Source organism: Oncorhynchus masou, chromosome 30 (assembly GCF_036934945.1).
Source record: "Oncorhynchus masou masou isolate Uvic2021 chromosome 30, UVic_Omas_1.1, whole genome shotgun sequence".
Taxonomy (NCBI): Eukaryota; Metazoa; Chordata; class Actinopteri; order Salmoniformes; family Salmonidae; genus Oncorhynchus; species Oncorhynchus masou.
Genome location: NC_088241.1, coordinates 9,924,247 through 10,212,604, shown reverse-complemented (window position 1 = coordinate 10,212,604; position 288,358 = coordinate 9,924,247). Strand labels below are relative to the sequence as shown.

Here is a 288,358-nt window from a genome sequence, read left to right as displayed (position 1 = left end):
GGGTTGGGGGGGCACACAATGCAAATACTCCGGGAAGCCATTTGATTACCTGTTCAGGAGTCTTATTGCTTGGGGGTAAAAACTGTTTTGTCCTAGACTTGGCACTCCAGTACCGCTTGCCATGCGGTAGTAGAGAGAACAGTCTATGGCTGGGGTGGCTGGGGTCTTTGACAATTTGTAGGGCCTTCCTGGATGGCAGGCAGCTTAGCCCCAGTGATGTACTGGGCCATACACACTACCCTCTGTAGTGCCATGCGGTCAGAGGCCGAGCAATTACCGTACCAGACAGTGATGCAACCATGCTCTCGATGTTGCAGCTGTAGAACCTTTTGAGGATCTCAGGACCCATGCCAAATCTTTTTTGTTTCCTGAGGGGGAATAGGCTTTGTTGTGCCCTCTTCACGACTGTCTTGGTGTGTTTGGACCATTCTAGTTTGTCCAGAGTAGTGATGATGGGCGTGCAGAGTTGTATGGCATTGAAGCTCGTCTGGAGGTTAGTTAACACAGTGTACAAAGAAGGGCCAAAAGTATACAGAATGGTGTCGTCTGCGTAGAGGTGGATCAGAGAGTCACCAGCAGCAAGGGTGAGATCATTGATGTATACAGAGAAAAGAGTCGGCCTGAGGATTGAACCCCATAGAGACTGCCAGAGGTCCGGACAACAGGCCCTCCGATTTGACACACTGAACTCTGTCTGAGAAGAAGTTGGTGAACCAGGCGAGGTAGTCATTTGAGAAACCAAGGCTGTTGAGTCTGCCGATAATAATGTGCTGATTGACAGAGTCGAAAGCCTTGGCCATTTCGATGAATACAGCTGCACAGTATTGTCTGTTATCGATGGCGGTTATGATAAGGTGAAGAGAAGGGAGCGAGAGATGAGATTGAATTATACTTAACTTCACTAGGGTAGGGGGCAGCATTCAGTATTTTGGATGAAAAGCATGCCCAAATTAAACTGCCTGCTACTTAGACCCAGAAGCTAGAATATGCATATAATTAGTTGATTTGGATAGAAAACACTCTACAGTTTCCAAAACCGTTACAATAATGTCTGTGAGTATAACAGAACTGATATGAAAGGTGAAAACCTGAGGAAAATCCAACTAGGAAGTACTATTATTTTGAAAGGCTGTTTTTCCATTGAAAGCCTATCCACCATACAAAGACTTAGGACTCAGCACACAATCTCTATGGCTTCACCTACATGTGGCCAGTCAGGCGTTTACTCTGAAAAATGAGGGAGATACAGCACTTTCAATGAGATGCCAGTGGAAATTTCCAGCCATGAGCCCAGCGTGTGATCGGGAGCGCGCATTTCTTGTTTCTCCTTTTCTATTGACGTAGCTTTTGTCCGGTTGAAATATTATTGATTATTTATAACAAGATTTTTGGACATAAAGAGGTACATTATCGAACAAAACAAACATTTATTATCTAACATGGAGACCTGGGAGTGCCACCAGATGAAGATTATCAAAGGTAAGTGATTAATTTTAATGCTATTTCTGACCTTGATTGGATAATGGCTGTATGGTTTTTGTGGCTAGGCGCTGACCTAACATAATCGTGTTGTGTGCTTTCGCCGTAAAGCCTTTTTGAAATCTGACACACCGGTTGCATTAAGGAGAATTTTATCTTTAAATGTATGCTAAACACTTGTATCTTTAATCAATGCTTATGATGAGTATTTCTGTAATTTGATGTGGCTCTCTGCATTTTCACCGGATGTATGTTTGAAACAATGATTACTGTACATAACACGCCAATTTCAACTGAGGTGTTTGGACATAAAAATTAACTTTATCGAACAAAACACACATTTATTGTGTAACATGAAGTCCTGTGAGTGCCATCTGATGAAGATCATCAAAGGTTAGTGATTAATTTAATCGCTATTTCTAACTTTTGTGAGCCCTCTCCTTGGCTGGAAAATGGCTGTATGGTTTTCTGTGACTAGCTGCTGACCTAACATAATTGTTTGGTGTGCTTTCACCGAAATTGGATTTACAAGAGTTTACAAGAAGTTTATTTTTAAAATGGTGTAAAATACTTGTATGTTTGAGGAATTTTAATTATGGGATTTCTGTTGTTTTGAATTTGGCACCCTGCAAATTCACTGGATATTGTCGAGGTTGGACGCTTGTACCAGAGAGGTTAAATGTATACTTGCACAAAAATTGAGATACTTGCGGGCATGTGTGTTGTATCCACTGTGGATAATGTTCATCTTGGCGGCTGATGTTGCATGTTCTCAATTTACCCACCAGTGAGTTATTATATCATGAGAATAGCTGCAATTCTGAGTCCAACCACTAGATGTCAGACAAGGCCCAATATATATGTCCTTGATAAACAACAGGAAGTTCACTGCATAACAACTACATCCAAAATCGGGGATGCACGTTTTGTTTAATGCCCTAGCACTACACAGCTGATCAAATAATCAACTAATCATAAAGCTTTTATAATTTGAAACAGCTGTATTGTGTTAAGACAAAAGACAAAACGTGCACCCCTTGGGGTTTGGGAAACGCTGTCCTAGAGAGTTTTCTCTCTCACATTATAACAATGTAATGTTTTTCTATGTACGTCCAGCGATTCCAGGAAAAATTACAGTAAAACAGAGGGCAAACTATTCTGTCCGGTTCTGATATTATTGTCTTTTGTCCAGGGGACAGCAGGCAGGCAGTAAAGAGGGCCTTTGTTTGGTAGTCTGACTGGAAACCTGAACCCTGAGGAAGGGAATTACCATAGTGACTCGTCCCTCATCTCTATCTGGCTTTATCACTTCTCTCTACTCCCCTTCTCTCTCTCTCTCTTTCTCTCTCTCCCTCTCTCCCTCCCTCTCTCTCTCCCTATTCTACCTCTAAGCACACTGTGGCTTCGTCTGATGTGCCTTGAAAAAGAACAACAAATCATCACAGTATAATAAGAATATAACAATATGGGCCCGGATGTGTTTACCTGTGAAGTGCAGAGGCTGGGCCAGAGCCAGGACAGCGATGTCTCTGCTGTTGTCATCTATGTTGGGGTCTACAAAGGGCAGGTAGCTGCTGTGGTACACCACAGTCTTTACCTCAAGAACTCTAACATTCTTATGGGTGAGCTTGTTGTAGATGGAGCCCAGTAGCACCCTCCATCGAGACACCTGACGGTTCCTCCTGAGGACAAACAGAATCCATGAGAAGAAGTGTGTAAGCGAGAGAAGAGAGAGAGAGAGCAAGTGAGACAGTGTGTGTGTGTGACAGAGAGAGAGAGAGAGAGAGAGAGAGAGAGAGATGAGAGAGATGGAGAGAAAATTCAGGGCTTACTCTGGGAAGCAGTGGGCTGCGCTGACGATCCAGCGGTCTGAGATGATGGAGCCTCCACACTGGTGCACCCCGTCATACTGCAAACTGACCTGCCACGGCCAGCTACCCTGCCTAGCATCTACACCACCCACTATACGGTCCTCTGTCAGACTACGCCTGCCACAGTCTAGACAGACAGACAGAAAGAGAGGGGAGGGAGGGATAGGGAGGAGAAAGAGATATGGATGGGGAGGGAGGGATAAGACAGAGAGAGATAGGGAGGGAGGAATAAAGAGAGAGGTAAGAGAGAGAGAGAGGTACAGGAGGAGAGAAAGAGAGAGGGAGGAATAAAGAGAGAGGTAATGGGGGATGCAGGAGAGAGAGAGTTAAGCCATCTTGTACAACTCTCAGGTTGTTTTTCATCACTTTGTGTAAAAACTGTATCACGGTGTCAGGACCAAACCAAAGCTCTCAGCAGAACCTACCTTGACAAAGGAGACTTAGGACCTGGCCAGTTTCACAGTCACTGAAAAACAAAACGACAACAGTCAGACACAGCAGCCTGGAACCCATCTATGAGATATGAGTGTTATAAGAATGCCTGACCAGGGATATAGAGACTCTTTGATCTTCTTTCCATAGGTCAGCTCCTTCTCTTTGACACAGAAGAACTCCTCACGGTCGTTACTGCCTTCAGGGATACTGGACACGGAGTAATTCACCACGCTGGAGGGGACATAAGGCATGCATCTCTTTATTACAGATACTTCTATCACTGACAGATCAGTTGAAAGATCCCTGGCCTAAACCAGATGAAGTTGTATAACTTTTTGGGCGACCCTACCAAATCCACATAGCAATGTAAGGTAAAACATACCCTTGTAAAACTGACCATCTTACCGATCCTCGACTTCGGCGATGTCATTTACAAAATAGCCTACAACACCCTACTCAACAAATTGGATGCAGTCTATCACAGTGCCATCTGTTTTGTCATCAAAGCCCCATATACTACCCACCACTGCGACCTGTACGCTCTCGTTGGCTGGCCCTCGCTTCATACTCGTCGCCAAACCAACTGGCTCCAGGTCATCTACAAGACCCTGCTAGGTAACGTCCCGCCTTATCTCTGCTCGCTGGTCACCATAGCAGCACCCACCCTTAGCATGCGTTCCAGCGGGTATATCTCACTTGTCAACCCCAAAGCCAATTCCTCATTTGGCCGCCTCTCCTTCCAGTTCTCTGCTGCCATTGACTGGAACGAACTACAAAAATCTCTGAAACTGGAAACACTTATCTCCCTCACTAGCTTTAAGCACCAGCTGTCAGAGCAGCTCACAGATCACTGGACCTATACATAGCCCATCTATAAATTGCCCAAACAACTACTGCTTCCCCTACTGCATTTATTTATTTATTTTGCTCCTTTGCACTCCAGTATTTCTACTTTGCAGACTCATCTCCGGTCAAATCTACCATTCCAGTGTTTTAATTGCCATATTGTTGTCACGCCTTGGTCTTAGTATTTTGTGTTTTAGTTAATTAGTTGGTCAGGCCAAGGTGTGACATGGGTTTGTTTGTTGTAATTCTTAGTGGGTTTTTTTTGGTTATTGGGATTGTAGCTGATTAGGGGTGTGTGTTACTTAGGTTTGGCTGCCTGAGGCGGTTCTCAATCAGAGTCAGGTGATTCTCGTTGTCTCTGATTGGGAACCGTATTTAGGTAGCCTGGGTTTCGCTTTGTATTTCGTGGGTGATTGTTCCTGTCTCTGTGTTAGTTTCACCAGTCAGGCTGTAATAGGTTTCACGTTCCGTTTGTTGTTTTGTATTTATTAGTTATTCATGTATAGTTTGTTTGTTTGTTTCACTAATAAACATGAGTAACCTACACGCTGCATTTCGGTCCGACTTTCTTGCGACAAACGAAGAACGCCGTTACAGAATCACCCACCACACACGGACCGAGCAGCGTGTCAACAGGCAGGAGCAGCCCAAAGAGGAGCAGCCCAAAGAGGAGCCGCGTATTAAGGATTTCTGGACATGGGAGGAAATCCTTGACGGGAGAGGACCCTGGGCTAAACCAGGGGAGTGTAGCCGCCCAAAGGTGCAGCAGGCGAAGAGGCAACAGAAGCAGCTTCAGTGGGAGAGGCTACACCATTTGGAGAATTGGACATGGGAGGAGGAACTGGATGGAAAAGGACCCTGGGCTCAGCCTGGTGAATATCGCCGCCCCAGGAGGAATTAGAAGCGGCTAAAGCGGAGAGGCGCTGGTATGAGGAGGCAGCACGGCGACATGGATGGAAGCCCGAAAAGCAGCCCCAAAAATTTCTTGGGGGGGGGGCTATCAGGGAGTATGGCTGCGTCAGGTAGGAGACCTGCGCAATCTCCCTGTGTTTACCGGGGGTCTAGAGAGACCGGGCAGGCACCGTGTTATGCAGTGGTGCGCACGGTGTCCCCAGTGCGGGCGCATAGCCCGGTGCGGTATATTTCAGCTCCGCGTATCGGCCGGGCTAGATTGAGCGTCGAGCCAAATGCCATGAAGCCGGCTCTACGCATCCGGTCCCCAGTGCGTCTCCTTGGGCCGGCTTACATGGCACCAGCCTTGCGCTCGGTGTCTCCGGTTCGCCTACATAGCCCAGTGCGGGCTATTTCTCCTCACAGCACTGGCAGGGCAACCGAGGGTATTCAACCAGGTAAGGTTGGGCAGGCTCGGTGCTCAAGAGCTCCAGTGCGCCTGCACGGTCCGGTCTATCCAGTACCACCTCCACACCCCAGCCCTCCGGTAGCAGCTCCCCGCACTAGGCTTCCTGTGCGTGTCCTCGACCCAATACCACCAGTGCAGGCACCATGCATCAGGCCTACAGTGCGCCTCGCCTCTCCTGTACTGTCAGAACCTTTCTCCTCTCCAGCGCTGCCGGAGCCTCCTGCCTGTTCGGAGCAGCCTGAGCTGCTAGTCTGCATGGAGCAGCCAGAGCTGCCAGTCTGCAAGGAGCTGCCAATCTGCAAGGAGCTGCCAGTCTGCATGGAGCAGCTAGAGTTGCCAGTCTGCAAGGAGCTGCCAGTCTGCATGAAGCAGCCAGAGCTGCCAGTCTGCATGGAGCAGCTAGAGCTGCCAGTCTGCAAGGAGCTGCCAGTCTGTATGGAGCAGCCAGAGCTGCCAGTCTGCCTGGAGCAGCTAGAGCTGCCAGTCTGCAAGGAGCTGCCAGTCTACATGGAGCAGCTAGAGCTGCCAGTCTGCAAGGAGCTGCCAGTCTGTATGGAGCAGCCAGAGCTGCCAGTCTGCCTGGAGCAGCTAGAGCTGCCAGTCTGCAAGGAGCTGCCAGTCTACATGGAGCAGCTAGAGCTGCCAGTCTGCAAGGAGCTGCCAGTCTGCATGGAGCAGCCAGAGCTGCCAGTCTACATGGAGCAGCTAGAGCTGCCAGTCTGCAAGGAGCTGCCAGTCTGCATGGAGCAGCCAGAGCTGCCAGTCTACATGGAGCAGCCAGAGCCACCAGTCAGCATGGAGCAGCCAGAGCCGTCAGTCAGCATGAAGCAGCCAGAGCCGTCAGTCTGCCAGGATCTGCCAGTCAGCCAGACTCTTCCAGATCTGCCAGTCAACCAGACTCTTCCAGATCTGCCAGTCAACCAGACTCTTCCAGATCTGCCAGTCAACCAGACTCTTCCAGATCTGCCAGTCAACCAGACTCTTCCAGATCTGCCAGTCAGCCAGACTCTTCCAGATCCAGCCAGTCAGCCAGGATCTTCCAGATCTGCCAGTCAACCAGTCAGATCTGCCAGGATCTTCCAGATCGGCCAGGATCTGCCAGTCAGACTCTTCCAGGATCCGACTCTTCCAGATCAGCCAGGATCCGCCAGTCAGCCAGGATCTGCCGGATTCAACTGCTTGGCTGGGCTTCATCTCGGTACTGGGCTTCTTCTCAGTACTGGGCTTCTTCTCAGTCCCGAGCTGCCCCTCAGTCCCGAGCTGCCCCTCAGTCCCGAGCTGCCACTCAGTCCCGAGCTGCCCCTCAGTCACGAGCTGCTCCTCTGTTATGTAGGGTTCTGGGTGAGGACTATTCGGCCATGGTCGGCGGTGAGGGTGGATTATCCCAGGACGCGAAGGGGAGGAACAATGACATTTATGAAGTGGGGTCCACGTCCGGATCCGGAACCGCCACCATGGACAGACGCCCACCCGGACCCTCCCTATGGTTTTGAAGTGCGTTCGGGAGTCCGCACCTTAGGGAGGGGGGGTTCTGTCACGCCTTGGTCTTAGTATTTTGTGTTTTAGTTAATTAGTTGGTCAGGCCAAGGTGTGACATGGGTTTATTGTTTGTTGTAATTCTTAGTGGGGTTTTTTTGGTTATTGGGATTGTAGCTGATTAGGGGTGTGTGTTACTTAGGTTTGGCTGCCTGAGGCGGTTCTCAATCAGAGTCAGGTGATTCTCGTTGTCTCTGATTGGGAACCATATTTAGGTAGCCTGGGTTTCGCTTTGTATTTTGTGGGTGATTGTTCCTGTCTCTGTGTTAGTTTCACCAGTCAGGCTGTAATAGGTTTCACGTTCCGTTTGTTGTTTTGTATTTATTAGTTATTCATGTATAGTTTGTTTGTTTGTTTCACTAATAAACATGAGTAACCTACACGCTGCATTTCGGTCCGACTTTCTTGCGACAAACGAAGAACGCCGTTACAATTGTATTTACTTCGCCACCATGGCCTATTTATTGCCTTTACCTCCCTTATCTCACCTCATTTGCTCAAATTGTATATAGACTCATTTTTCTACTGTATTATTGACTGTATGTTTGTTTTACTCCATGTGTAACTGTGTTGTTATATGTGTCGAACTGCTTTGCTTTATCTTGGCTAGGTCGCAGTTGAAATGAGAACTTGTTCTCAACTTGCCTACCTGGTTAAATAAAGGTGAAATCAATAAATAAATAAAGATCTCTCATTGAAAGGAAGTCTGAGAATCGGTAGATCCATTCTATATGCGTAAGAGGGAGTTCCAAGATTAATGTACATCTGTACATCTGAAAATACAATCTTTTTTGTTTTTGAAAATATATTTCACAGCTGTTTAGATTCTCTAAACTATACATTGCTTGCTTTGTGGCCATAAACTGAAATTAGGCAAACCATTGAATTTTAGCAACCAGGCAAGGGTGGAGCAATTTCTGTGCAGCCTTCTTGCATGGCATAGGGGTATCAGCCCCCCACACCTCTCTGATTCAGATGGGTTGCGTTAAATGCGGAAGACACATTTCAGTTGAGTGCATTCATTTGTACAACTGACTAGGTACTGCTTCCCTTTCCTTTTATCATGCTGTAGATAGTGACTCCCACTTTGGGATATAATCTAAATTCTTTCATATCACAATCCATCAATCTCCTCACCTGACAAAGCCCATCTCCTCACAACTGATGTTGGCCAGGAGCTGGTTGGCCTCTGAGGAACAGAGGTGTCTCCACCGTCGCTCGGCCGGGTCAAACACCCGGAGACGTAGGTCCGAGCTTGGATTGGAGTTCACCTGAACTGGGTTGGAGAAATGAAATACTGGATCAAATAAACCATTCTATCGATTCAGATACGATATGAGGTTGGCTTTGGTGGAGTGGTTTCCCTCTCACTTACCATCATATAATCCTGTGTCTTCTTCTCTGATACAAAATGTTACTAGGATTTGAAAAACAAACAAACAAACAAAAGTCAACAACATGTAATATAAAACCGTAAAGAGCATACACACTCTGTTGATGAAACAGCAAACCTCACAGAGCCTGCAAACAAATCCACTGACTGCAATCAAACAATGTTGGTAATATCTGTACTAGAGGTCGACCGATTATGATTTTCCAACGCCGATACCGATTATTGGAGGACCAAAAATCTGATACCGATTAATCGGTCGATTTTTTTTATTTGTAATAATGACAATTACAACAATACTGAATTAACACTTATTTTAACTTAATATAAAACATCAATAAAGTCAATCTAGCCTCAAATAAATAATGAAACATGTTCAATTTGGTTTAAATAATGCAAAAACAAAGTGTTGGAGAAGAAAATAATATGTGCCATGTAAAAATGTGTGCCATGTAAAAAAGCTAACGTTTAAGTTCCTTGCTCAGAACATGAGAACATATGACAGTTGGTGGTTCTTTTTAACATGAGACTTCAATATTCCAAGGTAAGAGGTTTTAGGTTGTAGTTAATACCTCTTGAAACTCGGGGGTACTATTTTCATTTTTTGAAAAATAACATTCCCAAAGTAAACGGGCTATTTTGTCAGGACAAGATGCTAAAATATGCATATAATTGACAGCTTAAGATAGAAAACACTCTAAAGTTTCCAAAACTGTAAAATAGTCTGTGAGTATAACAGAACTGATATTGCAAGTGAAAGCCTGAGAAAAGTCCAATCAGGAAGGGACTCTTATTTAGAAAGCTCTGCGTTCCTATGCGTCCCTATTGAGCAGTGAATGGGATATCAACCAGATTCCTTTTTCTATGGCTTCCTAATGTGTCTAGTGTCACAATACAAAGTTTCAGGCTTTTATTTTGAAAAAATGAGCCTAAACGACAACATTGCGTCAGTGTTCAGCTGGATGCTCTCAGAGTGATTTGTGGGTAAAGGACAAATGCGACCATGGTTTCTTTCCTACTAAGAAGCCACCTGTCCCGGTTGATATATTATCGAATAGATATTTGAAAAACATCTTGAGGATTGATTATAAAAAACGTTTGCCATGTTTCTGTCGATATTATGGATCTAATTTGGAATATTTTTCGGTGTTGTCGTGACCGCAGTTTCCGGTGGATTTCTCAACCAAACGTGAAGTACAAACGGAGGAATTTCGGCTATAAAAATAATCTTTATGGGACAAAATGAACATTTGCTGTCTAACTGGGAGTCTCGTGAGTGAAAACATCCAAAGCTCATCAAAGGTAAACGATTTAATTTGATTGCTTTTCTGATTTTCGTGACCAAGCTGCCTGCTGCTAGCTAGGCATAATGCTATGCTAGGCTATCGATAAACTTACACAAATGCTTGTCTTGCTTTGGCTGTAAAGCATATTATTAACAAAAGGCTAAGCTATGTTTCAATATATTTCACTGTGATTTAATGAATATGAAACATTTCTAGAAATATTTTTTGTCCGTTGCGTTATGCTAATTAGTGTCAGTTGATGACAATTCTCCCGGATCCGTTCCAAGATTAATAAAGTATTTATAGGACTATTTCTCTCTATACTATTTGTATTTCATATACCTTTGACTATTGGATGTTCTTATAGGCACTATAGTATTGCCAGTGTAACAGTATAGCTTCCGTCCCCCTACCTGGGCTCAAACCAGGAACACATCGACAACAGCCACACTCTAAGCATCGTTACCCATCGCTCCACAAAAGCCACGGCCCTTGCAGCGCAAGGGGAATAACTACTCCAAATCTAAAAGCGAGTGACGTTTGAAACAGTATTAGCGCTCACCCAGCTAACTAGCTAGCCATTTCACATTGGTTACACCAGCCATTAGGCTGATAGGCTTGAAGTCATAAACAGCGCTGTGCTTGCGAAGAGCTGCTGGCAAAACGCACGAAAGTGCTGTTTGAATGAATGATTACGGGCCTGCTGCTGCTCAGTCAGACTGCTCTATCAAATCAGACTTAATTATAACATAATAACACACAGAAATACGAGCCTTTGGTCATTAATATGATCGAATCTGGAAACTATCATTTCGAAAACAAAACGTTTATTATTTCAGTGAAATACGGAACCGTTCGGTATTTTTTTTAAATCTAACGGGTGGCATCTCTAAATCTAAATATTGTTGTTACATTGCACAACCTTCAATGTATGTCATAATTATGTAAAATTCTGGCAAATTAGTTCGCAATGAGCCAGGCTGCCCAAACAGATGCATATACCCTGACTAGAGCGTTGGACTAGTTAACTGTGCGGTTGCAAGATTGGGACCCCTGAGCTGACAAGGTGAAAATCTGTAGTTCTGCCCCTTAACAAGGCAGTTAACCCACAGTTCCTAGGCAGTCATTGAAAATAAGAATGTGTTCTTAACTGACTTGCCCAGTTAAATAAAAGATATAAGAAAATAAAAATATTATAATTTGTTATTTTTTTATAATCGGAAATCGGCGCCCAATAATACTGATTTCCAATTGTTATGAAAACTTGAAATCGGCCCTAATTAATCAGCCATTCCGATTAATCGGTCGACCTCTAATCTGTACCAAAGATAGTTCAGTCAGGCCGTTTACCATTGAAAAAATGGGTCAGTTCCTGTCTACTTAAGGGGGTGGCTCTCCCATAGACACCAATGTGATAGAAACTGGTTCTGGTGTACTTAGTTAATTGACTTCCATTCAAACAGAGAACAATGAGGGAGTGGGATGTCTCACTTCCTCTTTCGTCTCTGTCTGTACTATGAAAAAAACTAAAACTACATTGCCCACAAAGCACTGCTCATTGCCTAAAGGTACACATCACTACTATGTGAGAGCAGATGCAGAGGCCTCTCACCTACAGCCCAGACAGCAGCTCCAATCCCCCCAAGTAGCACCACGGTCAGACACACGCCCGCCACACGACATGGGGTCAGGAAGGTCACCCCCGTGCCTCCTGTAAAAGACAATACACACAACAAAAACAACACACACAACAAAGACATACCATTACGTTCAACGTTACACTGAAGGTAGTCTGGCCCAGGAGTGTGAAGGTGAACGGCAAGGTACTGGAATGACAAACCACCCTTGCTGTCTCTGCCTTGCGGGCTCCCCTCTCTTCACTGGGATTCTCTACCTCTGACTCTATTAAGGTGGCTGAGTCATTGGCTTGCACACGCTCTCCCGTTCTGTCCCTAGGAGGGGTGCATCACATTGTGCCAGGCTTTTTTCGGTGGTCTGTCTGTCCTATCTGGTGTAATTATCCTGTCTTATCTAGTGTCCTGTGTGATCTTAAGTAGGCTTCCTCTAATTCTTCAATCTCTCTCTCTCTCCCCATCCGAAGAACCTGAGCCCCATGCCTCAGGACTACCGGGCCTGATGACTCCTGGCATTCCCCGTCTCCAGTCCACCTGGTTGTGCTGCTGATCCAGTTTCTGCTGTTCTGCCTGTGGTTATAGACCCCTGATCTGTTCACTGGTCGTGCTACCTTGTCCCAGACCTGCTGTTTCGACCCTCGCTCTCCCTCTCTCTCTCTCCCCCCTTCTTGCTCTCTCTCCCCTCTCTACCACACCTGCTGTCTTGACAATGCTCAGCTATGAAAAGACAACTGACCATGCTGGTCATCTATGAACGTTTGAACATCTTGAAGAACGATCTGGCCTTAATGGCCATGTACTCTTATAATCTCCATTAGGTACAGCAAGAAGAGGACAGGCCACCCCTCACAGCCTAGTTCCTTTCTAGGTTTCTTCCTAGGTTCCTTCCTTTCTAGGGAGTTTTTCCTAGCCACCATGCTTTTACATCTGCATTGCTTGCTCTCTGGGGTTTTAGACTCGGTTTCTGTATAAGCAATTTGTGACTGCTGATGTAAAAAGGGCTTTATAAATAAATGTGATTGATTGATTTGATTTAATCCTGGTGTGCTGACCTGTTGCACCCTCTATAACCACTGTGATTATTATTTGACCCTGCTGGTCATCTATGAACATTTGAACATCTTGAAGTAGTGAAAGTGTTTTACTCAGATAGGTAAAAAGGAAGAGAGAGTGTCATAATACCACACTGGCAAATTGGCACATTGAAATAGTACAAATGAATAGGATCAATAGTCCAAAGTCTGCTCCATTTCCATAGAGCTAAAACAAACTGCAAGCTTGATTTCAGTGCCATCTCAAGCCCCAACAAATTGTCACTGTGTCCCTAGCTAGAACACAAGGTTGGGCAGAATGAGAGGTCATTTCATTGCATTAAATTGCTGATGATGATGAAAGGTCCATGAACTGACCAGTCACTAACTGTTAAAGTTTGGTTGAACCAAAACAAAGCCACACTTGATTATTCAAGCACTGTTTCCAACTTAAGTCACACTTATGCGCCGCGCACACACAGACACACACACACACAAACACACTTGTTTTACTGTCCTTGTGAGGACTTCTGGTCCACACAAGGATAGCAAAACCAAACCACACACACACACACACACACACACACACACGCAGGTAGCATGCGTAAATCTGTTGTGTTTGCAGACAGGTATCTGAGGCGCAGAGAGTGAAGTTCTGGAGTGGTCATTAACCTTGCAGGCTGGCCAGCCAGCTTCAGCCAGTGTACAGACATGCCACATACAAGACCAAACCAGCAGAGCAGACCAGCAGAGCAGAGACACTGACTGACTGCAAGGCATAATAAGCTCCTGACTCAGTGCAAAGAAACACACTGTCTGTCTGTGTGTGGATCCAACTCAGGTCTAACACACATTATAAGAATGCTCTGTAGGTAATACACAGGTCTATAAGTGTCTTTATGTATGCTATAGGACCAAGACATTTTACTGATCTGGTCATGTGGTCCTTGCTATGTTGGCAATACAACAGTCTGACAGACACTTAGGAACAATCTCCTATTGGGCATCAATACATGCCCAATAGTGAGGACATCATTCAAACATTCGACACCAACAGTTGCACTATATTTCACATTTGAGTCATTTAGCAGATGCTCTTAACCAGAGCGACTTACAGGAGCAATTAGGGTTAAATGCCTTGCTCAAAGGCACAGACAGATGCTTTACTTAGTCGGCTCTGGGATTCGAACTAGCGACCTTTTGGTTACCAACGCTCTTAACCGCTAGGCTACCTGCCACCCACTACCTGGATCACCCTAGCTGCCTGTACAAGCAGAGTCTGCCGGATGAGCATGTCTCTTATCAACAACATAACACTGTTTCCCATTGTGCCTTATGCAGGGAAACAAGCATCAACCTGATACTCTGCCAATCAAAAGAGAGGAAAATCAACATCGCACACAAAGGAGGGAGACTGGAATTCAGTGAGAAAACACTGGGGGTCCTGTAAGGCCATGGGGTCTGCCGTCTGTACTCCCTACCTCAGGATATGGGCACAGTTTACAGGCAGCTGATGGCTTTTCAGAGAGTGATGGGGAAATCCTCCACTTTTTTCTCCCTTACTCACCAGTGTCAATCAGTGTGGACCATGCATCAACAATAAGATACATGAGTTTCTACTGAGAGGGCATTAAAAAAATCAAGTACTGTTGCTCTTTAACACAGTGAAAATTAAGATGTACAAATGTATTTGAAGGATTTTGTATACTGTATGGTTTAAAACACACAATTGACCTGCATAACATACAGTGGAGCTCTGTTAGTGTGATGACTGTACATTATATAATAAAATTGACTTTTTCCAAACAATAACAGATGTTTTGGTGCAGTCACCTATGGCAACACCAGAGAACCCTGACTGAGCACATGTTATAGGCTGCTGATTCAAGGGCTTTTCCAGATATCAGTCTGGAGCCCTGATACACTGGCTCGTGGGTGTGCTGGCTTTTGTTCCAACCCAGCACTAACACGCATGAAGACCATGATTAGTTGATTGTTTGAAACAGGTATGGTCTAGAGAGCAGAACCCTTCATACCCAGTCACATTGCAGAACCCTGCACTACAGATTTAAATTAGAACATTCCTTCTCTGTACAAAAGCGATTCTCAACCTTGTTGACTTTCAGGAGACGTTCTACTTCGAACAAAAACGTTCTACAACCACAAAACCCATCCCCAACCCATCCACCTATGTCCTGTGAGGCCGTATCAGTAGATTAATGTGTTATTGTTCCTGCCCAGGACTCTGTGTAATGACAGGGGTGAGGAAGGGACCACAGATCCTATTGACATAACTTTATCTCAGGCCAGTCTCCCTTCCAGTATTCCAGCTGCTGGTTCCAATAAAGCCCCATATTTCCTAAACCCACTCCAGTGGATCCTGGAGTCTGGCCTGGAGCTGGAGAACAAGCCCTGCTATTGTTTTAGCCTCTACCTGAGTACAACCGGTGTGTGGGAAATACACATCTCCTTTGCTCAAGAGAGATACATACTTCTATAAGGTGAAAGGCCTAGTTACCTTGTGTCTCTCTCAGGAAGATTGTATTCTGTCTAATTTCACAATAGAAATATTGTTTCATAAAGCTACATCTGTTTCAGAACTGTGACTAAAATGTCTCACACAACAATCAATGAGTCATGGAATGCCACAGATCAGCAGTTCCAGCAACTAAACCACAGATAGACCATAGTGTTGTACACCTCAGCCCACACCTCAACCCAGATCAAAACGAAACCAGACAACACAACAATCACCAGTCATGCTATAACTGTTTCAGCTACACTGTACAGGATCAACTCAGAAGGAGACTGAGATGTTGTTCATTGGATTGTGACTCAGGTTTGCCAATGGCTTTACATTGAAACATAGAATCTGAGCATCTCCATCTCAAGACACACGGAGGTGTCCATGCTTGAGAACTTAGGAGCATTTTTAATTCTCCAAATGAAACACCACACAATAAATGATGTCTGTGTCTGATGTCTATGTCTGGTAAAAAGCAAACAGTATAACTGTGGTCTAAAAAATATTTTAAACTCAAGATTACCCTTGTTATTACCACTGTTTTGATTATTTGCCAGTACATACAGGTATAGCTTTCGAAATACTGAGTAAAGATCATGATTAGGATCACCTACTACTAGTGATAATTAGATAACAAAGAAATACTGATATGGTTCCAAGCCAGGTACACTTGGGCCTTTATCTTATCTGTCATTCCATAAACATAATCACACAAGACATTACCGTGTCATAAAGTAGTTAAAGTAGTTAGAATGAGAGTAGTTAAATAAGGTGTATGGTCTGCCACTACAACTGAAGAGACAGCTGAGAAGTGAAGGCAAGAACCCAAAGATAATGTTCTCCATTCAGAAAGAACTCTAGACGCCCCAATTAGATAATAAAAAGAGGTTCCTTGTGTAATAGATAATAATACAGTTGAAGTCGGAAGTTTACAGACACCTTAGCTAAATACATTTACACTCAGTTTTTCACAATTCCTGACAATTAACCCTAGTAAAAATTCCCTGTCTTAAGTCAGTTAAGATCACCACTTTATTTGAAGAATGTGAAATGTCAGAATAACCAGAGGACATTTCTCCAAAAAGTACCATCTTTGTCCCCATGTGCAGTTGCAAACGGTACTATTTTTTAATGACTCCAACCTAAGTGTATGTAAACTTCCGACTTCAACTGTAAATACTCAAAACATTTCTAAACAGAATTAAAGACGCATGGATAAAGTATCACTGAACTCTTAAAGGGTTCTTTGGCTGTCCCTGTAGGATAACCCTTTTAATGTAGGTTCCAGGTAGAACTCTTTTTGGTTCCAGGTAGAACACTTTTGGGTTCCATGTAGAATCCTCTGGTAAAGGTTTCTACATAAAACCCATAGGGTTCTGCCTGGAACCAAAAAGTGTTCTTCAAAGGGTTCTCCTATGGGGACAGCACCTTTTTTTCTAAGACTGTGTTTACTTTAATAAAAGCTCAATTATTTGCAAGATCTTCGTCAAAAACAGACTGTACAAAGAAAAAAAAAACATTTTTAAATGGTTCCTAATCTAGATCACAAACTCGACACCACAAAAGGTAGTTTACCCCATCAAACATCAAGCAGTGGCCAGTTCTATTAATCTTTAACACTGAGTTCTTCTGATGTCAAATATAGAGGGAAAAAATGTGGCAAGACAATGTCTGGATGTGTGTGGATCACTCACCATTCTTTTTCTCAGTCATGTTTTCTCGCTCAAAAGTAGAAAATGAAAAGAGGTAGCTGAAGTTCAGAGTGGCCCTGCTTCACAGCTCCTGTGATGGTCAACTTGCCACCCAGGCTTATCCCCAGCCTGTATAAATAGATAGCATAGAACATAAACGTTAATACACTTTTTGACTGGAGAGAGGTGGGTTAAACAAGTTAAATAAACCAAAGGGCAAAGTGAGTTGTTTTGAGCAGATTTGACTAATAGTCCAGGCTGAAGGGGAAATTGTTATTTTTCTATGGAATAAATGTGTAATAAACATGTCTCTACTGATGAGTGGTAGCTATATTGTAATTTACCACAGAATGAGGATATGCTGTTTCTCCCCAGTATGCATACTAGCTAGCTACCAATAGGCCTACCATCCAGCATAGAATGATTAGGCCTACCATCCAGCATAGAATGATTAGGCCTACATACCTTTCATATCGACAAACTCATAACAATGCCCATTAGACGTGAACACTGGACATAATGTAACTGTTACTTTTCCAAAGCTATGTTCATGATCAAAAACAACTCAATGTGCTTTAAAATTACAGAGTAGTAGGTTACTCAAAATCCACACCATTCTCAGATCACTCACCTCTCTTTTGCAACAGGTGTACGACTGCTTGTCAAATCAAGTTACAATCTCAGCGATTACTCTCGAGGCTCCCTGTTCCCTCCGGGGTAGCAGTATGAATAGGCTGTAAACTCCACCATAGATATTCCCAATAGTTCGACAAGTGGTTGTATGGCTACAAAGAGTACGAAAAGAAAACGTTCCCCACTTTCTCTCTCCCCTTCTGCGAAAGACTCAAAACTGAAAATAAAATATAATTTCCTATAGATAAAACGTGTAGCTATCAACGTATTTACACGGTTGTTTTTTCTGTAAAAACAAGACTGCTCAGCAGTTCAACTTGTTCAACTCCCGGATCTGCGCTCATAGCCTTTTAGAAACGGTCAAGGTAGTGTACAGGTGACGTCATGAGATATCGGTCAAATGGCACCTGCAGAGCAGAGCACAGGCTTAACAACCCCTTCAATTGATATACCGTTTCCTAGTTTTACATTTATGTCTTAAGTTCAGGTAATGTTCCAGGTGCAATAGACCAAAGTGCATTGAAGTTGAGGCATGAGTAGGCCAGTCCTAGGCTTAAACCATGCCACAGGAGCTTAAATGGACCTTGCAACATTATTGTCTAAACAATAGGGTGAAAATGTAGCCGGTGCTATACTGCACCGCTGTAACTCTGCGTTGTGTATGGTTGATAGAGACTATAAACGTGGACTTTGGAGATCAGGTAGTTTTAATCAAGCAGAACTGACTCTCTGCATCCTGCATCTGCATCCAAAAGGAAATAAAACATTTGTAGAGCACATATGTTCTGAGAATCGTCGCCTCTTTCTCTCTCAGTGCATCAAAATTATTTTCGAATACAAAAATTCATACACTCTCTCCTTATTATACATAACATATTTTACATAGATAAAACCACATACCTGCATCCAAAAGGAAATAAAACATTTGTAGAGCACATATGTCCTGAGAATCGTCGCCTCTTTCTGCAACAGATGCACAATAGGAGGGACTGGGATGATTCGAGGAGCTAGCCATCGTTCACACATACAATAGCCTGCTAATACCTTAGCTAGCTATTAAACACATGTTGAATTCAGAATATTGACATCATCCTAAAAAGTATAATTACAAGTGCATCTTAACAATACCATCCACTTATGAGTAACCTCTAAATATACATAATTATTCATGAACAAAACACTGTGTATGACTTTGTACTTAAAAGAATCAAACTTTTCTGAAGACAGAAAAAGCGTGCCTACCTCTCAGTGCATCAAAATGATTTGAGCACGAGCACGCCGGGCAAAACGTAAGTACACACTCCCCTTCTCCCAGGATGCAGGCATGCATAACAAATCAACACAACATATTGATATATGAACCTGGTGAAATTCAAATAGTACTTTCACAACTGTTACACAAACAAGGGATTGGGATATGATTAGAACTAGACAGGTCTGTAGGCAGAACGGTCAGAGGTAAAGGCATAGATCTGCATATAATGGATGCTCATTGTAAACACGGTCTCAATAGACAGAACCAAAAACAGGCTCTGGCTTGTTCAGTGACATTATAAGCCAGCAACAGTGCCTTGGCTTTTTGTTGCAGGCTTATAATGTTGTGGGGGAGCGTCAGAGATGACTTTGGGAGTCTTCCAGACTGGCTGGAGGAGGCTGCTCTCACTTACCCTGCAAGGTAAGACTGACATCATATTCATCATTATTATACGGAGCACACTTTTAGTATGGTATGTGAATAGACATACAAAGTATTGTATCCCAGGCTGCTGTGTGTGTTCCCTCCGCTCTACTGTGTGCCGTGGCCGTCTTGTCTGTGGTTCTCCTCTGCTCCTACGGCTACCCTCAGCCCTACAGGGTGCTGTCTGAGATGTGGTGCCGGGACCAGAGCCGCTGCATCACCCCCAGGTATGTGTACCATAGCCAGGGCATCTTCCCTGAGCCAGCCTCCCAGGGCAGAGTGGAGTACCAGGAACTGCTCCCTGAGGATCTCTGATCTGAGGAGGTCTGATAGTGGGACATATGTCTTCCATTTTATCACCAACCACCCAGTGGAGGAGTCTCCTGGACAGCCTGGAGTAACCCTGCTAGTGGCAGGTAAGACCACAGTGCTTATTATATGTATTTTATTTTTTTTGCAAGTGTTTTGTGTAAATATGCCTTGTGGTCAAGGATTATATGTAGATAGCAACTGACCAGTGGCGAGTTAATAAAGCCGCATTGAGTTAATAAAGCCTCATACAAACATAGTCTCTTTTTTGCTTTCTAAGTAAGGCAGCTCCAAAATGCAGGTGTTTTTGGCCTAGCTCTGTGCTTTCTGTGGTGGTGGGACAGGCAGCAGAAAATACAGAGCATAGGGGTTGGTAATGTTCTCTAGTTGCGCCGTGATTGGCTCAGTGTTCTGTCACTCATGGGGACACTATGTCACCACAAAATCTACAGGGGAGAGCTCGAAAATTCATTCCCCTTGGGTGCTGCCATAGATTTACATTAGAAGTGCCCATCCAAGAATGCTCAAGGTCATTGTGCAGTGTGCCGTCTTTCGGATGGGATGTTAAACGGGTGTCCTGACTCTGTGGTCACTAAAGATCCCATGGCACTTATTGTAAGAGTAGAGGTGTTAACTCCGGTGTCCTGGCTAAATTCCCAAGCTGTCCCTCATTCCATCACAGTCACCTAATCATCCCCAGCTAACAATTGGCTCATTCTTCCTCCCAGGTCGTTGCTGTAAATGAGAATGTGTTCTCAGTCAACTTACCTGGTAAAATAACAGTAAAATTTAATTTAAAAAAAACATTGGCCACAGACGACATTACTTTAAATCACGTTATATCTACCGTAGCTTTGATTGGACTGATCATGTCAACATTATACTTTCAAAATCTTAGCTAGCAAGCTAGATAAGCAGTCATCATCATGAATCAAGTCGACAATCTACTGGCAAATCCTTTTCATCCTTGTCATATGAATGTAAATTATAGATAAAACGTACCAGTGTTCATTGACCAATTCAACAATGAGTGGTTTGGAAGCAATCAGTGGCTAACTGCAAGCATTGCAAATCAATCATTAGTCTGCTATTCAGGGAAGTGGCTGTGTGGTCCCAAGTCTAAGATTTAGGGTCTCTTTTCCTAGTTTAAAAGATAAACTTTCAACATTGGCCATGCTGTCAATGAAGCATGATTTTTCCCACGCTCAAAACAACTGTTAACTCGGAACTACAAAATTTAGTGAGTTCTAGACAACTCGGAACTCGGGGGAAAACGAGCTACAACTGGGAAAATACATTTTGAACTTTCACACAACTCGGAATTGTAAATCCGGAACTCAGGCCTCTTTTTAGAGCTATGACCCGAAGATCACTAACATCATCATGATTAAACTTTTTTGTTGTTGTTGAGTTCCCAGTTTTATTTGTTTTATTTGCATTTCCATTAGCTGTTGCAAAAGCAGCAGCTACTCTCCTGGGGTCCACAAAAAACCTGAAGCATGACATAATACATTAACATTAATAGACAAGAACAGCGCAAGGACAGAACTACATACACAGTTGTCTTGAACGCACCATAAATCCAGAGAATGTCAGACTTTGATGACAAAGTTTGAAGACAAAATTTGCCCACGAAGGACCGCCGTGCCATGTTCCTGTTCAAGTGAGCACAGCACAACAAGGTAAGTCCAAAAATGTATTGTATGCTGCTGCATAAATGATGCAATATGCCAGGGAGATATGTATACTGCCAATGTTCGGAATTCTGTCGCTGTACATTTAAAAAGTGCTGAACAAATAGTTATATTGACTACGTCCGTCCTAGCTCGCTCATTAACAGTTGATGTTGAGATGTGTCTGTTACTTGAACTCTGTGAAGCATTTATTTGGGTTGCAATTTCGGAAGCTGGTAACTCTAATTAACTTATCCTCTGCAGCAGAGGTAACTCTGGGTCTTCCTTCCCTGCGGCGGTCCTCATGAGAGCCAGTTTCATCATAGTGCTCAATGGTTTTTGCGACTGCACTTGAAGAAACTTTCAAAGTTCTTGAAATTTTCCGGAATGACTGACCTTCAGGGCTTAAAGTAATGATGGACTGTTGTTTCTCTTTGCTTATTTCAGCTGTTCTTGCCATAATATGTACTTGGTCTTTTACCAAATAGGGCTATCTTCTGTACCACACCTACCTTGTCACAACACAACTGATTGGCTCAAACGCATTAAGAAGGAAATACATTCCCAAATTAACTTTTAACAATGCACACCTGTTAATTGAAATGCATTCCAGGTGACTACCTCATGAAGCTGGTTGAGAAAATGCCAAGAGTGTGCAAAGCTGTCATCAAGGCTGGCTACTTTGAAGAATATAAAATATAAAATATATGTTTATGTTTAACATGATTCCATATGTGTTATTTCATAGTGTTAATGTTTTCACTATTATTCTACAATGTAGAAAATAGTAAACTTAAAGAAAAACCCTTGAATGAATAGGTGTGTCCAAACCTTTGACTGGTACTGTACATTTAGTGTGTAACTATTTGATCTATGAGAATAGGAGAGCTGTTGAAGTTGTGTTCAGCTTCCAGCTTGTCTTCACAGAGATCAGGTCTGACCACAAGCCTCAGAGGTTCCTCTGAAATTAATATCATAATTTCTGAGTCACTCTTAGAGGAGCCATTGCTTCCTCGTTTCAGTATTATCACATGATTCAGAGAGACTCTCATAGTGTCCTTACACTTCCTCAGAAAGTTTGTCAATATTTACCAATTTTCTCATTAACTTCCTGAAAGACTCTCTGAGTAATAGTGACAGTGATATTGATATCTGTATGTACAGTACCAGCTGTTGGCAACAACATTGAGAGCTCTCTTGTAATTAAGAAGTTATTGTACTTTAAATCCTGATGGTATGGTGGCATGTCCTACGACAACAACGACTGTATGCAAAAGTTGCGGAATTGTAGCAGGAAGTCACATGGTCTTGACTGTCAGTATGGAATCCTTTGGGTGACCACCCACCCCTCGATTCACATTGTTAGGTTTTTATTTTTCAGAGTAAATAACCCACAGACACTAGAGAAGCTTTAACCAAGTTTAATTCTTCCCAAAGGTTCTGTACAGCTGTAATCAGCCAACCCAACATTTGTCCCATCCAGATATTTATTAACTGAATGATTGATCCTGAAATTTCATTGGACGACAGCTTTTTTTGTTTGAGGTGCAGCCGCCTGGGAAAGGTGCTTGTAAAAGGGAAGTGGCCATGTGACTGGTTTAGTTTGCAACTATTTGACTAAGTTTGAGAGAATCTTGTTTATTTATCTTGAATTGCAGTTGAATTAATATTTTGTTTGATCTCTCCTCGACTGCACCAGAACCTGTATTTTTGGTTGTTTAGTTTGTTGGTTTTATTAATTATGTACTGTTATGACCTCCTTTTTGACCAGGCTGAGAGGGTCTCAGTAATCCAGTTTGTATTCACTAATGAAGGGGAATATCATTTTTTGAACTTGCAACGTGTTGTTGACTTCTTTATTTTGCCACTCAACCCAAACTTGAAGAACCTGTGTATAATTTGTACTAGGCTTCTGAGTGGCGTAGTGGTCTAAGGCGCTGCATCTCAGTGCAAAAGGTGTCACTACAGTCTCTGGTTCAAATCCAGGCTGTATCACATCAGGCTGTGATTGTATGTCGCACAGTTGGCGTAGGCCATCCTTTTAAATAACAATTTGTTCTTAACTGACTTGCTTGGTTAAAAAAATTGCGTACACATCTCTTGTCTAATTGCAGTGTCCCTCAGTCCCACTGGTGATGTTATTGAGGGCAGCTCATTGACGTTATACTGCTGTAGTATGATTTAGATGCACTATTGTAAAGTGGCTGTTCCACTGATGTCAGAAGGTGAATTCACCAATTTGTAAGTCGCTCTGGATAAGAGCGTCTGCTAAATGACTTAAATGTAAATGTAGTACTGCCCACACTCCAGCGGAAAGCCCAATAAGACACACCAGACAGATAACAGGACGGGGCACATCATATTATTTCTCTATTTCTGTTTTAAATGGAAATACACTGGAATGTCTACCAATATGTTGTTGTTGTGTTTGTAGTGGTGGTTGTCTGGGCATTGATGTTGTTGGGTTTGACAATTTCAACATTGAGATATTAAATAAATGATAGAGAAGAAGCATAGAATCAAAGGAGAAAGTTAAGGGTTCTCTGTGGGAAGCCAGAAGGCTTTGGAATATGTTTAATGGAGGAGAGGAGAGTGACGTGTTGATACAGGAAAGACAGATGGACACCTGTGTATTAGATGAAATAGGGGTTGAGGCCAGGAGGTGAGGACAGATTCTCTTAAGAGAGTAATAAATGTTTGGTATCCTGTTACCCTCTTTATTAGCTTCTTGTAGAGCCATACAATGTAAGGATTGGAAAGAAGGAGGAGTGTCTTAAGCGGGTTAATAAAGATCTCTACAGGTCGGTGTCCCACCCTCGGGACGGTTGAGCTAATGTGCGCTAATGTGATTAGCATGACTTTGTAAGTAACAAGAAAATTTCCCAGACATATGGGCAGAAAGCTTAAATTTGTGTTAATTTAATTGCACTGTCCAATTTACAGTAGCTATTACAGTGAAAACATGCCATGCTATTGTTTAAAGAGTACACAGCTATCTACCTTAACATGTATATATTGACCAATTCGGCATATTTGGGCAGACATTTTAACATTTTGAACAGGAATGCAATGATTCATTGGATCAGTCTAAAACTTTGCACATACACCTCTGCCATCTAGTGGCCAAAATCTGAATTACGCCTAGAGTCCTAAGTCCGATAATGGTCTTTCTGAAGTGTTATATTCTCCTACATTAATTTCACATTTCCACAAACTGCAAAGTGTTTCCTTTCAAATGGTATCAAGACTATGCATATCCTTGCTTCAGGTCCTAAGCTACAGGCAGTTAGATTTGTGTATGTCATTTCAGATGAAAATTGAAAAAAAGGGTCCGATCCTTAAGAGGTCTTAACAAGATAGAAGCATGCACAAGCAATGGACGCTCATGGACACACCTGAGACACATACTGTATATTACAAGTACAGTACAAGACATATACAATGCCTTCGGAAAATATTTTCCACATTTTGTTACGTTACAGCCTTATTCTAAAATGGATTAAATCATTTTTTCCCTCTCCAATCTACAAACAATATACCAAAATGACAAAGCAATAACTGCTTATTAAATATTTTTTAGCAAATTTATAAAAAATAAAGAACTGGAATATTACATTTACATAAGTATTCAGACCCTTTACTCAGTACTTTGTTGAAGCACCATTGGCAGTGATTACAGCCTCGAGTCTTCTTGGGTAGGATGCTACAAGCTAGGCACACCTGTATTTGGGGAATTTATCTGCAGATCCTCTCAAGCTCTGTCAGGTTGGATGGGGAGCATCACTGCACAGCTATTTTCAGGTCTCTCCAGAGATGTTTGATTGGGTTCAAGTCCAGGCTGTGGCTGGGCCACTCAAGGACATTCAGAGACTTGTCCCGAAGCCACTAATGCATTGTCTTGGCTGTGTGCTTAGGGTCATTTTCCTATTGGAATGTGAACCTTCACCCCAGTCGGAGTTTGAGCGCTCTGGAACAGGTTTTCATCAAGGATCTCTCTGTACTTTGCTCTGTTCAACTTTGCATCGATCCTGACTAGTCTCCAAGTCCCAGCGCTCAAAAACATCACCATAGCTCTCACGTCCTGACCTTAGTTCCTTGTTTTTATTTCTATTTTAGGTTGGTTGGGGTGTGAGTTGGGGGGGGGGGGGGGTTTGGTTTTCTATGTGTTTGGCCTGGTATGATTCTCAATCAGAGGCAGCTGTCAATCGTTGTCTCTGAGAACGATACTTAGGCAGCCTGTTTTTCCCACTTGAGTTGTGGGGGATTGTTTTCTGTCTGTGTTTTCACCATACAGAACTGTTTTGTTTTTCGTTTCTGTCTTTCACTTTGTTATTTGGTATTTTCGTGTTCAGTGACTTTTCATTAAAAATGACGAACACTTACCATGCTGCACATTGGTCCGATCTGTCATACTGCTCGTCAGAGGAAGGCGAATCTCGTTACAATAGCATGATGCTGCCACTACCATGCTTCACCGTATGGATGGTGCCAGGTTTCCTCCAGATTTTACTCTTGGCATTCAGGCCAAAGAGTTCAAACTTGGTTTCATCAGACCAGAGAATCTTGTTTCTCATGGTCTGAGAGCACTTTAGGTGGCTTTTGGAGGGTTGCTCCAGGAGGGTTGTCATGCACCTGTTACTGAGGAGTGGCTTCCGTCTGGCCTCTACCATAAAGACCTGATTGGTGGAGTGCTACAGAGATGGTTGTCCTTCTGGAAGGTTCTCCGTACGCCACAGAGGAACTCTGGAGCTCTGTCAGAGTGACCATCGGGTTGTTGGTCACCTCCCTGACCAAGGCCCTTCTCCCCCGATTTCTTAGTTTGGCCGGGAAGCCAGCTCTAGGAAGAGTCTTGGTGGTTCCAAACTTCTTCCATTTAAAAATAATGGAGGCCACTGTGCTCTCTTCAATGCTGTAGAAAGGTTTTGGTACCATTCCCCAGATCTGTGCCTCAACACAATCCTGTCTTGGAGCCCTACAAACAATTCCTTCGATCTCATGGCTTGGTTTTTGCTCTGACATGCACTGTCAACTGTGGGATTTTATATAGACAGGCGTGTGCTTTTCCAAATCATGTTCAATCAATTGAATTTACCATAGGTGAAGTTGTAGAAATCAATTTGTAGAAACCTCTCAAGGATGATCAATGGAAACAGGATGCACCTGAGCTCAAATTCGAGTCTCATAGCAAAGGGTTTGAATACTTATGTAAATAAGGTATTTCTGTTTTTTTTAAATATTTAATACATTTGCAGACATTTCTATAAACCTGTTTTTGCTTTGTCATTATGGGGTATTGTGTGTAGATTGCTGAGAATTTGTATGTATTTAGTCCATTTTAGAATAACGCCTATAACGTAACAAAATGTGGAAAAAGTCAAGGGGTCTGAATTCTTTCCGAAGGCACTGTAACTCTATTACCATAACGACTTATTAATTGCACACTACTTTTTTCTTAACTTGCATTCCAATGCAGCTTAGTTTATTCAACATTAGGAAAGGATATGTTCAGGCTTCTGGTTTGGCAACAGTGGAGTAGATAACAGAATGGTTCACCTCTAAACTTTCTTTCAGCCTGCAAAAAGCAAATAGAGTTTTTGTATGAGTATATTCAAACATTTCAAATAAACAGACTTCCAGAAATAGGTTATATGGAAAAGGACTGAACTGATAGTGAGTTCACTCTTACCTGGCAGTAGGACTGGGGAGGGGGAAATGGATGCTGGCGTACTGGAGGTTGTCTGTCACATTGGTCTTTATGTCTTTCACTGTGGAGTAGACAACATCATCTTCTTCATGGCATCTGGAGAATTGGGCCTCTTCCATGGAGCTGCGGAACTGCTGGAAGTCAAAGGTAGCGTAATGAGGTTCCGGAGGGTTCTGCAGAGCTGGTGGCTCGATCACAGAGTACAGAGAACTGTCTTGGTGGTGGGTCTGAGAGGGAGGCAGTTGAATGTTGGCATAGAGCGCATTTTCCTGTTCCTCTGTTCTAGTTTCCTGTGTGGCTGGGTCATTACTGGTCCTTTTTCTGGATAAGACTGAGTTTTGATCGTCCTGAAAGATAAAATCAGTCAAAAAAGACCAAACGTTTGAAATATTGACTCCTCAACGTACCTTCATCTTTTGGTTAAACTAAGTATCATGTTACTGGGGAAGAATGGAAGCTGGTGCTTGAATGTTGTTCAAATACCATGAACTCTTACTGTGTTCAAACCTTCATATAACACTATTGCACTGACATGCTATTGGTATTGTGAATTAGAGTGTATATGCTGTGTTCCACTCACCTCTATGTCCACAGCAGTCCTTTGACATAATTTGAACGGGATCTTCCTGTCAAAGAAACCACATTTCTTTGGTGGGACAAATACGTACCACAAGGCCATCATACTTATGCATTATGATGTTTCTAGACTTACCACATCCATAAGAACACAAGAAGTACGATCACCATGAAAACTGTGGCCGCGGAACCAATGTAAACTGGTATTTGGAAATTATTTGAAGCTGAAAATGAAGCAGGGTACAGTACATGAAAAAACTACATTCAAGGGAATTCCCATTTAGAACATATTGATTAAGGAGAACAGGACATTTCCCTCTACACTCACCATGATTGGCACCCAGTATGGTCAGAGACACTACAGTAGACTTGTGAGCCCCTTCTCTGTTCCTGGCCTCACAGAAGTACTGTCCACTGTCAGAGGAGGTTAGAGAGGTCAATGCCAACACCTCTCCTGACCCTGCCTTTGAGGTGTCTGTTCCAACCTTCTTAAACCAGGTGTAGTTCTCCACTGCTGGGTTGGCGTGGCTGCTGCAGGTCAGGTTCACAGAACTTCCCTCTAACAGTGGGACAGAGAGACTGATTGATACCAAGGTGTTCCTTGGGGGATCTAAAGTAAGCAGAAAAAAAATTTGAACAATTTAGCTTTTGATATCTGCTCCATATTTAGTAACGATTAATCAAAACACAAACAGTCCTGGCCAACAGGGTTGGTGTCAAGTTTATCTACATTCATGCCAGGTGAGACTGAGATTCCATTGCTTTCCTATGGTATATTCCATGTCCAATTCAACTGAAAGGAATTGAATTGTGATTTACCCCAACTCTGCAGATCTGTTATGCTTACATTGTAGTGAAAAACTGTTGCAATATCTTGGATATTACACTCCAAGATACTGCAACCACACACTTTTAACAACCTGCTTCCCTATAAAGAAAGTAAACAACTTTGCACATAAAACTGACATCCTCACATAGCATGTACAGTCAACTTACACAGAACATCAAGAAACAGGAGTGATGAGTTGAAGGCTCCATGTTTGTTCTGTGCCTTACAGTAATACCTCCCTGAGTTAGCAGGAGAGACCTTCTCAAGTATCAACTGAGTCCCTGACTGAATAGGGCTTTTCCCATCGACTCTGTACCAGGTGTAGCTCACTGCTGGGTTAGCATGGCTGCTACAGGTCAGATTCACAAAGCTTCCCTCTACCACTGGACCAGAGGGACTGACTGACACAGATGTGTCCTCAGGAGGGTCTGCAAGTGGAAACAAATAGCTGCTAGTACATCAGTGGAAAACAGCATTTTTTCTTTCACACAGCCTCAGCAAGGCATACATTATTGCATCCAAAAGGTGCTGGCATCACAAAGTGACTCGTTGGCCTTCTGTTCGTTAGCACCGAATTAAACTGCCAATACTCACATTGAACATTGAGGGTAGTTAGATTAGATCTGACTGTGTTGATACTGTTGCTGGCATTACAGTAGTACCATCCACTGTCCCCTGGCTGGATGTTAGAAAAGGTGTGAGTCTGCCTCCCAGCCACAGTGGTGAAGCCCTGTCCACTCTCCTTATACAGGATGTAGTCCAACACGGGGGGGTTTGCACTGCAGCTGCAGTTGAGAGTGACTGAGTTACCCTTAGTAACATCTCCAGATGGACGGACCGACAATGAGACATTCTTTGGAGCATCTGTAGGAGAGGGAGTAAGGTTACAAGTGTTTATATGATGCTGAACATATTTCTCTGTATAGAACCACAACACTACTACAGTACCTCTCACCACACATTTGGTTGTCTGTGCACTTCACAAAACCAAAAGACTGAACCTTCATCCCAATTGGTGGTTCCAGTAAGTATAATGGGTCAGAATATATTTATTAACGTTCTCAGAACAGTTCTGCATTTTGTTAGTAGCCATCATTGTGTTATTTGCTCTCACCATAACCCTACCAGCATGAACATCATCCTCAAACTGCTCAACTTCCTCTTCAAGTAATCACAATGCAAACACACAGCCACGGTAAGGGAATAGACATTGCCTTGTGTCACGGCAAATTTGTTATCAAGCACATTGACATTCACATCAAACAATCAAGGGATGTTGTATGTGAAAACACTATGCTATCTACAGTTGAAGCCAGAAGTTTACATGCACTTAGGTTGGAGTCATTATTAAAACTCGTTTTCAACCACTCAACAATTTTCTTGTTAAGGTGTATGTAAACCTACTTCAACTGTACATCAGTCTTTCAAAATTCATCCTATTATTTTATCTGAAATAAACCTTATCTTTTAGCTTTCTTATGAATAAATTGAAATGAAATGAACACGATTCAGAGGCAGTGCATCTTTGATGCAGAGCTTTGAATGTACAGTGCATTCGGAAAGTACTCAGACCCCTTGACTTTTTCCACGTTGTTATGTTACAGCCTTAAGCTAAAATGCATACAATGATATAATGTGCTCATGTTAATTAGATCAGGTATTAACTCACATTGGACATCAAGAGACACTGGAGCAGAGGAGAGAAGATCTTGACCTTGAACAGCACATCGGTATCTACCAGAATCCTCACTATTTGCCTGAAACTCTGTTTTTGATACTGATTGTCCATCCCTGAGCCAGACAATAGTGGGAGGGTCACTCACTGTACAGGTTGTGCTACATTTTAGTGTCACCTTCTCTCCCTCTCTCACAGTGGGAGGGTTTACTTCAGCTGTCAGCCCTTGTAGAGAGGAGAAAAACAATAACTACTGAAAATGTTTTGTAGAGTCATGAGAGTGGGCTTTACTTCTGGTATCAAAATTACCTGTCAGAGTTAGTGAAACTGATGTTTTACTGCTCCATGCATTATTAACTGTCTTAAATCTGAAGAGATAGGAATTTGCATCACTACTAATTAGGTTATTCATTCTCAAGGTGCAGTTGTGTTCTTTATTTCCAAGGTATTCTACACGTTCTCCGTATTGCTGGTTATCAAAGAAATTTGTGTCATCATTTTGAGTCTTGAACTTCCAGAAGGTATTTGTTACAGTCTGGTCTGAGGGGTAGTCATAACTGCATCCAAACACCACTGATGACCCTTTTAAGGCACATGGAACTGTATCGTTGAAAGTCACCTTCCAATCTCTCTCACAACCACCTTTAAAAAACAACAACAACAAAACAAAAAAAGAGTTGATGTTATCACATGTATCTACAACACTGATAGATACAATGCCAATTTGCCATTTAAAGGTATAGGAAAATATAACATTCCTGTGTGTGGCCTTCCTTCAGATATGTTAATCAGTCACTTCTGTATTTTGTTCATTAGAAGAGTGAGTTGCTCTGTAATCTCAGATAAGATTTTACTTCCCTTTGAGGCTTATAAATTGACAAAGTTGGGGAGGTTACTTTCTAAATAGAATCTGGTACAGTTACTAGTTACCTGTGCCAAAATGTTGTCAGTGACATAACCTTTGGATTAACAAAACTCAGTAACATAATCGGACTACATTTGAATTACTTTCCCCTTAAAAGGCATTAGCAGAGGCAAAGATAATCCCTCAAGCGCATTTGGTGTGTGTGTCTCTTTGTGGAGTGATCTCAGCTTTGTATCTTGTGTTGTCAGCCACAATGGTCGAATAATCTCTCATTTTAACACCCCCCCCCCCATACAGGCACCCTGGAGAACTGTGGGGGCACGAATTTGTGAGGGGGGGGGGAGATAAAGACGGGGGGAGGGAGAGAGAGAACAGGGGAGAAGTGAAGGAGAGCGGGATGAGTCCCACAGGTAAAAATGTGTAGTTGTAGTCTTCAGCTGAATCTCATATAGGAACAAATAATTTGGGTGCATGCACTGCTCATGTTACTACGCTTTCTCCCCCTCCCTCACCCTCCCTCTCTCCCCCTCCCTCTCTGAGACACTCCAATCTTAACTACCTGTGGTGTTGGAGTCAGTCTGTGTGTTTGTGGCAGGGCTGAGAGATCAAGCGGAGGAATATTCCAAAGCCACCGCCATCTATTAAATATGCACACATTGGGACCCCCGCGCCAAGTAGCCCTGCTGAGGAAAACCTCCTGCATACAGAGTAAGATGTAGAGAACTACTCAGAAAGCCATTTACTGAGAAAGTATGCGGGTAGTGAAGGGGAGAAAATGACACACATCCATTTTAAGAGAGACAGAGCAGAACGGAAGACATCTCCTGGGAGAGGAGGGAAAGACTTCAATAGAGATGTCAGTATAGATGGAGAGATGCAGGGACAGCGGAGTCAATCACCACCTTCCGGAGACACCTGAAACCCCACCTCTTCAAGGAATACCTAGGATAGGATAAAGCAATCCTTCTCACCCCCCCCCTTAAATGATTTAGATGCACTATTGTAAAGTGGCTGTTCCACTGATGTCAGAAGGTGAATTCACCAATTTGTAAGTCGCTCTGGATAAGAGCGTCTGCTAAATTACTTAAATGTAATGTAAATGGTGTGTCACCATAGTGGTCCCTGACTTGTGGTCAGACTCTTTCAGGTGGAACAAACTTAAAGTTCTGCATTATTTCAATGCTGAATTGAATGTCATTAGAAAACAGAAAGATGTCACAATGTTGTTTTTTCCGCAAAAATCCTTTCTGAATTTAAAAGTAATCCATTATTTTTTTTAAACTATCTGTAATATTATTACAATATTTTAGCTGGTAACATAACTGATAACATAAAAACATGTATCAGATTACATGTAACTGATTAAATGTGATCATTGTCCTGTTAATGTAATCAGTTACCCCCCAACCCTGTCATTTGAGAAATATACAGTACCAGTCAAAAGTTTGGACACAGCTACTCATTCAAGGGTTTCTCTTTATTTGTACTATTTTCTACATTGTAGAATAATAGTGAAGACATCAAAACTATTAAAAACACATATGGAATCCTGTAGTAACCCAAAAAGTTTTAAAACAAATATATTTTATATTCTTCAAAGTAGCCACCCTTTGCCTTGATGACAGCTTTGCACACTCTTGGCATTCCATCAACAAGCTTTATGAGGAATGCAGTCCTGAAGGAGTTCCCACATGCTAAGCACTTGTTGGCTGCTTTTCCTTCACTCTGCGGTCCAACTCATCCCAAACCATCTCAATTGGTTTGAGGTCGGGTGATTGTGGCAGCCAGGTCATCTGATGCAGCACTCCATCACTCTCCTTTGTCAAATAGCCCTTTCACAGCTTGTTTTGGTCATTGTCCAGTTGAAAAACAAATGATAGACCAACTATGCGCGAACCAGATGGGATGGCGTATCGCTGCAGAATGCTGTGTTAGACCTGCTAGTTAAGTGTGCCTTGAATTCTAAATAAATCACTGACAGTGTCACCAGCAAAGCACCCCCACACCTCCTCATCCATGCTTACAATGGGAACCACACATGCGGAGATGATCCGTTCACCTACTCTGCGTCTCACAAAGACATGGCGGCTGGAACCAACATTTTCAAATTTGGACTCATCAGACCAAAGGACAGGTTTCCACCAGTCTGATGTCCATTGCTCGTGTTTCTTGGCTCAAGCAAGTCTCTTTTTCTTATTGGTGTCCTTAATTAGTGGTTTCTTTTCAGCAATTTGACCATGAAGGCCTGATTCACGTCGTCTCCTCTGAACAGTTGATGTTGAGATGTCTGTTACTTGACCTCTGTGAAGCATTTATTCGGGCTTCAATCTGAGGTGCAGTTAACTCTAATGAACTTATCTTATGCAGCAGAGGTAACTCTGGGTCTTCCTTTCCTGTGGCAGTCCTCATGAGAGATAGTGCTTGATGATTTTTGCAACTGCACTTGAAAAAACTTTCAAAGTCCTTTAAATTGTCCATATTGACTATTTAATTTTTGTCCGTAATGATGGACTGTCGTTTCTCTTTGCTTATTTGATTTGTTCTCGCCATAATATGGACTTGATATTTTACCAAATAGGGATATTGTCTGGATAACCCTACCTTGTCACAACACAACTGATTGAATCAAACACATTAAGGAAAGAAATTCTACAAATTAACCTTTAACAAGGCACACCTGTTCATTAAAATGCATTCCAGGTGACTACTTCATGAAGCTGGTTGAGAGAATGCCAAGAGTTTGCAAAGCTGTCATCAAGGCAAAGAAAGGGTGGCTACTTTGAAGAATCTCAAATATAAAATACATTTTGATTTGTTTAACACTTTTTGGTTACTACATGAATCCATATGTGTTATAGTAAGAATAAAGAGAAACCCTTGAATGACTAGGTGTCCTAATATTTGACTGGTACTGTACATTTCACTATCCAGGTAACACAATAATGACAATAACAAATTCCCTCTTCCCTCTGCAGTATTTCCCTGTATATCTCCTATGAGCAATACATAGTAGTAGTACATATTTCATATATCAATTATTAATGATAAGTCAGTGTTGACATCCACATTATGATAGAGCATCAAAGCAAAAATATGGTTACCTGGCGACGTGAGAGTAATCACCATTATCACACTGGTTGTTTCAAAGAGCCACATTGCAGCAACTGCAACACTTCAATAAAAAACACCACAGGGTTCTATTGGGGAGGGAATTGCTTAACTTAATAGCAAAGTCAATCATGAAACAAGCTCCAACAGCGTTTTCACTTAAAACAGGTGTAATATTTATCTGTCTCGGAAGAGTTCTCACATTCTAGAACATGTAGTCATTCTGTCTTTAAATTCTCACTAAACAGATAGATTGAACATCACTGTGCACCAATGTTGCACCAATTAAAGGAAAGAAAACATGAAACTCTACAGAGACAAACAACACTACTCACCCTCCTGCAGAATGTGTCCAGAGAGACTGATCAGCAAATGACCATGCAAATAAATACCATGGAGAGGTGTGATAATAACCATGTCACAACCACAATGCAGAAGTTGGGCTGAGAATGTCATCTGCTGAGCCTTTTGGTGCTATTTCCCTTCCTGCTACCATACAATTGATATATTATATTGCATTTAAGGGGGTTACAGTAACATGTTTTATTTATTTCATTTAACCTTTCTGTAACTAGGCAAGTGTAACAGATGTGAAACGGCTAGCTTAGTTAGCGGTGCGCGCTAAATAGCGTTTCTTGCTCTGAGACCTTGAAGTAGTAGTTCCCCTTGCTCTGCAAGGGCCGCGGCATTTGTGGAGTGATGGGTAACGATGCTTTGTGGGTGTCAGTTGTTGATGTGTGCAGAGGGTCCCTGGTTCACGCCCGGGTATGGGCGAAGGGACGGTCTAAAGTTGCACTGTTACACAAGTCAGTTAAAAACAGCCGAACCCAAACTGCTTAACTTCCCTTAAAGGTGACCACAATGCAAACACACAGTCACCCTCAGCAAATAGACACTGCCGTGTGTCATGGCAAATTCAAATTTGCTTTCAGGCACATTGACATTGACAACAAACAGACAAGGTCTGTTATATGTGAGAACCTTATGTTATCAACATACTTCTTTCAAAATCCTACTATCTTTACAGAAAATAATAACAGAACTTTTATTGACCTTTCTTTGGAATATAATGCAATTAACTTAACACATTTCAGAAGCAGCACATCCTTTGTGCTGAGTTTTGAACCTTGATAGCTGCTCCAATATGAGTCAAATAATATGATGCGCTCATGTTAATTAGATCAGGTATTAACTCACATTGGACATCAAGAGACACTGGAGCAGAGGAGAGAAGATCTTGACCTTGAACAGCACATCGGTATCTACCAGAATCCTCAATGTTGGCCAGAAACTCTGTGATGTGTACTGAGTGTCCATCCCTGAACCAGACAATAGTCGGATGGTCACTCAGTGTACAGGGTGTTTCACATGTTAGTGTCACCTTCTCTTCCTCTCTCACAGTGTCAGGGTTAACTTCAGCTGTCAGCCCTTGTAGAGAGGAGAAAGAAAAACAGTCATCAATAAAAATAAAATAAAGTAGTGTTATGAGAGTGGGCTTTACTTCTGGTATGAAAATGACCTGTCAGAGTAAAGCTGATGTTGTACTGTTCCATGCAGTTGTCTTTTTTTTCATTAACCGTCTCAAATCTGAAGTAGCATTGTGTTGAATCACTACTAATTAGGTTATTCATTCTCAAGGTGCAGTTGTGCTTTCTGTCACGCCCTGGCCTTAGTATTTTCTTTATTATTTTGGTCAGGCCAGGGTGTGACATGGGTATTTATGTGGTGTGTTTTGTCTAGGTTTTTTTGTAAGTAATGGGATTATGGTTTAGTGAAGTAGTCTAGGTAAGTCTATGGTTGCCAAGAGTGGTTTTCAATCAGAGACAGGTGTTTATCGTTGTCTCTGATTGGGAATCATATTTAGGCAGCCATATTCTTTGAGTGTTTCGTGGGGGATTGTTCCTGTCTTTGTGTTTGTTGCACCAGAATGGGCTCGGTCACTTTGGTTTTTCTTTTTTCCTTGTTTTGGAAGAGAAGAGAAGAGAACGTGAGACGGGTGCGCCATTCTCCTTGCGGAGATGGTGCAAAATACATCAACATGGTCGGTCCCTGGGATTGGGCTGGCCAACACGATTCGGTTTGCTTGGAAGGAAAAGGAGTTGGAGCCTTTAGGACGGGAAACTTTTGGAAGGATAATATTGATGGGGATTCTAATGCTGACGGTGAAGGACGTGTTTTGTTTCCAAGGCAACTCGTTGGAGGGAGCATACGACGTGGCACTACATACAGAGGAAAAACACAATGATATCCTGAGAAGGGCAAGAGCAGTGGGAGGTGAGAAGCCGATGAGCCACTATGAAATAACAAGCCTGGCAAAGAACAACTTTAGGGTTGTAACGGTCAACATTTACAACCCATACGTTAAGGACGAAGAGGTGAGGGCCTTTCTGGGGAGATACATGGATAACGTCTCCTCAGCAAGGCACCTCAAAGACTCCCTTGGGTTTTGGAATGGGAGGAGAGGCTTCCAGGCACTCCTCAGGGAGGACCCAACGGGACATGGTGGCTACCTCCATCCTCCTGCTATGTTCTCCCTAGGGGCTGACAGGGGGACGTTGTTTTATGTTTAGCCCCCATTTTGCAGGCGCTGTATGGCCTACGGCCACATATTCGCTTTGTGCAGCACAAGAAAATGCAGATTTTGTGGATCTGAAGAACACGAGGCGAGGGATTGTGACAAGCCTAAGGCGTGCCACGGGTGTGGCTCGTCAGCACACCTCTGGCGGGGGTGCCCGGCTCGTCAGAGGTCATATGCGTCTGCGGCTGGGGGGGAGCAGGAGCGGGGGATGGGGGAAGAAGAGGGAAAGGAAGCACGCCTCATGACCAGAGTACAGGTCCAGAGGGGAAGGCCGCAAGGAAGGAGGAGGAGCAAGAAGAGGCGGATGGAAGAGAGAAGGAAACGGAAGGCACGGGAGTAGGAGAAACAGGAAAAGCGGTGGAAGAAGGCAACCGAGTGGAGGAGAATGAGAGAGAAGAAAGTGAGGGAGGAGTGTTGGAGAAGGAGACGGTGGAAGAGCAAGTGGACTGGGGGGAAAGTGCACTGGTGGAAGAGATGAGGGGTATGGTGGAGGAGCTGGTGGGGGGGAGGGTGGTATCTCTCCACTGCCGCCATCACCAAAGAAGAGAATGAAGAGGAGGGTGCGATTGGCCGACAGTGAGAGGATGGCCAAGAGAGTGACGGGGGTGGGAGAAACCTCTGGGTTGCTGTTGGTTTCCCCAGACCCTCAACTTCTGGTGGGTGGGGTCACACCTAACAAGACTCAGGACTGGGTACAGGAGGAGGTGGGGAGTTTTTTGTTTGGGGACTCAGCCTCCCCGATTTTTTTTTTCCAATCCAGCTGCAGCACTGGGGAGGGGAAGGATTGTGGGGGTAGACCCAGGGTGCAGGGCACCCCGGAGCCAAACACTATTCCTGCATCCTGGGTTGGTGAGATGGAGGAAGAGGGGGGGATGTCGGGAGGACGGATGGTGTTCTCACCGGTAGATATGGAGCAGGGGAGCATCGGGTGAGTCTCCTGTTTTTTTTTTCTGTCTGGGTTTAGAATGAGTGTATTACATGTTTTTATTTTATTCTTTCATGGGGTCTAATTTTACTTTTGTTAGTTTAAATGTAAGGGGTTTAAGGGATTTTGTTAAGAGGAGGGCGGTTTTTAGTTATTTGGAGGTTGTGAGGTTTGATTTTTGTTTTTTACAGGAGGTTCACCTGAGGGATGGTGGGGATGTTAGTAGGTTTAAGAGGGAGTGGGACAAGGGGGAGTCGGTTTGGGGTATTGGGGGGGTGCACTCATCGGGGGTAGGGATTTTGTGTGGGCACAGGGAGGTAAAAGTGGAGGATTCTTTTGTGGTAATGCAGGGGAGGGTTATAGGGGTGGATGTCACGATAAGGGATTGTAAATTTAGATTAGTGGTGGTGTATGGGCCACAGGTGGTGGCAGACAGGAGGGAGATGGTGGACTGTCTGGCGCCCCTGTGTGTCACAAATAGGAAATTAGTGATAGGGGGGGATTTTAATACAGATTTAGGAATAGGGGGGGGATAGCAGTGCAGGCGCCATTGCCGAGCTAATGGCTTGCCATGGTCTGGTAGATGGTGGTCTGCACACTAATCCGAAAATGGCCGGTCCTACATGGCGCATCTCCGGGGGGGGGGGGGGGGGTTTATGTTTACGGGTTTTATGGTTTCTTTTGGAGGCTTGAAGGCCTCCAGTCCATGTGCGAGGGGGAGTTAGAGTGGTGGGAATTAGTTAAGGTGAGGATTAGGGGTTTTATAATAGGGTATTGCAAGAGGAAACAAAGGGAGGAGAGGAGGGAGGTGGATCGTATCCAAAGGTTAATTGAACTCGAATACGAGGCAGGCAACCTCGGTGGGTCATTTGACTGGGAGAGATCCGCAACCCTAAAGGCGCAGCTCAGGGAGTTGCAGGAGCGGAAGGCTCGAGCTTTCCTGGAGCGTGCGCATAGTGGCCTTCTAGAACATAATGAGACTTGTTCTGCTATGTTCTTTAAGTCGGTTAGGGCCAGACAGAGTAGGAAGATAATGCATGGCGTTTGGGAAGAAAATGGTAGTATAGTTAGAGAACCAGAGGATATGGTCAGGGTGACAACTGATCATTTCCAAGGTTTATTTAAGGAAAGGAAAATAGATGTAGAGCAGGGAAATGTGTTTTTAGAACACTTGTCCAGGCGGTTGCCGGAGGACATTAGAGAAGTGATGGAGGCCCAGATCTCACTAGAAGAGGTTGAGAGCGCTCTTAGGAGGATGGGAAAAGGGAAGGTGCCTGGGATGGATGGGCTGCCGGCTGAGTTTTATCTCAGGTTTTGGGGTATACTTGGACCAGTGGTCCTCGAAGTCTTGAAGGCCATCCTTGAGACAGGGGTCCCGGGGGGATCAATGGCTGTTGGTGTGCTGTCACTTTTATATAAGAAGGGGGAAGTAACAGACCTTGGCAACTGGCGGCTGTTGACCATGCTGTGTGTAGATTACAAGCTACTTGCAAAGGTTTTAGCAGACCGGTTGCGCACAGCCCTTCCCTACGTCGTCCATGAGGATCAGACGTGCGGGGTAGAGGGCCGCTCTATTAGATGGAACCTACAGTTAATCAGGGACTCCATCGCTTGGGTTGAAGATAGAGGACTGCCTTTAATGGTAGCAGCGCTAGATCAGGCGAAAGCTTTTGATCGCTTGAATAGATCCTTTTTATTCAGAGTGTTAGGTCGATTAGGATTTGGGGAGAAGTTCATAGGATGGATTCGTACATTATATGTCGAAGCGGGGTGCCGAGTTAGTGTAAATAGTCACTTGGGTGACGTTTTTGACCTCGTCTGGGGTCAGGCAGGGGTGCCCACTCTCGGCTCTCTTCGTTCTGTACATGGAGCCTCTGGGGGCTGCCATTAGGGCAGACACAGGGGTGGAAGGCTTGTTGATCCCTGGAAGTGGTGGGCTGCGTGTTAAGATGACGCAGTACGCCGACGACACTTCCTTGCTGCTGTGTAAGGACTCGTGCCTGACAAGGTCCCTTGCCATCTTTGGGGATTTCACCCGAGCGTCGGGAGCAGTTCTGAACCATGCAGAGTCTTCCGTCAAGTTTTTCGGAAGATGGCGCGGTAGAACGGATGTGCCGGGGGGGGGGGGTTCTCTCTGTGAGGGGGCCCTGAGGATTCCATTTTGAGACCTCCGGCTCAGTGACGCTAAACTGGAACATGCGTATCGCAGTGGTACAGAGGAAGCTAGCAATGTGGAAGGCTAGGTATTTATCATTTATGGGCAAAGTCCTGGTCCTAAAGGTGGATGTGTTGCCGTCTCTTTTGTTTTTGGCGTACATCTACCCATTGCCGGCTTGTCTGAGGAGCCCTCTGGTGAGGCTTGTGTTTCAGTTCATGTGGAGTGGCAGGTGCGAGTGGGTCGCCAGGGCACGCATGCTCTGTCCCATCGGGGAGGGAGGTACCACATTTCCCCCTCAAGCTGGACGCAATTTTTGTTTCTTTCTTGTTAACGGAGCTTGCTCATCCAGTGATACACCCGTCCGGTTACCTCCTGCGGGTGTTCTTCTCGTATCAGGCGAGAAGCATAATGGTGTGGTCTAACACGGGTCCTCGGGCGGAACAGCTGCCGTGGCACTTTGGTCATGCGGCCAAGTGGCTGCGTGCGCACCCTGAGGTTGAAGTTGCCCGAGTAGGTTTAGATCACAGGCACCTGTACGAGGAGGTCAGAAAGGCAGGGAGTCCGGCGTCTGTAGTGGGCATCTCGGAAGTGGTCTGGGAGGGGGTGCAGGCGCGGGGTCTGGACAACAGGCTCAAGGACCTGAATTGGTTGAGCCTCCATAAGTGCTTGCTGGTACGTTCCATCATGTACCGGTATAGTTTGGTGCAATCCACCACCTGTCCAAGATCCTCTTGTGGCAGGGAGGAGACTGTGGAGCTATGGTGTTGTATCGTTGAATGTCATCTTCCAATTACATCCACAACAAAACGTTATCACACTTCTACGTACAGTACCCATTTGCCATTTTAAGGTTAGAAAATATATAGCATTCCTATGTGTGCCCTCCCTTCAGATATGTTAATTTTAAAGATAACTCTACACAGCCTGTTTGTGCACCAGCATATCAGTCACTTCTGTATTTTTGTTGATGTAAAGAGTTACTCTGTAATCTCAGATAATGACTTTCTTTTGAGGTAAATCATTTGATAAATTCCACCATCAAGGTAACACAGCAACATTAGACCAATATCAAATATCCCCTCTGATCAGTTCCTTGTTCATCTCCAATGAGCCACATTGTAATGGTTTTCTTTATGTGAAGGAGAGTCGGACCAAAATGCGGCGTGGCTATTGAGATTCATGTTTAATGAAACACGAATCAATACAAAAACAATTTAAAATAAAAACCAAAACAGCCTAAACTGGTGCAAACTAACACAAGACAGGAACAATCACCCACAAAACCCAACACCAAACAGGCTACCTAAATATGGTTCCCAATCAGAGACAATGACTAACACCTGCCTCTGATTGAGAACCATATCAGGCCAAACATAGAACTAGACAAACTAGACATGTAACAGAATGCCCACTCATCACACCCTGACCAAACAAAACATAGAAACATACAAAGCAAACTATGGTCAGGGTGTGACACACATACAATATACATTTTATATCATTCATTTATTCATAACGGAATACTGGCATCCTCAGAAAGATAGAGTATCAAACAAAAAATATTTATTCTATTCACCTGGCAACTTGAGAGTAATCCCACTGGTTGTTGCAAAGGGCCACATCGCATCAAACTGCAACACCAACAACTGCAACACCACAGGTTGAGGGAATTATACAGCATTAGACAGTAACAAAGCCAGTCAAACATACTGTAGAAAACCTGGCACCATCCCTACGGTGAAGCATGATGGTGGCAGCATCAACATTGTTTTAATTTAAATATGATGTAACTGTGTCAATCAGGGTTGTGGTCAATTCCATTTAAATTCAAGAAGTACACTGAAATTCCAATTCTCTTCAAGGCTTTTCAATTAGGAACATTTGGAATATAGTGGAATTCAAATGGTATTGAGCCCAACCCTGCTGTCAATAAGACAGCACAACTGGGATACACCTTTATATCATCTAGCCATTCTTTTTTTTATCATCACCAAACATGAAATAAACTGAACTATGCTTAAATGTCTTAATATAAATCCTATTCTACATTAACATTGGTAAACATACAAATCAACTGCATGAAAGGAAACACATTAAACTTTATAGAAAGAAACAGGATCACTCACTCATCTACAGAGCATGTCCACAGAAGGAGACTGGTCAGCAAATGACCATGCAAATACCGTGGACTGATGTGATAATAACAATTTCACAAGCAGAATGCAGGAGTTGAGACTGAAGGTTATGTAACTTTTCTATGTAAGCAGGGAATAGATTGTGATTGAGACATTCAGTATGTTGAAGAGATAATAATAATAATTCATTGGGTGCTTGTCTTTGTCCTATTTCACACACGTGTGTATTTTTTTTTAACCTTTTATTTAACCAGGCAATCCAGTTAAGAACAAATTCTTATTTTCAATGACGGCCTAGGAGCAGTGGGTTAACTGCCTGTTCAGGGGCTGAACGACAGATTTGTACCTTGTCAGCTCGGGGGTTTGAACTTGCAACCTTCCGGTTACTAGTCCAACGCTCTAACCACTAGGCTACCCTGCCACCTCTACACTCTAACCACTAGGCTACCCTGCCGTATTAGACACGTGAATTAAAAATGTGGTTTTTGCATATCCCATCTCCCTCTGAGGTACCATGGGTAATACTGTACACGTTCTGGTGCAGACACAGTTGACCATATCACTGCCTCTTCTATATTATTCAATAGATAAGTGAGTTACTCTGTAATCTCAGATGAGATACAGTCCTATCCTTTGAGGTTAATCATTTCAGAAATAATTTCACCATCAGGGTAACACAGCAATGACATTAGAACAATATAAAATATCCCCTCTAACCTCTGCGTTATTTCCGAACATAGTTTGTATGTTAATAATTGATCAATAACTCAGTACTGACATCCACAACATGATAGAGCAGAATAAGCAGGGCAAGTGTCAACCTGAAAAAATATTTCGTTAATACATCTAGTCATTTTTTCTTAATTTCATTTTTTTATTTGACAGCAAGCTATTTCAACAAGCAATTTGGGACATACCAACCATACCCTAAAAATAAGATATGATCAGCAACACATTTACACACATCCTCCATAAGACTAGCATGAGTGATGCATACCAAACGTCATTTGTAAAGTATGTTACATTTTACTGATATCTTATGGAGGAGATAGTTAAATGCTAATAAATTAGTTATAATTCCACTTATAATGCCAAATGAATTACAAGTCCCTAATTGAACTATTCCTAGTAAATTAACTTTGTAGTAAATTACATAAACAGTAAATTGGCTTAGTGAGCAGTCCTGCTCAGAAGCAGTTCAGGGGTCGATGGTAGAGATCTTTCTGGCGCTGTCACTCAACTGATAAACTGAGCAAAGGACACTACAGTTCTCATCTGGGAGATATGCGGAACAAAATAGGAGGTTGGTCACTGAATTCACATTCAGAATATGATTGTCTCTCTGGACGAACTTATTGCAAATTATTTAATTCGATTGTGAGGTGTATATAACTCTGTTCATATATTAGCTGAGAACTTAATGACATCAAAATATGCCCTAATTTACCTGCACCACTACTGGTGTGGTCTGGCCAGGACAGTGTAAACAACATTGGCAGCATCTTTTGGCTCTTTATCACCATCCAGTGGTACATTTGTAACTTGAATCTGGTCCAGACTGGGAAAGAAAAGACGGAGGGACAGGTAATGCCACTGGTCTGTATGTCAGAAAGAGGAAGAGAGAAGGATAGGACTGAGAGAGGATAAGCATGAGGAGGAAGGGAGAGGGTAGGAGGAGAAAGAAGAAGAGAGAGGAAGATCAAGGGGAGAGGGTAGGAGGAGAAAGAGAATGATGAGGAAGAGAGAGGTGGAGGATGGCTGGTTACCTGGGGATCCTGGAGTAATGCACGGTGTTGTAGTTGAGGATGCTGTCTGCCTCTGTGCAGGGTGGAGCATCCTTCAGGGGTACGATGGAGGGATCGGCCCTCTCACACACATCCTCTGGCTCCTCCTATCAAACAGAGAAAATAGGGGGATTCCTATGAGAGGACTGAAGGGTTGATGTCACATCAATAGAGAGAACCCAAACCTGGGTTTAAGATGGCCCCTTATTCCATATAAATACAACAAACGACAATTCTTTGTTAATTATTTTTCTATATATTATTTTATCACATAGTTGTAGTGCGTCACCTGATCATGATGGCCACAGTGAGAGTGATGAGACCAGCAGACACGCCCACAGCTGAGGCCAGGGCGATAACCTTCAGTCTGCCTGCCAATCAGAGAGCAACAACTGGTTCAGTCTGAGTAAATCTGACAGTAGTCACCATATAGAGGGGAGAATGAGGATGTTTGGGGTAATGACAGTGAGAGTGAAGGAGAGTAAAGAGAAGGCCAAGAAGGATGCGAAGGAAAGAGGGACAGAAAGATTGACAGACAGGAAGACAGTAAAATATCCAGCTTTTGTCAGCTCCATGAATCAATTATCAAATCTCTAGACTTGTTATCAAAGTTCAGCTCTTCTTCACCTTTTAAAGTTATTGAAAGTTATCCATATATGACTCACAGGTCAGAGAATCGAAAGCAGAAAGACTCTGGGATAGTGAGTGGGCAGACTGAGGGGCATACAGTGACACATTTAGATAGGGTATCTTCCCAAACATGTCTGTGAGACAGACATTACATTTACAGTAGTGATAAATTAAGAAACACACAGAAGCCATCTGGGTCACTGAGTTTAGACTCCCCACCTCTTACTCTACCCTCCCTCCATCCTGCCCAGGCCACTGACCTCTGACCCTGACAGTGAGAACAGGCGAGCTGTGGACGTGGATGCGTGCCTTGCAGTAGTACTGGCCGCTCTCCCCGGGGCTGACGTAAGCGAAGGTTGGGCCCGATCGCGTTACCAGGCGTCAGCCGCATTGATCCTGAACCACGTGTAGTTGTCCACCGCCGGGTTGGCCTGGCTGCTGCAGGTCAGAGTCAGAGGACGGCCCGCGTCGATCACACTGGAGGGCTGCGCAAACACAGACGTGTTCTTAGGGGCATCTGGGAGAGAGGGGAGGAGAGGTGGGGGGGGGTGAGCAAGCGGAGAGAGAGGGATAGGGGAGAGGAAAAAAATATGGTGGCATGGAGGGAGAAAAGACAGGGAGTGAAAGAGAGAAAGGATAACAGGATAGATAGACAGACAGCCAAGGGCAGAGAGAGGAGTGAAAGAGAGAGAGAGAGGAGAATGAGGGAAGGGGGGGGAAGAGGGGAGCAGAACAACAGGGAGCCAAGGTAGAGAGAGGGAGGGAGAGAAACAAGGGAAGTTTGTCAGGGTTTACCAGAATTGGACCCAGAAGCAGACCAGGACAAGGTGAGTATAAAGATGGTGAGTATTTATTAATCAATGAGAACGTGGAGGTAGATTGTTCCGTGTGGAGAAGCGGGCAGCGGAGGTGGGTTGATGGGAGTGGAGAGGCAGATCCAATGGATAACACACTGGCGACGAGCAGACAGGGATGGGGTATGGGTTCTGGGTGAATGGCTGTAGACAAAACAAACGGCGGTAAGTTAAAGGCAAGCAAGACGTACAGTACAAAACAATAAAATAAACTCTATAAACTGGAGGCTGGTTCGTGGGCACAACATACTGTTCATGGCTAACGATCCGGCAGGGAATGAATGTCAGGTCAGAGCTTTTGAAGGGGAGAGGTGATGATCAGGACAGGTGTGCAGATTACTGATGGGATACAGGTGCGGGTGAACATCGATCTCCCAACAAGCTAATTCGCCCGGCAACCAGACAGGGTGCGTTCCAGGACACCGGAAACACACTCCAGGACAGAAACACAGGCAAACACAGACTCAGGAAGCGGGATTCGTGACAAAGTTAAACAAATATTTAGAGAGACAGAAAGATTTTTGAGAAATGACAAAACAGAGAGGGCAAGAGAGGGAGATAGAGGGAGAGAGAGAGAGAGAGGGGAGAGGGAGAGAGGAGAATGCGAGGAGGGGGAGAGAGTGAGGGAGAGAGATAGAGGAGGGAGATAGAGCAAAATGGCGCCGGAGGAGATGACCGCCGTTTTACGGTCTCCTAACCAATTGTGCAATTATGTGGGGTTTTTTGCGATATTTGTCAGTTATTTTGTACATAATGTTTCTGCAACCGTATCTTACGGAAGAAAAGAGCTTCTGGATATCAGGACAGTGATCACTACCTCGGATTACATGAAGATTTATTCAACAACAACAACAGCAGCAAGCAGGACTCACACGATATTCTCCAAACACCCCACAGGGCAGACATCCCAATTATTCGCAAAAGGAAGCAACACAGAGGACGAAGAGCCGGATGCCTCGTCCGGACCTGCAGAAGGCAACTAGGAAAGCTGCCGTCACCGTCAATATTACTCACCAACGTGCCATCATTGGACAATAGACTAGACGAGGTACGATCACGAATATCCTTCCAACTGGACATCAAAAACTGTAATATCTTATGCTTCACGGAATCGTGGCTGAATGACGACATGGATATTCAGCGAGCGGGATACAGGCTGCACCGGTAGGATAGAACAGCACATATTTGTAAACAACAGCTGGTGCACGAAATCTAAGGAAGTCTCTAGATTTTGCTCGCCTGAAGTTGAGTATATTGTGATAAACTGCAGGCCCCACTACTTGCCAAGAGAGTTCTCAGATATACTTTTTGTGGCTGTTTATTTACCACCACAGACAGATGCTGGCACTAAGACCGCACTCAGTCAGCTGTATAAGGAAATAGGCAAACAGGAAACCACTCACCCAGAGGCGGCGCTCCTAGTGGCCAGAGACTTTAATGCAGGGAAACTTAAATCAGTTCTACCAAATATCTATCACCAGAGGGGAAAACATTCTAGATCACCTGTACTCCCACACACAGAGACGCGTACAAAGCTCTTCCTCGCACCCCATTTGGGAAATCCGACAACACCTCTATCCTCCTGATTCCTGCTTACAAGCAAAAATTAAAGCAGGATGCACCAGTGACGCTGTCTATAAAATAATGGTAAGATGAAGCAGATGCTAAACTACAGGACTGCTTTGCTATCAAAGACTGGAACATGTTCCGGGATTCTTTCGATAACATTGAAGAATACACCACATCAGTCACTGGCTTTATCAATAAGTGCATTGAGGACGTCGTCCCCACAGTGACTGTACGTACATACCCCAACCAGAAGCCATGGATTACAGGCAACGTTTGCACTGAGCTAAAGGGTAGAGCTGCCGCTTTCAAGGTGCGGGACTCTAACCTGGAAGCTTGCAAGAAATCCAGCTATGCCCTACGACAAACCATCAAACAGGCAAAGCGTTTGAGGGCTAAGATTGAATCATACTACACCGGCTCCAACGCTCGTCGGATGTGGCAGGGCTTGCAAACTATTACATACTACAAAGGGAAGCACCGCCGCGAGCTGCCCAGTGACACGAGCCTACCAGATGAGCTCAATCACTTCTATGCTCGCTTCGAGACAAGCAACACTGAGGATGCATGAGAGCATCAGCTGTTCTGGACGACTGTGTGATCACGCTCTCCGTAGCCGACATGAGTAAGACCTTTAAACAGGTCAATATACACAAGGCAGTGGGGCCAGACAGATTAACAGGACGTGTGCTCCGGGCATGTGCTGACCAAATGGCAGTTGTCTTCACTGACTGATTAAGTCTGTAATACCAACATGCTTCAAGCAGACCACCATAGTCCCTGTGCCCAAGAACACAAAGGCAACCTGCCTAAATGACAACAGACCCGTAGCACTAATGTCCGTAGCCATGAAGTGCTTTGAAAGGCTGGTCATGGCTCACATCAACACAATTATCCCAGAAACCCTAGACTCACTCCAATTTGCATACCGTCCAAACAGATCCACGGATGATGCAATCTCTATTGCACTCCACACTGCCCTTTTCCCCCTTGGACAATAGGAACACCTATGTGAGAATGCTGTTCATTGACTACAGCTAAGCGTTCAACACCATAGTACCCTCAAAGCTCATCACCAAGCTAAGGATCCTGGGACTAAACACCTCCCTCTGCAACTGGATCCTGGACTTCCTGACAGGCCACCCCCAGGTGGTGAGGGTAGGTAGCAACACATCTGTCACGCTGATCCTCAACACTGGAGCTCCCCAGGGGTGCGTGCTCAGTCCCCTCCTGTACTCCCTGTTCACCAACGACTGCATGGCCAGGCACGACTCCAACACCATCATTAAGTTTACTGATGACACAACAGTGGTAGGCCTGATCACCGACAACAACGAGACAGCATATAGGGAGGAGGTCAGAGACCTGGCCGGCTGGTGCCAGAATAACAACCTATCCCTCAACGTAACTAAGACTAAGGAGATGATTGTGGACTACAGGAAAAGGAGCACGGAGCACATCCCCATTCTCATCGACGGGGCTGTAGTGGAGCAGGTTGAGAGCTTCAAATTCCTTGGTGTCCACACCAACAACAAACTAGATTGGTCCAAACACACCAAGACAGTCGTGAAGAGGGCATGACAAAGCCTATTCCCTCTCAGGAAACTAAAAAGATTTGGCATGGGTCCTGAGATCCTCAAAGGGTTCTACAGCTGCAACATCGAGAGCATCCTGACCGGTTGCATCACTGCCTGGTACTGCAATTACTCGACCTCCGACCGCAAGGCACTTCAGAGAGTAGTGCGTACGGCCCAGTACATCACTGGGGCAAAACTTCCTGCCACCCAGGACCTCTACACCAGGCAGTGTCAGATGAAAGCCCTAAAAATTGTCAAAGACCCCAGCCACCCCAGTCATAGACTGTTCTCTCTACTACCGCATGGCAAGCGGTACCAGAGTGCCAAGTCTAGGACAAAAAGGCTTCTCAACAGTTTTTACCACCAAGCCATAAGACTCCTGAACAGGTAACCAAATAGATCTCAGGAGCTCTTACAATCTGGTGCGTATCCGGGAGGGGGATGAGTGGAAGACAGAATTTAGTACCACCTTTGGGCACTATGAGTACCTTGTCATGCCGTACGGGTTGATGAATGCTCCATCGGTCTTCCAGGCCTTTGTAGACAAGATTTTCCGGGACCTGCACGGGCAGGGTGTAGTGGTGTATATCGACGACATTCTGCTATACTCCGCTACACGCGCCGAGCATGTGTCCCTGGTGCGCAGGGTGCTTGGTCGACTTGATGGAGCATGACCTGTACGTGAAGGTTGAGAAATGTCTGTTCTTTCAACAGTCCGTCTACTTCCTAGGGTACAGCCTTTCCACCCCAGGGGTGGAGATGGAGAGTGACCACATTTCAGCCGTGCGTAATTGGCCGACTCCCACCACGGGAAAGGAGGTGCAGTGGTTCTTAGGGTTTGCCAACTACTACTGGAGGTTTATCCAGGGCTTTGGTCAGGTAGCGGCTCCCATTACCTCACTGCTTAAGGGTGGCTAAAATCACTGAAGCTGGAGACTTACAGTGCCTTGCGAAAGTATTCGGCCCCCTTGAACTTTGCGACCTTTTGCCACATTTCAGGCTTCAAACATAAAGATATAAAACTGTATTTTTTTGTGAAGAATCAACAAGTGGGACACAATCATGAAGTGGAACGACATTTATTGGATATTTCAAACTTTTTTAACAAATCAAAAACTGAAAAACTGGGCGTGCAAAATGATTCAGCCCCCTTAAGTTAATACTTTGTAGCGCCACCTTTTGCTGTGATTACAGCTGTAAGTCGCTTGGGGTATGTCTCTATCAGTTTTGCACATCGAGAGACTGATATTTTTTCCCATTCCTCCTTGCAAAACAGCTCGAGCTCAGTGAGGTTGGATGGAGAGCATTTGTGAACAGCAGTTTTCAGTTCTTTCATTTACATTTACATTTACATTTAAGTCATTTAGCAGACGCTCTTATCCAGAGCGACTTACTTTCCACAGATTCTCGATTGGATTCAGGTCTGGACTTTGACTTGGCCATTCTAACACCTGGATATGTTTATTTTTTAACCATTCCATTGTAGATTTTGCTTTATGTTTTGGATCATTGTCTTGTTGGAAGACAAATCGCCATCCCAGTCTCAGGTCTTTTGCAGACTCCATCAGGTTTTCTTCCAGAATGGTCCTGTATTTGGCTCCAGCCATCATCCCATCAATTTTAACCATCTTCCCTGTCCCTGCTGAATAAAAGCAGGCCCAAACCATGATGCTGCCACCACCATGTTTGACAGTGGGGATGGTGTGTTCAGGGTTATGGGCTGTGTTGCTTTTACGCCAAACATAACGTTTTGCATTGTTGCCAAAAAGTTCAATTTTGGTTTCATCTGACCAGAGCACCTTCTTCCACATGTTTGATGTGTCTCCCAGGTGGCTTGTGGCAAACTTTAAACAACACTTTTTATGGATATCTTTAAGAAATGGCTTTCTTCTTGCCACTCTTCCGTAAAGGCCAGATTTGTGCAATATACGACTGATTGTTGTCATATGGACAGAGTCTCCCACCTCAGCTGTAGATCTCTGCAGTTCATCCAGAGTGATCATGGGCCTCTTGGCTGCATCTCTGATCAGTCTTCTCCTTGTATGAGCTGAAAGTTTAGAGGGACGGCCAGGTCTTGGTAGATTTGCAGTGGTCTGATACTCCTTCCATTTCAATATTATCGCTTGCACAGTGCTCATTGGGATGTTTAAAGCTTGGGAAATCTTTTTGTATCCAAATCCGGCTTTAAACTTCTTCACAACAGTATCTCGGACCTGCCTGGTGTGTTTATTGTTCTTCATGATGCTCTCTGCGCTTTTAACGGACCTCTGAGACTATCACAGTGCAGGTGCAATTATACGGAGACTTGATTACACACAGGTGGATTGTATTTATCATCATTAGTCATTTAGGTCAACATTGGATCATTCAGAGATCCTCACTGAACTTCTGGAGAGAGTTTGCTGCACTGAAAGTAAAGGGGCTGAATAATTTTGCACGCCCAATTCTTCAGTTTTTGATTTGTTAAAAAAGTTTGAAATATCCAATAAATGTCGTTCCACTTCATGATTGTGTCCCACTTGTTGTTGATTCTTCACAAAAAATACAGTTTTATATCTTTATGTTTGAAGCCTGAAATGTGGCAAAAGGTCGCAAAGTTCAAGGGGGCCGAATACTTTCGCAAGGCACTGTATATCTCCCTCTCTAACTTTAAGCATCAGCTGTCAGAACAGCTTCACAATCACTGTACCTGTACAGAGCCCATCTGTAAATAGCACACCCATTTACCTCATCCCCATATTGTTCTTTATATTTTTTGTTCTTTTGCACCCCAGTATCTTTACTTGCACATCATCATCTGCACATCTATCACTCCGGTGTTAATGCTAAATTGTAATTATTTTGCCTCTATGGCCTATTTATTGCCTTACCTACCTAATCTTACTATATTTGCACACACTGTACATAGACTTTCTATTGTGTTATTGACTGTACATTTGTTAACCCCATGTGTAACTCTGTGTTGTTGTTTTTGTCGAGGCACATATCTGGGGAAGGGTACCAAAAATGTCTGCAGCATTGAAGATCCCTAATAACACAGTGGTCTCCTTCATTCTTAAATGGACAAAGTTTAGAATCCCCAAGACTCTTCCGAGAGCTGTCCGTCCGGCCAAACTGAGCAATGGGGGGAGAAGGGCCTGAGTCAGGAAGGTGACCAAGAACTCAACGGTCACTCTGACAGAGCTCCAGAGTTTCTATGTGGAGATGAGAGAACCTACCAGAAGAACAACCATCTCTCCAGCATTCCATAAATCAGGCCTTTATGGTAGAGTGGCCAGACGGAAGCCACTCCTCAGTAAAAGGAACATGGCAGCCCGCTTGGAGTTTGCCAAAAGGCACCTAAAGACTCTCAGACCATGAGAAACAAGATTGAACTCTTTGGCCTGAATGCCAAACATCACGTCTGGAGGAAAGCTGGCACCAACCCTACGGTGAAGCATGGTGGTGGCAGCATCATGCTGTGAGGATGTTTTTCAGCGGCAGTGACTGGGAGACTAGTCAGGATTGAGGCAAAGATGAACGGAGCAATGTACAGAGAGATCCTTGATGAAAACCAGAGCGCTCAGGACCTCAGATTTGGGCGAATGTTCACCTTCCAACAGGACAATGTCTCTGAATGGCCTTGAGTGGCCCAGCCAGAGCCCAGACTTGAACCCAATCGAACATCTCTGGAGAGACCTGAAAATAACTGTGCAACAACTATCCCCATTTAACCTGACAGAGCTTGAGAGGATCTGCAGAGAGGAATGGGAGAAACTCCCCAAATACAGATGTGTCATCGCTGCCAAAGGTGCTTCAACAAAGTACTGAGAAAAGGGTCTGAATAGTTTTTCATTTTTAATACATTTGCAAACATGTCTAAAAACCTGTTTTTGCTTCGTCATTACTGGGTATTGTGTATAGATTGATGAGGGGAAAAACAATGTAATCAATTTTAGAATATGCCTGTAATGTAACAACATGTGGAAAAAGTCAAGGGGTCTGAATACTTCCTGAATGCTCTGTATAGCATGCTGCTTCCTCTCAAATCTACACTTATGATTAAAATAAAATATCCCAGGTTCCTTTGGCTGTTTTCTACATGCTTAAGGTTTTTGTCTATATTGTCATGGAACTGGACATTATATTTTGTCTTTGTTTATTTGATGTTTTAAAAACAAGCCACATTTATAAAATTATACACTTGATTAAGAATCCTACAGGATAAACGCAAAGAAGTGTGTGACTTATTGCCATTGTGCTTCTCAGATGGGTTATCATCTTTACTCTGCTTCCTTCAACCCATGACGAAACAACAAGGGCAGTGTGTGAGAAAGAGAAACATCAATAGACAGGACACTGATCAGACAGATGGTTCAGAGATACAAAGTATCTGAGAACCAAGCGTAGTTTCTGGGCCTCTTTGACTTAGTCAGCATTTGACCAGAGTGGTGACATGGACAGGACAGATAGCCATCTAAACCACACATACATAATACTCTAGTCAGGCTTATGGTGGCTAGGAGCCTCCTGTACATCTCTATACTAACTGGGTCAACACAATATATATGTGTATGTGTGTCACCTTTTTAGTTGAGTAAATCTTTAAATAATTACAACTTTCAGTGTGATTTTTTATTTTTTACTTCTGAAGGTGTAGAATTGAGTTTTCACCAGGAGGTGGCAGTTAATAGCAGTTCAATGAGACACTTCAAATCAAATCACTGGAATGTATTGACAAATATGATGTAAAACAAGATTGCACAGCATACACAAATATATCTAATAAGTATAATGGTGCTTGCTGAGGATTCTCAGGTTTTGCCATTTGCCCTGACATTCATGTAGACTTTATGAGAGAGAGAGAGAGAGAGAGAGAGAGAGAGAGAGATACCATTAGAGTTCTCAAACATTTGCTTACATACATAATATTAGTGATATTTAGTGATTTACAGTTGGCTGATGGTAATAGGTGATGGTTTACAAGCACTCAATAAACAGTACATGTGTTACAGAGTCTATGTGTTTAACTTGAATAGTATAGAGCTGTTCATAGTTCCTTCTAATTCTAGAATGAGGATAAAAGGGAAGCTATAGAATCTTTGCAGGAACCATGATAATGAAAGGGGGAAGCTAAACTTTCATAAATATAATATTGCTCATAGCGGGCGGAGGGCAGGGGTCCTTGATCCAATGGAAGCAGTAGGGAAATATTATGTTCATGAAAAAACCCTACATGGCACTTTTACCCCTCTCTGTTCGACGTCTGGTCGGCTGGCACAGTGGTACGTGACAATGACAACGGCAATGGTCAGGATCACATCTGCTGCGATGATGCCAGCCATGGTGCCAGGTTCGATCCTGTAGCAGGATGGGTTATCTGATAGAGGGGATGGAGGACAAGAGTGGGATGGGTGAAAAATGACAGGAAATATGATATTTTGGTCCCCAGTGTGTGAAAAATATGGAATTTGTGTCTCTCAGTCCTGATGTTATGCTTAATATGATATGTGTTTATCATGATACATACTTGTACCTGGGTCAGCCACAACCTTTTCTTGAGGAGAAAAATGAAAAAGAGATAATTGTCAATGTAATTATATTGTACACTGAGTATACAAAACATTAAGAATATTAATACCTGCTCTTTCCAATTTTTTTTTTTTACCTTTATTTAACTAGGCAAGTCATTTAAGAACAAACTCTTATTTTCAATGACGGCCTAGGAACAGTGGGTAAACTGCCTGTTCAGGGCAGAACGACAGATTTGTACCTTGTCAGCTCGGCGATTTGAACTTGCAACCTTTCGGCTACTCGTCCAATGCTCTAACCACTAGGCTACCCTGCCGTCCCCATGACTGACTGACCAGGTGAAACCTATGATCCCTTCTTGATGTCACTTGTTAAATCCATTTTAATCAGTGTAGATGAAGGGGAGGAGACAGGTGAAACCCTAAGTTCAATAGAAAATATATTAGGGTAATACAAAAAAAATCAATAATGTTCCATCAGTTTAAGCTGGAGACATCAGTTTGTTTTCCATTGGATGCATCTCAATCCATCGCATCTGCCTATGTCACACTTCTGCATCTGCGGTGAGAGGTGACAGAGCTGGAGTGGTGTTTGTCAGACCTTGAGACATCCAAAAATTGTTCTTCTCACAAAATCCTCTGTAGTGTCCGAATGGTTTGGCCTACAAACTATTATGACCCCTCTATTGAAAGAAGAGACTCTGTCCTCTGTTTTCCTCGAGGACCACCACAAGCGGACTCGTCTGAGGTCGGTACAGTTGATCTGCCAACTTCTGTCTGTAGCATCCGAACAGTTTGGGCTACACATTAATATGACGGTGAGACTCTCATTAACACGTTCATGTCCAAATCAAGTCAAATTCCAAATCAAATTTTATTGGTCACATAAACATGGTTAGCAGATGTTAATGCGAGTGTAGCGAAATGCTTGTGCAACTAGTTCTGACAGTGCAGTAATATCTAACATGCAATCTAATTTCCCAACAACTACCTAATACACACAAATCTAAACGGGTGAATGAGAATATGTGCATATAAATATGTGGAGGAGTGATGGCAGAGCGGCATAGCCAAGATGGTATAAAATACAGGATATACATATGAGATGAGTAATGTAAAATGTGTAAACATTATTAAAGTGGCATTATTTAAAGTAGCATTGTTAAAAGTGAATAATGATCCATTTATTAAAGTGGCAAGTGATTGGGTCTCGGTGTAGGCAGCAGCCTCTCTGAGTTAGTGATTACTGTATAGCAGTCTGATGTCCTTGAGAAAGACTGAAAAAAAGCTTCTATCGGTCCCTGCTTTGATGCACCTCTACTGACCTCGCCTTCTGGATGGTAGCGGTGTGAAAAGGCAGTGGCTCGGGTAGTTGTTGTCCTTGATGATCTTTTTGGCCTTCCTGTGACATCGGGTTCAGTAGGTGCCATGGAGGGCAGATAGTTTGCCCCCAGTGATGCGTTGTGCAGACCACACCACCCTCTGGAGAGCCTTGCAGTTGAGGGCGGTGCAGTTGCTGTACCAGGCTGTGATACAGCCTGACAATATGCTCTCGATTGTGCATCTGTAAAAGTTTGTCATGGTTTTGGGTGACAAGCCAATTTTTTTCAGCCTCCTGAGGTTGAAGAGGCGTTGGGCCTTCTTCACCACACTATCTGTGGGTGGACCATTTCAGTTTGTCTGTGATGTGTACACTGAGGAACTTAAAACTTTCCACCTTCTCAGTTGCTTTCCCTTTGATGTGGATAGGGGGGTGCACCCTCTGCTGTTTCCTGAAGTCCACGATCATCTCATTTGTTTTGTTGATGTTGAGTGAGAGGTTGTTTTCCTGACACCACACTCTGAGGGCCCTCACCTCCTCCATGTAGGCTGTCTCTTCGTTGTTGGTAATCAAACCCACTGCTGTTGTGTTGTCTGCAAACTTGATGATTGAGTTGGAGGCGTGCATGGCCACGCAGTCGTGGGTGAACAGGGAGTACAGGAGGGGGCTGAGCACACACCCTTGTGGGGCCCCAGTGTTGAGGGTCAGCGAAGTGGAGTTGTTGTTTCCTGGGGGTGGCCTTTCAGAAGGTCCAGGACCCAATTGCACAGGGCGGGGTTTGGACCCAGGGCCTTCAGCTGAATGATGAGCTTGGAGGGTACTATGGTGTTGAATGCTGAGCTGTAGTCAATGAACAGCATTCAACCATAGGTATTCCTCTTGTCCAGATGGGATAGGGCAGTGTGATGGCGATAGCATTGTCTGTGGACCTGTTGGAGCGGTATGTAAACTGAAGTGGGTCTAGGCTGGCCGGTAAGGTGAAGGTGATATGATCCTTGACTAGTCACTCAAAGCACTTCATGATGACAGAAGTGAGTGCTACGGGGCGGTAGTCATTTAGTTCAGTTATCTTTCCTTCTTGAGTACAGTAACAATGGTGGCCATCTTGAAGCATGTGGGGACAGCAGATTGGGATAGGGAGCGACTGAATATTTCCGTAAACACACCAGCTAGCTGGTCTGCGCATGCTATGTGGACGCGATAGGGATGCCATCTGTGGCAGCAGCCTTGCGAGGATTAACACGTTTAAATGTTTTACTCACGTCGGCAATGGAGAAGGAGAGGGGTGGACGCAGTCCTTGTTAGCGGGCCGCAATGGTGGCACTGTATTATCCTCAAAGCGGGCAAAGAAGGTGGTTAGTTTGTCTGGAAGTGTGATGTCAGTGTCTGTGACATGGCTGGTTTTCTTTTTGTAGTCTGTGATTTCCTGTAGACCCTGCCACATACGTCACGTGTCTGAGCCGTTGAATTGCGACTCCACTGTTGTTTTGTTGTTTGTCAGTAGTTTTATTCTAGGATGAAAGTCCCCCCGTACCAGTTGAAAAAATGAATGTAAGTATTTATAAAGACTGTTTAGTGCCAAAAAAAGTTAAATCCGTGTACAAAAAAGTATTAATAATAATAATATTTATATATTCATATAAATATATATGTAAAATGATATATACAGTATATCCTGATCTTTCTTATACACTACATGGCCAAAAGTATGTGGATACCTGCTCGTTGAACATCTCTTTCAAAAAGCATGGGCATTAATATGGATTTGGTCCCCCCTTTGATGCTGTAACAGCCTCCATTCTTCTGGGAAAGCTTTCCACTAGATGTGGAACATTGTTGAGGGGAATTTCTTCCATTCAGCAAAAAGAGCATTAGTGAGGTCAGGCACTGATGTTTGGCGATTTGAGGTCAGCGTTGAGGACAGGACTCTGTGCAGGCCAGTCAAGTTCTTCCACACCGATCTCAACAAAACATTTTGGTATGAACCTCGCTTTGTGCACGGGGGCATTGTCATGCTGAAACAGGAAAGGGCCTTCCCAAACTGTTGCCACAAAGTTGGAAGCACAGAATCGTCTAGGATGTCATTGGATGCTGTAGCGTTAAGATTTACCTTCACTGGAAATAAGGGGCCTAGCCCGAACCATGAAAAACAGCCCCAGACCATTATTCCTCCTCCACCAATCTTTACAGTTGGCACTATGTATTCGGGCGGGTAGCATACTCCTGGCATTCGCCAAACCCAGTTTCATCCATCGGACTGCCAGATGGGGAAGCTTGATTCATCACTCCAGAGAACGCGCTTCCACTGCTCCAGAGTCAAATCGGCAAGCTTTACAACACTACAGCTGACGCTTGGCATTGCCATGGTGATATTAGGCTTGTGTGTGGCTGCTCAGCCATGGACACCCATTTCATGATGCTCCCAACGTACAGTTCTGACATTGCTTCCAGAGGCAGTTTTGAACTTGGTCGTTAGTGTTGCAAATGACAATTTGTTATCACTAAGCGCTTCAACACTCGGCGGTACCGTTCTGTGAGCTTGTGTGGCCTACCACTTCACGGCTAAGATGTTGTTGCTCTTAGATGTTTTCACTTCACAATAACTGCACTTGCAGTTGACTGGGGCAGCTCTAGCAGGGCATAAATTTAATGAACTGACTTGCTAGAAAGGTGGCATACTATGAAGGTGCCATGTTGAAAGTCACTGAGCTCTTCAGTACTGGCCATTCTACTGATAATGTTTGTCTATGGAGATTGCATGGCTGTGGGCTAGATATTATACACCTTTCCGCAAATGTGGCTGAAATAGCAGAATCCACTAATTTGAAGGGCTGTCCACATACTTTTGACCATGTAATGTATCTCTCAGATATAGGACAGACATTTCAGACCAAACTTCCTTTAGATTTTTGGTGGGACTATCTTTTGTCCCCTCTCAACCCTCACCGGCATAGACAGGACTTAGACTCATGGTTTAAAGAAGGATTTTTAAGGTTTGAGACAACTGAGACATGGATTGTGTATGTGTGGCATTCAGATGGTGAATACGTGTCTTTGAATGGGTATGATAATAGATGTCAGAAAAACCGGTTTGTGTCATGAACTGCAACGCTGCTGGGTTTTTCACACTCAACAGTTTCCCGTGTGTGTCAAGAATGGTCAACCACCCAAAGGACATCCAGCCACAACTGAGGGAAGCATTGGAGTCAACATGGACCAGCATCCCTGTGTAATGCTTTCGACAACTTGTAGAGTCCATGCCCCAATTGACTTGAGACTGATCTGAGGGAAAAAGGGGGCAGTGTAACTCAATATTAGGAAGGTGATCCTAATGTTTGAGTCACTCAGTGTATGCTGTACAGATATAGCTTCAGTAAAAACAATGTTACCTACAGTTGAAGTCGGAAGTTTACATACACTTAGGTTGGAGTCATTAAAACTTGTTTTTCAACCACTCCACAAATGTCTTGTTCACAAACTATCGTTTTGGCAAGTTGGTTAGGACATCTACTTTGTGCATGACACAAGTAATTTTTTTAGAGGGTCAGAAGTTTACATTCACTATGTTGACTGTGCCTTTAAACAGCTTAGAACATTCCAGAAAATGATGTCATGGCTTTAGAAGATTCTGATGGGTTAATTGACATAATTTGAGTCAATTGGAGGTGTACCTGTGGATGAATTTCAAGGCCTACCTTCAAACTCAATGCCTCTTTGCTTGACATCATGGGAAAATCAAAAGAAATCAGCCAAGATCTCAGAAAAAAAATTGTAGACCTCCACAAGTCTGGTTCAGCCTTGGGAGCATTTTCCAAACACCTGAAGGTACCACGTTCATCTGTACAAACAATAATACGCAAGTATAAACACTACGGGGCCACGCAGCCGTCATACCGCTCAGGAAGGAAAAGCGTTCTGTCTCCTAGAGATGAACGTACTTTGGTGCGAAAAGTGCAAATCAATCCCAGAGCAACAGCAAAGGACCTTGTGAAGATGCTGGAGGAAACAGGTACAAAAGTATCTATATCCACAGTGAAACGAGTCCTATATCGACATAACCTGAAAGGCCGCTCAGCAAGGAAGAAGCCACTGCTCCAAAACTTTCATAAAAAAAGACTACGGTTTGCAACTGCACATGGGGACAAAGATCGTACTTTTTGGAGAAATGTCCTCTGGTCTGATGAAACATAAATAGAACTGTTTGGCCTTCATGACCATTGTTATGTTTGGAGGAAAAAGGGGGAGGCTTGCAAGCCAAATAACACCATCCCAACTGTATAACACAGGGGTGGCAGCATCATGCTGTGAAGGTGCTTTGCTGCAGGAGGGACTGGTGCACTTCACAAAATAGATGGCCTCATGAGGGAGGAAAATTATGTGAATATATTGAAGCAACATCTCAAGACATCAGTCAGGGAGTTAAAGCTTGGTCGCAAATGGGTCCAAATGGACAATGACCCCAAGTATACTTCCAAAGTTGTGGGAAAATGGCTTAAGGACAACAAAGTCAACCAAGTTTGAGAGGCCTTCACAAAGTCCTGACCTCAATCCTATAGGAAATTTGTGGGAGTTTCTATTTTGGGAGTTTCTCCCTTTCTTCTCTGCAGATCCTCTCATGCTCTGTCAGGTTGGATGGGGAACGTCGCTATTTTCAGGTCTCTCCAGAGATACTAGATCAGGTTCAAGTCCGGACTCTAGCTGGGCCACTCAAGGACATTCAGACACTTGTCCCGAAGCTACTCCTGCGTTGTCTTAGCTGTGTGCTTAGGGTCATTTTCCTGTTAGAAGGTGAACCTACGCCCCAGTCTGAGGTCCTGAGCGCTCTGGAGCAGGTTTTCATCAAGGATCTCTCTGTACTTTGCTCCGTTCATCTTTCCCTCGATCCTGACTAGTCTGCCAGACCCTGCCACTGAAAACATCCCCACAGCATGATGCTGCCCACCACCATGCTTCATTGTAGGGATGGTGCCAGGTTTCCTCATGACATGACACTTGGCATTCAGGCCAAAGACTTTAATCTTGGTTTTATCCGACCAGAGAATCTTGTTTCTCATGGTCTGAGAGTCTTTAGGTGCCTTTTGGCAAACTCCAAGCGGGCTGTCATGTGCCTTTTACTGAGGAGTGGCTTCTGTCTGGCCACTCTACCATAAAGGCCTGATTGGTGGAGTACTGCAGAGATGGTTGTCCTTCTGGAAGGTTCTCTCTTCTTCACAGAGGAGCTCTGGAGCTCTGACAGAGTGACCATCGGGGTCTTGGTCACCTCCCCGAGCAAGGCCCTTCTCCCCCGATTCCTCAGTTTAGCCAGGTGGCCAGCTCTAGGAAGAGTCTTGATGGCTCCAAACTTATTCCATTTAAGAATGATGGAAGCTTCTGTGTTCTTGGGGACCTTCAATGCTGCAAACACGTTTTGGTACCCTTCTCCAAATCTGTGCCTCGACCCAATCCTGTCTCGGAGCTCTACGGACAATTCATATGACCTCATGGCTTTTCCCTTTTGAATAATAATAACAGGTTTCTCTGCTCCTCCCACTCCTCCTCCCCTGTTTCCTTTATATATCGGATGCACTCCATTGCCTGCTTGTAGGCCTTTACAATTCTCAAAGTTACATTGTATTTTTGCCAGCCTGCACATTTTGAAGTTGGTTTGATGTTTATAGCTACAAAGCAAACAATAAGCATGCAAGAGCACAGTATTATTCATGGTGAACCAAGCACACTAATTATAAGTATTCAGAGAAGAGTATAACTGCAGAAATCTATGACCCTTGTACTGCTATTTTTTTTATAGTTCCACCCCTGAGTAACCTGAGCAAGAGAGATCCAAGTAAAATGGATTAAAGAACAGAACAGCACTGTGACATTCAGCTATTCACCATTTAATTAACTTACTGTCAGGATTTGGCCAGGGTTGTTCCGGGTTTTGGTCAGTAGATGTCCCCATTGTGCTTTTTGTCCCTATGTTTTTCCCTTGATCCCCATTATTATTTGCACCTGTGTCTCGTTTTCCCCTGATTGTATTTAAACCCTTTGTTTCCCTCAGTTCTGTGCTCTGTGTTTGTATGTTAGCACCCTGCCCTAGTGTTCTGTGTGCTCTTGTCGATTCCGGGTGAAGTTCTTGTGGTATTCTGTTTTTTGTTTTTGTTTATTTTTGGTGAGTTTCTTTTGAGGTCTTTTTGTGTTTTTCCTACCACCTTTTGGATTTGCCAATTTTTGTATTTTAGGATTTTTTCTTTATTAAATACACCGTCTTAAGTACTGCTGTGTCTGCCTCATCTTCTGGGTTCTGCTGTCTATTCGTGGCTCAGTTGGTTAAGTGACTGTTTCTCACCCAGGAGACCCAGGTTCGAAACCGGGTCCTGACAGAAACACAGAGCCAAAAATGAACCCAAAGGCAGCCAGTTCCCAGGACCTTTTTGCCACGCTGTCCCACCACCAGGAGACTGTCCAACGCCACGAAGCCGCCCTGGTTCAGCAAGAGGCCTTAATGGCTAGACATTCTCATCTTCTGTCGGAGATGCTGACTTCCATTAAGCAAATATCTGATCGACTTACCCCGGCAACAGTTTCCGTCCCAGTACCTCAGGTTCACGTACCCATGGCAGTTAACCCCCTGGCTGAACCTCGTCTTCCACCTCCCCAACGGTTCTCAGGTGATCCAAGTGCTTGTAAAGGCTTTCTCACTCAATGTTCTCTCTCCTTTGAGCTGCAACCCTCGTCGTTTCCCACCGACCGGTCTAAGATCGCATATATCATTACCCTGCTGTCGGAAAAAGCCCTGGCCTGGGCTACTGCTGTGTGGGATGCCCATAGTTCCTGCTGTGCCAGCTACTCTGCCTTTGCTGAGGAATTCAAACGAGTGTTTCAAGGCCCAAGCAGTGGTTCTGACTCAGCCAAACAGCTCCTGACTCTCCATCAAGGTTGGCGCAGCGTGACGGACTATGCCATCCAGTTCCGCACGGTGGCAGCAGCGAGTGGTTGGAACAACGAGGCGCTCACGGTGTGCTTTCTGAAAGGCCTTTCCGACACTATCCAAGATGAACTGGCCACTCGGGAACCACCGGACAATCTCGAGTCCCTGATCAAGTTGGCCTCACGCATTGACCAGCGTCTGAGAGAGAGAGAACTCAACCGTAGACCTCTAGCCCCTATCAGTCCCAGCTCCGAGTCCCCACCTTTATCATCGCTGGCTCCACCGGAACCCATGCAGATTGGACGCATCTCCCAGGCTGAGAGAGACCGCCAGATGAGGGAGCGACGCTGTCTATATTGCGGCAAACCGGGCCATTTCCGTTCCACGTGTCCCGGGCTCCAGGGAAACGCTCTGTCCCGTACAGACCGGGGGAACTGTAACGGGAAACATAACCTCCTCCCATCCGTCCAACTCCCGTCTGCTCATTCCAGTCACCCTCTCCTGGGACAACCACAAGCTTCACCTTCAAGCCTTGGTAGACTCTGGAGCCGCAGGTAACTTCATGGATGGTGTCTGGGCGAAGGAGAATGGCGTTCCCTCTGAACCTCTAAGTGACCCCATGAGGGTTACTACATTGGATGGAAGCCCTTTGGGATCTGGACTTGTCACTCATGTCACTACCTCCTTGAGACTTTCAGTTTCACAACACCAGGAATTGATGAACTTTCATTTGATCTCCTGTTCCGAGTTCCCTCTCGTCCTTGGATACCCCTGGCTTCACAGCCATAACCCTCACATCGACTGGTCTGTGGGCACTATCAAGCAGTGGGGTCCTACGTGCCAAGCTACTTGTATTTTCCAGAATTCCCGAGTTCTACTCCCGAGTCTTTAGAATCCATCGACCTGACCCGAGTTCCCGAGTGTTACCATGACCTCAAACTGGTGTTTAGCAAACAGAGGGCCACCATGCTACCACCCCATAGATCTTACGATTGCCCCATCGACCTGTTTCCGGGCACTTGCCCCCCAGGGGTCGGATCTTTTCCCTATCTCCACCCGAACGAGCTGCTATGGATACCTACATCAAGGACTCTCTGGAAGCAGGCCTCATGCGTCCATCAACCTCCCCGGCGGGAGCAGGGTTTTTCTTTGTGGCCAAGAAAGATGGTGGATTACGTCCTTGCATCGACTACCGGGGACTCAATGACATAACCGTCCGTAACCGTTACCCGCTACCCCTTATGGCCACAGCCTTCGAGCTGCTCCAGGAAGCAGTTGTTTTCACTAAGCTTGACCTGCGGAACGCATACCATCTTGTGCGGATCAGACCTGGTGACGAGTGGAAGACCGCTTTCAACACGCCTACTGGTCACTATGAATACTTGGTGATGCCCTTCGGCCTGACCAACGCCCCAGCGGTGTTCCAAGCGCTCATAAACGATGTGCTTAGGGATATGCTTAACATATTTGTGTTCGTTTACTTGGATGACATCCTCATCTTTTCGAGCTCCCTTCAAGAACACACTAAGCATGTCAGACAAGTACTCAAACGCCTCCTGGACAGCCATCTGTATGTTAAGCCGGAAAAATGTGAATTCCATTCATCCCGAGTACAATTCCTGGGATTTGTAGTGGAACCTGGTCGAGTCCAAATGGACCCTAGGAAGGTAGGGGCGGTAGCGGATTGGCCCACCCCCAAATCCGTTAAGGATGTTCAGCGTTTCCTGGGCTTCACAAACTTTTACCGCAAGTTCATCAAGAACTTCAGTTTGGTGGCAGCTCCTCTCTCAGCTTTAACCAAAGGTGGCAATGCAAGGTTTGTGTGGGGAAGAGAAGCTGAGACAGCCTTCCAAGGACTCAAGCAGCGCGTCCTCTCTGCTCCCATCCTGATACTACCGACTACGGATGAACCATTTGTGGTGGAGGTAGACGCATCAGAGGTTGGTGTTGGAGCTGTCCTGTCTCAGAGGGGTGAAGACAAGAAGCTTCATCCGTGCGCTTTCTTCTCACACCGGCTTACCCCGACTGAGAGGAACTACGATGTGGGGGATCGTGAACTCCTAGCGGTTAAGATGGCATTGAAGGAATGGAGACACTGGCTCGAGGGGGCTTCTCACCCGTTTCAAGTGCTTACGGACCACAAAAATCTGGAGTATATCCAGCAGGCGAAGCGATTGAACTCTAGACAAGCTAGATGGTCTCTTTTCTTCAATCGATTCCAGTTTATCCTCACCTATCGGCCCGGGTCGAAGAATCTCAAACCGGATGCCCTGTCCCGAGTCTACGCTCCTGCCATTTGAGATGACACGGACATGCCTGTCCTTCCTGCTGCTAAGATTGTGGCTCCGATCTCGTGGCAAGTTGAGGATACCGTGAGACGTGCTCAAGCTAGCGAACCGGACCCTAAAGGAGGCCCTGCCAATCGGTTGTTTGTCCCCAAGGCAGTGAGGACTCAGGTCCTTCTGTGGGGGCACTCCTCTCGCCTCACCTGTCATCCGGGCGTAGGTCGCACCTTGGAGTTCATCCAGCGTAAGTTCTGGTGGCCTACCATAAGAGAAGACGTTGCCACTTTCGTCAATGCCTGCCCCGTGTGCTGCCAGGGCAAATCTTCTCACCTCCGCCCTCAAGGACTCCTTCACCCTTTACCTGTTCCCCACAGACCCTGGTCCCATATCTCATTGGACTTTATTACTGGACTTCCTCCATCCCATGGCAATACTACTATCCTAGTCATAATCGACAGGTTTTCAAAGGCGGCCAGGTTCGTCCCTCTGACTAAGTTACCTTCTGCCAAGGAAACGGCTGAGTTGGTAATTAATCATGTGTTCCGAGTCTTCGGCATTCCTCAAGATGTGGTTTCTGACAGAGGTCCCCAGTTCGCCTCAAGGTTTTGGAAGGCCTTCTGCCAACTCATGGGGGCTTCTGCCAGTCTATCTTCAGGGTACCATCCGGAGTCCAACGGCCAAACAGAGAGGATGAATCAAGAGCTGGAAACCACCCTCCGATGTATGACTCGTGACAACCCGTCCACATGGTCATCCTTTATTGTTTGGGCCGAATACGCGCACAACACCTTGCGCTCCTCCTCCACTGGTATGTCCCCGCACGAGTGTCAGTTTGGCTATGCTCCTCCATTGTTCCCGGACCAGGAGGCAGAAGTCAGAGTGCCTTCAGCCTTGAGGTTCGTCAGACGCTGTCGGCTTATGTGGAGGAAGACCCGTCTTAATCTGATGCGTTCCTCACAGAGGTATCAACAACAAGCCAACAGACGTCGCCGTCCCGGGCCTACCCTGCGCCCCGGCCAGAGAGTCTGGCTTTCCACAAGAGACTTACCTCTACGGGTGGAGTCTCGCAAGCTGTCCCAAAAATACATCGGTCCCTTCAAGGTTGCCAGGAGAGTTAACCCAGTTTCTTATCGCCTACACTTACCCAGATCCCTTAAGATTAATCCCACATTTCATGTGTCATTGTTAAAACCTGTTGTTTTTTCTCCCCTTGTCCCGGCAGACAGACCTCCCCCTCCGCCTCGTGTCATTGGAGGCCAGCCGGCTTATACCGTCCACCGGATACTGGATTCCCGCCGGGTGCAGCGGTCCTGGCAGTATCTGGTGGACTGGGAAGGCTACGGTCCTGAGGAGCGCTCCTGGGTTCCTGCCAAAGACATCCTGGACCCTGACCTCATTCGTCAGTTCAGGGTCCTCCACCCTGAGAGAGCTGGTAGGAACGTCAGGAGCCGTTCCTAGGGGGGATTCTGTCAGGATTTGGCCAGGGTTGTTCCGGGTTTTGGTCAGTAGATGTCCCCATTGTGCTTTTTGTCCCTATGTTTTTCCCTTGATCCCCATTATTATTTGCACCTGTGTCTCGTTTCCCCTGATTGTATTTAAACCCTTTGTTTCCCTCAGTTCTGTGCTCTGTGTTTGTATGTTAGCACCCTGCCCTAGTGTTCTGTGTGCTCTTGTCGATTCCGGGTGAAGTTCTTGTGGTATTCTGTTTTTTGTTTTTGTTTATTTTTGGTGAGTTTCTTTTGAGGTCTTTTTGTGTTTTTCCTACCACCTTTTGGATTTGCCAATTTTTGTATTTTAGGATTTTTTCTTTATTAAATACACCGTCTTAAGTACTGCTGTGTCTGCCTCATCTTCTGGGTTCTGCTGTCTATTCGTGGCTCAGTTGGTTAAGTGACTGTTTCTCACCCAGGAGACCCAGGTTCAAAACCGGGTCCTGACACTTACATTGTATGACTTATTCATGGACTGAAAATAATCAGTCAATACGGTCTTTGATAATTCAATGTTTTACACCCAACTTCTATGTTTTTTTCATTTCAGGAGAAGCTGAATGTCTTCAGTGACGTTAAACTGACCTGTGATCAAGCAGCAGAGCACATTAAGGTAATAATGCAGAATGATCACAGCCACATTTCTACCCTGTGGAATTAGGGATGATAAACTGGTGACTGATGTTACTATCGCCACTATCGACACATTCTTATTTGCTATCTCCAGAGCCAGGCTCAGCACACAGAGAGGCAGATGAAGGAGGAGTTTGAGAAGCTTCATCTGTACCTACAAGAGGAAGAGGTCATGATAGTTGCACCAAGGGAGGAAGAGAAGCAGAAGAGTCAGAAGATGAAGGAGAAGATTGAGGAGATGAGCAGAGAGAGATCATCACTTTCAGACACAATCAGAGCAATAGAAGAGGATAAAAATGTATTTTGTTTCTCTGCAGCGCTACAGGGCAATCTTGGAAAGGTAAGTGATCTGCCTCCGGTCTCTCTCTTCTCAGTGGTCCTGTATCCAACCCCACTGACTCCTGTCTGTCCTTCCAGAACCTAGTGCACACTGCTGGACCGTGAGAGGGTTTCAGGAGGACTGATTGATGTGGTAAAGCACATATAGGGTCTGGGAGAAGATGCAGGCAAGAATTCAATACAGTGAATATTAGATACAATTGGGATAAAACTTTACCGCCACTAAAAGGTTCCAACACAGAAAACAAGAAATTTGCTTAGTGAATTAAATTTATGCTGAATAATAAGATTATGTCCCTACCTCAATTTGTATTTAATTATGGTATGTGTGTGTTGTCAGTTCCAATGACTCTTGACCCCAGCACTGCAAACTTACAGTGCCTTGCGAAAGTATTCGGCCCCCTTGAACTTTGCGACCTTTTGCCACATTTCAGGCTTCAAACATAAAGATATAAAACTGTATTTTTTTGTGAAGAATCAACAACAAGTGGGACACAATCATGAAGTGGAACGACATTTATTGGATATTTCAAACTTTTTTAACAAATCAAAAACTGAAAAATTGGGCGTGCAAAATTATTCAGCCCCTTTACTTTCAGTGCAGCAAACTCTCTCCAGAAGTTCAGTGAGGATCTCTGAATGATCCAATGTTGACCTAAATGACTAATGATGATAAATGCAATCCACCTGTGTGTAATCAAGTCTCCGTATAAATGCACCTGCACTGTGATAGTCTCAGAGGTCCGTTAAAAGCGCAGAGAGCATCATGAAGAACAAGGAACACACCAGGCAGGTCTGAGATACTGTTTTGAAGAAGTTTAAAGCCGGATTTGGATACAAAAAGATTTCCCAAGCTTTAAACATCCCAAGGAGCACTGTGCAAGCGATAATATTGAAATGGAAGGAGTATCAGACCACTTCAAATCTACCAAGACCTGGCCGTCCCTCTAAACTTTCAGCTCATACAAGGAGAAGACTGATCAGAGATGCAGCCAAGAGGCCCATGATCACTCTGGATGAACTGCAGAGATCTACAGCTGAGGTGGGAGACTCTGTCCATAGGACAACAATCAGTCGTATATTGCACAAATCTGGCCTTTATGGAAGAGTGTCAAGAAGAAAGCCATTTCTTAAAGATATCCATAAAACGTGTCGTTTAAAGTTTGCCACAAGCCACCTGGGAGACACACCAAACATGTGGAAGAAGGTGCTCTGGTCAGATGAAACCAAAATTGAACTTTTTGGCAACAATGCAAAATGTTATGTTTGGCGTAAAAGCAACACAGCTCATCACCCTGAACACACCATCCCCACTGTCAAACATGGTGGTGGCAGCATCATGGTTTGGGCTTGCTTTTCTTCAGCAGGGACAGGGAAGATGGTTAAAATTGATGGGAAGATGGATGGAGCCAAATACAGGACCATTCTGGAAGAAAACCTGATGGAGTCTGCAAAAGACCTGAGACTGGGATGGCGATTTGTCTTCCAACAAGACAATGATCCAAAACATAAAGCAAAATCTACAATGGAATGGTTCAAAAATAAACATATCCAGGTGTTAGAATGGCCAAGTCAAAGTCCAGACCTGAATCCAATCGAGAATCTGTGGAAAGAACTGAAAACTGCTGTTCACAAATGCTCTCCATCCAACCTCACTGAGCTCGAGCTGTTTTGCAAGGAGGAATGGGAAAAAATTTCAGTCTCTCGATGTGCAAAACTGATAGAGACATACCCCAAGTGACTTACAGCTGTAATCGCAGCAAAAGGTGGCGCTACAAAGTATTAACTTAAGGGGGCTGAATCATTTTGCACGCCCAATCTTCCAGTTTTTGATTTGTTAAAAATGTTTGAAATATCCAATAAATGTCGTTCCACTTCATAATCGTGTCCCACTTGTTGTTGATTCTTCACAAAAAAATACAGTTTTATATCTTTATGTTTGAAGCCTGAAATGTGGCAAAAGGTCGCAAAGTTCAAAGGGGCCGAATACTTTCGCAAGGCACTGTACATCTAATCTTGTCTGATGATCTAACCACAGTGATATACTGCAACTTCCTGACAACCCAGAGATATTTGATGACTATACAATGGTCCTGGCCTCTGAGGGCTTTAACTCAGGAACACACGATGAGGTTGCGGACAGTACAGGACGGATCATAGGTGTGATCACAGAGTCTTGCCGGGAGAAGGGAGACTTCAGCATGTGTAGAGGATCCTGGGGTGTGTGGTTTTTAAAGGATAGGTATTTAACATATGTTCACAGACTCGCCTAACTGTGAGACAGAAACCCAAGAGGGTCAGAGTGCAGCTGGACTGGTACAGAGGAAAGCTGTCATTCTCTGACCCAGATAATAACACACATATACACACATTCACACACACTTCCACTGAGAGTCTTTCCATACATCAGGAACCACTGTATTCTCCATCCTCTGAAGGTGTTACCAGTGAAGGTCTCTGTTACAGTGGATACAGCCTCCGTTTGAATCAGGGATTAGCATGTTGAATGAGTCAGTAACAATCACCGATGCCCTTCACCTGCTGTAACACTCTCATCGGTCAAACAATGTTAACTCATCATTGTGTCCACCTTGTCTACAAACAGCAGGTATACACATCTGACTGACATTACAGTATTGCAGAAATGGAGCAGTTTCAATGGAAACATTTCCCTTCAGACTATTTAGTGAAAAAGGTCACCTATAAAATAATCATTCACATGAGGTTGTGGGTGTTCATTTAAAAAAAAGTGTATTTGGCATTGTGAACATAGGTCACTTGCTGATAAAAAAGTTGTATATTCTTTAAAAAGTCTGAGTTGGGATTGGCTACACAGATGCCACCTTATTTTCAAATCATACAGTTCAAACCTTCCAATGATAATTATCATGTGTCTTAATTAAGACTTCAATGAATTCATGAAGTTAAAAAGACTCCATGGGCTGTCCTTGTCAAGACCGCTCCTCAGCCCTCCTAACACAGAGGAAAATGGTAGTTGAACTTGCTTTACACTAGATGGGGTGAGTGTATTAAAGTGTATCAAACAGACGCTAGAGGGCTTCATAGCCTTTCCACACAGACAAAGAAACACTGAATCAGCTGTATAAAAAATGCTCAAATCCTATGCTGGAGGCTCTGTCCTGTCCTGAAAAGCTAACAAGAGCTGCTAGTAGGCTACAAGGTCTGGGTTGAATAACCCTTCGATTTTGTCAATCTCGGATAAATTGCCATTAAAATAAAGAATATATGCAGATTGTTCAAATAAATGACTGACTTAATTATTTTCCAATGGACTTGATCTCAACCACTAATGAGAAATACTAAACATGTCAATAGAAACACATTGTGCTAAAATAAGACAAGCCAGATTCATGTCTTTCCTAGTATGCATTTAGACGCTTATCAGTTTGATAAGGAATAGTGGGTGTATGCTTTGATGCTGGATTCCCCTCCTCTCATTGGTTTGAGACCAAAGCAGCCAATGAGACTGTTCAGTTAGATTTCCTCCTCATGCAGATACCAACCGCTGCAGTGGAGAGGAAGAGGAACTAAAGGTTTCTAAATAATACAGTGGTCCGTGATGTTGGCATATAGGAATATTCCTACTACATCAAGGAAACCTCTTTCTATTCTCCCTCTCATTCTCTCTCTCACTCTGTCTCTGCCAGTGTCGCCCGGGTTTGGCTGGTGTAGGCTGTCATTGTAAATAAGAATTTGTTCTTAACTGACTTGCCCTGTTAAATAAAAATAAAATAAACACTTTCAAAATCTCAGCTAGCAGTCATCATCATGAATCAAGTCGACAATCTACTGTCAAATTATTTTTAATCCTTGTCATATGAGGAGAAATAATGAAGAGAAATTCTAGATAAAACTTATCGTAATTCACAAATTCAACAATGAGTGGTTTGGAAGGAATCATTGACAGTGGCTAACTGCAATCATTACAAAGCAATCACTAACCTACTATTCAGGGGAGTGGCTGTGTGGTCCCAAGTCTGAGATTAAGGAGCTCTTTTCCAAGTTTAAAATGATAAACACTCAACATTGGGCATGCTGTCAATGAAGCATGATTTGTGCCATGCTCAAAACAACTGTTAACTTGGAACTGCGAAAACTTGACTTGAGTGAGTGAGTTCAAGACAACTGGACAAGCCAAGACAAGCTCCGACTGGGAAAACACCTTTTGAATGGTCAACCAACTCGGAATTGTAAATCTGGCCTCTTAGAGCTATGACCATAAGATCAATGACATCATCATAACTCAACCTTCTAAAAGCTTCCATTGTCTGCTCATATGCCCCCTTTATTTATCTTACTGTTCTGACTTGGTGTACAGGGAGAACACTGTAAGAATGACCCATGTTCTGATTTCTGTCGCTGTAGATTTCAAAAGTGCTAAACAAATAGTTATATTGACTACATCCAGTGGCGGATTTAGGTACAAGCGACATGGACAGCCGCCCAGGCGGCATCTTGCCCTCACAAAGAAATACGGAATGGTGACATTTGCATGATCAGTTTTCTTTCGCTCATTTGCCACGTCACGTTAATGATATCATGTCACCGTGTGGGACTGTGGGTTAATTAACCTTGGTGTAGTTGGCACCCTAATTCTAGTTTGTGAGCTAGGCAGGCTACTGGGAAGGTCTACCCACTCAGAAGTACAAGATGGGGAGGGGGGTGGGGGTAGGTTGACCTCAGGTCTCCCAACTGGAAGCCAGAGGTATGGGGAGCAGGGGAATCTATCAAATAGCGCAACTCTAACTTTGTACAGTACTAATGCAGTTAGTTAAATCAGTCACACTACAAAATGCTACCAAATAAACAACAATTCATTCATAATACTGTGAATATATACAGTTGAAGTTGGAAGTTTACATACACTTAGGTTGGAGTCATTAAAACTCGTTTTTCAACCACTTAACAAATTTCTTGTTAACAAACTATATTTTGGCAAGTCGGTTAGGACATCTCCTTTGTGCATGACACAAGTCATTTTTCCAACAATTGTTAACAGACAGATTATTTCACTTATAATTCACTGTATCACAATTTCAGTGGGTCAGAAGATTACATACACTAAGTTGACTGTGCCTTTAAACAGCTTGGAAAATTCCAGAAAATGATGTCATGGCTTTAGAAGATTCTGATAGGCTAATTGACATAATTTGAGTCAATTGGAGCTGTACCTGTGGATGTAGTTCAAGGCCTACCTTCAAACTCAGTGCCACTATGCTTGACATCATGGGAAAATCAAAAGAAAGCCAAGATCTCCGATTTTGTTTTGTAGACCTCCTGTCACACCCTGACCTTAGAGAGCCTTTTATTCTCTATTTGGTTAGGTCAGTGTGTGACTAGGGTGGGTACTCTAGTTTTTCTATTTCTATGTTGGCCTGGTATGGTTCCCAATCAGAGGCAGCTGTCTATCGTTATATCTGATTGGGGATCATATTTAGGCAACCTTTTTCCATCTGTTGTGTGTGGGATCTTGTTTTTGTAATGTAGCCTTTTTGCTCTACAAAGATGCAGGTTCGGTTTGTTACTCTTTATTGTTTTGTTGCTGGTTCACATTAATAAACTTGATGAACGCCTTCCATGTTGCACCTTGGTCCAATCCTTCCAACAACGATCGTTACACCTCCACATGTCTGGTTCATCTAGGGAGACATTTCCACATGCCTGAAGGTACCACGTTCATCTGTACAAACAATAATATGAAAGTATAAACACCATGGGATCACGCAGCCGTCACACCGCTTAGGAAGGAGAAGTGTTCTGTCTCCTAGAGATTAACGTACTTTGGTGCGAAAAGTGCAAATCAATCCCAGAGAAACAGCAAAGAGCCTTGTGAAGATGCTGGAGGAAACAGGTACAAAAGTATATATATCCACAGTAAAACAAGTCCTATATCGACATAACCTGAAAGGCCGCTCAGCAAGGAAGAAGCCACTGCTCCAAAACCACCATAAAAAAGTCAGACTACGGTTTGCAACTGCACATGGGGACAAAGATTGTACTTTTTGGAGAAATGTCCTCTGGTCTGATGAAACAAAAATAGAACTGTTTGGCCTTAATGACCATCATTACGTTTGGAGGAAAAAGGGGGAGGCTTGCAAGCCGAAGGACACCATCCCAACCGTGAAGCACAGGGGTGGCAGCAACGTGTTGTGGGGGTGCTTTGCTGCAGGAGGGACTGGTGCACTTCATCACGAGGAAGGAAAATTATGTGGATATATTGAAGCAACATCTCAAGACATCAGTCAGGATGTTAAAGCTTGGTCGCAAATGGGTCTTCCAAATGGACAATGACCCCAAGCATACTTCCAAAGTTGTGGGAAAATAGCTTAAGGACAACAAAGTCAAGGTATTGGCTTGGCCATCACAAAGCCCTGACCTCAATCCTATAGAAAATTTGTGGGCAGAACTGAAAAAGTGTTTTTCGAGCAAGGAGGCCCACAAACCTGACTCAGTTACACCAGCTCTGTCAGGAGGAATGAGCCAAAATTCACCCAACTTACTGTAGGAAGCTTGTGGAAGGCTACCCGAAACATTTGACCCAGGTTAACATTTTAAAGGCAATGCTACCAAATACTAATTGAGTGTATGTAAACTTCTGACCCACTGGGAATGTGATGAAAGAAATAAAAGCTGAAATAAATCATTCTCTCTAGTATTATTCTGACATTTCACATTCTTAAATATAGTGGTGATAGTAACTGACGTAAAACATGGAATTGTTACTAGGATTAAATGTCAGGAATTGTGAAAAACTGAGTTTAAATGTATTTGGCTAAGTTGTATGGAAACTTCCGACTTCAACTTTAGTTTCACAGACATATTGTTGCATTTTTTTTTCTGGTTTGTGCGAAATCTTAAAGAATAATATAAAACCAGTCTGCACACCACCAAGGTGAATTGGTTTAGTCTTGAGTCTTGGTTGACAGTGTTGGGGGATGGGTAATTTATTATTGCTGGAGTGACAAATCAACACAAATGGATAAGAAAAGGTCTAAGGCGTCAGATGCCCAGTTTAGGAAAAAGAGGAAAGAAGAAGAGGGGAAACGTGCAAAACATAAAGGTATGCAGCTATGTCATCTCTTTATAGGTACAATATTATGCATGTAATGAAATAGGCTAGTATAACACTTATGTTTGTTCGCCTATGTTGCTTGCTATGCTATTACACATAGGGGGACAATATTCCGTTTTCTGTCCAACTAGCTTAGATAACATTGGATATAATTGCACACAGTTTCATCATGATAATGTGTGTAGCCTGCAGCAAAACAATTACAACCTAACTAGCACGTTATTGATTTGGTTATCTTTCATTGAGGTGACATCATAAAGGTTTTCTGTGATTGTATTGACTAAGTCCTGAGCTCAGTAAGGGGAATTTCACATGTTGTAAGGCTAAATTAAAAGAAATCAATTTTATGATGATAATTTTTAATGCAGTTAGTGCAGAATGGTGCCTTTTGGGGAGGGGGGGGGGCGTAATGGAAATTAGGTGTTGGCTCTAATCCGCTTTTATTGTTTAAGTAAGTCAGCCATATCAGCTGTGTGTTTTTTAAAGGCAGTAAAATAGGCTGTGTCTTTTTTAAAGGCAGTAAAATAGGCTGTGTCTTTTTTAAAGGCAGTAAAATAGGCTGAACGGACTGTTTCGCTGCCAAACAAGGCTCCACTGATAGCCAGGTGTAGCAGTGGTAAGATGTTGGGACTGCTGTTGGACAACTTTATGAAGGTCGTTTGTGATCACAGCTTGTCACCGTTATACTGCAATTAATGTATTGTTTAGTGTTGTGTTGTGTAGTGGCTTTGCTGGCATGCATCACACTTTTTAGCGTTTGCCCCACCAAGATTTCCATGCTAAAATTGCCACTGACACACACACAACACATACAAACAAATTAGAATGTAACCTGGTCGCTAGAATCTTCTCCACTCTTTGAATCAGAACATGCATTGTTAATTCAAGAAATATTCAGGAAAGTTAGTTGTCTAACATAACAAATATTATCTCTGTCTCCACCCTCCTCTTCCCTCAATCTCTGAGCAAGTGGAGCATTGCGCTGCGCATTGATGTGGTGCTCAGGCGCCCCCAATTTTCACAGACTATAGTGGGCGTGGTGTTGGCAATAGGGATGGCGTCACCGGCAACGTGTTCTGTGTGTACATAGTAGCAAGACAACAACGAGCCTTTGACAGAAGAGACACACGAGTCACATCATACAAGTCGGACACTTAGAGAAAGGACCAGGAACCTCTGCGAATTCAAACCAGAGGACGAGAGGAGCTGACAAGGTGCTACAAAGAAAAAGGGATTCTGACATGCACTGGCAGAAATGTGAGTGTTTATTATGTTGATGGTGAATATGACATTGACTCGCAGGCTACTAATACGCCTAGATACGAATATTGTGATCATATAGCGGATATTGTGACATTGACAATCAAATGCTATTTTTTTACATTCTCTTGCTGCTCAGTTTGAACATCCATTCCTAATGTCTAAGTTACATCATTGTTTTGATGAATAAGTGGCAAGTAGGCTTAGACAATAGCCTACAAATCAGGACTAACATTCAAAATAAATGAGGGTTGTTATAAAGTGTGTAGGCCTATATCATATCATACAATTGAGTGCATCAAACGAATGTGAGATTATTAAAACGTTAATACTAAGAAGTTAAGTCAACATTTACAGCCAATGATGAAAACACTAGCCTACTTTTGCGTATTGAAAACAGACAGCGGCGAAACTCCTCAACCCTCGCCCATGTTCGCTACATCTCAGTTCCTCTTTTAATGCTGGGTGTAAAAGGGGAACCCGGATAGGCTATTTTACACACGCAATAATGAACGTGATTTGCCACTGCCGGCGACCGGCATAGTGTAGCAGTCAACTCTATGCAGTATGTTAGTCTTCATAGTGCCACAGTCATTGAGGAAGTTCACTTCGTTTTCTCTGCTCCGCACCGCAGCATATCGAGCCAGCAAATAGAAAGGTCGTCGGAATCCCCGCCGCCCACGCGCATGACTAAATGGCCAGGGGTTTCCGCGATTTAAATATTACATTGCAACAACGTTCAGACAGGGTATCCCAGCAGCTCTGCCTCCTTGTTATGGATCGTTTAACTAACGTCCCAACCTTGACAACTGTAAAAATCGACCTTTGAATACGTTTAGTGCAATAGGCTGATGTAAAGAACTTTCTGCACTGATATAATTATTTGTCTGCCTAATGATGTACTGTAACTCTAGGTTCAAATGGACTTGTAGAGGACTATAGGTAATATTACAGAATACAGCTGGGACCTTTATTGCTTGCTTGGTGACAAAGAACAACTATTGAGGACGGTTCTCCCTCTCTGTGGGTGTTTTAAAATAAATACTGATTTTGGACATGGATAGTAGACTGCCTTTAAGGGTTAACACAGACTGTAGCCTATCCTGTATATGTATGGGGGTTATTCTATTTCCCCAACATGCACTACTAGTCAAATATTTGCATGATACTATTTTTGGGTAGGCACACCTGCTGTCTACAGTATGCACCAGTGGCCAGAGCTGCCCTTCCGTGTGTAGATCACCCTTTCTTACTCACCCCTGTGAGGCATCCCCTCAATTGGTATTCATCCCTTCTACACTGTGGTGAAGGTTGAGCAATGACGTCAGGGGGATTCACTAATGACTTTACAGTATCTGATGATGCATTGTATGAAGATGAACTCATTAGATACATAGGAATAAAGTCTTGAGATGGTCAAAACCCATTTCCAGTTTCATTTTACCAATATGTCATAGTTTGGCAAATGTCTTCTTATTTGGCCTATGACAGTAGTAGCAATGCATTTTAAATAATAATATAATACAATAGGAGTCTCTTACAGTAATGTTTATAATCATTGTTATAAGGTATGACAATTGCACATGTAAATTGATGTAATGTGTAATTTTAGCTTAACTAAAAATCATTGGCATCTCCTGTCTTATTTTTAGTATTACAAATGCCAGTAGTCTGTCTTTTATTCCTTACTCAGCAAGACAGGTAACTGAGGAAAGAGAAAATAAATTAGGGAAAAAATTGAGAGACATGTAAAACTCAAGTCCAAGAGAAGAGAGAGACAAGTAAATCTCAGGTCCAAGAGAAGAGAGAGACAAGTAAATCTCAGGTCCAAGAGAAGACAGAGACAAGTAAAACTCAGGTCCAAGAGAAGAGAGAGACATGCAAAACTCAGGTCCAAGAGATGAGGGAGACAAGTAAATCTCAGGTCCAAGAGAAGAGAGAGACAAGTAAATCTCCAGGTCCAAGAGAAGACAGAGACAAGTAAAATTCAGGTCCAAGAGAAGACAGAGACAAGGAGAAGACAGAGACAAGGAACAGACATGTTAATAAAACTCAGGTCAAGAGATGGAGTTTCCACATGTAAAAATGGACAGAGACATGTAAAAACAAGAGAAGGACAAGTTCCAAGTAAATCTCTTTGTAAAATCCATTTGAGACATGTAAAACTTCAAGATGAGGGAGACAAGTAAATCTCAGGTCCAAACTTTCAAGAGAAGAGAGAGACTAAAACTCAGGTTGAAGAGAGGGAGGTCCAAGAGAAGACAGAGACAAGGAAAGAATGTTAATAATGGAGTTTCCACAACAGAACAGCCCTCACCAAACTTTCCTCTTTGTGAGAGGGATACGAAAAGTGAAAATGCAACACAGCCCTCACCCAGGCATGCTCTCGCTCTCAAGTCAGAGATTTTGACGTTCCACTGAAACTGTGTTGATGGCACTACAAAAGTGTGTTTTATCACTCCTTCCTATGTTCACCAAACCCCCTTGGGGAATAGATGAGACTCCTGTAGCATTCAAATATGTTATTGCAACTAGACCAAAAACTCAGGCTCACACCCCAAAAAGCCCCCTTTCTATGGCTTGATTGTCTTCTAAGAAAAGGACAGGTGATGTGAGATGTCTGTGAGAAACTATCGGCTCCATGACCACATTTATGAATCATCATGCTAATAGTCAGACACTATGTTATGGCTGCCAGCCCAGTCACACAGCAGAGCAGACATGGCCCACGTTTATATGCTCACTCTTCACATCTGGCTGTGTAACGTGCTCTCGGCACACACAGCAGCGACAGGAAGGTGCTGTGGTTTACCACAGCCAGCGTAACGGAGCTAGACAGGAAAGAGTCACAGAAAATGTGCAGTGGCAAGCCTCCACAAGGTAGTGGTTCTATTGTATCTGTCTGTTAGTTCTGACCTCACAGCCTGTTTTCCTAATGGAATAGGTTCCTCAGAGCTCTCTCTCTACCTGTTTATGCTCCTCGGTGGAAATGTCGCTTTGTCTTTCACGTGCGGGGTGATGACTTCGAGGAAAAACTACCCTGCTTTGCCGCACACAAGCAATATCACGCTGGAAACCTCAGATACCTATATTTTTCATCACTATCTCTCTTTCCTATGGCTGCTGAATGGAACAGAAAGTAATGGGGGAAAGAGAGTAAACATGATATCATAGATGAATCATGGGAAATCACAGAGCTGGAGGAGAATGGCCTCTTTCTGCCAATCCTTTCAATCCAAAAAATAAAGAATGAAGCGTTATCCAAAATTACCACATTACTTCATATTATGTCATAACACTATACCAAGAGCTTTAGCTGTGTTGCTCTGTAGTAATACATGTCTGATAAAAATAGTAGACCATTGTAGAAAAGCACCCCAATAGAGAACAAATGTCATGGTCGACTTCATGACTATCCACCAAAGATCATTCATTGCAACATTACCTCTGTCTCCACAGCACCGAAGGAGAAGCCGTGTTACACTCTTCCCACAGTGAAGAAACTCCTGGAGCAGAAGAGGAAGAGGGAGACCTCCTCGACGGCAACAACCAGTACCGGTGTCTCCACTGCCACTGTCCTCTCCCAACAGGTGTCAACACCAGAGAAGTCTACCTCAACAGGTGAGTACCGAAGCACCCATGTAAGCCCTTTGCAACCTAACCAGACCTGGGTCAAGTACATTGTCAAATCATTCAAATACTTTTCCATTGACATTGACAGATGGGTTAACTTGTGACCCTCCCAGGTGTAGCCAGCAGCTACTCAGACATGGCAGTGGGGTATGAGAGATGGGGTCCTATGGATGAGCACCAAGCCCTCTCGGCCATACATGAAGGTCCATTCTCCCCTATGGGGAATAATTACTTCTCCAGCCCATCCTCCTCAATGGACTACAGCCAAACTCCGGCCTACAGCACTCAGATAGCCTCCAGCTACAGCACACAGCAGATGCAGGACTACCCAGACACCAGGATGCCTCAGCATTATGTAAGGAGGACTGGTTTCTCGAGCAGAAGCAATTTGACATTACATCATTATTTTGACTACTTGTTGTTCACGTGCTATTAAGTACATGAACAGTATGTGTTATAGCATTAATGATGATACCAATATTACCTTTACAGACAGAGTGTCCAGTGACCGAGGCTGTGTCTAGTTTGGTTCCTTCTGGGCCACTGCAGACCGCTGTCTTCTCCTGGTCGTCGGGGGCCCTGGGCCCCACAGAGCTTGTCCAGCAGGTGTTTAGTGGCCAGATGGATGTCATTAAGCTGGAGGAAGCCAGGATGTTCCTCAGAGGGATGGACTACAGCAGAACCACCTGGCAGGATGACGACGGAGACACGTAAGTGTGTGTTTGTGACATCAGCTTGTGACCTGATGTTGAGAAAGTAGACCTGTCTAAGTTTAAGAAAATGTTAAGAGAAACTTGGCAAATGTTTTATGTTTCATGACGTTTTACATTTTCGACTGTAGGTGTCACCTGAAACCAATTTGTCACTTTGTATTGTCTTGTCAGGATTCTGCACATCTATACAGCCAAGGGCCTGAGGGAGTATGCATTTGCTGCAGCAGAGAGGCTTGCTGAGCTGGGCAGGCTAGACTCCAAGGAACACAAGGGGAAGGTATGCACCAAGAAGACACTTCTTCTTTAGAGAACACAGGATTTAGTTCAACACAAATGAGATGCTTCCTCTAAAATAAATGTGTGGATGCCACACATACTGAGCCTTAGTTTAATAGCATTACCCCCCCCCTCCTGTTTTCCAGTCTGCTTTGCTGGTGGCGGTGACTGCTAACCATCCTGAAATCGTCCAGGATCTGTTGTCTTTAGGAGCGGATATAAATGCCTGTGATGTCAAAGGTCAAACAGCACTTCATCTTGCTGCCACCTATGGCTTCCCCAGGGTTTTGCAGGTAAACCAGCAGCACTGCCTTCAACCAAAGTTATCATCTGTTAGGGCTCAATTTAGATAAATAACAGAATGATGTGAATAACCATTTTCAATCTTTGGATCTGTATTTGTAGGTTATTCTCTCTATTGGGCCTGGAGTGAACCTGGAGGCTCGCAATTTTGAAGGTAACAATCCAGCTTATGTCAAATGAGAAAAACACAACCATTACTCAAAATACATGACAAACAATATAATAAGACAACAGAATAAGTAATAACAATAGAATAAACTATTTTCCCACTCCTGTTTCAGGTCTGACTCCTCTGCACTGTGCAGCCATCTCCCACAGTGACACCATGAAGACTCTCTCCTCCCTCTCCTCCACCGGGCTGGGTGATGCCAGCCTCCATGCCCTGGCAGAGGAGAAGCTCTCCTGGCTGCAGATGCTACTTAACACCGGAGCCTCCCTGACCAGCCAGGTACTGAATGCACTACTTAAATGTAACGTACAAGAGTTAGTATTTTAGAGCCAGTGTTCTACAAGTGGTGCCAGTACTCAGTAAGTAGAAAACACCATCTATACCTCCGTCCTCCCGAGGGAATGGCATGGTTCGTTTTGGTAGAAAATAAATAAAATATGGAGCTATTAGTCAGCTTTTTGTCTACCCAACCTCACACCTGCAAAGATCTTGAATGGGTTTTGAATATTTTCCTCACTTCGGCGTGTTGCAGTTTCATTTGGAGGCTTCATACAGTGTTTTCCTCTGTTTCCAGGAAATCAAAAGTAACAAGACTGTTCTTCACCTGGCTGTGAAGGAGGGGAACATCCAGCTGGTTCGCCATCTGCTGAAGACCCCCCTAGACAACATGAGGGACTTTGTCAACATGAAGGTCAGTTCTGCTGTGAGATTGTCCGCTCTTCAAAGGTGTAGAGAAACTGACCTGTGTCCTGAGACTCCATGAAAAGAGAAAGGAGTGGTAGAACATCTTCAGCAGTGTGTGAAAAGGTGAAAGGAAAAGAGTGAAAAGAAAGGGAGACTCATCGACAGTGTGTTTATATCTAATTATTGCCATAGTGTTGGTCTATACTCACAGCTTCATGATTCCCTTTACCTCCTCACGTGCAGGCCCATGGTCATACCGCACTGCACATGGCTGCTGGTCTCCATGGCAGCCCACACCAGGAGGAGATGCTGAGGCTGCTGCTGAGTAGAGGGGCCGACCCCAGCATCCGCAACCTGGAGAACGACCAGCCTGCACACCTGCTGCAGAGTGGACCCCACGGGGAACAGGTGAGCGGTCAGACAGACAGACTGCATATGGCCATTTTGTTTCATTCATATAATCTCAGCTCACCTATCCCTGTCCCATCTGTTTTCAGCTCAAGCTCATCCTGAAGAAGCGAAGTGCTTCCTGTCGTCGACGTGTAATGTCCTTACAGGACCAAAAGTGACCCGGACTACTTTTTATGTCCCTGTGTATCCCTCCACCTCTTTTCAAAGGAAGTACTGAAGGTCTGCACTGTAGGTTGAATCTAGACATCTGTACTTCCAAGAGGGAGGGATTCTAGCGTATCTTCATGTGAGGATTTTCAAACACGGCAAATCTCTAATATATACTAGGGCATTCACTTTGAAACTATATGTTTGATTGACATGATTTTGGTCACTATCTGAATTCAGTTCTGAATTTAATAATGGCTAGCTAGTGATGAGCAATGGTAACAGGTGGTATTCCAGTCCCCCCTGACATTACTGTCACTCAGTACAACCTTGATTTCTATGAAATCGTTGACATTATATTCAAGCTGCACAGACTCATTGTGTGAGTACCCCCCAGCCGGGAAGCCCTCTTTAGAGGTATATCTGAGGAGGGTTTCTGGGCTCCCACCCCCACTCATTCTCTTGTCAAAACTTCCCACCATGGTTAGAAATCATATTGGTTTGTTGAAAGGTGGTTGTTGTTTCACTAAGCATGTGACACAGTGTACCATTGTGCTCATGCTTTCAATGTCTTTTATAACTTAACTTGGTCTTTTCTTTTTATATTTGATATACTCACAGCGCTCATTGAATAGCTAATATATTGTCAGTATGGAAAAAGTACTCAAAAATCATGCTTGAATAAAAGTAAAGATACCTTAATAGAAAATGACTCAGGTAAAAGTGAGTCACCCAGAAATAAAATACTTGAGTAAAAGTAAATATACTTAAGTATCAAAAGTCAATTGAATTGCTAACATTTGTATTTATTTATTTAAAAAAATGTTTTTACGGATAGCTGGGGGCACACTACAGCACTCTGACAGTAATTTACAAACAAAGCATGTGTGTTTAGTGAGTCCGCCAGATCAGAGGAAGTAGGGATGACCAGGGATGTTCTCTTGATTAGTACGTGAATTGGACCATTTCCCTGTCAAAATGTTTGGTTGTCAGAAAAAAAGTATGGAGTAAAGAGTACATTACTTTCTTTAGGAATATAGTGAAGTAGTCAAAAATATAAATAGTAAAGTACAGATACCCCCCAAAATGACTTATGCAGTACTTTAAAGTATTTTTACTTAATTAATTTACACCACTGTATATTGTCTCATTCATACTATGACTTATGGAAAGAACATTTTATATTTAAAGGGAATATGTTGATATTTGCAACACATGCTATATAAAATTAGATAACATGTCAACAGTGTATACAATGTAGTACCAGTAGTATGTATTTCTTAAAAGTCATTATAGGAGGAGTATTTCAGTTATGACTCGTTTCACCTTCAACCAATCAGGTATTTTCAAACATGACTCATGATTGAAAATACCACAACATATTTTGTGGTGACAAGAAAACATCCATCACTTATTCCTTTTATGACTGTTTTTTCTTCTTTTTAAATCTCCAATGAGGTAGCATGCATGTGCCCTTTGAAATATTGCTGTAGTGAATATACCACTTCATCACTGCCAGTGGAGATATGACACAACATTTTCCCAAACTTATAGAAGAGATTATTTTCAAATGTGATTTCCCCTAGTTTTGGCACCTGGGCAGTCTTAGTCTAGGAACATACAGAGATGTACTTTGTATGTTCCTCGGTCTAAATCATAGGTGACTTAACATTAGTTATCCTCCCTCATGTTATCATTTCAAAATAGTACTAGAGAATCTGTTGATTTTGGCTGCTTGGTTCCATTTGGCTCAAAGTTTCTGGACTATATACTACTTAGACCATTTGTAACAGTGTAATACTGCTGTTACTTTTCACTGAATGTATCCTTCTGATTTACTGAATTGCCTGATTTACTGAACTTAAAGCTGGCATTAAATCTGTTCTTCAAATATCTTTGTCATCTATTTTATACTCCATTTTACATCACATGTACGTATTGATAAAGGTTCAGATTAAAAGATATGGGAAATAACTGTAAACAATACATCAATAAGACCATTGTATACAGGGTGATTTTTATTACAGCAGCTGTCTTATTGGTTAGCTCTGGTGAGAATCACTCATTTGCTTTTGGTTAACTGTTACGCCATTGGCTCAGTATCAGGCATTACTAGTGCTACATACCGGTAAATAAAACGAGCTGAAGTTAACAGACATTGCACTTTCAGCAAGTTAGAAACAGCTCTAAATAATGATAATACAGAACATTTATTTGCAGGTAGTTACTGTGCCTTCTTATCTTAATGTATTGACCTTTTCATTAAGCTTAAACTCATACACTTTTAAAATGCCCGTTCCTTCAACCCAAGGTAATACCTTTTTAGTGCTTTGAATGATTCTACTCGTGCAATGTAACTTAGAATGCATTAGGAGAAAGAAAAAGGCCATTGACATACTATACTGGTGGCAGCCTCTTACAGACCCCAGAGAATGGCAGGAGACTTCATTCCTGCTTCTGTTTCAAATTGCTGTAACATCTGACATGGGGTTGACATCCTTCTCATTGCTACCTAGAACACAACCACCCACGACAATCCACTTAATGCCATCAAAAATGACAGCAGAAAGATCCTGAGCCAACCGTCAGTAAAACAGAGTGGGATAATGGGGTTGGGTTGATATCTTAATTCATGCTTGAGGTTGTTAATACAGGTCCAATGTGAAATCCTAAACGTTAAAGACCTCTCTCACGACTGGATAATAAAGTTGTAGATTTCTAAAGTGCATTGAGAGTACTATACAGTAAAACGAGACATGCAATCAACTGTCTTGGGTGTGCATGAAGTCAAAAGCAAGGAACAGAGAGAGCACAGCATTCAGTTCTGTTTCAACACTACCCACATCATGATATACATTTACAGCGCACCTGAAAGCTGATCTTGGGCCAGGTATGTTTTTTTTGCTGGGCAAGGTAGATTGATAGCACCTAATACACAAGTAACAAAGACGGTTAAGAGTCAAATCTTCATCTTGGCTTGATATACATTTAATTTAAATCAAGAATGACAATTCCATCATTCTTCTGGTCAGCTTGGGCTGGGTGTGCACCATTACTTGATGTTCCAATGGGCGCTGGTGTGTGTCAGCCATAAACAAGTGAGTGTGTGTGTTGGCCTCTCAGCGGCACCCCCCATGATGACTCTCCCTCGCCTCCATGTACACTTCGTCTATACTGTTGGAGGTGGCACTGCAACACAAGATAGAGGACAGTGTGTTATTTTTTGTTTGTTTTCTCTCTCTCTCTCTCTCTCTCTCTCTCTCTCTCTCTCTCTCTCTCTCTCTCTCTCACCATCTGTCTTTGGTATTTGGGTGCCTGCTGTATTAGAGCTGAAGATGAGAAGACAAGAGAACAGTTATTCACTCTGACACAAGGAGAGAAAGGGAATTAAAGGAAGCAATCCTGGATAGTTCCGACAGTTCAGTTCTCCTCAAAGCTATGTGGAAACAACCACAATGTAACCAAGATCATGTGTGTTCTGGCCAAAGAGAAGGTATTTTAGATGGATTAGGTCAACTGTATCCATGCACAGACGGTGCTGGGGCCACAAAGCTTTGACAATCATAGGATTCAATTTGGGGCAAAATGCAGTGATCTGTCAGGATCTTCCCAATCAGTGTCCTCTCTCAAAGGGTAGGCGAGAGGGAGAGACTGGGTCGGCATGCCATTGGCTGTAAACATACACTCTGAGGCCATCCACCCACACTGCCAACCCATGCAACAACGGCCCCCATTCTCAACCAGGGGCCCCAAAAAGCCCTAATGCAGGACATTTCCTTAATATTGCTTGTTTGACAAGAACACTTGATTTTCAAAAATGTCAAAGATGGCACAGAGTTAGACTACTAGACTATCTTGAGATATTTGACAGTAATATGATGCTCTGTTTTAGGGTGACTGCTTAATTAGTTGAATGGGTGGGCAGTATTGTTGGATTTAGAGAGGGAGGGCGGGACTGTAATATCTTAACCAATAGGCAGCATTCAGACATGGGCTCCACTGTGGGAGGGGAGAGAGGGGGAAAGGACAGACATGGTAACAGTAAAATAGTATTAGTAAAGCCATCCTGTATTTGGTGGGGACTCCTCTTCCAAAGACTGATGCATTCCACATGCACAGGCGGAGCAACTGCCAAGCCCTGTACAAACTCTTACTTGGAAGACGATTTTGAGCATGTGAGCTTTTTACCTGTTGAAGAGATCAAAAAGTTACAGTAACCTTCAGAGAGTTACGGGTGAGCATGTGACAGACTAGGCGGAGGGTGTGCAAGCATACTCACTAAGAGCTATTAGGATACCCGACACAAACAAGATCACACCAATGATGACCCCTGTAGTTCGAAGTGTCTCATAATCTGAAACCAGAAAAAAAATCTATAATCATGCCCATTAGTAGTAGTCACATGGTACAACTCACATGCCATGTATGGTGCGACTCAAATAACAAATGAATCCATTTGGGTGAATTCACTCACCATATTCAAAATCACTTTGATCATGTAAAATCGATTCTGTGAAGAAAACACAAATGATTAACCAGAACAGACAACCATGTATTATCAACATTAGGCCTAATAACAAGGTTATAACATGATGTAATGTAAGTTGTAAAAAAATGTCAGAATCTTGCAGTGCTGGAGAAGTAAACAGCCAATAGACCGAGTCCAAACTCATGGGAACGCCCTTTTTGGGATGGGAGTCGGTTCAGCACCATGGATAGCAGAACGCGACGGTTTTGGGAAAACGTCGGGATATGAGTAGCCTAATGTGGACAGATTTTGCTCTCGTATTTATCACTGATTCTAAATTGGCATACTCGTGATAGCGATGAAAGCAATTGCAATTTGAGTTAGTGTGTTATTTTTGTTTAATGTGATCACACGAATAGACCAACTGTAAATAAAATCAACGCGCTACACAAAAAGGAATATCTTATGCGTAAATCTTCCAGTTTACTAGGCGTTATCTTAAAGACGACAACAGCTGTCTCCGTGCTGCTTGACTGCGGAGCGCTGATCAATGCAGTCTTTGCTCAGCAGAAAAGACCGCCCACAGAAAGTGGGTTAGAAGCGCACCAGAGGCGTTCAATACAACGTGATTTACAAGACAATCAATCAAGTTGCTTGTACCGATTATCCATATCGGATGTGTTAAAAAATAGAACAATCCTAATAATTGTTAATACTATATTTTATTTTATACACTAAAGTGTTGTCCACACCCTTGGTGATGATCTGTGCTCCAACATCTTCAGATGAGAGCTCCTAGCCATAGTCCAAGTAAATATGCAAAATCTGGACTTTTAACGAGCAGTAGGCTATAAGATCCGAGCGTCAACAATGCGGCTTTATGTTGCTGAACCCCCACTTTATGTAATGGCTTAGTTGGCGCTTTCAACTTCTCCCCAGCGCTCTACCCCTCCCCTCTTGCACCCCGATGGGCAAGCCAACACAACCATTCACAAATTATAAGAAAACCATACATTTACAAAAAATACAGTGAGTATTACGTAATTTGAAAAATAAGCAATAGATAGATTAAATGGAAAGTGATCCAAAACATGGGAAAAGTAGCCTAGACTATAATGGCGCTCTAGCAGCAATGCACCAATTGTTCATCAATTCCATGAAATAGAAATTGATGGGATGAGTCTAGGAGCAAGCTTAGCCTAAATAATTGATGTGCAAGAACAGCCTGAGCAAAGAACCTGTACCTAAAACACCGAACTGAAGAACAACAAAAACATTATGAAACGCACTAGTAGTTTCAATTGTTTTGTTCTATTTAAATTTAAAGATCGCTTAAGCATAAGCTACATTCAGAAAAAGACAAACCTCCTTCAGTTGCCATGACTGCAGTGTGGATATACTGTGTCTTTGTCTGCTGAGTTTCTCTTGCGCCCCGATGCAGGTTTTCAGGTCAGCGGACAGAAAATGGGAAGACGCGCACTTTTGAGGTGTGGAGTAGGATAGGAAGAAAAGGAAACTGCGGCTCAATAAATCCAATTGCACAAACACTTAGAACGCACGAGAGTCCTCTGGTGGTGATGCACAGGCACTGCATTCGGTTATAGGCTATTCAATGCTGCAGCCTCAGTCTATTGAGGTATCCCCCAGGCCGTGAAGAAAAAGGTGCCTGCCACTGCCGACGGTATTCTACCGCACTCGAGTAGCCTACTATCAATATGCCCTGAGGAGGCGTGGGAAACTGCGAGGGGAGGAATGCGCTAACAGGTCTCTCCTCCTGTAATGCGGCACGAGGAGGGAAGATATCCCTAGCAACAAGGGAGAGGTTTCCCGTCTTCTCATCTATATAAAAATGTAAATGTATAGTACAAAAAAACATCTGCAAGTCCCTGGTGAAGGTGTAGGCAGAAAATGCATGCGATATTTTATGCAATAATTTAGCCTCTAGTTTAATAAGCTACATTATTTCACAAAGAATGCCTTAGTTAGCCTATATTTGAGTGACCAAGATAATTTAGGGAAATTCTTCATTTCAAATGGGAATTTTGATTTCAAGTATTTTTCTAATGCAAAAGTTCCTTATGCAGTCAACCCCCCTTTCTTTTGAATGTGGCTACTTTCCGAGATAAAATAAATCTGACACTATTGCAAAACTGTCTTTGAAAGGTCCCCTCCCTCATCCATCCTGCAGCTAGACCTCCGTTGGCCAAGAATATATCATTTACATTAGAGTTACTACATATCAATAGAGTTACTTTCATTATAAAATGATAGAACCATTGTTGCATGCTCATCTGTGGCCTAAACAATAGCCTACAGTATTGTTGAGGTTGCGGCACTTGTTAGGAGGTTGAATGATTTTGTCTACTATTGCCTGCAGAAAGGTGCAACGTTAGCAAAAGGGGTGTGCTGCATAACCATTAGAACTGCGCTACTGGGACGAGACCGTGCCAGTGATTGACAGTGGGAAAAGTTGGAACACAATACACAATTACCCATGTACATCACTTTATTTCAGTGTGGAAATATTACAATTTAAAATAGTCAGTCAAGTTATAACTTACAAAATCGCTTGTTAATGTGTCTATCACGTATGACAGGTGTAATTATAGCCTACAATTAAACAACCCTACTGCATCAACCAATTATGTCCTCAAAATACTGTCGCTGTAGATTCATTCATATAGAAAAAAAGAGAAAAGCAAAAAAAGATGCCAAGAGAATATATCAGCAGGATGGAATTTAAAAAAGAAGTCTCCTGCTCCTGCTGGGAGACGGCCATAGTAGCACTCTACAGTCCGATGCTGCCGCCTGGTGGCGAGACTTCACATCACTTGGGACCTGAGAGCAGATAGGTGTCATGATGAGATGGATTGGTTTCATAAATACAAATGATATACACAAATCAGACATTTGATAAAGACCAACATGGAAATGAAAACAATATGATTTTTACTTGTCACAGCCCCTGCTTCTGCCTCAGGTACTCCAGCAGGCCTGAGAGATGAACATGGAAAACAGGTAAACCACCACTTGGCCAGTGATTAAAAAGTATACAGTACCAAACCAAGCCATCTAAACCCTAAAACATAGGGGTGAAAAGTATTAAAGATCAAACAGAGTACTGAAGCTTCTAACTGTTAAGAATATTCTAAAAGCTCCTCTCATTAAGAGTTTAGGGATAACACTTTAATAGCCTTACAATGAACTCAGTCAAGGTCTTCTCTACCATGTTTAATCAACACTCGCTCTTCTTTGCCCAACTTACCGTGACTTCGGACTTGATTTACATGGGCATTTCCGGCCTGCAGAGAGAGAGAGAGAAATTAGAGTGAAAGAGCTACTATGATGGAAAGCTGATATACTCTGAGGATAACTTGAGTTGACAGGCCTCTCTCCATCCTAGATGTCAAAGACACAGGCCCGCTAAACTAGCACTGGAATGAAGATACCGCCTGCTAAACTAGCACTGGAATGAAGACACCGCCGCTAAACTAGCACTGGAATGAAGATACCGGCCGCTAAACCTAGCACTGGAATGAAGATACCGCCTGCTAAACTAGCACTGGAATGAAGATACCGCCTGCTAAACTAGCACTGGAATGAAGATACCGGCCGCTAAACTAGCACTGGAATGAAGATACCGGCCGCTAAACCTAGCACTGGAATGAAGATACCGCCCGCTAAACTAGCACTGGAATGAAGATACAGGCCTGCTAAACTAGCACTGGAATGAAGACACAGGCCTGCTAAACTAGCACTGGAATGAAGACACAGGCCTGCTAAACTAGCACTGGAATGAAGACACAGGCCTGCTAAACTAGCACTGGAATGAAGATACCGGCCGCTAAACTAGCACTGGAATGAAGATACCGGCCGCTAAACTAGCACTGGAATGAAGACACCGCCTGCTAAACCTAGCACTGGAATGAAGATACCGGCCGCTAAAACTAGCACTGGAATGAAGATACCGGCCGCTAAAACTAGCACTGGAATGAAGATACCGCCCGCTAAACCTCGCACTGGAATGAAGATACCGCCCGCTAAACCTCGCACTGGAATGAAGATACCGCCCGCTAAACCTAGCACTGGAATGAAGATACCGCCCGCTAAACCTAGCACTGGAATGAAGATACCGGCCGCTAAACTAGCACTGGAATGAAGATACCGGCCGCTAAACTAGCACTGGAATGAAGATACCACCTGCTAAACTAACACTAGAATGAAGATACTTCAGTAATTGATGTGTATAGAAGTTGGAATTTTACATTATTTACAAGACACTATCCAGTAAAACAAATACAAACTAACTGCTTGATTATTCTAAATGATTATTCTAAATGATTATTTGTACAGCTTGGACAGAACACTAAAGACCCAAAGCCTTCTCTTTGCACATGTGCAGTAGCAGGAGGGGACACTCCCTCTGTCCCCTGTGATATCTATGACTAATGTATGGGCTGATTAATGTAATGGATGCCTGGAGTAAGAGTTAGGGTGGGTGGAGGTCTCCAGCTATGCCTGGGATGGGGTGGATGAGGGCAAGGGCAGGAGATGAGGAGGGAGGGGACAAGGCTACATGGTGTCCAGGCCAGTTTTAGTCAGTGCCCTAGATGTGAAGATGTCTACAGGGTAGAGAGGTGTTGGGTGTCCTGGGGGTTGTGCAAGGCATGTTGGCCTGCATGCCAGCAAGTAACTGATCCCAGGCTTGTTTATAAGGACTGGACTGGTAAAGAGGGGCTGTCCAATGGAAACATGTTGAACAGTGCAGAACTACAATAATTATGGAATGAGATTGGTACAGTAGAAATAAACTTATGGGACTAATCACATTTTATTTCAACGGAAGTGTAATACTTCAAATGGTATTTTAAATATAACTGTAGCTGGGCCGACAGACTTACTGACGATGAGGACAATGCCCATGACAAACAGTACCACAGCGAAGATCAGTCCACCGATCCTCAGAGATTCATAGTCTGAAACAGAAATACATTTTTATCTCTACACACTAAGGCCCACTACTGCAGAATATGTGCAAGGCACAATAACTTAAAACATCTTATTCAGTACATACATATGCACTGTACCCTCTTAGGGTGGATACAGCATAGCAAAATAATGCAATTATGACACAATCACATTCCTGAGACAATTCAAACATACGTGCCTACTGTATATGCCACGATTGATGAATCCATCAGGTTCACATCTATATTCTGATTAATATTACTGCCTCAAACATGGAAGGATATTCACTGTAAGAGCTGAATATATCCTATAATGTGTCTGAATGCATAGACCTACTGAAGACAGGATAGAGCAATGAACAGGTTTGATGACAGAATCTCTATTATGGTTGTGATGTGTTTAGAAATGAGAGTACTACAGCAGAGTGGGAGGGACTAGAAGGGTTTGCCAGTTGAACTCCGGAAGCGTGGCCCGAAGGGTCAATGTTTTCCGATGCTCCTGGAAAAATGGAGGGAAAACACGAGCCCGTCTTGACCTCCCTGATATTCCCTGAGAAGTGTCACGTTTGCCCCCAGTGGAGTTAGTCCATGTTGATCCATCCCCCACTCACCGTAGTGAAACGCAGCGTCATAGTCTGGGAGGGGGAATACATGACAACCAGATACATTTAGTGAGGGACCACATTTTGTAGAATGTTATTATTCACAGTTATTCAATCTACATTGAAATTGCAGCTATAGTATTAAAAGGACATGAGACCACTTGTCCCATCGCCAGCCAAAGCAGATTGAAGACGGAGCTGCGCATGAGGCCAGATGGAATGCATTGTAAAGGATCCACTGGGAGACTTCTAAAACATTGTGTCCCTAGTGGGAATTACATCTCCTTTAAAATCACACGCATTCATAGTGGTCCTTTTCAATAGAAACTTACACACCATGTTTGGAGCTAAACTAATTCAAACGTCCATGGGGTTGAGTGGAACTGGAGTGAAAAAGGCCAGTGACCAAAAACTGATTTAACTCTTTGCCAACATGCTCTTTAAAGTTAAATACAATTGGTACAATAATGTTCATTTGAAACAAGAAACTTTTACCTTTTTCATCCATCGTCAATGCTGGAAAACAAAAGACCGAAAGCATTATTGATTGACAGGCATGAGCTCTGACTGTGTGCTTGGTGTGAACTACGAAGCTTTCAGAAATGGTTTAAGGCACTGTTGACTTTCAGAACTGTAGTCAAGTGTTCCAGAGGTGTACATTGAATGTCAATAGTGACTACTGTACACATGATAGTAAAGACTGGTTGTAGTGTTCTATGCTTTAAAAAAATAAAATAGTCCACTTGTACTGAAAGTTTAGGAATGGGGCATGCGCTTACAGATTACACCACTGGGTGATGCGATGCACAGTGCATGCTTTTAAATACAATCTGGCAACACTCAGGTGGCTCCCTCCTCATAACAGTAAAGGGGAAGCAGCAAAATGCAGTGTACAATAAGCAGCTCTGTTGAAAGCAGTAGAAATGCTAATGCTACAATGATGCAAGACACCACAGAGTCCTGATGCATTACTAACCATCCCCACTCTGCAGTCATTTCCTAAGGCCAGTGACCCATGTCAGCTCAGGTAGGTGCTGTAATAAAGCAGACTTCACTGTGTGCGCGCAAGCAGAGCGAGTAACCGTTTGAGAATCAACCAAATATCACATCGGTCCTCACAATACCATTAAGATTCTAAATCACATGGATGTCACACTATCTGGATCACCAAAAACAAATAAATGACTCCTGCTTTGTTTAGTACAGAAGTAATAGAACCACTTCTAGAAAGTTCCAAAGTGTATTACATTAATCACTGCTCAGCTCTCTAACAACAAAATGCTCCTCTGATTGGCTCATCTTATATCTGCTGACATTTACATTTTCTCTTCTAAAGGATGTCATAGAATGACAACCCGAGTCAGCAGGGCTTTTTATGGTGCAGTAGATAAGCCTAATGTCCGACAAACACTTCCGTTTGGTGTCATTCCTCTCCATTACCAGGGGAACTCATATCCTGCCCAAATCACCCTGTTGACTGTGGAGAAAGACTACTAATGTAGCGCAATCTGCTCAGGAACAAGTCAGCACAACACAACGTGCAGTGGAGGACTGCCTAGCACCACATGCTACTACAATATGGGAGGCTTGGCTGCACACCAAATGACCGATTACTAAAATCCTTCACATGAGAAAAAGGCTAATCCTGGCCAGGAAAGCAAAGGCTCTTTCTTACACCAGTCTAGATGAGCCCATTTCAAATGAACTGGATTTAATCATAACTTGAAATCCTTACACAATAGTATTTAAATAGATATAGTTGTGCAATATGTAAGTACAGACAGAGCAAAGCTGGTCATACTCTAGGGCAGGGGTATCAAACTCAATCTATGGAGGGCCTAGTGTCTGCTGGTCTTTGCTTTTTCCTTTCAATTAAAGACCTAGACAACCAGGCGAGGGGAGTTGTTAACTAATTAGAGTTGAGTGAAAACCCACAGACACGCGGCACTCCATGAAATGAGTTCGACACATGTGCTCTATGGCAGAGTTTCCTGACACCCCGATGAGGAGAGATTTCAATCAGCTGTGTAGGGCACCTAAATGTGCACCCAGGGGAGACCCCCAGACTGAGTTTGATGAAAAGCTGCTCTAATGCAACTGACCAGACAATAACAAATATGGCTGTGCATTCTTAGTGCCCATTCCAAAACAGACAACATGTTTCTCATTCCTTTATGACAACACTGAGGCATCCAATAAAACAAACTTACCTGGCATGTCCCTGCCTATAGATGACCCTGTTAGTATAGACAGACCAGTTCATTCTTTAAATCACTGGCACTCTTTAAGACACAAGTTTGCTAAAATATAACACTACAAACTTTCCTTTATCACACTGCAGTGTCTCCCCTACATGCATTGGCTAACACTGTAAAATAATAAATCAATTATATATGCCCCAGGAACACCCCCTTCCTAACTCTGCTGAAAAACACTGCATTGTGAATGACCTTTCCAGTTTCTCTACAGACAGCCATACTCTAGGACAAGATTTCCCACCCCCCGACAGACATTTCACACTTTTGTTTTAACCCTAAATGGGCACACCTGGTTCGATTAGTCAACTAATCATCAAGCCTTTGACTAATTGAATCAGGTATGTCCATTTAGGGTTAAAACAAAAGTGTGAAATGTCTGGAGGGTGGGGGCAGCGGAGAGGGTTGGGAAACCCTGTTCTAGAGTATGGCTGTCTTGAAGCCCCGGACAAAAACACCAAATTCAACGATGAGTTGACAAGTTGAATCAGGTTTGTTAGTCCAGGGCTACAATAAAAACTTGTACTGTAAAAAACAAGGGGTTATTCGAGGACTGGAGCTGGGAAACACTGCTCGGGGGCAACTGATAAGCCAACAACAAAGATGGCCATGCATACTGTGTCCATTCCAAGGCAGACAGACTGCATTTCTCATTCCTTTAACACAACTGAGGCATCCAATGCACTGCAAACTTACCTGGCATCTCCCTGCCAAATCCTGACCCTGTTAGTACAGACACACCAGCTCATTCTTTAATCACCGGCACTCTGAATAAAACATTACACTTCCCTCAACCACACTGTGAACGCTCCTCAGTCACCATTCAAGTGCTGGGGTCAAGTATTTGAGAGAGAAGCTCAAACAAGAAAAAGAGTGAAAGGAAAAAGCTCACCCAAAGCAGGAGGAACACAGAAGCAGAATGCCACCAACAGAGAGAGATCCATGTCACCTGGAGACAAAGGGAAACAACCACCAGAAACATGACAAGACAGAAAGCAAATATTTGATTTGAGAACCAAGTTCAATCCCCTGGGGGGAGTCAAGTTGTTACATGACAACATATTTCAAGCATAACGTAATGGAAAGACTTCTGGGCTCATAATGAGGAAACATAACAGGCTTTTACACAGTTGAATCCTACAGATGAAGAACCATATATGTGACAATTTTTCCATTTTAAGTTATTTTTATATTATTAATTGTGTGTACCACATTAGGTGTTTTATGGTTGACAAATAATTCACCATACCCATATCTTCCAACAACAATTGATATTTTTTTGTTATTTAAAAAAATGCTTTTGTTATTGCCGTTTTAATTTTTAGAATGTGGAAGAACAGTATATCTCCAGTGATGATCTCAGTTTGTGGAAGAACTGTATATCTCCAGTGATGATTTCAGTTTGTGGAAGAACAGTATATCTCCAGTGATGATCTCAGTTTGTGGAAGAACAGTATATCATCTCCAGTGATGATCTCAGTTTGTGGAAGAACAGTATATCTCCAGTGATGATCTCAGTTTGTGGAAGAACAGTATATCTCCAGTGATGATCTCAGTTTGTGGAAGAACAGTATATCTCCAGTGATGATCTCAGTTTGTGGAAGAACAGTATATCTCCAGTGATGATTTCAGTTTGTGGAAGAACAGTATATCTCCAGTGATGATCTCAGTTTGTGGAAGAACAGTATATCTCCAGTGATGATCTCAGTTTGTGGAAGAACAGTATATCTCCAGTGATGATCTCAGTTTGTGGAAGAACAGTATATCTCCAGTGATGATCTCAGTTTGTGGAAGAACAGTATATCTCCAGTGATGATCTCAGTTTGTGGAAGAACAGTATATCTCCAGTGATGATCTCAGTTTGTGGAAGAACAGTATATCTCCAGTGATGATTTCAGTTTGTGGAAGAACAGTATATCTCCAGTGATGATCTCAGTTTGTGGAAGAACAGTATATCTCCAGTGATGATCTCAGTTTGTAGAAGAACAGTATATCTCCAGTGATGATCTCAGTTTGTGGAAGAACAGTATATCTCCAGTGATGATCTCAGTTTGTGGAAGAACAGTATATGTGACATTTTGCATGACTCTTGTAAGATGTCCTTTTTTAACACCTGATATGAGGTTTTAAGTACTTTCAAGTACAGATGCCCTTCATCTAAATGACTTAAATGCAATATGTAGTTAATTAATTTGTATGGAGGTTCATTTAGAGGTGGTCTATCAACTTTAGCACTGATGACTTTTCTTAAAAGTTGAGTCATGAAATATTAGTCTCATTTAAAATTAAGCCCTCAATGTGAACATACCATAGAATAACTACAAAAACAGAATACAATTCAATCAAAACAAGCACAACTTGTACATATCAAATATGGATCAATGTGATGTGCCAATATTCATGTCCATTATGCAGGTCCCTAAGGTCAATATTACAAAACGTTCAGAAAACCTTTGCGTTTAACACTATGATCAGCAATTAAGTTTTGAATTGCGTTAAACCCATGCTAAAGGCAAGGCATGTCCTTCTGTACTGAGGTGACAGCAGTAAATAAGTATTAACTGCTTAGAGTTCATGATAAATGTGGTGACAGAGACGTACTGTATATTGTAATGAATCAAAAAAGGGAATCAAGATCAAATGAATACTCATAAACTGTATGTGACGACTTATTTGTTTTTAATTCATTCAGATTAAAAAAGGTTCAAATGATCACACACAAAATCATTCTCAACAGAACACATTGTACATAACATTTTCTACACTAGGAACAACATCTTAAAATTAAATGAATTCAATATATTGTGCTGGTTCAAATCATACACAAATTGATTCACATAGAAACCACCTACTATACATTTAATTTCCTACAATAGAGGTGACATGTCTTCTGAAATGTATTCAGGTTCAACACACTATACAGGTTCAGGGGATCATAAACTCACAGGGAAAAAACGTTAATTATGTAGCTTGGTTTAACAACAAATGATTCAATCTGCAGTGATTTATAAAATTGAGCAGGTCATCAGATCTTGGTACTTGTTTTTTTGATGGGCAGAGGACTCTCATATGCTCTAGGGTAGTGGCTTGCAAAATAGGGAGGTTGAGGTGTAGCTCCTTGTTTTGGTTTGGAGATCAGCCACGATTTCCATCCCTCATATAGACTGTGGCTCTGTCTGGCGTACAGATCCCAAGGATCCTCAACTGAAATTAGAACAGAAACATTTTAAGTTCCTGACATCAATAAACCACTTTCACAATCAAGCATTAGGATATTTTATTGTTAGAACAACATGTTGCATGTTGATGGGATGTTGGTAAACTATTCTCTGTGCAATACCGGTGACTTTTAACCACCTCACTGAGGTCATCTGTAGTCCAGCTGGTCACTTGAGGACAGGATCTGGGAGGTGGCTGAAGTCTTCAGATTGCATCCTCATCGCCTTGAATGGTTTTGCTGGTTGTGTCAAGTATCATCTTTGAAACATCATCAGGTGTACGAAGGACTGACACCTTGCGCCTCTTCTCGATGGTGGCAAAAGATCCATCACAAGGAAGAAACGAATGACCAGAAACCATGAACTTCTGCTCAACTTGGGTAAAGTAACCCATAGAGACGAGCATCGACATCAGATTGAGCATCCGCCAGTTGTTATTCTGCCCACAGCATCTGTCACTGAAGATGATCAACTTGCGCACCTCTGGTTTGGTGAGTGGCGTGAATTCTGTCTTCACCCACTTCAATATGCACCTTGCCACCTCAATGGACCTCCGGTGTGCAGTCCCTGTAGGATACAGTGTAACGTTACTAGTTTGCTACTCTAGCCATGTTGAATCATCCGGTGGATGGAGAAAAAGTAGCTAGCTATGTTTCTTCTATAATCTAGCAATAATATTTGTTACGATAATGTATAAGTTAGTAGCCAACGAACTTTAGCTAATATGTTTTCTCTATAGTTACAAATGAGACAACCCAGAACATACGTGTTAGTTACTGTACTCTATAGCTAGCTAGCTTGATTGTTTGATATACGGTTCATCCACATACCTCTTTTGGACAGCTTTTCACAGTTTTGTCTTGACCCTTACTATTTGTATAGGGTTTTCCCGCATCCCGTAAGATCTTCCTTTGCCTGTCTTTCCATTCTTTTAGTTTGGTTTTACGTTTCTTTCCCACATTTCGGTGATTTTCATCAGCAACAGAAAGGTTGTGCGCTTGTCCGTCGATTCTGAGTGGTGCACATAAACAGTTATTCCACCAGAGCCTATCTTTAAATTTAAAATGATTGTTAATTCGAGCTTGGAAAGCTTGTGAAACCGGTTCCAATAATGATTTTTCATGTATATCTCTTTTTGTACATTTTTTAAAATGTCACATATATGGTTCTTCGTCTGTAGGATTCAGTTGTCCTGACCAGCGGAGTGTTGAAGTTCTCCCACCACCAGTGTCTGACAGGTCTGGTTGTGGGAGAAATAGGTGCAGATCCCAGTGGTTTAACATCAGCCTTGTTACTGAACACACACAGCTTTGTATCGGAGGGGACCAGCAGAGCTAGTCACAACACCCTGCAACTTTAACACTTCACTATCAAAGAAAGCACTGTTCTTGAAATCACACCAATCTCTCTCAAGAAATGAAACCACAGGGGAAAGGTACATCTATAGAATTATTCTTGACTTCACATTCCTTGTTTGTGCCCCTGACCGTGGGGAGGAATTAAACATTGAGGTGACGCATTCAAATAACCCCAACATCTTGTGATCTTATAGCTGACCTGCTATGGAGGCCATGGTCTGTTGCTGCTGGACTTAAACAGTTCTCCCATGATCTCTTTATGTTTTTAGCTCCTGACTCGGGGTAAGGGAAGAGGGGGCTATTTCAGTCTCTGCACCGTAGAACATGGGTGTCCTGTCCTGGCAGTATTGGGGTGCAGGGTTGAGTTGCACTTGATATTTGGTCAGTGGGTTAAAGACATACAGTGCTTTCAGAAAGTATTTACACCACTTTACTTTTCTGCATTTTGTTTAGTTACAAAGTGGGGTTAACATTTATTTAATTGTAATGTGTTGTCAACGATCTACACAAAATACTATGTAATGTCAAAGTGGAAGACAAATTATAACATTTGTAAAAAAAAATAATAATAATAATTGTGAAATAAATTCCTATTATATCTTGATTAGGTAAGTATTCAACCCCCTAACTCAAATGTTAGAATCACCATTTGCAGCAATTACAGCTGAGTGTCTTTCTCAGTACATATCTAAGAGTTATCTGCATCTGGATTGTACAACATTTGCCCAATATTAATTTCATCATTCTTCAAGCTCTGTCCAATTGGTTGTTGGCTATGGCTAGACAACCATTTTCAGGTCTTGCCATAGATTTTCAAGTAGATTTAAGTCAAAACTGTAACTTGGCCACTCCGGAACATATACTTTCTTCTAGGTAAGCAACTCCAGTGTAGATTTGGCCTTGTGTTTTAGGTTACTGTTTTGCTGAAAGCTGAATTCATCTCCCAGTGTCTGGTGTAAAGCAGACAACCAGGTTTCCACTAGACTTTTGCCTGTGCCTTGCTTCATTCCATTCTTTTTTGATCCTTTAAAGCTCCCTAGTCCTAAAAGATTATAAGCATACCCATAACATGATACAGCCACCATTATGCTTGAAAATATGGAGAGTGGTACTCAGTAATGTGCTGTATTGGATTTGCCCCAAACATAACACGTTGTATTCATGACAAAAAGTGAAATGCTTTGCCACATTTTTGCTGTATTACCTTAGTGCCTTGTTGCAAACAGGATTATGTTTTGGAATATATTTATTCTGTACAGGCTTCCTTCTTTTCACTGTCAATTAGGTTAATATTGTGGAATAACCACAATGATGTTGATCCATCCCCAGTTCTCTCCTACTGTATCACAGCCATTAAGCTCTGTAACTGTTTTAAAGTCACAACTGGCCTCATGGTGAAATCCCTGAGCGGTTTCCTTCCTGAGTTGGAACGACGCCTGTATCTTTGTAGTGACTGGGTGTATTGATACACCATCCAAAGTGTAATAAATAACTTCACCATGCTCAAAGGGATATTCATCATCTGCTTTTACATTTTTTTAAATAAATGTTTTGACCCATCTACCAATAGATGCCCTTCTTTGCGAGGCATTGGAAAACTTCCCTGGTCTTTGTGTTTGAATCTGTGTTTGATATTCACTCCCAGCGACTGAGGGACCTTACAGATAATTGTATGTGTGGGTTAGAGAGATGAGGTTGACATTTAAAAAATCATGTTAAACACTATTATTACACACAGAGTGAGTCCATGCAACTTGTTAAGCACATTTGACACTCCTGAACTTATTTAGGCTTGCCATAACAAAGCAGTTGAATAATTATTGACTCAAGATATTTCCGCTTTTCATCTTTTATTAATTTGTATAATTTTTTTAAATAGAAAGACATAATTCCACTTTGACATTATATCATTAAATCTAAGTTTCATCCAATTGAAATGCAGGCTGTAACAACAACATTTGGAAAATGTCAAGGGGTGTGAATACTTTTTGAAGGCACTGTAACTCAGCTGTTTTTTTTTTCTCAGCTGGAATGTGCAGTCACTGCTCACGATGGTATGCCGCATACCGCTACAGTTTGTTTTTCACACATAGGCCATTCTTTCTACAGATGTTCTTCCAAGCCCTTCTAGATTTTCACATCAAGTGTTAACTGGCCGTGGCTCTTAAACCAAACTCCCACACTGGAGTTTTGTTTGTGGAGGCATTGGCACCCTCGGCAGAAAGTGTCCTGAGTTTTGTTACAGACAGCAGATAAGCCTAAATGTTTCTTTAAACAAAATCTTGTTTGTTGGAGTGCTGCAGAAAAATGTACTCACCTGACACTAATCTCTAGGGAACTGTGAGCATATTTGATTCATGTGCAGAACATGATTGTGGGATTTTGGAAGAATTGAACAGTGAACATACAAATTAGCCATATTACATATCTAATTATGTATTCATTGCATCACCTGTCAGATTAAGTCACTGTCCTCGGGACTTCTGTACAACTGAAATATGATAATTAAGAACTACTCCGGCAGCAGATGAGGTGACAGAACTCATACTATACATTATGTAGATTTCCGTATGAAGAAATACCATACTGTAATGGGCATCAGATAGCCGTCACTGTAGTTAACATAATAATTTGACATAGCCATTAAAACGATTAGCCCCAATGACTCTGATCAGACCCCATCTTTTGGCACAGACCCTATCTGTTCCACCCTAGCCCAAGGCATAGAAAAGCTGTTCCATACGGCGACTATAACTATTCATACTTATGGTCTCTGAGTTGGAGCAGTGTGGCATGGTTTAGAGAGATGCAGGGTTTTAAACACTCAAACCAGGGCTTAAGAACAGGACTAACAACAAAGGACTGCCAATCAATATCTTAATCTGCCAAATGCTGCAAGAGTTGTAGCAAAGGCCAATAATCGTGTTTGTTACAGCATTCTACTTTAAAGAAGACTAGGGGCTCACCCTCAAGTAAACAAAGTTTAAACTAAGTTATTCTTAGAAAAGACTTTTAACCTCAGTCATGGTTTTCATCTAGCCCATTAGGCTACTTCTCATGCCTAGAGAGTTGTGAGGTTATTGCACTATGCCTGAACTGAAAAGGACAAATACAAAGTAAGAAAAGTAGACCTACCTACTACAACCACTGAAACTGTTAAGCCAGTCAGTTTTGAAAAGTTATGGTACAGCAGGCCTACGCCAACTGGTGGCCTGCGACTGAATTTGGCTCACGGGTGATTTTATTTGACCACCCAAGTTTTCTGAGCAAAGAAAAAAAAGTATTTAAAATGAGTTTTATTGGACATAAAATACTGTAAAAACTAAAGCAAATCAGCTCCAAGTGATTTTAATTTTGTAAATCTTGTCCAAAGTATTCCCACGCATAATGAAGAGATACGTGACCATAAACAAATTTAAGCAAGGTTTGAAATGATGTTTTACTCAAATATTATACACTACATGACCAAAGGTATGTGGACATCTGCTCGTTGAAAATCTCAGTCCAAAATCATGGGAATTAATATGGAGTTGGCTCCCCCTTTGCTGCTATAACAGCCTCCACTCTTCTGGGAAGGCTTTCCACTAAATGTTGGAACATTGCTGCGGGGACTTGCTTCCACTCAGCCACAAAAGCATTAGTGAGGTCGGGCATTGATTTTGGGCAATTAGGCCTGGCTCGCAGTCAGAGTTTCAATTCACCCAAGGGTGTTCGATGGGGTTGAGGTCAGGGCTCTGTGCAGGCCAGTCAAGTTCTTCCACACTGATCTCGACAAACAATTTCTGTATGGACTTCGCTTTGTGCACGGGGGCATTGTCATGCTGAAACAGGAAAGAGCATTCCCCAAACTGTTGCCACAAAGGAAGCACAGAATGCAAAGGCTAGCTGTATTTGAAATTGTGTTGTTATTCTGCTGAACACTCGATAGTTTCATTTTATTTTTGGCAGTGAAGGCTACGAGGCTACTCAGGCGAGAAAAAACCTCACCAAAATGTATAGCCCGTTGGAAATGATAAATGGACTGTTTGAATATGTGAAGATTTTTTAAAATGTTTTTATTTGCATACCACCCCAACAGATCCACAGATGACGCAATCTCAATCGTACTCCACACTGCCCTTTCCCACCTTGACAAAAGGAACACCTATGTGAAAATGCTGTTCATTGACTACAGCTCAGCATTCAACACCTTAATGCCCACAAAGCTCATCACTAAGCTAAGGACCCTGGGACTAAACATCTCCCTCTGCAACTGGATCCTAGACTTCCTGACGGGCCCCCCCAGGTGGTCAGGGTAGACAACTACAAGTCTGCCACGCTGATCCTCAATACTGGAGCCTCTCACGGGTGCGTGCTTAGTCCCCTCCTGTACACCCTGTTCAAACACGACTCCAACAACATCACTAAGTTTGCTGACGACACAACAGTAGTAGGTCTGATCGCCGACAACGATGAGACAGCCTATAGGGAGGTCAGAAACCTGGCTGTGTGGTGCCAGGACAACAACCTCTCCCTCACTGTGAGCAAAACAAAGGAGCTGATTGTGGACTACAGAAAAAGGCTGGCCGAACAGGCCCCCATTAACATCGACGGGGCTGTAGTGGAGCGGGTAGAGAGCTTCAAGTTCCCTGGTGTAAAAAAAACACACCAAGACAGTTGTGAAGAGGGCACGACAACACCTGTTCCCCACTCAGGAGACTGAAAAGATTTGGCATGGGTCCCCAGATCCTCAAAAAGTTCTACAGCTGCACCATCGAGAGCATCCTGACCGGTTGCGTCACCGCCTGGTACGGCAACTGCTTGGCATCTGACCGTAAGGCAAAGCTTCCTGCCATCCAGGACCTATATACCAGGCGGTGTGAGAGGAAAGCCCCAAAAATGGTCAAAGACTCCAGTGACCCAATACATAAACGTTTCTCTCTGCTACCGCATGGCAAGCGGTACCGGAGCGCCAATTCAAGGACCACAAGGCTCCTTAATAGCTTCTACCCCCAAGCCATAAGACTGCTGAACAATTCATCACATGGCCACCGGACTATTTACATTAACACCCCCCTCCCTCCATTTGTTTTTACACTGCTGCTACTCTCTGTAATTATCTATGCATAGTCACTTCACCCCTACAAACATGTACAAATTACCTCGACTAACATGTACATTGAATCGGCACCAGTATTCCCTCGATATAGCCTCGTTATTGTTATTTTATTGTGTTCGTTTTGTATTAATGTTTACTTTATTTGGTAATACTTTAACTCTTTCTTGAACTGCACTGCTGGTTAAGGGCTCCATAAATTGAAAAAAATGTGAATTTATATTTTGATGTGTGTATTTTATTTAATTTCTGTAATTCAGGACTCATCTGTAAAATATACCTTGGTCTCAGTAGGACTCCCTGATAAAATAAAGGTGAAATAAATAAAAACAAAATATATGGTCACGTGCTCTCAAAGATATTTAGAGATCGTTTAAATGTAATGATTTGGGGAACTTTCTATAGACTAAATGTTCTTAAACCAACGGAAAACATGGCTTACTTACAAGGCTATTTACATAAATGTAGCAAATTATACAAACTTTAAAGCTATGCGCACAGGTCAAAAACAGTTTTCTTCCGTAAAGCACGTGTTGTTAGTTATTCACATGTTTTGACGGGGAAATTGCCTCTTGGTAAAATATGTATGGAAAATGAAAACAAATTACCTGTCAGAAGTCCAATTAATTGAAAATAGGTGACTGTGGAGATTAGATGAATAATAAAAACGCTTAGGTCGCTGCCTTGCCTCCGCTCCTTCAGAAACAATGTTTCTATTGTTCTAATTTATCGACACAAAAAGTCCGCTTTTGCAAAACTGATAAAACACGATTTAATGAACGTACTTAATGTACAGAAATTAATGAAAATCTGGTCCTGAAATGTTTCTCCTGAAACATCCAGCAAAGTTTTCGTAGTCGGATATATTTTAGCGTCTGGCGAGGGAAAGAAGGGGGAGGGGGTTGGTCTGAGAAGAAATGCAACCTGCCCTCCAGAATTACCCTGCTACTGAGGGGTAAACAACCTTACCACCAACTCTATTTTGATGTTTGTTTTTTACCACCATTTTCACATTTTCGAACAATTTGTTGTACACCGCGCTCAGTTTAGGGTGTGCACCACCCTAAAACGAAAATACATGCTATAACGCTTGCTTGTTCTGCCCACTACGATTAATTTGCTCCAATTGGAAACGAGAGTCTGTGGTCTATCTTGGGTTAGTTATACAAACCTTTGATGATGCTTTATGTACAACTACGAGCCGGTCCATGGGGGACACGAGTGTATTACCGGGAAGGCACGTCAATCCTAGACAATAGGGCAGATATAGCGCCCACTATCGGCTGTTTAGGCTACCCTGAATCGGTTTTAGTCTGTTTAATAAAATAAAACATGTGTGCAGTTATTTGGCATTTTGAGACTATTTTCCATATAATTATTTCACAGTCCAAAACAAGTTTAGCACTGTATGTTAGGTCTGAGTGAGGTAACATTCAGTGGGAGTCAAATTATTTCCTAAGCATGCAGAAAGTGGGGTATGGTCTTTTCTATCAGTAAGGTTGGCCCAGCAGTTGTAAGGTTGGCCCAGCAGTTGTAAGGTTGGCCCAGCAGTTGTAAGGTTGGCCCAGCAGTTGTAAGGTTGGCCCAGAGCCACTGCTCAACTGGATGCGGAAGTGTAACCAGATCTCGACAGGTTCTGTGGTGGTTTGCATTTTGCCTGTACATTTCATAATATAATTTTTTTCTAACAGGCTTATATGTTGTTTTGGATTGTTTTTAAGACATTCATTAAGATTAAACTTGACTCTTATTGTTGTAAACAATTATTTTGTATGTAGCAGCATGCTAGCTATCAATCATAATGGGTTTGGTTAGCTAGCTAACTAGTGTCGTTAACCAGATTAGAATCTGAATTCAAATTATTTGGAGTGTAATGCAGTTTGGTGACACTAACCACATTTCCATCCAGTTTTTATGGGAGTAAAGTCATACCTTATTAAAATAAATCATGACAGCTGTCATGGAAACAGGAAGTTTCAGACAATTTTACAAATGCCGACATAATTTGTTGGTTTGACATGGTGGGATCTGTTTGTGTCAATAAACTTAATTATGCGAGAAATTATGGTGGAAACACATTTATGTGCAAATATTGAAAGAATAATCATCATTGAAGTTAATTTGGAGTCGTGATGACATGGTGTGTGGTCCTCCCACTAAGACTCTGGAAAGCATTACTTTATTAGGCTACAGATTAAATCAATGATAACTTCACAGGGTGGTGAAAGTGCACAGTATGAACTTTATGCTCCTTTCCAATAAATGTTGAGGGGTCTTATTCTGGTGATATGATGATTGATGCTTGACTGTCGTTTGACAAATAACAATATTCTTGCTCTTATCCATAATAATCTCATCATGTAGACTAACCTACCCGCACTGTATCTGCAAGCTGTTGGCTAGAGTGTACATGCCAAGAGTAAGCACATGCAACAGTTTGTGACAAAACTATAGGTAGAGTTGAAAATGCAATGGAAACACATTGAACGTTCAATTTTTATTTCGTACATGAAAACTAAAAAGTGTGTGCACTGTGTCATCACACTCTGACTTTTATCCTCAACATGTCAGTTTGCTGGAAACATACCACTGGTGGGAAAATGTGCACATTTACTTTATGAGGATTTTAGAATATTCCCATGAAAATCTGTTGCCAGGTTTTAGATGGAAACCTAGCTAGTGTCCGACTTTTGGCTGTCACAGATGCACCTCTCCAACTTCACTTGCCGACTTTCATCAACAGTTGGCTTCGTTAGGCTTACTAATGGGAACACACACCTTTTCTATCTATTCCTTCCATAGAGATAGATAGGGAACTCATTTTTGTATCTGTGTCATTATAGCATTTGTGACAGCATGCGGCAGCGCTATTGAGCAGTCAACTGTCTTCTTCACGTTCGGCTAATCCCTCCTGATGTCCCGGTTGGACATAATAATGGTGCCGAAGGAGATGGCTACCGTTTTATGATCCCGTAACCAATTGTGCTACTGTGTATGTTTTCTTTGCATTATTTGTAACGTATTTTGTACATAATGTTTCTGCCACCGTATCTTATGACTGAAAAGAGCTTCTTGATATCAGGGCAGCGATTACTCACCCCGTACTGGAGGAATTCTTCTTCTTCAACGAGTTGGACGGGAAAGATTTACGCCAGACATCCGACAAGGCCCTCCTCCCCATCATTGGCAGGAGGAAAAGACGAAGTTATCGTGGATGACGGTCCGTAAGCCTTGTAAGGATCCGTCGCCGAGAGGGTAATCTACCTTTGCCATCGGTCCTATTAGCCAATGTACAATCAATCAATAATACAATAGATGAACTACGAGCAAGTATATCCTACCAACGGGACATTAAAAACTGTAATATCTTATGTTTCACCGAGTCATGGCTGAACGACGACATGATTAACATACAGATGGCGGGTTTTAAGATTTTTTCAGTAGGATAGAACAGCGGCCTCTGGTAAGACAAGGGGCGGCAGCCTATGCCTATTTGTAAACAACAGCTGGTGCACGGTTTTTCAAGGTTTTGCTCGCCTGAGTTAGAGTTTCTCATGATGAGCTGTAGACCACACTATTTACCAAGAGAGTTTACAAATATTTTTCGTAGCAGTCTACCACCATAGACCAATTCTGGCTTTAATGCAGGGAAACTCAACTCAGTTTTACCTAATTTATATCAGCATGTTAAATGTGCAATCAGAGGAGAAAAAAACCCTCTAGAACACCTTTACTCCACACACAGAGATGCGTACAAAGCTCTCCCTCACCCCCATTTGGCAAATCTGACCACAATTCTATCTTGCTGATTCCTGCTTACAAGCAAAAACTAAAGCAGGAAGCACCAGTGACTCGGTCAATAAGAAAGTGGTCAGGTGAAGCAGATACTAAGCTACAGGAATAACTTTCTAGCACAGACTGGAATATGTTCTGGGATTCTTCCAATGTCATTGAGGAGTACACCACATCAGTCACTGGCTTCATCAAAGCTTATAATAAATCCCGCTTATAATAAATCCCGCTCTGCCCTCCGACGAACCATCAAACAGGCAAAGCATCAATACAGGACTAAGATTGGGCTCTGACGCTCGTCAGATGTGGCAGAGCTCGCAAACTATTACAGACTACAAAAGGACGCACAGCCATGAGCTGCCCAGTGACACAAACCTACCAGACGAGCTAAATTACTTATATGCTCGCTTTGAGGCAAATAACACTTAAACATGCATGAGAGCACCAGCTGTTCCAGACAACTGTGTGATCACACTCTCCGTAGCTGATGTGAGTAAGACATTTAAACAGGTCAACATTCACAAGGCTGCAGGGCCAGACAGATTACTAGGACATGTACTCCGAGCATGCGCTGACCAACTGGCAAGTGTCTTCACTGACATTTTCAATCTATCCCTGACTCGAGTCTGTAATACCAATATTTTTCAATATACCCATATTTTTCAAGCAGACCACCTTGTTCCACAAGGTGTTCATTTTGTATATCAACAACATTGGGGATCTTATTGAAACAGCGGATGTTCATTTTTATGCTGATGATACTGTTCTTTATTCAAGTGGTATTAGTTTATCTTTTGAAAATGCTCAAAGAGCATTTAACATCATACAACAGAATCTGTATGATTTAAAGCTGATTCTAAATGCGGGTAAAATAAAATGCATGATATTTTCAAATGCCAGGCATGTTACAAATCATGTCATTGTTACATTGGCTGGACATACTATAGAGCAAGTTAAAGTATTTGGGTGTGTGGGTTGATGATAAGCTGAGCTTCTCTGTGCATGTAGAGAACTTGATAAGGAAGTTCAAGCTGAAAATAGGATTGTATTAATGGCTTAAGGCTTGTTTTTCTTTTGAGGCCAGGAAGGAGCTGGTACGATGTACATTACTGTTGGTTTTAGATTTTAGTGATGTTATATATATGCAGGCCTCAGTACCTACCCTAAGAGCACTTGATTCAGTGTATCATGCAGCCCTCAGACTAATTTCAAATCGGAAACGTCTAACACATCATTGTGATCTCTACAGCGCTGTTGACTGGTTGTCATTGACCTTGCGTAGGCTTAAACACTGGTATACACTGACTTATAAGGCCATATTGGGTAAAATGCCATTTTATCTCTGTACTCTGTAACATTTTAAAATGTGATGATCTAGTTTCGTTGGTGGAGTTTAAACACTTTGTCACGTCCTGACCTTAGTTCCTTTTTTATGTCTCTATTTTAGTTTGGTCAGGGCGTGAGTTGGGGTGGGCATTCTATGTTTTGTGTTCTATGTTTTCTATTTCCATGTGTTTGGCCTGGTATGGTTCCCAAACAGAGGCAGCTGGCTATCGTTGTCTCTGATTGAGAACCGTACTGAGGTAGCCTGTTCTCCCACTATGGGTTGTGGGTAGTTATTATCTGTTCAGTGTTTTTGTTGCACCTTACAGAACTGTTCGTTTGTCAGTTTTGGTTCAAAACCGGCAAAAAATATTTTGAATACGCTGCACTTTGGTCCTCTTCTCCCGACGACAATCGTTACACACTTGATCGATGTATATATCATAGAGTGTAATTGTTTTTAGGCCAGCTGTTTTTAGTCAAGACGTTTGTGTTTTTAATGTACAATGTTTTTGTTGTTGTTTATAGTTTTGTTTAATGTTGTGTTAGTGTATGTAAATTGTTTTGTCTGAAACGTTGTTCCCTCTGCTGCTATTGGACCAGGTCTCTCTTGGAAAAGAGATGTTATCTCAATGACAAAAAACCTGTATAAATAAAGGTAAAATAAAAGTGTTCTTGGGCACAGGAACTAAGTTAACCTGCCTAAATGACTACTGATCAGTAGTACTCACGTCTGTAGCAATGAAGTGCTTTGAAAGGCTGGTCATGGCTCACATCAAAACCATTATCAGAGAAACCCTAGACCCACTCCAATTTGCATACCGCCAGATAGATCCACAGATGATGCAATCTCTATTGCACTCAATACTGCCCTTTCCCACCTGTACAAAAGGAACACCTACAGTTAGTCGGAAGTTTACATACACCTTAGCAAAATACATTTAAACTCTGTTTATCACAATTCTTGAAATTTAATCCAAGTAAAAGTTCCCTGTCTTAGGTCAGTTAGGATCACCACTTTATTTTAAGATTGTGAAATGTCAGAATAAAAGTAGAGAATGATTTATTTTAGCTTTTATTTCGTTCACCACATTCCCAGTGTGTCAGAAGTTTACATATACTCAATTAGTATTTGGTAGCATTGCCATTAAATTGTTTAACTTGGGTCAAACATTTTGGGTAGCCTTCCACAAGCTTCCCAAAATAGAGGAATGAATGGGAGGAGGAATGGGCCATAATTCACGCGACAGAGCTGGTGTAACTGAGTCAGGTTTGTAGGCCTCCTTGCTCGCACACGCTTTTTCAGTTCTGCCCACAGATTTTCTATAGCATTGAGGTCAGGCCTTTGTGATGGCCACTCCAATACCTTGACTTTGTTGTCCTTAAGCCATTTTGCCACAACTTTGGAAGTATGCTTGGGGTCATTGTCCATTTGGAAGACCCATTTGCGACCAAGTTTTAACTTCCTGACTGATGTCTTGAGATGTTGCTTCAATATATCCATATAATTTTCCTCCCTCATGATGTCATCTATTATGTGAAGTGCACCAGTCCACCCTGCTGCAAAGCAACCCCACAACATGATGCTGCCACCCCCGTGCTTCACGGTTAGGATGGTGTTATTCGGCTTGCAAGCCTCCCCCTTTTTCCTCCAAACATAACAATGGTCATTATGGCCAAACAGTTCTATTTTTGTTTCATCAGACCAGGGGACATTTCTCCAAAAAGTACAATCTTTGTCCCCATGTGCAGTTGCAAACCGATATCTGGCTTTTTTACGGCAGTTTTGGAGCAGTGGTTTCTCTTCGCTGAGCGCCCTTTCAGGTTATGTCGATATAGGACTTGTTTTACTGTGGATATAGATACTTTTGTACCCGTTTCTTCCAGCATCTTGAGATTTGAAGGTAGGCCTCCAACTGACTCAAATGATGTCAATTAGCCTATCAGAAGCTTCTAAAGCCATGACATTGCCAGTGGTTGAAAAACAAGTTTAATGACTCCAATCTAAGTGTATGTAAACTTCCGACTTCAACTTAATGTGAGAATACTATTAATTTACTACAGTTCAGCATTCAACAGCATAGTGCCCTCAAAGCTCATCACTAAGCTAAGGACCCTGGGACTAAACACCTCCCTCTGCAACTGGATCCTGGACTTCCTGACGGGCAGCCCCCAGTTGGTAAGGGTAGGGACCAGCACATCCGCCATGCTGATCCTCAACACAGGGGCCCCACAGGGGTGCATGCTCAGTGCCCTCCTGTACTCCCTGTTCACTCGTGACTGCATGGCCAGGCACGACTCCAACACTATCATCAAGTTTGCTGATGACACAACAGTGGTAGGCCTGATTACCTACAATGATGAGACAGCCTTAAGGGAGGAGATCAGAGACCTGGTCTTGTGGTGCCAGGACAACAACCTCTCCCTCAATGTGACGAAGACAAAGGAGATGATCGTGGACTACAGGAATAGGAGGGCCGGGCACACCTCCTTTCTCATCGAAAGGGCTGTAGTGAAACAGGTTGAGAGCTTCAAGTTCCTTGGTGTCCACATCACCAACAAATTATCATGGTCCAAACACACCAAGACAGTCGTGAAGAGGGCACAACAAAGCCCATTCCCCCTCAGGAGAATGAAAAGACTTGGCATGGGTACTCAGATTCTCAAAAGGTTCTACATCTGCACCATAGAGATTTCTGACTGGTTGCATCACTGCCTGGTATGGCAACTGCTCGGCCTCCGACCGCAAGGCACTACAGAGGGTATGGCCCAGTACATCACTGTTCTCTCTGCTACCGCATGGCAAGCAGTACTGGAGTGTCAAATCAAGGTCCAAAAGTCTTCTTAACAGCTTCTATCACCAAGCCATAAGACTCCTGAACAGCTAATCAGTGGGATACCCAGACCCCTCTTTAATGCTGCTGCTACTCTGTTTATAATCAATGCATAGTAACTTTAACTTTACCAACATGCACATTTTACCTCAATTACCCAGTGTGCCCACGCATTGATTCTGTACCAGTACCCCCTGTATATAGCCTCGCTTGTTATTTTACTGCTGTTGTTTAATTATTTGTTACTTTTTTAAATGTATTTTTTATTCTTAACTTCTTAAAGCATTGTTGGTTAAGGGCTTGTAAGAAAGCATTTCACTACACCTGTTGTATTCGGTGCATGTGATTTGGAACTGTTCAGAGACTGCGTGAATCAGGCCTTTATGGTTGAATTGCTGCAAAGAAACCAATACTAAAGGACACCAATAAATAGAAACTTGCTTTGGTCAAGAAAGACAAGCAATGGACATGGAAATCTGTCCTTTGGTCTGATGAGTACAAATCTTGAGATTTTTTGTTCCAACCGTTATGTCTTTGTGAGACACAGATCAGGTGAACAGATGATCTCCGCATCTGTGGTTCCCACCATGAAGCAGGTGTGATGGTGCTTTACTGGTGACACTGATTTATTTAGAATTCAAGGCACACTTAACCAGCATGGCTACCACAGCATTCTGCAGCGATACGCCATCCCATCAGATTTGTGCTTAGTGGGACTATCTGTTGTTTTTCAACAGGACAATGATCCAACACACCTCTAGTCTGTGTACAGGCTATTTGACCAAGAAGGAGAGTGGAGTGTTGCATCAAATGACCTGGCCTCCACAATCACTCAACCCAATTGAGATGGTTTGGGATGAGTTGGTCTGAAAAGTGAAGGAAAAGCAGCCAACAGCTACTCAATATATGTGGACACTCCTTCAAGACTGTTCGAAAAGCATACCAGGTGAAGCTGGTTGAGAGAATGCTAAGAGTGCAAAGCTGTCAAGGTAAAAAGGTGGCTATTTTGAAGAATCATAAATATAACATTGATTTAATACTTGTGTTACTTCATAGTTGCCTTCACTATTATTCCACAATGTAGAGAAAAACCCTTGAACGAGTAGGTGTGGACACCTGCTGACCGGTAACCTGACCGGTACTGTATACTTCGCTCTAAGTGTTGATAAGAGCAAACATTAATTTACTGAACATAAAATGTAATGTTTATGTATGGTTTAGAAGTCAAAACTCAAAATGTCGGTATTCGTTATATAAGGAGAATGCGGTTGTCGAGTTACACAAATCCACAAGGAGTCAGAAGAAAGCATATTTAATTAAGCAAATCAACAAAGGTTTTTAAAAAGGCAGTAAATTAAGCTGAATTAACTATCTCGCTGCCAGACGAGGCTCTGCTGATATCTAGGTGTAGCGGTGATAAGGATTCACTCCATGGTGCTGAAAGGAAAGCTCCGCTGTCAGGACAGCTTTATGTAGGCACCGTTTGTCACAGTTCTAGTGCAATTAATGTATTGTATAGTGGCTTTGCAGGCATGCGGCTAACAAAAATTGGCGAATTAGCCCCACCAAGATTTACATGCTAAAAATGCCACTGCTCCGGCGGACTGTCTGTAGACCATTGCTGCGACTGTCAGTTTCCTTGTCGCAGACATGAAAACAAGTTCAAGTCTCTGCAACTGTCCATTGTCGTGGTTACCAGACTGCCACAGCAAAACAGACCAAATCCTCCTGTGATAAGATGCAGGAGTTCTAAAATTCTCAGAATGAGATACTTTTATTGTGTCACATTGTGGTAGTAAGCTGTTCTATAAGCTCGCCATTACCTTGTAATTAATGTGGGTTTATTTTCTTTTAATAATTAATTAAAAGCTACAGTAATGTTGTCAGCTGTACTCTGGGTCATTAGAACTGGCTAGCCAGCTAGCAACGAACCAAAACATTCAGAAAATTGGATTTAGTTGCCTGGCTTGCTAGGTTGAAATCTACTGAATTCATTTTTAAACGGATGGTTTATTGGTGTTAAAGTAGAGAAAGCACAGTATGCCAGTGTTGTGAATGGTGTTATTACAATGCTGCATATACTGGCCGAATATCTGCCTGCTCGAATAGCAATAGAGATACATACGGATTCCCTGGGTAATTTCAAAAGAGGAAAAACATTTAAAAACTCAGATGAACAAAAAGAAAATCATAATGGGTGAATCTTTAAAGTACTAAAACATTTGCATTTTGTATTAGCTGAAGTGGACATTTACTTGAGACATGTGAACAAAAGATGTGATGAAGTAGAAAGTATTTGAAAGTAGTACTTTATTTGTGCATAAGCAAATTGAGTTGGACAATAGGCTTCAACATTTGCATTGCATCATATGTAGGTGAAAGTGTTCAACTTCATAGTAAGATTTTACATTCTAAATGGTTAAAGTCAAATTCACTTTTGCAAATCACTGTACATAGAGCAATAGTAACAATTGAGGTCACTCAACTTTGGTTTATCGTTTCTAAGCAAGTGGAAATGCAGGATTTCTTCAAAGTGCAATATTCAAATATTCAGGAGGAAATGTCAGTCCTTCATTGTAGAGTTGAGTACAGATGGAGAAACAGCATTCTTACAGGCCACTGCAATTAAAGAGAAGGCAATTAGACAACTCCAAGTTCCAGGCCACTGGAAGCGAGCCACAAGACAAACATCCACCGATCGCGTTGAATAAAAACACGTAATCAGGAGAACACTCAGGGGACTGAAATTTAGAGAAGAGCCAGCCTAATGCAGGCACTCAAGAGACACAGCGCAGGACAATATTCTTAAGACTACGCAGCAGAATGTCTTCTATAATGGAGATGCAATCCACAGTGGGCAATCAAATCAAAAGTTTATTTGTCAGGTGCGCCGAAAACAACAGGTAAGCAAAGGTAAGCAATAGGTTAGCAAAGAAATAAAACAACAGTAAAAAGACAGGCTATATACAGTAGCGGGGCTATAAAAGTAGCGAGGCTACATACAGACACCGGTTCGTCAGGGTGATTGAGGTAGAATGTACATATCGTTAAAGTGTCTATGCATATATGATAAACAGAGTAGCAGAGGTATAAAAGAGGGGTTGGGGGGGCACACAAAGAAACAAGTCAGGGTAGCCATTTGATTACCTGTTCAGGAGTTTTATGGCTTGGGGGTAAAAACTGTTGAGAAGCCTTTTTGTCCTAGACTTGGCATTCCGGTACCGCTTATCATGAGGTAGTAGAAAGAACAGTCTATGACGACTGGGGTCTTTGACAATTTTTAGGGCCTTCCTCTGACACCGCCTGGTGTAGAGGTCCTTTGCCCCAGTGATGTACTGGGCCGTACGCACTACCCCGTGGAGTGCGTTGCGCTCAGAGGCCGAGCAATTGCCGTACCAGGCAGTGATGCAACCAGTCAAGCTGCTCTCGATGTTGCAGCTGTATAAATCCTTTTGAGGATCTCAGGACCCATGCCAAATCTTTTTAGTTTCCTGAGGGGGAATAGGCTTTGTCGTGCCCTCTTCATGACTGTCTTGATGTGTTTGGACCATTCAAGTTTGTTGTTGATGTGGACACCAAGGAATTTAAAGCTCTCAACCTGCTCTACTACAGCCCCGTCGATGAGAATGGGGACGTGCTCGGTGCTCCTTTTCCTGTAGTCCACAATCCTCTCCTTAGTCTTGGTTACATTGAGGGATAGGTTGTTATTCTGGTAGCACCCAGCCAGGTCTCTGACCTCCTCCCTATAGGCTGTCTTGTCGTTGTCGGTGATCAGGCCTACCACTGCACCCCTGGGGAGCATGGCAGATGTGTTGCTACCTACCCTCATCACCTGGGGCGGCCCGTCAGGAAGTCCAGGATCCAGTTGCAGAGGGAGGTGTTTAGTCCCAGATTCCTTAGCTTAGTGATAAGCTTTGAGGGTACTATGGTGTTGAACACTGAGCTGTAGTCAATGAATAGCATAGGTGTTCATTTTGTCCAGGTAGGAAAGGGCAGTGTGGAGTGCAATAGAGATTGCATCTGTTTGGGCGGTATGCAAATTGGAGTGGGTCTAATGGGATAATGGCGTCGATGTGATTACCAGCCTTTCAAAGCACTTCATGGCTACGGACGTGAGTGCTACGGGTCTGTAGTCATTTAGGCAGGTTGCCTTTGTGTTCTTGGGCACAGGGACTATGGTGGTCTGCTTGAAGCATGTTGGTATTACAGACATGTTGAAAATGTCAGTGAAGACATCGCAGGGCATAGCAGGATTTCTTGTAAGCTTCCGGGTTAGAGTCCTGCACCTTGAAAGCGGCAGCTCTACCCTTTAGCTCAGTGCGAATGTTAACTGTAAACCATGTCTTCTGGTTGGGGTATGTACGTACAGTCAGTGTGGGGACGACATCCTAGATGCACTTACTGATAAAGCCAGTGACTGATGTGGTGTACTCCTCAATGCCATCGGAAGAATCCTGGAACATGTTCCAGTCTATGATAGCAAAACAGTCCTGTAGTTTAGCATCTGCTTCATCTGACCACCTTTTTTAGAGTCACTGGTGCATCCTGCTTTAGTTTTAGCTTGTAAGCAGGAATCAGTAGGATAGAGTTGTGGTCGGATTTACCAAATGGAGGGCGAGGGAGAGCTTTGTACGCGTCTCTGTGTGTGGAGTACAGGTGATCTAGAATTTTTACCCCTCTGGTTGCACATTTAACATGTTGATGGAAATTTGGTAGAACTGATTTAAGTTTCTCTTCATTAAAGTCTCTGGCCACTAGGACCGGCGCCTCTGGATGAGTGGTTTCCTGTTTGCTTATTTCCTTATACAGCTGACTGAGTGCGGTCTTAGTGCCAGCATCTGTCTGTGGTGGTAAATAAACAGACACGAAAAGTATAGCTGAAAGCTCTCTAGGCAAGTAGTGGGGCCTGCAATTTATCACAATATACTCTACTTCAGGCGAGCAAAATCTAGAGACTTCCATAGATTTCGTGCACCAGCTGCTGAATTTTACAAATATGCACAGACCGACCCCCCTCGTCTAACCGGAGTGTGTTGTTCCATCTTGCCTGTGCAGCGTATATCCCGACTAGCTGAATATCCATGTCGTCATTCAGTCACGATTCCGTAAAACATAGGATATTACAGTTTTTGATGTCCCGTTGGTAGGATATTCGTGATCGTACCTCGTCTAATTTATTGTTCAATGATTGCACGTTGGCGAATAGTATTGACGGTAATGGCAGCTTTCCCACTCGCCTTTTCTGGGTCCTCACGAGGCATCCGGCTCTTTGTCCTCTGTACCTGCGTCGTTTCCTCTTGCAAATAACGGGGATGTCGGCCCTGTCGGGTGTTTGGAGAATGTCCTGTGCGTCTTGCTTGTTGTAGAAAAATCTTTGTCTAATCCGAGGTGAGTGATCACTGTCCTGATATCCAGAAGCTCTTTGTCTAATCCGAGGTAGTGATCGCTGTCCTGATATCCAGATCTTTTTTGCCGTAAGATACGGTTGCAGAACCATTATGTACAAAATAAGTTAGTTACAAATAATGCGTGAAAAAAAACACATAATAGCACAATTGCCTGGGTGCCTGTAAAGCTGCTGCCATTTCCTCCGGCGCCATTTTATCGTCAGGGCCAGCACACAAAGTAGCAAAACAGAGGAACAAAGACAACAGCACATTGAAGCAGCGGGGAATGGCTAACATTAAGCCATAGCAAGCTACAAGAAGCACCCCACCCACCACCAACCCAAGTGACAGAACATTGAAGATGGAAGGCTCAAATTAGTATGTTTTTTAAGTGGCCTTGGGATGACGAGCAGTGATGGCATGACAAGCTTGGGAGCGTTTTGATGGCCCAGCCTGTCAGTGTAACCTGTCTAGTAATTATGTTGTTTAATTAAATAGGAAGAAATGCAATTAAAAACCACACTTTCATTCCCTTAAAAGGATTTGGCAGGCTCCTTGTTTGGTCCTTGTTTAAGATACTAAGCGGTTGAATGGTCTTAGCGTTGCTGCATACCCATAACTTCATGCTTATTGTAACGGTCAAATTACAAATTGCGCGTAGCATAATAAAGGGCAAGATGTTCAAGATGAATAATTTAACAAGGTTAATTAGAGGCTCAGCAAGTAGTTTACAGTATACAGTCTACAGTCTCTACAGTATTGTAGAGAAAGATAAATCACTTCTACTAGGCATAGGATTAAAGCAAATATTATAACTGGACACTGAGGGAATACTGTAGTGATGTTCTATGTACATTACCTCGTTATATTACTGCTCTATAAGAAGAGTTACAGATCATTATACTCTACAGGCCAACCACTCACCAGCTAGAGAAGTCCCCAACCCACCAGTAGCCAACGATCACAGTCACATCTGTGGAGGATTTCCCGTTGGATGTTGTCATGGCATCCTTGACAATACCATGGTAGTTGCGGCAGGCGCCGCACACCTTGCCAGCCAGGTGGTTGTCGACAGTAACGAATAGCTCCTGGGAGATGGAGTAGGTGACACGCACACCATAATTCCTCTTGATGACCACTGTCCTACTGGCGATGCTGACAGACAGCTGTCTGACTGGAGTGCTGGGAAGGGACACATTCTGACTATTCACCTGGGAGATACAGGAAGAGGACGAAGACAGTCAGTCATGTCCATTACAGAAATAAGTTACCAAAAATATCTACATTTCTTTGCGCAAACTGCTACAGTAAATGTGCTCTGTTGAGGTCTCATCCCTTGTTCCTCAGCCTTACTCACCCAGGTGGTGCTGGCTGTTGACAGTGACATACTTGAAGAAGACGTAGACTGTAGCCACATTGTGATAGACATTCACCACCACTCTGAACCACTGGGCAGAGGTCTGGTCAGAGGCGACCTCATAACCGCCTTCACGCAATTGAAGGTGGTTAAGTTGGCACCAGGGTGGACCATGCAGTTCCCCTATTTGAGTTGGCATCGTCTGACCCCGTCCTTCACCCCACAGACTTCTCCGCTGGCACAGATCAGCTTCTCACACGCCGAGGCCTGGCACACAGTATTAAAGCCTTCAGTTACCACCAGTTGGCCAATCTGGAAATATAGAACAGTGCTATTCATGTACAATAGACATAGTAGGGTGATCTATCGCCTCACCATCAGATACAGGCCGTCGTAGAGACGCATCTGCACATATCCATGAAGACAAACTTGTCACCGTCAGAGACGAAGCCCACGTCGCACTGGCAGCCCTCATAGCAGCGAGAAGAGCAGGTGAAGGAGTCCACCAGGCTGGCACAGCTAGTACCACAGGTGTCGGCACAGAGCTCGTAATGGCTGTTAGCTGGGCAGGAGACAGCTGCAGGGGAATACCATGAGAGAGAGTTGACAGTGGATTTAAATATGCAAGACTAATACAGTACATCACTTCTACATCACAATTTACTGCAGGGTGGTTAAAGTAGTGTTGGATTCTAAAATTTGAGATATTAAAGACATGATAGATCAGACGCATGGTATATAAAGGAGTGAGATTTGTAGAAAGACAGAGTGACTGTGGAATGTGCTGAGTGGATGGGAGGAGATCACAGGATTGCTATAGGGGAAGCAGATGGACATCTGTGGATTAAGCAACGGAGGGGTTGAGGTCAGGAGGTCAGATCCCCTGAAGGAAGTAAAAAGAGTTTAGTATCCTGTTACCCTCTTCAAGTGGAACCATAAGATGTAAGGATTGGAGAGAAGGAGGAGTGTCCAAAGTGGGGCTATATATACCTGTGACGGTGAGAAATTATTTTTTTGTCTGAATACAGCTGTAACAACCCTTTGGGAAGAATTAAACTTGGTTAAGCTTCTCTAGTGTCCGTGAGGTATTTACTCAGAAAAATAAGAAACTAACAGTAGTAATTAAACATGTAAACAGGTTACAGTAATCTAATCTGATGGTTCAGACTCACAGCAGAAGGAGCCGCTCCTCCAGGCCTGTATCTGGGCCCCAGCGTGCTGACAAGTGATGGCGTAAGCCTGGATGCTCTCACAGAGTCCCTCTGTCCCCGTCCATGGCACACACATCAAACACACAGTGGGCCACGCATGCTGCCGGGTTCACCTGATTGTGGCAGGCCTGGAAGGGCCCATTGTCTGCTGCCATGATGCCGCAGGAGTCTAGCCTGCCGTACTGGGATGCCTTGGCATGATCACACACTGGGCACTGCCCGCCGCAGCCTCCACACACCGCCCCAGGGAGGTCCAGCACCCACGCTTCCCAAACTCATACACGCTGCCCATTTGGTAGGCGGAAGTCGTTGTCTGGCTTGGTGTTGTAGTTGCCACAGATCTTGCTCTGGTAGGTGGAGGGAACAATGACTTTGACGTAGTACACGGTGTCATAGAGCACCCGCAGGCCAAAGTCTGTCTGGAGGATAATGTTACAACCCTCCTGGGTCGCCATAACCGACCAGCACAGAGAGAGAGAGAAAGGTTCACCAGCTCCTCATCCATCTGTGTTGGATAGGACAAGACCAAACACGATCACAGAAAGGACAACTCCCAGGGCCACCACCCCTGGCGTGGACTACAGGTTATTTTAAGTACAGGAAAAAAAACAATAATCTAAAAGTTGTTCAAAATGATGTTCACTTACAATCACTCTCCAGCTCATCCCCTGCACAATGCTGATGGCATAGGTGTGACAGACACAGCGATCATGTTAGTGACAGCCACCTTCCCATTGCCATACTTTTCAATCCCTTGAGTCACAGTGAAGCCGGTCAGTCTGCCTTTGTCGTCTTCACACACCTTGGCCAGCATGTAGACGAAGGTGCCCTGGAAGTCGAACCTGTGTCCGAATGACATGTAGTGGAGGTCACCTGACACCAAACACGTGGCCTGCCCAATTGGGTGGCACCCCAACACCCCGTTTACCACCTTACAGGCCTCCCCGGCACCACACTTGGCCTTCTGGCAGGAGACTGCTCCGTTCTCCCCACAGGTACACTGTTCCAGACCCTGGGGGTAGAAGGTCTCCCTCTTAAGAGAGCAGGCACACTGGGCCTTGGGTACACAGGCGTCACCACTCAGCAGGTAGCCTTTGTCACACTGGCAGCCCTCAGAACAGGACTGGCGACATGTAGAGAGGCTTGTACAGGTGGCAGGGCAGCCTGGGGCACAGAGGCTATAGTGGCTGTTGGTTGGACAGGAGAGAACTGTAGGACAAGGAAGAGGGTTGAATTGTAGTTTACTCCGATTAGAGTGAAAAAAAGTATATACACAATTTGTTTCGTTGAGGATGGGAAATTAAGCAAACATTTGTATAAGCCACAATCTGGAATATTAAAGCTGATCCAAATTATAACAGGCATCGAAAACAGTCCTCCAGGTACGGAGCAGGGTCCACGTTGCCATGGAACTCTTTAAAGGGGCCGGCCTTGTCGTCTATGATGCCACAGCGGGAGCTGTACGTGTTCTTCTCTGTGTCAGAGCAGGACTGGCATTGTGTCCCCTGGCATCCAGAGGAGCAGCCAGGCACAAGGGCCACCCGCCAGCGCATAGTGAGGTCGTCCTGGGGCATGGCGTTGTAGTTGCCACACAGGCCGCAGACTGCCCCCTGGTAGGGGCTGGGGAGTTTGACGTGCACCGTGCCAGTCAAAGGTCAGCGTGATATCCCCAGCAGTCTCCACCACCGCTCGTTGGCCACTGCAGAACACCATCAGCTGACTGTTCAGGCCCAGGGGCAGGGACACAAGCTGTCCATCCAACTGAGACAAAAGAGAAAGGATAATTATATGGGAGCCTATAGATTTAACATTTTTCCATTGTTCACTAATCCAGAGTAATTCCCAATGAAATGTTAAGGACTTGAACGCTTAAATAGCTGTAACAGCACCATGTGTGGTAGAATTTAACACGTGGGGGAAAATAAACCACCACTTAGTGTTAAATACCAAGAGTCTTAAAATACTAACATAATTATAAATTCCTGTAAATATACAACCCCACCCATACATTCTGTCCCGATTACAGCAGGGGTTCTTAAACTTTTTGAGCCTGGGACCCAAGCTTAGGAACATATGCAACTATACGTCCATATTGGTACATTTTATTGCCCTTACGCCTAAAACATATGCAATATAGACAAAAACAAGTAATGAAATAGCTAGTCATGTTTATTTCCCCCATTAACTCTTACATCTGTCTAGGTTGGAACTGTTGCTGTTCATTCAAAAAATAATTTTTCATTCTGAACTGGAACAAACGGATTGATCACATCACACAGATGCATAACAGAACAGACACGCAGGCTTTTTGATAGTGCAACACTAAGTAACAGTATAGATGAAAAATGATCAGGCCAACTGTACAAATTATTGTCAAAAGAAAGTCTAGGTTGGAGCTGTTGATGTTAAAATAGAAGTCATCTTTTTTTCTAAACTGGAATAAACTGACTGATCCAGGCTGTATCACATCCGGCCGTGATTGGGAGTCCCATAGGGCGGCGCACAATTATCCCAGCGTCGTCCAGGTTTGGCCGGGGTAGGCCGCCATTGTAAATAATGATTTGTTCTTAAGGCATAGGGGGTAGCATTTTCACTTTTGGATAAATAGCGTGCCCAATTTCAACTTCCTGCTACTCATGCCAAGAATATAAGATATGCATATTATTAGTAGATTTGGATAGAAAACACTCTGAAGTTTTTAAAACTGTTTGAATCATGTCTGTGAGTATAACAGAACTTATGTAGCAGGCAAAACCCTGAGGACTAACCGTTCAGTATTTTCTCTTTTGAGGTCTCTGTCTGTTCACTGAGTACTCATTGGCAAACAATATTTCTTAGGAACTTGTTTTCAGTTCCTACCGTTTCCACTCGATGTCACCAGTCTTTGGAATTTGGATGAGGTTATTCATTTGTGCAATGACGAAGTAGGGCCAACTAGGAACTGCGTAACACTGTTGAGAGTTGCGCAAGACTTGAAAAGTAGCTTAGTTTGTTGTCTTCCTGTATTGAACACAGACCCGTCTTCAATTTGATCGATTATTAACGTTTAAAAAAATAAAGTTGTATTACAAAAGTAGTTTGAAAACTTTTGGAAAAGTTTATAGGCAACTTTTGAAATATTTTGTAGTTACGTTGCACATTTTGGAAGCTGTTTTTTTCTGGATCAAACGCGCCAAATAAATTGAGATTTTGGATATATAAGGACGGAATTAATTGAACAAAAGGACCAATTGTGATGTTTATGGGACATATTGGAGTGCCAACAAAAGAAGCTCGTCCAAAGGTAAGGCATGTTTTATATTTTATTTCTGCGTTTTGTGTAGCGCCTGCAGGGTTGAAATATGCTACTCTCTTTGTTTACTGTTGTGCTATCATCAGATAATAGCTTCTTATGCTTTCGCCGAAAAGCCTTTTTAAAATCTGACATGTTGGCTGGATTCACAACGAGTGTAGCTTTAATTTAGTATCTTACATGTGTGATTTAATGAAAGTTTGATTTTTATATAAATTTATTTGAATTTGCTGTGCTGCATTTTCCCTGGTTTTTGGCCAAGTGGGACGCAAGCGTCCCCTATACCATAAGAAGTTAAGTAGAAGTATATCTTTAAATTCTGTGAATAACACTTGTATATTTTATCAATGTTTATTATGAGTATTTCTGTAAATTGATGTGGCTCTCTGCAAAATCACCGGATGTTTTGGAAGCAAAACATTACTGAACGTAACGCGCCAATGTAAACAGATTTTTGGATATAAATATGCATTTTATCGAACAAAACATACATGTATTGTGTAACATGATGTCCTACGAGTGTCATCTGATGAAGATCATCAAAGATTAGTGATTAATTTTATCCATATTCCTTCTTTTTGTGACTCCTCTCTTTGGCTGGAAAAATGGCTGTGTGTTTTTGTGACTTGGCTCTGACCTAACTGTGCTTTCGCTATAAAGCCTTTTTGAAATTGGACACGATGGGTAGATTAACAAGAAGTTTCTTTCATTTGGTGTATTGCACTTGTAATTATGAAAGTTACTTATTTCTAAAAAATATTTTTGAATTTCACTCGCTGCCTTTTCAGAGGAATGTTTGAGGGGTGCCGCTAGCAGAAACCCTAGCCATAAGAAGTTAACTGACTTGCCTAGTTAAAAAAGGTTCAATATATAAAAAAAATATTTATATATTTTTTTTTAAATCACATGGATGTAGACCAGAAAACAAAAACACAGTCCTAATGAACCGAGGTAAAGACAGTTTCAAGTTGGATATTCGACAGATATTTGCGCTTTCAAACCTCAATACCTTCAAACCACTTGAGCCACAGACTCCAAATAAGTGTCATGATGTTGGAAAAATTGCACACAACATTGCACAGGTCTTATTTCCACGATTTGGACATTAATTCGCTTTCCAAAGCTAATAAACATGTGGAAATGTGAGCAACATTTTGTATTCCTAGTTGAATTAGTTAGGGAATGTGAAAGAAGTACAAACCTTTTTTACATTCAAATTTCAATAGCTCCTTGGTCATGTGACCTACTTGACTCAAACAAGTTTCAGAATGTCCACTGACTACCCTTCTATATTGCACACCCTTTAGTTTGTCAATTTTCATCTCACATATTTTTACATACATTTTTCAAAATGTAAAACTTCAGTAGCTCCTTCGTCTTGTGACCTAGTGACTTCAAACAAGGTTCAGAATGTCCACTCAGTGGGCCTACACATTGCACACCCTTGAGTTTGTCCATTTTCATCTCACATTATTTTACATACATTTTCCTAAATTTGTGTGTAAGCTTGCAGACCTTCATTTTACTTAAAAATTAAAAAAAAAAAGTTAACAAATGTTCCAGCCTCGCAATAACCATCTTTCACATGGACACTGAAAAGATCCGCAAATGGCTGTATGTGGTATGGAACAAGGACAGGGTGTTCGAACAGAGGTGCTTAAAGGAAGGCGCACAGGTAGGCCTCATGAAAAACAATATTTCATATGCTCTTTTAAATCACAATAATAGGCAGTGATTTGTCAGTTAGAGTGAGCTTGATAACGTTAAAGAATCCTTTTCATAGCATCACTTTCATATACTGTACATTAAGACAAATCCTTCTATGTTGAGTATTAGAATGACTTGATATTTGAGTGTATTCACAGCAAGACACCTGCAGACAACTTACAAAATGCAATAGTGCATTTGAGGGTTAGTTTTTCTAATGAAAATAGTTATTTGATGCATAGCCTACTAATTCTAACTGGAAAAATAAATTCCTACGACTTTTGTGAGTAAAATCCTTTTTCCAAAATTGATTTAGTTACATTTTTGTGAAGAGGTATGAGAGTTGTGATATGGATCATTTAATAGTAAAATCATTTAAGGGATCAATACATTTCTATATTGCTTCCCCAGTATCTGCATGAACCATCAGGCCAAGTGTTTTTGGTTGACCCTGCTGGACAGAAAGAGACGGAGGAATCGGAACACGTTGCATTCAAATTCAGGTCATAGTTATTCCATTGTACTGGATCTAATACATATTAGCATTTTACATACACTTATAAATGTAAGAATTTTTTATGACATACTGTGAAAAACTCTTGGCTGCTGGCTCTGTCACTTTCAGACATGCACAGAGCAGATTGAAATGGGAAGGGTAGCTCTTGACTTGAACCACAGGGGTTCTCTGTAAAGAGAGAGTATTCCAAAAGGGACAGACACACCCCTTGACTTTCAATTGGCACCCTTGACCTGCATGTATTCTATCCTGATTGACTCTGTGGTGCAGTCTGACTAAAGTGCCAGAGGTATGAGGAGAGACATCCTCCTTTGTATTTATGGGAACAAATATTTCCTAACACTTTGGATCCTATTCTTGGTCAGTTAGAAGACAAAATGCATTAATGCATTTTTTTTACTGTCCATGAGTAACCTCAACCTTGTGGGTATATGGCTGTTTGGGACAATAACGTGCCAACTCAATTCTACCACTGACTAGTCTCTCATGCCCCTATGAACGGGGACACAGAGCAATAGTTTTTCATCTAAACCAGACCTTTTTTGCTGGAGTACACTAACCCCTAATTGGGGCTCTTTTCTTGACACACAAGAAGATCAAAAAGTAGATTGTTGTAAGGGTGTATTACATCCTGTGCTGGCCCCATTGTCATATCTATTCTGGATTCTAGGTGTTAAAATCATAGCTGAAAAATGCCTCTATGTATGTGTATACATTTTCTGCCAAGACAGAACTGCCAAAGGGGGTGGAGTTGAAATTTACTGCAGAGACAGCCTGCAGAGTTCTGTCATGCTATCCAGGTTTGTGCCCAAACAGTTCGAGCTTCTACTTTTAAAAATCCACCTTTCCAGAAATTAGTCTCTCACTGTTGTCGCTTGTTACAGACCCCCCAGCTACGCCCTGGACACCATATGCGAATTACTTGCACCCCATTTATCTTCAGAGTTTGTACTGTTAGGTGACCTAAACTGGGATATGTTTAACACCCTGGACGTCCTACAATATAAACTAGATGGCCTCAATCTCACAAATTATCATGGCACCTACCAGGTACAACCCCAAATCCGTAACCTCGGGCACCCTCATAGATATCATCCTGACCAACCTGCCCTCTAAATACACCTCTGCTGTCTTCAACCAGGATCTCAGTGATCACTGCCTCATTGCCTGCATCCACCATGGGTCCGCGGTCAAACGACCACCCCCCATTGCTGTCAAACGCTCCCTAAAAAAAACCTCTGTGAGCAGGCCTTTCTAATCGACCTGGCCCGGGTATCATGGAAGGATATTGACCGCCTGGTTATTCTTTAAAAGTGCTTTCCTCACCATCATGAATAAGCATGCCCCATTCAAAAAAATGTAGAACGGGGAACAGATATTGCCCTTGGTTCACTCCAGACTTGACTGCCTTTGACCAGCACAAAAACATCCTGTGCCATACTGCATTAGCATCAAATAGCCCCCGCAATATGCAACTTTTCAGGGAAGTCAGGAACCAATATACACAGGCAGTTAGGAAAGCAAAGGCTAGTTGTTTCAAACAGAAATGTGCATCCTGTAGCACAAACTCCAAAAAGTTCTGGGACACTAAAGTCCATGGAGAATAAGAGCACCCCCTCCCAGCTGCCCACTGCACTGATGCTAGGAAACACTGTCACCACCGATAAATCTACGATTATCGAGAATTTCAAAAAGCATTTTTCTATGGCTGGCCTTTCGTTCCACCTGGCTACCCCTACCTCGGTCAACAGCTCTGCACCCCCCACAGCTACTTGCCCAAGACTCCCCCATTTCTCCTTCACCCAAATCCAGGTACCTGATGTTCTGAAAGAGCTGCAAAATCTGGACCCCTACAAATCAGCTGGGCTAGGCAATCTGGACCCTCTCTTTCTAAAATGATCTGCCGCAATTGTTGCAACCCCTATTACTAGCCTGCTCAACCTCTCTTTCGTATCGTCTGAGATCCCCAAAGTTTGGAAATCTGCCGCGGTCATCCCCCTCTTCAAAGGGGGTGACACTCTAGACCCAAACTGTTACAGACCTCTATCCATCCTACCCTTCCTTTCTAAGGTCTTTGAAAACCAAGTTAACAAACAGATCACCGACCATTTCGAATCCCACCGTACCTTGTCCACTATGCAATCTGGTTTCCGAGCTGGTCATGGGTGCACCTCAGCCACGCTCAAGGTCCTAAATGATATCATAATCGCCATCGACAAAAGACAATACTATGCAGCCGTCAACCTGGCCAAGGCTATCGACTCTGTCAATCACCACATTCTTATCAGCAGACTCAACAGCCTTGGTTTCTCAAATGACTGGCTCGCCTGGTTCACCAACTACTTCTCAGAGAGAGTTCAGTGTATCAAATCAGAGGGCCTGTTGTCCGGACCTCTGGAAGTCTCTATGGGGGTGCCACAGGGTTAAATTCTCAGGCCGACTCTTTTCTCTGTATATATCAATGATTTCGCTCGTGGCTGGTGATTCTCTGATGTACCTCTATGCAGATGACACCATTCTGTGTACTTCTGGCCCTTCTTTGGACACTGTGTTAACTAACCTCCAGACAAGCGTCAATACCATACAACTCTCTTTCCGTGGCCTCCAACGGCTCTTAAATGCAATTCAAAATAAATGCATGCTCTTCAACCGATCGCTGCTCGCACCTGCCCGCCTGACTAGCATCACTACTCTCTGGACGGTTCGGACTTGAATATGTGGACAACTACAAATAAATAGGGGTCTGGTTAGATTGTAAACTCTCCTTCCAGACTCACATTAAGCATCTCCAATCCAAAATAAAATCTAGAATCGGCTTCCTATTTCGCAACAAAACATCCTCCACTCATGCTGCCAAACATACCCTGGTAAAACTGACCATCTTACCGATCCTCGACTTCGGCGATGTCATTTACAAAATATCGTCCAACACTCTACTCAGCAAATTGGATGCTGTCTATCACAGTACCATCTGTTTCGTCACCAAAGCCCCATATCCTACCCACCACTGCGACCTGTATGCTCTCGTTGGCTGGCCCTCGCTTCACACTCGTAGCCAAACCCACTGGCTCCAGGTCATCTGTAAGTCCTTACTAGGTAAAGCCCTGCCTTATGTCAGCTCACTGGTCACCATAGCAGCTGGAGACTCATATATTCCTCACTATATTTAAGCATCAGCTATCAGAGCAGCTTACAGATCATTGCACCTGTACATAGCCCATCTGTAAATAGCCCATCCAACTACCTCATCCCCATATTGTTATTTTTATTTTTTTTCCCCCCAGTATCTCTACTTGCACATTAATGTTCTGCATATCTATCACTCCAGTGTTTATTTGCGAAATTGTAATTATTTCCCCACTACGGCCTATTTATTGCCTTACCTCCCTAATCTTACTTCATTTGCACACACTGTATATAGGCTTGTCTATTGTGTTATTGACTGTACGTTCGTTTACTCCATTTGTAACTCTGTTGTTGGTGTCACACTGCTTTGCTTTATCTTGGCCAGGTCGCAGTTGTAAAAGAGAACTTGTTGTCAACTGGCTTTACTGGTTAAATAAAAGGGGAAATAAAAAAAAAACATTAAAAAAATATATACTATATGTGGGAATGTCTTATGTCTGTAATACATGTAGTGTTGGTAAATGGAATAATCCTCAACTGCATATATCATAATACTTCTATTTGCAATAGCAATGTATGTTCAACAACTGACATTTTCAGATATTATTTTGACAAATACACTTTGGTGCTTACAATTCATTCTCTATTGTCATAGATTTGGTGGGCACTGTCATCTGTGATATGACTATTTAAGCATGTACTGATGGAATTGTCACTTAATATTTTTTTTCTTAAAGTCTACAAACGCTCTACATTTATTCACTCTGTGATAGGGTTGGATCCTATATGCTACATTTATTATTGTCCTGGAAATGGTTCCGTGCCTATAATTTAGGCTGTGTGTAGAAGGGGGCATAAAGGAAATGATCTCTACTACTAAATTACTACCAGATTATAGTGATAAGGAAAACAGCATACAAATTTGGCCTGTGTATTAATTTGCCTATAACTAATCAGAATTCCATTATGTTTACATTACAAAAAGAGTACTCCAAAATGAGAAGATCCTGCCATGGAAAAAACAACTGGGTGGACATAAAGTGTGAAGGAGGGGAAATAACTCACCACGCAGCAGGACACCTTCAGCTGTGGGGTCTTTATAATGCAGGTTTGAAAGTTCACTTTTCAATAATGAATGGTTAGCTGTTCAATAATGAATGGTTAGCTGTTATGTGACAATTAGTTAAAAATAAAAAGATTTGATGTAGATGGCCTGTAAAGCTTCCAGATTTAAGTCAAATAGCATGAGATGAAAGTAGACAAACAGAGTGAGCGATATGAAGGCATAGTCAGTGGACATTCTGAACCTGGTTTGAGGTCATTAGGTCACATGACCAAGGAGCTATTGAAATTCTACTTTGAGAAATTCATGTAAAATCATGTGAGATGAAAATGGACAAACTGAAGGGTGTGCTATATGTAGGCCCACTGAGTGGCTATTCTGAACCTTGTTTGAAGCCACTAGGTCACATGACTAAGGAGCTATTGAAGTTTTACATTTTGAAAAATTCATGTAAAAATGTGTGAGATGAAAATGGACAAACTAAAGGGTGTGCAATATAGAAGGGTAGTTAGTGGACATTCTGAACCTGGTTTGAGTCCAGTAGGTCATATGATTAATTTTTATTCTGAACTGGAATAAACTGTGTGTTTGCCTCAAAAGTATCTTGCTTCAAACAGTTTATTCCAGTTCAGAATAAAAATGACTTGTATTTTAACAGCAACGGTTCCAACAAGAAATTCTACAGTAGGCCTGATCATTTTTCATCTTCATCTGTACTGTTACTTAGGGTTGCACTATCAGTAGCTAGATACCTTGTTTTGGCTAACGTTAGCCATTAGCTGTGTAAAAAGCCAGGGGATTGTTTAAAAGAGAAACTCACATATACTACTATGAGATAGCACTCCCAATGCCTTGCTATACTGCACCGCTGTAACGCTGCGTTGTGTGTGGTTGATAGAGACTATACACATGGACTTTGGAGATCAGGTAGTTTTAATCAAGCCAAACTCACTCTCTGCATCCTGCATCTGCATCCAAAAGGAAATAAAACATTTGTAGAGCACATATGTTCTGAGAATTGTCGCCTCTTTCTACAACAGATGCACAGGAGGAGGGACTGGGATGATTCGAGGAGCTAGCCATCGTTCACACATACAATAGCCTGCTAATACCTTAGCTAGCTATTAACCACATGTTGAATTCAGAATATTGACATCATCCTAAAAAGTACAATTACAAGTGCATCTTAACAATACCATCCACTTATGAGTAACCTCTAAATATACATCATTATTAATGAACAAAACACTGTGTGTATGACTTTGTACTTAAAAGAATCAAACTTTTCTGAAGACAGAAAAAGCGTGCCTACCTCTCAGTGCATCAAAATGATTTGAGCACGAGCACGCCGGGCAAAACGTAAGTACACACTCCCCTTCTCCCAGGATGCAGGCATGCATAACAAATCAACACAACATATTGATATATGAACCTGGTGAAATTCACATAGTACTTTAACAACTGTTACATTAGCTGAGTTACTGTTTCCTGGAGCATTCGGTCCTGTTCTGAAAGAATTCCCTGGGTATACCGTCATACTGTGGATGTATGGTCAGGACGTGTGTCCTTATACGAATTTGTTAGTTTTGATTGACTCATTACTAAGCACTTCCCAGCACAAAACACTTTGAGGGAGCTCCTCGTTAATTCTCAAAGTTTGTATGAAAGAGAGAAACTCATCGGTGTATTGGCTTTTAATGACGATTGAGTTCAGTCATAATTTGTTTCGAGCATGAGTCCATTTGGCGAGTGGGAATGACAAATCAGTGGCTTACAGCGCATCATCTGCTGTTGAACGACAGCGCTGCAGCGTGTGTCACGGAGTGTCTTCAAGAAAACTCCACGATTCCCACCATTAACAGGTCCGCGACCCATACTTTAAGGCTGCTTTACAGCAACACTCACCAGTACCTTGAAGGGGGTAGTCCCTGCTGATGGTGAAGATGACAATCTTAGCGTAGGCCACGGTCTTGCTCCCGCGGTGGTCATTCTGCACGGTCACCTTGACCGGCAACAGGCACGGATTCTGGTTGCACAGCGCCACCAACTGGTACACAAAAGTCCCCTGGTAGCCAAACCGGTGCCCGTCGAAGGTACAGTTGAAGTCGGAAGTTTACATACACCTTAGCCAAATACATTTAAACAATTCCTGACATTTAATCCTAGTAAAAGTTCCCTGGTTTAGGTCAGTTAGGATCACCACTTTATTTTAAGAATGTGAAATGTCAGAATAAAAACATAGAGAATTATTTATTTCAGCTTTTATTTCTTTGATCACATTCCCAGTGGGTCGGCAGTTTACATACACTCAATTAGTATTTAGTAGCATTGCCTTTAAATTGTTTAACTTGGGTCAAACGTTCTGGGGAGGCTTCCATAAGCTTCCCACAATAAATTGGGTGAATTTTGGCCCATTCCTCCTGACAGAGCTGGTGGAACTGAGTCAGATTTGTAACTGAGTCAGCTTTTTCAGTTCTGTCCACAAATGTTCTTTAGGATTTAAGTCTGGGCTTGGTGATGGCCACTCCAATACCTTGACTTTGTAGTCCTTAAGCCATAACTTTGGAAGTATGCTTGGGGTCATTGTCCATTTGGAAGACCCATTTCCGACCAAGCTTTAACTTCCTGACTGATGTCTTGAGATGTTGCTTCAATATATCCACATAATTTTCCTCCCTCATGACGCCATCTATTTTGTGAAGTGCACCAGTCCCTCCTGCAGCAAAACACCTCCAGAACATGATGCTGCCACCCCCGAGCTTCACGGTTGGGATGGTGTTATTTGGCTTGCAAGCCTCCCCTTTCCCTCCAAACATAACGACGGTCATTATGGCCAAACAGTTCTATTTTTGTTTCATCAGACCAGAGGACATTTCTCCAAAAAGTATGATCTTTGTCCCCATGTGCAGTTGCAAACCATAGTCTGGCTTTTCTATGGTGGTTTTGGAGCAGTGGCTTCTTCCTTGCTGAGGGGCCATTCTGGTTATGTCGATATAGGACTCGTTTTACTGTGGATATAGATACTTTTGTACCCGTTTCTTCCAGCCTCTTCACAAGGTCCTTTGCTATTGTTCCGGGATTGATTTGCACTTTTCGCATCAAAGTACGTCATCTCTAGGAGACAGAACTCATCTCCTTCCTGAGCGTTATGACAGCTGCGTGGTCCCATGGTGTTTATACTTGAGTACTATTGTTTGTTCAGATGAAGGTGGTACCTTCAGGCATTTGGAAATTGCTCCCAAGGATGATCCACTTGTGGAGTTCTACAAAAAAAATTCTGAAGTCTTGGCTGATTTCTTTTGATTTTCCCATGAAGTCAAACAAAGAGGCACTGAGTTAAAAGGTAGGCCTTGAAATACATCCACAGGTACACCTCCAATTGACTACAATTATGTCAACTAGCCTAACAGAAGCTTCTAAAGCCATGACATACTTTTCTGGAATTTTTCAAGCTGTTTAAAGGCACCGTCAACTTAGTGTATGTAAACTTCTTACCCACTGGAATTATGATACAGTGAAATAATCTGTCTGTAAACAATTGTTGGAAAAATGACTTGTGTCATGCACAAAGTCGATGTCCTAACCGACTTGCCAAAACGATAGTTTGTGAACAAGACATTTGTGGAGTGGTTGAAAAACGAGTTTTAATGACTCCAACCTAAGTGTATGTAAACTTCCGACTTCAACTGTAGGTAACATTGTTTTTACTGAAGCTATATCTGTACAGCATACACTGAGTGACTCAAACATTAGGATCACCTTCCTAATATTGAGTTACACTGCCCCCTTTTTCCCTCAGAACAGTCTCAAGTCAATTGGGGCATGGACTCTACAAAGTAGATGTCCGAACCGACTTGCCAAAACTATAGTTTGTTAACAAGAAAATTGTGGAGTGGTTTTAATGAAACTCAAGTGTTTTGGAACTTCTGACTTCAACTGTATGTATGTATTCATGAGTAATCAACGACACACAAATAACACATTTCTCATTTGTGGGTTGTTGTCTTCGTTTAATGCATGTATAGCCTTACGGAGCTTCACGTTCGTTTTTGTTGTATATTGTTTTGTTGGCGACATTTAAAAATAAAGAAAAATGAACCCTCACCACGCTGCACCTTGGTCCGGTCATTTTCAAGACGACGTTCGTGACAATTTAGTTATTCTTTTATTTGACCTTTATTTAACCAGGTAGGCCAGTTGAGAACACGTTCTCATTTACAACTGCGACCTGGCCAAGATATAGCAAAGCAGTGCAACAAAACAACAGAGTTCCACATGGGATAAACAAACATACAGTCAATAACACAATAGAAAAGGTCTATGTACAGTGTGTGCAAATGTAGTATGATTAGGGAGGAAAGGCAATAAATAGGCCATAGAGGTGAAATAATTATAATTTATCATTAACACTGAAGTGATAGATGTACTGCTGATGATGATGATGATGATAATGTGCAAGTAGAGATACTGGGGTGCAAAAGAGCAACAAAAAAGACAATATGGGGATGAGGTAGTTGGGTGTGCTCTTTACAGATGGACTGTGTACAGGTACAGTGATCGGTAAGCTGCTCTGACAGCTGATGCTTACCGTTAGGGAGGGAGATATAAGACTCTAGCTTCAGTGATTTTTGAAAATCGTTCCAGTCATTGGCAGCAGAGAACTGGAAGGAAAGGCAGCCAAAGCAGGAGTTGGCTATGGGGATGACCAGTGAAATATACCTGCTGGAGCGCATGCTACGGATGGGTGTTGCTATGGTGACCAATGAGTTGATATAATGCGAGTCTTTACCTAACAAAGACGTGGATGACCTGGAGCCAGTGGGTTTGGTAACAAATATGTAGCGAGGGCCAGCCAACGAGAGCATACAGGTTGCAGTGTTGGGTATTATATGGGGCTTTGGTGACGAAACGGATGGCACTGTGATCCAATTTGCTGAGTATAGTGTTGGAGGCTATTTTTGTTAATGACATCGCCGAAGTCAAGGATCGGTAGGATAGTCAGTTTTATGAGGGTATGTTTGGCAGCATGAGTAAAGGAGGCTTTGTTTGCGAAATAGGAAGCCGATTCTAGATTCCATGTTGGATTGGAGATGCTTAATGTGGGTCTGGAAGGAGAGTTTATAGTCTAACCAGACACCTAGGTATTTGTAGTTGTCCACATATTCTAAGTCAGAACCGTCCAGAGTAGTGATGCTAGTTGGGCAGGTGGGTGCAGGCAGGAATCGGTTGAAGAGCATGCTTTTAGATTTACTAGCATTTTTTAAGCAGTTGGAGGCCAAGGAAGGAGTGTTGTATGGCATTGAAGCTGGTTTGGAGGTTTGTTAACACCGTGTCCAAAGAAGGGCCAAATGTATACAGAATGGTGTCGTCTGCATAGAGATGGATTAGAGAATCACCCGCAGCAAGAGCGACATCGTTGATACATACAGAGAAGAGTCAGCCCGAGAACTGAACCCTGCCGTACCCCATAGAGACTGCCAGAGGTCCGGACAACAGGCCTTCCGATTTGACACACTGAACTCTATCTGAGAAGTAGTTGGTGAACCAGGAGAGGCAGTCATTTGAGAAACCAAGTCTGTTGAGTCTACCGATAAGAATGCGGTGATTGACAGAGTCGAAAGCCTTGGCCAGGTCGATGAAGACGGCAGCACAATACTGTCTTTTATCGATGGCGGTTATTATATCGTTTAGTACCTTGAGCGTGGCTGAGGTGCACCCATTATCAGCTCAAAAACCGGATTGCAAAGCGAAGAAGATACGGTGGGATTCGAAATGGTCAGTGATCTGTTTGTTAACTTGGCTTTCAAAGACTTTAGAAAGGCAGGGCAGGATGGATATAGGTCTATAACAGTTTGGGTTTAGAGTGTCACCCCCTTTGAAGAGGGGGATGACCACGGCAGCTTTCCAATCTTTAGGGATCTCGGATGATATGAAAGAGAGGTTGAACATACTGGTAATGGGGTTGCAACAATGGAGGCGAATAATTTTAGAAAGAGAGGGTCCAGTCTGGCCCAGCTGATTTGTAGGGGTCCAGGTTTTGCAGCTCTTTCAGAACATCTGGATTTGGGTGAAGGAGAAGCTGGGGAGGCTTGGGAAAGTAGCTGCAGGGGGTACGGAACTGTTGGCCGGGGTTGGGGTAGCCAGGAGGAAAGCATGGCCAGCTGTAGAGAAATGCTGATTGAAATTTCTGATTATCATGGATTTATCGCTGGTGACCGTGTTGCCTAGCCTAGGTGCAGTGGGCAACTGGGAAGAGGTGCTCTTGTTCTGCATGGACTTTACAGTGTCCCAAACATTTGAGTTAGAGCTACAGGATAAAAATTTCTGTTTGAAAAAGTTAGCCTTTGCTTTCCTGACTGACTCTGTGTATTAGTTCCTGACTTCCCTGAACAGTTGCATATCGCGGGGACTATTCGATGCTATTGCAGTCCGCCACAGGATGTTTTTTTGCTGGTCAAGGGCAGTCAGGTCTGGAGTGAACCAAGGGCTTTATTTGTTCTTAGTTCTACATTTTTTGAAAGGGGCATGTTTATTTAGGATGGTGAGGTGTCTGGCTCAGGGCTCAGAGCTAGCTTCGGGGCTGGGTCACTCAGTGACAGCTAGATAGCTGTGATGATCAATGGTCCAGGGTTTACGGCAGGAATCCGGCGTTGTAGTGGAGAAAAACAGTTAGAGGCTGGCAGGTATTATCCAGGCTAAAGAACAGAGCAGTGGCTAACAATGACTAAATAGCTAGTAGCTAAGTAGCTGGATAGCATCTGATGCAAGTTTTGACTATAAGGTCTAAAGGAAATAGCAGATCCGTGTCACATTGAGTGAGGCGGGTTACCGGAAAAATACATTGAAATATATACAAAAAATACGAGAGGACGACAAACCACGTCTGCACTGTTACGCCATCTTGGATCAGTACAGCCACACTGCTCTGGACGCACACACCCCTTCTGGACGAAGCCGGCATTACAAAAGCAGCCCTGCACACAGATCTGGATGTACATTGTGGAGTTAGACTCACAGGTGTGTGGATAGGCTGAGCCACAGTCATCATAGTAGCTGACCACTGGACAGATCACATCTGGGGAGAGAAATCAATTTGAGATGTATTATTCTGTAAATAAGAAAGACATCCTAGTATATGTACTCCAGCGAAGGAAGTGAATGTAGTACAGGGTTGTCCATATTTCCAGTCCTCTCCATATTAACTTAGCCTAACAGTCCATATTGCTGACTACAGTAGATGACTAAGCTGGTGCAGGGACCAGAGCAGTAATGTTACCTACTGTACCTATGCTGTGGTAGCCGATGACTTCATTTGAGACAGTGCAAACATGATGGTCAGGGCAAGCGAATGGTTCACAGACCAGGGAAGCCCCACAGTGGCAGATCATAGAGAGCGGGCTTCTCCAGAATTGCACTGAGGCCAAGAATAAAGACACAGGTTTAAATAAACAAACTATACCCAGTAATTAAACATTGCCAGTTCAACCATAGCATATACTTATGTCTTTGATATGCATGATGTGCTGTTTGAGTGAGTTTTTATTTTATACTTAAACAGGGAAGTATATTGAGATCGCATTTCAATATTTGAATAGTCAGCTCTGCTTATTCCATCAATTGGCTTTTCTATAAACGTACCTAAACCTCCTCCTGTCCTGACAGCAGCCACACTGTCCTGATGGCATGCAGGCCTGACCATTGGTCACATTGGCACCCCTCCTCACAGCCATCTGGGCACGGCACAGACCCCGCTTCTCCAGGGCACAGCCAGGAACAGGCGTTGGCACACAGGCTGTTGTGCCTGAACTAGGGGCAATGAGCTGAGGAATACAATTTTCATGATTAATACATGCATTTGTAAATAGGACCAGATTTAAACAGATCTCCAGTGAAGACCTAGATGACTAATTAGACATTTATGGCATCTTGTTCGCCTTCATTCGTGAAAATATACATTTAGCTTAAGTTTCCGTATTCTAATTATTAAAGGGCAATCAACAGAGTTTTATAGATTGAATGCATTGTGAGGGCCACATTTGGGCAATATGATGCCATTTTCTGTCAGCATGGTTCCTCCATGGGCCCACCTTGACCCCCGCCTCCTAACACTCCACATGATAAGCCTGCAGCTGCTCACACAGCGGCTGCTGGGTCTGGTTCCCTACCACACACAGGTCAGCCATGCAGTGGGAGTAGTGGGTCTGTGACTGGACTACAGAGTGACAGGGGGAGATGGGCAGTATCTGCACCAAACTACATAAAACATTAATTCTGATGGTGAAACCCATCCTTTACCTGAACCTCTTCAAGATGGTCAGAGAACCATCTGATGACCATGTGTATTTCCCAGGATGTATTCTCACTGCCATGACACAGAGCCACCAAACTCCTCCACAGTTTTAGAGTGCAGCTGGCAGGTACTGAGCAGCATGTTGTCACATGTCCCATGGAACTCAAATGCACGGCACACATCTCTTCTCACAGGACAACACCAGGTACTCTGCATGGTGGAAGTGGCCACAGTCCTCGGGTTGGACACCGGGGGAGCCACTGAGCATCAGGCCTGGTTCACAGAAGCAGTTCCCCAAGTGGTCTGCAGGCAGCGCCACAGTTTTGTTGAGCAAACCGTCGCAGATGAGAGTAAGACCAGAGGAGTGTTAGGTGTAGCTTGTGTCTTTTGGACAGGCTCTGTCTGTGAAGGGAGAATGACGTTGTTTAGTTCTGATACAGTGAATAGGCATGAGTGATTTTGGCTCCACTGGGAAAATCAATTGTGTTACTCCCATCTAGTGGTAAAGAGGCAGCAGACGCACCGGCCTGAATTATAGTAACCATTTACTAAACAAGCACCTGCTATTTATTTTCAGCCTTATAAAACCCATCAACGTCTTAGCTGGAGAATAAACTGCAATAAAAAAATACATAAATGCAGAAAATGGGGCTCCTCCGGGCTTGAACCTCAGCACCGTCCATCTTACAGGCTTCAGCGTATTCAGCCAGCCACCTACATAGAGCAAGCTGGTGGTCTTTGTGATGACACAGAGGTCACCAATGCAGCAGTTGAAGAATCCAGCTGGGTCCACTTTGACTTGATAGTCTCAGAAAGATATGCTGACCTACAAAATCTTCCCACACACCCCTGAGCTGGAGTAGAGGGCCAGCTGCTCTGGGGAACATTTCGGACAGTTTCCAAAGCCGGGGTCCACACCATGGGTCGTCTCCATTCTTCCACAAATTCTAGAACTCTGTGGAAACCCACCCTGTAAGCCTATCAGCAGGGTCAGAGTTCTAGTTGCCACACAGGCCGCAGGTGGGGTTGGAATATTTTCCAGAGAGAATGATGGCGATATTTGCCTTTACTCTCAAGCTGATGGAGACGCCTCAGTCTGTGTGGATGTAGATGATCAGACCAACAGAATGAGCCACTGTGGAGGGACTGAAGAGGAAGGGCATGTTCTTCTGTACTCCATACACCTGTAGGGGGAGGAAACCCTGCACTCAAATGTTTCAGAATGATGACTTTAACAGGCCCATTCACAGATTAGGGCTGGAATTTCTGCCTGAAGTGTCAAATCGGATATACCCCTTTCATATATAAACACACAATGACTGAAAAACAGTTTGGTCAAAGACGCCACAAATAAATCAGCCTATTGTCAGCGTGCTTTGAATAGATGTAGGCTATACAGGAAATGTTTAATTGAACTATTAGCAATGTGAAAACCTACCTGTACAGTTTCATAATTGTATAATGGTAATCTCCACGATGGTGCCGTTCACCTTGACCAGTAAATTCATAGGAGAGTCTTGATGCCCGTCAGTCTGGACATGCACTTCAATTGGAGTCAGGCTATCCCTGTCCCCACACATTCCCACCAGCTGGTACCTATAGATGCCCTGGAAGTCATACACAACCTGGTCAAAGTTGGACAGGTGTTTGCTGCTCTGCCAGCATATCTGCCAGAGGTAAGCCATGCAGCCCCTGACCCCATCCTCACTTATACCACAGCTGCCACAGGAGGCCGGATGGCACAGGACCCGGTGGGTGCATGGCATACAGACACAGTGCTCAGCACAGTTGTCATGGGACCAGATGGGGTCATTGGCATGGTAGAGGAAGCCATTGTGTGTGCAGCCCACTGGGACACAGGACCATAGGCATCCCCCTCTAGAACAAAGACCTGGTCACACTGGCAGGTCTATACACAAGCCAGGGAACATGGGCTGGAGCTTAGGGGGTCCTCACAGGTGGCAGTGCAGGCTGAGCCACACAGCTCATATTGGCTGTGAACTGGACAATTCTCTCTTCCCTGAGAGAGGGAAGAGAGAATGATGGAGGGGGGGAGAGAACTACATGAGCACAAATTGCCGCCATGACACCATCTAGACCAGAGGTTCTCAAAATTTTTCCCCCAGGGGCCCCCCTTCCAACATTGGGGAACTCGCCTCTTGTAATTTAGTGGATTTAAAACTCATTGCCTTATTCTAGAATTGATTAAATTGTTATTTTTTTCATTAAATCTACACACAATACCCAATAATGACGGAGCAAAAACTGTTTAGATTTTTTTGCAAATTTATTAAAACATTTTTTTTTTAAGGAAATCATTTATATATGTTTTCCGACCCTTTACTCAGTACTTTGTTGAAGCACCTTCTGCAACTATTACAGCCTCAAGGCTTCATGGGTTTGACACTACAAGCTTGGCACACCTGTATTTGGGGAGTTTCTCCCATTCTTCTCTGCAGATCCTCTCATGCTCTGTCAGGTTGGAAGGGGAGCGTTGCTGCACAGCTATTTTCAAGTCTCTCCAGAGATGTTCGTTCAGGTTCAAGTCCGGGCTCTGGCTGGGCCACTCAAGGACAGTCAGACACTTGTCCCGAAGCCAAGACAATGCAGGAGTGGCTATGTGCTCATGGTCTTTGTCTTGTTGGAAGGTGAATTTTCGCCCCAGTCTGAGGTCCTGAACACCCTAGAGCAGGTTTTCATCAAGAATCTCTGTACTTTGCTCCGTTCATCTTTCCCTCGATCCTGACTATTCTCGCAGTCCCTGCCACTGAAAACATCCCCACAGCATGATACTGCCACCACCATGCTTCACCGTATGGATGGTGCCAGGTTTCCTCCAGATGTGACGCTAGGCATTTAGGCCAAATAGTTCAATATTGGTTTCATCAGACCAGAGAATCTTGTTTCTCATTGTCTGAGAGTCCCTTTTGTGCCTTTAAGCAAACTCCAAGCATGCTGTCATGCGCCTTTTACTGAGGAGTGGCTTATTTCTGCCCACTCTACCATAAAGGCCTGATTGGTGGAGTGCTGCAGAGATGGTTGTCCTTCTGGAAGGTTCTCCCATCTCCACAGTCGAACTCTGGAGCTCTGTCAGAGTGACCATCGGGGTCTTGGTCACCTCCCTGACCAAGGCCCTTCTCCCCCGATTCTTCAGTTTGGCTGGGCAGCCAGCTCTAGGAAGAGTTTTGGTTGAGTTTATTTTATTTTATTTTTACAGGGACAGTGCACATTAATCAATGTTTCAGTAAAAGTGCCGGTTTTAGCCAGCCGGCTAATTTTCAACCGCAGTCCCTGGGCAGGTTATTAAAAACAATTACAATATAGACAATAGCAACATAGGACAAGCAAGACATAGCATACAGACAGAGCAACGTAGAACAAAAAGCAACAAGACAAAATTCATAAAAGCAACAAAGTGTTTCCACACCTCACAAGCTACAGACAACAGACAACATGGAAAGCGGCAACACACAGCTAGGGACCATGTTAACAAATCTGATGGACCCTTAGCCATGTCTTCAAACATTTTGTGAAAGTGTGATATGTGGTGCAGTTATGTGTGTCTGATGGCTGTGTATTCCAGACATGGGAAGCTCTCACAGAGAAAACGGATTAACTAAAGGTGCTTTTCCTTAAGGGAACTATACAGTGACCTCTCATGGCAGACCTTGTGGATCTGCTGCCATATGTTTGGGTTTTATGTTTAACAAAAATACTGAGTGGAGGGGGAGCCAGGCCATTTAGGATCTTGAATACAAGATATGCATCGGTGTATTGCACAAGATATTCCCAACTCAGGAGCTCATGCTTTCTGAGGATGTAACAGTGATGATGGCTATTGGGCTTACTATCAAGCACTCTGAGAGCCTCTTTGTAGACAGACTGAATAGGTCTTAATGTTGTACAGCATGTTTGGGCCCAACTAGTCAAGCAGTATGTTAAGTGGGGGAGTATCATAGATTTGAAGTACAGTTTTGCTACCTCTGTAGTCAAACAATTTCGTATAAATCGGAAATTAGCTAGGTTGAATTTGGTTATTTGAATTACCTTTTTCACATGCTTTTTAAAAGAGAGGTTGGAATCAAGTATGATGCCAAGGTACTTAAAATCAGATACCACCTGGAGCTTCTCCCCTGACACATAGACATCTGGCTCAGTAGCATCTGTTGCCCTCTTTGTGAAGAACATGCAAACAGTTTTTTTCACATTGAGATTCAAACACGAGTCACTGAGCCACTTTGTAACCTGGACCATTACAGTAGTGAGTTCTTGTGCAGCTTGTCGTTTGCTCTTTGCATGCACATATATCACTGTATCATCTGCATACATTTGAACTTCAGACCCAGTACAGACAGAAGGCAGATCATTAATGTACAGGCTGAACAGGAGGGGCCCCAGTATTGACCCTTGGGGCACGCCCACATCATAGCTAAGAATGGGCGACAGCTCATTGCTCACTCTGACACACTGAGTTCTGCCTTCAAGGTATGATTTCATCCATCCCAAGACATCAGGGGAAAAGTTGAACTTGGACACTTTTGTGATGAGAATCTCATGGTTAAGAGTATCAAAAGCCTTCCTTAGGTCCAGAAACACAGCCCCAACAACGCCCTCTTTGTCCATCTTGGACTTCACATTTTCCAGAAGAAAGCAGTTGGCCGTTTCTGTGGAGTGTTTCGCTCTGAAGCCAAACTGCATGGAGTGTAATGTGAAGGGGCTGTTGTTGAGGTGGGTAATCAGTTGTTCTGCTTCACACTTTTCGACAACCTTTGACACCACTAATGGGCCTGTTGTTACTCACGTCAGCAGGGTCGCCTGATTTAAAGATGGCCGTTATTATGGCTGACTTCCATACCCTTGGAAACACCCCGAGACCAATAGATGTGTTGGTGACCTTAGTAATGGGGCCAATGAGGGACTCTTTGTAGTTTTTAAGAAAAGTAGAGTCCAGCCCAAACACATATTTGGCTTTAGAGTTCTTTAGTGAGCTAATCACCTTGTTCACCTTTGACTCAGAAACCTCCCTTATGATGAAGACAGGTTGAGAATCATTTACAAACACTGAGCCCAAGAAACCAGTGGAGGGGTTCTGTGTCAGTACCCTGACAGAGTCAATAAAGTAGGAATTGAAGGCTATTGCTATTTCGACTGCATCCTGTGTTAGATTGTTATTCACCATGAGTTCTAGTCTTTTTGCAGTGTTACTATGGTCTTTCCCTGTTAACTTTTTTAGATTCTCCCAGATCAGTTTAGAATATCCCTTTGCTTCACCAATTATGTTAATAAAAAAGTTTGCCTTGGCCTGTCTGATTTCTTTCATCACCTTATATCTCAACCTGGTAAACCTATGTCTGTCATGTTCTAATTTGGATCTTAGGACTATTTTTTAGAGCATAATCTCATTCTTTCATCAATTTCCAGATTTCTCCATTTAGCCAAGGAAGAGTGCTCTTTTGACCAGGTTTGGATTTGATTTTCTTTAGGAAACCATTTATTGTCGTCTGGATTGTGGATAGAAAAACTTGACTATCAGCTTTCACGTCTGTATAGGACAAGAGATCATTCCAGTTAATTCCCTTAATTGCGTTTTCAAAATAGCTTAATTCACATTTAGGTGTTCTTAGTTGATCCAGCTTTCTAACAGTAGAGAGGTTAAACCTGCTCTTAGACAGCTTTCTGGCTATAAGTGTCAGATTATGATCAGATAGCCCAGTAACCTCATTGAATGATTTAGTCACTCTCTCTGGTTTATTACTGAACACAAAATCAATCTGTGTTTTAGAGCAACAAGTCACCCTGGTTGGCCCTTTAACTAGCTGTGTAAGGTCAAAGGTATTAGTGATCCGTTTGAGGGTTTTTCTACAAAACTTGTCTTCATAATGAATGTTAAAATCTCCCATTAAGATGACCTCTTTCCAAAAGTCACATTCACTAAGCATGTTATTAAACTGATCAAAAAACACACTTTTGGTGGAAGGTGGCCTATACATTCCAATAAGGGTAAAAGACATTTGGGGAGACAGTGTAACGTTCAGGCCAAAACATTCTAGTTCATTATCACATGACCACTCAATTTGTTTACATCGGATATGTTCTTTAATGTAAATCATCACACCCCCTCCTCTTCCTTCAATCCTGTCTCTCCTGAAAACATTGTAGCCAATCACAATCAAAGCAGCATATGGAGAGTTTTTATGGAGTCTCTGAGAGGCAGAGGAAGTCAAGGTTGGAGTCTGTGAGTAGATATTGAATTTGATCACTTTTTGGAATGACACTACGAATGTTCAAGTCCCCCCTAGTAGTCCCTTGGGCTTAGCTCGTGGGTCCCAGATGACTCGAGAGTGATTGACACATTGAAAAATGTTAAATTTTCTGTGTTTTCTGACAGCTGGGTTTAGGCCGTTTTGTTTAGTTTTGATTATTGGCAGTTCAGTAGCGCAATTAACAATCCCTCCCGCCTGCACTGGATGCGGGGAACTAATTAAAACAGCTTGCGTACCAGAAGCAGAGTCAGGGATCGCATATAGCGACTTGGGTATGTTTGAAGAGTCCAAATCTATCCTGGAGCCGGGTGAGTCGAGAGAAACCATGGGACCATAGCACTCACCCACTTCCACAGTGGCGATAATCAGTGGACGAGGCCATCCACCGCTTTCCACTCCGGTGAGCATCGCTGGCTCGGTGATGTTGGGCCCAGGATTGAGGCTGGCTCGGTGATGTTGGGCCCAGGGTTGAGATGCACATCCCCGGAGAGCAGGAGGGTAGTGAACAGGTAGTTTAACAGTTTCCGATAAATGTTGGACTTGTGTTTGTTAAGCGGTTCAGTGGAATAGGGAGCGAGATAGACTTGGCCATTATTCAGAACATTATGGTACGCTGTGTACTGTCCTCTTCCGTAGAATGGTGAACCAATGTGTTTGGTGTTGATATTCTCCGGCAGTAGATTTGTGTCATCCCAGCAAGGAACGCACTGAGATTATCAGTAGAGCAGCTACATAACTGACAATCATGGCAGAGTACTGGAGATAAAACAAACAATTGTGCTTTGAATCTTTGCATGAGTTACTTAGCTGGGGTCGGCGTACACCTTATGGTTTAGATAAAATTACCGCATTCGAATGAGAAGCCGCACCACCCTGTCTTCCGTCCGCCATCTTGAAAAGGGTGTGGCCATTAATTGGTGGTTCCAAACTTCTTCCATTTAAGAATGGAGGCCACTGTGTTCTTTGGGACCTTCAATGCTGGAGCCATTTTTTGGTACCCTTTCCCAGATCTATGCCTCGACACAATCCTGTCAATTCCTTCAACCTCATGGCTTGGTATTTGCTCTGGCATGCACTGTCAGCTGTGGGACCTTAAACAGAAAGGTCTGTACCTTTCTAAATCATGTCCAATCAATTGAATTTACCACAATTGGGCTCCAATCAAGTTGTAGAAACATCTCAAGGATGATCAATGGAAACAGGATTCACCTCAAATCAAATCAAAGTTTATTTGTCACGTGTGCCGAATACAACAGGTGTGTGTGTGTGTGTGTGTGTGTGTGGGGGGGGGGGGTGTAGGTAAAGAAATAAAATGACATTTGAAAATAAGAGTAGCAAGGCTACATACAGACACCGGTTAGTCAGGCTTATTGAGGTAGTATGTACATGTAGGTATGGTTAAAGTGACTATGCATATATGATGAACAGAGAGTAGCAGTAGCGTAAAAAGAGGGGTTGGCGGATGGAGGGACACAATGCAGATAGCCTGGTTAGCCAATGTGCGGGAGCACTGGTTGGTCGGGTCAGTTGAGGTAGTAGGTACATGAATGAATAGTTAAAGTGACTATGCAACTAAGCTAAACAGAGAGTAGCAGAAGCGTAAAAGAGGGGTTGGGGGAGGCACACAATGCAAATAGTCCGGGTAACCATTTGGTTAGCTGTTCAGGAGACTTATGGCTTGGGGGTAAAAACTGTTGAGAACCCTTTTTGTCCTAGACTTGACACTCCGGTACCACTTGCCATGCAGTAGTAAAGAGAACAGTCTATGACTGGGGTGGCTGGGGTCTTTGACAATTTTTAGGGCCTTCCTCTGACACCGCCTGGTGTAGAGGTCCTGGATGGCATGTAGCTTTGCCCCAGTGATGTACTGGGCCATACACACTACCCTCTGAAGTGCCTTGCGGTCGGAGGGCAAGCAATTGCCGTACCAAGCAATGATGTAACCAGTCAGGATGCTCTCTATGTTGCACGCTTTGGTATGCGGAGATCATCGTCCTTGTTGCCATGGTTGTAACCACACACGTCAGAGCGGCTCTTGGGCAGGCTTACCAGGATGTAGTAGAACCAGTCGTATTTGACATGGAGGCCGAAGCTGGTGTCAACGACCGAGAACAGACTGCTCTGATGGACCTTCACCGAGCCAGAATGGAGAGTCACATGCAGGAGCCTTCTCTGGCCATTCACCTTCAGAGAGAGAAGAGAGAAAGGAGACAAAGGGTCATTTCAGAGTAGAGAGTTGATGTATTTCATGTTAACATTTACTTGTGTGGAATAATTCATATAATCAAATGTGTCAATAGGCAATGATTCATTAAAATGGCATCGGAACATGTGATTGGCAGCTCTCAAATTATGTGCAATCAACCCGAGTAAACATTACACTTCAGTCATTCCACTGAAACATAACTTATTTTTATCTTAATATAAATGATCTCCCTTCAAGGCTTTGTACAATTCTGTATTCTCAATTTTTCACCCAGTCTAGTTAAAATGCCATACCCTCTCGCCCTGACCTTAGTATTCTTTGTTTTCTTTATTATTTTGGTTAGGTCAGGGTGTGACATTTGTGATATGTGTGTTTTTGTCTTATTCTAGGGTGTTTGTACTGTCTAGGGTTTTTTGTAGATTTATGGGTTTGTTTTCATCTAGGTGTTTATGTTGGTCTATAGTTGCCTAGATTGGTTCTCAATTAGAGGCAGGTGTTTATCGTTGTCTCTGATTGGGAACCATATTTAGGCAGCCATCTGCTTTGGGTATTTTGTGGGTTATTGTCTATGTGTAGTTGCCTGTGTCTGCACTCGTTATCATAGCGTCTCGTTTGTTTCTGTTTTCTTCATTTAATAAAGAAGAATGTATTCTAACCACGCTGCGCTTTGGTCCCCCCCATACGACGATCGTGACGCATACAGACATGCACTTGAACTTGACATGAATTACTATTCAAACGCAGCCCATCATCCATCCAGAGAATGACCCAGTGAACTCTTATTACAAAAGGGATGTTAAACAATCACTCGGTGGAAAACAATTACAGAACGGTTGACAAATAGACATGCCCCGAGGAAAATCACTGCATGTCTATAGCCTGACTGACTTTATTGCAACATTATTTTGAATGTAAAGTGCATGTGTGTATTTGTAACGTACAGCCTATCTTGCCTCTCTGGATAACAATATCAAACAAGATAATATAAATCATAAGACAGTTATGTATATTCTTCTGTATATCAAATTATATATACAAGGGTGTCCTTGTACAAATTGAGCTGTAGTGCTTTAATAGATGGAAAGTGGTTCTGAGCATGGTCGTTTTTCTCCATGACCGAGAAGGGCTCTGCAGTACTGGCGTGGCTGCATTTCTGGACCAGATTGCAGTTTCCATAGTAGTTAAACTCCAGGCCATCAAAGGTGTAGTAGTGGTGGCCTCTGAGCACCCAGCTTTCTGGGCCAGGTCAACAGATTAAGGGCTTGGACTGGAAAGACAGGCGACAAGAATTAGGCTCGAGAGAATTCACGTAGATTTGATGACTACTGCAGTTGACAGTGTTCCTAATTGAATATATCAAAATTGTCCATTATTGTTGTGATTATTACAGTCTGTTCGTTTAAACTAGATGAATTATAAATGCGCTGACTTTTGGGTGGCATCAAACGTTCTGAACAGACATTCTAATCTGCACAGAGGAAAAGACTGCGCTGTTGGAATCTTGAGTTGAGGTATATTCAACCAGCAGTGTGATAGACATTGACATGCATTCCATTAGCTTCGGAACAATTGACAGGTTAATTAATTCTGAACAAGCTTCTGATTGACAATAACAATTCCACTAGCCCCTGTAGGCTATTATTCAAGATTTGGTGTAAAGTATGAGCAAAATAAACAAGATCATTGCCACCTCGGAGAATGAAAGCATTGAGGAAGTATGAATCATAGGTATATTATAAATCCTTGTAAATACGTCAGGCTGAATACATCCAATGTATAACGGAACAAAAATATAAACGCAACATGAAACAAAGCTCATGAGGAAATCAGTCAATTTAAGTCAATTCATTAGGCCCTAATCTATAATTTCACATGACTGGGAATACAGATGTACCTTAACATTTTTTATATGGCCCTCAGGATCTCATGGTTTTTCTGTGCATCGACAATCAATAAAATGCAATTGTGTTTGTTGTCCGTAGCTTATGCCTTAGCTTATACCATAACCCCAATATGGGGCACTCTGTTCACAACGTGGACATCAGCAAACCGCTCGCTCACACCACAACATACACGTGGTCTGCGGTTGTGAGGCCGGTTGGACTGCCAAATTCTCTAAAACAACATTGGAGGTGGCTTATGATAGAGACCATTAAATTATCTGGCGACTGCTCGTGGACATTCCTGCAGTCAAAATTCCAATTGCATACTCCTAAACTTAAGACATCTGTGGCATTGTGTTATGTGATGAAACTGCACATTTTAGAGTGGTCTTTTATTGTCCCTAACACAAGGGGCACCTATGTAATGATCATGCTTTTTAATCAGCTTCTTGATCATCCATCCACCTGACAGGTATGGCATATCTTGGCAAAGGGGAAATGCTCACTAACAGGGATGTAAACAAGTGTCACAAAATGTGTGTATGGAACATTTCTGGGAACTTATTTCAGCTCAGGAAACATGGAACCAACACTTTACATTTTTCTTCAGTGGTACAACACCACAACTCAAAAAAAGCTAATCAGAGAAGTGGTTTAGTTCAAATAAACAACCAAGCCCTCCAAGTTTGGTAACTTTGGAGCTTCTGGGTGTGTCAGAGAATCCAGCTGACCAGCGGGACAGTGATTACCTTTCCCAACCCAGCCCAAGGAACAGTCAAGAAGGGTGCAGCTCGACCCTTAGGGCAGAGGCAGCCTCTCAGCGCAGGGAGCCAGGGGCGGAACATGTGCACCTCAGAGCACCCATCCAACCAGGAAACCTCCCCCTTCTGCAGAAGCACAATGAGTCAGTGTGTGTTTGTTATACAACCCTCCCTCCAACTGACACCCCACAAAGGTTTTGGAATTAGTCAAGCCCTGTACACAGGTGTAGTGACTAACATACAGTTCAGACATGAATCATTGGGCTGTTTGTGACAGCCTGGGCTAAATGAAGCATGGCACATTTTGATCTGTGGTGTAGTTGTGGCAACATGTCAGGGATTACAGCTGCATAAATTCAGGTTTGGGAATTGATGATAAATAATGTGTCATAATAAATGTGACAATGTGTCATTACTGACTACACCCTCAGAGTAAATCAAACCTCTAGTCTTGGAACATGATAAACCAGTCAAATGATCTGGTCATTTTGGAAATGCACCAATGACTACAACCAAGAAAATACATATTGGACAGAAATATAAACGCAACATGTAAAGTGTTGGTCCCATGTTTCATGAGCTGAAAAAAAGATCCCAGAAATGTTCTATATGCACAAAAAGCTTGTTTCTTTCAGATTGTGAAAACATCCATTTACATACCTGTTAGTGAGCAGTTCTTTGCCAAGAGAATCCACCTGACAGATGTGGCATATTAAGAAGCTGATTAAACAGCACAAAACAGGTTCACCTTGTGCTGGGGACAATATAAGGCCACTAAAACGTGCAGTTGTCACAACACCACAGATGTTTGTAGAGGGAGCAAGGAATTGGCATGCTGACTGCAGGAATGTCCACCAGAGCTGTTGCCAGAGAATGTGATGTTAATTTCTCTACCATAAGCTGCCTCCAACTTCGTTTCAGAAAGTGTCAGTACGTCCAACCAGCCTCACAATCGCAGACCACATGTAACCATGCCAGCCCAGGACCTCCACATCCATCTGAGACCAGACACCCAGACAGCTGATTAAACTGAGGAGAATTTCTTTCTGTAAAATTGTAACGGTTTTCATGCGGTGAAAGAGAGTTGGACCAAAATGCAGCGTGTAGATTGCGATCCATGTTTAATGAACAAACGTAAACACAAATCAATACAAATACTACAAAACAAAGAACGTAACGAAAACCGAAACAGCCTATACTAGTGTAAACTAACACAGAGACAGGAATAAGGACAATCACCCACAAAACACACAAAGAATATGGCTGCCTAAATATGGTTCCCAATCAGTGACAACGATAATCTCCTGACTCTGATTGAGAACCGCCTCAGGCAGCCATAGACTAACGCTAGACATCCCACAAAACCCCAAGACAAAAACACACCACAATAACCCATGTCACACCCTGGCCTGACCAGAATAAATGAAGGATAAACATAATATATTTCGACCAGGGCGTGACAAATAAAGCACTTTTGTGAGGAAAAACTAATTCTGATTAGCTGGGCCTAGCTCCTATGGCCCAATCATGGCTGTGCCCCTTCCCAGTCATGTGAAATTCATAGATTAGGGCCTATTTAATTTGATTTCAATTTAACTGTAACTCAGTAAAATCTTTGAAAATCTTGTATGTTGCGTTTGTATTTTTGTTCAGTATAGTTTGGGATTGGAAGCAAACCAGCTACACATAGAGTAATTTGGGAGTACAATACAAAGGCCAGTCTGACTGAACCATTAAACCTTTGCTTCTGCCAGTTCCACACACACACCTCATAGTAGCATCCAGTCTGGAATCAGCCACCCTGCTCAGGCTTGACACAGTGATCATGACTGAGCACATTACCCAGCCTCACACTGGCACCCATCCACACAAGTCGAAGGACTGGTGACCAAACCAGAAGTATTGGCACAGGTTTCAGGGCAGGCATTGGTCCACACCTTGTAGTGATAGTTCACTGTGCACGACATGGCTGTAAGGAGGGGAAAGACATTTAGTCTTTGTAAACATAATACATGTTGAATTCAGTTTTAAGCCAGAAAGGATCTTGCATCATCCACTTACAGCATTCGTCTCCCCTCCATGGCTAGACCTTGCCTGCGGCTTCATAAAATACAAACATAGATTTTTAAATTTTTTCTACCTTTATTTAACTAGGCAAGTCAGTTAAGAACAAATTCTTATTTTCAATGACAGCCTAGGAACAGTGGGTTAACTGCCTGTTCAGGGGCAGAATGACAGATTTGTACCGAGTCAGCTCGGGGATTCAAACTTGCAACCTTTCGGTTACTAGTCCAACACTCTAAACACTAGGCTACCCTGCCTCCCCAATAATCCTTCAGGCTGCCACAGTACTTTGCCATATCCCTTCAAGACACACACAGGGGCCTTTACACAGTTGTCCAAGAAAGGTTGTGGGTCTACCGTGGCGTGGCAGTCTCTGAATAGGCCAGCAGGAGCTGAGAGGACTCCACAGAAATGCTCCAACTTGAACTCAGCCGCCAAGATCCAGTTACACACTGGGCAGATGACCCCAGACAGAAAAACGTCACGGACCATCTGAGTTTCATCTGTAGCAGCGCTGTTGAAGTTTCAACACCAACCACATGCCTTGCCAGCGTAGGCAGGAGGAGATAACAGCTGTATGAAGTCAGGTCCACCGTACGTGATCACTGCCCCATTGTCCATTTCCACCTGTGTTGTCAGACCAGAAAGCACAGCAATGATACTCTCCTGGTGGACCGGAAGGTTCCAGGAAGCCCTTTTCACCTTGAGACAAAGTTCAGACCTGAAACATCACATCAACGTTTAAACAGATTTATTATAGCTCAAGACGAAAACTATCATTAGGATTAAGGCCGCTACTATAAAACACATCTCAACCATCCCCCTCTGCTGCGGTTCCACAGTCATTCAGTCCCTTGTACCTCAGGTGTAGCTGACCTTGCTGGATATATGAAAATGTATTTGCTCCATTCTTGGCATATGTCTGGTTTAGGAAATGGGGGCTTCTTGATATGCCCATATGGAGATCAAAGCTATGCCCATCATAGGTCCAAGTGCCTGCCTCCCACCACTTTGCACTTCCCTGAAACTGGCGCTGGATAGCAGTCACGGGGGCCATTTTGGATCCTACACTCTGTTCCACTGGAACAGGTGGTGTCAGTGCATGGTAGCTAGCCTTGACCGACAAGAGAAGCAACCTGGCAGTGATCATGGGAGTAAAACACTGCCTTGATCTTGTGGCACAAACCGTCAGAGGCAGCCGCACTCAGTGTTGGGGACACACTTCCCACCACTATGGAAGAACCCAGGTTTACACGAGACGCCACACAATTGTTGGGCACAGGGATGGAGCACAGGTTGTATTCAATGTTGGCTGGACAGTACAGACCTGTACAGGACATATGAAGGGACATTTAGCAAATGTATGGATTATGCAGAGGTTCACATCAACTGATTAGTTGAAATAGTCATCAATACAGAGCAAAAGGATTTATCAACTCAAACTACTTACCACAATAATCTGAAGCCCTCCATTCATCTATGTTTGCCCCTTCCTCCTGGCAAGCAGCGGTGTAAATTGAGAGAATCTGACAGGGCAGTCTGCTTGTCATTGTTGTAGCAGAGGTTGTAGACAGTTGTCAAAGGCAGCGTTTGGGGTTGACCATCCCGTGGCAGTTCTGGAACACTCCCTCGGTAGTCCCTGCCTAAATAGAGAGCCTGCTCCTGATGGGGCATTGGGGATTGTTCACAGTCGTCACATCCACACATTCAACAACGTTACTAGTTTCCCAGTGCCTCACAGCCATAGATGTCCCCGTCGTCTGTTAGATAGTCCTCTGGGTCCACGTTAAAGTTCCCACACAGGCCATAGAGTGAGCCAGAGAAGACCCTGGGCACTTGGACAGTCAGGAGGTTCCAGTTGTATGTGACCAGGACACCAAAGTCAGTCTCAATACACGTGGAGAGCTCTTCACTTTACCTTGGCTCAACACTGAGGGAAGGCTCAAAATAATCCCATTCACCTGAAACAAGATTGAGAAGTAGTCAAAACGGCATGTCCAAGACGAGGTGAAATTACAAATCTTATAGTACAGACAGTGAACTCTATTCAATATGCATCCAAAGCAGGCCAACTCACCACAACTACATCATCCCAGTAATGAGAGATCTCAATAGAGTAACCATGGACCAAAATATTGACCCTTCTGGAATAGAAGTGTTGGTGTCGTCCTTCTCATGTTCTGCGTCGCCACACTGAAACCAGGCAGGTCTCCCGAGCTAGGGAAGTGCCTCACCAGCTGGTACGCACAGGTGCCTTGGAAGACACACCTGTTCCCGTCAAAAATGGTGTAATGCCGATCCCCTTGAGCTGTGCACACCCTAAGCCCTTCCTTATGGTAGCCCAGCCAGAATCTTGCACACCTTGTCCTCCTGACACTGGGCCTGAACACAGGTGACATTCATGGAGGAAGGCTGGCAGGTGCACTGCTTCCGACACTGGCGGTCCATCCAGAACATCTCCTTGGGGAGGTAGTAGAGACCTTGATGGCTGCAGCCACACCTGCTGTCTGGGACACAATGGCTGCCACTGAGCAGATAGCCGTCCTTGCACTGGGAGGTAGCCGGCCTCTGACATATGTCAGAGTAGGCCTGCATCGACCTACAGACAGCAGAAGGAGCTCCATCAGCAGCACATTGGTCAGCCTTGCAGCTGCGGCCTTGCAGCAGCTACGTCCTGTTCAGGAACAACATGGACGCGGCTCTGCAGCAGCCTGAAACTGAACTCAATGCAGGTTTAGAGTTCACTTGGCCTGTACTGCACACAGGACATGGGGCGCGCAGTCCACTTTCCAGCGAAGCGCAAAGTCCACAGCCGCTACAGTTCCATCAGGGCTGGCAATGTCATTAGTTGCATTGTGGTTGTAGTGTCCACAGAGAACACACAGTGAACCAGACATCTCCGGTGCCACTTCCAATTCAAGGTTGTGATGCCAGTCATACCGCAGCATCAGGCCAAAGTCTGTTTCCAAGACAACGCTGGAGCTGCTATGGTTTAAAGGCAGAGAGCCGGCGGCCAGGGCTAGGGGCAGGTTCCTCTTCTGACTATTGATCTGCAAAAGCAACAAGACAGTATGGACATGTACTAGCCACAATCACGGAAAAGTGTTACTACTGACGAAGGTGCGGTAGTAAGAATCCCCTATACAGAGCAGATGTTAGACTCTGAAGCGAAGAAAGGCTTTCCGTCCTTCTTTACACACAGCTTGTGAAGTCCACAGTGCATCTACTCACAGGGATCTGCAGATACAAAAACAAAGTAGTCAGTGGTTATGTTGCCTGAAGAAACTACATTTTTTATTGTATTTTCTTAAAAAGGTTGAAAAGTGAAATTACCTATAGAGCCATGAGCTCGTCTCTAGTTGTAGTACATACCTTGTTTTTCACACATGGCTAGATAGTTCATGTTAACATTAGTCAGGGGAGGGAAAACAAAGTCAGACTCCAAGTTAGAAACTGGCTTCAGGTCAACAAGGTCGTAAGTGAAGTTGTCAATGTCCTGTTATGAGCATGTGTAACCTGTCGCGACACCTACAGACTTCAGAGAGCAAATCCCTGACAGGGTTTTGGAGCTGAACTCCAGCACCTATGTGGAGGATCAGGCTATAGGACTTTCCCATGTTAAATCTAAAATGAGGCTCATGACATTTCTTCAGTCTGAAAAAGCTATACATTGTACAAACACTAGTCGAGGAGAGCAGATCTTTTTTTTTATGGAACTAAATGTTGGAACATTGCATTTGCAGAAAAAGGATTACTGTCCCAGCTCACACTGCTCACCTGTAAGTAAAACCTACTGTATATGTTTCACGTCAAGCTAAGAGCACTGAGCAGTGTGCAAGTACTGGAAAACAGATAACACTATCAGGGCAGGTGTCAGATTGCACCTGGCTCAGCAGCCAATGAGAGAATTCAGAGCACAGTTCCTAGTTCCTGACCTCTGTGTAGTGTGCACCTGTGCGCACATTCTCAGGAAGCTCCCATGTTGCCAGGGATCACAACAACAGTGGAACAAAACATCGCAGTGGTCTCGAATCAACTCAGCACAGCTAGAAGTGTCAACACGACTTGAGGTGAGTGATGCTTTCCAGTATAAACTTAGATCATAGCAAGAGCCTTGATAAAGAGATGTCATCTGTAAGGCTAACTACATTACAATTATCCACTTTCAGCACTGTCTTGTATAATTTAGGCGGTGGGGCTGTGAAGAAACGGCTTTAGTATTTTTTGCATGAGCAATTAAATAAAACTCTGCAATACTTATTTTGTAAGAACACAGGTCCGTGTTTTCAATCAAGACTAGTTCAGGATTGACAGTCAACAAGGGGGTTATAATTCTTAAAGAGGGAGAACCACTACAGAAAAGCTTTGTTTTAATATGGACATCCCCTAAAGCATAGCCTACGGACAAAGGTGCTCTGTTAACAAGTATGTTCAATTTAAACCCTAACCTCAGTTAATGCGCTGCCAACAATCCTAAATAGCTTAGTTTTAATCAACACCAATGTGAATGAGACAGAGAGGAAAGAGAGGTGACTGTCTAAACTGTAGCTTCAACACTTTACATTCTGCATATCAAAAACCATTATAAGCTGCCAGACAATGCACTAATCTAGCACTGCTTGTCAGATGGCTGCAAGCTTCCATTGGAGGACTCATGACCACCTGATTAACCAATGGGAGAGAAGGGCCTAATTAGGAGTCTACGAAGGTGCCCCCAGCAATACCATGACATTAAATGGCACTATGCTAAGGGATAGAATATCCACTAGCCAGGGCAGGCTGGCACAATATCCAGGGAGGTCAATGTCTTCATTATCTCAAGAACTGAGACACAGGTAGCCCCACCTCACTAATAACACAAAACTATACAAATAGTTACTCAACTGTTGAGTCTTGAGTGGTTTAAGGGAGAGGCAACATAACAGTATGTTGCACATGTGAATTACATGAGATATTTCACAAGGTATTTCATGTTAGTTTACCCATGTTAGTTTACCTGCCCTTTCCCGATTATGTGCAGTCCCATTTTAAGTCTATTCAAGTGATACCTTTAAGTAAGGTAAATAGATAAAGGAATTTGTTCTTAACTGACTTGCCTAGTTAAATAAAAACATTTTTTTTTTAAATTAAATAATAAATTGATTATTAGTCTTGTAGCGTAGGGGCCCCATCTATCAAAAACATCTCAAGTAGCTATGGTATAACTTATTAATAAAAGGTTTACAACTCAGTATTGGCATACAGTAATTGGCCTGCATGTCAATCCAAGGCTTGGGCCAAGACCTATGACTTTTGTCTTGCATGATCAAACAGGATGATATTTCACTTGAGTCACAATGATGGGAATGACATGGGATGGCACACCTAACAGGTAAAGGCAGCATGAGGGAACCAGGCGTAGCCTTTTGGGGGTCCACACCTCATGGCCTCTTGACATGTCCAGTCAGTAATTCAGCCATTATTACTACAAGTTTAGATAGCTGGGTAAACGAATTTACCAATTTATACATACTTTTTTTATACCTGACACGGGCTAATTCAGTGATTCAAAACAATAGGAAACTACTGATGCCCAACCAAGTTTCAAAATTGCACCTTGTGTATTCTACTACTCTAACGCTCAACAGTAAGTTGAGACCCCGACTGAGTTCTTTACAAAAAAACACAAAAAAAACCAACTCAGCCGGGGCCCTAGGCGACCGCCTGTGTCACTGGTCCAGGGCCCACGAGGAAACACAGAAATTACCTGAAGGGCTCCATCAATCTACTATTTCAAGAGTTTTTCAATGACCTTGCACATAGAAGTCACATACACATTGTATGGAAATATACAACAGGCCAAGGCTTGCTAAACCATAAGAGAGATGCAGTACTTACATCTGGAACAGCAACATAAACGTAACTGTTCTGAACAAAAACAGTTGTTTAGTTGGATCAAATTAACAGAAAAACAACTGTATTTAAATGGTCGTATTTGCTGAAGAAATACGCTGCTAACCCCAAATTCACACACATGATCATCATTAATGATAATTGAAGCATTTGCACAGGTCGCCCAATTCTGATTGTTCTCTCACTAAGATCACATCAGATCTTTTCACTTTCAAAATAACAATTAGTGAGAAGAAAACGCAGCCATGGACTGAATTACAGTTGGTAACTGATCTACAAATAACCTTGCATTATAAATAACTATTCATTATTGTTTATAGATCAGTCAGACAGTGACACTTTGCCCACAATGCATCACGTATTTGATGCTCTCGAACACCGGTAAGGTGTTGAAAGCTGGCCCTAATTAGCCCAGATTTACAGATGAGTGTGAGCTCATGGAGGGAACAACATGACTACGTGTCACCCTGTAATACCTCTCTCTGTCGAAGAAGGGCTGTCAAATTGACTTCAATATTACAACCAAATGATAGCGCTTTCAATTCAGAACATTGCAAAGGAAAAAGAACTTCCAGACAACTGCTGCGCGCATATATGTCTGTGTATTGTGTAGGCCTAGGCTGACAGTAACACAAGGGGCTTTTTTCATATCTTCCCTGTAAAACATCTGCACAAACATGTCAATGACGTATTAGGGCTATTACTTTCTACTAAGCGATGTGACAAATCGCTAGTGAATTCCCTTTTTGTTTCGAACAAGTTCCCCTGAACTTGGCCCTTGCTGCATCACAGTGCATCCTGCCACCGGCGCGTGAACATCTTGCAGGTTCATTTTAGTCTCATAATAGCCTATTGTGAAACACAGCCAGTCGCACGGTGCAGAAAGTCAGTGTAGGTGAGTACCTTTTGAGTGGGCGGCAGACAGACCCAAATTTATAATTTTAAGACAACCCTATCATTTATAGACTATGACATTATAGAAGAGAGTATGGAAGTTGACAACATGAAAATGCTTTATTTAAAACATTTTTGTGTTATTTAAATATTTAGTTTAAATGGTCTTGCAATGTCTCGACACAAATTGAGTAAATGTCAGCTTGTGTTCTGTTGTTGGTTGTCTGGGGCTGATATATTAATACAAACATGATAAATTAGTCTACAGTAGCCTCAGTCTTGCCTACATAGGCCACCAGGAAACCTTTGCACAGATTCTGTAATGTGTTGGCTACCTGAACAAGGTGAACATCTTTTTGCATCTTTTATGATCATTTTCATATGAGATCAAAAACCTTGGTGAAAGTTGGAGGAAAGGGGATTATGGATTTCTACCTAGGCTAAATAGGCATATTGGTATGTGTTTTGTTGTCTTGGCAATATTGCTCTCAGTTGGAACAGAAACCATTCACCCTCCATGTGCACTGCAGTGTACTGTATTTTCTTCTGCACAGCTGCCAAGCAGAACGAGTTTGTCTTTATAACTATCTTATCAGACAACTAATGACTAAGATTGGGAATATTTTTTCCAACCACCAGGCAGGCTACTGAACCTAAGCATTGTTTGTGAGCTGTCCTAACTGTGTAATGATAATGAATCACAGAAAGTTCTCATACAAAAAGTGTATGGATTGAAACTCTGAAGCAGTTATAAAAATGTTGTATATTTATTCTCAAACACATAGTTGAGGTGATACTAGTGTTTTGTCAAGTTTGTTTATTAGCAGTCATTAACATTGGACCTATAGGCTGCTACCTGCCTCCCTGCCCTTTATATGATACACTCTATATAGTTACAGTAAAGCTACATTTGCAATTCAAATGTAAAGACTAGTCCCAAAAGGAAGCAGGTTTATGGTCTGAGCTTTTGACTATAACCAGTTGTGTTGATAAGGGCTGTTGCATCAGACAGATAAGGAGCGATCACACAGTCAGGCTTTATGACTTAGCATGAAACACAGACAAGGCAGTCATTTTCTCACTTCCTGTCTTGTACACACGTGTGTCTGGTGTGCCTGTGTGTGCCTGACCACATTTTTTTTCTCAGATCGAACAATTCCGTTTTTAGAGACCTTTAGTTCTACTATACTAACTCAAGTTTCCCCCCAAAGAGTTGTGGGGCCCCACATCAACATCAAATGGTTTAAACTTGGTGGGAGAAGTCTGTACACATAGCAGCCAAGGCAGAAGATTTCAAACATTTGTTTTAATCAAGTGTATTTCTGAGAGGCATGTGAGTCCCAGCTGTGAAGGTCTAGATTATGGAGAGGCTCGGATGAACATGGAATACTGAAATCCTTCAGTGGGCTTGAAACCTCAGGTTTTTCAATCTCACTGTCTAGGTCAGTGTTTACACTAGATTATTTTTCAGGCAGGATGCAAAGGCTCATAAGTCAATATACAAGTCTTCTAATAGTTTCAATTGAAATCACTTGAAGACTTCTTCTCTTAGGGAACAGAGCTAGGCTGAGGAGCCGGCCACAGCTTTACAGGTGTAGGGAAAACACTGGTCTGCTGTTGCATTAACAAAACAATGAACAGCAGCAGCATCTCTCCATCAGATGGCTGTTGAAGATGTTTTGTCTAATTGAATAGTATTAAAGTTTCCCTGAAAGAGACACAGTATAATCCTGTATAATACTGCTACGCAAGTTAGCGTGCCATAGGCCAACCACATCACATGTACATTGTGCTATACTTCAGTAATGGTGGTAGTGGCAGTCAGCACAGTGGCAATCATCATGTCAGAATCACTTCCTTAGTCTTGTGACTGTCTCAGGTGTCTGTTGTTCCTGTGGTCGGACGGACAGACAGAGAGACAGACAGATGCTAAGACAGACACTCAGGCAGACAGACAGCAGAATCTCGAGCCTTCTTAAAAATGTTCCATTTGGTTTTGCATGTCTGCAAAGGGATGGTCACATCTTCTCTGTGTACTTTGCTAATGTGGGTTTCATTTTTTCATTTGGTTCACACACGCAGCCAGCCCAATGCCACACTCTTATGTTGCCTGGTGCTGAATTGCTTCATGGCAACCTGTGTGCATGCTCTCAATAGCAGGTAATGTGCTCTGACTGTATTGTTTGTGTTTATGTGCGTATTTACGTGCTCCATAATTGCTATTTGTGGCCTGTTGCCATAGTGTAAGGGACATTTGTTGTTTATGGGTTCCAGAAAGAATCTATTTGCATTCAACTCACCTAGATAAACGTTTTCTGTGGAGGGGACAGTTGAGTAAACATTTCAATATGAATATTTTCTCCCTTCACTGAACAATAGAAAGCAGAGCTACCACATTTTGCAATTGAATGGCATTGAATAACAAATCATCTGGTAGCATTCTCTCTGTCTCTCCTTCTCCCTTTCCCCCTCTCTTGCTCACTTGGTTCATTCTGTCTGTTATTCTTTTGCTCTCTTTTTATATTTATGTCTGTTTGTTCTTACTGTGCTGTATGACAAACTTTTAATCTAGCTTCTCTCTCTCTCTCTCGCTCTGTCTCTCTCTCCCCTAATTTCTCAGCTATCTTAACACATCAGTGTTTTTTTCACTCACGTCAGTCATGACGGCAGTGTGTGTTCGTGAGAGACAGAGATAGTGGCATTTATTCACCTAGCTGCCTGTATGGAAATAATGTATGTATATGTCTGTGCACATTATTTTTATTTGTGTGTTTGTTGGATTATGTGGTAGTGTTGTTGGTGGGGAGTGTTATCATTCAGAATGAAACCCTGTAAACAAGATCAAGATGTTCTATGTGATGGGCTTAGCCAGTGAGGTATGCTGCTCTGCTCAACGTGCGTGTGTGCTGGGGAAAAAACACAAGGGAAACAAATGGCAGAAAAACTAGGCCAGTTGACAAAACACCTTTCCATGACAGACTGACCAGATTAATCCAGGTGAAAGCTATGATGCCTTATTGATGTACCTTGTTAAATTGACATCAATCCTTCTAAATGAAGGGGAGGAGACAGGTTACATAAGGACTTTTAAGGTTTGAGACAATTGAAACATGGATTGTGTATGTGTGCCATTCATACGGTGAAGGGGCAAGATTTAAGATTGAAGTGCTTTTGAACGGGTATAGTAGTAGGTGCCAGGCGCACCGGTTTGTGTGTCAAGAACTGCAGTTCTGCTGGGTTTGTCATACTCAACAGTTTCCTGTGTGTATCAAGAAGGGTCCACCACCCAAAGGGAAGTATTGGAGTCCACATGGGCCAGCATCCCTGTGGAATGCTTTTGACACCTTGTAGAATCCATGCCCTGACGAATTGAGACTGTTCTGAGGGAAGAAGGGGGAGTTAATATCAGGAAGGTGTTCCAAATGTTCTGTACACTACGTGTAGGTTGCAGAAGCAGCTTCCGCTTAGTGCTGCACTCTTGATTTAGGATGCATAGATTTATGATAGTCTATGATCTTTGTAGCTCTGTGGCTTCTGGGCAGGCCTCTTCTCTCTCCTTCATTGGGAGGCCACTGCTTATGATAAGGTGCATATTGGGGTCTAGTAAAATCCTGCATGGATACCAACGCAAATTCAATCGCCATTCAAATATACAAGAATATATTACCCAATGTAGAGAAATAAAACCATCTCGCAGGAGGCATTTTGATTCTAAGGCAATGGACTGTGTTGATAAATGTTTCCAAATTGTATCAGCTTATTATTTCACCCAAAGCATCTCTGACTAAACTAGATTGGATACAGAGGGAGATTTTATTTGGGGCTGCTACTTAGGTTGTTGAGAGATTTACTGCAGCCTTCTGTGAGGCGTGAGCAGAACGCAGCACACTGGTCTCCCTCTGAAATCAGTCGCTCTCCTGTCACCTGATTAACACCTTAAACTAACATATGTCTCCCTCCATGACCTGCTTATTCAAGCCTGGTAATTAAGAAGCCCAGTCCACGCATTTCTCCCTATCTCCCTCTGCGGCCCTCCAGGATGGTGATTTGTTTACCATGGCAGTGTGAAGACTTCTGGAGCCAAGGCGAACACGTACAAATGAGATTATAGCCCATAGACTCCCGATCCTCAGGTCTTTCTCAAGCATCAAATCCCCTGTTGAACTAGTGAACTGAGATGGAGGAGACTCAGTTACTCTCCACTCCCTCCCCCGCCACCACTATAGTCCTCCTCTCCCTCTTTCTTTTTACTGACTTCCCCTCACCATTATGGTTCAGGAGTCTATGGGCCACAATCTAATTTATACCTGTTGCCTTGACTCTTGAAGTCTTAACACTGCCATGGTAAACAAATGTACGGCAACACTGTCCTAACTGGAAGCTCAACTGGACTTCAGTAACATATTAATGGTGTAGAGGGCAGTGAGGATAGGGGGTAGGAGGATGGTGGAAACTCCTGGTGTACAGCCTGTCCAATGTCCCAACAATGCAGTTCACCTCCGTTCACTTCCCAGAGCCCTCACATAGTAGTGTAGTCATTAGCTAAAGGAAGTAGGGTCCCTGTACACAATGGGCATCGCTGACAATGAGAGGGAGGGCAGTAGCAGCAGTATTTGCTCCAGTTCTCTAAGGGGGAATTCTCCCACCACTCCAACCCTGGTTCCCTGGTAGAGCAGAGGCTTCTGGGCCCGTGCCAGGGAGCCGTGTTATATTTGAGCACCGAGGCGTCATCCGTCCAGTCGGACATAGACTAGGGAAGAGGTCATTCCCAAGCCTGGGCCCATTTTAAAAATACAGCCAATTGTACTGCGGCTGGCCAGCTGGTTGTCGAGGCTTTGTTTAGCTAGGAACAGCTGTGTTCCACATCTGTGTGTTGGGGAGATGAGCGAATAGAGGAATAGAACAGACTCTGTTCTGGGCCCGCTGCCACCAGGAAGTAGTGTGAGGTTTCTCAAGAAGGCGGCAGGAAAAACTCCCACTCACAGCCAGACAAAACGAATGTGACTGTTGGGCCATCTTCCAAAGTGGAGCCGACAGAAACTTCAATATTTGTTTAGTTACAAATAACTTTTTAGTGTCTAAACGGAGGGTGACAGAGTTTAATGGCTGACACGACGTAAATCCTAATGATTAATAATGGCTGGTTAGAACAAAGCACTGTGGCCTTACACACCATTCAAACCGTTACACACACACACACAGTACACATAATCACACAATACAAAATGTAAAAGTACATCGAGTCACACACAGTCCCACACCGTTACCCAGATGGAAGGGGAAAGTGTTTAAAAGGCAATTCATGCCAGCTGGCTGAGACTGAGTGTTTAGAGAGGGACAGGTTTACTTTCTGCTGAGCACTGGGAAACACAGTTTACATCCACCCCTACCCCTGAGACAAGATATACATCATCCTTTAACATCAGGGCAGTGCTTGTGCCACCTGTATGGAGTTGTGTCATCATGATAGTCTGTGTCGTTATTGCAGAAGATAAAGTTCCCGGTACCTGTCATTTTCCATTGACTACCTGTGGTTCTGAGGTAAACCTAAATGTTTGAGTAAACAGACAGCCTCAACAACAGACTATAGATGACTCTTTCACGCCATCTCACTTTCGCTTTTTCAAACTGGGAAGATTTTCATTTTCACACACATCAATAGCAGAATATTAATGACCAGAATTTATAACTTGGTTTCTTCTCTTCTCTCCCCTCCAGCATTGGAAGATGTTGCGATTACTGTTTCTGTGTTTGATTGTGACTCTGCAAGGAGCTGCTGGTACGTAACACATGTTCTCACCTTCCCACAATGCTCTGGCAGCAGACACTGAGACACTGACAAAGATCTAATCACACAGATCACCTTTTTATTGTTTTTATGCCTGTATGTGTTCCACACAAGAAATATACACCGTCTCTCTCTGAGTCCTATAGCTTCCAGGGATAGCAGAATATTACGTGGAAAACTGCTTAGAAGAACCTAGCCTGATACTTAAGATAGCCTGCAAAGTTCTGTCATACTTTTCAGGTCTATGCCCAAACCGTTCGAGCTTCTAATTTAAAAAATGAATCTCTCCAGAAATAATCCCTCACTGTTGTCGCCTGTTATAGACCCCTCTCAGCTCCCAGCTGTGCTCTGGACTCCATATGTGAATTGATTGCCCCCCATCTATCTTCAGAGTTCATTCTGTTAGATGACGGAAACTGGGATATGCTTAACAACTCGGTAGTCCTACAATCTAAACTAGATGCCCTCATTCTCACACAAATTATCAAGGAACCCACCAGGTACAACCCTAAATCTGTAAACATGGGCACCCTCATAGATATTATCCTCACCAACTTGCCCTCCAAATACACCTCTGCTGTTTTCAATCAGGATCTCAGTGATCACTGCCTCATTGCCTGCATCCGCCATGGGTCCGTGGTCAAACGACCACCCCTCATTACTGTCAAACGCTCCCTAAAAAACCTCTGTGAGCCTGGGTATACTGGAAAGATATTGACCTCATCCCGTCAGTCGTTCTTTAAAAGTAATTTCCTCACCATCCTAAATAAGCATGCCCCTTTCAAAATATGTAGAACTAAGAGCAGATAAAGCCCTTGGTTCACTCCAGACCTGACTGCCCTCGACCAGCACAAAAACATCCTGTGGCGGACTGCACTAGCATCGAATAGTCACCGCGATATGCAACTTTTCAGGGAAGTCAGGAACACGCACTCAGGCCGGCAAGCGAAGGCTAGCTTATTCAAACAGAAATTTGCATCCTGTAGCTCTAACTAAAAAAGTTTTGGGACACTGTAAAGTCCATGGAGAACAAGAGCCCCTCCTCCCAGCTGCCCACTGCACTGAGTCTAGGTAATACTGTCACCACCAATAAATCCACGATAATCGAGAATTTAAATAAGCATTTCTCTACGGCTGGCCATGCTTTCCTCCTGGCTACCCCAACCCCGGCCAACAGTTCCGTACCCCCTGCAGCTACTTTCCCAAGCCTCCCCAGCTTCTCCTTCACCCAAATCCAGATAGCAGATGTTTTGAAAGAGCTGCAAAACCTGGACCACTACAAATCAGCTGGGCTAGACAATCTGGACCCTCTCTTTCTAAAATTATCTGCCGCCATTGTTGCAACCCCTATTACCAGTCTGTTCAACCTCTCTTTCCTTTCATCCGCGATCCCTACAGATTGGAAAGCAGCTGCGTCATCCCCTTCTTCAAAGGGGGTGACAATCTAGACCCAAACTGTTATAGACCTATATCCATCCTGCCCTGCCATTCTAAAGTCTTCGAAAGCCAAGTTAATAAACAGATCATTGACCCTTTTGAATCCCACTGTACCTTCTCTGCTGTGCAATCCGGTTTCCGAGCTGGTTACGGGTACACCTCGACAATGCTCAAGGTACTAAACGATATAATAACCGCTATCGATAAAAGACAGTACTGTAGAGCCGTCTTCATCGACCTGGCCAAGGCTTTCAACTCTGTCAATCACCACATTCTTATCGGCAGACTCAACAGCCTTGGTTTCTCAAATGACTACCTCGCCTGGTTCAACAACTACTTCTCAGACAGAGTTCAGTTTGTCAAATCGGAGGGCTTGTTGTCCGGACCTCTGGCATTCTCTATGGGTGTATGACAGGGTTCAATTCTCGGGCCGACTCTTTTCTCTGTATATATCAATGATGTCGCTCTTGCTGCGGGTGATTCCCAGATCCACCTCTACGCAGACTACACCATTCTGTATACATCTGGCCCTTCTTTGGACACTGTGTTAACTCACCTCCAAGCGAGCTTCAATGCCATACAACACTCCTTCTGTGGCCTGCAACTGCTCTTAAACGCTAGTAAAATTAAATGCATGCTTTTCAAACGTTCGCTGTCCGCACCTGCCCACCAGCCCAGTATCAATACTCTGGGCGGTTCTGACTTAGAATATGTGGACAACTACAAATACCTAGGTGTCTGGCTAGACTGCAAACTCCCCTTCCAGACTCATATTAAACATCTCCAAAATAAAATCTAGAATCGGCTTCCTTTTTTGCAACAAAACCTCCTTTACCCACGCCGCCAAACATACCCTCGTAAAACTGACTATCCTACATATCCTCGACTTCGGCGATGCCATTTACAAAATAGCCTCCAACACTCTACTCAGCAAACTGGATGTGGTCTATCACAGTGCCATCCATTTTGTCACCAAAGCCCCTTATACCACCAACCACTGCGACCTGTATGCTCTAGTCGGCTGGCCCTCGCTACATATTCGTCGCCAGACCCACTGGCTCCAGGTCATCTATAAGTCTATGCTAGGTAAATCTCCGCCTTATCTCAGCTCACTGGTCATGATAACAACACCCACCCGTAGCCTGCTCTCCAGCAGGTATATTTCACTGGTCATCCAAAAAGCCAACACCTCTTTGGCTGCCTTTCCTTCCAGTTCTCTGTTGCCAATGACTGGAACGAATTGCAAAAATCACTGAGGCTGGAGACTTATATTCCCCTCACTAACTTTAAACATCAGCTATCTGAGCAGCTAACAGATCGCTGCAGCTGTACATAACCCATCTGTAAATAGCCCACCCAATCTACCTACCTCATCCCCATATTGTTTTTATTTACTTTTCTGCTCTTTTTCACACCAGTATTTCTATTTACACATCATCATCTACACATCTATCACTCCAGTATTAATTTGCTAAATTGTAATTACTTCGCTACTATGGCCTATTTATTGCCTTACCTCCTCACGCCATTTGCACACACTGTATATAGACTTTATTTTTTTCTATTGTGTTATTGACTGTACGCTTGTTTATTCCATGTGTAACTCTGCGTTGTTGTTTCTGTCGCACTGCTTTGCTTTATCTTGGCCAGGTCACAGTTGTAAATGAAAACTTGTTCTCAACTAGCCTACCTGGTTAAATAAAGGGGAAATATAAAAATTAAAGTATATGTTGAGGAAAGAATACACACACATTATATAAACCACAGTTCAACATAAAGAAGATATGAACCTGTGTATGCTACAGTAGTGTTTTACTATCTATCTACAGGTATAGTTAGTTATTTCCACAAAACTCTGAAACTGGTAATATTAAGATGGCTACCTTTACCATGAGCTAAATGCCCTAGCCACAGAAGTATGGAGTTCATGAGTGAGTATATCATTGAATGGATGGCAGCTCAATCATTCTGTATATCCCACAGTAGTAGTTCATAGGAGAGTAGCTCTGCTCCAGTGTAGTGCAGAGATGTAACGAACAACCTTAGTGATGTACAGTAAGAAGCTGCTGTGAGTTAATCTGGTCCCATCCTCCTGTCACGGTAGTTAAAAGAAGAGGTTCTCAATCAGAGACAACGACAGACAGCTGTCCCTAATTGAGAACCCTACCCAGCCAAAACATAGAAATATAAATAATAGAACATAGAATACCCACCCAAAATCACACCCTGGACGTGACACCTCCCCATCTCTATTCCCATACAGCTTCCTCAGAGGAGAGTGAAGGATCAGCAGACGCAGCAGGTATGGAATACATCTTCATCTGGAAACCAAAGGGGACAAAATCACAAGTAGCATGAAATCAGGAGTATATGAAAACATTTTCATAAATTTGACAAAAGTGATGATTATGTTTAGGAGTACCGTGATGATCCGATAATGTTCCATGAGTGAACCCTCAAATGAAGCACAGTAATATAACTACGGCTAATCTGTAAATGTAATACAAGCTACTTTATATTGATGCTGACTGGACTTTTCCAACTTCCTCTGTTCTGAATGTCCCACAGGTGGAGACGATGAAGATCTATTCAAGCAAAATGGTGAGTTTCACCCTTTAACTCGTGCCCTGTTAGAAATGTGATGGGCTGCAACTACGGCTAATCTGTAAATGTAATACAAGCTACTTTATATTGATGCTGACTGGACTTTTCCAACTTCCTCTGTTCTGAATGTCCCACAGGTGGAGACGATGAAGATCTATTCAAGCAAAACGGTGAGTTTCACCCTTTAACTCGTGCCCTGTTAGAAATGTGATGGGCTGCAACTACGGCTAATCTGTAAATGTAATACAAGCTACTTTATATTGATGCTGACTGGACTTTTCCAACTTCCTCTGTTCTGAATGTCCCACAGGTAGAGACGATGAAGATCTATTCAAGCAAAACGGTGAGTTTAACCCTTTAACTCGTGACCTGTTAGAAATGTGATGGGCAAGCAGCCCAGTCAGCAGAGTAAGAGAGATCACACCTCTGTTACACAACCATTCCCCTCATCATTACCCCCAGAATGGAATCAATTATCTGTGGGGAGAACCCCCCCTGTGTATCCATCAAGCAGAAGTTAGGCTAGATAGTCACGTAGCGCCCCCCCCCCACCCCCTGTCAGGGCACTAATCCACATTGGCATTCTCATTTCCTCTCGGCATCGCTAGCTGTCACTCTTCATCTTCCCCATGATGTTGCTTTGATATAATTATAAAGCTATTTAGTACAGGGAGGGCTGCCCCACAGGCCACATCTTCTGGAGAAGCACCTTCTCTCAGGCAGGCCAGGAGAGGAGCCGCACTGCCGAAGCCCTTCTTCCTCCCCCTCATCAAAATCCAGGAGTGAATGTTGAATGCTTAATGATTGGCTGGGAGTGAAATCGATCCAATCAGAATGATGATCTGTTAAATCTGCCAGTTCTGTTCCTCCTCTGCCACATTGATCAGACAGTGATAGAATTAGTCAGTGAGCAGATGAATGAATGTTTATTTATATGTGTCTGTACTGGTGATATCCTTCTGAAATGGAGGTCGGAGAATAATTAGGTGTGTTCTTGCCTGTTTCAGTGATCCCAAATCTCAGGAATGATTACGTGGTTATCGAACCTGAAACTAATGATATTGTGGACACAAACAAGGCAACAGGAGAAAAAGTAGGGGAAGGTAGGAAAAACTTTGTTTACAACTTGTTCTACTTTTACAGTATGTAGAATTTAAGTAACCTTATTTCTGCATGTCAGTAGGCCCATAAATACCTTCTTATTTGATGAACTGTAATTTCAATGTGCAATAAATCCATTTAAAAGTAAATATTTTAGCAAATTCATACTTCTTGGTTTGTATGAACATTAGCCATGTCATGCTAAAATAATTGTGTAAATTAAGTTTGTATGTTAATTTTGTCCCAGTGTGTTGCAACCATCAACTCCTTTTGTCGTGTGTTATCTGCTCTCAGATGGATTTACTACCATTGTCATCATCGTAGCCGTGAGTGTGGTGGCACTGTCAATCGCAGTGATAGTAGGTAAGGATTAAAAGTCAAAATAAGACTGAGACAATATCAGACCAGGTATACAGGCTACCTGACTGGCAGACCTCTTTTCACACCTCACAACACATTACAGGGTGTGTATCTGGCACATTATTATTGATGGTTTGATCAGGGACCAGATGTAGCAACCTTTAGAAAAGTGGTTTGTTGAAGTCGCAGGCCTACGGCTTTCAGGTCCCTGAGTCAGGTACTTGACCTGATTTACTCCACTTCCAGGGTGTCATGTAAGTTCTAATACTTAAGCAAATGTGAACTATTCTCTTGCGGCAAGGAGGAAATGTGGTGACCGTTTCCCTTTTGTGTTTGGTTTCAGCCATAGTGCTGGTCCGGCGCCGCATGCACAACCGACCACAAGGGTAAGGCCACACGTCTCCATTCACTCTGTTTGACTGAAAGTCTTACAATATGTTGTGCATATTTTGTCTCAGTGTAACCTAGTACCCCTAATTCCTCCACTGACACAATCTTCCTGATAAAACCATCAGGGCTGCAATTTTTGTCCATGAGGGATTCCATTGAGCAGTTATGGAAATTGAGTTAAATTAGAGTTTTTAAAGCACTTTGAACTGTAAGTCACTCTGCCTTTTCTCTCCATGTTATTCCCCTCGGAGTGTTTACTTTCCCTAAGAGAAACAGGCCTTTTAGATAATAGACATAATAGAAATCAGTGTCTCTCAGAGATGTTCCACTTAGTCCCCCGCTACCTGACTGCCTGCCCGACTGGAAGGAAGCGACAGAACCAGTCGAGTGAGTAACAGTCAGTCCATCCACCACACCGCTGGCTTGGCAACACGCTCTGCTACGGCATCATGCCAGCGTCATGTAAAACCAGACAAACTCTTGCTGAGGTTGCGAAACTCAATCAGGAGGAGCAGATCCACCCAGCCGCTGAGCCGTCGAGCCCGTCTGGACTTGTGCTGCAATTACCTGCACAGCCTGAAGCCATCCAGCCCACTCCACTGCTCTACCTCGCCCCACCCTGTCAACTGTCAACAATAATGCAGAGAGAGCGGTCTGCCCTTCATGACCCCTACAGGGCAAGACCCAGCCTGCTCCCAGAGCCCAGAGCAGGAATAACACATCTATAGAAATCTAGTGTATGAAGCACATTGCACAGTGAGCAGTAAATCCCAGCTCTGTCTCTACGGTATGATGACATTATCTGACAACAACAATCAGAGCACAGAGAACAGCCTGAACCAGTTGAACAGACAGTGAGATATAGTCAGTTAGTCATTCTCCTGGGGCCTCTGAGGGAGGAAGGGGGGGGGGTAACTGAGAGCTCTACCTGTCTCTTTCTTTCTCTTTCTTTTTTTCTTTCTTTCTCTGGGTCTGTCTTTGGGGTTGTGTAACTGTGCTGAGTGCTGGGCGCTGGCGTTCTGCAGAGTAATCAGTTTCCTTTGTCCCATGCTAGATGCTACGTGACCTAGCAAACGATAGAGGTTAGAGAGTTTACCTAGCACGGAGCCACCTCGGCGCTATAGATCTGATGATGCAGGCTTAGAAAGAGAAAGGGGTTAAAATCCTCTGCAGGATTAACGCTTGGCTCCTAGGGCTGCAGTTAGCTCTGGCTGTGTTGTGTGTTGAGTGATAGGTGTGCTGAAAAGAGGCTTATTCACACAACAACCCTCGGCTTGTTGGATCAACAGGGAGACTTGCCAAGGCCATAAGTCCCACCTGGGGAGGGGATGTGTGGAGGTAATGCAGTCGCCATGTAGCACGCCAAACCCCTGCAGCGCGCTATAAACCAACATGCTTTTCCTGGATTCCCACAAACAAGGATTGTAGCTACCTGCTTTCCATGTGCGAACGTGAACAGGCTGTCTTATGGGAAGGATCTCAAAAATTGTAATCCCCAATTCTCCAAAACATGTAATGTTTATATGCTGTAGTCTGTACATTTCCCAAGTACATCCAATGTTTCTAAATTGATATATCCCCCATAAACTCTTAACATGGAATTAAATATCACTGTCGTATGTTTTTAATATTTTATAGTAGTGAATTAATAATATTTCAGATGTGTAAAGTCCCAGCAGTTTTTTGGATTGGTATAGTACATTTTCCTCTCTCACTCTTCTCTTCTCTCCTTTCTTTAGGGTCTACTCAGTGCCTGCAGAACAGGGAATGAAAGGAACGGTCTAACCACAAGATGAGCTCCAGTCCCATTGGACACCTGCAGGGGAGGAGCTCTACAACATACTGACCTTTGACTCAGGAAGGGAACACTTTCCACCCCAGCCTGCTCTTACTGAACCACTCCCTACTGCTCTCCTCTCTGGGACCATCTGTTACTGTGTCATGGGTCCCCTCCAAAGCCAGTGTAACTTAGTTTCCTATATTTGGGCTCTCGTTCATTTTTGTGCCACGTATCCCAAAGTATGTGTGTATATTTAAAAGGGCATTCTGCAGTTGCTAAATCCATTTCTGGATGTACTCATTGATTCTTGAATAATATATATGCCTCAGCTTAGTTCAACTGTCGTGCCCCATCAGAACCCAAAACATAAGCTTGTTTTATGCCAATGTTAGCAAACAAAGTATGTTTAAACAAATGCTATATAGCCTCAAAACATGGTTAAAACTATGATTTTGATATCACGGATAGTCAGTCCTTGCATCCATCGCTCATAGCCTATGAATTTGAGAATGGTTATATTTCTCCGGCCCCATCCCTCAGGTTTTTACCAAAATAGGTAGAGAACGCTTTATTGTTTCAACTACGGATTATCTCTTTATGCTTGGGACACATAGCAACATTTGGAACCGAAGTTTTGTCAATGGATTCTATTGAAAAACCCTGAAGCCAATGAATGTGACCAAATGTGACAAACACCTTTTGTCCAATGGCATATTTTTCAAGAAAAACAAGTATTGCTAAAAGTCATTTGCAATTGTTCCGACAGGTTTCTCCGCTCCGACGCTAAACTAAACTGTATTCAGAGTTGATTTGGTGCATTCAGAACAGGCTTTCTTTGCATGAGAAAAACAAGTTTAATCCACCCTAAACCAACCCAGTCCTCTCTAAATTTCCCCATTCAACTCTGTGACATATCCTGTCCTTGGCCTCTTCGTGACAACAGAAAATACAGTTGAAAGATAAAGCTCTCCCATCTTCTCAACCTCTGAAGGGGAAAAAAGTAAAAGAAATGGGTGGAAAAAGCCAATCAGGTCTGTTTGAACATTCACTTGAGGTGGAGAATTAATCAACTTTAGTGAATGATGTTTTCTTTTCAACTCCCCACATACTCTTTTTCTTTTTGAAATACTCTTTTTCTTTTTTGTTCAAAACGTCAACCACATCACCGATTGTAAATTGCTCTCGGATGGCTGAGGAAAGTCTGATTTTAATGGCTTATAGTGCTGGGACGGGGACAGGGATGGGGACGGGGATGGGGATGGGGACCGGGGGATAGAGAGGATAAAATAAAGTGTAGGTAGGGTGGGATGTGAGTGGGGAAATACCCACGATGCCCATGTTTCATTCATACTGAGTACAGGGCCGCTCCACCATCGCTCCCTGGCTCTACTTTCATTTAAATGGAAATCAATTGTGCCCCGTGAACAAAAGCTTTAGGGCCGAGGTGCTGGCTGGCTTATTTCTTACTCTGCATTACAGAGAAAGGATGTTTTTTGGCAGAGGTCAGGGGAGAGGGGGAGGTGGACATTATGTTCTTCGGCATGACAGGGCTATTCATTTGTTGCGTTATCATGAGGGAACAAGGGTTGTTGTGAGTGTGTGTGAATTACACCCACGATCAAGTAGTGTTGAAATAACTGGGTCTGTCTAAACAGCATGCGCACTGTCTTTCTCCACTCAACCTTACCGCTGTGATGTCATCAACTGGGGATGGGCTTGGCTCCAGGCTGTACAGAAACACCTGTGTAATTAGCGCCTCCATCTCATTTTGTGTTATCTGGTTCACTCAATCAGAATTGTCCCAATCTGTTTAAGTTGATGAAATTCAATTAGTAGCTGGTGCTGCTAATAGTGAGAAACAGATTCTAAATGCATACGGTGTGGTATGTGTGTGTCTGCACTCTGCAGGTGTTTGTGGGGTTTGATTGAAGCATCACAACTAGCCGAGTAAGCATTTCTTAGATGTAGTCCAGCTCTGACAGCATTTCTTAGATGTAGTCCAGCTCTGACAGCATTTCTTAGATGTAGTCCAGCTCTGACAGCATTTCTTAGATGTAGTCTAGCTCTGACAGCATTTCTTAGATGTAGTCTAGCTCTGACAGCATTTCTTAGATGTAGTCCAGCTCTGACAGCATTTCTTAGATGTAGTCCAGCTCTGACAGCATTTCTTAGATGTAGTCCAGCTCTGACAGCATTTCTTAGATGTAGTCCAGCTCTGACAGCATTTCAGAAGGAGAATAATTTGACATACATTTAAAAGAACAAAACAACTTTCACTTACCCTTTGTTTACTGACCACAGTCACATTCAAGAAAGCCTTTTTCCCTACTCAGAAATAGCATGAGAAATACCCTTCACCTGCAAAGCAGATGTTGTGGTTATGAGTCTGTGACTAGTCTCGCTATAAGATGAGGTTTGCATAGAACAGTTTTTCTTGTTCACGATACAAAGAACATCTAAGAACCGTTCAAGCAAGCATGTTGAATAAGCCATGAACTAAACAAAGTGCAAAAATCCTAAAAGAATTGGTTTGACCTGTGTAATGCTCTGTACATTCAGCTACACTTGCACATCTCCATGGCATTATGCTCCTTCAAAGCCACAAAGCATTGCTATTGTGAATGCATCAAAACTGATTGTCCTCCATTTATTTCTTCCAGGCCTTACGTTGAAAAGGGTATGAAATGTTCAAATATTGGAAAAAAATATTGGATTTTCAAAAGAGCTCCATGGGCTTTTTCAGCTTTGCAAAAGTTTCTCTAGGCCCATTTTCCATCTAATCTTTATTTTTTGGTCAAGAGAAAGCACTATCAAGTTCAGCCAATCCTTGACACTGTCAGACATGGCTTCCCAAGAGCCTTAACTTATTATACAAAAGTCATTACACCACCCCCTCTCCCAAAAAACTGTTGTGTATTCTGTCTTTTGATGAAAATAGGAAAATGTATCAACCAGCAGATTTTGTTTGATGAGCTTGATGCATTTCAGGGATGATGCATCCTCTGCACAGCAATACGTTATGCAAATGTCTTCCAAAAAATTATTTTCTTTGACAAGTAGCTTGGTGTATTATTATATTGTTATGAAATGTCCTATTGTAAACTCAATATTCAAATGATAGTTTAGTCTTTTAGTTAAGCACACGTCTTCATCAGTACTCATAATCAATGCTGATAAACCCTGTACATTCTGTTTGCTCAGGATCATTAACTGTTTGTAGTGTACAGCAGCGAAGTGTTTCGACAATGCTCTATATCTCATCCATTCCTATGTCTATGAATCTGAGTGTGTTTTAGAATAACTAGACCTGCACTAAAAGTGTCATCTTGCTGTTCTACTTGTACTGTAGGTTTCCACAGCCCACACATTCTCCAATCATTCAATTTGGACTAGCATTACTTATGTTCTGTATATGGCTCTTCTATATCATGCATTATGACTATTTTTACATTAAATGTGTTCTGCTATGCTTGGTCTCAACGTGAATGCTTCACGATATGCCATATGGACACAGAGCTGGTACACTACATGGCATAATCCAGAGTTTTGCTCATTTAAATTGTAAATTGTACAATGAAAAGCCACTAAGAAGCTTAAAATAACTTTCTACTAAAACATTTTGTCAGTCTGTTTTCTGAGTAAAGAACATGCTGGAACTACTGACCATCTGTTTTCTTTGTGAGTTATACAATACAGGAAAGGGAAGTGAACAGGTTTTATTTTTACATCCTGATAACTTTAGGGATATTTTGAAGATTAACAGATAGTGGAATGTTTTTCAGGGCCATTTTATTCATGAGGCTTATTGTATGAGGCTTGGCCGTTTCTGAGGTAATGATTTTAAACGTTTTCATAGAAACAGCTTGGCTAAAGTTGAGCAGGCTGTTCGATAGAGGAGGTGGAAACCTGAATTCAAATATGACTCATCTTGTCATTATCCAGCCAGACTCGCAATTAATTTTAATTTCAAAGTTGAATTCGGTAATGGAAATAACATTTAACAAAGACTAACAGGAAAATAATGCCCCTATTCTTCACTTGTCAGCGTGACTCATTTGTCCATGGAGTTAAAAAAAATGTATTCTCTCTCCACCTCTCTGTTCTGTTATAAGGACAATCATGTGGCCAGTGACACTTTGCTTCTTGAAAGTCCAATATCTTGAAAACTTGACTGTTGACATGCAAAACATCTTGGATCTGTATTAACAGTGCATTAATGAAAAAAATAGTGAATTTCCATTTAAAGGTAGAACAGAGAAGCTTCTCAGACATCTATGTCTGTATTGTGCCTTTGGCATGTAGTATTGGCAATTCCCTACCCGGAACCAGAGGGACTGTTCAGTTAGATGAGGCTGTCAGAGGCATGATGGACCTCCATAATATCTGTGGAAATGAGACCATGAACAGGACATGTATGTGATTTATTAGAGAAAATGTCATCCACGTTGGTGACAAATCTACAGATAAAATCAACATGAAATCTGTGAAAAGCTAGGCAAGAAATTTGCTGTCTCTGGGATATGAGAAAAAAAGGATCAATACCTCTTCCAGTGCTCTTGGGGGCGCCTCTGAGCTACGTAACATCTACAGTATGTATTCTGTAACATGTTGTAAGCATTTGAAAATATACATAGAAACATGATTGCCAAAGTATAATAAAACTGCATTTAAAACTACAGGTAAGTCTTCAGAAGAGTGAGGGAGGGTCAGTTGATCATGTTGAGTGAGTCTCACAGGCAGTCTGTGGGAAAGGCACCTGAAACACATCTCACGTTCTTATCTCTGAAATGACAGACGCAGAGTTTTGTCCAACGTTTTCACACACACACACACACATACACACACACACACACACACACACATACACACACACACACACACACACACACACACGCACGCACGCACGCACGCACGCACGCACGCACGCACGCACACACACACACACACACACACACACACACACACACACACACACACACACACACACACACACACACACACACACACACACACACACACACACACACACACACACACACACACACACACGCACATGGCCGATAAGGTCTGTTGCATCACTGTTGTTTCACCATGTCCCTCTGATGAACTCTTCTGGTGTCTTGAGGCCACTCAGTAACACGTTTGTTCCCTCACTACTCTCTGGCCACTTGGTACGACCTGGGAAAAAACACATGATGGCAATTAATGAAATGTCCGATTATCCAGGGTCAATTCATCTAAGGTCAGATTATCACATTTAAATTAATCAAACATTGATTATTCATCAAACAATGAAAACAAATATTTACATAACTGTACATGGCTGACGAACCAATCGAATACAGCCAAACAATGCTTTAAGCCATTTGTCAACAATAGGATCTAAGTCAGCAGTCCATTCAGTGATTATGACTGATGTCAAGACTGACTTTAGACACTTCCTATATACAGTGATTTATTCATGTTTACAGTACTCTATCTTCATAAACTCATCTAGGCACACAGATACTCACTCATGGTATAGATAGAATACAGTAGCATTCAATACCAACACAGAATGATATCCCTTAACATTGCAACCCAGCTGGTCCACTTGGCTTTTTACATTGTCCCTTTATGGTCAGTCACTTCACTGGAACACCTCCATTACAAATACTGGTGCATGATTGGGCCTGTGTTCCATAATGAGGTCACAGCCACAAAAGCGCTACCACAGTTGTGTCAGTTGTAGTATGTGAAGCTGAAGGTGACGTGTGTGGTTGGGTGTATACTGGATGTGTGCCTGAGTGTGTGTCACATTGATATAAGTGGCTATAGAGGACTACTCACTTCCCTGTGCCCACATGACACCTAGGATTCCGGCATACTTTATCACCTGTGTGATAGAGAACGAGAGAGAAAGAAAGAGTGAAAGACAATAAGAGGGATAGAAAGAGCTGTTTTGATGATAACAGTACAGTACCAACAGCGTGAATACAACAAAGCAAAGAGACACGGAGGGTAAATGTTTTCTACTCACAGCTAATGACCATAATACCCAGGATGAAGAGCACTGCAGCCATAGACAGACCGACAACACGGAGGAAGTGGTAGTCTGAGCACAGACACAGTGACACATAGATGAGTCTATTACCATGTGATTGGAAACCATGTTTGGAGGCATTGTGGTATTGATAAGTGGATATTAGCTGCTTGGTTGATCATTATATTTGTGCACTTCGGAAAAAAGTCAGATCCTCTTACCATAATTGAATGGTTCATCCCACCTTGCATCTGTGATCAAAGAAAATACAATATCACTTAGTTGAAAGACACTACTTGAATTGTGTGTTTTTAGAGCATAATAGGTGTAGCCTATATTCCTGCAACAAAGAAAGAGGTGGGAACAACAGCACAATGAGATGACAACAGAGCGGTCTGGTCCAGTTGATGTGTTGTTGAAGCCACATCTCAACCCTTACGTAAGCCTGCACAGCGCAGAGGGACACACTCAGAGACTTCTTGTCTCTTACATCAGCCACAATCAAGCATTAATCTGAGGACAAGTTAGAGACAGCGAGCTGAGGTGCTCTGTTTCTGTTTCACAACTCCTCTAAGGGTTTTGTTTGGGAGACGGGGAATGTGATACTGTCAAATGTGCTGTGAGATAACAATAACAAAAAACAAAAAACCCTCCAGATTTAAGGAAAAGCTAGGCTAGGAAAGGACTTTGCTACCCCAGGCAACAAGAGGAGCGATGGTTCTCTGTCAGCATTTTGAGTCCTTATCTCTGTCATATGGACCTGTACATAATTACTTCTCATTAAATTCCAGGTGCATTCCTTTTATGTAACTCTCACTTTTTTATAGAATTTCAGCATATTTCAATGGCACGACTCTCATAGGAAATCGGGTCAGTCTAATTACACTTTTTAAAGCGTATCAGTAGTGTCCTTGTCAAGTGCTGTAAAATCCACTGCCTGTCTATCTTAACGAGAAAGGGGAATGTAACATTTGCTAATTACAGAGCTAATTCGATTTTAAATTGCATGCACCCTTGACGTGAAAGACAGAACTGGTTATGGGAGATTCTTCATAGCAAAGCATCCATTCACTATAGCTGTGTTGCAGTGTTTTTCAGGGATTACCAATATGGGTGTTTATTTTTCTGGGAACAGGTAATTCCAATATGTCAAGGAGGGAATATGAGGTTTGTTGTTTACCTGCGGTCGTTAAGGACTTAGCCGTGGGTGTTGTTGACTTGTTTGTGTGAGCTGAGGAGAAAAGCAGAGAGGATGACATTGAGTTAGACGTGTGGCCTTGGTCTGTGGCAGAAATGTTGTAAACACACAATTTAAATTAGAAATGTAATTTTACATGAAATAATATTGTGTGACTTGCTTCAGCTCTTTAAAATTATTTGTGTGGTAGTTGAAGTTTAAAAAGTTTTAATTAAGCGAAGCAGTGAAATATAGTCAAAGTTAAATATATAAAAAAATCCGGTCTGGTTACTTTGATAGACTACTATATCAACTGTATTACTGGAGTGTGTTGTGTCATGTAAAAATGCCCGCAGTGTGACACAGCTCACATTCAATGATTATTGTGAGCCAATTTGTACACTTGTGATTGGCTGTGATTGTGACATCACAGCATGAAAAAGCTCACATTTTGAGAATTCTCACCGGTCAATTGGATATCTGTGTTTCTTAGGTAGATAACCTCAGTGCCTGATTGAAATCGATACTAAAGTTATGATAACTTTTTAAATATATTATTGTTTGTTTTGTGCTTCTGTCTGGGCTGACTAGTTAGCTCGCAACAGGTAACTTTAGCATCTGGGTGGAAGGTGAGAGTTAGCTGTTTATGTGTTAACATAGCGAGTTCTACATTGCCTCTTTGCCGGAGCAATTTTGATTGGTAGAAGTTATGATTTCAGATTTACAGTGAGGGAAAAAGTATTTGATCCCCTGCTGATTTTGTACGTTTGCCCACTGACAAAGAAATCGTCAGTCTATCATTTTAATGGTAGGTGTATTTGAACAGTGAGAGACAGAATAACAACAAAAAAATCCTGAAAAACGCATGTCAAAAATGTTATAAATTGATTTGCATTTTAATGAGGGAAATAAGTATTTGACCCCTCTGCAAAACATGACTTAGTACTTGGTGGCAAAACCCTTGTTGGCAATCACAGAGGTCAGATGTTTCATGTAGTTGGCCACCAGGTTTGCACACATCTCAGGAGGGATTTTGTCCCACTCCTCTTTGCAAATCTTCTCCAAGTCATTAAGGTTTCGACGCTGACGTTTGGCAACTCGAACCTTCAGCTCCCTCCAGTTGTTCTATGGGATTAAGGTCTGAAGACTGGCTAGGCCACTCCAGGACCTTAATGTGCTTCTTCTTGAGCCACTCCTTTGTTGCTTTGGCCGTGTGTTTTGGGTCATTGTTATGCTGGAATACCCACCCACGATTTTCAATGCCCTGGCTGAGGGAAGGAGGTTCTCACCCAATATTTGACGGTACATGGCCCCGTCCATTGTCTCTTTGATGCGGTGAAGTTGTCCTGTCCCCTTAGCAGAAAAACACCCCCAAAGCATAATGTTTCCACCTCCATGTTTGACGGTGTGGATGGTGTTCTTGGGGTCATAGGCAGCATTCCTCCTCCTCCAAATACTGCGAGTTGAGTTGATGCCAAAGAGCTCCATTTTGGTCTCATCTGACCACAACACTTTCACCCAGATGTCCTCTGAATCGTTCAGATGTTCAGTGGCAAACTTCAGACGGTCATTGTATATGTTCTTTTTTGAGCAGGGGGACCTTGCGGGCGTTGCAGGATTTCAGTCCTTCACGGTGTAGTGTGTTACCAATTGTTTTCTTGGTGACTATGGTCCCAGCTGCCTTGGGATCATTGACTACTCGCGTGTAGTTCTGGGCTGATTCCTCACCGTTCTCATGATCATTGCAACTCCACCAGGTGAGATCTTGCACCAACTGTTGTCACCTTCTCACCAAGCTGCTTGGCGATGGTCTTGTAGCCCATTCCAGCCTTATGTAGGTCTACAATCTTGTCCCTGACATTCTTGGAGAGCTCTTTGGTCTTGGCCATGGTGGAGAGTTTGGAATTTGATTGATTGATTGCTTCTGTGGACAGGTGTCTTTAATACAGGTAACAAAGTGAGATGAGGAGCACTGCCTTTAAGAGTGTGCTCCAAATCTCAGCTCATTACCCGTATAAAAGACACCTGGGAGCCAGAAATCTTTCTGATTGAGAGTGGATCAAATACCTATTTCCTCATTAAAATGCAAATCAATTTATAACATTTTTGACATGCATTGTTATTCTGTCTCTCCCTGTTCAAATAAACCTACCATTAAAATTATAGACTAATCATTTCTTTGTCAGTGGGCAAACATACAAAATCAGCAGGGGATCAAACACTTTTTTCCCTCACTGTATATAGCAGAGAAATTATACTAAGATTTCATAGCCTCTAAGGTTGTTGGGATAGTAGATGACTTGTGTAAAAAGGTTTACAGTGTTTACAGTTAAATAGAATGTTGGAAGCCATGGGGGTTTTCAACAATGCGAGCTTCTCTTTACAGTGGATGAAGTTGTTTTAGGAGAACAGCAAGTTTAGTAGTTTAAAAAGTATAAATGTTATCAAAAAGTTGTATCAAAGAAACTTAAGATAGAATGGCATCTTAAACAGTGTAAGAGGAGTGGTGTTCCAAATAACTATAACAAGTCAGAAATAAGTGGTATATCCTTTAAATTGTGGCATTTAAATATTTTACTAAAGTGAATAGGTGAAATATTGTCAAAAGTACAGTCGTGGCCAAAAGTTATGAGAATTTCACAAATATTAATTTCCACAAAATTTGCTGCTTCAGTGTCTTTAGATATTTATTTTGTCAGATGTTACTATGGAATACTGAAGTATAATTACAAGCATTTCATAAGTGTCAAAGGCTTTTATTGACAATTACATAAAGTTGATGCAAAGAGTCAATATTTGCAGTGTTGATCCTTCTTTTTCAAGACCTCTGCAATCCGCCCTGACAGGCTGTCAATTAACTTCTGGGTCACATCCTGACTGATGGCAGCCCATTCTTGCATAATCAATGCTTGGAGTTTGTCAGAATTTGTGGGTTTTGTTTGTCCACTCGCCTCTTGAGGATTGACCACAAGTTCTCAATGGAATTAAGGTCTGGGGAGTTTCCTGGCCATGGACCCAAAGTATCGATGTTTTGTTTCCCAAGCCACTTAGTTATCACTTTTGCCTTATGGAAAGGTGCTCCATCATGCTGGAAAAGGCATTGTTCGTCACCAAACTGTTCCTGGATAGTTGGGAGAAGTTGCTCTCGGGGGATGTGTTGGTACCATTATTTATTCATGGCTGTGTTAAAGGCAACATTGTGAGTGAGCCCACTCCCTTGGCTGAGAAGCAACCCCACACATGAATGGTCTCAGGATGCTTTACTGTTGGCATGACACAGGACTGATGGTAGCGCTCACCTTGTCTTCTCAGGACAAGCTTTTTTCCGGATGCCCCAAACAATCAGAAAGGGGATTCATCAGAGAAATGACTTTACCCCAGTCCTCAGCAGTCCAATCCCTGTACCTTTTGCAGAATATCAGTCTGTCCCTGATGTTTTCCTGGAGAAAGTGGCTTCTTTGCTGCCCTTCTTGACACCAGGCCATCCTCCAAAACTCTTCACTTCACTGTGCGTGCAGATGCACTCACACCTGCCTGCTGCCATTCCTGAGCAAGCTCTTTACTGGTGGTGCCCCGATCCCGCAGCTGAATCAACCTTAGGAGACGGACCTGGTGCTTGCTGGAATTTCTTGGACTCCCTGAAGCTTTCTTTACAACAATTGAACCGTTCTCCTTGAAGTTCTTGATGATCCGATAATTAGTTGATTTAGGTGCAATCGGACTGGCAGTAATATCGTTGCCTGTGAAGCCCTTTTTGTGCAAAGCAATTTAGACGGCACGTGTTTCCTTGGAGGTAACCATGGTTGACAGAGGAAGAACAATGATTCCAAGCACCACCCTCCTTTTGAAGCTTCCAGTCTGTTATTCAAACTCAATCAGCATGACAGAGTGATCTCCAGCCTTGTCCTCGTCAACACTCACACCTGTGTTAACGAGAGAATCACTGACATGATGACAGCTGGTCCTTTTGTGGCAGGGCTGAAATGCAGTGGAAATTATTTTTTAGGATTCAGTTCATTTGCATGGCAAAGAGGGCCTTGGCAATTAATGGCAATTCATCTGATCACTCTTCAAAACATTCTGGAGTATATGCAAATTGCCATCATAGAAACTGAGGCAGCAGACTGAAAATGTACATTTGTGTCATTTTCAAAACCTTTGGCCACGACTGTACACATTTCACCATAAATAACTACAGTCAGACTACTACACTTTTAGTCATAAGAAATTATAAAAAAGTTTTAGGCTATTATTTTGCATCTAGTGGAATAAGTTTAGAAGTTTGTTAGTGTTGACAAATTGAGGCTGGTATAGTAGAGGCAGTGACTGTTTTATAAATAGTTGATAGTAGCCTTTAGTGGGGGACTAGGACGTAGTAAGTAACCCAGAAGTACTAGTAGCAGTGCATTGCAGTAGTAATTCTAAATGTTTTAGGTAGGTAGGCCATGGGTTAGCTATAGTAAGTGGAGTCACTATTGTAGTTTGGTTAGTGAGTGTGGGAGTTGTTATAGTGGGTTAGTTTAGTGGGTTGTGTGGCATGATCAGTTTTATGTGCTCCCCCAGTGGTATAATCTGATTGGTAGAAGATAGTATGTGGAATGGAATAGCCCCGCAGCCCGTTAACAAGTCCCTTTATTCCACCAACCCCCAAAAGGAAACAAACAGACTTACAGTAAACAGTAACATTAAGAGGTTTTGATGACAAGGCAGAAGGTTTTGGTCCCTCTGGTCCCAGGTCCAGCTCTGCCTCACATCTGTACTCCACTTCACCCTCATATCTTCTGTGGGTGATGGTGATAGTGGAGGACATATTCACTAGTTCCTTTGTGGAGTCATTAAACCTTTGAGTCTCTATAGTTTCATTGCCTTTGTACCACCTCACAACCAGGTTCTGTAGAGGAGCGATGTTCTGGATGTCGCACTCCAGCTGGTACTCCTTCCCCTCCATCATTGGACCAGAGTGGCTCAGAGGAGAGATAGACACGCTGTCTGGAGTCACTAGAGACAAAATAGTTACACATAGTGAAATATAATGGATTTTACTGACAAAACTCACAAATATAAGAAAAAGAAAAACAACTTACTGTAGAGAATGACAGGGAGAATCTCAGTACACTGACTTCCATTTTGTGGATTGATGTAGCATTTAGGTTCTATTGTCCAGTCCATAAGGCTTCCCACAGTCCAGGTGACAAAGTTGACATTTTCTTGCAAACCTATACCTCCGAACGTGACCTCCCACCCCATCCCCTCGGGGTCTGTGGATGTGGTGCAGTTGACTGAGACGGAGTCTCCATATCTCACCACTACTCTGGGAGGGTTGAGCTCAACAGGACAGGAGGCATGTGTAGGCACACCTACAGTTCAAAGCATGACAGAGACCATAATCATATCATTTACTTTTTCAAGCAGACTTATTTTTTGTTTAAAGCTATATCCCAAGTATAGGTCTAGAATACAGAACAAATAAAAAATAGGTTACATGAATTGCCTTTTTCAGAAGGCAGTTTCTAATCAGTAATGTTTAAAGCAGCAAAATGCTACTTTTTGGGCGAAGTGGTAGATCAGTTCTGTGTGCACTATTTCTATGGTTCCGGTTTTCAAGTTTGGTTTTTGCATCTTTTACTTTCAGTTTTGTACAGCAGCTTCAAACAACTGACAATACAAGATTTGTGGCTGTGGAAAACATAAAATATATTTCACATCGGTTTAGATGGTTAAATGATTCTCTACAATATACAGAGCATTCGGGATGTATTCAGACCACTTGACTTTTTCCACATTTTGTTACGTTACAGCCTTATTCTAAAATTGATTCAATTGTCTTTTCCCCTCGTCAATCCACACACATTAACTCATAACGACAAAGTAAAACAGTTTTTTAGAAATGTTTGCTAATTTAGGAAAATTTAAAACTGAAATATCACATTTACATAATTATTCAGACCCTTTACTCAGTACTTTGTTGAAGCATCTAGCCGCGATTACAGCATTGAGTCTTCTTGGTTATGACACTACAACCTTGGCACACATATGTTTGGGGATTTTCTCTCATTCTTCTATACAGATCCTCTCAAGCTCTGTCAGACTGGATAAGGAGCATTGCTGCACAGCTATTGTCAGGTCTCTCCAGATATGTTCAATTGGGTTCAAGACCGGGCTCTGGCTTGGCCACTCAAAGACATGTCCCAAAGCCACTCCTGTGTTGTCTTGGCTGTGTGCTTATGGTCGTTGTCCTGTTAAAAGGTGAACCTTTGCCACGGTCTGAGGCACTGAGCATTCTGGAGTAGGTTTTCATGAAGGATCTTTTTTTTTTTTACCTTTATTTTACTAGGCAAGTCAGTTATGAAGAAATTCTTATTTTCAATGACGGCCTAGGAACAGTGGGTTAACTGCCTGTTCAGGGGCAGAACGACAGATTTGTACCTTGTCAGCTCGGGGATTTGAACTTGCAACCTTTCAGTTACTAGTCCAATGCCCTAACCACTAGGCTACCCTGCCGCCCCATCTCTCTGTACTTTGCTCCGTTCATCTTTGCCTTGATCCTGACTAGTCTCCCATTCCCAGCTAATGAAAAACATCCCCACAGCATGATGCTGCCACCACCATTCTTCACCGTAGGGATGGTGCCAGGTTTCCTCCAGATGTGATGCTTGGCATTCAGGCCAAAGAGTTCTCACTTGGTTTCATCAAACCAGGAGAATCTTGTTTCTCATGGTCTGAGAGCCTTTAGGTGCCTTTTGGCAAACTCCAAGCAGGCTGTCATGTGCCTTTTACTGAGGAGAGGCTTTTGTCTGGCCACTCTACCATAAAGGCCTGATTGGTGGAGTGCTGCAGAGATGGTTGTCCTTCTGGAAGGTTTTCCCATCTCCACAGTGGAACTCTGGAGCTCTTTCACAGTGACCATCGGGCTCTTGGTCACCTCCTGGCTCTTGGTCACCTCCCGGGCGGCCAGCTCTAGGAAGAGTCTTCGTGGTTCCAAACTTCTTCCATTTAAGAATGATGGAGGCCTCTGTGTTCTTAGGGATGTTCAATGCTGTAGAAATGTTTTTGGTATACTTCCCCAGATTTGTGCCTCTACACAACCCTGTCTCGGAGCTCTACTGACAATTCCTTCGACGTCATGGCTCGGTTTTTGTTCAATACGCACAATAAGCTGACTGGTTAGGTAATTTGTCAAATGAGCAAATTATTGTATTTTGTTAACCTCTTACACTTATGGTGGCGCTATTTCATTTTTGGAAGAAAAACGTTCCCGTTTTAAACAAGATATTTTGTCACAAAACGATGCTCGACTATGCATATAATTGCTACTGTTCGAAAGAAAACACTCTGACGTGTCCAGAAATACAAATATCTTCTCTGTGCGTGCCCTTTAACGTGAGCTTCAGGCAAAACCAAGATGACTTGGCATCCAGGAAATGACAAGGATTTTTGAGGCTCTGTCTTTCATGATCTCCTTATATGGCTGTGAACGCAAGAGGAATGAGTCTGCCCTTTCTGTCGTTTTCCCCAAGGTGTCTGCAGCATTGTGACGTATTTGTAGGCAGATCGTTGGAAGATTGACCATAAGAGACCACATTTACCACGTGTCCGCCCGGTGTCCTGCGCCGAAATTGGTGCGCAAAAGTCACCTGCCAGTATTTTTCCATGGGGCACAGAGAGAGAAGCAAGCTTCCACGAACTGCATGTCAATGAAGAGATATGTGAAAAAACACCTTGAGGATTGATTCCAAACAACGTTTGCCATGTTTCGGTCGATATTATGTAGTTAATCCGGAAAAAGTTTCACGTTGTAGGTGACTGCATTTTCGGTTCGTTTCGGTAGCCAGGCGCAATGTAGAAAACGGAACGATTTCTCCTACACACAGACACTTTCAGGAAACACTGCGCATTTGGTATGTGGCTGGGAGTCTCCTCATTGAAAACATCAGAAGCTCTTCAAAGGTAAATGATTTTATTTATTTGGTTATCTGGCTTTTGTGAAAATGTTGCGTGCTACATGCTACACAAAATGCTATGCTAGCTTTGCATACTCTTACACAAATTAGTCAATTTCTATGGTTCAAAAGCATATTTTGAAAATCTGAGATGACAGTGTTGTTAAGAAAAGGCTAAGCTTGAGAGCAAACGCATTATTTTAATTTTATTTGCGATTTTCAGAAATCGTTAACGTTGCGTTATGCTAATGAGCCTGAGGCTTAGTCACAATCCCGGATCCGGGATGGGGAGTTTCAAGAGGTTAAATTTAAAACAACATTCCAACCTTTTTTTGCCTAATCTAGTCCAAATATGGCATGATTCCACTATTTGTATCAGTTTACATCAGTTTCAATGCAGGGCTTTTTTTGAAGGCGAACTGACGATTCTACTATTGTGGCTAATTGTTATTGTGGCTCAGTTCACATAGGTGCTACAGTACGTGGGGTCGCTATTGTAGTTTGGCTTGTGTCAGTGGGGCGTCTCATAATGGGTTAGTTTAGTGGGTTAGTTTAGTGGGTTAGTTTAGTGGGTTAGTTTAGTGGGTTGGGTTAAGCTGTGTGGCATGATCAGACTTATTTGCTCCCACAGTGCTATAATTTCATTGGTAAAATATATTTCTGTTCTGATTTCAGATTTGAAAAGCAGAGAACTAGAAGATTTCATATGCTCTACGTTGGGAAAGTGGGCAAAAATGTAGTTCTGAAAAGTTGGGAGAAAGTTGTCAAAGTTGTTACTGAAACAGCTGTATCGTTTGACTGGTAGAATATATTCTATTCTGATTTAACATTTGTATATCAGAGAAGTAGACTAAGATATCATACGCTTTACGTTCTTGTCTAACTTGGGAAAATGGTCAAAATGGCAGTATTTTCAAAAGTTTGAGAGGAAAAGTACTTGATGCTTTTACTAAAACAGCTTCATTGTTTGATTGGTAGAAGATATTTATGTTCTGATATCAGATTTGAATTGCAGAAAAGTAGAATAATATGTCATACCATCTACGTTTGTGTCTTATTTGCTGGGAAAGTGGTCAAAATTTTAGTTGTTTGTAAAAATTGAGAGGAAAAGGAAGTTGATTTGATAACAAACAGATATATCGTTTGATTGGTAGAAGATATTTCTGTTCTGATATCAGATCTAAATAGGAGAGAAGTAGATTAAGATTTTGTTTTGTCTAGCTTGTTGAGAAAGTGGTCAAAGTAGCTGATTTGTGTCAAAAGTCACATTGTTTACAGTGAATAGAATGTTGGAAGTTACAGCTTCTTCAGAATGGGAGTTTTTAAAGAGTCACTGCCTTTAAAATCCCTTTGAAAATGGCCTTTGTGGTATCGATATGAGTCAGAAACAGTTATTCTTGTGTCAAATAGACTACAAAGTGTAAATAGGATAATTTTGGTCATAAGAGTTTGGAACACCCGTGCGTTACAACGGGTAAATGAAAGTTGGGTTTTGAGTTGATGATGTCTATTTGCGCACTAACATAGTGTGAACAGCTGTGGTGATTGCTCTCCATTCAATATAATAGACAGTGAGAAACACCTTAGTTAGATGTAAAATTGCTAACTAAAACATCCTTGGCAAAAACTTCAAATTTATTACAGAATTCTTCAGTTATCTTAGATTCATTCAATAGGCTTCCATAGTCTATAGTGTCTCACGGGGGACAAAAATAATTAACCAAACACGAAATCGGTGAGGAAACACCGGTAAAACTGAAATCTCGTTTTTCAAATGAGCAACAGAAAAACACACTTGCCAATCAGAATGTTCCGTGGCTATTTAACAATGGGAGCTTTAGAATGTAGAAGAAATCCCATTAAAGTGGATGAGGTTTATTAGAAGCTTAATAGGTTAAAAGGTATAAATGGTTTCAAAAGGTTGTATACAATCAAACTTGTCCTGACCAGCCTGCAGGTTTTAAAGTTTAAAAAAAACAACTTTATTTTACTAGGCAAGTCAGTTAAAAACAAATTCTTATTTTCAATGAAGGCCTAGGAACAGTGGGTTAACTGCCTGTTCAGGGGCAGAATGACAGATTTTGTACCTTGTCAGCTTGGGGATTTGAACTTGCAACCTTTTGGTTACTAGTCCAATGCTCTAACCACTAGACTACACTGCCGCCCTGGCTACACTGCCGCCCCGGCTACACTGCCGCCCCGGCTACACTGCCGGCTACACTGCTGGTTGAATGGCGTTTCTATCTTAAACGGTGTAAGAGGAGTAGTGTTCCAAATAATAAGTACAAATTCCTCTGTCGCAAGTTCCATTAATGAAATAGTCAGAAATAAGTAATACATTACTAAAAGTGTGCTTTCTTTCGCCAGTCACAGTAAGTCCTCAAAATGATTACAGTAACTGAACCAAAGCTCTATTAAGGAGGAGGACAAAGTAATTACGAACATTGGTGAGCTGCTCATGTACGGCCACCGATTTCCATTCATCCTGCCGGTGAAAAAGATTCAAAAGAAGGTCCTATTATTAAGAGTGAAGTCCTTGAGATTAACGGGGAGTTGTGGCAGGTGGAAAGATACAGAGAAATAGGAAAAACCCCATGTGACATCACCTAGAAATGACAAAGAGTCACTTCCACCGGTCGATTGGGGTGTGTGGTGGCAGGGCTCTGAGCAAGGGACCCTGTTGACAGAAAACTAATGACTTTTCAACTATTACACAAACAAAGCAGTTGGGTGAAACCTAAACAACATATTACAAGACAGTCGGAAGCACAAAACATGGCTACTGCTGAAATGATTCTCCACAACAACTGAGTAATGTATTCCTAGCAGCAGCCAGGGTTGAGAATGTGTCCACACACAGCCATTGGGAGGGACAAAGGGAGGGAGTTACTCAGCTAACAACAAACGTTCCCACAACTTTAGAGAACATTCCCTTAAGAGTGTCATTAGGCCATTTTAAGTAATGTTTTCATAGGACTGTTCTGGTGATGTGCAAGGAATGTTTCCTTACTGTCAAATATAACTTACCCAGAATGGGGTTACCATCTTCTCAGAATTAAAGATATCAATGTTCTAGACATGTTTCATGGTATGGTTGCAAGAACATTCATGTGTCCAGTTTTCTGAGAAATGGGGAACCACTGATAGCTCTTTGTCTGTTGTGAACGTTAGGGATACTCACACACACAGTGTATTTAACATAGTGCTTTTAACTTACATGTTTTACACACTTTAAAATAGATGATTACATTGTAATTGTGCATTTACACAATAATTATTTCAGTATTTTAAGAGCTTTTTCTATAGTTGTCTAATGTTGTTGGGGCATGTTAAGCTGTTTAAATGATATTCCTGAATTACTATGATCAATGATATAGTTTTTGTACTTTTTTTTGGTACTTTTATCAGAGCTGAGATTTACTCCAAAGTGCACTCAACTTATTGCGTACACCTATTGAGCTGTTTCATCTACATGAGTGCCAAAGGAGGAGGGGTTAAGGTTTCTTCTGGACAGAGCCTAACTATACTGTACCAAAAGTAAATCATAGGAACTCAGTTGGGGTCTCAACTTACTATTGAGAATTAAAAATAGTAGTATACACAAGGTGCAATTTTGGTTTTGTGTAAGCAGTTTTTCTCTTGTTATGTCAGTCACTGACAGTCACTAAATGATCCCATGTCAGCATATATATTTTGTTAAATCTAGCGGCCAGCTGTCTAAACTTGTAGTAATCATTGATTTTGTTAGTTGACTCTCACTCAAATACACTAGAAGTCCAAAAGTCAAATATCTAATTCCAAAATCATGGGCATTAATATATAACAGCCTCCACTCTTCTGGGTAGGCATTCCACTAGATGTTGGAATATTGTTGAGGGGACTGGCTTCCATTCAGCCATAGCATTAGTGAGGTTGGTCACTGATGTTGGGTGATTAGGCCTGGCATGAGTCAGCATTCCAATTCATCCCAAAGGTGTTCGATAGGGTTGAGGTCAGGGCTCTGTGCGGGCCAGTCAAGTTCTTCCACACCGATCTCGACAAACCATTTCTGTATGGACCTCGCTTTATATATGTGGGCATTGTCATGCTTAAATAGGAAAGGGCCTTTCCCAAACTGTTGCCACAAAGTTGCAAGCACAAAATCATCTAGAATGTCATTGTATGCAGCCACTTCTCCAGATGGCTGCGAGCTTTACACCACTCCAGCCGAAGCTTGGCATTGCGCATGGAGATCTTAGGCTTGTGTGCGGCTGCTCCACCATGGAAACCCATTTCATGAAGCTCCAGATGAACAGTTCTTGTGCTGACGTTGCTTCCAGAGGAAGTTTGGAACTCGGTAGCGAGTGTTGCAACAGAGGACAGGATATTTTTACACGCTACGTGCTTCAGCACTTGGTGGTCCCGTTCTGTAAGTTTGTGTGGCCTACCACTTCGCGACTGAGCCGTTGTTGCGCATATATGTTTCCACTTCACAATAACAGCACTTACAGTTGACTGGGGCAGTTCTAGCAGGGCAGAATTTTGACGAACTGACTTGTTGGAAAGGTGGCATCCTATGACGGTGCCATGTTGAATGTCACTGAGCTCTTCAGTTAGGCCATTCAACTGCCATTGTTTGTCTATGGAGATTGCATGGCTGTGTGCTCGATTTTACACACTTGCAGGCAACGGGTTTGGCTGAAATAACCATATTTGTTAATTTGAAGAGGATCTACATACTTTGTGTATATAGTGTATGTCAAAGTGTGTCAAATATTTAAGTTTAATTTTCACAAGTATCACTGTGTAATGTGTAATGTTCTGGGTATGTTCTGTTTGACATTAAAGGAACGTCTCCTTACTGTAACGCCAAAACATGCTGAAAAGGTTCTCAGAAGGTTTTTTTTCCCACAAAGATAGAATGTTACCCAAACTTACGGAAAACTGGACACTCAAACATTAAAGGAACATTAAGGGTAACATCATAAAAACATTATCTCTCCCTATAATTGTTAGCTGGGTAGATAGATTGGTGTGAATGTGGTGCAGCGTTGTTATGAAGGGGCTGCTCTGCCCAACACAGAGGTGGATTTTCCTGGCCCTGAGAGACGGGAAAAGCAGGCCTTTGTACACACTCTGCTCCCCATCAATACCTTCCAATTAACCACTCTGTGATGAATCGCTACAAGCTCACTATGGACCCACTGGTTTCCCACAAGCAAATGTGATTAGAACTTAATCTATTTTCTATCAGGGAAATCGGTTCTGTTGCTGAATCCCTGTGAGGTAATTTTAGATATTTACAATGTGGTTCAGACGAGAGATGTCACTGAACAAACTGTGGCTCGGGACTGTTTAGACCCCTAGGAGGTGCTGCAGGTGGTCCGCAAAAATATATGGCAAAAATGTATAGGTTTTTATGAATGTCACTAGCAACAACAGACTGAACAATTTTTTAAATACATACCTACTTTAGAAAAGGGGAATATGTTATTTTTTAATGATGTCTTTATTTCTCAACTTCTAATATTGAGCAAATTAAACTCATTGGAGCTCATTACACTCCCTGGAGTATCTGACATAGGCATTGAAAAAAAGAGTACCAGTCGTGGTGAATGACGCTAGCTGCTGGCAAGCTTTCTTGACTTGGACAAACATTTCTGTCAACAAATTGCTAACCTTTGTTTAACCAGCTAAACAGCTGCTACCAACATGTACTGTATGTGGAGTAGGCCTGGCACATCTGTCGTATAATAATCATCACAATTATTGTTATACATTTATTTTAGGAGAAGGGAGAGATTGAACTTTATATTCAAGTAGATATAGCTCACCCAATAGCAGTTTTCATTTTTACACGGAGAGGGTGAAGTTAGGAATCGTTTACGAGCAGAACGGCACAGATGGGAGGAGAAGCTTGGTTTCCAAAAGTTCGAGGTGATCAAAACCATTTGGTTTTGAGGCAATTATGAACTGTGGCCATTTGATTTGATTATTACATTAAATTGTTAAATTCTATAATCGCCGCAGCTCTAGCTTGGAGTTACCTTTCTAACTAATAGGCTATGATAGATTTGATACTTTTTCCAATTATAATGTGTGGGGGTCAAAATAATGAAAACCTATCTACCAAATGTATTCATTTTGAAATGTTGATTACTTGTCCTTCTCATTATCATTCACCGGATGATAAGACAAAACATCTGAAGAAAAAAAACATGTTTTGCTAACATATAATGGTGGTCCCTGGGCAAGGAAAGGTGCAAACCCCTGGTTTAGACATTTTAGTTTGAGATGAGAAAGGGAGAGAGTGTGTATACAGTATGTTTATAAATGAGAACAGTGTGTGTGACCGTGGGTGCACGCATGTGTATGTGTGAGAGAGAAATAAATTGTTATTTTTGATGACTTACCTGGTAGTGTGAGAAACAGACATATTGCCATCGAGCTCAGCTGAATCTGAAAGACAGAGCATGTGAAGAAGTGAGAGATAGATGTGAGTGAGAGATTCATTGTGGTACAGAGTTTCAGCAGGGTCTATAATTAATACAGCATTAAGCTGACTACTACTTCAGCTGTAAATCTGCAAGATAAGCAAAGGCCCTTAAGCAGCACAGGTGACACTGCAATGAATACAGATCACTTAGAGGCAGCCACACATGCACATCTGCTATACCCACAATAGATTACAACAGACACATGACAACCACACATCTATCAACCTTCATTAACACCCTGCTTGTTTGTGTGCTCCCGCTGCACGTAAACACACACTCACTAATGTTCTCTCTGCCCATTATAGTGCTGAGTAACAGGTTTCAGAATCAGCTCCTATCTTTACAGTAGCTGTAATAGTTCTGTAATGATTCCCTAATGGTTTTCTAATGGTACTCTACACAACGAGACAGACACTACGAGCTACTGTGCGGAACAAGGGATGCATTCATGTAGGCCCATGAGTTATATCAGTATAAAGAGGAAGTTGCCGTGTTACTGGTTTCATGTCAGTCACTGAGGCTACATGTGTCACACCCTGTACTGTATCACATGTCTTGTGGTTGTCTCCACCTCCACCCCCCCCCCCCCCAAGGAGCTGCTTATTATCAAAGCTGGGACCAAGAGACTGAAAAACAGCTTCTATCTTAAGGCCATCAGACTGTTAAACAGCAACCACTAACATTGAGTGGCTGCTGCCAACACACTGACTCAACTCCAGCCACTTTAATAATGGGAATTGATTGGAAATGATGTAAAATATATCACTAGCCACTTTAAACAATGCTACCTAATATAATGTTTACATACCCTACATTATTCATCGCATATGTATACGTATTTACTGTACTCTATATCATCTACTGCATCCTTATGTAATACATGTATCACTAGCCACTTTAACTATGCCACTTTGTTTACATACTCATCTCATATGTATATACTGTACTCAATACCATCTACTGTATCTTGCCTATGCTGCTCTGTACCATCACTCATTCATATATCTTTATGTACATATTCTTTATCCCCTTACACTTGTGTATAAGACAGTAGTTTTGGAATTGTTAGTTAGATTACTTGTTGGTTATTACTGCATTGTCGGAACTAGAAGCGCAAGCATTTCGCTACACTCGCATTAACATCTGCTAACCATGTGTATGTGACAAATAAAATTCGATTTGATTTGATTTATCCCTGGTGTATATATCCTTGTGTTTCCTGTCTCTCTGTGCCAGTTCGTCTGGTATGTTTTTCAAGTCAACCAGCGGGTTCTTAGTACCTCTGCTTCTATCCTCTTTTGCTAGTCCTCCCGGTTTTTGACCATTGCCTGTTTTCTGGAATCTGTACCCGCCTGCCTGACCATTCTGCCTGCCCTGACCTGGACTCTGAACTGGTTTTGACCTTTTGCCTGTCCTCAACCATTCTCTTGCCTACTCCTTTTTGGATTGTTTAATAAATATCAAGACTCAAACCATCTGACTCCCATGTCTGCATCTGGGTATTGCCTTGTGCCCTTCTAACATTTCTTTTGAAACACAGGAAAATGTACTCATAGCGGTTGTTTCTACCACTTCTCTCCCCCACACCAAAGTGCAGTCAAGCACATTTTTCACACAATGAAGATGGCTGACAATCTCAAATGAAACATATAATAGGATATACAAACTGGATGAGTGCACTCACATTTTCTAAACCATGGAATTATACTGAAGCCATGTTTCCATTTTTCCAACTGAAAGCCATGATTTCTGTATAGTTACACATATCACAATTTAGCTGAGGGGGAAGTTTGAGGTCGCTGCGATCACATATACTGTAAATAATTTCTGAACTCCTTAGTGTTGCCAACAAAAAAATCTAGTTGCAGAATGAGGATCTGTCATAACAGCAACACTTACAATAATCAGCTGCTACTCTCAGCACTTTCTCTGAGACACACAACTACTGTACAGGGTCATAACAGCAACACTTACAGCAATCAGCTGCTACTCTCAGCACTTTCTCTGAGACACACAACTACTGTACAGGGTCATAACAGCAACACTTACAGCAATCAGCTGCTACTCTCAGCACTTTCTCTGAGACACACAACTACTGTACAGGGTCATAACAGCAACACTTACAGCAATCAGCTGCTACTCTCAGCACTTTCTCTGAGACACACAACTACTGTACAGGGTCATAACAGCAACACTTACAGCAATCAGCTGCTACTCTCAGCACTTTCTCTGAGACACACAACTACTGTACAGGGTCATAACAGCAACACTTACAGCAATCAGCTGCTACTCTCAGCACTTTCTCTGAGACACACAACTACTGTACAGGGTCATAACAGCTTTTTCTAATCGCTCTTCATCTGCACCATATGGTAATCATAGACATAAAATAACAGGCAAACAAGTAAACCCATTCACTCTGAGGAGAATCGCAATCACCCTGACAACCTTTTAGTTCTGACAAAAAGCAGTAGTGTATACAGAAAAATAACATCAGTAAACCAACAAGGAACCCAATGATTATTTGTTCTAGAGGGATGGAGAGCAGGGAGCGAGGTGGATGAAGGCAGGAAAGGAGGAAGGCATTGACAGCCAGAGGAGTGTTTTGGTGTTGTATCAGTACCTAGCTGAGATCCCCTGACCTATTCTGATGGCAGCATGTCCTCAGGGGAGCCGGTGACAGGTGAGCGTCAGTGGGAATCATGAGGCTTGACAGCTCAGATTAGCGGGTCACGCCGGTCCTAATTTCACTCTGAAGCCTCTGAAGCATATGTCAAGGCAAGGGCCTGTTTGCCTGGGGCTGTCCCAGCCTCCCTACCAGACTGTCTCTCACCCAGCCTCCCTACCAGACTGTCTCTCACCCAGCCTCCCTACCAGACTGTCTCTCACCCAGCCTCTCTACCAGACTGTCTCTCACCCAGCCTCCCTACCAGACTGTCTCTCACCCAGCCTCCCTACCAGACTGTCTCTCACCCAGCCTCCCTACCAGACTGTCTCTCACCCAGCCTCCCTACCAGACTGTCTCTCACCCAGCCTCCCTACCAGACTGTCTCTCACCCAGCCTCCCTACCCTCACCCAGCCTCCCTACCAGACAGTCTCTCACCCAGCCTCCCTACCAGACTGTCTCTCACCCAGCCTCCCTACCAGACTGTCTCTCACCCAGCCTCCCTACCAGACTGTCTCTCACCCTCTCACCAGACAGCCTCACCCAGCCTCCCTACCAGACTGTCTCTCACCCAGCCTCCCTACCAGACTGTCTCTCACCCAGCCTCCCTACCAGACTGTCTCTCACCCAGCCTCCCTACCAGACTCACCCAGCCTCCCTACCAGACGGTCTCTCACCCAGCCTCCCTACCAGACTGTCTCTCACCCAGCCTCCCTACCAGACTGTCTCTCACCCAGCCTCCCTACCAGACTGTCCTCACCCAGCCTCCCAGACTGTCACCCAGCCTCCCTACCAGACTGTCTCTCACCCAGCCTCCCTACCAGACTGTCTCTCTCACCCAGCCTCCCACTACCAGACTGTCTCTCACCCAGCCTCCCTACCAGACTGTCTCTCACCCAGCCTCCCTACCAGTCTCTCACCCAGCCTCCCTACCAGACTGTCCTCACCCAGCCTCCCTACCAGACTGTCTCTCACCCAGCCTCCCTACCAGACTGTCTCTCACCCAGCCTCCCTACCAGACTGTCTCTCACCCAGCCTCCCTACCAGACTGTCTCTCACCCAGCCTCCCTACCAGACTGTCTCTCACCCAGCCTCCCTACCAGACTGTCTCTCACCCAGCCTCCCTACCAGACTCCTCACCCAGCCTCCCTACCAGACTGTCTCTCACCCAGCCTCCCTACCAGACTGTCTCTCACCCAGCCTCCCTACCAGACTGTCTCTCACCCAGCCTCTCTACCAGACTCTCTCACCCCTCTAACCCCCTGTCTGACCGTCTCTATCTCGCTCACTCACTCACCCATTGTCTGTTTATCTTTCTGTGTATCTGTCTGTTTGTCCGTCCATCTCGAACATCTGCCACAGGCTCTCTCACTTCACATATCTTACTCTCTCCCTCTCTCATGAGTGCCAATGTCCCTCCCTACCTCCTCTCCTCTTTGAGTCCCAAATGAAAGTCATTCAGCTCACCTTGGTGTCCATCCTGAGTTGTCGCGTAGTTCCAGAGCTCGTTCCAGAGCAGCATCCACGGTCTCTTTCCTCTGTGTGTCAGTCAGGAACCATTAAGAACCGTTAGTCGACCACACCCTTCTGCTCATGACTTCCTTGTTCCATATCTTGCGCACTACACTTTCTTTTTCTCTCACCCACTCTTTCTATTTGCTGGCTCTCACACGTGGGCCACGTCACTTCCTTTTTTGTTCTGTCTTCCAGACTATTCTCTCTCACTGTCAGTCAGTCTGCCTCAATCGTCTCTGTGTTAGTGGTTCTCTTCTGTCTGTCTTATAGCCTGACGGCTGGTGTTTGCGGCTGGTGTTTGTCTATCTGTCTGTCTCTCTATTTCTCTCTGTTTGTGTTTGCTTGTCTTTGTCTGCTTGTCTCTCTTTTTGACAGCTTCTCTCCATATCTGTGTTTTTGCATGTCTCTCTTTTTAACAGCCTCTCTCTATGTCTGTGTGTCTGCATGTCTCTCTTTTTTCACATCCACTCTCTATGTCTGTGTGTCTGCATGTCTCTCTTTTTGACATCCTCTCTCTATGTCTGTGTGTCTGCATGTCTCTCTTTTTGACATCCTCTCTCTATGTCTGTGTGTCTGCATGTCTCTCTTTTTGACATCCTCTCTCTATGTCTGTGTGTCTGCATGTCTCTCTTTTTGACATCCACTCTCTATGTCTGTGTGTCTGCATGTCTCTCTTTTTAACAGCCTCTCTCTATGTCTGTGTGTCTGCATGTCTCTCTTTTTGACATCCACTCTCTATGTCTGTGTGTCTGCATGTCTCTCTTTTTGACATCCTCTCTCTATGTCTGTGTGTCTGCATGTCTCTCTTTTTGACATCCTCTCTCTATGTCTGTGTGTCTGCATGTCTCTCTTTTTGACATCCTCTCTCTATGTCTGTGTGTCTGCTTGTCTCTCTTTTGCACTATACCCCGTCTTGTAATGCATTCCCCAAATGTGACCCTGGAGACTTTTCAATGCTGTCGCCTTTTCAATGAATTGTACACATTTAAACGTAGGGAATGAAGCAAAAATTGTACGCAAAAAGTTTAAATAAAAGACATATATAATTCTCACAGTACTCATACATTTAAGCATCATCAAAGATTAGCGGGAAGGGAACTGTCCTTCACAGATTCAATTAGTGCAGAACCTCCAGTAAGAAAGTGCATTTTTTAAATTTATTTTTAACCAGGCAGGTCAGAGAACAAATTCTGATTTTCAATGACAGCCTGGGAACAGTGGTTTAACTGCCTGTTCAGGGGCAGAAGGACAGATTTGTACCTTGTCAGTGCAGGGGTTTGAACTCGCAACCTTCCGGTTACTAGTCCAATGCTCTAACCACTAGGCTACCCTGCCTCCCCATTGAAGAAGCATAGTACTGTACTGAGAAACACAATAAGGAAAATAGCCCCACTGGGCACATACGTAAGCTCAACGTCTAGTTTTGATTTACATTTGGTTGAGTTGTCAACTAACGAGTATTCAAAGTGAAATCAACAAATACAAATTACAGTGTCATTGACTTAGGTTAAAAGTTTGTTTAAAAACAGACTAAATACTCTTACGTTTATGCTAATCTTTTTCAAGTGCAATTAGTTTTCCATGTTGATTCAACATCACGTTAATTTTTATGGGTTGAAATGACAGCATTGATTCCATCAGTTATAGCCCAGTGGGGCGATGCTCTTGGAGAGTTGTCAGCACAGCCTCTCCAGCCACTACAATATTACACAACAGTGAGACGCCAGTCCAGGCCGGTCACGTTGGACATTGGGGCCAATTTAGGCCCTCAAACAGAGGACACAGTCTTCGCTCCAGGAGTTGGGGTGGCTTTTGGACTGTCCCCATCCAGTCACGTTCTTTACTTCGCAACATGCTGCACATCATCCTTCTCCTCCTCCTCACAAGACATGCCACTGGCCACACTGCACCAGACCACTGGATATAATATATATATATTTTGAACCTTTTCATCTCTTTTAGATTTCAGCAAGTAGTCTTCAAACAGGTGAATACAATCCAAATCAAATTTGATTGGTCACATACACATGGTTAGCAGATGTTATTGCGAGTGTAGAGAAATGCTTGTGCTTCTAGTTCCGACAGTGTAGCAATATCTGACAATGTAATCTAACAATTCCACAATAACTACCTAATATACACAAATCTCAGTAGAGGATTGGAATAAGAACATATACATATAAATACATGGATGATCAATAACTGAGCGGCATAGGCAAGATGCAATAGATGGTATAAAATACAGTATATACATATGAGATGAGTAATGCAAGATATGTAAACATTATTAAAGTGGCACTATTCAAGTGACTAGGGATCCATTTATTAAAGTGGCCAATGATTTGAAGTCTGTATGTAGGCAGCAGCCTCTCTTTGTTAGTGATGGCTGTTTACAGTCTGATGGCCTCAACATATCTTTATGGTTGGTTTGGTCTCTGAGCGCCGTACTCAGATTATTGTGTAACAGTATAATTTAAAAACGTCCCCTCGCCCATACCTGGGCGTGAACCAGGGACTCTCTGCATACATCAACAACAGTCACCCTCGAAGCGTCGTTACCCATCTCTCCACAAAAGCCACGGCGCTTGCAGAGCAAGGGGAACTACTACTTCAAGGTCTCAGAGCCAGTGACGTCACCAATTGAAACGATATTTAGCGCACACCCCCCTTTTGACCTTCCTCCGCAGCAACAGCATCAATGTAACAGTTTAACTTTAAACCGTCCCCTCTCCCATACCCGGGCGCGAACCAGGGACCTTCTGCACACATCAACAACAGTCACCCTCGAAGCGTCGTTACCCATCGCTCCACAAAAGCCGCATCCCTTGCAGAGCAAGGGGAACTACTACTTCAAGGTCACAGAGCCAGTGACGTCACCGATTGAAATGCTATTTAGCGCACACCGCTAACTAAGCTAGCCGTTTCACATCCGTTACACTTGCATGGTTTGCTTTTTCGGTAAAGCTTTTTTGAAATCTGACACAGCGGTTGCATTAAGGAGAAGTGTATCTAAAGTTCTTTGTATAACACTTGTATTTTCATCAACATTTATTATGAGTATTTCTGTAAATTGATGTGGCTCTCTGCAAAATCACCGGATGTTTTGGAACTCGTGAACGTAACACGCCAATGTATACTGAGTTTAAAAAATATATAAATATGAACTTTACCGAACAAAACATACATGTATTGTGTAACATGAAGTCCTATGAGTGTCATCTGATGAAGATCATCAAAGGTTAGTGATTAATTCTATCTCTATTTCAGATATTTGTGACTCCTCTCGTTGGTTGGAAAAATGGCTATGTTTTTTGTGACTCGGCTCTGACCTAACATAATCGTTTGTGGTGCTTTCTCCGTAAAGCCTATTTAAAATTGGACACTGTGGTGGGATTAACAAGAAGTGTATCTTTAAAATGGTGTGAAGTATTTGTATGTTTGAGGAATTTTAATTATGACATTTCTGTTGTTTGAATTTGGCGCCCTGCACTTTCACTGGCTTTAGTCATATCAATCCCGTTAGCGGGATCTCAGCCATAAGAAGTTTTAAAAGCGCTGTGCTGTTATAGCCTATCCAACATGCACATGCATGTACTCTAAATGCATGCATGTGTGAATTACTGGTTGTATTGTATTCTGCTGTTCTTTATTAACCATGTGCTCCAGACAGGGAGGAATGTGTATGCCATGCCATCAAAGCCAATTGCTAATATCAATAGTTAAAGAGGTTCACCAAACTCTTTTAGTTTTAGCATGTATTCAAATCAGCCTTCATCAAATATTAACCATGAGTTCTGTTTTTATTTCAAGGCTGCCTTTCACAAGACAAATCTTCTATTTTTTTAGAGTTTCATCCAAATCTAAAACTCACTTTGCATTCTCTTTGCTCACATAACTCGCTGCAGGAAACGGCGCTAAAGATGTGTGTATGTACTCTCTGGTGTCTGTAGAGCAGGACTAGGGTCATTTCAATTTCTTCTCTACTGTACTTAGTTCAGGAAATAAAAATGTGATGCAGCATATAGGGTAAGGTTTTACTGATTGTATGGTTTGTGTTACGGCATTGGTTCAGCAACCTTAATAGCCACCTGGGATTGACAAAGGTCTATTCCCTTTGTATTGCGGTGTATTTTGTTCTATTGTGTAGAAAAGGGGTATAGAAAAGAGGTGTATAAAGAGGAAAAAACATATTGTACTTTTAAGCTAATTTCTCCATTTGTTTCCCGTTCCTACTCGTACCGTTGGGACCTTCTTCTACACATAATACATCAAACTACCCATGACATGAGAGAAGAGAAATGGACATTGACGGGCCTGTATTAGGCTGTCAAACCTTCAATTTAGCAGATGATAGTTCCTCTCCACTCCTCCATGATGCATCGGCAGCAGGAGAGAATAGGCTTTCATTTGAATGCCTGCTTGTCACTTTGACTGGAACTTAATGTTCAGTAATGAGACAAATGTGTCTTGACAGTCCATGATGGAAAACAACACACCTTTTATTTAAACTAGGCAAGTCAGTTAATGAAGAACAAATGATTATTTACAATGACAGCCTAGGAACAGTGGATTAACTGCTTTTAACTGCCTTGTACAGAGGCAGAACAACAGATTTGTACCTTGTCAGCTCGGGGATTCAATCCAAAAACCTTTTGGTTCCTGGCCCCACACTCTAACCACTAGGCTATCTGTTGCCCCTTCTCGAGAGACAGCACCAGCCGTCTGGTGAATCATTGGGATTCATCTCTTTCATATCTGGGTAGCTGGGTAGAGACAACCGCAGATGCCTGGCAATGTGGGGGAAACATATAGAATAGACGGTAGAAGAACACAGACTTCATCATTATCAGTCATGTGCTTGATCTCAAATAGACCCTAACTGTAAATATTTCTACAACTGTGTTCACAACAGTTACATTTTTAGGCCAATTTGGTGAGAATTTCCCCAATACAGAGTAGTAATAATAAATAATATCTGAGATCTCCTGGGAGACCTCCTCCAGAAATAGAATAGGTCTTAAAGCAGGCGGAATGATCCTCATTAAAATAGAACCAGTGGCTTATAGTATTTTTCCCCTTGGAATGAGTAAATCAAGATGATGTTTTCGACTCTGTCTGTGTGTATTTGCCTGTGTGTGCACTCGTGACTGATATGAAAAATCAAGCTTAAGGGAGAACAAGGAAGTAGGGTGTTGGTTGGTTGTGTCTGCCTGTCTGTAAATATTGTATGTGTTTGAGTGTGTAAGTGCGTGTTCAATGTGAGTTTTATGCAATTATCAGAGGGCTATGAGGAAGTAGTGTTGTTCTTTGTCCTCCTGGGACACGGACACACGCGCGCACACACACACACACACACACACACACACACACACACACACACACACACACACACACACACACACACACACACACACACACACACACACACACACACACACACACACACACACACACACACACACACACACACACACACACACACACACACCAGATATTGTGGTCGGAGGAACATCCCTCTGTGTGTGTTTGTGTAGATGCTATGCTCTCAGGACAATGTTTGTATGACAATTCCTAATCTGAACCCTCAACTGAATAACACCACCAAGTCAGGTACATTTGTAACCAGGTACATTGTCAAAATGTGCATATCAGTTCGATTTGTACAGACCAGGGAGGAATATCCTGCAATGAACTTAAACTACCTTGAACTAAATACCCATCTGCACAATAAAACCAAGTTAGAGGGCTATCTGAGGGTAGACTTTCTACCTAGATCTTAAATTACATCTATTTGTCATACTCTCTCCACTCGCTTACCCTCTCTTTCAGCCTCCATTCCTCTCCCTCTCTCTCTCTTTCTCGTCGCAGAGTAGGACTAATGGCCTGCATGGTATCTCTCTAGAATGATGAGTTGAAACTGAAATGTGAAAGACAACAGGATTAGCGGGAGGGAGGCAGACTGTAGATACAGTGTGGTGGTTTTTCCTTCGAAGCACATTACCATGCTCAATTACTGCCTTCATCCCCGACCTTCAGAGGCTCACCCCAGGGCTGGAGGGGCGAACCGGGAGGCCTCAGGGTCTCTTTGTTTCAGAGGAGGGGGGAGGAGGTTGGGGGGAGAGGGTGGGAATGGGGGAGGTTGAGGGGGAGGTAGGTGGAGGAGGTTTGGGCAGTGACCATGTGTTGTAATAATCCCAGGCTTCATCTGCCGCTGTGAGGGACGTGTGTCACAGACAGGCAGATTGTTCAAAAGGGCAAGGTGCTCACGGCAAGCAGGCACATGGAAGATGGTTTCCGCTTGGGCGAAGCTGCGAGTCCTGCATCACATATGGCCCAAAAGTGCCAGGGGATGTCTGACTGTCTCCCTGTCTACCTGTCTGTCTTTCTACCTTTCTGAGTGCAGGGTATGTAGGATGTAGTACTGACTGCGCTAAAGGGAAGTGGAAGGGAGGAGGGTGGGAGGGAAGAGTAGAGTGGAGTGGGAGGGAGGGAGGAGGGTGGGAGAGAGAAGAGCGGAGTGGGAGGGAGGAGGGTGGGTGAGAGGAGGAGAGGGAAGTAGGGCATTGGGGTAGGAAGCTGGTCTGGGGAGGATGGAGGGAAACCTGTGGCCCCACACAACTGAGAACTTGATTGAAGTTTACGGTCATCTCTGTCCACGCACTTCGAGGCTGCGTAAAACAATGACTGCTAAATTATCCAAGACCAGCTCAGTTAATCCCTACCATTGTTACAATGAGTCGTCATAATGCTGCATCAAATGTACATGATCTTAGGAGCATTGGCAAACACAATGTAAATAATTGAATAATTGTATTCGGTGCAATTAGGGGTACATCTGTTTATCCTACTACTATTGTAAGCAGTAATCTTGAGCCTATAAACCAGAATTACACTCTTAGCACTGAGGCGGTGTGCAATTGTAGGAACACCACTTTATGTAAATAACATGAGTATGTCTCCCTCTGAAAAGCTTCCCAGTAAAGCATTAAAAACAATCAAGCAACCCAGAAAAGTGCTAAAAATAGCCCATATTAACATATAAGAAACAAGGTCCATGAAGTCAATAACTTGCTTGTAACAGATGACATTCATATTCTGACTATCTCTGAAACTCACTTAGATAATACCTTTGATGATACAGTGGTAGCAATACATGGTTATAACATGTACCGAAAAGACAGAAATGCCAACGGAGGCGGTGTTGTAGTTTATATTCAGAACCACTGTAATGGCTTTCCTCAGAAGAGGAAGAGTAGCGAGAAGGATCGGAGGACCAATTCGATCGGAGGATCGGAGGACCAATGCGCAGCGTGGTAAGTGTCCATAACATTTATTTACAGACATAAACTGAACACTACAAAACAATAAACGTGAAATGAACGAACCCGAAACAGTACCGTGTGGCAACAAACACTCACACGGAAACAAACACCCACAACTCAAAAGTGAAACCCAGGCTACCTAAGTATGATTCTCAATCAGAGACAACTAATGACACCTGCCTCTGATTGAGAACCATACTAGGCTGAACTCAAAACCCCAACATAGAAAAACACACCTAGACTGTCCACCGCAACTCACGCCCTGACCATACTAAATAAAGACAAAACAAAGGAAATAAAGGTCAGAACGTGACAACCACATTCCTGTAAATATTAGAGAGGATCTCATGTTAAACAATGTTGAAGTAATATGGCTACAGGTTGCCTCACCTAATGCCCATTCTTGTGGGAAGCTGCTATAGACCACCAAGGGCTAACAGTCAGCATCTGGATAATATGTGTGAAATGCTTGATAATGTATATGATATCAACAGGGAAGTATATTTTCTGGTGATTGAGGGATTGACGTCAACGGGACAGTTGTAAATCATGCAGCGCCATTTGTGACCATCGCAGCCTTTTAGAGAAACAACAAATGTCGGTACATATAAGTGTCTTATATCGGCCGAAAGCTTAAATTCTTGTTAAATTAACTACACTGTCCAATTTACATGAGCTATTACCTAACAACAAAACATTTTTTCATCGCGATAGGTTTGATAAATTCATCTCTGAAGGTGAAATGTATACTTACATTCTGAAATATTGCTCTGATTTATCATCCAAAGTGTCCCAGAGATAACATGAAGTGTCGTTTTTGATTTAAAAAAAATCATATCCTAAAAAGGTCCATATAGCATGCACAATCTATTTTGTATTTCCACTCGTTCAATTTCCAAAGAAAGGAATCTGTGAAAATCTAACCCTAAACGTAATTGCAACCAGGCAAATCACGTTTGTATGTATTCCTCTGAGATCCCAGAACGTAATGAAGACCGATGACGTGGCCGGTCTTCATTTGATCAACTATATCTTTGTCAAATAAGCACCAATCGGGGTCAAACAAAGCTAGCTAGATAGCCAATGAGCTGGGCTTTACGGGAGTATCCAGTGTCTGTCGCAAAATGTAGGTGCTAACATTTTGCGACAGCATGCCTTGTCCTTTTGGACAAAAATTATAAGAATATTCAGAGTTATGAAGTTATGAAAACTGGTGGTTTTGCAAATGTTGAACTTATAATATGGCTACTAATACTGGAAAAGCTATATCAAAGTCCAAGTATATAGATTTGACAATATTCTTGCAACGTAATGTAATATGATCCTACGGAAACTTTGTACATACCCCGCTGCCATCTTGTGGGCACAATCGGTATTACAGCCAGAATGATGGCTAGAACTGGGACCTTTCTCTTGCATTTCAAAGATGATGGTAGAAAAAATGGTTGTTTTTTCTTTTCTTCTACCAGATCTATTGCATATTCTCCTACATGCAATTCACATTTCCACAAACTTCAAAGCATTTCCTTTCATATGGTACCAAGAATATGCATATCCTTGCTTCAGGGCCTGACCTACAGGCAGTTAGATTTGATATGTAATTTTAGGTGAAAATTTTAAATAATGGTGCTATCCCTAAGAAGTTTTATTGCCTGGCTATCATCAAGCTGCCCATTCAAGAAAAAACATCAATCTGTAACCAGTGCCTGCAACCTGGATCAGGTTGTCTGTCAACCTACCAGGGCAGTTACAAACAGGAATTAAATCATTAACATGTATTGATCACATTTTTACAAACGCTGCAGATATTTGCTTTAAATCAGTATCCAAATCCATAGGATGTAGTGATCACAATATAATAGCCATATCTAAGAAAACCAAAGTTCCAAAAGCTGGGCCTAATATAATGTATAAGAGGTCATAAAATACGTTTTGTGGTGATTCATATCTTGATTATGTAAAGAATATTTGCTGGTCTGTGGTGTCTAATGAAGAGCAACCAGACGCTGCACTTGACGCATATATGAGACTACTTATTCCAGTTACTAATAAGTACGCACCCATTCAAAAAATGACTGTAAAAATTGTTCATTCCCCTTGGATTGATGAGGAATTTAAAAAATGTATGGTTGAGAGGGATGAGGCAAAAGGTACGGCAATTAGGTCTGCCAGCTCAACTGAATCGCAAACGTACTGCAAATTAAGGAATCATGTGACTAAACTAAATAAAAAGGAACTACACTATAAAACAAAGATAAATTATATAAAGAATGATAGTAAAAAGCTTTGGTGCACCTAAAATTAAATCTTGGGGAAAAAGCCAACTCGTCTCCTTCATTTATTTAGTCAGATGGCTCATTCATCACAAATCCCACTGATATGGCGAACTACTTCAATTACTTTTTCATTGGCAAGAACTTATGGCAAGGAGTCCCCTAAAGGGACCCCCTCCAATTCAGCTGAAAAGGTGACGTGGGAAATTCAAAAAATATTCTTTAGAAATATTTAACTTTCACACATTAACAAGTCAAACACAGCAAATGAAAGATAAACATCTTGTTCATCTAACCATCGTGTCTGATTTTTAAAATGTTTTACAGCGAAAACACAACATATATTTATGTTAGATCACCACCAAATTCAAAAACACACAGACATTTTTCACAGGCAAGGATAGTCACAAAAGCAGAAATATAGATCAAATGAATCACTAACCTTTGATTATCTCCATCAGATGACACTCATAGGACATCATGTTATACATGTATTGGTGTTTTGTTCGATAATGTGCATATATATATATAAAAAATCTCAGTTTACATTGGCGCGTTACGTGCAGTAATGTTTTGATTCCAAGACATCTGGTGATTTTGCAGAAATACTCACAATAAACATTGATAAAAGATGCAAGTGTTATTCACAGAATTAAAGATAAAACGTATCCTCTATGCAACCGCTGTGTCAGATTTCAAAAAAACTTTACGGAAAAAGAATAATCTGAGAACTGCGATCAGAACCCAAAGAAATAGCAGCCATTTTGGTGTCAACAGAAGCTACAAAAAACACTATAAATATTAATTTACCTTTGAATATCTTCATCAGAAGGCAGTTCCAGGAATCCCAGTTCAACAATAAATGACTGATTTGTTCCATAAAGCCCATCATTTAGCCACTTGTTGTTAGCTTGTTCAGCCCAGCATTCAATCCTCAAAAAGCACGAGCAATTCCTCCAGACAAAAACTCAAAAAGTTCCGTTACAGGTCATAGAAACAAGTCAAATGATGTATGCAATCCATATTTAGGCTGTTTTAAACATTAATCAGCAATAAGGTTCCAACTGGAGAATTTAATTGTCTGAAGAAACGCATTGGAACGGAAAGAACACTCTCTCGTGACGCGTGCAATGAGGCCGAGGCTTTCTGCCAGACCACCCACTCAAAGAGCTATTATGAGCCCCTCCTTTATAGTAGAATCATACAACCAGAATCTAAAGACGGTGACATATTGTGGAAGCCCTAGGAAGTGCATGCACATCCATATCTAAGATGGACTTCAAATGGCGCTGTTTTCAAAATCGAGGTCTCACTTCCTGTTTGGATTTCTTCTCAGGTTTTTGTCTGTCATATGAGTCCTGTTATACTCACAGACATAATCCAAACAGTTTTAGAAACTTCAAAGTGTTTTCTATCCACCAGTAATAATAATATGCATATATTCCCATCTGGGAAAGAGTAGGAGGCAGTTTACTCTGGGCACGCCTTTCATCCAAAAGTGAAAATGCTGTCCCCTAGCCCCAACAGGTTGGCAAACTTCGGGATGACATGCCAGCAACAAACGCTGACACCACACATCCAAGTATATCGCACCAAGTTATGAAAGACAAGCATTGTACTTTTGATTTACGTAAAGTCAGTGTGGAAGAGGTGAAAAAATGATCAACAATGACAAGCCACCAGGGTCTGACAATCTAGATGGAAAATTACTGAAGATAATAGCAGACTATATTGCCACTCCTATTTGCCACATCTTCAATTAAAATTATGTCTGTGAGTATAACAGAACTGGCAGTATGGCAGTCGAAACCCCGAGGACAAACCATCCACCCCAAAGAAAATTCAGCCTACCACTGTTTTCAATGGCTGTCACTTTTATTATAAGGCGGTTCCTAGGGCTTCCACTAGATGTCAACAGTCTTTAGAAAGAGTTTCATGTTGTTTTTTGGAAAAATGAGCCAGAAATTGTTGTTTTTCTAGGTGGCTCCCAAGAGAACGCGTTATTTGGTATTTTTCTCTGGTACAGACAATAACAATTCTCTGTCTTCATTTTTATACTTTATTTACGTATTAGGGTACCCAAGGTTTGATTATAATCGTTATTTGACTTGTTTGGAAAAGTTTATTGGTAACGTTTGGGATTCATTTTGTGTGCATTTTGATGGAGGGAAACTGGGTGGATTATTGACTGAAGTGCGCCAGCTAAACTGAGTTTTTATGGATATAAAGAAGGACATTATCGAACAAAAGGACCATTTGTGATGTATCTGGGACCTTTTGGAGTGCCAACAAAAGAAGATCATCAAAGGTAAGGCATTTATTATATCACTATTTCTGACTTTCGTGGAGCATCTGCCTGGTTGAAATATGTTTTTAATGCTTTTGTATGGGGGGCGCTGTCCTCAGATAATCGCATGGTGTGCTTTCGCTCTAAAGCCTTTTTGAAATCTGACACAGCGGCTGGATTAACAAGAAGCTAAGGTTTATTTTGATATATTACACTTGTGATTTTATGAAAGTTAAATATTTATAATTCTGTAGTTTGAATTTCACGCTCTGCAATTTCACCGGATGTTGGCCAGGTGGGACGCTACCATCCCACCTACCCATAAGAAGTTAACTTCTTGGTGCCAGGGGGGCAGTATTGAGTAGCTTGGATGAATAATGTGCCCAGAGTAAACTGCCTGCTACTCTGTCCCAGATGCCAATATATGCATATTATTAGTAGTATTGGATAGAAAACACTCTGAAGTTTCAAAAACTGTTTGAATGATGTCTGTGAGTATAACAGAACTCACATAGCAGACGAAAACATGAGACAAATCCAACCAGGAAGTGGGAAATCTGAGGTTTGTAGTTTCATTTAAGTGATTGCCTATCCAATATGCTGTGTCTATGGGGCCAGATTGCACTTCCCAAGGCTTCCAGCAGTCTTTAGAAAGTTGTTTGAGGCTTCTATTGTGGAAGGGTGTCAAATAAGAGCTGTTTCAACAAGTGGACTAGGGGCACTATTTTTATGTTTGGAAAAATAACGTCCCCAAAGTAAACGGCCTATTTCTCAGGACCAGATGCTAGATTATGCATATAATTGACAGATTAGGATGGAAAACACTGTCTGTGAAAATATTGTCTGTGAGTATAACAGAACTGATATTGCAGGTGAAACCCTGAGGAAAATCCAGTCAAGAAGTGCCTCTTATTTTGAAACCATTCTGTTCCTATGCATGCCTATCCTCCATTTAAAGGGATATCAACCAGATTCCTTTTTCTCTGGCTTCCCTAAGGTGTCAACAGTCTTTAGACGTAGTTTCAGGCTTTTATTTTTTTAAATGAGCGTGAAAGATCACATTGCGTAATTGGGTAGATGGGGGCTCTCAGAGTGATTTTTTGCGCTACAGAGTAAAGCCGCCATTGTTCCTCCCGCTGTTATTGAAAAACCTACACACTCGGTTGATATATTATCGAATATATATTTTAAAAACTACCTGAGGAATGATTATAAAAAACGTTTGACATGTTTCTGTGGACATTATGAAGACAACGTCTGCGTTGTCATGACTGCTCTTTCCTGTGGATTTCGAACAGAACGCAACAAACAAACGTCAGTATTTTAGGTATAAAAATAATCTTAATGAACATTTGTTGCGTAACTGGTAGTCTCGTGAGTGAAAACATCCGAAGATCATCAAAGGTAAACTGTTAATTTGATTGCTTTTCTGATTCTCCTGACCAAACTTCCTGATGCTAAGTGTACATAATGCTATGCTAGGGTATCGATAAATTTACAGAAACGCTTGGATTGCTTTCGCTGTAAAGCATAATTTCAAAATCTGAGACGACAGGTGGATTACCAAAAGGCTAAACTGTGTTTTGCAATATTGCACTTGTGATTTCATGAATATGAATATTTTTTAGTAATAATATTATTATTTGACTGTTGCGCTATGCTATTCAGCGGTTGCTGATGAAAATGATCCCACGACAGGGATGGGTATCGTCAAGAAGCTAAGAACAAGTTTATCTTTAATTCTATGTAAAATATGTGTCTTTCATCAAAGTTTATGATGAGTATTTCTGTTATTTGATGTGGCTCTCTGCAATTTCTCCAGATGTTTTGGAGGCATTTCTGAACATGGCGCCAATGTAAACTGTAGTTTTTGGATATATATATGAACTTGATTGAACAAAACATACATGTATTGTGAACATTGAATCCTGGGAGTGTCATCTGATGGAGATCGTCAAAGGTTAGTGATTCATTTTATCTATATTTCTGCTTTTTGTGACACCTCTCTTTGGTTGGAAAATGGCTGAATGCTTTCTTTGACTAGTTGCTGACCTAACATAATGATACGTTCTGCTTTTGCCGAAAAGCCTTTGGTTGGATTAACGAGAAGTGTATCTTTAAAATGGTGTAAAATACTTGTATGGTTGGGGAATTTTAATTATGAGATTTCTGTTGTTTTGAATTTGGTGCCCTGTACTTTCACTGGCTGTTGGCGAGATGGGAGCGACCCGAATGATCACAGAGAGGTTAAGAGTAGCTGCTGCTTTTTCACCTCTCATGTTGCTGGAGTGACATTTCCAGTGAAGGCTCTTGTTGGAGAAAGATTTTGGATATGACATGTATCTGTATAAAAACACTGGAGGCATGTTGGAATTGTGTATCAGTTAGGCCTAGGACTAGATTATCCTTGCCATTTTATTTGTACAGTAGAGTATAGTCAATTGTTACTAAAAGATCTGTAAGAAAAACGCTGCATGTTTTGTTGCTTCGTCTTTTACATTTTACGTATTTGGATCGACGGGAGGCCTAATTTGTATTGATTCCCACAACATCACCTACTATAAATATTGTACCTTTTGGTAGTAACATTTTGATCAGTTGAAAGGCTTCCTATTCATATCGCACTCAATACCAGAAAAGCACTAAGAGTTTGTATTTGAGTCTGAGGTATTTTCCACAATCTGGAATCAAGGCTTAAGCTTCCTAAACTAACTGTCCTCTGAGCTCAAAAGGTAAATCATAGTCGTTTTTCTCTGGGCGTCGCTCAACCACCGGATCCTTCCTTCTGATTGGCTGCTGTGGGGCAGTCAAGCCCCTCCCACTTCCCTGTTGGAGAAGAAAGCTGTGTCAAGAAGGTGAGAGACATGACGATACTATATAGCACCGTAGACAAAATCCTAGCTTGAAATAATTTTGATGTGAAACTTCCCATCCAATCCAAAAAATCAAGGTGATAGAACACATCTAGTCCAATATGTGAAACTATAAGGGTCATCACCCCTCAGGGATCAATAACTAGTACTTTATCCCAGTGGGGTTGTGCTGACCTGAGGGTAACTGGGTGGGGGTGGTCTCCACTCTCGCCTCTGCTCTGGTAACCAGGGGTCAAACTGTGAAGGAGGCAGTGGGAGAGACAACCCCAGCACGTCCTGATACATGCCCCAGTCTCTCACCTCCTCATACTCATGGCCTATTGGCTCTAGTGGGTAGCAGGGGGCATCTTGAAAAAGGGAGCCAAAGAGGTAATTTGAAGTTAAACAGAGAAATGTCTCTGTCTTTTCTCTTGTGATGTATTATTCATAGGTAGTATTTTGGTTTCTCTCACCTTGCCCTTGTGCTCCCTCGGGGTGGGGGTAGAGAGAGGTGTGGTAGTCACTGGTGGGGTAGTAGTAGTGGGAGCCCTCCTGGGAGGACAAAGACCATAGGTGAAAACATAGACAGATGCTGTACTGTACAGTCGTGGCCAAAAGTTGTGAGAATGACACAAATATTAATTTCCACAAAGTTCGCTGCTTCAGTGTCTTTAGATATTTTTGACAGATGTTACTATGGAATACTGAAGTATAATTACAAGCATTTCTTAAGTGTCAAAGGCTTTTATTGACAATTACATGAAGTTGATGCAAAGAGTCAATATTTGCAGTGTTGGTCCTTCTTTTTCAAGACCTCTGCATTCTGCCCTGACATGCTGTCAATTAACTTCTGGGTCACATCCTGACTGATGGCAGCCCATTCTTGCATAATCAATGCTTGGAGTTTGTCAGACTTTGTGGGTTTTTGTTTGTCCACTCGCCTCTTGAGGATTTCCTGGCCATGGACCCAACGTATCGATGTTTTGTTTCCCAAGCCACTTAGTTATCACTTTTGCCTTATGGCAAGGTGCTCCATCATGTTGGAAAAGGCATTGTTCGTCACCAAACTGTTCCTGGATAGTTGGGAGAAGTTGCTCTCGGAGGATGTGTTGGTACCATTATTTATTCATGGCTGTGTTAAAGGCAAAATTGTGAGTGAGCCCACTCCCTTGGCTGAGAAGCAGCCCCACACATGAATGGTCTCAGGAAGCTTTACTGTTGGCATGACACAGGACTGATGGTTGCGCTCACCTTATCTTCTCTGGACAAGATTTTTTCTGGATGCCCCAAACAATCGTAAAGGGGATTCATCAGAGAAAATGACTTTACCCCAGTCCTCAGCAGTCCAATCCTTGTACCTTTTGCAGTCTGTCCCTGATGTTTTCCTGGAGAGAAGTGGCTTCTTTGCTGCCCTTCTTGACACCAAGCCATTCTCCAAAAGTCTTTGCCTCACTGTGCGTGCAGATGCACTCACACCTGCCTGCTGCCATTCCTGAGCAAGCTCTGTACTGGTGGTGCCCCGATCCCGCAGCTGAATCAACTTTAGGAGACGGTCCTGGTGCTTGCTGGACTTTCTTGGGCTCCCTGAAGCCTTCTTCACAACAATTGAACCGCTCTCCTTGAAGTTCTTGATGATCCGATAAATAGTTGATTTAGGTGCAATCTGACTGGCAGCAATATCCTTGCCTGTGAAGACCTTTTTGCGCAAAGCAATGATGACGGCACGTGTTTCCTTGCAGCTAACCATGGATGACAGAGGAAGAACAATGATTCCAAGCACCATCCTCCTTTTGAAGCTTCCAGTCTGTTATTTGAACTCAATCAGCATGTCCTCGTCAACACTCACACCTGTGTTAACGAGAGAATCACTGACATGATGTCAGCTGGTCCTTTTGTGGCAGGGCTGAAATGCAGTGGAAATGTTTCTTTGGGGATTCAGTTCATTTGCATGGCAAAGAGGGACTTTGCAATTAATTGCAATTCATCTGATTACTCTTAATAACATTCTGGAGCATATGCAATTTTCCATCATACAAACTGAGGCAGCAGACTTTGTGAAAATTAATATTTGAGTCATTCTCAAAACTTTTGGCCACGACAGTCCATGGTGACTCTGTAGAGAGACACATGACAAACAGTATATTTTGTTGCCTAGACTAGATGTATTGTATTATAACTCAGGGTTAGCTAACATCTCTGAGGAGAATTTGCTTGCATTAGATCCTATTCTAACAATAGTCTCTCTCTGCCGGTGTTGTTATATTCTACTTAACATTTTTCTGCAGGGTTCAATGCCTTGTTGGCCTTTTACAATGTGCAATTTCACCAGGATCGAAGTGTATTTTGCATGCTAATTGTGGGCTATCGATCTCCCTTTCCTACTCTGAAAACAGCCAAAGGTGTTTATTAGTTTATCTCTCCTCTGTTTCCCTCGTTATGCCTGACTCCTCCACTTCCTCTCTTCTGACCGATCTCCCCCTTCCTTAATCCTTCCTTTTCTGCTCACCTCTCCACCTCTGTCTGCTAGCATCCTCCTACCTCTCACCCTCCTGTTCTCTCACTTTATTCTTCTCCTATTCCCCTCAAAGCCCCTCCCTCTGTCTCTTTATTTTGTCAACTTCCTCTTCTCTCCCCTTCATCCACCACACTGTACTGTGTTTTTCACTCCCTCTCTGTCAACCCCCTTTCTCCCTCTTTCCTCTCCTTACTCCCTCTTTCCCATCCTTACTCCCTCTTTCCTCTCCTTACTACCTCTTTCCTCTCCTTACTCCCTTGTTCTCATCCTTACTCCCTCTTTCCTCTCCTTACTCCATCTTTCCTCTTCTTACTCCCTCTTTCCCATCCTTACTCCCTCTTTCCTCTCCTTACTCCCTCGTTCCCATCCTTACTCCCTCTTTCCTCTCCTTACTCCATCTTTCCTCTTCTTACTCCCTCTTTCCCATCCTTACTCCCTCTTTCCTCTCCTTACTACATCTTTCCTCTTCTTACTCCCTCGTTCCCATCCTTACTCCCTCTTTCCCATCCTTACCCCCTCTTTCCCATCCTTACTCCCTCTTTCCTCTCCTTACTCCCTCGTTCCCATCCTTACTCCATCTTTCCTCTCCTTACTCCCTCGTTCCCATCCTTACTCCCTCTTTCCCATCCTTACTCCCTCTTTCCCATCCTTACTCCCTCTTTCCCATCCTTACTCCCTCTTTCCTCTCCTTACTCCCTCTTTCCCATCCTTACCCCCTCTTTTCCATCCTTACTCCCTCTTTCCCATCCTTACCCCCTCTTTCCCATCCTTACTCCCTCTTTCCTCTCCTTACTCCCTCTTTCCCATCCTTACTCCCTCTTTCCTCTTCTTACTCCTTCTCCTCAGTTGTGCAACTCACTAAGTATCCCCCTTTTTCTCCTCTCTTTCGTCCACCCCGCCTCTCCCCACCTCCTCCTCCCCCTCGCTCTCCTCTTACCCCAGCGTAGCTCTCGTAGACGCTGCTGTCTGGTTCTGATCCGCTGTCGATGAGGAGGGTGCGCTGGGCCGCAGGATTCACCAGTTCTCTGACCTCATACCTGGTGGAGCCGCTGGCAGTGGACACAGTGGACCTGGATATGACAGACAGAACAAAGCGTCAAACCTTCTCCATTCTTTTTTACTTTTCTGTATCTTTTTTAATTAGAAACACAGCATCACATCCCGACTCCCAACCACCCACCCACATCCTCCCATCTCACTCTTTTATTTTTTTCCTTCCCATTTTTAAATGAAGACATATCAACATCAGCCAATCAACACCCTCCATCCCATCACCCACCCACTCATCGTATGTCACTCTTTCTTAATCCTCAGGGAGAAAATAGCTACATACAAAGACATGTACACTACAGTACAGTGCACAAGAGCATAGCACTGTCAATGCCATATGGCGTATTGCATTTTAAGTATATTCGGATGTGACACCTGTATTCGCGCTGTTGCTTTGCCCCCTAATTGCAAAGTTAGACTGACAGGAGTGTCTGCTTTACTCTTTTGTTGCTACATTACATCATACAAAATGGGAGACTTTTGTCCATCACAGGGTCCTGGAGTTTTGCTGTTGTGGGTACTGGGTGTGGTCTGTCAGTAAGGCAGGGTTTAGGCCTCTGAGAGGGGATTGGACGTATAGTCATTTGTCTGTACCCACTGGACTGGATTGGGTGCTGATTAGCCTGGACACACAGAGACAGACTAAGATGATGACTCACCCATCTTCACTCTTCTTCCCATCTGAAACACTGCCTTTACTCTCTGGAGAAGAGAGGGAGGGAGAGTGAGAGAGGGAGAGAGAGTGAGGGCAAGAGAGAGAGAGCGAGAGAGGGTGGGGGATGAATGAGTGGGGATTAGAAATTGGATAGGGGCACTATTGAAGAAGTAAAAGAGATCTGACAGAGAAGTATGGATGAAGAAATAAAGAAGTGTGTGAGGACGAAGGGTGGAGAGGAGAGAGTGAGATGAGAGGTATGTGAGAGAGGCGACCTGACAGTTGCAGGGAACGGAAACTGAGGGAGACGGATATAGAGATAACGGAAGTGAGGGATGGAGGGAGAGAGAGAGAGAGAGAGAGAGAGAGAGAGAGAGAGAGAGAGAGAGAGAGAGAGAGAGAGAGAGAGTAAGAGGGGGAGAGAGAAAAAATAAAATAAATTAGATGAAGGGAAAGATAGAGGGAAGAAGTGACAGTCTTGGAGGATGGTTGCAGAGGGAGGGAGGGACAGATGGGTGTGTTTGGAGGGAAAGGAGGAGGAGAAGAGATAAGAGAGAAATAGCGGGAGAGAGAAAGAAAGAAAGAAATGAGAGATGCATTAAGATTCAGGCTCAACTCTTTGGTGACTTGGGCAGAGGTTTCTGAGACAGATGCAGAAGAAAACAGTCACACAATCTTGACCATGGTTTTGCCACGGTTACCTGTCTGGCCACGCCTCTTCTTCCACCTCAGACACAGGAAGCAGCCCAGCCAGTTGAGAGCCAGCAGCGGAGCCCCACCAACCACCGCCATGATCACAGTCTGATACAGTGACAACCCTCTTGTCTCTGGTTTACAAGAGAACCAAGAACAGGAATGAGTTGATCCACCATGATGACATCATAGGAAGCAAGATCCAGGAAAAGGGTGTTCGGTTGTAAATATTTTTTGTTTGTATGATTAATAGCTTTTGTGTGATTAAGGGGAAGTAGAAAGAGGCCTTAAGTCTCTGGGGATGTTTTTGTATTGTAAGGTGATAGTAAAAGTAGAGAGAAAGGGTTAGTTGATATTAGGGAGTGTGTAGTTTTAGATAAATGTCTGTTAGGGTTCCGGTGACTGGAAACCACAGATATTTTCAATGGCCTAAACAGCAACAAGATAAGAGGAAGTGGTGCCAACAGTGGTTGAGATGATTGAAACTCCTGGGTCATGGTTAACAGCAGACCATGTCCTTAAGCTCCATGGAAAGTGCTGTGTGATGTGAGCGGAAAACTACTGATATATCATTGTATGTGTGGGAAGCTTTGCTGGGATATAAGAGTGCTGCGCCACTCGAAAGGCACGTATATGGCTGCACCACTCGATGGGCGCCCATTACAGCTGTTGCGTCTTTGGTATTTAACAATTGAATTTCACTCTGAGTTTTGACTCTTTTGTGGTAAATCCGTTTATTGCATAATGAGTCAAACTTATTAAGGGATAATAATAATCAGTATGTAAGCTGGTATCTCACTTCCTTTATTGATAGAAGACTAACAGAATGAAAGAAAGTAGAATTTATGACCACGGCTGCCATAACTACAGTACCATTACTCAAAGAGCACACATTTAAGGGCATTTGAGGTGCATACTGTATATTAACATGATTTAGCCAGCTTAGAAAATAGGTGTTTTCCATAGTTCAAAAAAATATGAAGTAAACTTACCTTCCCCTAAGGGGTCCTCTTCCTGGACTGCTCCTTCCCACTCTGGTTAGAAGAACCATGGAAGACAGGGAAAAAAACATCAATGCTGTTCTAACGCTGCAAGATAAACCTGGGTCAAATGTCAAATGACATCCTATTCCCCATATAGTGCCAAGACTATTAATGTTCTACCAAATGGGGCATAGGATGTCATTAGAGACATAACCTGATCTCAGCACCAGCTGGGCAGGAGTCCAAACCATCTAATGTCCGACCATTGTCCCTCTCCTAGCTTGGACCCAGAAGTCATGTTGTGAACTTGCTCTAGACTGACCCTCGGTGGTGATGGTGAGTACTGAGTTGTTGTCTGCGTAGCCGCTCTCTCCCATGGAGTTGAGTGCGTTGACAGAAAAGTTGTATGTAGTGGCGGGCGACAGGCCTGTCACAATGAAGATGTTTGCTCTCGGAGGGAACACATCCACGTAGAGGAAACTCACAGAGTCAGCCCAACGGTACCTGTCAATCAACAGTATCTTAGTCAGTACAGGGATGGGCTCTCACCTGACAGGAGTGAAATGGAATTGACCCTTGATCCGGGCCTGTTCCTAATATGACTATCAAGGATGTGTTGGTTTGTTATGAATGCAAAGAAGAGATCACAATATTTGACACATCATGTTCGGCCAAACTGTAGTCAATGCTCTATCACCTGACACGGAATCTCTGCTCCAAGCCCCCATCGAAGCCTGGGATCCATTCTAGAGTTGCAGAGGCATGGGTGAAGCTGACCAGGCGGAATTCTGAGGGAGGATCTGGTTGATCTGTGTGTTAGAGAGAGAGATGGAAGGTAAGAGAACGAGAGAGGGGGGGAGGCAGAGAAAGGGAGAGAAAATTGGGGGAAAAACAGGGTGGGAAAAATGTAGAGAAATGGAAAGAGAGAGAGAGAAAGAAGGGGGGTAGATTGAAGGGTAGGTGAAATAGGAGGATAGAAAGGATAAACAAGAGAATGACAGAGGAAGAGAGCAGAAGAGAAGGAGAGAGTTCAGCACTAGAATGAGAGAGAGAAGCTGTGCTTGCAGGCAAGCAGGCAGCTCTGTTTGCAGAGTAAATCATTTCCATTATCAGTTCCGCTCATAAGATACGAGGTTAGAGGGGTCAGTCTTATTTGGATCTGTCTTTTTTTAATCCAAACCGCGGCAGCGAGGCGGCAGGGATAGAATACAGCCTTCTTTCCTTTCCCGGACTTCTGATGATAAGGAAGCATGTAACATTTATTATCGCTGCGTCAGATTAATTATGAATATTCAAGGCAGTAAAAAAAAAACAGAGGGAGAAACAAAAACAGCAGTGAATTGTATTTCACGCTTTTAAACATTAAATGTGTCCAATGGAGGCAAGGGGGCTCGCTGGGAGCAGGGGCCGTGTTGACATCGCCGGCGTGGGAATACACTTGCTAGTGAGCCAGAGGGCGACTCAGCCTATCTGACAGAGCGAGGAATTAGAGCTATAGGCAGGGGATAAAGGAGAGATACTCGGGGTGTCTGACACTGAGGACTGACACTGAGGACTTGCTCTTCCACAGTCGAGAGAGAGAACATTTTCTCTATAAGCTGGAGGGTCCTCCCACACTAATAAAATCCTGGACATGGCAGCACATACACAAACGCACAAGCACTATGGATGTAGCTAAATTAGGACCAATGGGACTCTAGCAGTTGGCTGTAAAGTATGTTTTACATCATAGCAACATCCCTGGGCCCTGATGTCTGACTTAACCTTTGGCCTTTTACCCATTCACACACACGCTTACACACACACACATACTGGTGCTGAGCAGTTGGATGTTGAGTGTGTCTTCTCCCAGAGTGTTGCGAGCAGTGCAGGTGAATACTGCGTAGTCCAGCGCTGCACTCACATTCACCACGGTTACTGTGCTGGTGTGTAATGAGCCCTCCCTAACGGTCTTCTCCTGGTACCTACAGACACAGACACACACACACACACACACACACACACAGACACACAGACACACAGACACACACACACACACACACACACACACACACACACACACACACACACACACACACACACACAGACACACAGACACACAGACACACAGACACACAGACACACACACACACACACACACACACACACACACACACACACACACACACACACACACACACACACACACACACACACACACACACACACACACACAATATGGCTATAGGGCAGACAGCAGGCACTGTGACAGGTATTTGCATAGGGAGAGGCAAAGTCCCAAATTAAGATTTAATGGTGAGATACTGAATGAATGTATAAACTATGGAAACTAACCTAGTTATCCACCATCATTAATATTTTGCCACATTCTCATGACACTGTAGTTTAAAGTTTCGACATTGTTAGGGACGTGTGTGGCTATGTTTGAGTACGTGAGTGTGTGTGGAACGGGGAGAAGGTGAGAACCAGATGGAGAGTGAGGGGTGGGATGTGCTCTCACCTGGGGTGTATGAAGTCTATGGGCACGCCATTTTTAGCCCAGGAGAAGTGGAGCCGCGGGATGCCCTCTCCCTGGCACACCACCTCAGCTGTTCTGGTGCCATCCCCTCTGCTCGCCACCTTATTCCACTGAGCCCCCTTCTGGAGCTCTGGCTTAACTACACAGGAAAGGACAAACACACAGCCAGAGATGTTCACATTGTACATGTACAAACAGAAATGGATAGACAGAAATATGGAATACAAGCAAATTAATACAGATATGCATAGACATAGTGAATGGTGTCACACAAACAAAGACACCCACAACACTTTTCTACTCCATTGCACCCATGATGTATTCACACGACATGATTGATAGATCTCGGTAGAGCTCGTTAGACTCACAGCGCACCACCAGCTGGACTGAAACGCTGGCAGGGGGCTCTATGTTGTTGTCGGCAGTGCACTGGTAGAGTCCGGCGTGGGCCCGAGTCGCCCCTTGGATGGTCAGCTGCCCAGTGGCCTCATCCTGGCTCTGCTCCCCCATCTCCTCCATCTCCCCCTCACCCTGAGGAAGACAGGGATAGTGGCAAATGAGAGGAAGACAGGAGGACAGCATGCACATCTTCGTACAGCCCCACCCCCTCCTGTGCAAGATCAGTACAGGTACTCCAGGGGGGAGCGGAGAAAGAGAGAGAGAAAAAGAGTAAAAGAGAGAAAAAAGAGAGCAGCAGATACAGGATAGAGAGCGTACGTTGATGAATGTGCCCTTTAGTTGCCGCGCCATAATGAAAGCAATTTTTCTGGATTTGGGCCAAGTGTGGAGCCGGGAGCTGGGAGAGATGGGGCGGAAGGATAGTTAGAGCCGCTGAAATATGGCACATCTCTGCATTTAAGAGGGGGAGTGATAAACGGTAAGAAATGGTCAAATAAAAGAAAGGAGGCCAGATAAAGGGAAATCAAATCAGGAGAATGGAGATGTAAGATGAGATGGGGATATGGGGGTTCTCACCAGCCATTTCCAGGAGAACATTTCAGTGTTGATGATGGGGTTGGCATCTGCTACACAAAACAGGTCTGCTGTCTCCCCCACGTCCACATACACTGGGTCCTTCTCCATCTTCACACTAGGGGCATCTGGGGAGTAGACAATAAGAAAGTAGGACGAGAGAAACAGTAGGAAAGTAAAATCCTACTTTAGAACTTAAGGAACAATCAGTCACTCACCACCCACCGACCTCTAACTCTCTCTCTAATTCTATTCATTCTATTCTATTCTATTCCATTCCATTCTATTCTATGCATCACTGATCCTACAGACACCCTGTACATACTGTAAATAATGACCTTTCTCTAAGTGACCACTTTATATGAAATATTTGCCAATCAATTTAACCCCAGTATATTTTAGAACTGTCCCAACCCCCTACTGTCAGACACCCCTGCCTAATTCAATGTCCCTAAATTGGGCCACATCACCCTGGAGGTTCCCCATTGCATGCCGCCTGTCCTCCACTTTAACTTTGAGCGAGACAGAGGCAGGGAGGGTGCAGTCATCATGGCCCACTTTCCCTCCTTCCATCCCTCCTTCAGTCAGTCACTATGTCCTGGATACAGCAGCACTATGACTCCATCAACATACTGTAGTGTAATCCCTTTCCACCTGACTGTGTGCTCTTCTCTTCCTGTGGGTACCATCTACTTATAACAGTAGTGGCATTAGTGTCCCAGCGCCCCCGTCTGTGTTCATACACACAGCACACTGATGGAATCACCAGAGACACTTACGGCCTTCTCACACACCACATTCATTTTAACCAGGAACAACATTGTTAAGTAGGCTACAGCGCCACCCATTAAAGCTATTACAATCCTCTATACATTATGGAAACCTCCAACTGTCAGGTTCCATCGGATCAGGACAGCGTTGTGCTGTGTGTCCATTAGGCTCGTTCTGTACTGTAGGTTTTACTGGAACATTCAGACCTACATTCAGAACAGTGCGATTGTTACATCATTAAGAGGGCAGTGGGATGGGGATGTGTCGGTCGGTTGGTTCAAGGTTGTGACAGAATTGGTGTTTTTGGGTATACAACACTAGAATGTAATGTAGGTGGCTTGATGAACCACACTCGCATGAGGACTGAGTAACCTTGCCTGTCCTGAGTCCTGAAAACTTGTGTTCAATCCCTGAGCTAATGCCTAGACTTGAGTTCAGTGTTCTAACACGGTGTTGAGATGAGTAGACAGACCAGATTCAACGGCAGTGAGACTTACACTGTACGTCCAGAGTGATGGTGGTATTGTCAGACCCCACCTCGTTGGTACAGTTCACAGTGTAGACCCCGGTGTCTCTCCTTGTCACATTCCAGATCTCAAACGCTGTGCTCTCAGTAAAGTGGTACCGAGGATCCATTTCTGTTCATACACACACACACACACACACACACACACACACACACACACACACACACACACACACACACACACACACACACACACACACACACACACACACACACACACACACACACACACACACACAGCCATCCACAGCCACACAAAAATATTCATTATAAATGCATAAACCACATGTCCCTAAGCCACTCATGGCTTATAAGTGACATCTAATGCTATATTATTGATTGGCCTGGCAAAATTCCCACAGAAACAACAGCCCATGTGACAGCCCACTGTACCACAGCACCCCTCCTTTAATGGCTGGGTAACCCCTCCGGGAGGTGGGTGCAGTGGTGGAGGTTGAGGTGGGAGGTTAGGGACAGGAGTGTGGTGGCTGTGGCCCGATGACAGGGAACGACAGACTACAAAGGGAAGCACAGCCAAGAGCTGCTTAGTGACACGAGCCTACCAGACGAGCTAAACATCTTCTATGCTCGCTTCGGAGGAAGTAACACTGAAACATGCATGAGAGCACCAGCTGTTCCAGAAGACTATGTGATCATGCTCTCCGCAGCCGATTGAGTAAGACCTTTAAACAGATCAACATTCACTGGATTACCAGGACGTGTACTGCGAGCATGTGCTGACCAACTAGCAAGTGTCTTCACTGATATTTTCAACCTCTTCATGTCCAAGTCTGTAATACCAACATGTTTTAAGCAGACCACCATAGTGCCTGTGCCCAAGAACACTATGGTAACCTGCCTATATGACTACCGACCCGTAGCACTCACATCTGTAGCCATGAAGTGCTTTGAAAGGCTGGTCATGGCTCAACATTTACACCATTATCCCAGAAACACTAGACCCACTCCAACTTCCATACCTTTCCAACAGATACACAGATGATGACTTCTCTATTGCATTCCACACTGCCCTTTCCCACCTGGACAAAAGGAACAACATGAGAATGATATTTATTGACTACAGCTCAGCGTTCAACACCATAGTGCCCTCAACGCTCATCAATAAGCTAAGACCCTCGTACTGAGGGTCTTAGCTGCAACTGTATCCTGGACTTCTTGACAGGCCACCCATAGGTCAGGAAGGTAGGCAATAACACATCTGCCATGCTGACCCTCAACACTTAGTCACCTCCTGTACTCCCAGTTCACCTACGACTGCGTGACCACGCATGACTCCAACACCATAATTATGTTTGCTGACGACCGACAACGACAACTTATAGGGGAGGAAGTTAGAGATTGCAAGAACAACAACCTTTTCGTTGATGTCAACAAAACAAAGGAGCTGATCATGGACTACAAAAAACGGAGGCCAAGCACGCCCCCATTCACATTGATGGGGTTGTAGTGGGTCGAGAGCTTCAAGTTCGTTGGTGTACACGTCACTAAGGATCCATCATGGTCCACACACCAACACAGTCATGAAGAGGGCACGACAACATCTCTTCCCCCTCAGGAGGCTGAAAGGATTTGACATGGGCCCTGGCTGCATCACCGCTTGGTATGGTAACTGCTTGGCATCCAACCGCAAGGCACTATAGAGGATAATGTGCACGGCTTTATGCTCCCTGTCTTCTAGGACCTCTATACCAGGCGGTGTCAGAGGAAGGCCCTAAATATTGTCAAAGACTCCAGCAACCCTAGTCATAGACTGTTCTCTCTGCTACCGTACGACAAATGGTACTGATGCACCAAGTTTTGAACCAACAGGACCCTGAACAAGCCAGAAGACTGCTAAATAATGAGTTAAATAGCTAACCAAATAGGTTAGGTTAGTTACCCCGGACCATCTGCGTTGACCCTTTTGGCACTAACTTTAAATATGCTACTGCTACTGTTGATTATATGTCACTTTATTCCTTGTTCCATGTACATATCAACCTCGTACGTTTTGTTGAGAAGGGCCATAAGGAAGTAAGCATTTCACTGTTGTTTACAAAGCATGTGATGAATAAAATACAATTTGATTTGATTTGAACGAGAATCACATCAGGCAGGTTCACATTGCTGCCCGACCTGCCATGTTCTATTTAGAGCATGAATGGCGGCTGATACGAAGCACAGTTGCTGGCTCAGCTGTAGAGAGTTGGCTGGCTATGTAGAGATACCACAGGGAGAAAGGACGAGAACAGGGTGGATCACCTTTGTGCAGCTCCTCCTTGCGGTAGAGCCAACTGCAGGAGACGTCATCTGGATTGGCCGAGACCAGCAAGGGAAGGATGGCTGTATCATCCTCCACTACCTGTATCTTCTGGGGATGGTCAGGGAAGAACTCAGGGGGATCTGACACACACACACACACACACACACACACACACACACACACACACACACACACACACACACACACACACACACACACAAAGGGAAAAAAACATACAAGCGCAGACACAAAGAAACCATGTCAGCCATGAAAGGCGACAGCAGTGCAAATGAAAGAAAAACCTGTTGAGAAGCGGTGTCCACCAATATCACAAAAATACTGAATTCACACAGGAGGCCGGGGTGAGAGGGAAGGAGAGAGAGAGGTAGGTAGAGAATGAGGGCGGGAGGGAGGTTCGGGAGGGAGGAAGGGAGAGGGACAGGCATTAAAACACAGAGTGACAGTAGTGTTGTCCAACAGCAGCTGCACACAAACACACAGTGACATTCCTTCATGCTCGCACGGAGCAGCAGGCTTTGAAGAGCTGGCTGGCTACAGCCTGCGAAACAGCATCAAAGAATAACATGGCTGTGCTGCAAAGCACACACACAATTAGAACAACACTGCCATAGAGCCTGACTAACCCACAGTCACAACAAAGGAATACAGTAACACACACACACACACACACACACACACACACACACACACACACACACACACACACACACACACACACACACACACACACACACACACACACACACACACACACACAAACACACACAAACACAGAGAACATCACAAACACACACAAACAAAACTGCCTTCCATGCACACTATCGTGTCACATTACCATCATGCTTCAAGCCTCACACACACCAGCACACACTTTCTTTTTCTCCTACTCATAACTGTGCACACATTTTTAATACTTTATTTGGATCCCCAGTGAAACAAATTAAGTATTCACTGTGAAACAAATAAAATATTCACAGTGAAACATATAAAGTATTCAAAAGCTCTGTATAACACACAGAGACAAATAGACACATGTATACAACCCACACACTCTTCACCACTCACAGAGGACGTTGAGCTTGTAGAAGGTGTTGACTCCCTCAGACAGCAGAGAGCTGTAGGCCTGACAGGTGATCCTCTGGCCATGGTGCTGGGAGGACAGGGGGAGGGACAGAGTACTGCGTACTGATATGCCCCCAAATGTTGTGTTCTTAGGAGGCAGATCCACCCCTTTCAGCCTGGGAGAGGGAGAGATGAGAGGAGGACATTTGGCGGGTCTACTTTGAACATTGGATAAATCCGTGGCAGGGTTGCCGTTTTAATTAATAAAATAACAACTTCACATTTTTTCTGTGCTCTGACAGTTGATTAATTCATTCTGTAGTGTGTGCGTGCCATCAGAGCGGCACTGAGACAGGCTGCTTGCACAGAATGCTCACAGTGGTGCTGAGGAAAACGTCAGAGAACGATAGAGGCCTCTAGTGGCCAAATGGCCGTTTTATCATGGGCAGCGTCAATGAGGGCTTCCACCATGCTTCCTCCATTTTAAAGTAGTCAAAGTATTCAACTGGGTGGGGATTCCTATGGGTTGTAGCCTCGGTGGCGGTGCCCATGCTGTCACAGATGCTATAATGGAACAGATATAAAGATTTGCCCTCTATCTATTTACTATCTTGTAAAATGCATTATCCTCTCCTGCTTTCACACTTCTTGCTCTTCCCCTCATGTGACTTTCACTCACTACTCACCGATCTTACCTGGGCTAGCTAGCTAACTAACTTGTACACGTAATGGCAGCATTTGATAACACAATTAATGCAAGTGTAAAGCCAACTTATAGAAAACAGTTCACAAGTGAAGTTAAATTTATGTTAACAGACATAAATGTAAAATTGCCTAATCATTCACGTTAGCCCATGGATGGATTTTGACTCAGCAAGTCTGTGTTGATGAGGGCAGTCCAAAACAGACCCATTGTCCAGCAGGTAGAACAAGGCTTTTCAAAACTTAGTTAGGCCTATTGCTCGCTTTAGTAAGCTACAACTTGCCTTTGTCTTTTCAAATGGCTGCATGCAATCACGTAATTCTTTGAATAGGCTATGGCATTGGGATAGGCTACTACTGTCTATAGGCCTATATGCCCTAGGCCTACTACTAGTCATAACAATGAAATCAATTGATATGATCTGGCAGTTTGCGGGCGGGTTTGGGTACAAACTACGGGCCGGGTTGCGACAGCTTTCTGTCATGATTGGCGGGTTACGGTGCAGCCGCGGTATTGTGGCAGGTGCGGTTGGCAAAAAATGGTCCTGCACAAGACTGTAGTCTAGGGTCTCCATTAACTCCACGGCCCACAGACCGGCTCTGCTTAACCTGCCTTCCCCTCACCTGATTGGGCCCAGGCTCCAGGAGATGTTAGCCTGGGGGTTGCTGCTCCCAGACAGGCAGTCCAGACTGAGGTTTTGGCCCCGACGCAGCTCCTTCTGCTTGGCTATGATTGTCACACTCACTGCAGGGACTGGGGAGGGGTGGAGGGGTAGAGGAGAGAGGACAAGACACCACTGTCAACATACTGAGGCTGCTGATTCCGTGTCTTTGTAGCTATATCTTGAATCTACCTATCATCTTGAATTAATTACCTATTATCTTGAATCTACCTATCATCTTGAATTAATTATCTATCATCTTGAATATAACTAATGCTTTCCTCCTCTATTAGTCAGGTCCATAAAGGCTAGTATTAATCCACTCATGCCCAGAGCCCGGTCTGTAAGACTCACACTGGACCATGAGTTTGACTGAGGCGTTGAGGACCATCTTGGCCTTATTGGTGGCATTACAGCGGTAGGTAGCCATGTTGTCACTGGGCTGGAGGCGCACGGCCAGTTCTTTGGACACGCCTTTATCAGAGGGCACCTGTTTGGGGTAGTCTGATAACGCCTTATCATCCTGCAGTGTGGAAAGGAGAGTAGAGAGTGGAGGACATGGTACTGTACAGACAGAGAGTCTTAACTGTTACAACCTTTGACAACTTAACCAATCAAAATGTATGTTGTCATACAATACACACATGTACACACCTTGTACCAGTTGAGGGTTCCTTTGGGACTTCCCCCAATAGAGAAGCAGATGAGGCGTACGATGGTTCCTGATCTCAGAGGAAGCCCTGGGGGAGGGGCTTCTATCCACACTTTCTGAGGAGGGTCTGGGAGGGGAGGGGGAGGAGGAGAGAGATAGGGGTGAAGGGGAGGGAGTACAGAGAGGAAGGGGAGAGAGGGAGAGGGGGGAGGGTGTAAGGGAGAGAGAGATGGGGAGAGAGAGAGAGAGAGAGAGAGAGAGAGAGAGAGAGAGAGAGAGAGAGAGAGAGAGAGAGGGAGGGCGGGAAAGAGAGAGGGGGTTATGTCTATATTGTTATAGTTACAGAAAGCACAGATTGAGAGTGTTGCAATTGTTACTGTACAATGCATAGTTATGTTCTGGTTGTGCAAGGTTTTTTCACGATTGTACTTGTCATAGTCATTCAATAGAGATTCCCTACAACCATTAGGCTTGTAGGGTTGTTGTTGTCACAGTCCTATCCAGAGACTCACAGAAAACAATGAGGTTGTTGGACTGGCTCTTGGAGAAGCGTGTGCCCTTGTTGAAGGTCTCACAGGTGAGGGGCAGCCCATTCTCCTCCCGAGAGACAACATGGGTCAGGTTAGACATGGTTGTCTTCCCCCCGTGGTCTCCCTGGAGACAGGAAAGGACACATGACAACGTCAGGAAGAGACAGGAAGTTCTAGTGTCCTTAAACATTTTCCTTAAAAAATGTTAAATACACAGTAAGCTGCTGACAGGAAATACAATAATAATACTGTTTTGATGATGGAAATGAGCTTTGTGTCTCTCTAACTCTTGTGCTCTACTTACATTGTGCCTGGTCCCTGATAATAAACAAACAAATAAATCACATGCATATACTTCTTCAAGCTCGCAATACCCGTAATAAATTTAATCAATCCCCCATTTGCTCCTGCATGATGCTAGTCATGTCTGCTTTGCACGCAGGGTTCATCAAGGCTTTCATTGAGATGATTAGTGCAAAAGCCTTTTCCAGAGAGAAACAGACACAAGAAGGAACGCGTTCACAAAGAACCACCACTGAGGTGTCAGTCTTTATTAACCCTCAGACATATTCAGGCACATTAAAGCTGGATAGAATGCAGCAGTAAATGCTAGATCAAATGAAAATTATTTCTCCAAATGAACAAAGAGCCGAAATAATGGTTCTCTCAACTCCCATGTCAGCTTTTATTCACTTTTATCTCATTAACATACTCAAAAGCCGAGAGAGAAGAATACTGGAACCCTTTTTGAGGATTCACTCATTGGCAAAGCCTTGTATAGTATAGACTGAATAGTAGTTCTTTGGTCAGAGCAGAGAGAGAATGAAGAACAGATTTAATGGGGTTAAGGTGGAAACTCTACACGGAGTAGAATAATATGAGTTCTTTCAGAATCAAAGGCTTCTCTCACAGATGCTTGTCATTGGGCGCTCGAGATGTGCAAATCAGACTGCCTGAAGTCTGAATTAAGTATTTTAAGTGTGCATTGACTTCTGAGGTGTAGTTTGAAAGGTAATTTTCAATTCAATTTACAGTACATAAAGAGGCCACAGCAGGCAACCAATACATGTACCGAAATTACAGAGGGTTATATACACAAAAAGTCAAAGTCTTGTTTCCGTTGTGGTCCTCTATTGGTAGGCAAAGGGACTACAAAGGGAAACCCATCCGCGAGCTGCCCAGGGACGCGAGCCTACCAGCTGAGCTAAATGCCTTTTGTGCTCGCTTCGAGGCAAGCAACACTGAAGCATGCATGAGAGCACCAGCTGTTCCGGACAACTGTGTGATCACGCTCTCCGTAGCTGATGTGAGCAAGACCTTTAAACAGGTCAACATTCACAAGCCACTGGGCTTGACGGATTACTAGGACGTGTACTCAAAGCATGCGCAGACAAACTGGCAAGTGTATTCACTGAGTATGTAATACCTATATGTTTCAAATAGACCACCATAGTCCCTGTGCCCAAGAAAGTGAAGGTAACCTGCCTAAATTATTACCACCCATGAAGTGCTTTGAAAGGCGGCTCATGGCTCACATCAACACCATCATGCTGGAAACCCTAAACCCACTCCAATTCGCATACCTCTCCAACAGAGCCATAGATGATGCAATCTTAATCACACTCCACACTGCTCTTTCCCACCTGGACAAAATGAACACCTATGAGAGAATGCTGTTCATTGACTACAGCTCAGTGTTCAACACCATAGTACCCACAAAGCCCATCACTAAGCTAAGGACCCTGGGACTAAACACCTCCCTCTGTAACTGAATCCAGGACTTCCTAACGGGCCGCCACCAGGTGTTAGGGGTAGGGAACTACACATCTGCCACGCTGATCCTCAACACTGGGAACCCTCTGTGGTGCATGCTTAGTCCCCCCTGTACTCCCTGTTCACCCAAGATTGTGACTCCAACACCATCATTAAGTTTGCTGATGACACAACAGTAGTAAGCCGGATCCCCGACAACAATGCGACAACCTTTGGGGAGGAGGTCAGAGACCTGGCAGTGTGGTGCCAGGACAACAACCTCTCCCTCAATGGGAGCAAGACAAAGTAGCTGATCGTAGACTATAGGAATAGGAGAGCCGAACAGGCCCCCATTAACATAGACGGGCTGAAGTGGAGTGGGTCGAGAGTTTCAAGTTCCTTGGTGTCCACATCACCAACAAACTATTATGGTCCAAACACACCAAGACAGTTGTGAAGAGGGCACGACCACAAACAGATCCTCAAAAAGTTCTACAGCTGCGCCATCGAGAGCATCCTGACCGGTTGCATCACTGCCTGGTATGGCAACTGACTGTAAGGGTAGTGCTTAAGGCCCAGTAAATCTTCTGACGTCCAGGACCTATATATTAGTGTCTAAGACTCCAGTCACCCAAGTCATTGACTGTTCTCCCTGCTATCGCATGGCATGCGGCACCGGAGCGCCACGTCTCGGACCAAAAGGCTCCTTAATAGCTTCTACCACCAAACCATAAGACTGCTGAACAAGTAATCAAATGGCCACACAGACTATTTACATTGACCCCACCCCTTGTTTTTACACTGCTGCTACTCGCTATTTATTATCTATGCACAGTCACTTTGCATACTACCTCGACTAACCTATACCCCCGCACATTGACTCGGTACCTTTAACCCCTGTATGTAGCCTCGTTATTGTTAAGTACTTTTCTTGTGTTACTGTTTTTACATTTTGACTTTAGTTTATTTGGTAAATATTTTCTTAACTCTATTTATTGAACAGCATTGTTGGTTAAGGTCTTGTAAGTAAGCATTTCACGGTAAGGTTTCACCTGTTGAATTCGGCACATGTGACAAATACAATGAGATTTGGTTTGATTTGAAGTGGCTGCAGGGCAATACAGGTGACATGGGCACTCTGTGCCATACATTCCATTATACACATATTTACGTATTTACAAAAAAAGCAGATATGCACAACTACCAAATCACTCCTCTAGTGCAGAGTGGCTTTACACTTTGCTAGGAGGCTATGCCAACATTAACCAAGCCTTGTGGTAGTGCTTGAACCTAAGACTGGCAGAAACCGGTTTTATCTCAGCCTGGAGTTTGTTCCACTCTGCTGCTCTTGAACCAACATGGTACGACATCTGTGGCACTGCCTGTCATGGTGTAGGAATGAGAGTCCCTAACAGTAGTAAGAGAGTTCCTTAGACACTGTGGCACTGCCTGTCATGGTGTAGGAATGAGAGTCCCTAACAGTAGTAAGAGAGTTCCTTATACACTGTGGCACTGCCTGTCATGGTGTAGGAATGAGAGTCCCTAACAGTAGTAAGAGAGTTCCTTATACACTGTGGCACTGCCTGTCATGGTGTAGGAATGAGAGTCCCTAACAGTAGTAAGAGAGTTCCTTATACACTGTGGCACTGCCTGTCATGGTGTAGGAATGAGAGTCCCTAACAGTAGTAAGAGAGTTCCTTATACACTGTGGCACTGCCTGTCATGGTGTAGGAATGAGAGTCCCTAACAGTAGTAAGAGAGTTCCTTAGACACTGTGGCACTGCCTGTCATGGTGTAGGAATGAGAGTCCCTAACAGTAGTAAGAGAGTTCCTTAGACACTGTGGCACTGCCTGTCATGGTGTAGGAATGAGAGTCCCTAACAGTAGTAAGAGAGTTCCTTAGACACTGTGGCACTGCCTGTCATGGTGTAGGAATGAGAGTCCCTAACAGTAGTAAGAGAGTTCCTTATACACTGTGGCACTGCCTGTCATGGTGTAGGAATGAGAGTCCCTAACAGTAGTAAGAGAGTTCCTTATACACTGTGGCACTGCCTGTCATGGTGTAGGAATGAGAGTCCCTAACAGTAGTAAGAGAGTTCCTTAGACACTGTGGCACTGCCTGTCATGGTGTAGGAATGAGAGTCCCTAACAGTAGTAAGAGAGTTCCTTAGACACTGTGGCACTGCCTGTCATGGTGTAGGAATGAGAGTCCCTAACAGTAGTAAGAGAGTTCCTTAGACACTGTGGCACTGCCTGTCATGGTGTAGGAATGAGAGTCCCTAACAGTAGTAAGAGAGTTCCTTAGACACTGTGGCACTGCCTGTCATGGTGTAGGAATGAGAGTCCCTAACAGTAGTAAGAGAGTTCCTTAGACACTGTGGCACTGCCTGTCATGGTGTAGGAATGAGAGTCCCTAACAGTAGTAAGAGAGTTCCTTATACACTGTGGCACTGCCTGTCATGGTGTAGGAATGAGAGTCCCTAACAGTAGTAAGAGAGTTCCTTATACACTGTGGCACTGCCTGTCATGGTGTAGGAATGAGAGTCCCTAACAGTAGTAAGAGAGTTCCTTAGACACTGTGGCACTGCCTGTCATGGTGTAGGAATGAGAGTCCCTAACAGTAGTAAGAGAGTTCCTTATACACTGTGGCACTGCCTGTCATGGTGTAGGAATGAGAGTCCCTAACAGTAGTAAGAGAGTTCCTTAGACACTGTGGCACTGCCTGTCATGGTGTAGGAATGAGAGTCCCTAACAGTAGTAAGAGAGTTCTTATACAGTAGTAAGAGAGTTCCTTATACACTGTGGCACTGCCTGTCATGGTGTAGGAATGAGAGTCCCTAACAGTAGTAAGAGAGTTCCTTATACACTGTGGCACTGCCTGTCATGGTGTAGGAATGAGAGTCCCTAACAGTAGTAAGAGAGTTCCTTAGACACTGTGGCACTGCCTGTCATGGTGTAGGAATGAGAGTCCCTAACAGTAGTAAGAGAGTTCCTTAGACACTGTGGCACTGCCTGTCATGGTGTAGGAATGAGAGTCCCTAACAGTAGTAAGAGAGTTCCTTAGACACTGTGGCACTGCCTGTCATGGTGTAGGAATGAGAGTCCCTAACAGTAGTAAGAGAGTTCCTTAGACACTGTGGCACTGCCTGTCATGGTGTAGGAATGAGAGTCCCTAACAGTAGTAAGAGAGTTCCTTAGACACTGTGGCACTGCCTGTCATGGTGTAGGAATGAGAGTCCCTAACAGTAGTAAGAGAGTTCCTTAGACACTGTGGCACTGCCTGTCATGGTGTAGGAATGAGAGTCCCTAACAGTAGTAAGAGAGTTCCTTAGACACTGTGGCACTGCCTGTCATGGTGTAGGAATGAGAGTCCCTAACAGTAGTAAGAGAGTTCCTTATACACTGGAGGACTGTCCATACACAGTTTCATGGGCTAATCTCAGCTTCAACTGATAGCCACTGTAGTCCACTGAGCTGAGAAGGGCCAACATGACATTCTATTCTGAGCTGTCTGTAGCTGGTTCTTGAAGAACTTAGGGTAGCTGCTGTACCAGGTAGTACACACCAAAGTGAGGCTGCACTAATGCTACTAGAAGTGTTTTCTGGAAGCTTCCTTTATCTAGCTTGTAAGCTAGGCAGGCTACTACCTGGGAAGGTCTCCCACCCAGAAGTACAAGATAGAGAGGGGGCGGGTATTGGTTGACCTCAAGTCTCCCAACTGGAAGCCCGAGGTAGGGGGAGCGGTGGAATCTATTAAATAGCGCACCTCTAACTTTGTACAGAACTAAATGCAGTTAGTAAAATCAGTTACAATACGAAATGCTCCCAAATAAACCACAATTCATTCATAATACTGTGAATATATAGTTTCACAGACATATTGTTGCTTTTTTGGGGGGGGTTTGTGCGAAATCGTTAAGAATAATATAAAAGCAGTCTGCACAACACCAGGGTGAATTGGTTTAGTCTTGAGTCTTGGTTGACAGTGTTGGGGGATGGGTACTTTATTATTGCTGGAGTGACAAATCAACACAAATGGATAAGAAAAGGTCTAAGGCGTCAGATGCCCAGTTTAGGAAAAAGAGGAAAGAAGAAGAGGGGAAACGTGCAAAACATAAAGGTATGCAGCTATGTCATCTCTTTATAGGTATAATATTATGCATGTAATGAAATAGGCTAGTGTTATGTATGTTAGCATACTGTATGTTGCTATGTTACTTGCAATGCTATTACATATAGGGCAACAATATTCCATTTTCTGTCCAACTAACTTACGCAATATTGGATATAATTTCACACAGTTTCATCATGATAATGTTTGTAGCCTGCAGCAAAACGATTACAACCTAACAGCACGTTATTGATTTGGTTAACTTCCATTGACGTGACATCATAAAGGTTTTCTGTGATTGTATTGACTAGGCCCTGAGCTCAGTAAGGGGAATTTCCAATACTGTATGCTAAATTAAAAGACATCTATATTATGCTTATATTTTGGACTGCTGACTTCACACGACAGCAGTCCAGGCAAAACTGCATATTGAGTCTTTTGGGGTGACTTATGCCTAGAATTAGCCAAGGAGGTTGTATGGTTCAATGGGTTCCTAGTCTGAAAATTAATGACACAATGACATGTAATTTTAATTGTGCAACAAATGTATTTAAGGTGTCAGAGTCATATACTGTATTTCAATGCAAATTCAGAGGCCAGCACCCTCTGGCACTGGCCAGGATGAGGAGCCATCCACCTCCTCAGCCACACAGGTGTCTTCACAAATGTTGTCTGAGCCTGAGGATGAGGATGAGGAGCCATCTACCTCCTCACCCACACAGGTGTCTTCACAAATGTTGTCTGAGCCTGAGGATGAGGATGAGGAGCCATCTACCTCCTCACCCACACAGGTGTCTTCACAAATGTTGTCTGAGCCTGAGGATGAGGATGAGGAGCCATCCACCTCCTCACCCACACAGGTGTCTTCACAAATGTTGTCTGAGCCTGAGGATGAGGATGAGGAGCCATCCACCTCCTCACCCACACAGGTGTCTTCACAAATGTTGTCTGAGCCTGAGGATGAGGATGAGGAGCCATCTACCTCCTCACCCACACAGGTGTCTTCACAAATGTTGTCTGAGCCTGAGGATGAGGATGAGGAGCCATCCACCTCCTCACCCACACAGGTGTCTTCACAAATGTTGTCTGAGCCTGAGGATGAGGATGAGTAGCCATCCACCTCCTCACCCACACAGGTGTCTTCACAAATGTTGTCTGAGCCTGAGGATGAGGATGAGTAGCCATCCACCTCCTCACCCACACAGGTGTCTTCACAAATGTTGTCTGAGCCTGAGGATGAGGATGAGGAGCCATTTGCTTCCACTTCTCCCCAGCAGGATTCTTCGGATGTGTTTGTGTTCACGGGCATGTGTGTGTGTGGGTGTGTGGGTACACACACATGTGTTTATGTGTGCATGCCTGCATAACATAAACAAAATAAAAACATCCCTTTTGCAAAGTTTTAAGTTTCCATATTGTAGGTAACAATGATGATTTTATTATTACTGAATATGTATGTGGGATGTTCTACCACTATAAAAGCTGTGAATCACATGTGTAAACTAATGCCCATGTGCTCTTCATTAGAAATGCCTGTAGCAGCATCCCTACCAGATCCTGCTGCTGAGGATGGACCACTGTCTACAGACCCTGCTGCCGAGGATGAACCACTGTCTACAGACCCTGCTGCCGAGGATGAACCACTGTCTACAGACCCTGCTGCCGAGGATAAACCACTGTCTACAGACCCTGCTGCCGAGGATGAACCACTGTCTACAGACCCTGCTGCCGAGGATGAACCACTGTCTACAGACCCTGCTGCCGAGGATAACCCACTGTCTACAGACCCTGCTGCCGAGGATGAACCACTGTCTACAGACCCTGCTGCCGAGGATGAACCACTGTCTACAGACCCTGCTGCCGAGGATAACCCACTGTCTACAGACCCTGCTGCCGAGGATAAACCACTGTCTACAGACCCTGCTGCCGAGGATAAACCACTGTCTACAGACCCTGCTGCCGAGGATAAACCACTGTCTATAGACCCTGCTGCAGGATGAACCACTGTCTACAGACCCTGCTGCCGAGGATAAACCACTGTCTACAGACCCTGCTGCAGAGGATGAACCACTGTCTACAGACCCTGCTGCCGAGGATAAACCACTGTCTACAGACCCTGTACCGAGGATGAACCACTGTCTACAGACCCTGCTGTAGGATAAACCACTCCCTAACAGACCCTGCTACCGAGGATGAACCACTGTCTACAGACCCTGCTGCCGAGGATGAACCACTGTCTACAGACCCTGCTGTAGGATAAACCACTGTCTACAGACCCTGCTACCGAGGATGAACCACTGTCTAAGGACCCTGCTGCCGAGGATGAACCACTGTCTACAGACCCTGCTGCTGAGGATGAACCACTGTCTACAGACCCTGCTGCTGAGGATGAACCACTGTCTACAGACCCTGCTAGCTGAGGATGAACCACTGTCTACAGACCCTGCTGCTGAGGATGAACCACTGTCTACAGACCCTGCTGCCGAGGATGAACCACTGTCTACAGACCCTGCTGCCGAGGATGAACCACTGTCTACAGACCCTGTGCCGAGGATGAACCACTGTCTACAGACCCTGCTGCCGAGGATGAACCACTGTCTACAGACCCTGCTGCCAGGATGAACCACTGTACAGACCCTGCTGTGAGGATGAACCACTGTCTACAGACCCTGCTGCCGAGGATGAACCACTGTCTAAGGACCCTGCTGCGAGGATGAACCACTGTCTACAGACCCTGCTGCCGAGGATGAACCACTGTCTACAGACCCTGCTGCCGAGGATGAACCACTGTCTACAGACCCTGCTGCCGAGGATGAACCACTGTCTACAGGCCCTGCTGCCGAGGATGAACCACTGTCTACAGACCCTGTTGCCGAGGATGAACCACTGTCTATAGACCCTGCTGCTGAGGATGAACCACTGTCTACAGACCCTGCTGCCGAGGATAAACCACTGTCTACAGACCCTGCTGCAGAGGATGAACCACTGTCCAATGAGCCTGCTGCCGAGGATAAACCACTGTCTACAGACCCTGCTGCCGAGGATAAACCACTGTCTACAGACCCTGCTGCCGAGGATGAACCACTGTCTACAGGCCCTGCTGCCGAGGATGAACCACTGTCTACAGACCCTGCTGCCGAGGATGAACCACTGTCCACAGACCCTGCTGCTGAGGATGAACCACTGTCTACAGGCCCTGCTGCCGAGGATGAACCACTGTCTACAGACCCTGCTGCCGAGGATAAACCACTGTCTACAGACCCTGCTACCGAGGATGAACCACTGTCTACAGACCCTGCTGCCGAGGATGAACCACTGTCTACAGACCCTGCTGCCGAGGATAAACCACTGTCTACAGACCCTGCTACCGAGGATGAACCACTGTCTAAGGACCCTGCTGCCGAGGATGAACCACTGTCTACAGACCCTGCTGCTGAGGATGAACCACTGTCTACAGACCCTGCTGCTGAGGATGAACCACTGTCTACAGACCCTGCTGCTGAGGATGAACCACTGTCTACAACCCTGCTGCTGAGGATGAACCACTGTCTACAGACCCTGCTGCCGAGGATGAACCACTGTCTACAGACCCTGCTGCCGAGGATGAACCCCAACAGACCCTGCTGCCGAGGATGAACCACTGTCTACAGACCCTGCTGCCGAGGATGAACCACTGTCTACAGACCCTGCTAAGGATGAACCACTGTCTACAGACCCTGCTGCTGAGGATGAACCACTGTCTACAGACCCTGCTGCCGAGGATGAACCACTGTCTAAGGACCCTGCTGCCGAGGATGAACCACTGTCTACAGACCCTGCTGCCGAGGATGAACCACTGTCTACAGACCCTGCTGCCGAGGATGAACCACTGTCTACAGACCCTGCACCGAGGATGAACCACTGGTCTTAGGCCCTGCTGCCGAGGATCACTGTCTACAGACCCTGTTGCCGAGGATGAACCACTGTCTATAGACCCTGCTGCTGAGGATGAACCACTGTCTACAGACCCTGCTGCCGAGGATAAACCACTGTCTACAGACCCTGCTGCAGAGGATGAACCACTGTCCAAGGAGCCTGCTGCCGAGGATAAACCACTGTCTACAGACCCTGCTGCCGAGGATAAACCACTGTCTACAGACCCTGCTGCCGAGGATGAACCACTGTCTACAGACCCTGCTTTATAGGATGAACCACTGTCCACAGACCCTGCTGCTGAGGATGAACCACTGTCCAAGGACCCTGCTGCCGAGGATAAACCACTGTCTACAGACCCTGCTGCCGAGGATAAACCACTGTCTACAGACCCTGCTGCCGAGGATAAACCACTGTCTACAGACCCTGCTGCCGAGGATGAACCACTGTCTACAGACCCTGCTGCAGAGGATGAACCACTGTCCAAGGACCCTGCTGCCGAGGATAAACCACTGTCTACAGACCCTGCTGCCGAGGATAAACCACTGTCTACAGACCCTGCTGCCGAGGATGAACCACTGTCTACAGGCCCTGCTGCCGAGGATGAACCACTGTCTACAGACCCTGCTGCCGAGGATGAACCACTGTCCACAGACCCTGCTGCTGAGGATGAACCACTGTCTACAGACCCTGCTGCCGAGGATGAACCACTGTCTACAGACCCTGCTGCCGAGGATAAACCACTGTCTACAGACCCTGCTTAACCCATTGACCGTGAGGATGAACCACTGTCTACAGACCTGCTGCCGAGGATGAAACCACCCTGTCTGAACCCTGCTGACCCCTGTGAGGATAAACCACTGTCTACAGACCCTGCTGCCGAGGATGAACCACTGTCTACGAGGATGAACCACCTACAGACCCTGCTGCAGAGGATGAACCACTGTCTAAGGACCCTGCTGCCGAGGATAAACCACTGTCTACAGACCCTGCTACCGAGGATGAACCACTGTCTACAGACCCTGCTGCCGAGGATGAACCACTGTCTACAGGCCCTGCTGCCGAGGATGAACCACTGTCTACAGACCCTGCTGCCGAGGATGAACCACTGTCTACAGACCCTGCTGCCGAGGATGAACCACTGTCTACAGACCCTGCTGCCAGGATGAACCACTGTCTACAGACCCTGCTGCCGAGGATGAACCACCGTCTACAGACCCTGCTGCCGAGGATGAACCACTGTTTACAGACCCTGCTGCCGAGGATGAACCACTGTCTACAGACCCTGCTGCCGAGGATGAACCACTGTCTACAGACCCTGCTGCCGAGGATGAACCACTGTCTACAGACCCTGCTGCCGAGGATGAACCACTGTCCACAGACCCTGCTGCCGAGGATGAACCACTGTCTACAGACCCTGCTGCCGAGGATGAACCACTGTCTACAGACCCTGCTGCCGAGGATGAACCACTGTCTAAGGACCCTGCTGCCGAGGATGAACCACTGTCTACAGACCCTGCTGCCGAGGATGAACCACTGTCTACAGACCCTGCTGCTGAGGATGTCTTCACAACCACTGTCTACAGACCCTGCTGCCGAGGATGAACCACTGTCTAAGGACCCTGCTGCCGAGGATGAACCACTGTCTACAGACCCTGCTGCCGAGGATGAACCACTGTCTACAGACCCTGCTGCCGAGGATGAACCACTGTCTACAGACCCTGCTGCCGAGGATGAACCACTGTCTACAGACCCTGCTGCTGAGGATGAACCACTGTTCACAGACCCTGCTGCCGAGGATGAACCACTGTCTACAGACCCTGCTGCCGAGGATGAACCACTGTCTAAGGACCCTGCTGCCGAGGATGAACCACTGTCACAGACCCTGCTGCCGAGGATGAACCACTGTCTACAGACCCTGCTGCCGAGGATGAACCACTGTCTACAGACCCTGCTGTCGAGGATGAACCACTGTCTAAGGACCCTGCTGCCGAGGATGAACCACTGTCTACAGACCCTGCTGCCGAGGATGAACCACTGTCTACAGACCCTGCTGCTGAGGATGAACCACTGTCTACAGACCCTGCTGTCGAGGATGAACCACTGTCTAAGGACCCTGCTGCCGAGGATGAACCACTGTCTACAGACCCTGCTGCCGAGGATGAACCACTGTCTACAGACCCTGCTGCCGAGGATGAACCACTGTCTACAGACCCTGCTGTCCGAGGATGAACCACTGTCTACAGACCCTGCTGCTGAGGATGAACCACTGTTCACAGACCCTGCTGCCGAGGATGAACCACTGTCCACAGACCCTGCTGCCGAGGATGAACCACTGTCTACAGACCCTGCTGCCGAGGATGAACCACTGTCTACAGACCCTGCTGCCGAGGATGAACCACTGTCTAAGGACCCTGCTGCCGAGGATGAACCACTGTCTACAGACCCTGCTGCCGAGGATGAACCACTGTCTACAGACCCTGCTGCTGAGGATGAACCACTGTCTACAGACCCTGCTGCCGAGGATGAACCACTGTCTAAGGACCCTGCTGCCGAGGATGAACCACTGTCTACAGACCCTGCTGCCGAGGATGAACCACTGTCTACAGACCCTGCTGCCGAGGATGAACCACTGTCTACAGACCCTGCTGCCGAGGATGAACCACTGTCTACAGACCCTGCTGCTGAGGATGAACCACTGTTCACAGACCCTGCTGCCGAGGATGAACCACTGTCTACAGACCCTGCTGCCGAGGATGAACCACTGTCTAAGGACCCTGCTGCCGAGGATGAACCACTGTCCACAGACCCTGCTGCCGAGGATGAACCACTGTCTACAGACCCTGCTGCCGAGGATGAACCACTGTCTACAGACCCTGCTGCCGAGGATGAACCACTGTCTAAGGACCCTGCTGCCAGGATGAACCACTGTCTACAGACCCTGCTGCCGAGGATGAACCACTGTCTACAGACCCTGCTGCCGAGGATGAACCACTGTCTACAGACCCTGCTGCCGAGGATGAACCACTGTCTAAGGACCCTGCTACCGAGGATGAACCACTGTCTACAGACCCTGCTGCCGAGGATGAACCACTGTCTACAGACCCTGCTGCCGAGGATGAACCACTGTCTACAGACCCTGCTGCTGAGGATGAACCACTGTCTACAGACCCTGCTGCCGAGGATGAACCACTGTCTACAGACCCTGCTGCCGAGGATAAACCACTGTCTACAGACCCTGCTGCCGAGGATGAACCACTGTCTACAGACCCTGCTGCCGAGGATGAACCACTGTCCACAGACCCTGCTGCCGAGGATGAACCACTGTCTAAGGACCCTGCTGCCGAGGATTAACCACTGTCTACAGACCCTGCTGCCGAGGATGAACCACTGTCTACAGACCCTGCTGCCGAGGATGAACCACTGTCTACAGACCCTACTGACTGTCCTTCGGTTCTGACAAACAGAATTCGGACACAACTCGTTTGCAGAGGACTAAGTGAGGTACCATCTAACTTTGTTTTCCCAATATGTGAGTGTGAAGAAGTTGCCGCCACCAGTATTTCAGGAAGACCTTGGTGAGTGGTGAAAAAATCCCTAGAAGTTGGTTGGTGTATTCTGAAAGAAACAACAGCCTCTTCTGCTTCTGCTGCAAACCTATTTCTAAGAAGAAAATTAATTTAGCAGGACTGCCAGACTGGAAACATATAAATTATTTTCTGACTTCACACGACACCAGTCCAAAACACCAAAACTGCATGAAAACATGGAAAGAACTGGCAATGAGGATCAAAAAAGGGGAAACAATTGATAAGCATGAGATGGCACTTATGGAGGATGAGAAGATAAGATGGAGAGAGGGGTTGACACGTCTGACTGCTATTGTGCAGTCTCTGGCAAGTAGAAATCTGGCACTAAGGGGACACACAGAAACACTGTACTTTCCATCCAATGGAAATTTCCTCAAAGAGGTTGAACTGACGGCACAATTTGATCCAATCATGAAAGAGCACCGTAACTGTGTCCAAAAAAGGACCTCGAGTCACACCACCAGCTGCCGTGGCCACCAAATACAAAATAAACTCATTGATTTGCTGAGCAGCAAGGTCATTTCAGTAATGGTGAGACACTTCTTCTATATCATTCTAGATTGCACCTCAGATGTCAGCCAAACTGAACAGTTGTCTGTTGTCATTAGAATTGTGTCACTGAAGGAGGAGCCCCACATAAAAGAACATTTATCTAAAAATTAATTTGGAGGACTGCAGATGGAAGTCTTATGATAATGGGGACAACAAGAGAGGCAAAAATGAAGGTGTCCAAGCCAGACTCATGGAAATTAATCCAAGAGCTCTATTTGTGCCATGTGGGGTTCACACATTGAACCTGGTTATGTTTGATGCTGCTAAAAGCATCTTCCACAAACTGTACACCTTGATCTCAGCCTCCACACAGCAACAGGCCATCCTGAAAAAACGTGTGGACATCACGTTGAAGATGTGGACTGAGACAAGGTGGGAGAGTAAAGTTAAGCGTGTCGAGCCACTGAGGTATCAGGCAGCAGCAGGGAGAGAGAAACTGAGGTATCAGGCAGCAGCGGTGAGAGAGAAACTGAGGTATCAGGCAGCAGCGGTGAGAGAGAAACTGAGGTATCAGGCAGCAGCGGTGAGAGAGGCACTGAGGTATCAGACAGCAGCGGTGAGAGAGGCACTGAGGTATCAGACAGCAGCGGTGAGAGAGGCACTGAGGTATCAGACAGCAGCGGTGAGAGAGGCACTGAGGTATCAGACAGCAGCGGTGAGAGAGACACTGAGGTATCAGACAGCAGCGGTGAGAGAGACACTGAGGTATCAGACAGCAGCGGTGAGAGAGACACTGAGGTATCAGACAGCAGCGGTGAGAGAGACACTGAGGTATCAGACAGCAGCGGTGAGAGAGGCACTGAGGTATCAGAGCAGCAGCGGTCAGGCAGCAGCAGAGAGAGGCACTGAGGTATCAGACAGCGGTGAGAGAGCACGGTATCAGACAGCAGCGGTGAGAGAGACACTGAGGTCAGACAGCAGCATCAGGTATCAGACAGCAGCGGTGAGAGAGGCACTGAGGTATCAGACAGCAGCAGTGAGAGAGGCACTGAGGTATCAGACAGCAGCAGTGAGAGAGGCACTGAGGTATCAGGCAGCAGCAGGGAGAGAGGCACTGAGGTATCAGACAGCAGCGGTGAGAGAGACACTGAGGTATCAGGCAGCAGCAGGGAGAGAGACACTGAGGTATCAGGCAGCAGCAGGGAGAGAGGCACTGAGGTATCAGACAGCAGCAGTGAGAGAGGCACTGAGGTATCAGACAGCAGCAGTGAGAGAGGCACTGAGGTATCAGACAGCAGCGGTGAGAGAGACACTGAGGTATCAGACAGCAGCGGTGAGAGAGGCACTGAGGTATCAGACAGCAGCAGTGAGAGGCACTGAGGTATCAGACAGCAGCGGTGAGAGAGGCACTGAGGTATCAGACAGCAGCGGTGAGAGAGACACTGAGGTATCAGACACAGCAGCACTGAGGTATCAGACAGCAGCAGTGAGAGAGGCACTGAGGTATCAGACAGCAGAGGTGAGAGAGACACTGAGGTATCAGACAGCAGCAGTGAGAGAGGCACTGAGGTATCAGACAGCAGCGGTGAGAGAGACACTGAGGTATCAGACAGCAGCAGTGAGAGAGGCACTGAGGTATCAGACAGCAGCAGTGAGAGAGGCACTGAGGTATCAGACAGCAGCAGTGAGAGAGGCACTGAGGTATCAGACAGCAGCGGTGAGAGAGGCACTGAGGTATCAGACAGCAGCGGTGAGAGAGACACTGAGGTATCAGGCAGCAGCAGGGAGAGAGGCACTGAGGTATCAGACAGCAGCAGTGAGAGAGGCACTGAGGTATCAGACAGCAGCGGTGAGAGAGACACTGAGGTATCAGACAGCAGAGGTGAGAGAGACACTGAGGTATCAGACAGCAGCAGGGAGAGAGGCACTGAGGTATCAGGCAGCAGCAGTGAGAGAGACACTGAGGTATCAGACAGCAGTGGTGAGAGAGACACTGAGGTATCAGACAGCAGCAGTGAGAGAGACACAGAGGTTTCAGACAGCAGCGGTGAGAGAGGCACTGAGGTATCAGGCAGCAGCGGTGAGAGAGGCACTGAGGTATCAGGCAGCAGCAGGGAGAGAGGCACTGAGGTATCAGACAGCAGCGGTGAGAGAGACACTGAGGTATCAGACAGCAGCAGTGAGAGAGGCACTGAGGTATCAGACAGCAGCGGTGAGAGAGGCACTGAGGTATCAGACAGCAGAGGTGAGAGAGACACTGAGGTATCAGACAGCAGCGGTGAGAGAGGCACTGAGGTATCAGACAGCAGCGGTGAGAGAGACACTGAGGTATCAGACAGCAGCAGTGAGAGAGGCACTGAGGTATCAGACAGCAGCAGTGAGAGAGGCACTGAGGTATCAGACAGCAGCAGTGAGAGAGGCACTGAGGTATCAGACAGCAGCAGTGAGAGAGGCACTGAGGTATCAGACAGCAGCGGTGAGAGAGACACTGAGGTATCAGACAGCAGCAGTGAGAGAGACACTGAGGTATCAGACAGCAGCGATGAGAGAGGCACTGAGGTATCAGACAGCAGTGGTGAGAGAGGCACTGAGGTATCAGACAGCAGCAGTGAGAGAGACACTGAGGTTTCAGACAGCAGCGGTGAGAGAGGCACTGAGGTGTCAGGCAGCAGCGGTGAGAGAGGCACTGAGGTATCAGACAGCAGAGGTGAGAGAGACACTGAGGTATCAGACAGCAGCGGTGAGAGAGGCACTGAGGTATCAGACAGCAGCAGTGAGAGAGGCACTGAGGTATCAGACAGCAGCGGTGAGAGAGGCACTGAGGTATCAGACAGCAGCGGTGAGAGAGACACTGAGGTATCAGACAGCAGCAGTGAGAGAGGCACTGAGGTATCAGACAGCAGCAGTGAGAGAGGCACTGAGGTATCAGACAGCAGAGGTGAGAGAGACACTGAGGTATCAGACAGCAGCGGTGAGAGAGGCACTGAGGTATCAGACAGCAGCGGTGAGAGAGACACTGAGGTATCAGACAGCAGCAGTGAGAGAGGCACTGAGGTATCAGACAGCAGCAGTGAGAGAGGCACTGAGGTATCAGACAGCAGCAGTGAGAGAGGCACTGAGGTATCAGACAGCAGCGGTGAGAGAGGCACTGAGGTATCAGACAGCAGCGGTGAGAGAGACACTGAGGTATCAGGCAGCAGCAGGGAGAGAGGCACTGAGGTATCAGACAGCAGCAGTGAGAGAGGCACTGAGGTATCAGACAGCAGCGGTGAGAGAGACACTGAGGTATCAGACAGCAGAGGTGAGAGAGACACTGAGGTATCAGACAGCAGCAGGGAGAGAGGCACTGAGGTATCAGACAGCAGCAGTGAGAGAGACACTGAGGTATCAGACAGCAGTGGTGAGAGAGACACTGAGGTATCAGACAGCAGCAGTGAGAGAGACACAGAGGTTTCAGACAGCAGCGGTGAGAGAGGCACTGAGGTATCAGGCAGCAGCGGTGAGAGAGGCACTGAGGTATCAGGCAGCAGCAGGGAGAGAGGCACTGAGGTATCAGACAGCAGCGGTGAGAGAGACACTGAGGTATCAGACAGCAGCAGTGAGAGAGGCACTGAGGTATCAGACAGCAGCGGTGAGAGAGGCACTGAGGTATCAGACAGCAGAGGTGAGAGAGACACTGAGGTATCAGACAGCAGCGGTGAGAGAGGCACTGAGGTATCAGACAGCAGCGGTGAGAGAGACACTGAGGTATCAGACAGCAGCAGTGAGAGAGGCACTGAGGTATCAGACAGCAGCAGTGAGAGAGGCACTGAGGTATCAGACAGCAGCAGTGAGAGAGGCACTGAGGTATCAGACAGCAGCAGTGAGAGAGGCACTGAGGTATCAGACAGCAGCGGTGAGAGAGACACTGAGGTATCAGACAGCAGCAGTGAGAGAGACACTGAGGTATCAGACAGCAGCGATGAGAGAGGCACTGAGGTATCAGACAGCAGCACTGAGTATCAGACAGCAGCACTGAGAGAGTAGGTTTCAGAGCGGTGAGAGAGGCACTGAGGTGTCAGGCAGCAGCGGTGAGAGAGGCACTGAGGTATCAGACAGCAGCAGTGAGAGAGACACTGAGGTTTCAGACAGCAGCGGTGAGAGAGACACTGAGATATCATATAGCAGCAGTGAGAGAGACACTGAGGTATCAGATAGCAGCAGTGAGAGAGGCACTGAGGTATCAGACAGCAGCGGTGAGAGAGGCACTGAGGTATCAGACAGCAGCGGTGAGAGAGACACTGAGGTATCAGGCAGCAGCAGGCACTGAGGTATCAGACAGCAGCAGTGAGAGAGGCACTGAGGTATCAGACAGCAGCGGTGAGAGAGACACTGAGGTATCAGACAGCAGCGGTGAGAGAGACACTGAGGTATCAGACAGCAGCAGTGAGAGAGGCACTGAGGTATCAGGCAGCAGCAGTGAGAGAGACACAGGTATCAGACAGCAGTGGTGAGAGAGACACTGAGGTATCAGACAGCAGCAGTGAGAGAGACACAGAGGTTTCAGACAGCAGCGGTGAGAGAGGCACTGAGGTATCAGGCAGCAGCGGTGAGAGAGGCACTGAGGTATCAGGCAGCAGCAGTGAGAGAGGCACTGAGGTATCAGACAGCAGCGGTGAGAGAGACACTGAGGTATCAGACAGCAGCAGTGAGAGAGGCACTGAGGTATCAGACAGCAGCGGTGAGAGAGGCACTGAGGTATCAGACAGCAAAGGTGAGAGAGACACTGAGGTATCAGACAGCAGCGGTGAGAGAGGCACTGAGGTATCAGACAGCAGCGGTGAGAGAGACACTGAGGTATCAGACAGCAGCAGTGAGAGAGGCACTGAGGTATCAGACAGCAGCAGTGAGAGAGGCACTGAGGTATCAGACAGCAGCAGTGAGAGAGGCACTGAGGTATCAGACAGCAGCAGTGAGAGGCACTGAGGTATCAGACAGCAGCGGTGAGAGAGACACTGAGGTATCAGACAGCAGCAGTGAGAGAGACACTGAGGTATCAGACAGCAGCGATGAGAGAGGCACTGAGGTATCAGACAGCAGTGGTGAGAGAGGCACTGAGGTATCAGACAGCAGCAGTGAGAGAGACACTGAGGTTTCAGACAGCAGCGGTGAGAGAGGCACTGAGGTGTCAGGCAGCAGCGGTGAGAGAGGCACTGAGGTATCAGACAGCAGCAGTGAGAGAGACACTGAGGTTTCAGACAGCAGCGGTGAGAGAGACACTGAGATATCATATAGCAGCAGTGAGAGAGACACTGAGGTATCAGATAGCAGCAGTGAGAGAGGCACTGAGGTATCAGGCAGCAGCAGGGAGAGAGGCACTGAGGTATCAGACAGCAGCGGTGAGAGAGACACTGAGGTATCAGACAGCAGCGGTGAGAGAGACACTGAGGCATCAGACAGCAGAGGTGAGAGAGACACTGAGGTATCAGACAGCAGCGGTGAGAGAGACACTGAGGTATCAGACAGCAGAGGTGAGAGAGACACTGAGGTATCAGACAGCAGCGGTGAGAGAGACACTGAGGTATCAGGCAGCAGCAGGGAGAGAGGCACTGAGGTATCAGACAGCAGCAGGGAGAGAGACACTGAGGTATCAGACAGCAGCGGTGAGAGAGGCACTGAGGTATCAGACAGCAGCAGTGAGAGAGACACTGAGGTATCAGACAGCAGCGGTGAGAGAGACACTGAGGTATCAGACAGCAGCGGTGAGAGAGACACTGAGGTATCAGACAGCAGCAGTGAGAGAGACACTGAGGTATCAGACAGCAGCGGTGAGAGAGACACTGAGGTATCAGACAGCAGCGGTGAGAGAGACACTGAGGTATCAGACAGCAGAGGTGAGAGAGACACTGAGGTATCAGACAGCAGCGGTGAGAGAGACACTGAGGTATCAGACAGCAGCGGTGAGAGAGACACTGAGGTATCAGACAGCAGCAGTGAGAGAGACACTGAGGTATCAGGCAGCAGCGGTGAGAGAGGCACTGAGGTATCAGACAGCAGAGGTGAGAGAGACACTGAGGTATCAGACAGCAGCGGTGAGAGAGACACTGAGGTATCAGACAGCAGCAGGGAGAGAGGCACTGAGGTATCAGACAGCAGAGGTGAGAGAAGCACTGGGGTATCAGACAGCAGAGATGAGAGAGGCGCTGAGGTATCAGACAGCAAAGGTGAGAGAAGCACTGGGGTTTCAGACAGCAGCGGTGAGAGAGGCGCTGATTGAGGTGATGAATCAAACCAAAAACCCTGTAATAAAGATTGAGGCCCAGGCCTTGTCAGAGGAGGTGGGATCATACCTCTTCAGGGAGCCATACAAGCTTGAACTGCCACTGTGATTCAGTGTGAGAAGAAGTAAATGCAGGCCCCCTACCTCTTCCACATTGACCACGGTGGTGTTGAGTTCCCTGAAGCCCAACCACCAGCGGATGTGTACAGGCGGGTTACTGGAGGAGGTGTAACAGCACAGGGTCACCTCCTCTCCCTCTTTCGCCTCGAACAACCCCAGCACCATCACCTTCTCTGGCTCAACTGACACACACACACACACACACACACACACACACACACACACACACACACACACACACACACACACACACACACACACACACACACACACACACAGTAAATTCAGTCAATAAAGTGCTCTGTGTCAGGATCAATATTTTATAGAAAGGATGGAAAGACTGGATTTGAAAGTAAAGGAAGAAGTAAAGAAACCATTTCCAATCTATCAACATCACTTTATGAAGTCTTGTCCTCTCCTGAGGTTTTCCATCCATTTCAAACCCATACTAGTTACCAAAGCCTGTCTATATTCAGCTATACCAGGAGGGATCTTTTATTGTTATTATTATTATTTTTGTAACCCCTTCACCACCCCCCTCTTCGAGGACAAATATCTTGGCTTTTTTTTTACAGCTTTTATGCTACATATTCATGCATTTTACCTATACATTTTACATACACATTTTACATATACATTTTACTTATACATTTGACATACATGGTACTGTTATATATAACAACAATACATTACCAATCAAACTCTTTAATCCCAACCCTCAGCCACTTTCAGCCCATCCCACCTATCACCATAGACCACCCTTTCAGCCCATCCCACCTATCACCAAAGACCACCCTTTCAGACCATCCCACCTATCACCATAGACCACCCTTTCAGCCCATCCCACCTATCACCATAGACCACCCTTTCAGCCCATCCCACCGATCACCATAGACCACCCTTTCAGCCCATCCCACCTATCACCATAGACCACCCTTTCAGCCCATCCCACCTATCACCATAGACCACCCTTTCAGCCCATCCCACCTATCACCATAGACCACACTTTCAGCCCATCCCACCGATCACCATAGACCACCCTTTCAGCCCATCCCACCTATCACCATAGACCACCCTTTCAGCCCATCCCACCTATCACCATAGACCACCCTCTCAGCCCATCCCACCTATCACCATAGACCGCCCTCTCAGCCCATCCCACCTATCACCATAGACCACCCTCTCAGCCCATCCCACCGATCACCATAGACCACTCTCTCAGCCCATCCCACCGATCACCATAGACCACCCTCTCAGCCCATCCCACCTACCACCATAGACCGCCCTCTCAGCCCATCCCACCTACCACCATAGACCGCCCTCTCAGTCCATCCCACCTACCACCATAGACCACCCTCTCAGCCCATCCCACCTATCACCATAGACCACCCTCTCAGCCCATCCCATCTATCACCATAGACCACCCTCTCAGCCCATCCCACCTACCACCATAGACCACCCTCTCAGCCCATCCCATCTACCACCATAGTCAGCCCATCCCACCTACCACCATAGACCACCCTCTCAGCCCATCCCATCTACCACCATAGACCACCCTCTCAGCCCATCCCACCTACCACCATAGACCACCCTCTCAGCCCATCCCATCTACCACCATAGACCACCCTCTCAGCCCATCCCACCTACCACCATAGACCACCCTCTCAGCCCATCCCACCTACCACCATAGACCACCCTCTCAGCCCATCCCACCTACCACCATAGACCACCCTCTCAGCCCATCCCACCTATCACCATAGACCGCCCTCGTTTGGTTTCCATGTGCCATATGTTTTTCAATTGTGCTGTGATGTTTTGCAACATGTTTTAATCTTTCTAATCGTATATTATCCACAGATTGTGAGCTAAAGATGAAAACCTTTCCTATGAGTATTATTATAGTATTTATTGACTGGCTATGCCCAACACTGCTATTTGTATGGTTGATTGTATGTGTGGTTGATTTTTAACCATTCCTCAACCTGTGACCAGAGACAAGCTGCATAGGGGCAATGCTAGAATAAGTGTCTCGCAACAAAATCTACAGAGCTGAGACTGTTGTATGGCCCATATATATAGCATTTTGTTGGTGGCAAGAGTTTTATATAATAACTTACATTGAAAAACTCTAGGTGTTGAGTTATGAATAGTTTTTCGTACCAGTTCATAAACCACACGCCATGGAATTGGTACATTGAAAATCTCATCCCACTTATTTTGCAACCTGTATGGTGCAGCTGTCAACATGTTTGTCCTCAGATGAAACTGGTATATTGTTCTATTTATGCCAATTCCTTTCAGCCAATTTGTATCTTTAATATATGGCAGGCAAACACATTCCCTACCTTCTCCCTTTTCCACTTGCCTCCTCTATTTTTTGTGGAAGTGCTGCAATCAGTTGGTTGTAAATTTGTTTTGAGCAGATATTCCCATATATTTTTGATAACTACATATTTGACATAACTCCTCCATTTCTATTCATAATAGCAGTGATAAATATAACACAATTTCAAAACATTTTTTTCGATAATAAATCGTTTTTTTTTTTACTAATGAATATATTTGATCTTAACCATAACATTTGTTGTAATATTTGTTCTATCTTTTCTGGAGTATAAAACTGAAATTGTAACCAGCTTTGTATGGCTTGTTTAATAAGGGCAATACTTTAAACAAAATTACATTTTCAATTAGTTGGAAATGAGAAGTTGTAATCTGTATGAAGACAAAAAAATGCTATTTATGAGCAAAGAATGAGCTTTTCTTAATAATCTACTGGAGAACCATTTTGGGTTTAAGTATAACTTATATGTGAGTGAAGCTTTTAGTGAGAGGTTTAAAGCTTTAATATGTAATAATTTTAGCCCCAAAACTCATACTCATTATATAAATAGGCACGTTTAATTTTAATGTTTAATTTTGTTAATTTTGTATTTTTTTTCTCATATGATTTTAAAAATGAATCATCTGGAGTAGGCAATGCCACTAGTAAGTAAGTAAACTGTGATAGGACCAAATAGTTCATCAATGTATTTTTCCATAAATAGACAACTATTTACCTCTCCATGGTTCCAAAATCTTATCTATTTTTGCTAACTTTCTATTGAAATTAATTGAAATTCATTTTTAGATGTGAATACCAAGTATGTCTACTTCACCATCCGCCCATTTTATTGGTAAACTACAAGGTAGTGTAAACACTGTATTTTTTGACAATCCAATACATAATATGATACACCTGTTATAATTAGGTTTTAATTCAGAGAGGCAGAAAAGTGATCAAGATCTTCAATGAGACAGAGATCAGAGATCCCGAGATCCAGATTGCGGACTTAAGAAAAAACTAGAGTCACCAGCGTACATTGACACTTGTGTTTTTAACCCCTGAATTTCTAACCCCATGATGTTCTTGTTGGATCTAATTTTTAACATTTCAATTACCATAATAAATAGATATGGAGATAGCGGACAGCCTTGTTTTACCCCTATTAAAAGCTCAATACTTTCTGAGAAGTAACCATCGTTTACTATTTTACATCTGGGGTTGCTGTACATCACTTTACCCCATTGTAGAGATTCACCAAAATTAAAATATTCCAGACATTTATATATAAATTCTAATCATACTTTATCAAACTCCTTTTCAAAGGAGGGAACTTTACTGGCACAGAGGAAGTGCAACTGAGCAGTAATCCCTGAGGGGCTGCAGTAAGACAGGCTAATGACTGAGCAGGTAGACATGAATGCATCATATCATGTACGTTATACACGGGACACAGGCAGACATGAGGGCTACACTCATAGACAGACAGTGTGTTAGGTTACACACATGCCTTAGGGCGATGCTGGCATATCCCTAACACACCAGTTCTTCTCTCTGCCCTCCAGCTCAAGACAAAACTAAAAGGAGAGAGAGAGAGCAATAGAAAGAGAGATACATTGATAAAGGGTCTGCAACTCATTTCCGACGTGTATGAGGCGTGAATAGGAATAGCTAGGAGGTAACATGGCTTTAGACCATTAACTGACGCATCAAGATAGCGAGTGATGGCGTGAAGGAATAGTCGGTGTGATGCGAAGGAACCTTCATTCTCTGTTTGTTTTCCAGTTGTGGTATTTGAGAAATCTCCTGTGCAGTGAAGTGAAGATGCATCATTTATTACCTGGCCTTATTATCACCACAGAAAGTGCCAGCTTTATTGCCTTTGGATTGTGCATTGAAGCGATTCAGTTAAATTAGCTCACTGTAAAGCTGGGATTCAAATGAGTTTCTGTGTGAAATATGGGCCCGGGTCATAATTGCCATTAGTTTCATTAATGATATTGATATTAGAGTTTGTGTTAATGCAGAATTAGTTTCAGTATCGGAGCTAGGACTAATGTTAATGTCATTGTGATTGGGATGAATGCTATTGAAAATACCTTTAATGATTGGGTTTACAAACATTTGAATAAACACAAACATGCCATTGCTTTTGTGTGTCTGTGTGTGTGTTCTAGCATTCAAGTGCATGTATCTCTTAGCAGTCGGGGACTCACAGAGGACAGTGATCTTGCGGCTGTTGGACAGAGGGACAGGGGTCACCTGGTTGACGCTCTCACAGCACAGCTCGGCCTGGTTGTCCTGTGGTTTAACCTGCAGGGTCAAGTAGCTGATGGCCCGTCGCAACTCCGTGTCCACCTCCCAGCTGGTGGAAATCACCTCCCCATTCTGATCCACAGGACAGAACTATGAGTTAGTAACAAGCAGAGGACAGGACAGGGCTAGGAGTTAGTAACAAGCAGAGGACAGGACAGTAACTAGCAGAGGACAGACAGGGCTAGGAGTTAGTACAGAGGACAGGACAGGGCTAGGAGTTAGAGCAGAGACAGGACAGGGCTAGGAGGCTAGGAGTTGGTAACTAGCAGAGGACAGGACAGGGCTAGGAGTTAGTAACAAGCAGAGGACAGGACAGGGCTAGGAGTTAGTAACAAGCAAGCAGAGGACAGGACAGGGCTAGGAGTTAGTAACAAGTGGAGGACAGGACAGGGCTAGGAGTTAGTAACAAGCAGAGGACAGGACAGGGCTAGGAGTTAGTAACAAGTGGAGGACAGGACAGGGCTAGGAGTTAGTAACAAGCAGAGGACAGGACAGGGCTAGGAGTTAGTAACAAGCAGAGGACAGGACAGGGCTAGGAGTTAGTAACAAGCAGAGGACAGGACAGGGCTAGGAGTTAGTAACAAGCAGAGGACAGGACAGGGCTAGGAGTTAGTAACAAGCAGAGGACAGGACAGGGCTAGGAGTTAGTAACTAGCAGAGGACAGGACAGGGCTAGGAGTTAGTAACAAGCAGAGGACAGGACAGGGCTAGGAGTTAGTAACAAGCGGAGGACAGGACAGGGCTAGGAGTTAGTAACAAGCAGAGGACAGGACAGGGCTAGGAGTTAGTAACAAGCAGAGGACAAGACAGGGCTATGGGTTATTCACTAACATAATAGGTGACTAACTGGTTGCAGCAGGAAGGGATTAAGTTCTGAAAGAAAGAGTACAGAAGTAGAATATGGAGAATACACCAAAAACGACTGATTATAAGCTTTAGCTGAGTGTAGTCTCTGTACCTTGGTCCAGTGTAGGGTGGCCAATGGGTTCCCTCCCTGGGACACACAAAACAGCTTCAATGTGGTCCCCCTCTTCACCAGGCCTTCTCTGTCCAGGCCCTGGATTACTGGATTCTGGGGTGGGACTGATGTTGAGAGGGAAAGAGAGAGATGAAATAACATCTTGGGAAAGAACGACAGAAAGTGAAGAGAGAGGAAGAGAGGGAGCAATAGAAAGAGAGAGGGAGAGAGATGAATCACCAGAAACAGAGAAGATGACAGAAAGAGAGGATAGAGGGTGAGAAATATGCACTGGGATGAGCGGACACTTGGCTTTATGAGCAAGGGAGCATCTTCTCTATTTGTTGAGACAGGGCCAATAAATTGGCAACATTTACCCTGACTGCAGAGTAAGGGCTCTAGCTCTGATGAAAGCATTAAGTATTAAGGGAGCAGCCAGCTAGATCGACTCCATAAAGCAAAATAACAGATGTTTAAACAGTAATAAAGCAACGTTTGGAAATATGAATAAATTACATCCTTCCTGAATAAAATATACAGTGTAAAATAAATTAAGGGAGGGCCAGCCTTTGTTATTGCTGCAATGAGTTTGGGAGCGCAGGCAGCGCAGGCAGCTGTATGTGGACCCTGGGCCGGCATGACAAATTGCTACCTCACTAACAATCTGGCTGGCTGAAAATGGACACGGTGCTCCAGGCTTTGATGGGCTGGCTTGCTGAGTAAGGACTACTGTTGCGGTGGTCGACGGGTTCTGCAACATTAGCACTTACTGTGGAGGGATGTTGTTTAATACAGAGTGGAGAGAGAGAGAGAGAGAGAGAGAGAGAGAGAGAGAGAGAGAGAGAGAGAGAGACGGAGAGAGAGAGAGAGAGAGAGAGAGAGAGTGAGAGAGAGAGATGGACAGAGAGACAGTCAGAGAGAGAGACAGACAACGAAATAGAAAGAAAGAAAGAAAGAGGGAGGGAGAGGGAGTGAGAAAGAAAGAAAGAAAGAAAGAGGGAGTGAGAGAGAGGAGGTGTGGAAGCATTTCCAGTTCTGGGCGGTGGTTGAAGTGTTTGAGATAGAATAGGACAGCGTCTAATGCAGAGGGAGATAGATAGAGACAGTATTTCATATGGACGGCTGTGGATAATATGGCGGAGGTGGAAGGAAAGGAAGAGTAGAATGGGAATGTTCCCCATTGAGTGTCTTCAGTAACAGTAGCATTTAATCAGCAGCTGATTTAGACCTGGGACAGAACCAGGTGGGTGGACTCCAGATCAATCAATTACTGAAATGGATCTACAAAAGATTGAGGAACAACTAAAACTAGAAAACAATAGGCTGGGTTGCCATATTGTTTCAAAGATATAGTGTTTGTCCAAACAAGACAAAGGGTAAACAAGGAAACGATCCTTTGAGATGTAAAATCACCTACCCCTATTATGTTGTGTACTGTATGTTCTACACTGTAGGAGATGTTATGGTCTCACAGTCCTGACAATTATATTTAGCATCAGTAGAGTTTAGAATTTGGGCTTGAGTTTCATTCCCAGGCTCCTCTGATCAGTATTATCAGAGTGTAATAGTTAGGCTTGAGTTGGAGTTTGGATTGCACTGATGCCAGAGGAATTGACAGAGTTGAGTGGGTTGAATGTGACAGCAGTAGAGACGTTGATGATTTCATGTCGACCTCTAACACTCTTAGAGCCGACTCTTTTCTCTGGATACATCAATGATGTCGCTCTCACTGCTGGTGATCCTCTGAACCACCCCTAAGCAGACGACACCATTCTGTATACTTCTGGCCCTTCTTTGGACACTGTGTAAACTAACCTCCAGACGAGCTTCAATGCCATACAACTTTCCTTCCGTGGCCTCCAACTGCTTTTAAATGCAAGTAAAACTAAATGCATGCTCTTCAACCGATCACTGCCTGCACCTGCCCGCCTGTCCAGCATCACAACTCTGGACTGTTCTGACTTAGAATTTGTGGACAATTACAAATACCTAGGTGTCTGGTTAGACTGTAAACTCTCCTTCCAGACTCACATTAACCATTTCCAAAATTAAATTAAGCATCTCCAAAATTAAATCTAGAATTGGCTTCCTATTTCGCAACAAAGCATCCTTCACTCATGCTGCCAAACATACCTTCGTAAAACTGACTATCTTACCGATCCTTGACTTCGGCAATGTCATTTATAAAATAGCCTCTAACGCTCTTCTTAGCAAATTGGATGCAGTCTACCACAGTGCCATCCGTTTCATCAACAAAGCCCCATTTTTTTATTTTTTTTATTTCACCTTTATTTAACCAGGTAGGCTAGTTGAGAACAAGTTCTCATTTACAACTGTGACCTGGCCAAGATAAAGCATAGCAGTGTGAACAGACAACACAGAGTTACACATGGAGTAAACAATTAACAAGTCAATAATACAGTAGAAAAAAAAAAGAAAAAAAGGGAGTCTATATACAATGTGTGCAAAAGGCATGAGGAGGTAGGCGAATAATTACAATATTGCAGATTAACACTGGATTGATAAATGATCATGTACAGGTAGAGATATTGGTGTGCAGAAGAGCAGAAAAGTAAATAAATAAAAACTGTGGGGATGAGGTAGGTGAAAATGGGTGGGCTATTTACCAATAGATTATGTACAGCTGCAGCGATCGGTTAGCTGCTCAGATAGCTGATGTTTGAAGTTGGTGAGGGAGATAAAGGTCTCCAACTTCAGCGATTTTTGCAATTCGTTCCAGTCACAGGCAGCAGAGTACTGGAACGAAAGGCGGCCGAATGAGGTGTTGGCTTTGGGGATGATCAGTGAGATACACCTGCTGGAGCGCATGCTATGGATGGGTGTTGCCATCGTGACCAGTGAACTGAGATAAGGCGGAGCTTTACCTAGCATGGCCTTGTAGACGACCTGGAGCCAGTGGGTCTGGCGACGAATATGTAGCGAGGGCCAGCCGACTAGAGCATACAAGTCGCAGTGGTGGGTAGTATAAGGTGCTTTAGTGACAAAACGGATGGCACTGTGATAAACTGCATCCAGTTTGCTGAGAAGAGTGTTGGAAGCAATTTTGTAGATGACATCGCCGAAGTCGAGGATCGGTAGGATAGTCAGTTTTACTAGGGTAAGCTTGGCAGCGTGAGTGAAGGAGGCTTTGTTACGGAATAGAAAGCCGACTCTTGATTTGATTTTCGATTGGAGATGTTTGATATGGGTCTGGAAGGAGAGTTTGCAGTCTAGCCAGACACCTAGGTACTTATAGGTGTCCACATATTCAAGGTCGGAACCATCCAGTGTGGTGATGCTAGTCGGGCATGCGGGTGCAGGCAGCGATTGGTTGAAAAGCATGCATTTGGTTTTACTAGCGTTTAAGAGCAGTTGGAGGCCACGGAAGGAGTGTTGTATGGCATTGAAGCTCGTTTGGAGGTTAGATAGCACAGTGTCCAATGACGGGCCGAAAGTATATAGAATGGTGTCGTCTGCGTAGAGGTGGATCAGGGAATCGCCCGCAGCAAGAGCAACATCATTGATATATACAGAGAAGAGAGTCAGCCCGAGAATTGAACCCTGTGGCACCCCCATAGAGACTGCCAGAGGACCGGACAGCATGCCCTCCGATTTGACACACTGAACTCGGTCTGCAAAGTAATTGGTGAACCAGGCAAGGCAGTCATCCGAAAAACCGAGGCTACTGAGTCTGCCGATAAGAATATGGTGATTGACAGAGTCGAAAGCCTTGGCAAGGTCGATGAAGACGGCTGCACAGTACTGTCTTTTATCGATGGCGGTTATGATGTCGTTTAGTACCTTGAGTGTGGCTGAGGTGCACCCGTGACCGGCTCGGAAACCAGATTGCATAGCGGAGAAGGTGCGGTGGGATTCGAGATGGTCAGTGACCTGTTTGTTGACTTGGCTTTCGAAGACCTTAGATAGGCAAGGCAGAATGGATATAGGTCTGTAACAGTTTGGGTCCAGGGTGTCTCCCCCTTTGAAGAGGGGGATGACTGCGGCAGCTTTCCAGTCCTTGGGGATCTCAGACGATATGAAAGAGAGGTTGAACAGGCTGGTAATAGGGGTTGCGACAATGGCGGCGGATAGTTTCAGAAATAGAGGGCCCATATACTACCCACCACGGGATCCTGTATGCTCTCGTTGGCTGGCCTTCGCTTCATATTCGTTGCCAAACCCACTGGCTCCAGGTCATCTATAAGTCTTTGCTAGGTAAAGCACCGCCTTATCTCAGCTCAATGGTCACCATAGCAGCACCCACCCGTAACACGCTCTCTAACAGGTATATTTCACTGGTCACCCCCAAAGCCTATTCCTGCTTTGGCTGCCTTTCCTTCCAGTTCTCTCCTGCCAATGACTTGAACGAACTGCAAAAATCACTGAAGCTGGAAATTCATATCTCCCTCACTAACTTTAAGCATCAGCTGTCAGAGCAGCTCACATATCACTGTACCTGTACATACAGTAACCCATCTGTAAATAGCCCATCCAACTACCTCATCCCCATATTGTTATTTATTTATTTTTGCTCATTTGCACCCCAGTATCTCAACTTGCACATTCATCCTCTGCACATCTATCACTCCAGTGCTTAATTGCTAAATTGTAATTACTTCACCACTACCTCCCTAATCTTACCTCATTTACACACTTTTTTCTATTGTGTTATTGATTATACGTTTGTTTATTCCATGTATAACTCTGTGTTGTTGTTTGTGTCAGACTGCTTTGCTTTATCTTGGCCAGGTAAATGAGAACCTGTTCTCAACTAGCCTACCTGATTAAATAAAGGTGAAAAAGAATAATAATAAAACAGTCCAGGCTCAGCATTGGGATTGAGTCCCCAGTAGGTGTGAGTTCTCCCGTGGTTGAAAGTCTCCCCTCGGAGTGGTTGCTCAGTGTGAGGATGTTTGCCCCAAAGCCAGCCCGGGGTCGGGGTCCACACGTGGCTGGAGAAGGGAATAAGGACAGGTAAAGGTGTCTGTGAGTCTATGAGGTAAGGAACAACACACACTCACAGTATACATTCATCACCAAGCTGGTCTCCAGGGCCCTAGGGAGAGCCGGGTTCTTCGCACGACACACCAGCTCCCTCCCGTTGTCCGAACTGCTTAAATACATGAACCTGCAGGGGTGGGGAGTGTGTGTGTGTGTGTGTGTGTGTGTGTGTGTGTGTGTGTGTGTGTGTGTGTGTGTGTGTGTGTGTGTGTGTGTGTGTGTGTGTGTGTGTGTGTGTGTGTGTGTGTGTGTGTGTGCCATGGAGGGGTGTGTGTGTGTGCAATGGAGGGGTGTGTGTGTGTGCGATGGAGGGGTGGGTGAGGAGCGTGGGGGAGAGCGGGTCATGGGGAAGGAAGAATTGGATGGAAGAGAAGAATAGATGATGGATAACATTAAAGATCATGGCTTAACATAGGACACATCACCCCTTAACACTCTAATTGAGCCCTTGAGACCCCATAAGAACAGACAGATTCATACAATCTCGGGTCTGGATATCAAGAGCATTATAACCCCGCTAAACATCATAACAATGTGGGCATTATACCTCCAGACATATGACAAACCCAAAGTCCACCATGTTATCTAGATTCATCTCCAGACTTAAAAGCTCCTATACAAAATATAGTTGCTATTTATAACCACTATCTACACATAAAGGATTTAGTTGGAGACCAGGCTATTCTGTGTTAGAGCTGAATTATCTCCTTAATACCTTCTACATCGTGTTTTTGCAGATGACAAGGGGTTATTATCTTTGGAGCTGGATTAGACTCATCTGCAGCACTGGTGAATGTATGTATGTACCACCAGGTGAATCAGATAGGATTGCATCTGTCTAGCAACTGAAAGGTAATTCTGTGTCTATGACAAAAGCTCATTTGATTTGACACAAGGCACCGAGTGACAGTTTACAGTCGGCACCAATTCATTACACTGTACTGTAGTTCTGTGGGAATGCAGAAGTGCTTCAATTAGGGATAAAACACACACACACACACACACACACACACACACACACACACACACACACACACACACACACACACACACACACACACACACACACACACACACACACACACACACACACACACACGAGACAGAGAACAGGAACACATACTCTTTTGTAGCGTGTGTGTTCTGGAGCTTGTCCTCAGAGCCAGACATAGGGAAAGACTCTACACCTGTCAGCTCAACTCCATCTGAGAGAGAAAGAGGAGGGGGAGGAGGAAGGAGAGTGTGTGTTAGAGACAACAAGGCAAGGGTGTTTGTTTTTTCCCCACCCTTTTTGCAAAGATACTTTGTGAAGAGTTGGGGGTTTCAGACGTTTTGGAAGATGGGCAGGGACGTATCTGTCCTGACGTTAGGGGGAAGCTTGTTCCACCATTGGGGTGCCAGGACAGAGAAGAGCTTTGCCTGGGATGAGTAGAAGCAGGCACCTTGTAGGGGTGGGAGGAACAAAAGACCAGAGGTGGCAGAGTGCCAGGGTTGGGGTGTAGGGTGTTTGACGAGAGCTGATAATCAGAATAGGGGATGTGCTCTACAAAAATGAACGAATGGCAGGGAACAAGCACGATTGCGCATTAGATTGCCTAGTTAAATAAAGGTAAAACATTTATTGGAAAATATGACGCCTTCTCAGTATGGATGATAAGTATTACGATATTTGTTGCTTACTGCATATTTTTTACTAACCCGTAAATTCTAACTAGTATGTAGTATTATTAGTACACAGTATATTGTTTTAGTAAGTAGTAGGCAAGACAGATTTCACACACGGCCATAGTTTTAAAATGTCATTGTAAAAACAGGGCGTTGAGTTATTGTGTACTACAATTATAGTGTAGGTTGAAACATGTCTTTGCAAACATGTTTTTCCTTCAACTCAGTACTGATTCACATTTAACGTCTCTGCTATTCCTAATGGAAAAACATGTATGTACATAAGATGCATTATTGAATTGGTGTGCAGTGGGTTGATACCGTACTTGGTGACCTACCTTTAAACAGAGTGATCACTGCCTCTGGTTTGGCGTCTGGAGCGATGCATGTGACAGTGTAGCTTTTCCCTGCTACCCATGGCTCTGTGGTCTCCAGCTCAAAGTAAGGTTTAGAGGGAGGAACTGAGGGGGGAACAGAGGACTGGTGTCTATAACAGTGGTTCTGGGTCGTCGTAAGAGATATACAGTACAGACTAGGTCTTGACCAGAATTGGTGATTCTGTTCACAGATCACAGAAAAATGTGATTTTGGTCATTAATGCATTAAAAACATTTGAGACCCTTAGATGTTGAAGAAAGACAGTTGTACCAAGCCAATAAGACAGGTTCTGTTATATTGCTGGATAATCAGTGGGTCCATATCATTAGTGTGGTGTACAGTAGATAAGACTGGGATGTGCATACAGAGATGGGTTGGTGATGAAACGAGACAGATGATAATCTGTGTTAGCGCCAAACAGTTCTCCTCTCAGATCACCCCCCAGCTGAATACGTGCTTACACAGCAGATCAAAGCACTTCCCACTCTCTTCCCCACTCTCTTCCCCACTCTCTTTCATTTCTTTTGGACCATGCAGGAATTCAGAGAAAGAAAACTTTGTTGAAGAGAGTGGAAGTTATTTGGACGGGAATTCAGAGGGAAAATGTCACCAGATGTAATAATCAACAAACAGGCTTCAGCACAACTGTCATTTACTCTGGACACATGATCATCTACTCCACAACAAACTGTCACAGAATAGGGTAAAGGAGTAGGAACATGGAAAGAGGAGAGGAAAGAGATCTTTAAACTGTTATTTGACCAAGCAAATGCAAGCTTTCTGTGAATGGGTGAGAGCCAGCATAACACACAAGAAAAAAGGTCACTGCTACTTTTCAACAGATATCAACTTACAGCATGGTTTAGTGAGAAGAGAGAGAGAGAGAGAGAGAGAGAGAGAGAGAGAGAGAGAGAGACAAAGAAAGAGAAAGACAAAGAAAGAAAGAAAGAAAGAAAGAAAGAAAGAAAGAAAGAAAGAAAGAAAGAAAGAAAGAAAGAAAGAAAGAAAGAGAGAATGGAAGAGTAGAGGAAGAAAGAGAGACAAACAAGCAGCTATTGTTTGTTTATCATGCGAGTCATCCAGGGGAAGAGCTATATGTTTCATCAAGGGGTAATTCTGTCATCCGCTGCTGAATGCTGACATAAATCCAATGGTTATGGCTGGATAAACAGTCAGCCAGATAGTTTCCCTCCTCTCCTCCAAATCTGGGTAATTTACCTAGTGCCACTGGGAGGAGCTGTTGCTGTGTGCAGTAAAGTAGTCCTATTGGCTCCAGCCCTGCTATTGAGACAGATGAGAACTGGCTGCAGCTTCAAACTGATTTCTTGGAAGCAATTGGATCTGTGTGGACTATGATGGGTTACCCTGAGCACTGCAGAGGTGAGCACTGAAATAATGAGATGCATTTGTTTGTGTGTTTTTCCCCCTCCCTCACCAGTCTCCACTCCCCGGGATGATGGGCCGATGACTGGGCCATGTGTCTATTGACAGGCTCCTGCACGCTCAATCTACTCAAACCCACATGATTCACACGGCTGCATCACTTGTTGTGCTCCAGAAGAGTCTCGCCACCTAACATATCTCCTAAAATAAGAATGATGATGTTCGCAAACGAGCTGGGCAGGTATGTCATTTCTTCTCTCTTGCTTCCTCTCTCTCTCACTCTCATGCTCGCTTCCTCTTCCTATCTCACACTTACTCCATCATCCCCTATTCCCCTTCCCCTTCCCCAGCCCTAGCCAACCCCCTTCCTCCCTCTCTCTCTTTCTCTATCACTGCGGTTTAATCTGCAGAGGGAGGTGCAGTATGGTGGAGGGTGTGCTGTAGCTTGTGTTGGGAATGAGAGCCCCGTATCCACCACAGCCACTCAGGTGGACCATGTGACCCCAATGAGCCCCACCTGAGTTCCCCCCTACTACCTCCCAAAACACACACACACACACACACACACACACACACACACACACACACACACACACACACACACACACACACACACACACACACACACACATGCATTTTCATATGTGCACAAACATGCACAGTCATGCATAAACACACAAACTCATGTGCACACACACACACACACCCACTCTCAACATAGACAAACATGCAGACATGCTGCTGCCAGGAAGGCGAGAGACAACGAGACGCAAAATTCCATTCATTAGACAAATACAGACGGATGGATGGATGGAAAGGCAGATAAGAAGCAGATTAGCCAGACACACAGCGATAAGCACACACACACACACACACACACACACACACACACACACACACACACACACACACACACACACACACACACACACACACACACACACACACACACACACACACACACACACACACACACACACACACACACACAGAGAGAGAGACAGAGACAGAGAAAGAGACAGAGACAGACAGACAGATCAACAAGTCTGAAAACACATTTGCACACACAGACCCTGACTGAATCCCCCTGATCTATCTTGATTCAGGTAGCTGTGTGCCTCTGACACAGCAGGTGGTCACCATACAGTAACTTCATAGAGAACACAAAGCTCCTCTGATCTGTTTGAATAAAACATCTGATCAACGGGAAACAAATAAACAAGAAGGCAATTTAGAGAGCCTGTGTTTTTTGCTCAGAAATGATTGACATTTGTGAATTACAATTGTGTTTTGCTGGAATGGAATGTTTGTAACCTGCATATTTGACTCAGATATGTGATTGTCTCACCTAGCTATCTTAAGATAGATGCACTTACTGTAAGTTGCTCTGGATAAGAGCATCTACTAAATTAGTAAAATGGCAAATGTTATTGTTTTACACACAGTACATTTAGATGTACTTATTTGTTACATTTGGCTGTGTAAAACCAAGCAGTACTACGTATTTCTATGAGTGTGAGGCAAAACATGATTGTTTGTCACTCTGAAAATAAACCATCAAATTATATTTTAAACAAATACCTGTCAGTCATTGAACAACCCCATGCCATGATTAGATAAACACACCAATCTATTTCCTAATTTCTTTAAACATTAAAAGCTCATTTAGCAACATTTTTGAAAATGGATATATAGCTTTTTGGAATTAAACTCTTCATGTGCAGACTCACTAGATCAAACCAGACATGCATGCATTCATGCACGCCGCACAGACACACGCACACACTAAGGACTCAGGTGTGTGAGCTTTGAGGCTGAAAGCCATTGAAGCGGTCCCCCCCTTCATCCTCCTCCCTCGTTCCTCATCCCTCTCCTCCTCTCCTCCGTTCTCCCCAGTGCTGTAAGCGAAGCAGGTGTCCAAGACAGAAATAGGCCTCAGTCAGTCTTTCTCCCCCTCATCTTTCACATTACATAAGAAACAACATCTTACTCAACAACCCCCACCTCCATCCCCTGTCACAAAGACACAGCATCTTCCCTGTGAGTGAGAACTGGATACTAGAGACAGACGAAACAACAACAGAACACTCACTAGCTTTTTGACCTGGCCTTGAATGCCACATATTTGACATTATTGAGCAATAACTCGTAAAATCCTTCTCATATCCGCAGCACACCACATACCTAGCTAAGGCTCATTTTTTGGTCCGCAGCCTTGGGCAGCTAGTACCTGTTTGCTCACTGTGCTGAAAAAGAGGGCCAATTTCACAGGCAAATAGAACAAAGATATACCCATTGAACAAAATCACCCTGCCTTCCATTCTGCTTGTGTAAATGCCCCCGTTTATGAGTTGCTGCATTATTCATAAAGAAGTGCCATAACATGAAGGCTCATTGTGCAGTATACTCGCACCTCTAACTGTTGTCTCTAACCCCCAACCAACACTGATAACAAGCTTAAACACCCCCCTTTCCCCCAATCCCCGTCTACTCCCACAGAAATACCTAACTGCAGCTTAACTGCATGAGTAACGTATTCTTAAAAACGTGACACATCAAACAAAAACATTTAGAATATTATTTGCAGGATCCGGATATACAGGCAGGCCTGTGCTTAGAGAGAGAGAGAGAGAGAGAGAGAGAGAGAGGGGGGGGGGGAGGGGGGGGGGGAGATAAGAGAGAGAGAGAGAGAGAAGAGAGAGAGAGAGAGAGGGGGGGGGGAGGGGGGAGAGAGAGATAAGAGAGAGAGAGGGAGAGGAGAGAGAGAGAGAGAGAGAGAGAGAGAGAGAGAGAGGGGGGAGAGAAAACGGGAAAGAGGGAGAGAGAGAGAGAGAGAGAGAGAGAGAGAGAGAGAGAGAGAGAGAGAGGGTGAGGGTGGGGGAGAGAGATAACGGGAAAGAGGGAGAGAGAGAGAGGGAGAGAGAGAGAAGAGAGAGAGAGAGAGAGAGAGAGAGGGGGAGAGATAACGGGAAAGAGGAGAGATGAGAGGGAGAGGGGGAGGGGGAGAGAGAAGAGAGAGAGAGAGAGAGAGAGAGAGAGAGAGGGGGGGAGAGAGATAACGGGAAAGAGGGAGAGAGAGAGAGAGAGAGAGAGGGGAGAGAGAGAGAGAGAGAGAGAGAGAGAGGGGGGAGAGAGAGAGAGAGAGATGAAGGGAGACAGAGAAAGAGAGAGAGAGAGAGAGAGAGGGGGAGAGAGATAAGGGGGGAGGGGGAGAGAGAGAGAGAAGAGAAAGAGAGAGAGAGAGAGAGAGAGAGAGAGAGAGAGAGAGAGATGAAGGGAGACAGAGAAAGAGAGAGAGAGAGAGAGAGAGAGAGAGAGAGAGAGAGAGAGAGAGAGAGAGAGAGAGAGAGAGAGGAGAAAATGGAAAGAGGGACTTGTTAATTAATAGGATTATATGGTAACGCTAATGGTTTCAAACAAAAGACAGTGGATGTGTCAGGTGTTCTGGTATTCTGACGGGCGGGAGCCGGGGGTATAAGTTTCGGCGGGAGGACGCAGGGGTGGTGGAGAGGTTGTTTTGGATTACTTGCTGCCGCTTGATCTGCCTATTGCCGTAATCCCCTATCTGAACTCGGCAGGATAGGAAAAACACACAGGAATTATCTCGCCCCTGATAGAAATGTCTCGAAAATGTCTCTTTGTTGGCCCGCTGAGAGGACTTATTGACGTTTGTGTGCCTCCCTCGTGACTGTTCGATGCGTGTGGTGATCCGCCTTGAATTAGCTGGTGATGATACCCACAATCCACCACTCCGACCTGGGGGAATCCAACTAGAGAGCAAGGCTCGCTTTTCTTTTGGTTTTACATGATCTTTCTATGCTTTCTCACTCTCTTCGCATTGCTGCCTCTATCAGGATAAGGTAAGACTCAGATGCAAGCCTTGAACAAGTAACAATGTTTATTACAGCAACAGAGGCAAAGGTACAGGACGGCAAGCAGGCTCAGGTTCAGGTCAGGCAGAGGTTGGAAATCCAGAAAGGGGCAAAGGTACAGGACGGCAGGCAGGCCCAGGGGCAGGCAGATGGTCAGGTTGGCAGGTTCAGGGTCAGGACAGGCAAGGCAAGGCAAGGGTCAAAAACCAGGAGGGTGAGAAAAAGAGAGGCTGGGAAAAGACAAGAGCTGACAAACAAGATGAACTGGCAACAGAGACAAACAGAGAACACAGGTATAAATACACAGGGGATAATGGGGAAAATGGGCGACACCTGGAGGGGGGTGGAGACAATCACAAAGACAGGTGAAGCAGATCAGGGCGTGACAACCTCTATCTCTCTTTTCTTATAGTGTTTTGGTTGGCTGACTGGTGAAGGCTGTCTGTGTTATCATGGGAGCTGTGGTACTCTTAACTCATCGAAAGGCTGTCAAGCTGTGTTACTCATTTCACTCATAGGTTGTACAGTACTGGCTTTGGTTGTAACCCAGTATTACAATAATAACACATCTTATTCAACTCATCAACTTATATTAAAGCCTGTGATTAGTTGAAGCAAGTGTTTTAGTGTTGTTCTGGAACAAACGTCTGCACACCTCTGGGTCCCCAGGACTGACGACCACTGCTGTTGTAGGATTTAGATTAGTCTGTGGCCTCAGGCTGGTCTGTCTGCCTGTCTGATTGTATCAATATATCCATCTGTCATGGAATCAGTTGGAAAACATTCAGGGAAAATATGCAGGGATAGCAGCTGGGAAGTGTGGGAGCATTAGGATCTATGCATGTTGGACTGACAAGAGAGTTGAAGGTCTCCTCCAGACAAACTACTACACTACTAGTCTCCTGACACCCTGAGCTCTCTGATCTGGGCCTGGACCTCTCTGATCTGGTGCCTCATAGGCACCTGGGTGGATAGCCTTTACGTATTGTGAATGAGTGTGTACACACCCACCTAACAACACACTTCACGTCACAGCAGTGATAAATGTGGGACTGAGTCCTGCTGTAGCTGCAGGTGTATAAAGACGGAGCTGGATGGAACAGGGGGGAGTGTAGAGAGAGCTGGGGTTCACTCCCCCTTCCTTCCTTTCACTCTCAGTCTCTCCCATTGATGTCAGAAAAATCTGCTGCCTTCCCAGGAGAGCGAGAGAGGGGGGTGTCACCAAGGCAACACCCCCCACCCCCAGCACCTCGGTATACACACTCCATGGCCCCCAAAACGAAAGAGCGAAAGAGCGAGAGATGAATGGAGAAGGGGGAAATGAATACACCGTAGCAGCAGAAGAAAGGCTCTTTCAGAGTCACCGTTCTCTCCACATATGGCATAGCTCCCAAAAGCCAGCGCCGAGAGAGAGGGAGAGGGAGAGAGAGAGGGAGAGGGAGAGAGAGAGAGAGAGAGAGAGAGAGAGAGAGAGAGTGGAAAGAGAATGAGAGAGTATGCTGTTCATCATAAAGTGACAACAGGCGGCCTGGTGTACTCACACAATTACATCCATTCCTTCCCACGTCTGTGTGGATACTTTTCATTCACTCCCATTCTATTATGATTTACTTCTCCAGGAGCTACTGACACAGAGCACCATGAGTGGCTGTTACGGACGGAGGCTCACCATAGATTCAAGAACATATCTCAATTGTCATATTTCTCTGTTGTGTGCGATAAAGGAATAATCTTAGATATGTCCTGCAGTTCATGGTCATGGGATTAGTGGATGGACTGTGCAACTGTTGGGTTGGGGTTACTGTATTCACCTTGCTGTCTGCCTCTCTGCAATTCTGCAAACATTTTGCAATTCACAAATGAGATCGTCCTCTGTCAGAGAGAGTGAACGGTGTCCTGAATCATTATTATGGATATATCCAAACAATTTTCAATGGAAAAAACTCAAACAAAAGGAAATACAGCTAGTTTGCTGTCATTTCAATGGCAGAGATTGAAGTGAATTTGTTTTCGGTCGATGGCGAGCTAACAAAAGACAAGAATGTTAGCCAGGCGGAATGGAAAGCATTCTTTGATTGCATAGCAATGATGGGAAAATATTTCCTTTGGTGGAAGGATGAAATAGTATGAATTGACTTGTGAAAATAATGTTTTTAATGAGAATATGTCACTCATTATTTTAATATGTTGGTAAGCAGTATATTAAAGCAATAAGGAACCTTCCTGGGTTTGTGGTATATGGCAAATATACCTCGGCTAAGGGGTGTATCTACTCCGCTTTCGTAGTGCCTAAGAACAGCCCTTATCAGTGGTATACTGGCCATATACAGTACCACACCACTTCAGGCCTTATTGCTTAAATATCCAAGAAGTAACAAAAATGGCCACTTTGTTATTGTACGCTGTTTATGTCCAAATAAAAGTAAGAAATGGGTTTAATCTCTATCATTTTGATCCCAAAATAAGCCTAAACAGCAGACTCAAGGTGCATAGCAACAAATAACACATTGTGTCAAGGACAAGGACCTGTAGATTACAGGTTAGGATGTTCAGTGTGTGGCTGGGCTCCTGAAGATTTTCATACATTAATGTCATGCTTTGTCTTGAATAAGATGACCCACCACCCGCCGTGCCCCCCTGTGGAGTAACAGTGGTTTTGCTCACTCTGCACATTGATCCACGCTGTATGGGAGATGATTGCCCGGCTGCTCTCGGACTGGCCCACTTGGCATTCGTAGGGGGCGTCGTCCTCCAATTCGGTTTTCTCGATTTGGAGATAGTACTGTCCTGGAGTAGAGAGAGACACAAAGACAGTAATTTGTGTTTTAATGACACATTATGTTGTAATTGCGAAGCTTCACACAATGAACTGTAATTACAATGAGAGGTGGTCCATTTAGTATCTACCATTCACTCTTCACCTGAAATAGCTCCCTTTGTACACATCCAATGTCCGTCTATGAACATTTACTACCAAGCCCCTGTGTCTCTATGGGGCACTGGGTCCAAAAAGCACTGAGCTTTGAATTACCTTCAACCGAGGAAACATGGTTGAATGAACACAGATGTTTTGTGTGGGAAATTAAAGACTTGAATATCTGTAATGCTGCCAGATGGTGTGGTTGGTACAGAGCTGTTATAATACTGTAGATTCAGCGTAATGTTTGCCTGCATCACTGATACCTATGGGGAAACAGACTGGTAGGATTCTCATTTATCAGGCACCAAGTTGAAGCCCTTTGAAAAGAGGAGAGAGAGAGTGGTATTGACTACCGACCACTGTGAGAGAGCTTGGTTTCCACACATACAGAGGAGGATCTTAACACCAGATACACACTGGAATTCCATCTGTTTATAACACAAGAGGCTTTAGTCCAATTCAGTAAATATTTTCTCTAGCGTCATGCACACGAATTCAGGGACATTTTGCTTGCAACTTGGTCTCACACCCTGTTGATTTACCAATAGGCTACTTAGGTTTGGAAAATAGCACACTAACCAACGAAGAGGGATAGCTGTGTGATGTATGAAGTCTGACTCCAGATCTGTCATGTTGTTCTATATTGGTGGGAATATGGTATGTATCGATTGAGGAGGGCAGACAAAGTACCTCTCCATCTTTATTTCTCTCCTGATAGTGTTTCACCATCCACGGGTTAATATGTTGACTGATGCAATTAAACGTGTGTATTATAGATGTTTGGGGTCTGGGAGGCTTTTTCCTGTTTTGTGTCGCTCTCTGACAGCGTACTAACATGTATAAAATAACATATTGGTGTGACAACCACCCAGTCCTAAAAAAGGACTCATCAACAAAGTTGGCAAGATAATTAATACCAACCAGCAGCAATTTTCACATCTATGCTATCATACAGCGGGAAGACTTCGAATTATGAATAATTTCCCTCTTTCCTGAAATTACTCACCACAAATGCCGCAATCAACTTGCCAAGTGTGTGTGTGAGCGTATGTGAGAGTGTGAGAGCTCTTTCAGCGCCAACAGACATCACTGATGGTGACAATCAGTGACAAGTATCATCGAGTGGCGTCAAGTGATAACGCTTGTGTTTTTGCTTCTATAGATTTGGTGTGTGTGTGTGTGTGTGTGTGTGTTCAGTGCATGCCATTCTGCCTATCAGTGTCTGTGAATATGTGTGCAATTTCTAGAGTTTAGTGTGTTCCTGAATGTCTGTCAGCTCCCGTGTGCCTGTCTGCTAGTGCTGTGTGTCTCACGGCAGCCAAGGCACCATGGAATAGCACCATGCGGCTCTGATCATGAGCAAATGCAATGCTCATATTTAGGATTGCCTTCTAATTGGCGATTACTTTTTATACACGCCATGTGCACATCCTGCTACATACTCTTATTCTTATCTCTCTCTCTCTCTCTCTCTCTCTCTCTCTCTCTCTCTCTCTCTCTCTCAATTCCATTTCAATTTAAAGGGGTTTGGACACACCTACTCATTCAAGGTTTTTTCTTTATTTTTGATTTTGTAGTATCATTTCTAGTGAAGACATCATCACTTTGAAATAACACGTGGAATCATGTAGTAACAAAAAAAGTGTTCAATAAATCAAAATATATTTTATATTTGAGATTCTTCAAAGTAGCCACCCTTTGCTTTGATGACAGCTTGGCACACTCTTGGCATTCTCTCAACCAGCTTCATGAGGTAGTCACCTGGAATGCATTTCAATTAAGAGGTGTGCTTTGATAATTTGTGGAATTTATTTCCTTCTAAATGCCAATCAGTTGAGTTGTGACAAGGTAGGGGTGGTATACAGAAGATAGCCCTATTTGGTAAAAGACCAAGTCCATATTATGGCAAGAACAGCTCAAATAAGCAAAGAGAAACAACAGTCATTAATTACTTGAAGACATGAAGGTCAGTCAATCCGGAAAATGCCAAGAACTTTAAAAGTTTCTTCAAGTGCAGTGTCAAAAACCATGATGAAACTGGCTCTTATGAGGCATGCCACAGGAAAGGAAGACCCAGAGTAACCTCTGCTGCAGACAATAAGTTCATTGGAGTTTCCAGCCTCAAAAATTGCAGCCCAAATAAATGATTCACTGAGTTCAAGTAACAGACACATCTCAACATCAACTGTTCAAAGGAGAATGCGCAAATCAGGCCTTCAAAGTCGAATAGCTGCAAAGAAACCACTACTAAAGGACACCAATAATAAGAAGAGACTTGCTTGGGCCAAGAAACAAGAGCAATGGACATTAGTCATTCTGCCCCTGAACAAGGGAGTTAACCCCCTGTTCCTAGGCCATCATTGAAAATAAGAATTTGTTCTTAACTGACTTGCCTAGTTAAATAAAGATCAAATAAAAAAATAAAAAAACCTGTGGAAATCTGTTGTCTGCTCTGATGAGTCCAAATGTGAGATTTTTGGTTCCAACCGGCGTTTCTTTGTGAGATAAAGAATAGGTGAAAGGATGCTCTTTGCATGTGTAGAGGTGTGATGGTGTGGGGTGCTTTGCTGGTGACACTGTCAGTATTTTTTTTTAAATTCAAGGCACACTTAACCAGCAGGGCTACCACAGCATTCTGCAGCGATACGCCATCCCATCTGGTTTGCGCTTATTGGGACTATCAATTTTCTTTCAACAAAACAATGACCCAACACACCTCCAGGCTGTGTAAGATGCATCAGATGACCTGGCCTCCACAGTCACCAGACCTCAAACCAATTGAGATGGTTTGGGATGAGTTGGACCGCAGAGTGAAGGAAAAGCAGCCAACAATTGCTGAGCATATGTGGGAACTCCTTCAAGACTGTTGGAAAAGCATTCCAGGTGATTGGTTGAGAGAATGTCAAGATTGTGCAAAGCTGTCATCAAGGCAAAGGTGCCTACTTTGAAGAATCTCAAATATAAAGTCCATTTTGATTTGTTGAACACTTTTTTGGTTACTACATGATTCAATATGTGTTATTTCATATTTTTGATGTCTTCGCTATTATTCTACAATGTAGAAAATAGTACAAATAAAGAAAAACCCTTGAATGGGTAGGTGTGTCCAAACTTTTGACTGGTACTGTATGTTTACATTGCCAAAGCGAGTGAAATAGTAATAAACAAAAGTGAAATAGACAATAAAAATGAACAGTAAACATGACACTCATTCCAAAAGTTCCAAAATAATAAAGATATTTCAAATGTCATATTATTTCTATGAACAGTGTTGTAATGATATGCAAATAGTTAAAGTACAAAAGGGAAAATAAATAAACATAAATATAAGTTGTATTTACAATGGTGTTTGTTCTTCACTGGTTGCACTTTTCTTAGGGCAAAGGGTCTGTCACGCCCTGGCCTTAGTTATCTTTGTTTTCTTTATTATTTTGGTTCGGTCAGGGTGTGACATGGGGGATTTATGTGTTTGTCTGGTCTAGGGGTTTTGTATGTTTATGGGGTGTTTTCAAGTCTAGGTGTTTATGTAAGTCAATGGTTGCCTAGATTGGTTCTCAATTAGAGGCAGGTGTTTGTAGTTTTCTCTGATTGGGAACCATATTTAGGCAGGCATGTTCTTTGGGTATTTTGTGGGTGGTTGTCTTCTGTCTTTGTGTCTATGCACCAGATAGGACTATTTTTTTTTCTCTCCCATATTTTTGTAGTGTTCACGTTTATTGTCTTTATTAAACATGTTGAACTCTAACCTTGCTGCATTTTGGTCCTTCTCTCCTTCAACGGAAGAAAACCGTTACAGGGTCACAAATATTGCTGCTGTGATGACACACTGTGGTATTTCACCCAATAGATATGGGAGTTAATCAAAATTGGATTTGTTTTTGAATTATTTGTGGGTCTGTGTAATCTGAGGGAAATAGGTGTCTCTAATATGGTCATACATTTGGCAAGAGGTTAGGAAGTGCAGCTCAGCTTCCACCTAATCTTGTGGCAGGTGTGCACATAGCCTGTCTTCTCTTGAGATCCAGGTCTGCCTTCAGCGGCCTTTCTCAATAGCAAAACTATGCTCACTGAGTCTGCACATAGTCACAGATGTCCTTTATTTTGGGTCAGGCACAGTGGTCAGGGCCACTCTGTTTTTTTTTGTCAATTCTTTCCAATGTATCAAGTAATTATCTTTTTGTTTTTTCATGAATTGTTTGGGTCTAATTGTATTGCTGTCATCTCTATATCTCTCACTCTCTTGCCACTTTCATTTTCCCTTTATTCGCTTCTGAGGGTGACAATGTTGGTACACGCAAGGCTATTTCACAGTCACAGTCTCTGTAGTCAGATGGCCTCTGTTTAGACGTCCTCTGCTAAGCCACTACCACCAGGTCTCCATGGTAACTTCATTTAGGCCTGTTACTGTGTCCTCCATGCACATCAAGGCTATACAGTATAGGCTTACTGCTACTAAGTCTGTCGTACAGCCAATGCAATTAAAGCTGACAGACGCACCGTTCACCCTCACAGCGAACAACCTGTCATTTGAAATATGTCACAAAGAAAACCATCAAATTCACGTCGTAGAGCAACAACACAATGCTTGAACTCTTGGCCCTTTTGACCTGTTTGCGTGGCTTGTGTAGGCCTTCATTCTGCGACTGCATCTCTGTGCTCATAATTTAGACATATTCCTCATGTTCATCTTGTCCATAGGTTGTCTACCACTCAATGTTTTAATTTGGTAGCTTGTGTTCTGCATCTGATCAAGCTGTAAAAACACGTGTGTTGGGCTACTACCCATGTGTGTTATCATTTTCAGCTTCCCTGTCATTATTTCTTACCCAATTTTGATATATTGCTTTTCCCACCCATTTCCCCCTACTATTAAAATGTCCCTACTTTGTTTTCAACGCAAATGCCAAACCTACACCTAGCTATGTATCTGCATCCTGGTTCAACCCTAGCCCTAGCCTCAAACACAACCCTAAATCTAACCCTAGCTTTGTGTCCACAGCCCGGCTCAACCGTGGCCATAACCCTAATCCTAGCTTCAAGTCCACTTCCTGGTTTAGCCCTAACCATCAACCACAACCCGAACTCTAACCCTTCCCCAGGCTCTCACCTCTCTTAGGGTCCCCCAACAGGCTGTAGCGAGGGAACCCCGGCAGGCTCTGTTGTGGACCCAGAAGCAGGCCATCCTTCACCCACTGGACAACCCCTGAGGGCCTCAGCACCTCACACCTCAGCATCACCGTAGTCCCCGCACGCACCGTCATGTTCTTGGGCTGGGTCCTGAACGCCTGCTGGGCCCCCACCTCCACCACACCTGAATAAGAGAGTGGAGGGAAAGGAGGGAAGATGGTGAGAGGATGGAGAGAAAAGAGGGAACAAAGGGAGGGATTGGTTAGGGGCGTTGTGAAATGGATGGAGGGAGCGGAGGAGGGTGAGAAGATGGAGGGGAAGAAGGGAACGCTAGGAAGGCAGGGGATGAGGGCTCAAATAAAGACGGTAGAGCCGGTAGAGCCACATTATTCATCACATCATATGCTTTATTGATGGGAAATTGGAGCAATTCGGCCCTGCAAATGAGTCAATAATGTAATTACTGCGAATTAAACCCCTCCTCGGTCCAGGAGATAAGGAATGGAAAGGAAGAGAGGGCGGGGGGGTCCAACCAAGCCCTCGTTCACCCATTGCTTTTTCTTCACTTGCGATGTCCCTTTGGCTAATTTCTACAGATGAGAGTAATGATATTTGGTTTAATGCCCTCGTTTGTCATAGGTGGTGTGGGGGTGTCGGGAGGTGGGGGTGGGCAATCCCTCACTCCCTGTATGAAGTGAAATGCTCCGGTACACTGCACTTGTGGCTGGAAGGTAACCTTAGCGCCACTCAGCCAGCCTGGGAGTGAGTGAGGTGGAGGCTAGAACAATGAGACCAGGATCACAAGGTAATGCGATTGTAGCTCTGCATGCAAAGTCCTATGTTAATTAGGGGCCCTAATATATAAGCATGCATCTTATTTTTAAACTATGCAGTGGAGAGGAGAGCAGCTATTTACACCGCCTCTTTCTGGAAGGTTGTTTGAATCTTGACCCTCTTTGAGCCAATCACAAAGTTGTTTGTGAACTGCATGCTCGGCTGCGCCTCGGCAATGTGAGTGAGAGGGAGAACTCTCAGATCAAGGGGACATCAGTCACCTCACGTCAAACGTGAAGGGAAAGATTGGCCATTATAGACGACGCATACAAACAACCAGCCACAAAATCACATTTGCATAACAGTTTACATAAATGAATACACAACAATTCCATGTACAAATGAGCAGCAAAAGGAAGTTGAAAAACAAACAGGACAAAATGGATTCTTCTCTTCTTCTACTGCCACTGCCTAGAGAGGTGCATGGGGGATGGAAGTGGTAAGACAGGCAAACACCTTAGGCCATTGATTTCCTTTCCCCATCCAAGGATTTGGTGTCTATTTGAACGAGATAATGGCTTGGAATTATGCTATGGAGCTGATGCTGCCCACAAAACTCTTTGGCCTTTGCTGTCACAACGAGATGAAAGCAGAAGCTAGCCATACTCTGGAGTATAAGCTGAACCGCTATGAAAAGCATCTGTAATAATTGCAGTTGAAGTTATTAGTATCAAAACATTGGACAGGGTCGACAGAAAGCAGGTAGAGGTTAAGAGAAGATGATACCGGCCACTTGTTAACTTACTGAACAATGTCTCTCTGTTTCTCTCTGTGATGTTTTCAAAGGCAGGAGAGAGAGAATTGAAATGTAAAGGCATGCTATCAGACCTCATCAACTTGGAATAATTATGTCAGCGGTACAGTGGGATATGTTCCATTAACAGATTAGTGTGGATGATAAATATTGGTTGTGATTGTTAGATTTATTTTGGAGCTGATTTACTGTATGTGTCAGTAAATGTGCTGTAACTGCATAATGATGTGATCAACACTGGAACTAGATTTGTTTCACAGAGCAAAGGCTTACAAGTGCTGTGGGATTTCATGTTGATTGACGGCCACCATTTTTGAATATGATTTACAAAATAATCCGAACAGATTGTCGTTGTCGGAGGAGTTACAGCAGCAGTAAACAGACGGTTGGAAGAACAACAACTTTGACAGCTTGGTGATTCGACAGAGTATTTTGAGAAAACGATTAGCCACTCGTCACAGGATCCTTCTCTTCTGACAATGTGTTGTCATTAAACTGTCCTGTTTCTGTTCCCATTCAGTTGGTTTTGCTCTTCTGAGAACCAGCTGGTACATTGGCAAAGAAGTGTAATGTTGAGGCCTGAGCACAATGTCTAATTGTATCAATGTGATTGTCGATGAGTAACAATCCAATGCCAGACGTGTGCAATGCAAGGTAAGTGAAAGGCAAAGGGTATTAGCGAGGAATAATACCTGATGTGCTGCATACAATTCTCAACAACGCTACAACAGTCCACAGAAACCTTGATGCAAACTCATTCATTGAGTTGAACAGACCTCTAGGTTATGCCTCTCATAAAGTCAATGAGAGCACAGTGCTATAGACTAGAGTAATGGTGTGTAGCTTAACAGAAGGCCTTGCTGAGTTCGAAAGGAGACAATAGGTCCATTGTGGCTGTTTTTCTTACCCCATTGCAGAGTGAGGAGAAGAAGAAGTGGACTAGAGAAGCACGTTGTTGATGACAAACCCATCTCAAACCTCAGGCTCCAATCGTTTAATCCAGGCCCTGCAGAATCCTGAAACGACAAATCACAGAGATGACAGACAGTGAACTTTTTGTCAATTTTTAAATTTTTTATTTAACCTTTACTTAACTAGGCAAGTCAGATAAGAACAAATTCTAATTTACAATGACGGCCTACCGCCATGTTGGTTATGTTAGTCAAGGCTTAGTTGACTCAATGTCAAGTTTTGAGTTCCCGAGCACATACAAAGTATTCTCAAAGCGATAGCCACATATTGTGCTAGCTACTGTAGCTAGCTATGTTGGTGAAGACAGACTAACCTGGCTACTGATCATTGGATGACTCTTGCATGCACTAGTGAATTAAGCCATCAACAGTTTTGAGATAAATCCATGAGTAACACTATGTCTACGTCCATTACATTCTGTTCTAATCTAACATTCCCCCTCTGCCTGTTTCTTTTGGAAAGGGATGTGCATTTTAAGTTAGTTTGCAATCAATCAACTTATCTGTCGCGGTGGAACAAATAATAGTGATTTACTTGATTGAAAACTAAACATTTTCTCATCTGAATAAACAAAATGAATTAAAAGCAACGGTTCTTTGAGGCATCTCCCCTCAGTCGATTAGTTGCACTCCAACAGGCTTTGATAAGAATTAGCTCACACTCAATTATTCCTGGCTCTCAGAAACATCAGTGCATTTCAGAGCCCCCAACATGCACTTTGAACACACAAGGGCAATTTGATCCCCCTTCACCACATTAGATGTCTGTTTTGAGCTCTCAAAAACAAATCTGTCCCCCCCTCCCTTTCTCTCTCACACACTATCACTCTCTTTGTTTCTCTCACTCACTCTCACTCTTTTTTTCTCCCTGTCTGTTTCTCTTTCTCTCTCTCCCTGTCTCTCTCTCTCTGCCTCCCTTTCCCCCTTTCTAATACACCCTTTATTAAAGGGTCAATCTGCAGTTGCTACATGTATATACATTTTTGGACTCACTGTATACAGGACCCAATGATTCTTGAAGAATATAACTTCAATATAACTTAACCTTGTGAGCTTGGTTCAATTGTCGTATCCCCTCAGAATCCCAAAACAAAAGCTCCAATGTTTGTAAGCAACGCAAATGTAAACTAACACTGCATAGCCTCAAAACATGGTTAAAAGTATACTTTTGATGTCATTGATTGTCAGTCCCTGCTCTGTTTATGAATTTGAGAGTGGTTACATTTCTCCTGCCCAATCCCTTATCAAAACATGGGCAGAGAGACGCTTTGTTTTAATCTGACCTGCTGATTGCCCCTTTAAAACACCATAAGCATTTCAACCCCGACCGATGTTCATGAATTGATTTTCCTCATACTTATTAACCATCCCAGTCTGCCCTTTTCCTCACATCTGAGATCTAAATACCAGAGAGAATAAAGTGCTGGCTGGTTGTTTTCTATATGTGTAATGAAAGTTCCCCATGCCTTCCCTCCTCCGTTGTGGGAGTGATGCTGTTAATGCACAACTGCACAACTTGGCTGAGAGGGAGAGAGGTGAAACTGGTGTGGAGAGGAAGGCTACATGACTCAACACGTTTCTACCGGACATCTTAATGAAAAGAGCCGCAGCCTACTGACTCTGACCTCCCGTCCCGTCCCGTCCCCTCCCCGCACTGCCGCCACCACTGCTAACCCAAACACATGGCTTCATTCATTGGGAAAATAGGTCCGTGCACAAAATGGAGGATTGGTTCATTCTCTAGTGTGTGTTTTTGTTTCATTTCATTGTCCTTGACAATGTTTATTTTAGGGTTGGGTCAGGGCTGTGTCTGTTGGATGGACTCTGATGAAGTCATGTAAGAATTCAAATTAATGGAGAAAACAATTGCAGAAAACAATAAAAATAAATAATTTATGCTTTATTGTCACAAACACCAGATAGGTGCAGTGAAATGTGTTGATTTCCAGGGTCAGCTATGGTAGGTTAAGTGCCTTGCTAAAGGGCATCAGCAGATATCAGCAGATTTCTTACCTTGTCGGCTCAGGTATTCAAACCAGCAACACTCTAATCACTAGGCTACCTGAGAAAACCATATGCACGAGTATGCATGCATGAACACATGCATGCAAGCACACACACAAACACATATTCAAAATTCACAATTTGAGACACAAACAGCTGAAATAGCAGGCCTTCAGCCCTGGCAGCTAATTGAGTTCTTGTCCTTGCACAGATCTCTGTCATTATCCATAACTAGCTCAACAAGCTTCATAACACGCACACATGCACACAGTATAATGGAATACATGAACAATTACATTCATTCAGTATCTACAGTGCCTTCAGAAAGTACTCACACTCCTTGAATTTCTCCACATTTACTCAAGTGCTATCAAGCTAAATAATGTATCTGTCTAGGAAAACCTTGTACTGTATAATATAATCTGTATTTCACTGACAACAATAGAGTTGTATGAGTCAGGATGAGATTGACCACCCAGGATAAGCATTGTTGTAACTTGCCTGTATAAGTCAGTAGATATTCTACCTTCACTGCTACTACAGTTTCTGACCTTGTCCCTCACTAGCTTTCCACAGATGCAAATGAGAAAGTTTGATTTGAAATTTGATTCGCTCTCAGAGACAAGTCAGGCTTTCTCCCCTCCAGGGTATTGGAGAGAGCAGAGGCATCAGGCGTGACCCCGACAGGTAGATTTTTAATGGCTTCTTTCATAACATCATCAAACGACTCAATACACTCAATCCTGGACCAATTTGATGCAAAACCCCATGAAATCACTCAATGTGCAGAAAATGAATCCTCAACCTCATGCAACCATGCAATTCAGATATGGTCCTACATCTTAATATCAGGCTCACCCACACACCAACACACGCCAATCTCACCATTAACCTGTGGGCCCAATTACAGGGCCTCATATGGGAGGTCTGTTGTGAACCCATTACACCACCGACACTCACCAGCAGAATCAGTTATAGGCCAAAGATGCAGATTAGGTTATCCACATGGCTTAATCGAACTAAAATCATTAATTGTGCATGAAAACATGGTGGCCCTCTGACAGTCTGATTAGTGTTGCCTGGGTGAGCCTGCCTGCTTCTCCAGACGCAAATAGACAGAGAAAACTTCAAGCCAAGTCAAGGACGGGCAGGTGGACGAGCCAGATTGCATCAGCCTCGTCCAGCAATTTACAGTGGCAGCTGGACAGTATGTCTCCGAGAAGCTCTTCTCACCAACCTGAGCAGAGTGTCTGTCTGCTTGGCTTGGTTTCTGTTTCTGCTCTGTAGGGTCGTCAACTTCGAGTCAATGTGTCTCTCTCTCTGACTCCCTCACATGTCACTTGCCTCGAGAGAAAGTTGGGAGAAAAAAAGAGAGACAGAAGGAGAGAAGACCTCCTTTCAAACTTCCACTGACTCATCCTTCTGTCTCCTGAGAGCTCACAGAGAGACTGTGGTAGAGAGAGAAAAAGAGAGCGAAAGTGAGAGAGAGAAAGAGTAAGAGAAACAGTGTATCTCTCATAAAGAAGCCACTAGTCTTTGAATATGCGTAGGGATTTGCATGAGAGAGAGAGAAAAGCTGTGCTTACCTGTTGAGCAACGTTGAGGCCCCGGAGCCACTCTCTATGTCTCGCCTGATCTCACGATGTCGCTTGGAACGAAAGTGTGCAGTGTGGATAAGAAAGAATGCCAATAGGACTCTACCACTCTCTGACTCCACATATACTGTATCCTCCTCTTCTTAGACAGGGAAAGACACAGGAGGAAGAGAGAGAGAGGAGTGTGTATGAGGGTTAGGGGGGGGGTCATCTTAAGGAAAAATAGATGACAAAAAAACAGCTGACAACAAAAAAGTGATGCCACACTATTAGATGGTTTACATTGGCTATGGATAGTGAGTATATTGGCGAGGGATAGTAAGAATATAGGCTAGGGATAGTGAGTATATTGGCTAGGGATAGTGAGTATATTGTCTCGGGATAGTAAGAATATAGGCTAGGGATTGTGAGTATATTGGCTAGGGATAGTGAGTATATTGGCTAGGGATAGTAAGAATATAGGCTAGGGAGAGTGAGTATATTGGCTAGGGATAGTAAGAATATAGGCTAGGGATAGTAAGAATTTAGGCTAGGGATAGTGAGTATATTGGCTAGGGATAGTAAGAATATAGGCTAGGGAGAGTGAGTATATTGGCTTATTGGCTAGGGATAGTGAGTATATTGGCTAGGGATAGTGAGTATATTGGCTAGGGATAGTGAGTATATTGGCTTATTGGCTAGGGATGGTGAGTATATTGGCTAGGGATAGTGAGTATATTGGCTCAGGATAGTGAGTATATTGGCTAGGGATAGTGAGTATATTGGCTAGGGATAGTAATAATATAGGCTAGGGATAGGGAGTATATTGGCTAGGGATAGTAAGAATATAGGCTAGGGATAGGGAGTATATTGGCTAGGGATAGTGAGTATATTGGCTAGGGATAGTAAGAATATAGGCTAGGGATAGGGAGTATATTGGCTAGGGATAGTAAGAATATAGGCTAGGGATAGGGAGTATATTGGCTAGGGATAGTGAGTATATTGGCTAGGGATAGTAAGAATACAGGCTAGGGATAGTGAGTATATTGGCTAAGGATAGTAAGAATATAGGCTAGGGATAGGGAGTATATTGGCTAGGGATAGTGAGTATATTGGCTAGGGATAGTAAGAATATAGGCTAGGGATAGTGAGTATATTGGCTAGGGATAGTGAGTATATTGGCTAGGGATAGTAAGAATATAGGCTAGGGATAGTGAGTATATTGGCTATGGATAGTAAGAATATAGTCTAGGGATAGTGAGTATATTGGCTAGGGATAGGGAGTATATTGGCTAGGGATAGGGAATATATTGGCTAGGGATACTGAGTATATTGGCTAGGGATAGTGAGTATATTGGCTAGGGATAGGGAGAATATTGGCTAGGGATAGGGAGTATATTGGCTAGGGATAGTAACTATATAGGCAAGGGATAGTGAGTATATAGGCCAGGGATAGTGAGTATATTGGCTAGGGATAGGGAGTATATTGGCTAGGGATAGGGAGTATATAAGCTAGGGACAGTGAGTATATAGGCCAGGGATAGGGAGTATATTGTCTAGGGATAGGGATTATATAGGCTAGGGATAGGGAATATATTGGCTAGGGATAGGGATTATATAGGCTAGGGATAGGGATTATATAGGCTAGGGGTAGAGAGTATATTGGCTAGGGATAGGGAGTATATTGGCTAGGGAGAGGGAGTATATTGGCTAGGGAGAGGGAGTATATTGGCTAGGGGTGAGAGTATATTGGCTAGGGATAGGGAGTATATTGGCTAGGCATAGTAAGAATATAGGCGAGGGATAGTGAGTATATAGGCCAGGTATAGGGCGTATATTGGCTAGGGATAGGGTGTATATAGGCTAGGGACATTGAGTATATAGGCCAGGGATATGGAATATATTGGCTAGGGATAGGGAGTATACTGGCTAGGGATAGTGAGTATATTGGCTAGGGATAGTAAGAATATAGGCTTGGGATAGGGAGTATATACGCTAGGGATAAGGAGTATATACGCTAGGGATAGGGAGTATATTGGCTAGGGATAGGGAGTATATTGGCTAGGGAAAGTGAGTATATAGGCCAAGGATAGAGCGTATATTGGCTAGGGATATGGGAGTATATATGCTTGGGACAGTGAGTATATAGGCCAGGGATAGGGAGTACATTGGGTAGGGATAGGGAGTATACCTGCTAGGGATATTGAGTATATTGGCTAGGGATAGTAAGTATATAGGCTAGGGATAGTGAGTGTATAGTTCAGGGATAGGGAGTATATTGGCTAGGGATAGGGGGTATATTGTCTATGTATAGTGAGTATATTGGCTAGGGAAAGTGAGTATATTGGCTAGGGATAGGGGGTATATTGTCTATGGATAGTGAGTATATTGGCTAGGGAAAGTGAGTATATTGGCTAGGGACAGGGTTATATAGGCTAGGGACAGGGAGTATATTGGCTAGGGATAGTAAGTATATTTATTTATTTATTTATTTTATTTCACCTTTATTTAACCAGGTAGGCAAGTTGAGAACAAGTTCTCATTTACAATAGTGACCTGGCCAAGATAAAGCAAAGCAGTTCGGCACATACAACAACACAGAGTTACACATGGAGTTAAACAAGCATACAGTCAATAATACAGTAGAAAAACAAGTCTATATACAATGTCAGCAAATGAGGTGAGATAAGTGAGGTAAAGGCAAAAAAGGCCATGGTGGCGAAGTAAATACAATATAGCAAGTAAAACACTGGAATGGTAGATTTGCAGTGGAATAATGTGCAAAGTAGAGAAAAATAATGGGGTGCAAAGGAACAAAATAAATAAATAAATAGAAACAGTAGGGGAAGAGGTAGTTGTTTGGGCTAAATTATAGATGGGCTATGTCCAGGTGCAGTGAACTGCTCTGACAGTTGGTGCTTAAAGCTAGTGAGGGAGATAAGTGTTCCCAGTTTCAGAGATTTTTGTAGTTCGTTCCAGTCATTGGCAGCAGAGAACTGGAAGGAGAGGCGGCCAAAGGAAGAATTGGTTTTGGGGGTGACCAGAGAGATATACAGTACCTGCTGGAGCGGGTGCTACGGGTGGGTGCTGCTATGGTGACCAGCGATCTGAGATAAGGGGGGACTTTACCTAGCAAGGATTTATAGATGACCTGGAGCCAGTGGGTTTGGCGATGAGTATGAAGCGAGGGCCAGCCAACGGGAGCATACAGGTCGCAGTGGTGGGCAGTATATGGGGCTTTGATGACAAAATGGATGGCACTGTGATAGACTGAATCCAATTTATTGAGTAGGGTATTGGAGGCTATTTCGTAAGTGACATCGCCGAAGTCGAGAATCGGTAGGATTGTCAGTTTTACGAGGGTATGTTTGGCAGCATGAGTGGAGGATGCTTTGTTGCGAAATAGGAAGCAGGATGGGAAATAGGAAGATTTAATATTGGATTGGAGATGTTTGATGTGAGTCTGGAAAGAGAGTTTACAGTCTAACCAGACACCGAGGTATTTGTAGTTGTCCACATTTTCTAAGTCAGAACCGTCCAGAGTTGTGATGCTGGACGGGCGGGCAAGTGCAGGCAGCGATGAGTTGAAATGCATTCATTTAGTTTTACTTTTATTTAAGAGCAGTTGGAGGCCACGGAAGGAGAGTTGTATGGCATTGAAGCAAGTCTGGAGAGTTGTTAACACAGTGTCCAAAGAAGGGCCAGAAGTATAGAGAATGGTGTGTTCTGCGTAGAGGTGGATCAGAGACTCACCAGCAGCAAGAGCGACATCATTGATGTATACAGAGAAGAGTGTCGGCCCAAGATGTCATGTTCTGACCTTTATTTCCTTTGTTTTGTATTTATTTAGTATGGTCAGGGCGTGAGTTGGGGTGGGCAGTCTATGTTTGTTTTTCTATGATTTGGGGATTTGTATGTTTCGGCCTAGTATGGTTCTCAATCAGAGGCAGGTGTCATTAGTTGTCTCTGATTGAGAATCATACTTAGGTCGGCTGGGTTTCACTGTTTGTTGGTGGGTGATTGTCTATGTTGATTGCTTGTGTCATCACAGTTCTCATTTAGCTTCACGGTCGTTATTTGTTTATTGTTTTGTATAGTGTGCTTCAGTGTTCAGTGTTTTCTTTATTAAATTTCATCATGAACACATACCACGCCGCATTTTGGTCCTCCGATCCTTCTCGCCTCTCCTCTTCAGATGAAGAGGAGGACGCCCGTGACACAAGAATTGAACCCTGTGGCACTCATCTGCCGATGAGGATGTGGTGATTGACCGAGTCGAAAGCCATGGCCATGGCCAGATCAATGAATACGGCTGCACAGTATTGTTTCTTATCGATGGCGGTTAAGATATCGTTTAGGACCTTGAGCGTGACTGAGGTGCATCATTGATCAGCTCTGAAACCAGATTGCATAGCGGAGAAGGTGCGGTGGGAATCGAAATGGTCAGTAAGCTGTTTGTTGACTTGGCTTTACAAAGATCTTAGAAAGGCAGGGTAGGATAGATATACTGTAGGTCTGTAGCAGTTTGGGTCAAGAGTGTCCCTCCCTTTGAAGAGGGGGATGACCGCAGCTGCTTTCCAATCTTTGGGAATCTCAGACGACACGAAAGAGAGGTTGAACAGGCTAGTAATAGGGGTTGCAACAATTTTGGCAGATAATTTTTGGAAAGAAAGGTTCCAGATTGTCTAGCCCGGCTGATTTGTAAGGGTCTAGATTTTGCAGCTCTTTCAGAACATCAGCTGACTGGATTTGGGAGAAGGATAAATGGGGAAGGCTTGGGCAATTTGGGGGGTGCAGTGCTGTTGACCGGGGTAGGGGTTGCCAGGTGGAAAGCATGGCCAGCCGTAGAAAAATGCTTATTGAAATTCTCAATTATAGTGGATTTATCGGTGGTGACAGAGTTTCCTATCCTCAGTGCAGTGGGCAGCTGGTAGGGGTGTTCTTATTCTCAATGGACTTTACGGTGTCCCAGAAATTTTTTGAGTTTGTGTTGCAGGAAGCAAATTTCTGCTTGATAAAGCTAGCCTTGGCTTTTCTAACTGCCTGTGTATATTGGTTTCAAGCTTCCCTGAAAAGTTGCAAATCACGCAGAGCTGTTCAATGCTAATGCAGAACGCCATAGGATGTTTTTGTGTTGCTTAAGGGCAGTCAGGTCTGGAGAGAACCAAGGGCTATATTTGTTCCTGGTTCTCAATTTCTTGAATGAGGCATGCTTATTTAAGATGGTGAGGAAGGCATTTAAAAAAATAACCAGGCATCCTCTACTGACGGGATGAGGTCAATATCCTTCCAGGATACCCGGGCCAGGTCGGTTAGAAAGCCCTGCTCGCTGAAGTGTTTCAGGGAGCGTTTGACAGTGATGAGTGTAGGTCGTTTGACCGCTGACCCATTACGGATGCAGGCAATGAGGCAGTGATCGCTGAGATCCTGGTTGAAAACAGCAGAGGTGTATTTAGAGGGCAAGTTGGTTAGGATGATATCTATGAGGGTGCCTGTGTTTATGGCTTTGGGGTGTTACCTGGTAGGTTCATTGATAATTTGTGTGAGATTGAGGGCATCAAGGTTAGATTGTAGGATGGCTGGGGTGTTAAGCATGTTCCAGTTTAGGTCACCTAGTAGCACAAGCTCTGAAGATATATGGGGGGCAATCAGTTCATATATATTTATATTTACATTTAAGTCATTTAGCAGACGCTCTTATCCAGAGCGACTTACAAATTGGTGAATTCACCTTCTGACATCCAGTGGAACAGCCACTTTACAATAGTGCATCTAAATCATTAAGGGGGAGGGGGGGGTGTGAGAAGGATTACTTATCCTATCCTAGGTATTCCTTGAAGAGGTGGGGTTTCAGGTGTCTCCTGGATAGGTGGTGATTGACTCCGCTGTCCTGGCGTCGTGAGGGAGTTTGTTCCACCATTGGGGGCCAGAGCAGCGAACAGTTTTGACTGGGCCGGGAACTGTACTTCCTCAGTGGTAGGGAAGCAGGCCAGAGGTGGATGAACGCAGTGCCCTTGTTTGGGTGTGGGGCCTGATCAGAGCCTGGAGGTTTTTGGTGGTTCTCACAGCTCCGTAGGCAAGCACCATGGTCTTGTAGCGGACGGCTTCAACTGGAAGCCAGTGGAGAGAGCGGAGGAGTGGGGTGCTGAGAGAACTTGGGAAGGTTGAACACCAAAGGGCTGCGGCGTTCTGGATGAGTTGTAGGGGTTTGATGGCACAGGCAGGGAGCCCAGCCAACAGCGGTTGCAGTAATCCAGACGGGAGATGACAAGTGCCTGGATTAGGACCTGCGAACTTCCTGTGTGAGGCAGGGGCCTGGATGTTGTAGAGCATGAACCTACAGGAACGGGCCACCGCCTTGATGTTAGAGAACGACAGGGTGTTGTCCAGGATCACGAAGGTTCTTAGCGCTCTGGGAGGAGGAAACAATGGAGTTGTCAACCGTGATGGCGAGATCATGGAACGGGCAGTCCTTCCCCGGGAGGAAGAGCAGCTCCGTCTTGCCGAGGTTCAGCTTGAGGTGGTGATCCGTCATCCACACTGATATGTCTGCCAGACATGCAGAGATGCGGTCGCCACCTGGTCATCAGAAGGGGGAAAGGAGAAGATTAATTGTGTGTCGTCTGCATAGCAATGATAGGAGAGACCATGTGAGGTTATGACAGAGCCAAGTGACTTGGTGTATAGCGAGAATAGGATAGGGCCTAGAACAGAGCCCTGGGGGACACCAGTGGGAGAGCGCGTGGAGGAGACAGATTCTCGCCACGCCACCTGGTAGGAGCGACCTGTCAGGTAGGACGCAATCCAGCGTGGGCCGCGCCGGAGATGCCCAACTCGGAGAGGGTGGAGAGGAGGATCTGATGGTTCACAGTGTCGAAGGCAGCCGATAGGTCTAGAAGGATGAGAGCAGAGGAGAGAGAGTTAGCTTTAGCAGTGCGGAGCGCCTCCGTGATACAGAGAAGAGCAGTCTCAGTTGAATGACTAGTCTTGAAACCTGACTGATTTGGATCAAGAAGGTCATTCTGAGAGAGATAGCGGGAGAGCTGGCCAAGGACGGCACGTTCAAGAGTTTTGGAGAGAAAAGAAAGAAGGGATACTGGTCTGTAGTTGTTGACATCGGAGGGATCGAGTGTAGGTTTTTTCAGAAGGGGTGCAACTCTCGCTCTCTTGAAGACGGAAGGGACGTAGCCAGCGGTCAGGGATAGTTGATGAGCGAGGTGAGGTAAGGGAGAAGGTCTCCGGAAATGGTCTGGAGAAGAGAGGAGGGGATAGGGTCAAGCGGGCAGGTTGTTGGGAGGCCGGCCGTCACAAGAAGCGAGATTTCATCTGGAGAGAGAGGGGAGAAAGAGGTCAGAGCACAGGGTAGGGCAGTGTGAGCAGAACCAGCGGTGTTGTTTGACTTAGCAAACGAGGATCGGATGTCGTCGACCTTCTTTTCAAAATGGTTGACGAAGTCATCTGCAGAGAGGGAGGAGGGGGGAGGGGGAGGAGGATTCAGGAGGGAGGAGAAGGTGGCAAAGAGCTTCCTAGGGTTAGAGGCAGATGCTTGGAATTTAGAGTGGAAGAAAGTGGCTTTAGCAGCAGAGACAGAGGAGGAAAATGTAGAGAGGAGGGAGTGAAAGGATGCCAGGTCCGCAGGGAGGCGAGTTTTCCTCCATTTCCGCTCGGCTGCCCGGAGCACTGTTCTGTGAGCTCGCAGTGAGTCGTCGAGCCACGGAGCGGGAGGGGAGGACCGAGCCGGCCTGGAGGATAGGGGACATAGAGAGTCAAAGGATGCAGAAAGGGAAGAGAGGAGGGTGGTATATGGTATCCAGAGCACAGCTGGGGGCAGAGGGTGGTCTATAGCAGGTGGCAACGGTGAGAGACTTGTTTTCAGAGAGGTGGATTTTTAAAAGTAGAAGTTCAAATTGTTTGGGTACAGACCTGGATAGTAGGACAGAACTCTGCAGGCTATCTCTGCAGTAGATTGCAACACCGCCCACTTTGGCCATTCTATCTTGTCTGAAAATGTTGTAGTTAGGGATGGAGATTTCTGAGTTTTTGGTGGTCTTCCTATGCCAGGATTCAGACACGGCTAGGACATCCAGGTTAGCAGAGTGTGCTAAAGCAGTGAATAAAACAAACTTAGGGAGGAA

At 43.9% G+C, this 288,358-nt stretch overlaps 8 protein-coding genes and 2 long non-coding RNA genes across 19 annotated transcripts in view; 2 read left to right on the top strand and 8 right to left on the bottom strand.

Annotated features, from left to right (window-relative positions):
• Window positions 1-18,205, bottom strand: part of LOC135522031 (serine protease hepsin-like) — a 26,731-nt gene extending 8,526 nt beyond the window's left edge. The window contains exons 1-9 of the mRNA XM_064947921.1: window positions 17,715-18,205; window positions 17,087-17,212; window positions 11,816-11,914; window positions 8,903-8,944; window positions 8,665-8,803; window positions 3,897-4,016; window positions 3,776-3,816; window positions 3,312-3,477; window positions 2,965-3,161 (exon numbers count right to left, since the gene is read on the bottom strand). Of these exons, the coding sequence (XP_064803993.1) occupies window positions 2,965-3,161; window positions 3,312-3,477; window positions 3,776-3,816; window positions 3,897-4,016; window positions 8,665-8,803; window positions 8,903-8,944; window positions 11,816-11,914; window positions 17,087-17,105 (823 nt within the window). The 5' untranslated portion in view covers window positions 17,106-17,212; window positions 17,715-18,205. The remainder of the gene's footprint in view (window positions 1-2,964; window positions 3,162-3,311; window positions 3,478-3,775; window positions 3,817-3,896; window positions 4,017-8,664; window positions 8,804-8,902; window positions 8,945-11,815; window positions 11,915-17,086; window positions 17,213-17,714) is intronic.
• A 4,639-nt stretch (window positions 18,206-22,844) lies between these two features.
• Window positions 22,845-34,520, bottom strand: LOC135522030 (B-cell receptor CD22-like). The gene is made up of 11 exons (XM_064947920.1): window positions 34,469-34,520; window positions 34,127-34,197; window positions 30,470-30,802; window positions 30,155-30,385; window positions 29,080-29,349; window positions 28,653-28,913; window positions 27,985-28,266; window positions 27,793-27,880; window positions 27,661-27,706; window positions 27,063-27,427; window positions 22,845-26,948 (listed from the first exon to the last, which is right to left on the bottom strand). The coding sequence occupies exons 2-11, from the start codon at window positions 34,179-34,181 to the stop codon at window positions 26,882-26,884; spliced, it is 1,998 nt and encodes a 665-aa protein (XP_064803992.1). The 5' UTR covers window positions 34,182-34,197; window positions 34,469-34,520; the 3' UTR covers window positions 22,845-26,881.
• A 40,516-nt stretch (window positions 34,521-75,036) lies between these two features.
• LOC135522028 (NF-kappa-B inhibitor delta-like) lies at window positions 75,037-83,402 on the top strand. Its single transcript, XM_064947919.1, has 11 exons — window positions 75,037-75,178; window positions 78,641-78,802; window positions 78,928-79,169; window positions 79,307-79,524; window positions 79,699-79,804; window positions 79,950-80,096; window positions 80,209-80,260; window positions 80,388-80,554; window positions 80,850-80,966; window positions 81,203-81,367; window positions 81,457-83,402. The coding sequence occupies exons 1-11, from the start codon at window positions 75,163-75,165 to the stop codon at window positions 81,526-81,528; spliced, it is 1,464 nt and encodes a 487-aa protein (XP_064803991.1). The 5' UTR covers window positions 75,037-75,162; the 3' UTR covers window positions 81,529-83,402.
• Window positions 83,403-83,512: 110 nt separating this feature from the next.
• Window positions 83,513-85,665, bottom strand: LOC135522029 (uncharacterized). The gene is made up of 2 exons (XR_010452639.1): window positions 84,809-85,665; window positions 83,513-84,706 (listed from the first exon to the last, which is right to left on the bottom strand). It is a non-coding gene; the product is annotated as an uncharacterized LOC135522029 (long non-coding RNA).
• A 2,808-nt stretch (window positions 85,666-88,473) lies between these two features.
• Window positions 88,474-104,523, bottom strand: LOC135522027 (sodium/potassium-transporting ATPase subunit gamma-like). 4 transcript variants are annotated; one of them, XM_064947915.1, is made up of 10 exons: window positions 104,089-104,523; window positions 94,702-94,758; window positions 94,506-94,532; window positions 93,765-93,791; window positions 92,050-92,070; window positions 91,564-91,587; window positions 90,887-90,961; window positions 89,251-89,287; window positions 88,939-88,979; window positions 88,474-88,823 (listed from the first exon to the last, which is right to left on the bottom strand). In XM_064947915.1, the coding sequence occupies exons 2-10, from the start codon at window positions 94,751-94,753 to the stop codon at window positions 88,813-88,815; spliced, it is 315 nt and encodes a 104-aa protein (XP_064803987.1). In that variant the 5' UTR covers window positions 94,754-94,758; window positions 104,089-104,523; the 3' UTR covers window positions 88,474-88,812. The 4 variants fall into 4 exon arrangements, with proteins under 4 accessions (XP_064803987.1, XP_064803989.1, XP_064803988.1 ...); XM_064947917.1 differs by lacking the exon at window positions 93,765-93,791 and having other exon boundaries at window positions 104,089-104,507; XM_064947916.1 differs by lacking the exon at window positions 94,506-94,532 and having other exon boundaries at window positions 104,089-104,506.
• A 9,358-nt stretch (window positions 104,524-113,881) lies between these two features.
• Window positions 113,882-130,053, bottom strand: LOC135523071 (zonadhesin-like). Its single transcript, XM_064949795.1, has 7 exons — window positions 129,910-130,053; window positions 120,032-121,145; window positions 119,346-119,889; window positions 118,549-118,750; window positions 118,174-118,440; window positions 117,741-118,027; window positions 113,882-114,048 (listed from the first exon to the last, which is right to left on the bottom strand). The coding sequence occupies exons 5-7, from the start codon at window positions 118,243-118,245 to the stop codon at window positions 114,039-114,041; spliced, it is 369 nt and encodes a 122-aa protein (XP_064805867.1). The 5' UTR covers window positions 118,246-118,440; window positions 118,549-118,750; window positions 119,346-119,889; window positions 120,032-121,145; window positions 129,910-130,053; the 3' UTR covers window positions 113,882-114,038.
• A 20,517-nt stretch (window positions 130,054-150,570) lies between these two features.
• LOC135523070 (uncharacterized) lies at window positions 150,571-152,717 on the bottom strand. The gene is made up of 3 exons (XR_010452764.1): window positions 152,634-152,717; window positions 152,007-152,517; window positions 150,571-151,883 (listed from the first exon to the last, which is right to left on the bottom strand). It is a non-coding gene; the product is annotated as an uncharacterized LOC135523070 (long non-coding RNA).
• Window positions 152,718-154,440: 1,723 nt separating this feature from the next.
• LOC135522026 (uncharacterized) lies at window positions 154,441-174,271 on the top strand. Of its 6 annotated transcripts, none has more exons than XM_064947908.1 (10): window positions 154,441-154,626; window positions 163,061-163,121; window positions 166,831-166,869; window positions 167,136-167,168; window positions 167,309-167,341; window positions 167,482-167,514; window positions 168,179-168,274; window positions 168,567-168,635; window positions 168,976-169,018; window positions 170,762-174,271. In XM_064947908.1, exons 1-10 carry the CDS (start codon window positions 154,456-154,458, stop codon window positions 170,805-170,807), a joined length of 624 nt encoding a protein of 207 aa, XP_064803980.1. In that variant the 5' UTR covers window positions 154,441-154,455; the 3' UTR covers window positions 170,808-174,271. The 6 variants fall into 6 exon arrangements, with proteins under 6 accessions (XP_064803980.1, XP_064803981.1, XP_064803983.1 ...); XM_064947909.1 differs by having other exon boundaries at window positions 167,309-167,345; window positions 167,486-167,514; XM_064947913.1 differs by lacking the exon at window positions 154,441-154,626 and adding an exon at window positions 157,237-157,343.
• Window positions 174,272-175,204: 933 nt separating this feature from the next.
• On the bottom strand, window positions 175,205-196,696 carry LOC135522025 (intercellular adhesion molecule 1-like). Its single transcript, XM_064947907.1, has 9 exons — window positions 196,551-196,696; window positions 192,334-192,379; window positions 183,086-183,358; window positions 182,673-182,999; window positions 178,005-178,055; window positions 177,046-177,075; window positions 176,822-176,896; window positions 176,632-176,677; window positions 175,205-175,980 (listed from the first exon to the last, which is right to left on the bottom strand). The coding sequence occupies exons 1-9, from the start codon at window positions 196,560-196,562 to the stop codon at window positions 175,956-175,958; spliced, it is 885 nt and encodes a 294-aa protein (XP_064803979.1). The 5' UTR covers window positions 196,563-196,696; the 3' UTR covers window positions 175,205-175,955.
• Window positions 196,697-210,860: 14,164 nt separating this feature from the next.
• nphs1 (NPHS1 adhesion molecule, nephrin) lies at window positions 210,861-280,306 on the bottom strand. 2 transcript variants are annotated; one of them, XM_064949793.1, is made up of 30 exons: window positions 280,236-280,306; window positions 276,582-276,690; window positions 274,067-274,270; window positions 268,704-268,826; window positions 260,745-260,867; window positions 259,865-259,946; window positions 258,762-258,868; window positions 253,741-253,865; window positions 252,683-252,854; window positions 248,168-248,325; window positions 227,890-228,031; window positions 227,380-227,504; window positions 227,080-227,248; window positions 226,688-226,817; window positions 225,365-225,537; window positions 224,278-224,418; window positions 221,987-222,127; window positions 220,722-220,846; window positions 220,115-220,277; window positions 219,729-219,885; window positions 219,041-219,192; window positions 217,926-218,037; window positions 217,551-217,732; window positions 217,238-217,279; window positions 216,254-216,379; window positions 215,557-215,599; window positions 214,785-214,917; window positions 211,806-211,884; window positions 211,528-211,700; window positions 210,861-211,306 (listed from the first exon to the last, which is right to left on the bottom strand). In XM_064949793.1, exons 2-30 carry the CDS (start codon window positions 276,643-276,645, stop codon window positions 211,184-211,186), a joined length of 3,789 nt encoding a protein of 1,262 aa, XP_064805865.1. In that variant the 5' UTR covers window positions 276,646-276,690; window positions 280,236-280,306; the 3' UTR covers window positions 210,861-211,183. The 2 variants fall into 2 exon arrangements, with proteins under 2 accessions (XP_064805865.1, XP_064805866.1); XM_064949794.1 differs by lacking the exons at window positions 210,861-211,306; window positions 211,528-211,700; window positions 211,806-211,884 and having other exon boundaries at window positions 214,790-214,917; window positions 215,557-215,850.
• Between the last annotated feature and the right edge of the window lie 8,052 nt (window positions 280,307-288,358).

Bases quoted from the DNA above. Each gene is read 5' to 3' on its own strand.
- LOC135522026 (XM_064947908.1), top strand. From the start codon at position 154,456: ATGAGAGAATTCAGAGCACAGTTCCTAGTTCCTGACCTCTGTGTAGTG. The intron at 166,870-167,135 runs GTATGGAATACA...AATGTCCCACAG, and splicing joins AGGATCAGCAGACGCAGCAG to GTGGAGACGATGAAGATCTA. The intron at 168,275-168,566 runs GTAGGAAAAACT...ATCTGCTCTCAG, and splicing joins AGGAGAAAAAGTAGGGGAAG to ATGGATTTACTACCATTGTC.
- LOC135522025 (XM_064947907.1), bottom strand. The intron at 176,897-177,045 runs GTAAGAGGATCT...GTCTGTGCTCAG, and splicing joins GGATGAACCATTCAATTATG to ACTACCACTTCCTCCGTGTT. The intron at 175,981-176,631 runs GTGAGTAGTCCT...GTTTTTTCCCAG, and splicing joins TGTCATGTGGGCACAGGGAA to GTCGTACCAAGTGGCCAGAG.
- LOC135522028 (XM_064947919.1), top strand. The intron at 79,805-79,949 runs GTATGCACCAAG...CCTGTTTTCCAG, and splicing joins CCAAGGAACACAAGGGGAAG to TCTGCTTTGCTGGTGGCGGT. The intron at 80,097-80,208 runs GTAAACCAGCAG...CTGTATTTGTAG, and splicing joins GCTTCCCCAGGGTTTTGCAG to GTTATTCTCTCTATTGGGCC.
- LOC135522030 (XM_064947920.1), bottom strand. From the start codon at position 34,181: ATGTGGCTCTTTGAAACAACCAGTGTGATAATGGTGATTACTCTCACG. The intron at 29,350-30,154 runs GTGAGTTAATAC...CCTCTCCTACAG, and splicing joins AGTGTCTCTTGATGTCCAAT to ATGCTCCAAAGAATGTCTCA. The intron at 28,267-28,652 runs GTAAGTTGACTG...TGCTTACTTTAG, and splicing joins CCTGTTTCTTGATGTTCTGT to ATCCCCCAAGGAACACCTTG.
- nphs1 (XM_064949793.1), bottom strand. From the start codon at position 276,645: ATGGGTTTGTCATCAACAACGTGCTTCTCTAGTCCACTTCTTCTTCTC. The intron at 253,866-258,761 runs GTGAGTGTGTGT...TCTCAACATCAG, and splicing joins CTTGGTGATGAATGTATACT to TCCCACCCCAGAATCCAGTA. The intron at 222,128-224,277 runs GTGATCCACCCT...GTGTATGAACAG, and splicing joins CAAGGAGGAGCTGCACAAAG to AAATGGATCCTCGGTACCAC.
- LOC135523071 (XM_064949795.1), bottom strand. From the start codon at position 118,245: ATGTCTATCACAATGTGGCTACAGTCTACGTCTTCTTCAAGTATGTCA. The intron at 118,028-118,173 runs GTGAGTAAGGCT...TGTATCTCCCAG, and splicing joins CAACAGCCAGCACCACCTGG to GTGAATAGTCAGAATGTGTC.
- LOC135522027 (XM_064947915.1), bottom strand. From the start codon at position 94,753: ATGGATCTCTCTCTGTTGGTGGCATTCTGCTTCTGTGTTCCTCCTGCT. The intron at 93,792-94,505 runs GTAAGTTTGCAG...CTATACTAACAG, and splicing joins ATTTGGCAGGGAGATGCCAG to GGTCATCTATAGGCAGGGAC. The intron at 90,962-91,563 runs GTGAGTGGGGGA...TTTCTGTTTCAG, and splicing joins TGACGCTGCGTTTCACTACG to ACTATGAATCTCTGAGGATC.